Source organism: Lygodium microphyllum, chromosome 14 (assembly GCF_053477565.2).
Source record: "Lygodium microphyllum isolate KBCC chromosome 14, Lygodium_microphyllum_v1.1.10, whole genome shotgun sequence".
In the NCBI taxonomy this organism is placed as follows: Eukaryota; Viridiplantae; Streptophyta; class Polypodiopsida; order Schizaeales; family Lygodiaceae; genus Lygodium; species Lygodium microphyllum.
The window spans coordinates 151,159,549-151,447,906 of NC_141148.1; the positions used below are offsets into that span (position 1 = coordinate 151,159,549).

General features: G+C 42.5%; 3 protein-coding genes and 2 pseudogenes across 11 annotated transcripts in view; 3 read left to right on the plus strand and 2 right to left on the minus strand.

Annotated features, from left to right (window-relative positions):
• Positions 1–78,557: 78,557 nt before the first annotated feature.
• On the plus strand, positions 78,558–152,643 carry LOC148026238 (DNA repair protein RAD5A-like). 8 transcript variants are annotated; one of them, XM_087693538.1, is made up of 23 exons: positions 78,595–78,709; positions 78,829–78,926; positions 112,446–112,986; positions 113,182–113,437; positions 113,541–113,920; positions 114,074–114,207; positions 114,296–114,425; positions 114,901–114,954; positions 115,029–115,172; positions 148,403–148,720; positions 148,879–149,103; positions 149,205–149,354; positions 149,450–149,596; positions 149,715–149,782; positions 150,017–150,139; positions 150,253–150,352; positions 150,447–150,559; positions 150,646–150,927; positions 151,235–151,435; positions 151,583–151,676; positions 151,792–151,863; positions 151,961–152,059; positions 152,141–152,643. In XM_087693538.1, exons 4-23 carry the CDS (start codon positions 113,182–113,184, stop codon positions 152,261–152,263), a joined length of 3,213 nt encoding a protein of 1,070 aa, XP_087549664.1. In that variant the 5' UTR covers positions 78,595–78,709; positions 78,829–78,926; positions 112,446–112,986; the 3' UTR covers positions 152,264–152,643. The 8 variants fall into 8 exon arrangements, with proteins under 8 accessions (XP_087549666.1, XP_087549667.1, XP_087549668.1 ...); XM_087693540.1 differs by lacking the exons at positions 78,829–78,926; positions 112,446–112,986 and having other exon boundaries at positions 78,558–78,709; positions 148,403–148,554; positions 148,627–148,720; positions 152,141–152,642; XM_087693541.1 differs by lacking the exons at positions 78,829–78,926; positions 112,446–112,986 and having other exon boundaries at positions 78,558–78,709; positions 148,403–148,554; positions 148,636–148,720; positions 152,141–152,642.
• Positions 152,644–181,090: 28,447 nt separating this feature from the next.
• On the minus strand, positions 181,091–185,039 carry LOC148026239 (uncharacterized; annotated as a pseudogene).
• A 210-nt stretch (positions 185,040–185,249) lies between these two features.
• Positions 185,250–186,531, minus strand: LOC148026240 (uncharacterized; annotated as a pseudogene).
• A 67,866-nt stretch (positions 186,532–254,397) lies between these two features.
• On the plus strand, positions 254,398–257,088 carry LOC148026241 (dihydrolipoyl dehydrogenase, mitochondrial-like). The gene is made up of 2 exons (XM_087693543.1): positions 254,398–254,770; positions 255,626–257,088. The coding sequence occupies exons 1-2, from the start codon at positions 254,492–254,494 to the stop codon at positions 256,874–256,876; spliced, it is 1,530 nt and encodes a 509-aa protein (XP_087549669.1). The 5' UTR covers positions 254,398–254,491; the 3' UTR covers positions 256,877–257,088.
• Positions 257,089–286,932: 29,844 nt separating this feature from the next.
• Positions 286,933–288,358, plus strand: part of LOC148026242 (low-temperature-induced cysteine proteinase-like) — a 12,743-nt gene continuing 11,317 nt past the window's right edge. Inside the window, exon 1 of one of the 2 annotated variants that reach the window (XM_087693545.1) lies at positions 286,933–287,556. In XM_087693545.1, the coding sequence (XP_087549671.1) occupies positions 287,082–287,556 (475 nt within the window). In that variant the 5' untranslated portion in view covers positions 286,933–287,081. The remainder of the gene's footprint in view (positions 287,557–288,358) is intronic. The other variant, XM_087693544.1, reaches the window with a different exon arrangement.

The following is a 288,358-nucleotide window of genomic DNA, read 5'->3' on the forward strand; positions in this document are numbered from 1 at the left end:
GTAGATATAGTGGAGGACCTAAGAAGAGGAAATGAGAAATTATCTCAACAAGTTTCTTTTGGGAACTTTCTCCATCTCAAGGCACATCAATGTGGCACAATAGAGCCCAACATTAGGCACATGAGCTTAGCATTGCGTGTTCTTTAAAAATTGTGCAAATTTGGACAATGTGGGGTTTAGATGATTACTACAAGGGACACTGTTATGTGTGCCACAATGGGGCTTTGTTAGCCCCCCAAATGGGCTATCCAGCCCTAAAAGGGTTTCCTAAAATTCCTCCTTAATTGCTCATACTGAGCAAAACCCGAATTGTGGGTCTAGCTAACAGCCATAGCCAACAAGCTTCGAGCTTTTCCATTCCAACTTTAATCCTCCTAAAAGTCACTAATAGTGATTCTAATGACTGATTAATCTCCTCTAGATTTTATTGCAAAACTAGAAGCTCTCTCTTTGGGCTGGACATACTTTGTGGACATCAAGAAGTCCACTGACACCACATCTCAAGTGAGGCGGCATAAACTTGAGATGAGTGATTGTAAGCAATAATACTCCATTTTTCAATCATGATCTTGGTTCAAATTAGTTATGGAAGATAGTTTATGTCTTCAAGAGATTAGGTTTTTTCATCTTAAGCATATCCCCTAAATACCTAACTCCCTTCATCTCACTCTGAATCATTACAAGCCTATGTGTCATATATAAACACATAGACCATTTCCTTCTCTTCATCTAATCTTATTTGTCTAAATACACATTAGTTACTTTCAACCTACTATTCACTTGGATTAAAACATCATTTTAATTGCTTCTGCTCATATTGTCTGCCTTGTAAAGGATTAGACACTACCATTGCCTTGTGCAATCAGTAAGACCTTCCTATCATGGCCTATGTTTATGTAAAGCCTCAAATCTGCAAGTTTGATGGGAGAGATTTCCACCCATGGCAAGTGTTAGTGAAATATAAACTGATGGAGAGGGGTTATTGGCCCTTCATCAAAGGGACTGAAGCCATTAATCCATCCAACCCTATGGATGTAGAAGATTATGAAAGAGCCCAAGCCATAATAATATTATACCTAGATGAATCCTTAATTCACCATATTGACCAGGTTGCAATTGCAAAGGAGAAGTGGGAGTAGCTTAAGAAATTGTTTTGTGCAAGAGAAAAGAATTCCAAAATCTTCCTCAAAATAGAGTTCTTCAGCTTGGAATACAAGCAAGGAGAAGACCTAGGAGAGTTCAACTTTCCACATTAAGGGTGTAATGGCTCAATTAGCTTTAGTCCAAGCTCTGGTTTGTTGAAGAAGATGCCATTGCCATACTCTTGAAAGTTGTAAGGAAAGTCTTTTCAATCCTTGTCACTACCCTAACAAATGTATTAAATCCTACACTTGAAGGTGTCTTGTTTAAATGAAGAGAAAAAAGCCAAAAGGAAGGCAACAATAGCTCAACATCTACCTCAACAAACCAACTCTTAGTCCATACTTTGACTACTAAATATTATTTTGCAATTAAAAATGACATATTGTAAGAAACTACTAGGAAAAATATCCCAACAAGATGAAGTGCAACAAATGTAAACAAATAGGGCATATCACTAGTAAATGTCCAAATTCTTCTGAAGTACCCAAAGAATTAGAGGCCAACCATGCCTCCAAATCACCTGATGACTAAATTTTCTAGCATTTGTTCTACCACTTTCCATAAACATCCTTGTTGGGCATTAGGGGAGTGTATTAGAAGTGTAGCATGGGAACCCTGAGTAAGCAAGGGTGCATGAGGGAAGGTGAGGTGTGAGTGAATTGAAGAGCAAGGAAAACTCTAACCCTAACCCACACTAAGGCTATGTAAACAGCCTCAAGGTCACTCTCAAGTGTGGAGAGAGTGCACCTTAGTTATACTTGAGTAACTTACTAAGAAAGATTTCCTTCTTATACTTGAGCTCTCTTCTCCCTCTTGTGCACACAGCTTTATGCTCTCACTCTGATCTTTCAATAATATTAGACCATAATGCCATAAGATGTAGGATGATAACGCAAGAAGGAGAAAGGCAAGGGCAAAGTTCAGTATAAGTCTAATGAACATAGCATTGTTTCTAATAGATACTGTGTGAAAATTGAGAAGATAAATGCCGTGAAGCCCAAGTTTGATGATGATTACATCTTGCTAGCTTCTTTTCTTGATGCTAATCAGTTGGTTGATGCCTCATCCACTTTTTCTCGGTGTTAACTGCTTGATTCAAGGCTTCTTTTCATGTTACCTTACATAAGGATTGGTTTCATCCCTATTACAACATGACAAGTTTTGGGAGACTAGGAATTGGATATTATTGGCATTGGTGATATTAGACTATAGTTTGCTTCATGTAGCACCTTTTTTTTTTCATGATATATGCCATGTTCTAACTTTGACCAAAATCCTACTCTATATTGTATAGTTGGATGATACAGAGTACCATGTATATTTTGGTGATTCCATATGGAAAATTACCCATGGGAATCTTGTGTTTGCTTGAGGTACCAAGGCTAGGAGCCTCTATGCCTTGCTATTATCTGGCTCTATCAGCTATGTTTTGGCTATGGGGTTGACATACCACATGTATCTTTAAGGCATCATTGCCTTGGTCACATTTTCTTAAAAGGAATAAATATGCTTTCTCATTTGTAGTAGCTTTCGTCTCTTGACTACAAATGTTTTGATTCATGTGATCATTGTCCTTACAACATGTAGACATGTAGTTCTCATAATAAGTCTAGCATTATGTGCATGGACGAGCCTTTGGCTCTTGTTCATTTTGATATGTGTGATCCCATGCCCTTTCAATCACTAGGTGGCACAAAGTACTTTGTGGCTTTCACTAATGATTATTTGTATAAGGTCTAGGCATATCCCATAAAGTAGAAATCGGATGTATTGGCTACCTTTCAACATTGGCGTGCTCTTATTGAGAATCAATCTAGTAATAGGATGAAATACTTAAGGGCAGATAATGGGGGTAAGTATGTCTCCAAAGAATTTTGAGAAGTTTTGCATAATGAGTAGGGTATTAAGCATCAATTGATTGCCCCTTTCATGCCACCCCAGAATGGTATTATAGAGCACGTAAATAGGACGATTCAAGAGAGAGTCCATAGTGTACTTAGCCAAGCATGCTTATCGTAGTATTTTATGCTCAGTATTGGCTTGCTCTTGTGAACAATCAATCTGGATATAGGATGAAATACTTAAGGTCAGATAATGGGGACAAGTATGTCTCCAAAGCATTTTGAGAAGTTTTGTGTGATGAGTGTGGTATCAAGCGTCAATTAGTTGTCCCTTGCATCCCACCCCAAAATGGTATTATAGAGCACATGAATAGGCCAACTCAAGAGAGATTCCATAGTATGCTTAGCCAAGTTGGCTTACCATAGCACTTTTATGCTAAGGTAGTTACCACTACTATACACTTGATAAATAGATTCACGTGCACTACTATTGGTTGTTAGGTTACAAAGGAGTAATGGTATGGAAAACCTCCATCACATGCTCATTTGCGTGTCTTTAGATGTGAGGCTTTTTATCATGTTCCCAAGGACAAACACAATAAGGTGGATCCTAAATCAATGAAATATATCTTTCTTGCTTATGGGGATGTAGGTTAGATGGGCTATCACCTATAGGATTTGCAAGGTAGAAAGGTCATCCGTAGCCATGGTGTTATTTTCCATGACGAGAGGATGCATAAGCAACCTGTACAGGTAGTTGAGATACATAGAGTGATATTTCAAGAGGAGCCTCTTGTTACTCTACAGCCTACAACTGATATTCCAATGGCCCATGATCATGATGTTGGATAGAATGTATAGGCCCCATAGCCTATTTTGTGATGGTCTACTAGAGATAGACGTCAGTTTGCACCCTCCATGGACTATGTTATGGTGATAGATGCTGGTGAGTCTCTTACCTATGATGAGGCCATGCTATATAGAGATGATAGTCACACTTGGGAGAAGGCCATGTAGTGAGAGTATAACTCCTCATTGTAGAAAAATAATGTTTGGGATTTGGTTCCTTTGCCTAGTGAAAAGTGTGCTTTGCCATGCAAGTGGGTGTACAAATTGAATCATACCCCTAGACACTCCAAGCCAAAATATAAGCCTAGATTGGTTGTAAAGGATTTTAAACAGGAGCATGGTATTGATTTTGATTAGGTCTTCTCTCCTATAGTTAAGATAACTACCCTACACTTGGTACTGGCTTTGGTTGCTCAGTTAAATTTGGATCTTTATTAGATGGATGTAAATATGACTTTCTTACATGGAAACCTACATTATAAGATTTATATGCAATAGCCTAAAGGGCTATGAGGAAAAAGGCATGGAATACCTAGTGTGCAAGTTGAGAAAGAGTCTTTATAGCCTTACGCATGCACATAGGGAATGGTACCATAAGTTTGATGCTTTCGTACATTCACACGGATATATACATAGTGATAGGTGAAGCAAGCATATTGTCCCCATCCAAATGAGCAGAAGGCCAAGATAGCCAAGATCCATTATGCATCCATAGTGGGCAATTTGATGTATACCATGATAGCCACTTGTCCAGACATAGAATTTGCAATGGGAGTTGTGGCATGCTATATGGCTACATGTGGCTAGTGACATTGGAACATTGTAAAGAGTATCATGATGTACCTAAAAGACATTGTAGATACAAGCATTTGCTACCATGGTTAGGATATTACAATCATGTGTTATAGTGACTCAGCCATAGCATTTGTAGGAGTTGTGGCATGCTATATGGCTACATCTGGCCTGTGACATTGGGACTTTGCGAAGGGTATCTGTGTGAGATTTCACTTAACTACCAAGACCCATACACTACTTATTGCTCAAGTGTTTCAAGCTGAATGCCAATGGCTACCTCTCACATAGTCGTACACGCTCTCAACCCTATGAGTATAGTGAGCTTACCTCAATGCACCTGATCAAGTACCCTCCTCTCTCAAGCACACCGGTAGCACCACAATTTGAGATGCAAACTCAAGCAACCTCAATCCACCACCTTCAAGCTCCATGCTCCATAGTCATGCACGCAAGACAAGAGAAGAGAAGATGGAGAGCTTCTCCACCATGGCTCCTCGCCCTCACACTCTCACAGACCCTCTCTCAAGCACAAGCACAAGCACAAGCAAGCAAGAAGAAGAAGGAGAAGGAGAAGAGAGCCACTTTTGCCACACACCAAGACTGAGCTTCTCTATTCACTTTTTGGCTTTTATACATGCCCTTATCCCTTTGGGTACCCATCTCTTTTTTTGCATGATCGGCCATCTTGCTAAGGTCCTCTTTTCCTATTCCCTTTTATTTACATTATGCCTTCACCTATGCCAGTCTACTCTTTACAACTTGCATAGGAGGGAGCCTAGTGCTATTTTACAAAAATTTTGGGATGCCTCTACATTTTAAAATGCGCTTTTTCCTTTGCCTTGACTTTTAAGGTTACCCTTCCGCTTTTGGCCTTTTCTGCTCTTATCCTTCTATCGAGCCGTCTTTTTCTCTTTGCTAAGTATTTTTAAATTTTCTTTTACTTCCTTTTTTTGTGTGTTGTACTGGGGTTAACATTACCCCCTCCTAGCCGAGTGATGTCCCATGGCACTTGCAAGACTTTGTTGATGAGGGCTCGGGTGATTGAAGGATGGTCATGTGAGTCAATGATGGGGTTTTGTGGGGATTGGACATGGGAAAGAAGCATGTCAGAGTGGTTGAGGTTGTGGAGACCGAGGCTATATTGTCTAGGTGACAGGGGCCTCTAAAGTCGATGGTCAGGCGTGAGTTGTCAGCTCACCTGAAAAAGAAAAGAGAGTGCACTACCTAGGGGGTGTGCCTAACTTGACGTGCTGCAGTGCATTGTGTTCATGCTAGTTGAACTGGGAGGAGTTGGGTCGAGCCCGGGGTGTGGTCCCACACTTGAGGACCCAGTTTGTGCATAAGGAAAGTGTGGTGGGTGTAGCTCAAGGAGACAAGTCAAACCATAGGCGAGTGTGATCTCCCTAGTTGTGTCTTGCCTTTGATGTGCCCTAAGCTTGAAGTGTGGATCAAAAGGGCTAGGGGGTTGGGGACAGAGCTAGTCGACCAAGGCCATCGGATGCACCTAACTTGAGGACCCTTAGGTGCAGTGATTGTGGCACTCATCAAGTGAGGTGTGTTTCCCCCTTTCTACTTGATTTTCTTTTCTTTCTTTGCTCTTGTCTTTTTCTCTTTTCTCTTTTCTTTGTCTTTTTCTTTTTCTTGTTTTCTTTTTCTCTTTTTGTTTCTTTTTTTAAATGTACACGAGGAACTAGTCCTCTGTTCTTGGTTGTGGAGGAAGAGGTTGGGGGCTTAAGGGACTTACTAAGGAAATTCTTGCTTTGCGTGTAGTCCTTTAGATTCATACGCACATTTAGAGGGGTTGTTGATAAAAATGGGTAACTACATTTAGTAAATTGGCTATCATTCATGTCCCCTAGTAGGGCCATGCAAAAGGATGGAAGGAGGGTGGCTCTCATCATGAGCCTGGCTATCGCGCATCTATCTATGCTAGCATTCAAATCAAAAAATAGGGGTAGTAGGCGGTATTCATGAAAGATAGGTTCTTACTTAAGTAAAACTCTAAGTAGCCTAAGGTGGTTATAGATTGTAATGAAAGCAGGATCACGGCAGGAAGAGAATTCACTAAGGAAATGGGAGATGGAGAGCCCTAGGTCATTTTCGGCGAATGTAAGGCCTTCCTCTAGCTTAGTAGCATTTACATTATAGATTTTAGGAAAATTGTAATGACCATGGATGTCGGAGCTAAATTCCACTCCTACCCTTCTTGGATACACCATGTGTGCTGGGTTATTTCTCACATAGAGTAGAGTGCTACAAAATGATGTCCATGCATCCATGTTTCCATCCCAAATTCTCCATCTCCACTTTGGGTGTCCCCTTCACGATCTTGGGCACCTCCATAACTTTGTCTTCCCGAGAGTCAGGTGCCTCCATCCCCCACACTGTTAGATTCTTCTCTCTTTCTATGCTCCATCGATCTCTGAACCTTTTGCCCATGCTTATCACCTCCTCCACCACTTTAGAGGATAATACTTGGCTCAGTGTGGGTGGGTATGAGAAAATAAATTTCAAGGGCTTGCATCCATTTTTCCACTATTCTCGTACTATGAGTTCCATGTTCCAATTAACTAGAAAGCATTCTTATTTTTGTGGGATGTGGAGCTTTCGAGATTGCTAGGGGTTGTGCCCTTCGCCTTCTTTTTGCTCGTTCCAACATCTTCTTCCTCTTTTTCCTGACATTTGCTTTTCTTTTTGAGTTGTATCCTCTAGCAGCACTTCTTGCCAAGATTATGATCTTGGAGAGGGTAGTTGGGGGACTTGTTCTTTGTCTTGTTGCCCCACCTTGAAGTCCTGTTGTCCGCGCTACTTCAAGAAGTGATATCTATTGTTCTTCTTCTCTTACTAGCTCATGTGGTCCCTATTCCTCCTTATAACCCAATAATTCTCTCTCTTGAACTGTTAGTCCTACCCTTAGCAGGTACTCCCTTTGCTCTCGTTGGCTTAGACTGGTTCCTACTTCGTGCGCTTGGACACACAAGCCATACGTTATGGCTCTATGGGTAATCTCTAGCTTCTTTTTAAGGTTTCAACTACCTCCTCCTCTTTTGGCTGCATGACATCTAAAATGATGCTAATAAAGGCACGTTGCTAGGCTTCCATGCTCATCTTTATGGCCTCTACCTTGCTCTCTCCTAACACTCTGTTGCCTTCAGCATGGGCTAGATGGCTTGCCAATTCTTTCACTCTTCCCTCGCTCTTGGCTACCCATTCCTCGGCTTTTCACTTCATTTCCTCTAGGCTTTCATTTTGCATCTATGCTAAGGCCACCATCCTTGGCTCCTATTCCTTCCACCTTTGGATTACTTCTTCTTTCTCCTTTCCCAAGTGCTTAATTTCCCTTTCTAGCCTTTCTTGATCTTCCATCTCCGTTAGCAACCTATGCTGCATTTCCTTCATGTCTCTTTGATGCTCTTCCTCTTTCTGAGCTTTTTCTGCATCCTGTACTTCAAGTTTGTATGATGCCTCTTCAATCCTTTTCAACTGTTCTCTTAATTCTTCATGTTGCACAAGGATGAGCTTGTACTCCCTTTGCAAGCCTATCAACTCATATCATCCTTTCTCGAGCCTTTCTTGCCAATTGTCTTCTTCCTTTTCCTTAGCCTTGAGCTCTTCCTTCAGCTCATAGATTTCCCTTTGGTACTTGCTACTTGGTGAGTCCTTTACACACTAGAAGGATGCCAATACTTCTCTTTTAGCCTCCAATCTTGCCATGGTTTATTCTTAGTATGCAAGAAGCTCCTTGATGTATTCATCATAGCCCATAGACGGTGGTACTACTATAGGTATGGACGTTGTCGATGCCTCTATCTTTTGTTTCTTGGAATCTTGCCTTGATTCGGCATCCGTAGTTGCCGGTCCCTTTGTTCCAGTTGTTAGAGCTCCTCCACTCAAATCCGGGGTTATTTCTTGCACTTTATTCACTAGATATTATGCCTAGACCATGAGGTTGCTTACATCCACTATGCTAGTGATGCCTTGGGTGGTTGTGGTGGTTTTACTGATTGGGACATGAGAGCAAGTGGGATTGTATACAACAAGCCCTTGCCTTTGCCTTTTCTACCATTGATGGTGGCTCAATCTCTAATATTTTGACACTGGTGCTTGGGCCTTCTTCCCTTAATGGACTCATAGCGGCCAACTCCTCCTCCCTAGAAGGCTGTTCCACTAACATACAAATGGCTTGAGCCAAATCTTCCCCTTTCTTCCTGTGCAACTCTTTTGCATCTGCTTCTACTTTCCTCCTCTCTTCTTCATACCTCCTTGACTCCACCTGCACTCTCTGCAATTTGGCCTTTTCTTCCTTGGTCATTCTCTCATTGGTTTCTTGTCGCTGCTTTTGAGGAGTCCTCTTCTTTGGCCTCCTAGGCTCTCCTTGGCCAAATGGTATCTCTAGTTGTCTTCCCTCACTCATTGTCCTTTCACTTGATTGCTCTTGCTCCTAGGTGGTGGTCTTTTAGCTATCCCACTTCTTCTTCACCTTTCACCTCTCCCACTGTGGGAGCTTTCACTCAACCGCCAAGACCCACGGACCGCTTATTGTTTCAAGCATTCCAAGCCGAGCACAAATGGCTACCTCTCACATAACCAACGTGCCATCCATATCTACAGGTGTAGTGAGCTTACCTCCTTGCTGTTCAAGTTACCTCCTCTCCCGCGCACTCCGGTAGCTCCACGATCCAAGTGCAAGCTTCAAGCAAGCTCCATCCTCAAGCTCCACGCTCCAAGCTCCATTGCCGCGAGCAAGACAAGAGAAGAGAAGAGAAGAGAAGAAGAGAGGAGAAGATGGAGAGCTTCTCCTCCTCGGTCCCTCACTCTCACACACTCACTCCCTCACACTCTCACACTCCCTCTCTCAAGCACAAGCTCAAGCAAGCAAGAACAAGAAGAAGAAGAAGAAGAGGAGAGCTACTTTTTGCCACACACAAGAATGAGCTTCTCATTAACTTTTTAACTTTATATACAAAACCCTAAATCCCTTTTGGGTGGTCATCCCCTTTTCCCCTTTTTACATGGCCGGCCGTAGCCTAGGCCCTTTTTCCCATTGTCATTCTATCTTTCTAGCTTCCTTTCCACCGCTCGTCTACATTTACAAATTGCACGGGTGAAAGCCCGGCGCTCCTTGAATTAAACCATGATGCGCTTGCTCTCTTTTACAAAAATTTTGACTTGCGCTTTTCCTTGTGCGCCTTTCTCCCTTATTTAGGACTCTTCTCCTTGTGCGTCTTTGTCTGCCGTTTCTTTTTGCCTTGGCCTTTTTCTTTGTCTTCTACTTTAGCTTTTCCAGATTTTCCACCTTTGTTCTTTTGAGGGTTAACATTACCCCCTCCTAGATGAGTGCCAGTCCCATGGCACTCACCGTCGTAGGTAGCAGGATGTAGCATGCATCGAAGACATGGGTGACAAGGACGCCTGTGGTTTCCGTGGAGGAGTGTTGGTGGTGGTGTGGTAGAAGATCCTGGGGGCCTGTTGGTGGCCAAGGTGGCTGGTGGAAGGTTGTTGGAGTTGGCAGTAGGGCTATTTTGTATTGGGGATTGCATTGATGGCCAGCACAAGTGTTGGTTTGTTGGGGATTCTGCACATGATGATTCTTTGTGGGCTTGTCGGATGGTAAGGGATAAGCATTCAGAGTTGGGTGTTGATGAAGATCGAACGACACTTTCGTTGGAGTCTTCAACACCTGCAATTTGAAAACCTCTCGTGTGGTCTCTCCCTAAGGGGTAGTGCTAGTCTTCTTATCGTGTACAAGACATATTTGATTAGTTTGGGAGATAGGTCGAACTCTAAGCAAGCTGAGAGTATTGTCCTGCACTTGAGGACCCAAACTGTGTATATACTTTGGTGCAGATATTATGTAAGTTCCCGTGCATACTTAGATATTACGTAGTTAGAAGACCATGGGCTAGTTTCTCATAACAATGTGTGGATGAAGCAAAGTTGTCCATGTTGAAAAGAAGTACACGTGAAGGTATATGAGACATCCTTTGCATTGTGACTGCATGACGTAGCATAATTGAATACAGGGACACCGCACTTTTGGTAGAGCTGGAAGCTATTGGACTTGCTTGATGAGGACGGTGTACATTTCATGGCCAATCATGCGGTGCTTACCACAATTGATTGCAATGGTATTAAGGCAGAGTGCAAGAGAGAATTGTGCAAGTGGGTCAGGGTGGCAGGTCTAACCATAGGCAAGACAAGCTCCCTAGGTATGTCCTGCCCTTGATGTGCCTTGAACAATTGTGGGTGATGCTAAAGGGCTAGGGGACTAGGGACGGAGCCAGTCGATCAAGGTCACTGGACGTACCTAATTGAGGACCCCTAGGTGCTGTGCTGTGATTGTGGGTGCTTCTTTTTGTTCATTTCTTTTCTTTGTTTTTTTCTTTTTCTTTTTTTCTTCCTTTTTTTTCTCTCTTTTTTCTCCTTTTTTTTTCTTGTGCTATTTTCTTGCTTTCTTTCTTTCTTTCTCTTCTCCTTTTTTTTTTTTTTTTGACTTGCCTGAGTACAACCATTGCAATATGTTGAGGCTATCAGCCTTTTAGTGGGTTGGAAAATGTCAAGCTTCGAAGACTCAAGAAATGGATATTACAGTGATGATTGTGCCCTAGCCTCGTTGTTAGAGAAGCAGTTGTTGAGATGGGGAGATACACTTTGAGATATTGCAAACCTCCTTGCGACACACGCGATGTTGGTACAATTGAGGTAACGACTGCCATGAGCCAACTATAGAGCTTGATCCAGAAAGAGAGCATGGCCCATGAATGTGCGTTGGTCCATGCGATGTGGGTGGTCGGCAAGGGTGATTTTTGCTTTCGGCAGCGTGGCTTTGTCGTGGCTCTTTATGGGGTCAATGGTCTTGTGATGATCGGGCATTGAACATTTTCGCACAAGAACCTGTATTATCCTGCATCCACTTGTCACTTCTGAGAGTATATGCTCGCTTGTGTTAAGTGCATCGAATCAAATGCAATCATGATAAGACATAATTTTTTAGAATTCTATGATGTCTTTTGGGATGCCTATTTCATTGCTTGTTAAGGTCGCATACATTAACGAGAAGTAACCGGCATGTGTACAAGTGGGGATCTTGCCCCTTTACTCATCAAAAAACAAAATTTTTTGGCATGCTGACTTGTTGAGCTACTTGTACATCATAGGGATTTAGTCTATAGGTACGAGGCGGGGTGAGTCCGGTTGGCTAGATGACCGGGGCGGTGCTAGTGCGGGGCTCCCGTGAGGCTGGGCAGGGAACATGTCGGCTGGGACATGAATGGTGTAGTCCCGGGCCGCTACCGTTTTTAGAATGTCTTTAAACAATTCATTAAATTCTGCCCTATCCCGAGCTGCCCTTTCTGCCCCTTGAGCATCTGGTGCCCGAGCGTACGTTGGGGGTTTGTGCCATTGGTGTTGCCACATTGTGTGCGCCTCCTCGAGCATCCGCTCCCCTGGCCCGTGGATTCTTCGGCCTTCGTCCGAGGCGGTGTCGCTTGGGGCCGCGTTTCTTGGCGTACCTTTTAAGAGTGGGCACGTAGCGCACCGGTGAAGAGGCGTGTGCTGCATGTTCCCGTCGACTGCGGAGAGCGTCCTTACAAGCTAGCTACCCTTGGTTCTCCATGTTTTCCTCGCGGGGGGCCTGTAAGATGTGAATCAAGGATTAGGATTTGTCACATGATAAGACCATTCATATGTAAGGGATTATAGTGCAGATTATCAAGCGCATAGGACGAGAAGGGGAGGGGTAGGGCATGCAATGCTTATTGTAGAGGGATGGCCCCGTGATGTATATTTAGCCTCCTGCCATTAGCAGATCTTGGTTCATGCCGAGTTACGTCGGCTGGCGGTCATGGATTTAGGCAAGGCTCCTCCTCAAAAGGATAGACTGGAAAGGGAAGAAGGTGTATAGAGAAGGGACTACACCCTGTCTACACCATCAGAGTTGTTGGTCAAGGCTTCCTATGGTGGTCATGTGGGTTGCATGCCCTTCACTTGGAGGTGGGGATGGTCACACGACTTTTAAATGCGTGATGAGAGGAGGACTTGAGGAGCTTAGCCTGTCAGACCCAACTCTTCTCCCTACGCTTGACTATCATTACTTGTGTGTGTTGATATTGTTTATACACGGTGACACAAAAATCAGTGTTTATTTATATACATATTTATGAATCCATGTCACTTCATGAGGATAAGAACCAATTGTAGAACTCGGGGTTGTACTGAAGCGTGGCACACGCATCCAACACTCGTGGCAGCTTACTTAGTACCAATAGATATTTTGCCACATCGAGCAGCATGGAACCTTGTCCGAGTCTACTGGCAATATGTAACTCCTCCTCAATGAGAACCTTATCAATCAAAGGGCTCTCTAGGCTAATTCCAGCTAAGTCCATACCCCGAATGCCAGTTAGCACTCGAAGGGAAGTTGGTGCCACATAGGTTGGGTCCCTTTGGGATCGCCATTTGGCCAATCGCTTCTCAAAGACTGTCATGATTTGAGCCCCTAGTTCGGCCATTACAACGCGGAGTTCGCACCAACACTGCTCAAATTGACTCTGGCCTACTGACAGTCGCTTTAGTTGCTCTATGTTTACGAGATTCGATCGACAGAGCACTTCATTGAACGTGATGGTTAAGCGCAGTTTGTCAGCCTCCTTGTCAGAGATGAGTTGCATGCATTCATGTAAGAGCTTGTTATAGTGCTCGTCAAGATGTTCTTGCTCTTCCCAAGATAAGGGGAATGGCAAGTATTCTTCGAGCTGCTCCTTACGGAATGCGCCCAAGTCTGCCATGACATAGACATGTGCGAACACTTTGAGCTTAGCATCCAACTCAGTTAAGCATTCAATGACACTTCTATGTTCAACAAGGGCTTGCTCGGTTGCTATCTCATGCAAGGTTCTAGAAGTTTGCCTGGGCATTAGCGTAGCTGGAGGCTCAGGCCTAGATGAGCAGGTTTGGCCAACGCGAGGATTTCTTACTCTCTCAGAGTTTCCCTGTTTCTCCTGAGGCTTTGTCATTGCGTCATGGTTCTCCTTGGACGTGACTCGTGCAAATTTGTCACCATGTTGTGACAGTGTTGTATCCACTCTTAATTGGTCAATGTGAGTTCTATCGTCGGTGGATTGAGTGTTGGAAGCAACCATTGATGGTAACGGCTGCTTTGATTTTTCAGAGCACATGGATGTGTCCGAGGTTTCACCACTACTAGGAGAGGCATTAGTGGACTCATTGGTGGGTGGACTCGATGCTTTATTCATCAGCTCTCCAGCACTCTTCGTCCCAATGTCCTTGGGGTCCACAACCACCTGTGATTGCTGTTGTCTTCATTGTTTTCTCCTCTTTTTCCTGGTCAGTGAAGGTGCATCTCTCAATGACTCAGGACCCTGGGCTAAGTCACCCGTTGATGTGCTTGGTTGGGCCTCAGCATTCCCCTTCTCTAGGGGGTCCTCATGGGACCTAGTCATGGCCTGCTGAATAGCCTCGCTAGGTTGTGAGAGCACAACTACCTCCCTTTTCGAAGAGTCTAGCTCTTCAGCCAACTCCCTTGAGTTTAACTCCTCCAGCCTAGGCTTTAGGCACTTTGGAAGTGCTGGAGTTGTCAAGGAAGCCAGTTGCGACACCTCCTCCTCCACAGGTAGACTACTAAGGACACGTTCTGCAAGGGGCATTGTCACGGCCAAGGGCTGTGACTGTTGTGATCCCTGAGTGGAAGTAGTAGCGGCTAGTCCAGTGGGCTGGCTACTCTTAGTGGATTATGGTGTGAGGTCCCTGGGGTGATCGAAAGTGGTCGTGTCTTTTGTTGCCCTTTGAGCATTCATTTGTGTAGATCCATCATGAGTTGATCTAGTCGCATTAGGTTGCATAGGCATATCCTTGGGCCGAGAGCTACAACTAGTGTCATGTCCTACCTCTTAGACATTTGGAAGCTTTGATGTAGGTAGAGATTGGGATCGAGTAGCTACACTTGACAATTGTTGTGCTTCCTATGTCCGTTTAGGGGAAGAGGGTGTAGGAGACTTGGGACTCCTAAGTGGTTTTGACTCTGGCTAGGCGATTTGCTCGTGGCTGTTAGATGATTTTGCTATTTGCTTTGTTGAGCATTTAACCTTGCCATGAGCAATGTTGTGTCTATGATGCCTGCTATCCTCTTGGGGAATCAAAGGCTCCTTGGGCACTAGTGGCTTTTGCGTATCCTCAACGATTATATCTGATGTCTGCTTGTCAAGCACACTAGGATGAGGATCTACCCTCCAATTGGTCCCATCGGGTTTCTTGATTTTGACTATGAGGGGCTCGGTCTCTCCACTGTTTTTGACTTGGGACTTGGTTTTTCGTTTAGATCTCCTCCTACGCTTCTTTGCTCTTGGTACGTCCTGGCCTTCGACAAAGGAGGTTTAACAGGGGGTTTTGGTACCCAAATCCATCGGTTGACGGCATAATACCCTTGAGCACGTAGCAATGCTTTGGATATCCATCGCAGCGTTGTGCTGACCCTCCATTGATCCCTTCGTCTATAAGGCTTGGGCTTCTTTTGGGGTCTTCTACGATATTTGGAAGTCAAAAGGCCGTCCTTGGCATTGTCTCCTGACCTTCTTGTTTCCGGCATGGCCTCACTCACTGGTTCTCGTTGTTCGACCTGCGCTTGTATTAACTCTTCCAACAAGTCCTTGCTCTCGTTCCCAGGCTTAACTGTTATGTTAGCACCTTGCTTGTCTTTCCCTCGAGGTTCTATGAGGTCACCCTTGCTAAAGGTCGTGACTATCCTCACACCTGGTAGTGTCAAGTGTATCCTCTGTGCTACATAGTCAGCCTCACATTTGGTCGCCCTTTTGAAGGGTCTTCCTATGAGGGTTTCCTTCCCGCAGCTAGCACTATTTGGAAGTGGTGTTTGCCACTTCAGCTGATCCTTAGGATGAGGGCTAGGTGCACTTGTGTGAGGGGGGTGGTTTGGGGCTCAAATGTTGTGTTGCTTGGTAGTTGTGAAGTCATTGGGGTGCTAGCAGCATTAGGTTGAGTCGATTTAGGGGCAAACAATTGTGGTTTTGGTCGGTAGACCTGTTGAGGTTCGATGGGTTTGGTTTGTGACTCAAGTGATTTAGCAATTTTAGGTAGCTCACCATTCTTTGGAGATGGGCTAGTAGTCGAGGGCTAAAGGGCACATGTGCTACTCTTGATTTGAGGAACCCAAATCCAGTTGTTGCATCATAGTAGTCGTGTGCATGCAACAGGACCGTAGGTACCCATCGTGGCTTGATTGTTCATCAAGTTCTAGAATGCCAACTGTGTCTCCTACACCTAGGGCATGATGGTCGGTGGTCGTGGGTCCATGTGGGTCGGCTCTTAGGTGACAGTGATTGGCATTTAGGTACCCATTTTAGATGTGGTTTAGTGGTCTTGGTTGTGTTTCCCTTGGGTTGCAATTGGTCGATCTTGGCAAGGCAAGACAAGTCACAACCCCCCTCCTTAGACTTTGTGTTAGGCCCTACTATCAGTGGCACTACGGGCTTGGGTGGAGCCACGTTGCCCTTGTTGAAAGTCGTTAATATCCTCACCTTGCCAATAGTGAGGTGAATGTGTTGTGAGTCATAGTTGACATTGCAATGTGCTTGCTTCTTGAAAGCACGTCGTCCTAGCAACAATTCCAGTACATAGAAAATCATGGGTAGGCTTTCAGTCTCAATAGAGATCGCTGCTTTGCACTTCTCTAGTAGAGGGTAGGACTATCCTGCAAATGGGTTGAGCTTAGCATTCATGGGGTTGCAATTGGGGCTGATCGATCAGATTCCAATGCTCGTGAGTAAGGATGTTGAAGTCGGCTCCCTCATCAATGAGTGCATCAAAAGTGCATGTCTTTTGAGCAGTGTCATTCGTAAATAAGCAGATTCTACTACCTCCTCCTCCATATCCTCAATTTCTGTGACAATGGCTACTCTCACATTCATAGATGGTTACAACATTGGTGGCTTGTGCAATGGATGGGTTGGGGGGTAGTACTTCTTGAGACGATTGCCATTAAAGAAGCCTATTCCCTCTCCCTCTAAGGTTTTGAGCTCCACATTGCTTGTTTGACTAATATTGTAGACTTGAAAATGCCCTAATCCTCTAAATTTCATCTTCTAATTATGACCCTTCACCGAGTATAACAATACTAGGTCGCCTTGCTCGAAGTCACACCTTTTGACATGCTTGTCAAAACAACTCTTGTGTCTTGCCTTCTCACAGATTAGCACATAAGTATCTAGGAGTCGTGTCTCAGAGAGACATTCTAGCTATACTAAGCATTCAGTCCATGCTTCTTTTCCATCCCATCACTCTTGTACTGCTACTCTCAAGCTAGGGACCAAAAACTCTACTAGCAGAATCGCTTTGATTCCATAGGTCAACTTGAAGTGTATTTTCCCAAATGCCATCTTATAGGCTGTCCTATAGACCCATAGTACTGCCATGAGTTTGTTATCCCAATCGTTGTGCAAGGTAGAGACTACCTTAGTCAGAACATTCACTAAGATCTTATTCTGGGACTCTACCTAAGTGCTGGCTTAAGGGTAGTAAGGCAATGATTTCTTATGGATGATCAGGAAGGTGGACATCAAGTGGGCAATCACTTCACTAATGAAGTGAGTGCCTTGGTCACTAACTAGTTCAATAGGGCAGCCGAATCATGAGATCCCTTGCTCCCAAAGGAACTTAGCCATGGTTCTAGCATCATTTGATCTTGTGGCTCGAACTTCAACCCATTTTATAAGGTAGTCCATTGCCACAATGATGTATTTGGATTGGGAGTAGTGTACTGCAAGACTGATTGCTCCAATGAAGTCAATGCCCCATTTTTCGAATGGTTGGCATGCTATCACAGGGGTTAACTCCATCCTGTCCTTACAAATAGGAATCTTAGTCCTTTGACACTCGTCTCATAATGCTTTATGAATTTAGTAGCACAACAGAATAGGGAGGGCCATCAGAGTTGAGATTGTAGCACCTTGCGGGCCATAGTATCTCCATTGAAGTATCCTCTAGCAATTCCACCATGCGCCTCAGTCAGCACATCATACATTTCATGCTCATATACGCATCTCCACAACAAACCATCTTGTCCTAAGCTATAGAGTTGTCCGGCAATCAATTGATAGGGTGGAACCTTAAGGATAAGGTGCCTTATCCTAGCCTTCTCAAAACAATAGGTCTCTCTGGTAGTCCATGCTCTAGGATCTGGACTATGTTGTCAGCCCAATAAGGCATCAAGTCAGTTGAATAAACCCTTCTTGTTGGACATGCTAAAAAGGTGTACATTAGTCATCTATAATGCCCTTGTCCAACAGCCTCTCTTGTGGATATGCGGGACATGTGATTTGCCATGTAGTGTTGCTTGCCCTTTCATACAATCATAGAAAAGTCAAACTCTAAAAGCAAAAGTAACCATCGAGGTATGCGTTTAGTAGCACAAGGTTTGTTAAAAAGATAAAGCAAGGCTTGATGGTCCACAAAGAAGGTAAAGGGCGTAACCAAAAGATAATATCGAAATTTATTTACAGCAAATACCATGGCCAAACCCTCCCTCTCCATTGTGGAGTAGTTCATCTATGTATCCATGAGTCATATACTAGAAAAGCTCACTAGATAATCAAGGTTGTGTTCACGAGGCTGGCACAAAACAACTCCAATGGCAAACTTTGATGCATCAATATGCACATGGAATGTTATGTTCTAGTTTAGGGCTTGTAAAATTGGTGTGGTAGTGAGAGCCTTTTTCAATTCCTCGTAAGCACGTTGACACTCCTCAATCCACTCAAATATAATCAGCAACTGTTAACCCCAACACGACGAGAGCGAAAGAAAGCAGAGAAGACGCAGGGCAAAGGCGAAAAGAAGGTAGCCCGACGGAAGGAAAAGAAGGAGAAAAGCCCAAAAGCGCAAGGACAACCGTTAAAGACCAAGGCAACCACAAAAAGGGAAAGGCGCATAAAAAGCGCACCCTAAAATCTCGTAAAAGAGTGCCGAGCTCTCACCCGTGCTATTTGTAAATATAGAAGGGTCGTGAAAAGAAAGCAAGGAAGAGAAAAGAACAATGGAAAACAGGGCCTGGGCTATGACCGGCCATGTAAAAAAGGGAAAAAGGGAATGATTGCCCAAAAGGGAAGTAGGGTTTTGTATATAAAGTTGAAAAGTGAATGAAGAGCTCATTCTTTGGTGTGGCAAAACTAGTATTCTTCTTCCTCTCTTCTTCTCTCCTTCTTGCTTGTGTGTGCTCTTGAGAGAGGGAGTGTGAGAGTGTGAGGGAGTGAGTGTGTGAGAGAGTGAGGAATCAAGAGGGTGAAGCTCTCCACCATCTCCTCTCCCCTTCTCCTCTTCTCCTTTCTTCTCTTCTCTTGCGCGCGCGGCTATGGAGGATGAGGCTTGGAGATGGAGGAGGCTTGAGGATGCTTGAGCTAGCATCAAGAATCGTGGAGCTACCGAAGTGTGAGAGAGAGGAGGGCACTCGATCAAGCATCAAGGTAAGTTCACTGCATTCGTAGGATCGACGGCGCGTCAGCTAGGTGAGAGATAACTATGAGAGCTCGCTTGGAACGCTTGAAACAATAAGCAGTCCGTGGGTCTTGGTGGTTGAGCGAAAGCTCCCACATTTTGGTTCCATTGCTGGGACCGACGGATTCAAGCTCGAGCACTCGCGCACCCCATATCGAGCATCGAAGTAGGGCATTCACCCTGAAACGGAGCTTGAGATAGGTAGGAAGTCTGGTGTTTTTGGTCTTCAGAACAGGTAAGTGTTTTGGAACAATCTGGTTATTAATGACTGGAAAACATGGAGAAATTGGTTCAGTGTTTTGTTTTCGATTCAGGATGTGTTTAGGATAGATCAGCAGTAGGAAATCACACACGAAAAGGCAGAGGGCTGCTGCTGTGAAACAAGGGAGAAATCACAGGAACAAAGGGAAAAAAAACGGAGTAGATGCAAGGTAACGGCATAAGAAACACCAGGGAAGGAACCTGTAGGGTGTAGGGCAGAACTAGCAGAGTATAAAACTCTGGAAGGGCAGGAGGACCCCATTTCCAACCAACGGAGAGCGAAAGAGGCAGAGAGTGAGAGAGTGAGCGAGCTGGGCAGCTGTCCGATCGACTGGAGCTAGGAGGACATCACATTCGGCGACTTCAGGTAATCGATCTCGTCTGCCCCACTCCAACTCTATCGCGGGGTAATCGCACGACCAATAGGATAATACACCTAGTGAAAATCGAGCAAATCGGTGTGCGCGACCCATCGGACCGGCGGAATCGGATGGCCGTGTCCGATTCCCAGAATCGGACACTCGGACAATCGTCCGATCGGAACAACCTGTTCAATCACTAGACTCGGACTAACTGGTCCGATCGGACGTGCCACATGGCACTCGGACCGACCGATCCCTTTTGTTAAAATCGGACGCTCGGACCAACTCGTCTGACTCAACTACTCGGACCACTCGGGCGCCCTGACTCGGACCCACCCGGTCCGATCGGACGGAGTAATACACGTCACCAGTCGGACCACGTCCGATCGGACCTCCTAGAATCGGACCGATTCCTCGCACAGTTGCCCGTCCGATTCTTGAGAATCGGACACGCGGACCCTAAGACCCCCACTTCGCCCTAACATACCTGGTCCGATCCCCACAATCGGACCACTGGTAAATCAGACCACTGGTAAATCGGACGGCCGACTCCCAGAGTCAAACCAAACCAAACCTGACCCATCCAGGGACACACTGGGGCACTCCCCCAGTGACCCATAAGGCGGCCAGGACTAGAGTGGCAAACCTGTCAGGCCCAAAACGAGCAAGAGTAAGTAAGACGCAGGGAAAGCACTCACAGCACTCTAATTGAATTTTCGCACTTGAAGAACACTTAGGAAAGTCGAAAGCCTGTTTGAGCACGAGTCCACGGGGATAACACACTTACGAGTGACCCTAAGTTGAGCACTGCATTCAAAAATAAAAATAAAAAGAACTCACTCAGATAAATTGCCAAAAAAAAAACCCACCAGTAGGAGAAAACCCAAGCGTGACAGACGCACAGAGCGCAGGGCAGGATCAAGCAGGGAGCAACAACGACAAGGATTTGACTGACAACCAGGCGCGAGGATTTCACCATGACAGAGGGAGTTTCAGATCATCGGTTTATAGGGGAGCTAGATGTTAGCACATTTCCGGAAGCCATACAGCAAATGGTGAGCAGTTACGATGCGCACGCTCGGTACGAACACCATGGCAGGACAGCGGAGGCAATTATTGCAGACCTAGAGGAGGAGAGGAGGCTAGCCCGCAAGGCATTGCAGGGCATAGCAGACTATAATAGGGACCAACAAGCCAGGAGCCTAAGGCAAAACATGGAGCTGCATGAGGTGCAGCGAGTGTTGAACTTGGCTGGCCGAAACCGAACAGACCAGGAAAGAGCACTCGAGGGAGACCTGATGCTGGGCGAGCTCCTCATGAAACGGCTGCTCGATAACACCGCGGCGGAACAAAATGCCGCTGCACTAGCAACCTCGCTACTTGCAGGACTAGGAGCAACCCAGGGTTCAAAGAGCCAAGCCAAAATACCTATCGTCGCTAAGCAACTCGACAAGTACCAACCACCGGACGACCCGTACAGCTTTGTCGAGTAGTTCGAGCAGGTCTGCGAAGCCAATGGCCTCAACGACCAGACCCAGCGTTCGCAAGCATTCGGACTTTGCTTAAGCGATAAGGGTAGGACGTGGTATACAAGCCTAGATGATATAGAACGAGCCAACTTCAATACCCTCAAGGACCTCTTCGTCAAGAGGTTTGCCGAACCCGGATACTCTGACAACCTGCTAGTGCATCTGATGAACGTCAAGCAGAAGGAGAAGGAGGGCATCCGTGACTACGTGACCCACGTTAGAAGTCTCCTTAAGAGAATCCCCTTGGGCGAAAGACCGACCGACAGGGCAGTGTCAACCGTGTTCATCAGCGGGATTCGAGATGAAGAATTGTACAAAGCACTAGCAGGCAATTCGAGCTTGCAAAGGGATGTGGTGGCTAGGGTTTTTGAGGAGGCCATTAGGGTCGATGACCAGCTGAGGGAGCGGAGCTCCAGGAGCTCGAACCCGGAAGAAATCAACCCACGGAGTTTAGAACGAACGCCAACCTCTAGCGAGCGATCCAACACGTCATCCCACGATAAGGGGAAGGCCGCCGAGGCAGACCATGGCTTGGCCGAGGTCAAGACAGAACTGGCCAAAATACAGGACATGTTAAGGTGACCTACGCATCCGCACACCCAGTGCGTGTACTGCGGAGGAAACCACCTGCCAGTAGAATGTCAGGACCCTAGGTCAAGACCCTGCACTAACTACGGAAGGTTCGGCCATGATGCCGCACACTGCAGACTACTACGAAGACTACCGTACACGCAGCCCTACGGCCAGCTCTATCCGGCTAACAGGCCATAGCCATTCTACGGAAGGGGAGCTCCTCTTGCCCTACCAGCACCGAATGACACGAAGCCAACGGTCCCTAGGCTGGACATAAACCCTACTGGTATCCCTAGGCCGCCTAGTCCCTATGTGACCCACCCACCGAGCGATGCTCCTATGCATTACGTAGAGGAGCCCAGTGACGAAGAAACCTACATATACCCGTACATCTCGCATGAGGACGAGGGCAATGCAATCCTCATGGATTATCGACCAGTACCGGTGATGGCACTAGGACGAGGACGGGGTAGAGGCCTGGGAGGGCAGCCACCGGATCCAGTCACTTGTTGGACATGTGGACATCTCAGTCACGTCTCATCACGGTGCCCAGAAAGAGAGCAGCAAAATAGGGACAAAGCCGACCAAAGGTGTGCAGAGTGCGGAATCACTCATCTTTTCATAGATTGCCCAAAGCGGAAGCCGCCTTCTGGTACGGCTAATTTGCCATCTGTCCCGCTGGGACTGTTTGGTGTTGAAAACCCCAATGGGGAGGCCACACCTATCCCCCTACGAGTGATGACCCGAGCACAAACGAAGCAGGCCGGCATCTCTCTGCCAAGACCTAGCAATCTCGATGCTACCTCTGTAGGAAAGAAAAGCCATAGGTGGAAAAAGAAGAGGTCAGAGGCGAAGGTCGCACTAAAAACCGACAACATCACGACCTTGCCCCACGGCAAGAAAGTCTCAGACGCAGAGGCAGAAACTTCAGCCCCTAAAACTGCGCAACCGGAGAGCGCTAAGGTGGGGGAATACCCACACCCCAGGCGGCAATTGGAAGCCATAGAAAAGGTAAAGGAATGGGTGAGGGAGGCTCAATAGCACCTCAAGGACGTCGAGCCCATCACGGAGGATGAGATTGAGGACCTCTCCAGCATGAGTGCGCCGTCATCGCTACCCCACCCTAAGTCTGCCGAGGTGGCTACGCCACAAGCAGTACTGACAAGGACAAGGCCAGGCCTAGACGTAACAGAACCACAGGACAGCCGTGGCCATTGGGCCGGACAGTCTGAACATAGGGCAGGACAGGTGTTTAGCAATCTCCTAACCACACTAGTGACCACCCCTGTAACGGTTGCGCTGGGAGAGCTGCTCAGGCAGCACTCTACCTTGTGGCAGGACCTCAAACGGTGGATCGAAGGACCACACGAGCAAGCCCCAGGAAATGCTCAAGACCAGGATGCGGAAACGCACTTGCCAAGTTTGACGCTACACTCAAGCCCTAAGTCCTTGCAGATCAACGCCTTCTGGGAGGGCTCAGAAATGCACGCAGTCCTGCCAGTCCTAGCCGTGGGGGACACAACGAGAAGGGGGATCGTGGACACAGGAGCGGGGGTCAGTGTGCTCAACTATGCAGTGCTACAGAAGTGGGGAAACCCGCCCGTCGAAACCGCCCGGTCTAACGTTACACTAGCAAATGGCATGCGAGTAAGACCATTCGGGGTCTTGAAGAATTGGCCAGTGAAGATTGCAGGAATTGAGTTCTCTGTCGACTTCATCGTCATGAAGGGAGTGGACTATGACATCTTATTGGGTCGACCCTGGATGCGCAATGCTAGAGTTATCGAAGACTGGGGTAACAACCTGATCTTCTTGGGCAACCAAACTGACGCTGTGAGAATAGAGATGGACACTTGGAAGACCTCACTAGTCGACCTGGATACCATCTCCACTCTACTCAAAGGAACCAACCAGAACAAGGAGCCCCGCGGGTCCTTGACGAAGTATATCCCTTGCCTAGAGGACGAGCGGGATTGGATGCACGTTCTCGCTACACTTGATTTGCCGTTCTCAGATCATGAAGCATACGAGCAAGCTGTCAAAATAGTTGGCAAGCCAAGAGAAACACAGCCCACACCTGTCTACATGATGGCAGCAAGCCTCCATGACGGACCTAAACCTGTCGCCTTCCAAGTGCCAACCAATAGGAGAGAACTTCAGGGAATACTGGGGCATCTAACGGACCGACTGGAGTGCAACGCAGCCGCCAACCTCAAGCCGCTCCAAGACCTCTTGGAACAACCCGAATGGAAGTGGACCAGAGTGCACGAACTAAATCTCAGATACAACTGGGCATTGGTCCCCGACCAACAAAATAAGGCAGAACAGGCCTTGGCGAACGATGAGCAGCCCAGCGAGGCGGATTCCGGCGACGAATACAAAGATTGCCAACCCTTCGATGAAGAAAGTGAGGGTGAGATAGACACGGTAGAATATGATACCGAAGGGCGAGAGATTGAGCAAATCCGAGCGGATGCAAAACCACAGCCGAGGCCGGCCCTTTTGGATGGACCAAGGGGTCATGTGTGCGAAATGCGATCGTGCTTGGTTGGAACAAATGGGGGCTGTGGATTTTAAGCAGGCCGGCCTGACCCAACCAAAAGCGGTAGCCTTGCTTAGAACCGAGTCGCCCTCCGAACTGCGACCGCCAGGGGAGACCACCTCCCCTAGTGAAAATGAGGAATTCGTCTCTGAATCTGAAGTTACTTCGGAGGATGACCCAGAAATCCCTAGGCCACCCACGGCGAGGCGCACCAGGGGAGATCTACCCATCCACCTGAGGCGCTGACGACTACAACAGAATAAAACAGAGCGCCCCAATGACGTGCGATCGGAAGAACAACGAAAGCCGCGAGACCTCCCTAAGCGCTTTTCGAAATTCAAAAGAGGGGACAGGGTGGTGGTTCTGCTAAGTGCCAAACGCCAAGGGCAAATCCGCGAACCCATCGAAGGGCCAGCCAAGGTGATGGAGATAAACCTAGCCCTGGAACGAGAAACACCCCGACCGGTGTTCATTGCCGAGGACCTGACCACGGAGGAAGAATCCAACCTCATCACTCTTTTGCAGGAGTACCGGGATGTGTTTGCTTGGTCTCTAGACGAGCTACGAGGGGTAGATCCGAGTGTTGTGACTCACAACATACCCATGATGACGGATGCAATGCCAGTCAAGCAGCGACCATACCCCATGAATCCCAAGCACGCCCATGCTGTCAAGGAGGAAATTGACAAGTTGATGCGAGCCGGGTTCATTTATGAAATTGAGCACACGGACTGGGTATCACCCATAGTCATTGTGATGAAGAAAAACGGCAAGATTCGAGTGTGCATCAATTACAAGAAAGTAAACGCAGCGACAAAGAGAGACAACTACCCCTTACCGTACACCGAGCACATGCTTGAGAGGGTGGCAGGTAGGGAAGCCTACAGTTTCCTGGATGGCTTCTCGGGATACAATCAGGTGCAAGTGCACCCTGCAGATAGGCACAAGACCGCCTTCGCCACTGAGTGGGGCGTCTTTGCCTATGAAGTCATGCCATTCGGGCTAACCAATGCCCCCGCCACCTTTCAACGCCTCATGTGCACCATATTTAAGGACATGCTTCGCAAGGAGTTGGAGGTCTTCGTCGATGACCTATGTGTCCATTCGGCTTGGAACCAACATCTCGAAAAACTCCGCGCGGTCTTTGAATGGTGTCGTTTATATCATCTCTCTCTCAACCCCCTGAAATGTCAGTTTTGGGTAAAGCACGGTTGCATCTTGGGACACGTGGTATCCAAGAACGGCATTGCCACGGACTTCTCAAAGGTCAAGGTTATCGTGGACCTCCCACCCCCAAGTAATTATAGGGGGGTTCAATGCTTCTTAGGTCACACAGGATACTACCGGTGGTTTGTACTAAACTACGCCCTGATCGCTAGGCCATTGTACAAGCTGCTAATTGCCTTCGAGTGGACCGAAGCCTACCAACGAGCCTACGAGGAACTGAAAAAAACCCTAACAACAGCACCTATCCTACGACCCCCAGATTGGACTATGTCGTTCCACGTACACATCAACGCCTCTAAGTTCGCCGTGGGGGCGGTGCTGTGCCAACCTGGTGAGCATAACTTAGATTATCCAGTGAGTTTTGCAAGTAGGCAGCTCACTGAAACAGAGATGAACTATTCAACAACAGAAAGGGAGGGATTAGCCATGGTGTTCGCCGTGAAGAAGTTCTGGCATTACCTGCTTGCCACCCCCTTCACCTTCTTTGTCGACCATCAAGCTCTGCTCTATCTAGCCAACAAACCTTGCGCTACAGGACGTATAGCATGATGGCTTCTCCTGCTCCTGGAATTCGACTTCTCAATGGTAGTACGGAAGGGAAAACAACACTACATGGCTGACCATCTATCCCGAGTACCCACAGGAGAAGCTGCTGGACAAGGCATAGTGGACGAATTACCAGACAGCCACTTATTCTGCATGTCCAGCGAAAAAGACCTATTCAGGGCCGACCTGACACCATATTGGGCAGACGACATAGTCCAAGTACTCGAGCATGGGCTGCCCGAACGACCAATGGAACGGGCATGGCTTAGGCGATTAATCCTAAAAATCCAGCCTTATCAGTTGATTGCAGGCCAGCTCTATAGGCTGGGGCAAGACGGTCTGCTACGTAGATGCGTATGTGAGCATGAGATGCACGATGTGCTCTCAGAGGCACACAGTGGCATTGCAGGAGGACACTTTAGCGGGGATACGACAGCACGGAAGGTGTTGCAGTCCCAGCTATGGTGGCCCACGCTCTTCCGGGATGCCTCACAATTTGTCAAACACTGCGATGAGTGCCAACGGACAAGGGTCCTGGTCCGTAAAGATCAGATGGAGTTAACCTCGGTCATCGCTCGCCAACCTTTCGAAAAGCGGGGTATTGACTTCATAGGACCCATCAGCCCTGCGGCACAATATTCACAGGCTAGATACATAGTGGTAGCTATGGACTACCTCACCAAATGGGCGGAGGCGAGGGCCACACGGAAAAACGACGCTAGGACAACTGCCAAGTTTTTATGGGAACAAGTGATCTCGCGTTTTGGGTGCCCCATCGAATTGGTCAGCGACCAGGGAACGCATTTCATCAACGAAGTGATAGCCCATCTCCTATCCACATTCCTCATCATCCATCGCAAATCCTCACCATACTACCCTCAGGCTAACGGCCAGGCTGAGTCAACCAACAAAATTCTCATCACTGTCCTGACCAAAGTTGTCTCAGCGTCACGAAGTGACTGGGATAACAAGTTGATGGCAGCCCTATGGGCCTACCGAACAGCTTATAAGACGGCCGTCGGACAAACGCCTTTCAGGCTAACCTATGGGACCGAAGCTATTCTTCCATTAGAATTCTTTGTCCCTAGCCTGCGGATAGCACTACAAGAACGATGGGAGGGGAGGGAGGCATGGACGCAATGCTTAGTCGAGCTAGAACGCCTATCAGAGGTACGTCTGCTAGCCACCCACGCGCTTATTTGTGAGAAAGCTAGACGCAAAACCTAGTTTGACAAGCACGTCAAGCAATGAGAGTTTGAGCCGGGCGACCTAGTGCTCCTCTATTCAGTTAAAGGACACAAACAGAAGATGAAATTCAGAGGTCTTGGGCCCTTTAAGGTCCGCGCAATCAGCCGTACTGGTAATGTCGAGCTGGAAACACTGGATGGAGAGGGAATCGGCTTCTTTAACGGTAGTCGAATCAAAAAGTACTATCCGCCCACGCACCCACTCCATGAACAACCAATGGTGGAAACGCACGTTAAAATACGAGTAGCCACACTTACGGAAATCGGAGAAAATGAGGACGAGCTTGTAGAACCCGCCTACCTCCGCATCACGGTCACGACCAAGCAAACATGCTCCTTCAACGCCCTGATTGACGAGGGGGCGGATTTTAACATCTTGATGCATGAGCATTGGACCCAACTTGGCGCACCAACACTTCATCCCACAACAGCCAGATTGAACCCATATGGGGCCCAATCCTACCCGCTCCTCGGCACATGCAGGGTTGCCGTTTCTATCGAGACTGAAACTATTCCCATGCTGTTCTATGTCCTACCCGATGCCAGGGAGGCATGCACAGAGTCACTGCTCGGGCGAACTTTTAAAAAGCAGACCCGTTGCAATGTTGATTATGAGTCACAACGCATCCACCTAACAATCGGGAATGTGGCTATTGTCACGACTTTCAACCAGCGCCTCGTAACCCCAGCATTGCTCAACGGACCACCATTAGAAATAGTTGCACACAAGACTAAGAAGGAGGGCCGTGCATATTTACTACATCCAGATCCCCATGCACCGCAACCCGCCAAACCTAAGGCAAAACCCCAGCAGACTCGCTTGCACTGGGTGCTGAAGAAGCCTCGGGATCAGCCTAGAACTAGACGCGCGGGTCCGCGAAACACATACAAACCTAAACCTAGAAGACCAAAACGCCATCATCACAAGCGCTGCGTGGTTAAGAAAATATGGGTCCCCAAAATCCTGCTGCGTGCACAAGGCTACTATGAAGGGAATGCCTTGCTGTGGGTCCCCAAGGTCCCAACTGACACGGGCCCTGCTCCTACGTCAATCGCAAGGCCTTTTCCTCTGACACTTCAAGACCACGAACCGCAGAATCCACCCCAGTCATCCGACTGCTTTGCGAGTCATCCCACAGGCGTCATACATGCCCAACGGCCCAAGCACCGGCCACTACTGCCGACGGTATCACCCAGCCACCCTGGCCCGCAACCCAGCAGCCCTGCCGACTGCCCTAGCATGGTCCCTAAGATCAACCCCGACCCATCCATCTGATCGTTGGCCGAGCTGCTGACTCAAACAGGCCCCCAGCAGCAGCTCTGTGCCGACAAAACCTCTAGCCCCAGCAAACCTCAACCACCCGCCGGCCTTAAGCCTTCCTATGAATGGAAGTCATTCCTAACGCTGGCCATGGACCTCACCGAGGACACAGGGGATGATGTTGTGGACTGCATCAAACAACTCGACGCCACCTTTGTGGCACTGGCCCTTAGCTATGACCGCCTAGACTTGGGACTGTTAGCGGAACCCCTTGCAACGGACAAGCGCACCATGCCTTGCTCTTGGGAGACTTTTGAATTCGCCTTCGCACAAGCTTCACGCTCTGCCCGTTGAGCTACTCGCTCGCGAGGTCTCCAAAGAGCAAGCCATTAAGCAACGCCTCATCCCATCGTTTGACCCACGCACGACGTCCGGCCTCACTAGCCAAGAAACAGCAAGGTTGTCCCACCTCGCGGACACCGAATCTCCCTTTTTGAAGCGATGGTACACTCTTCGATTAAAATGGGCAATAGAAGGATGCCGCATAATGACCAACGCTGAACAACACCGAGCCATCAAGACGGCCGAGTATGATCCCACATACGTCGCGCCCACCTCGTATCGAGTGTTAACCACTCTTCGAGGTCGATCATATCTTAGGACACCCCTATCTCGATCGCATCCTGACAGAAGAAGAGCTCCACATCGCAAGTCGGATCAACTACGGAGATTTCCTCACCGATGTCCTCACATACATCACCCACGTAGGCATCCGACCCTGTGACCTGGACCACGCTGCACACCTCGAATATAACCCCAACTTCTACGATTGGCTCCTCCATAAAACAACCTGAACGCCTTGGACCCACACCCAATCCTGGAACGGATTTTTCTTTTCCACAAGGGGGATGGGGCAGTAAATCAATAAATCTAAAAAGCAAACCAAGCATGAAAGTTAAAACTAAAAAGTGAACCACGCATGAAAAAGCTCCAAATTAAAATGCCATGCAGGAACAGGTGATAGAAGCTTAAAAGGAAAAAATCATGATTATAAATGATAAAATCTGCTATGGTTGTCCTACAAATTGGTTGCCAAAAATACTAAGGAGCGAATTGACTAAATGTACAGGTAGTGACCATGGCAGGCCAAGACAAAGCTAGCAAACTCCCTTTCTCGGAGGAGGAATAGGTGCGGTATGGCCTCACGATGGAAACTAGAGCATTCAATCAGCTGAAGTTCCGCCACATATTCAACTTGGAAGATGTGGTTATTGAGGAACTAGCAGTGCAACGGATCATGGAGCAATGTCACTTACAACAGTACCTGGAAGCAGTAGGCCGGAGAATAGACTATGCCCTGTGCGCAGAGTTCCTACGCACCTTCAACAAAAACAGAGGCACCATCACAGTGCGGGACGCGGGAGCCACCAAACAGGTGAAGGTTGAACTGACCCCTGAACTGGTAGAAAAAGCTCTGGAACTTCCGAACAAGGTGGAGAAGAAGCCGAAAAGGGACGTCTACGCCATGTTGGGAACGGACAAAGTGAAAGTCCACACCAACGACGGAGTCAACTTGGCAGACATCCCTAATCCAGAGATCCAGCTGCAGGCAAAAATGATGCATACCCTATTTTCGAGTCAACGGTACAATAGCATCATGTCCAGGATAAATGTGCCTTTACTCGAAAGCATCGCGGCTCAGGCACTGGATGAGGTGAACCTCAACGGCTTCGTGAGAAGGACGATTGAGGCCTCGGCAAAGGCCCTGGCAACAGGAGGAAGGGTCGTAGCAGGAGAGTCCCCCTCGCCTCGATCGACCCGCAAGGCCTCATCCTCCAAGGCCTCCACTGTAGGTTTTGGAGGTGTCCTCACTGTGATCCTCCACGAGGCAATAGGGCAGGGACGTGCTGAAGAGGACAAATAGGGAGGCGGCGGAAAAGGAGGCGAATCGCCGTCGCAGTCCCAGCCCCGGCCGGAGGAACAGTTGGATGAAACAGAGACGGACACCGACAAGGAGGAAGAACGCTAGGCTGCACCAGAAAGGGAAGTGGAGCAACGGACCAAAGCCCTGCATGGAAAGAGAGAGGAGGAGCGAAGGAGAAAAGAGCAGGAGGAGCTCGAATGGGCCCGAAGAGAGTCCGTAAGAGAAGAAGAGGAAAGAAGAAAAAGAGCGGAGGAAGAGCTGAGGAGGAGAGAAGAAGAAAAATTGGAGCTGGCAACGCGTCGCTCCATCGAGGAACAGCGTAGGAAAGACATAGAGGGAGCGGGCAGGGCATACCAATCCGAATCTGAAGCACCCGGCCCCAGCACTGGTGCGCCGAAACCTGTGCCGCCGCCTACTACAGAAGGGAAGGGAAAAGACCCGGTCAGACCCGTCTCCCCTCTCCTCGCACCAACCACGCAAGCCACCCCCCTCAAGGTGACGCCCCCTGACACAGTGGCCCTGATGCACACCGCAAAGGTAGATGAAAGCAATGTAGTTACCTGGCTACAATTCTTAGTGGAACGAGAGTTGGCAAGGGAAGCAGCCAGGGCCACCCCAGTCTCAGGGGCCAAAAGGGCAGCGACGACCGAGCTGGAGCCAGGGCCAGAGGAGAAAAGACAAAAAGTGGAGGAGACTGCCACCACTACGATCATGCCCCACTCCCCACCCCCAACAGGCCACTATGATGACTATGTAAAGGAGCTGCTCGCACTGTTGCAAACAGCCAGGCAGGAAAGGAGGGTGGCGGTGGAAGAGCTGGCAGCGGAGTGCGAATCGCAAGCTGCCCTCCAACTGGACAGAGTAAGGCAAATAACATAATATCAAAAAGAAATTGATGTGCTTAAGGAGGAGGCCAGCACCAAGGAGGTGGAGGAGCTGAAAACCCTGAAGAAGTGCGACGCTACCTGGGAAGGACGAAGGAAAATCCTAATGGAGCGTCTCACCAGGGAGAGGGAGACAAATGCCCACCTTCAGCGCAGAAATGACCAGCTATCTGCAACCAACTTGGAGGCGCAGAGCTAGCTCAAAAAAATTAGACAAGACGTTGCAGAGCTGGATCAATTGAGGGCAGAACAGGTGCGCAGGTTACAGGCGATGCGGGACCAACTCAACGAGCAGATTGCAGAGCAGCACCGAGAGCAATCCCGCTTGCACCAGGAGCTCGAAGCCCAACAACAACAGCTCATGGCAATGACCCTCCGACAAGGGGAAAGCCTGGAAGACATGGAGAAGCGGGCAAAGGAGTGGGCAAATCATAACGAGCAGAGAGTGCGGGACCTAGCACGCCGGCTGGCCAAGGCGGAGGGCGACAAGGTGATGGCTGAAAACCAGGCAGAGGCAGCCCAACTTGCTATGATGGCTCAGCAGCGCACTTTCATCAACATGCTACTCCACACCACCCACTCAGAAACAGAAAACGCCAATGATCAGTTGCAGAGAAAGCTAACCATTGCGCGCAAGGCCCTTACGGCAGGCCTGCACGTACCACTGCAACTAGGAGGTCCTCCGCAGAGCCTGGAGGAACAAAGGAAATGTCTGGCACGAGCAGGACTGACAACACAGGAAATGGATGACCTGGGGTTCACTGAGGAGAAAACACAGGAGGAGGAGCAAGCGGAAGGGGGTGAGCCCGAGCTTGAACTAGGGCCTCAAGACGAGGAATATGCCCCGCCACCCCCTCAACCCCAACAAACCGAAGTGCCACCCCATGACGCACCCGCCGAACGAAGAGCAGCCCACACCACCCGAAGGAAGGAACTGGTGGAGAAGGCAAGAAGAAAACTCAAGGCCAGACCCGCCCTGAAACAGCCTGCCCCTTTCCCGCTGCGCACCCAAGACTCCCCCGCTGAGTACCGCGCTAAGATGATTATCTGGGAGCAGCAAGAGTATAGCCGAGACCCCTTCGACCTACGCTTCGAGTTTCCCACCGCCCTGAATAGGGTGCTGCCCATTCAGTTGGTGGAGGATGTCATCGCCATGGGGGCTCGGCTCAAGGCTAGATGGTTAGAAGAGCGTGAGGCCCACCCAACTGCTTGGGGGACCGAGGACCGCGAATTTTGGCAGGACAAAGTCCTCCACGTACCTCGCACCATGGAAGGCTATAGTTCCCAACCCACCTGGAGGCAGCGCATTTTTTACGTCAACCTGGAGGCGTGGATGGCGTTTTGCAACACCCTCCCTTCGGAAAAGGAACGACCCCACCTTTATGCCGTTTCCTCGAAGGGTAGGAGTGGATTTTAACCCGTCCATCCACGGCAGGTTTGACTTTCCCGTTATTTATAATGCTAACTCCACTTCCCATAGGAGCGCTCTTCTCTTCACCCTGCCTGACTTGTACAGCTCCATAAATAAATTCCTTACTGAATTCTCTTCTTGCCCTGACCCAGCCTTCATCACCACCTGTAACTACCTTAGATTAATTAGAATCCTAGTACACCAGGAACCTGCACCCCAAGAGTGCCACCTTCCGCCCCTTTATTTTGATCCAAATTCCATAGACAGCACCACCATGACTCGTCTCATGATGCGTGCTACCCTTTTGCCATCCTTCTGTGGTGCACTACTGGAAGACATGAATGACAGCAAGTTCACACAGTGCAATCACCCCTTTCTCTCCACCACCACCCTTAAAACCCGCCTCCATACTAAAGGCTACTTACTAAGCCGAAAGTTCCTCAACAAGGCCCCCCGGCCTCCACCCACCCTTCCCCACCATTCGGATAATGAGGGGTAGAACTCCCGTTATCCCTTGTACTGCTGCCCCCATGTAACCACGGCAAAAAAAAAAAAAACCTGAACATATTCAAAGGTGTACTTTATCTCCCCATTACCACCCTTCTGCTCCATGCGGCCCCTGTCGCCCAGTCTCCTAACTACGTAATATTTAAATATGCACACGCACGGCACTCATATAATACCTACACAGAACTAATTCACAGTTTGGGTCCTCAAGTGCAGGACAACACTCTCAACTTGCTCAGAGTTCGACCTGTCTCCCAAACTAAGTCTTGTGCACAATACAGAGACTAGCGCTACCCCTAGGGAGAGACCACCTGACAGGTTTTCAATTGCAGGTATCGACAACCACAACCCAAGTGGCATTCATTCTTCATCAACCTCCCTTGCCAATTGCCCACCCAGCATCCAGCAAGCCGGCAAAATCACCCAACGCAGCATCCCCAACCAACCCCCGCATACCCAGTCACCAGTGCAGACCCCAAGCCCCTGTCCCCCTGAAGTCTTCAGCGCCTACCACCACTTGCTCCCTGCGCCAGTAAGTGCCATGGGACTGGCACTCGTCTAGGAGGGGGCAATGTTAACCCCAACACGACGAGAGCGAAAGAAAGCAGAGAAGACGCAGGGCAAAGGCGAAAAGAAGGTAGCCCGACGGAAGGAAAAGAATGAGAAAAGCCCAAAAGCGCAAGGACAACCGTTAAAGACCAAGGCAACCACAAAAAGGGAAAGGCGCATAAAAAGAGCACCCTAAAATCTTGTAAAAGAGTGCCGGGCTCTCACCCGTGCTATTTGTAAATATAGAAGGGTAGTGAAAAGAAAGCAAGGAAGAGAAAAGAACAATGGAAAACAGGACCTGGGCTATGACCGGCCATGTAAAAAAGGGAAAAAGGGAATGACCGCCCAAAAGGGAAGTAGGGTTTTGTATATAAAGTTGAAAAGTGAATGAAGAGCTCATTCTTTGGTGTGGCAAAACTAGTATTCTTCTTCCTCTCTTCTTCTCTCCTTCTTGCTTGTGTGTGCTCTTGAGAGAGGGAGTGTGAGAGTGTGAGGGAGTGAGTGTGAGAGAGTGAGGAATCAAGAGGGTGAAGCTCTCCACCATCTCCTCTCCCCTTCTCCTCTTCTCCTTTCTTCTCTTCTCTTGCGCGCGCGGCTATGGAGGATGAGGCTTGGAGATGGAGGAGGCTTGAGGATGCTTGAGCTAGCATCAAGAATCGTGGAGCTACCGAAGTGTGAGAGAGAGGAAGGCACTCGATCAAGCATCAAGGTAAGTTCAGTGCATTCGTAGGATCGACGGCGCGTCGGCTAGGTGAGAGATAGCCATGAGAGCTCGCTTGGAACGCTTGAAACAATAAGCGGTCCGTGGTTCTTGGCGGTTGAGCGAAAGCTCCCACAACAACTTGTAGAGTAGTCTAGCAATCAATGCAGAGTTCAAAACGAAGCGTCGATACTACCCCATGTGTCCTAGGAAGCACTGAACTCCCTTATAATTGCTTGGCAGTGGCAAGGCGACAATAACCCTAATCTTAGAGGAGTTAGTAGCAATGTTGTTCTTGGACACCACATGCCCTAAGATACCTCTGTGTTTCACCTAGAATTAGCACTTTAGGGGGGTTCAAAGAGAGACTATAGAGCCTACATTGCTCAAAGACTGTAGGAATCTTATCTAGGTGTTCTGTCTAGCTAGAGTGCATACATAGATCCTCAATAAATACTTCTATCTCTCGCCTAAGCATGTGCTTGACGATGGTGCACATTAAACATTGAAAGGTAGCATGCACGTTTATAAGCCCAAATGGCATGAATATGTATGCGAACACACCCCACTCCATGGTGAACTCCATCTTATGCCTATCATCGGGGTGTACTCGAACTTGGTTGTAATCTAAGAAGTTGTCCAATAACTATAGGCCTCTTTTCCTATTACAACCCTCAGATTGACTCCTTTGAGTTCGTCTAAGGACTTGGTGACAATGAGCACATCTATATACTCTTGCAAGAGAGCAATAAGATCTGTCTCCTCTTGCTTGGTTCAGTCATCAACTATAGACAAGAATAAAGGCTTCTCCCCTTCCCCTGCTAAGTCGGCTTTCTTGGCTTTGGCAGGTCTTCGGTTTTCTTTTGTTGTTCGACTTCCGAACCTTTTGGTTGTCCTCTCTTTTCCTCCTTCAACCGACTATGCCTTAGGTGGATCGGCATGTCCCCTTTGGTGTGTTTGGTTTGAGGTGGTTGGGCTATCTCTGGATCACTCTTAGAGCTTGCCTCTAATTCCCAATTGAACTCACAACTCTCGCTAGAGGATGGAGTTTCCCCTAGTGGTCGCAACTTTGAGGTCAACTCTGTCCTAAAGAGAGGCATGACACTTGGTTGGACTAGCCCTACTTGCTCATAGTCCATCACACCTAAGTGAGATCACATTCAGTTCTTTTGAAGATTCCTCTTTCAATTATAAATGGGTTGGCTCTCCGCAGCTTGGAGTCTATCTTTATTTTGTTCGATTACTTGGCCACCATTAGTTTCATACTCTATCGTCTTGACTTCTTCGTCACTGCTTTCATTCGAGCAATAGTAGTTCTGATGCTCATCATTTGAAACTCTATCTTCTGACTACTCGTCGTCATCTAGGTCTCTATGCTCGACTCTCTTTTTGTCCATGATTAGTGCCCAATTGTACATAGGGTTTAGGTCATGCACTTTAGTCCATCGCCATTTCAGTTCATCCAAGAGATCTTAGAGCAGCTTGAGGAGCTAGGTGACTAGCTAGTTCCCTTGTTAAATACTCAAGAATGCCTTGGAGTTCAATTCTATTAAATGGGATATGAAAAGGGGTGGGTACTTGTTGTCTATTAGGGTATTTAGCCATCATACAAAGTGGCACTAATGGTAGGGTCTTACCCCTTGGAGTGTGAAGTGAGGTGGCTTTATGGGGGACTCACCAGTTGACCTTGTAGCCTACTTATAATCCTCTTCCTCATCTGAAAATGGCAGGTCGATGGTGGCTAGCATGTGTATCCAATCCTACTCAACTTTGGGGCAAGGAATGTACTTCATCGAGGGTCCGTACGAAATCTTGTCTTGGGGTCTCCTTTCAAGATAGAGTGAAAGGGAGCGACGGATCGAAGGTTGGACTCGAGAGCTATGGCGGGAGGGCAAGAGCAAGAAAGGGAGAGACTAGAAATGGGAACTCCAGCAGTCACAATGTATGATCGGACCTTCCTTTATTCAAATTGACACTAAAAGAATAAAGAATAAAGTGATAGTGACGAGCGCCCGCCACCTGCAGTGTGCAGTGGTGGTGACTGTCAGTGTAGTAATACACGGGCGGCTAGGTAGAGGCGCCTTTACCCCCAACAACCTCCCACTTAAAAACAAATCTGCCCCAGTGAGGAGTGAAAAGAAAAAGAAAAAAGACAGTACAACATGTACACATGTACAATAGGATGAGGAAAGACGTCATCTCATCCCATGCCCATCAACCTCCTGAGCAAGGCAAAGCGCTCTGTAGAGAGGCTTTTCATGAGCAGATCTGCAGGATTCTGGTCAGTCGAGATCTTGACAAGATCAACAGACTTGTCCTCAACAACCCCACATATGAAGTGATACCTCACCTCAATGTGTTTTGTCTTCGCATGGAAGATTGGATTCTTGGCTAACTAAATAGCACTCATAGAATCCAAATGCAGTGTAGGGATAGCATCAATACAAAGGTCAGCAACTAAACAACCCAACCAAATGGCCTCCTTGCAAGCCTCAGTGGCTGCAACATACTCGGCCTCTGTAGTAGAAAGGGCCGTGCATTTCTGCACACTGGACATCCAAGAAACAGCACCTCCAGCATAGGTGAATACATAGCCGGAAGTGGACTTCCTACTATCTGCATGTCCTGCATAATCAGAGTCAATGTACCCCACGACTCATGTATCCTGGCTGCCATAGCATATGCACATATCTGCTTCTTGCCAGGTGTAGCCATATAGTGTGCCACAACACCAACTGCAAAGGCAATATTCGAATGAGTGGCTATCATGGCATACATAAGACTACCCACTGCGGATGCATAGGAAATCTTGGCCATCTCGGCCCTCTGCTCATCTGTTTGTGGACAATCAGCCTGTGATATCTTCACATAAGAAGGAAATGGACATCCAATAGGCTTTACGTCCTGTATGCGAAAGCGCTCAAGGACTTTATGAATGTACTCCCTCTGTGACAAGTAGAGGAGTCCCTGATGCCTGTCGCGTCTCATGCGCATACCAAGTATGTGAGTGGCCTGTCCCAGATCTTTCATCTCAAAGCTCTTCTTGAGCTGAGCCTTAAGAGCATCTAGCTCATCACGAGCTTTCCCTACTATCAGCATATCATCCACATAGAGTACCAAAATCAATAAAGAACCATCATGGGCTTTCTTCATATAAAGACACGGATCCATAGGACTTCAGCTATAGCCTTGTGACTGCATAAAGGCATCAAACTTGTGATACAACTCCCTAGGTGCCTGTTTCAAGCCATAAAGACTTTTCTTCAATTTGCACACTAGGTGCTCCCTGCTAGGTTTTGCAATCTCATCATGCAAGTCCCCATGTAAGAAAGCCGTCTTGACATCCATCTGGCCAAGTCAAGCTGAGCAACCAAAGCCAAGACTAAGGGTGGTCATCTTAACCACAGGAGAAAAGACCTCATCAAAGTCCACACCATGCTCCTGCTTAAAACCCTTTGCTACCAATCTAGCCTTGTATGCCGCCTTGGGATGTCCAGGGGTACTTTTTAGCTTGTACACCCACTTGCATGGCAAAGCCTTCTTTCTCGTAGGCAAGGAAACCAAATCCCAAGTGTCATTCTTATTCAAGGAGTATATCTCAGACTGCATAGCCCTCTCCCAGGAGTGACTGTCACCCCTGCGCATAGCCTCATCATAAGTGAAAGGCTCTCCTGCATCTGTAACCAAGACATAATCCATCGAGGGCTGAAATCTATCTGGTGGATGTCTGTCTCTAGTAGACTGTCTCACGGCAGGCTCTGCTGCCTGCCCAGCTGCCTATCCAATGCCGTGACCATGATCATCTACTGCAACTATAGGCTGTCCAACTGGCTATGTGGGAGCTCTCGGCTCCTCCTGAAATATGACCCTACGGATCTCAGCAACTCTCTCAGGCTGCCTATGCATCTTGTCTTCATGGAAGACTACATCATCATTGCGGATGACTTTCTGCGCCTGCGGATCCCAGAGACGGTAACCCATCTCGCCTGCATTCCCATAACCAAGGAAAATGCATTTGACACTCTTGGGATCCAGCTTACTTCTCTTGTCCCTTGGCACATGGCAAAATGCCTCACATCCAAAGACACGGAGATGCGCATAAGAGGGGGGTTTTCCAGTCCATACCTCCTCTGCAACCTGGAAATCCAAACCACTAAAAGGTGATCTGTTTATGACATGCACAACTGTACTAACTGCCTCAGCCCAAAAGCTCTGTGGTAGGCCTACATGACTAAGCATATTGCGTACATGCTCTTGGATGGTTCTATTCATCCGCTCAGCCAAACCATTCTGGGGGGGTGTAGGGGGCGGTCAACTGACGTTTAATACCCCTCTCATCACATAACTGCTCAAAAGCACGTGAGACATACTCACCCCCATTATCTGTCCTTAGGCATTTTAGCCTATACCTAGACTAGTTCTCAACCAATGCAAGACATCTCTGAAACACAACCAAGACATCGGATTTTAGCTTAATGGGATAAGCCCAAACTTTCGGTGAAAAATCATCTATGAATGTAACAAAATACTTTGCACCACCCATAGATTGACAAGGCACACAGACATCCAAATGTACCAATGCCAAGGGCTCACTCATGCGTGGCCTACCAGACTTCTTATGCGTAGACCTAGTCTGCCTGCCATAAAGACAATGCTCACATGAATCAAAACATGCATAATCAAGGGGCGGTAAGTATTGCAAAAACCAAAAATCATTTTCATTCCCTTCAAAGACATATGGCCCAAACAAGCATGCCAAAGAGATACATGTGGGATAGAACCCACAGACAAAACATGATCAAAGAAAAAAGTTGATACAATCAAGGGGTAGAGACTGCCAGCCTTGGCACCTCTCGCAATCACAAGTCTGCCACAAGTGATCTTCCATGCAGAGTCTCCAAAACATACATGATATCCTGTGTCATCAAGCCGTCCAGCTGACATGAGACTACGTGTCAAAGCAGATACATGACGTACATCCTGCATAACAAAACTGCTACTAGAAGGAAACTACAACCTAACATCACCAATGCCCACAATATCATAAGAGCTATCATCACCCAAGGGGACAAAACCCGAAACAGTACGGTATGAAAGGACGCACCTGAGTCCAAGAGCCAACACTGTGCATACATAGAGTGTATCTCTATCATCTGCGAAGCACTAGAAGAAGCTGCTAGGATATAATCATCATCATCAACATCCTCAAGCTGCATAACATTGATCTCTTCAATTTTAACACTGGACTTTGCAGGTACCATGCTGCGATCAGAAGACTTATCCTGCACTTTGTCTTTTCCCTTATCTTTGCGCCTTTCATTGCGCCTAATATGGCCCTTTTTCCCACAATGGTGACAAGCAACATCTGCATTCCTGCCATGGGATTTGCTACGTGACTTCCCACGAGACTTGGACCAAGATTTCTGAGAATCCCGTCCACGGCCACTACTACTGCCATGCTTTCCATATCCATCATTCCTGCCTCTAACTGTCATAGCATGAGACACACGAGAGGCATCCAAATTCTTACGGTTAATCTCTTCCTGCAAAAGAGCACTCTCAACATTAGATAATTTCAAGGTAGCAATAGAGGCACATAATGCAGTGCGGAATACATCCCATGACTCATTAAGAGTACCAAGCAAGAAAAGAGGAGTGACATCCTCTACAAAAGTGATGTCCTGCGAAGCCAAGTTCTTGAGTATAGCATGGAACTGGCTCAAGTGAGCAAACATAGTCACATTCTCCTTCATGCGCAGATCCATAAGCTGCTTCAGCCAATACATCTAACTCGCTGGACTTTTCTTTTCATAGAGATTTTTTATCTTTTCCCACAACTGCTATGCACTCTATTCTTCCTCAAAGACATTATAGTGAACCTGTTCTGTGAGAGACAATACAATAGTGGACTTGCATAACTCATCAAGCTCAAGCCATTCCTCATCTGGCATAGTTGCAAGTGGATGCCCGCTTAACCTCAAAGGTTTGATCTGCGATTTCTGCACCAGCACCTACCAAATCTAGCTCTTCCAATAAGAGTAATTCGTACCATCAAGCTTAGTGATGTTGAAAATAGCATGATCAATGGATGAACTCGCCATAATGCAGGCTGGAAGACTGTAGACAGTTCAAAACTGCTTGCTGTTTACTGCAGAAAATGACAAAAAAATCACCAAAATCGAGGTAAAATGGCGAGAAAAGTGGAACCAATGCTGTTGCCCACTAAGTACTAGTGAAAGTACATCATTTTCAGAGTGTTTCAGCATGAAAAATCCATGTCAGTCCATACATATATGCTTGCTGTAATAAATTTTAGATTTCGGTAAAAGAGAGCTAACAGTGCCAAAATCGGATCCCAAGGCAATCAGATACTGCCAAGACCAAAGCCGGCATCATGCGGGCATAGCATAATCATATGATGGTTGATAACCATGAATCCAACACCCAAGTATGTCATACGAACATCTGCCAGTGAATAGGCACACCCCCCAGGCAACGGGGCAAAGTGTTCCTGCCACTACCAAAACTTGACACAAGTAGGTGTCAGTTCACAAAGATACGGATCCAAAATTGAGACTTAGCTCATAAGCATATAGTGAACCAAGACATATGATGTATCATCCCAAAAGGCAAAAAGTCCCAAAGTCTCAAGTGTCTGTAACTGCTCAATAGCACATAACAGCTCAATGCATAAAAGTACCACTTGCTCAATGTCTGATAAGCATTCAAGAATGCTCCCATTGGCACAAAAGCCGTATATACGAGCTCAAGAGCTCAAGCCAAGGCAAGACACAATGCCAATGACATAAGTCCAAGACAATACATCAATAGTACATCCCGAACATGTAAGCGGTAGAGTATTCGTATGTAGCATCCGTAAGCATGTAAGACATCAAATACATCCCAATCCAAACTCTGACAAGCCAAGTAATATCCAAGACTACTCCAGATAATCCAAAATGCATCCAAGGTGGAGCTTCAATGAGCACTCAAGCTCAATGTATGCATAGGGTAATCAGCCGTGACATGAGCGTCAAGTCGTAGGCAACAGGTATGCATAAACTCAAGAAGCATCATTGTCAAAGTATATACCAATGTCAATAAGTGCGGGTTGAAATAAGCTCAAGCTTCCAAAAGCATCCGGATTCAATGACAAGCTCAAAATCGTCCCTCAATGATCAATACATCATAGCATAACCTAAGACATACATCCGGAAACCAATAGGCATATGTCAAAGCATGAAAGATAGCTTCAGCCCAAGAGTATTCAGCATGCATTTACTATTATAAATTTTGTATTTCTAGCCCCAAAATCAGGCCAAAATCATAGCATTACATGTAGCTTCAATCCCCCAATCAATCGGGATGCAATAGGCATCAAACCGGTTATGTAGTCATGCCCAAACAAGCATAGGGATACAAATACATGCTGTCTCAGACCTGAAATCTGTTGCAAAAGATTCTGTCATCAAAATTTGACAAATTCGACATCACTATCGCGTCTGGAGCGTGCCAAAACCCCAACTTAGACTCTTACATTGCCTGAATCGGGTTCCGAATGCCCGAGATATGACAAAAAGAGTGATTTTTGGGCCAGATTTTGAAACACGCGCAAAAAAAACGTGAGCTGGCTGGGGGGGTCTGCTATCCCACGTGTCAACAATGGGGCCCAAAGGGGGCACAAATGAGGGCCAAAGAATGCCTACACCAAGCCATATTACCTAGGAATATAAGGTTGTTACCCTAGTCTTCGATTACTCATGTGTTTCTCATCCATGGTCATCTTAGCAAGTTATCATAATCTACTGCCTTCATAAGATGAAGTTCATTGAGAACTGGACATCCGCTATCTTCAAGGGCTAGAGTCCTTTAACACCCCGAATGGCTTAACTTTCCTGCATTAGCTAGTGTGATCTTAAACCTTGCGGTCTCCACTAGGGCAAGTTATTCCAATCTTGCAGAACTGTGTGGCTACGTACATTGTCTCCCACTCCCATGTCTACAATCCCTTTCTCGTGACATCTCCTAGTGCTGTCACATTGGTAGGACTACATGCATCTTTGTGCCTTCCCATAAAGCATTCGCATGGAAGGACTTAGGCACTAAGTTCAATGTGAGGCTAGGTATATGCATGGCTGCATCATTCTCATGCAAGTCGGCTACTCCTAGCTCATTATATACCTCTACCCATTGCTTCAATTCTCACCATAACGAAGGGCTTTACCTGAGCAGATCCCCCATTGGCAATGTTACAGGAGCCGATAATAATGTCGTAAGCAAACCATTAGCCGCTTGCCTTTTATCTTGCCCTACCCTCTTTTGCCACTACTCTTGAGCAACTTGCCTACCAATGTCATCTAAGCCTTGTCTTCATGGTTTTGCATGAGGTGAGGATGCATCTTTTGAGTTTATGCATGTTGGTGAGACTGACATGCTTACATCAAAGAACTCGTTGATCTCATCTTCTAGGATGGTCTCGCCATCTTCTAGATGCTCTTGGGCTTCTCTCACCCACTCCTTAACCTTGTCAACTATTTCCAATTGGCACTTTGGACCAAGATATTCCCTAACATTGGTACTCCCCTTCACTATTTTAGGTGTTGAAGTCTCAGCCTCTAAATCTGCCACTTACTTCCCTCTTGTTAGTGTGGTTCCACTGTCCATTTTTAGTTTCACTTTGACATCATCCCTCTTTTTCTTCCTTTGGCAAGTCTTCTTTCCTATGAGGCTGCATACATCTAGGTTGCTAAGACTTGGGAATGAAATACTAGACTACTTTGTTTGTGCCCTAGTCATGATGTTCAACAAGATGGAAGTGGCCTCACCATCAAGTTTTTCAACTCCAAATAGTCCCAAAGGTACAAAAGGTACAATGGCTGAGCTAGTAGATGGTTTTCGCCTAGGACATTAGGCATATAAGCAAGTGATTCCACACTTGAGGCATCTCAAATCGACCTTTTCTTGATTAGCTTCTTCTCATTTGGGGCAGCGAGATGGAATATGCCCTGGGTGACTGCAAGTCTAGCATGAGATTGGGTCTTGGCTTTGATCTCTTAGGCCTCTACCCCTTCCCCGACCTAACGCCATCGCTGATACTAGTCTAAAGTCCATTAAGATTGGATTGTCCTCATTATCGTATGAGATGTAAGGGTTTATGTATGTGTCATCCTCATTTGTCTCCTCTACATAATGTATTGGAGCATCACTTGGTGGATGGGTCCCGAAGGGTCCAAGTGGTCTAGGTATACTTGTAGGGTTGATGTCCATTCTGGGGCAGTAGGCTTGGCATCATTAGGCACTGAGAGAGCTAATGGAGCTCCACTTCTGAATTGCAATGGTCTATTCCCCAAGTAGTATAGCTAGTTGTAAAGCTGCAGATATGGTAATCGCCTCAACAATTAGCAATGCATAGCATCGTGATGACCGAACCTACCAAAATTTTGGCACAAGGTTTAGATCTAGGATCCATGCACTCAGTTGAGAGGTGGTTTCCTCCATAGTGGACACTTTGCACATGAGGTCACACATGTCTTCTAATAGTTTCCTAGAGCTTGGCTAGCTCTAGCTTTATGTCCGCCAATTCTTGGCTTGGGTCAACACTCTTCCCTTTCTCTTGGTTACTCTGACTAGATCTCTTGCTATTGGCGGTAGCTCTCTTTGAGACTCTAGAGGTTGCATTATCTCGACTTGTGGCTCTCAAGCTTCTCTCATTGAGTAGGTCATCTACGCATATGGCTTCTTCAAAGACCCTAGCTAGCACGTCCCTTTGCAGGTTCAAGTTGCCTACCAAGGCCTTGTAGAGCTCTTCACTCCTAATTCCACTCATGAGTATGGTAGAGACTACTCAATCACTAGGTCACTCTACAACTAGGATTCTCTTAAAGAGACTTCACACATGGGTGATGTCATAACTAATGTCCTCCTTGTCCTTTTGATTGGCATTCATCAGCTAGGATGTATTAGATTGATCAATTTCCAAGCTCTAGTTAGTGTTTTCGATTATTAGATGTCTAATTCCTAGACTCAAACTATTCAATTCTGGGTCTGTCTGAGTGAGAAAATCAGATAGGGTGTGAGGTCTACCTCGTCTAGGATGTGTTGGACTGATCAATTTCCAAGCTCTAGTTAGTGTGTTCAATTATTAGATGTCTAATTCCTAGAATCGCACTATTCGATTCTCAGTCTGTTTGAGTGAGAAAATCGGACGGGGTGCGAGGTCAAGTCTAGCATCCAAGTCGATTGTCTGAATTGGACAATCCAAGCCTGTGGCTATCCAAGTCTGACTTTGTGTTTGTCTAATTCGGATTGGCTACCGAGATGTCCGATTAGACTAGGACTGTAGGTGTCTAAGTGGCCAAATGGGACTATTCGAGTCCGATTGGTCCGATTCTGGAAATCAGACTCTATGGCATGCATCCAATTCTAGTGGCACAAATAGCCTATGAGACAAGTTTTTATTTCTTTGATCTCCATGGTAGATGCTAAGTACTGAGGGCTTCTAGAATCAATGGTTAAGTGCTAAGGAAGGTTTGTGTGTACCTGGAGTAGTCGAAAACCTCCGAATCAGTGCACTTGATCTTATTGCCCTAAAGCTCTCTCTCTCTCTCTCTCTCTCTCTCTCTCTCTCTCTCTCTCTCTCTCTCTCTCTCCATGTCAACAGCTACGTGATTTGGAGGCAGGAGGAGAGATCACACACAGACAGGCGCAGAGACGCATGCACCGCTTGACCTGCCGTAAAAAGCGGGAATGGGAGGAGGAGAGATATTGGGATATATACCACCTTCTTATGAGCAGAGATTGTGCAGAGGCATGGAGGCAGATCAAAGAACCATGCTCACCCACACCGATACATGACCCTGCAGTATGGCATGGATATGCACAGAGTTTATATCATGTACCGCACATCCGCTGATACCCACACCATGTACACCGAGACCGGGTATTTCATCCTTTTTCACCACTAATATGGTGAAACATGCTATCTCACGGTTACAGCATGGCCGCGCTCGAGACCAGTTTGATCTTCAGGCAGAGCATATTATATATGGCAAAGACACATTGGCTCCACTCATTGCTCACCTCTTCAACCGTGCATTGTCTGAGGGGTTCCCTGACTCGTGGACAGAGTATACCATTGTACCTATCCACAAGTCAGGGGATCCTATGGATCCTAACACGTATAGGACCATCATGATTGGGCCAGTTTTGGCCAAACTTTATGGCACGGTGATGGAGGAGGAGCTCAGCACGCTGGCAGAGAGAGAGTGCATGCGCGCACCCAAACAGGCAGGGTTCAGACGGGCATTTTCTACCATAGACCACATCTTCACTCTCCGTTGTTTGATCGACCAGACACGAGTGAAGAAACAGAGATTGTATTGTTGCTTTGTGGATTTCCGCAAAGCCTTTGACACGGTTCCGAGAGAGAGGCTTTTCAGACGCCTACTTGATCTGGGGGTGGATGATGACATGATGTGGGGTATTTATGCACTATATGAGCGGGTCACTGGCAGAGTCAGATGTCTGGGAGGTATATCAGATCCCCTTGTGAGCACCATTGGTGTAAAACAAGGATGCCCACTCTCACCGACTCTATTTGGGCTATACATTGATGAGATAGCAGAGTTTATTCAACAACGAGCCGGTGGAGGTATAGATCTCAGTGGAGCCACAGTTCATATCTTACTATATGCAGATGACATTGTGTTGGTCTCAGATTCAGCTCACGGATTACAACAGCATTTATTAGCATTGGATGATTTTTGCATACAGAGAGGCATGACAGTGAACCTTGGTAAAACCAAGGTTCTTATATTCCATACATCAGCTCAGATACGCAGACAGAGTATTTTCATGGCAGCAGGAGGGAGTATTGAGGTCACTGGATCATATGTATATTTGGGAGTCACCTTTACAATAGCTTCAGGGATTTTCTCGATGACACAGGCAGCTCGTGACCGCCTCACTAGAGGATACTCAGCATTTGCTCTTATGGAGCGACAGTGTCATCAAGCACATTTCCAGGAGCCCCGCACCAAGGGGTGGCTCTTTGATACTCTAGTCACTCCAGCACTGATGTATGGAGCAGCTATATGGGGGCCAGGCCTTGCCGATTATGTATGGACATTGATGGAGAGACCTCAAGTGATCATGATATCTAGATTGATTCGCAGCAAGGCCTCAGTCCCACATGACATTGTGCGAGCAGAGCTTGCCACACCGCCCATGCTAGTAGAGGCACTATTTCAGACAGTCTGCTTCCTACACAAATTTCAGGATATGGACAGAGATCGCATTGCATACAGAGCATATATGGCATCTCAGGAGATGGCTCGAGCGGGGGATACCACATCATGGTATGCACAGACTAGAGCTTGGTTTGACAGACATGGGCTGGACATTGATAGACTCCCACCTCTTCTATATGATACTCAGGCTCCCACTTACACCCTCTCTCTCTCTGAGAGGAACAGAGTCGTCAGACAGGAGATATGGCATATTTATATACAGAGGACATGGGTCAGCCCTGCATAGCCACTGCCATCGAAGATGGCACATTATTATACACAGTTCTTGAGCATATCAGAGCAGGGATTCATAGAGATTCCGAGATATATGCAGATCTATATGCCACATCGATTGAGAGTTCTTATTGGACAGCTCAGGGTATCATCACATCAGCTTATGATTGAGAGTGGCAGAGCCAGTGGCATCCCACGGGAGGAGAGGATATGCCCCCTTTGCAAATCAGAGGTGGAGAGTGAGGAGCATTTTGTTCTCAGATGCTCGGCATACTCAGAGTTGAGATCTAGATACACATTGAGCAGCTCACTTCAGGGATGTACGACTGATATGGATCAGAGATCATTTGGCCATTTTCTGGGAGAGGCATGGCACATCAGAGAGCAGAGCACACAGCAGGTCCCAGTCAGAGAGGGGCCCACCCAGACGACTATTACACAGTTCTTTCAGACAGACAAAGTGAGAGCTACTGTACCAGCCTCCAGCAGACCTCCGGGCTCACACTACAGCAGGCTGAGGACCAGCGTACCCGATGCCGCACGAGGATCCGTGGGTTTTGGACCCCACAGCCACACCGACAGGAGATCCGGAGGATTCTTGATCTACATCGACAGCAGACTGAGATCCGATGACACTCGACACACTGGATCTCAGACCTCCAGTTTGCTCTTTCTCCACCGCCGATGTACCACATCCTGCATCCAGGAGGGATCACCTGCTATTAGCGACTTCGACGATTGCTACTACATCCCAGGATAGTATATCTCCCTGCATCTGTTACATATACACATCGCACCACTTTATCACAGCCGATAGTTGTTCCCCTATCACAGCCGACATTTGTTCCCCTTTTGTAGCCATTATCCGGAGTACCATAGCTACATACAGATACATGACACTTATCACACTCACAGCACCGTATTTTCAGTTTCCAGTTTTTAGCTTTTCATTCAGCACTTTTATTTTGGATAGCTGGACCTCATCAGTTGTATCACAGTTTGTCTCATAGGCCAGTTTTGGTCTTTAGAAGACGTTAATATAACTTTCTTTCTTTCTTTCTCTCTCTCTCTCTCTCTCTCTCTCTCTCTCTCTCTCTCTCTCTCTCTCTCTCTCTCTCTCTCTCTCTCTCTCTCTCTCTCTCTCTCTCTCTCTCTCTCTCTCTCTCTCTCTCTCTCTCTCTCTTTGTGCTCTGAAACTAAAAAATGAGCTCTCTTCACCCTTTCTCAGGGTTTTAGATCCCCTCTCCAACACTCCTTGGATGCCTTTTTCTCTTCTTTGCCGAATTTCAACCCCGTTTTCCTTCGATTTAGGCTTGCTGTTGCACAAAACCCTATTGTGGTTTCCTTTCTCTTTCCCTATTTTTTCCTACCTAAATGCCTACAAATCGCAAGCAAACACTAATGCTAATCCAATCAACTTATCCAAACTTCAAAAATCCAAAACACTTACTTGCAATGAAGATCAAACACCCTTTCTTCCTACCTATTTACCTTAAGCACCAGATAGGGAAACCCTTCAATGCTCGATTTAGAGCACACAAGTCCTCAAGGCTCTAATTCGTTGGTCCCAACAACAGAACCAGAATGTGTGAGCTTTTGCTCGACTGTCAAGACCCACAGACCACTTATTGCTCAAGCATTTCAAGCTAAATACCAATGGCTACCTCTCACATAATTGTATGCGCTCTCAAGCCTACGAGTGTAGTGAGCTTACCTCAATGCTCGATCGAGTTCCTTCCTCTCTCAAGTGCACCAGTAGCTTCACGATCTGAGATCCAAACTCAAGCAACCTCAATCCTCCATCTTCAAGTTCCATGCTCCATAGTTGTACGCGTGAGATAAGAGAAGAGAGGAGAAGATGGAGAGCTTCTTCACCATGATCCCTCACCCTAACACAGTCACTCCCTCACACTCTCACACTCCCTCTCTCAAGCACAAGCACAAGAAAGTAAGAAGAACAAGAATAAGAACAAGAGAGCCACTTTTGCCACACACCAAGAATGAGCCTCTCTATTCACTTTTTGGCTTTTATACATTCCCTTATCCCTTTGGGCACCCATCCCTTTTTTTGCATGATCGGCCATCTTGCTAAGGTCCTCTTTTCCTATTCCCTTCTATTTACATTATGCCTTTATCTATGCATGTCTACTCTTTACAACTTGCATAGGAGGGAGTCTGGCACTCTTTTACAGCAATTTGGGGGCACCTTTATGGTTCAAAATTCACCTTTACCTTTGCCTCGACTTTTAAGGTTACCCCTTCTACTTTGGGCCTTTTCTCCTCTTATCCTTCTATCACCTTTTTCGCTTTGCTTCGTATTTTTAAATTTTCTTGGATTTCCTTTTCCTTTCTTTTTCTCTATCTTGTACTGGGGTTAACAGTATCATGTGGTACATAAAAGGCACTATAGATATGAGCATTTGCTATTGTGGTCAGAATACTAGAGTTATGGATTACACTAACTCAAACTATGTAGGGCATGCTAATAGTAGGAAGTCTACCTTTGGGTATGTCTTCGCTTTTATTGGAGGTATTGCTTCTTAGATGTCGAGGGTGAAAAAATGCACAATTTTAGCTACTACTAAGGTAGAGTATGTTGCAGCCATTGAGGCTTGCAAGGAGGCCCTATGGTTAGGCCAACCTTGGTATACTACATTCAAATTCTATGAGTGCTATTTAGTTGGCTAAGATTCTAGTCTTCCATGTGCATATAAAGCAAATTGAGTTGCACTATCACTTCATCAGGGAGGTGGTAGAGAACAAGTCTATTGAGCTTATCAATATGTTGACTGAGGAGAATCCTATAGATCTACCCACTAAAAGTCTCTTAGCAAAATGTTTTGCCTTCCTCAGAAAGATGATGATGATAGGATGAGATGATGTCTATTCCTCATTCTATTGTACTTTATGTGCATTTGTACTTTCTTACTTTTTTTATTATTTTCTCATTATAAGTATATTCGCCTTTAAGTGGGAGGTGGTTAGGGGTAAATGTGCATGTGCCTATGCCACCCTATATTTACTTCTCACACTATGATCGCACAGCTATGCTGCTGCAGGTGGCAAGTGCCCATCACTATCACTTTTTTTTTTAGCATTTGTTGAAGTCATGCATTGTGACTCTTGGAGTTTCCACATATAGCATCTCTCTTTCTTGCTCTCTTGGCTCTTACTTTTGCTTGTGTGCTTCCACTTGAGCTCTACCTTTTAACTTTAGCATAGCATCTCAAAGCTAGTTGTGGGGCGTGTACAGCATGTCCTCCCTATCTAATAACATGATCATACACAATAAGTGGATCGTATGCTATTGTATCATCAATAATTGTAGTAGGTTGCCTCACTAGGGCTAGATATATGGCAATAGGAGGTTGTTTCTATAAGACCACCTTGCATACCTTAGAGACATGGGAAGAAAGAGAGTATTTTTCATACACAACATGATTAAAAAGTGTTTAAAAGCATTGTTTTATGGATTTTGTGTGACTGCTTTGTATTTGGAATTGTGATAAAATCTATATGTTAAGCCCAGTGCAAAGAAAGCAAAAAGAAATTAAAAAGACACAAAGCAAAGTGGAAAAAGGTAGCCCAGCTGAAGAATAGGAGGAAAAAATGCAAAAAGTGCAAGGACAATCTTAAAAGTTCATGGCAAGCACAAAAGAGGAACGGTGCATTTTAAATATAAAAGCACACTCTAAATCCTTGTAAAAGAGCACCAGGCTCCCTCCTATGCAATTTGTAAATGTAGATGGACATGGGTGAAAGCACAATGAAAATTGGAAGGAAATAGGAAAAGAGGGCCTAGGCTAAAATGGTTGGGCATGTAAAAAAGGGATGGGTGCTTAAAGGGGATTAGGGTTTTGTATAAAAGCCAAAAAGTGAATGAAAAAGCTCATTCTTGTGTGTAGCAAAAACTAGCTCTCCTCCTCCTCTTCTTCTTCTTCTTCTTCTTCTTGCTTGCTTGAGCTTGTGCTTGAGAAAGGGAGTGTGAGGAAGTGAGTGAGTGAGTGTGTGAGGGTGTGAGGGTGAGGAATCATGGTGGAAAATATCTCCATTTTCTCCTCTCTTCTCTTATCTTGCACGTGGCAATGGAGCATGGATCTTGGAACTTAAGGATTGAGCTTGCTTGAGCTTACACCTTGGATCATGGAGCTACCAGAGTGCTTGTGGGAGGAGGCAACTTGATCTGGCATGGAGGTAAGCTCACTACACTCGTAGGTGTGAGAGCACATATGGCTATGTGACAAATAGCTATTTCACTTAGCTTGAAATGCTTGAAACAATAAGCAGTCCGTGGGTCTTGGCAATCAAGCAAGAAGCTCCCACATTTTGGTTCCATTTCTAAGACCAACGGATTCAATCTTTGAGTGCTTGCACACTCCAAATCGAGCATCAAAGTAGGGTTTTCCCCAAATAGGTGCTTGAGATAGGTGGGAAGTGAGGGAGTTGAAGAGGTATTCGATCTCCTTTGCAAGTAAGTTTTTCTAGTTTTTTGGATTTAGATAAGTAGTCAAATTAGTGTAAGTGATTGCTTGTGATTTGTATGCATTTAGGTAAGGAAAAATAAGGAAAAACAAAGAAATAAACAGTAGGGTTGCTCCTTAAACATGGCAGAATAGGAAGAAAAAGAGAGCTTCAAGGCATTAGGATAGCAAAGAGAGAGAAGGAGGAAGTAACAAGGTAAGAGAGAAAGGGTTTAAGAAGCCAAGAGGGCAAAGAGAGAGCTCATTTGTGTGCAGTTAGTGGAGAGAGAGAGATAAAATACTGCAAACCATTTCTGATTGGCAATCTTCACCACCATGCCTTTGAGCCCTGCACGTGAGCTCTAAGTGCAACATTGTGTTGAATAATTGCTCCCTAAATTGTAGATGGAAGGTTGATCTAGGCGCATGTGAGATTGAACAAGATTTTCATCGTTTTGGATCCCCGGCCACCGCACTCAGATGGAATCCACACTCCTCCAAGTCCCATTACCACTCAAACAATCCAAGTCACAAGTCCACTCAAAAAACGTCACTCAGACTTAGACCTAATTCAACCTCGAATGGCCAAATTTGAATGCCCAAAATCGTCCACTTGGATGCTCACATATTCGCCCTTGGACGGTTGAGTGCCCATTCGTTAGGACCACTTAGACTCGGATGGTCCCAATTGGGCAACTCGGACATAAGCACTTGGACAGTCCATTTGGACTCGGATAGGACACTCAGACTTGGACAGTCCACTCAAACTCGAATGGGTACCTAACTCGAACATCTGAGTCTGAAACTTAGAAGCTCCAACTAGAAATCCTATCGCTCGGAAAAACTGTGCAAAACCTAGATTCTGGCAAATTGAACCCACGCTAGGGTGGCATGCAAAGGCTAAGCCCAATGTAGACGACACCCCATAGGCATCCAAACACATAGAATAGCTCATAGGGCCACCAGACTCACGAATCGTGATCTGACGGCCCAAAAAATGACCACGGCACTGACCCTTAGTCTCATGTCCCAATAGAGACCCGGACTCATTGACCAAATTTACTACCCCTCAGACCACACATCTAGGGCATTGTAGAGACCAAAATGAACCAACTAGAGTGCTCATTAAACAAATCAAAGAATCAAGAAAAGTCTATGTTGCACCGTATTATTTTATTCGATTCGCACACTGCATCAATTAAACACTTGACGTGCACAGAAAAGCTAATAGCGTGATTTTTCATAGTGCACTTTGAGGAGCACACCACTAGCATTTGAGAGCTATAACATTGAGGATTGTTTTAAATAATAAGAAACTCGCCCAAGATAAGGTAAGTTGAACAAACCCACTACTAGAAGAACACCCCCAAACATTGAATAGTGGCCAAGGATTCCAATCATCAAACATTGAGAGACTTGAATCATCAAGCCACTTAGGGAGCAACATCAACAGATATTATTAGGGACGTAACTCTACCCAACTTGATCAATCAGATCGATGCCCTAGTTGCTCAAGAAGTCAACAATATATCAGGAGCTAGCACCAACCCGAAAAATGACGAGTTTGAGTTGGGAGAATTTTCAGTCAACATCCAATACAACTGATGATCCGATATGACCTGCAAACCAAAATGGAGCATCACTGTAGACCAACCAAGGACATCATAGCCGATCTAGAGGAGGAGAGAAGGTTGGCAAGGAAAGCACTGCAAAGCATGACTACGTACAACCAAGAGCAACGAGCTCAAAAGTTGAGGCTAGACATAGAAATGCGGGAGGTCCAACATGTCTTAGCTCTCGCCAATAGAACCAAGACAAGACCAAATGATGAGAGGGAGAGAGTATTAGAAACCACCTTACAGTGAGCGAGCTTCTCACGAAGTGACTCTTAGAAAACATAGTTGTGGAGTAGCTCTAATGACTACGTTGCTAGTAAGACTAGGAATCACCCCAAATTTTGAGAGCCAGACCAAGATACCTATGGTTTCCAAGTAACTCCACAAGTATCAACCTGACAATGGCCCATATAGCTTTGTGGAGCAATTCGAGCAAGTATGCGAGGCTAACAGCCTCGGACCTTGCTTAACGCGCAAAGCTTTCAGACTTTGCCTAGGAGATAAAGGATGGATGTGGTACACTAGTCAAACACAATGACTTCAATAACCTCAAGAGTCTCTTCATCAAGACATTCTCTTAGGTAGGATACTCTAACAACCTCATTATTAGGTTGATGAACATCAATCAAAAGGACAAGGAGGATATCTAAGACTACATCACCCATGTGTGGAGTCTCTTTAAGAGAATCCCAACCGCAGAGCGACCTAGCGAATGAGTGGTCTCCACTATGTTTATAAGTGGGATCCAAAGCAAAGAGCTTTACAAGGTCTTGGTGAGCAACTCAACCCTACAAAGGGATGTGCTAGCTAGGGTCTTTGAAGAAGCCATACAAGTGGATGATCTACTCAAGGACAGGAGCTCAAGACCCACAACTTGAGACAGAACTACCCGTAGAATCTTAGAAAGGGCTACGACTGTTAGTGAAAGATCCAACTAGAGCTCCCAAGTCAAGGGAAAGAGTGTTAACTAGAGAAGCTAGGAGTTGGCAGACGTGAAGCTAGAGTTGGCTAGGCTTCAAGAGATGATGAGAAGGCCCACATGACCTCATGTGCAATGCATGCATTGCGGAGAAAACCATCTTCTCACCAAGTGCATGGATCCCAGATCTAGACCCTGCACCAATTGTGGGAGGGTTGGCCACGATGCAATGCGTTTCTGATTACCAAGGCAATTTTCATACCCACAACCATACAATTAGCCTTACTACCTAGGGAATAGACTGCCACATTACAGAATGGGAGCTCCGTTAGTTCTCCCAACACCTAATGATCCAAAGCTAGTCGTCCCCACCCCACAAGGATACCTAAACCACTTGGACCCATCATGGCCCATCCACTGAGCAATGCTCCTATACATTACATAGAGGAGTTGAACAAGGACAAAGCATACGTAAACCCTTACATCTCATATAACAAAGAGGGCAATCCCATCTTGATAGATTTTAGGCTTGTGCTAGTGGTGATGGCATTGATAAGGGAAGAGGTAGAGGTCTGGGAGGATAGAACCAAGAACCCATCGCATGCTGACTTGCGATCACCCAGGACACATCTCATACAATGCCCCAAAAGGGAGCAAACCAATTTTGAGAAGGCCAACCTGAGATACCCTTAGTGTGGGATCACACACTTGTATGCTAAGTGCCCTAGGTAGAAACCTTCCACTAGTTCAGCTATCGTGTCATTTGTACCATTGGAACTGTTCGAAGTTAAAACACTTGATGGTGAAGCCACACCAATTTTGTTGAATGTCATGACCTGAGCATAGGCAAAGAAGGCCGATATTTTATTACCAGGATCTAGCAACCTTAATGCATCTTCAATAGGGAAGAGAAGCCATAGAAGAAGGAAAAAGAGGGTTGAGACAAAGATTACACTTAAGATAGATAGTGCCACCACATTACCAAAGGGAAAGCAAGTCATAGATGCAAAAGCAGGGACATCTACTCCTAAGATAGTAGAAAAGGGAAGTTCCAAGGTTGGAGAATATCCCCCATTTGAGGCACCAATTGTAGTGGATAAGGTTAAGGAGTGGGTGAGAGAAGCCCAACCACACCTAAAGGATGCAAAACCCATTATCGAAGATGAGATCAATGAGCTCTCTAGTGTGAGCACGCCATCTCGCCTACTCAGTTCAAATCAAGAGATGCATCCGCACCTTGCATACCACCACATAGACAAAGCCTAAATGCCACAGGTGGGCATACTACCCGAGATCATTGGCAAAAGAGTGTAGATCCTAAGGAAAAGTAGGTAGTTGGTCTAATTTTCTTACGCAACAGATGGAAAGCCATGAGAGTTGAGATTTATACTTGGAAGACCACTCTAGTCAACCTAGATGCCATCTTCCCCATGTTGAAAGGAGACACACAAGTCATCAATTCCTATGGGCCACTAATAAAGTGTATCCCTTTCCCAGAGGATGAGCAGGATTGAATGCATGTGCTAGCCACCATCAATCTGTCGTTCTCAAATGAAGAGGAGGATTATAAATAGGTTGGAAGGATAGCCAGTGAGCCCCATAAAGCCACAACATCTCAGCTTCTACCGAAGGGTAAGACCTTGCCATTAATACCACTTTTACATGATGGCCAGGAGCTCTAGCAATCAACCAATAATACCAACATGCCCACCACATGAGCCTCCAATGTTGAACCACCCTATAAACATAAGAGTATCCACCATCATTGAGAGAGAGAAAGAGGATGATAAATCAGTGGCACCTACCTATCTATGCATATCAGTGAGACTGCCCAAAAGACACATGTCTTTGGTGCACTTATGGGGATGAGAGAGCTAATTGTAATATCCTTACGCATGACCATTGGACCCTCATTAGTCAACCCCAAATGTAGCCTACTAATGCTAAACTTAACCCATTTGGGAAACAGTCCTATTCACACTGCTAGGAAAGTGTAAAATAGCAGTCTCTATCGAGACTGAAAGCCGTCCCATGATATTCTACGTGATTCCTAACACTAAGGCCACTAGTAAGAAATAGCTTCTAGGATGTGCATTCAAGAAACAAGCACACCGTAATGTCGACTATGACTCGCAGTGCATTCATCTTGCTAAGTGCAACTGGTAGTGCCACTGGTAGAGGAACTAAGTGCAAGGTCTAAGGAGGGGGGTCATAACTTATACCACCTTGCTAAGACAAACCGCCTGCTACCTAAAGAAGCCACACCCAAGACCACTAAGCACAGCTCAAATGGGTGCCCAAATGCCAACCACAATCTCCTAAAAGCCAAATCACACAAACTTATAATCATAGAACATCATGCTCTAGGCCTAGGAGGCAAAGCTGGTGCTACAGAAGCAGACGAATGGTCAAGCCATGATGGGTACCCAAATACCTATTGCGCGCTCAAGGCTACTACAAAGGCAACAACTAGATTTGCTTGCCCAAGACTACGAGCAGCACACATGTCCCTCCATCTAGGCCCTCTATCCCATCTCCACAAAATAGTGAGCTAGCTAGGAATGAGAAATCCATTGACTCCAAAAGCACCAAATCTGTAGAGCCCCAACATGTCTATCAACCAAAACCACAACTAGCTACCCCTAGACCCAACTCAACCTAACACTTCCAATGTTCCAACTACTCCACAAGTAGAGAATAGCATATCAAGTGAGCCACAAGCCCAATCCATCACAAAAGTGGTGGAAAAACACCCCCACTCAACAGCCTAGAAGGTAGCCATCAGAAGTGGAGTTATCCAATCTAGCCAAATCCCAACCTTCCATAAGCCTCAGACCCTTCTATAAGAGGAGATCTATCCTTGTTTTGGTTGCAGACCTAGCCGTGAATATGGGGGATGACCTCATCACTTGTATCAGATGCTTGGACACCACATTTGTCATGCTAGCCAGAAGCTATGAATGGCTATCCTCGATGAGACATTGGCAATGGAAGTATGCTCCTTGCCATGCACTTCGGAGGAATATGAGGTCGTGTTTGTCAAGATTCTTGAAATGGTCAAAGCCTTGATTGACAGCGATATCTCTCGAGAGCAAGCTTACACACAATGGTTGATAACATCTTATCGCAAGAGCAAAGTCTCTACAACAAGCCAGGAGCTAAAAGAGCTAATAGAGCTAGCCGACTCTGACTCTTCCTTTATGTGAAAATGCTATGCTATGCATCTCTAATGGGAACAAGATGAGATGACCTCTATTCTTAAGGAATAACATAGAGTACAACAAGATGAGGAATCTTAGCCATCTCGGCCTTTTGCTCATTAGACTGTGAACAATCGCCTTGGCTCACCTTCACATGAGAAGGCAAAGGACAACCAATATGCTTAACATCCTGCATATGAAACTACTCAAGGATATTCTAGATATACTCCTTCTATGACAAATAAAGGAGCCCTTGAGAGCAATCACACGTAATGTGCATCCCAAGAATATGTGAGGCCTATCCCATGTCTTTCATCTCAAAGCTCTTCTTGAGCTGACTTTTCATAGCATTGGAACTCTCCTAGCAATTACCATGTCATCCACATAGAGTGCTAAAATCAAAAGGTTGCCATCATGAGCCTTCTTCATGTATAAACACAAAGATCCATATCATTGTGTGTATAGACCTGTGAATGCATAAAAGCATAAAATCATCAAACTTGTGGTATCATTCTGTAGTGAAAACTAGGAATTTGTAGACAAGAGGATATTGTGCACAATAAGAGAAAGAGATAGAGACAATATACAAAATGGAGTGAACTGTAGTTGTGTATTTTGTTGCTAGTAGCTGTATATATACATGGTACATTAAATGAGGTAGGTGAGCTTCTTCTCTAATATCTAAGATATTTACAAAGTGGATATCTATGGGATCCTTTTGTCCACATATTGGCTTTATCCTTATCTTATCCAAACTTTTATCCTTACATCCCCCCTCAAAAGGATTCCATAGGAGATCTACAAAAAATAAAAGATTGCATTCAATTCAACTAGAATATTTTCCCCTCCCCATCAGAGCATGCAAAGGATTTGCATGGCAATTTTATGCTTCAAGTGGAGAACTGATTTGGTGAGGAAATCAATAGCATTATCACATGATGGTACATATTGAAGGATGATATGGGAATTTTCAACTAATTCATGTACAAAATGATATCTCATATCAATATGGCAAAGTTTCAGACTCAATTTAGGGCCTTGAAGGACAGAGATTGATGTTTTGTTGTTGGTGAAGATGGGAATTTGCTGAGGCCGATATCCAAAGCTGATATGTTCCAATAGTTTCTTAAGGTAAATTATTTCCTAGGCAGCCATGCTGCATGCCACATATTCGGCTTCCATAGTAGAAAGTGCTACGAAGTGTTGTTGTTTGGTGCTCCATGAGATGGGACCTGCTGCTAGAGTAATGATAAAACCAGTGAGAGATCTTTGGGTAGCAAGATCACCACCCCAATCTGCATCTAAATATGCTCTTAAAAGAAAATCATTGTTGTCTTTTGTAAAACATATCCCCACATTAGATATTGCCTTGAGATATCGTAAGACCCATTTAAGCTACTTCCAATGTTCATAAGTGGGCTGATGCATGGCTTTGGAAAGAATATGTCATGTATAAGACAAATTTGGATGGGTACAAGTAATTAGATAATGAAGATATCCAAGTGCTTCCATATAAGGGATAGTCTCCATTTCAAGACCCTACTCAGTTGAAAGAGAATGAGATGAGGATGGATTCAATTGGAGATTATGGGCAAGTGGAGTGACAATGGGGTTACAATAATGGAAGCATGGAGTAATGTGAGAGAATAGACATAATGTAGGTATGTTGATGCATTTTGATAGATGTGGGTGACTGTTCAATTTCAATGCCAATATAGTAATGCATAGGACCACATTCTATGATAGCAAACTGTGAAGATATGATTTATTTAACTTTGGACATGGCATGAGGAGAGTTGGTAAGAATGGGAATGTCATCAACATAGAGGCCTAGGATAATGATGGTGTTTCCTTGAAGAAGAGTATAAATGTTATGATCAATGTCTAGCCCGCTGAAAGCCATGGTGTATTAAGTGAGAATGAATACCAGTGTACTATTGCCTTGGTGCCTGTTTTAGGCTGTAAAGAGCTTTATGCAATAAACAGACATAAGTAGGAAATTTTGGATCAACAAAGTTTGGGGGTTGAGACATATAGATTTTCTCTTCTAAATGACCATGTAAGAAGGCAGTTTTGACATCAATATGATGAAGAATTAATTTGAAATGAGCAGCCATGGAGAGTAATACCCATAAGGAGGTTAAAGATAGTACGGGAGAGAATGTGCTTCCGTAATGGTTCTTCGAAACCATGAGCTATAAGTCGGGATTTATACTTGTCAATAGCCATCTAGTTTGAGGTTTTTGAGAAGTGCCCATTTGCAGTTGATTGCAAATTCTCCAGGAGGAAGGGGAACCAATGTCCAAGTGTTGTTGTAAAGAAGAGCCTTGTGTTCTTCGAGCATTGCAGCTTGTCATTGAGAGGCTTCATGACTTCGAAGTGCTCAATTGACAAAAGGGTAGATGGGAGGCTTGGGAATAGTGGTTATAGTCAAATCTCAAGCTTGTCCAAGGGCAATGTTGGCTTGGAGATGAAGTTCATGTAAACTTTTGAATCAAGGAGTTGGTTGGGAGTGTACTTCATCAATGTGTTAGAGTCGGAAGAGTTGAATAGAGTAATGGGCATTGAAGGGGAAGTTGGAGATGGAGGCCTAAGAGTGGTAACAATGAGAGCAATAGGGAAAGAATTACTTGAAGTGGATGACATTGTTGTTATGTGAGCAAACCTTCAAAGTTTGTGACCTTCAGTGGAAAATGATGGAGCTAATTTCTAAGAAGAGGAATTGTTGAGAGGGTCTGAATTTGTTGGAGGATAGTGGACTTGTGGGAGTGGAAGGACAAGAGTTTGTTTCCATTTAAGTAGTTCTTCAGCTATGGAGAGTGAGCTAGAAATTGCAAGGAGAGAGAGAGTATCATTTCCAGTATATTGCTGAGTTGGAGTATCAGCAGGGCGGCTACTAAATGACATTGTTTGCTAATGTGGCTACTAATCAAGTGACCTAGTTGCAATAGGTGATGGTTGCAGATGCTGCGTGGCATGGGAAGAAGGTGCATTTCCTAGCTGCTATTGTCTTTAAGGCTAGAGTGATTGACGTTGCCAAATAAGGTGCCAATTTGCAATCCTTGGATTTTAATGATGAGCTAGAAACTAAACCATTAAGGTTAGATTTCAAAAGATTTGGGGCTTGTCCATATGTGGCACATGATGTGGGCTGGTCTAAATGGGATAAGAGAGATGACAATGGTGAAGAACATGAATGGAGAGAAACAGGAAGAGAAGATTTTGTAGAAGATATAGTAGGCCCATATTGAGCCGTATCAAATGCCAGATTGGATAATGTGCTAGCGTATGGGACAACGGGATAAAGTGTTAGAGATTGAGGTTGTGTGGTGGTAGAGCCTGCAAGAAGAATATTAATTTCATGAAATATGATGCTTCCGCCATAAATGAAGACCTTGTTGTGTGGATCATGAAATCGATAGGCTTTGTGACCATGGGGCTCACCGTATCCCATAAAAATTAATTATGTGGCTCTCAGATAGAATTTGCATTTGTGATCCTTGTTGACAAGAAAGGCAATCCATCCAAAGACCTTTAGATGTGATAGGTCAGGAGGGTGACCAAACCACAATCCGTAAGGAGTGTTATTGTGTAGAGAGTTTGAGTACAACCTATTTTGAAGATATGTTGCTATAGCAATTGCTTTCTCCTAATATTCTTTTCCCGGATGAGCTATTGATAGCATAGCTCATGCGGCATTTAGTAGAGTACGATTCTTGCATTCAGCAACTCCATTTTGTTGTTGTAGATAAAGTGGTATGGTAAGCTCATGTCGAATGCCAAAGGCTTTGCAATAATCTTCAAACTCATTTGAGGTATATTCTCTTCCATTGTCTGTATGAAGAGCTTTGAGTCATAACTCATGCTTATTTTCAACTTCTTCCTTATATTCTTAGAACTTGGAGAAGACTTGTGACTTCCTTGTGAGAAAATATACAATAGTATATCTTGAATAATCATCAACAAGTACCATAAAATATTTTTCTCCAATGAGAGATACATGATTGATAGGACCACAAATGTCGAAGTGTACTGATTGAAGAGGTTGAGTCATAATGGAGTAGGATTTGGGGTAAGGAGGATTTGTGACTTTACTAAGAGCACAAGCTTGACAAAATGGAAGTTGAGAGAGGGAAGGTGGAATGTTGTGGACAAGTTTCTTGTGAATAAGTTGTTGGAGAACATTTTGAGAGGCATGACCAAGTCTAGAGTGCCATAGGAGGGTGTTTTGTGGTGTACTTGTGAGTGAAGTGGAGTTAGTTGAAGCATTTGAAGAAGGTTGTAGAAGTGAATAGCCAAGTGTATAAAGTCGATCTAGTTTGGGATAAGTGAGTTTGAGAGAAGGTGAGAGTAGCTGTAAGACGCAGTGGTCTTTGTAGAAATGAGCAATGAGAGAGGATTGAGAAGTGAACTCACTAATACTTAACTAATTTTTCTTAAGATTGGGAACATAATAGACTTTATCCTTTTCAATATGACCTTGTCATTTACAAACATTACATATGAGATGATAATGTGGATTTCTTGTTAAGAATAGGGATTGAAATGACTGGTAAGAGTTGGGCTTATGTTGAGGATTACCAAGAATTTCCTTGAAGTTAGATTGAGGAGAAAACTTGGGCTTTTGATGAATGGGTTGAGTTCTTTTGCGAAGATGTTTTGGGTTGTAGGCAGTTACGACTAGAGCCTTGGATTCTTGATTAGAAGTAGAAAGAGTATCTCTCATGACTTGCTCTTGCTTGATTCTATTAGTCAGTGGTGATGAAGCTTGAGTTTATTAGTGGAGGTTTGAGTAGTAATAAAAGCTCTTCAAGATGGGAGCAAGGAGGAGAGGAGAAACATGGCTTGTAATTCTTTTGAGATGACTAAACCAAATATTACGGTCTCATCTAGTAGGGATTGCCATTGTTCTAAGAACTTAGTGGCAGACTGATCTTCATGCATAGTGGGAATAGATAATTTTCTAAACATGGTCATTTGATAAACAATATCTATGTGTTCATAGGTATTGTTGAAGAAATCGCAAATACCTTTTGTAGTGTGTATTGTTCTTACTAGTTGTACTTGTCAATCTCCACAATGGACAAGTATTTCCATTCTCGTAGCTGCATCTCTTTGCATCCAATCTTCTTTGTTTTCTCCTTCTTGTTCAGGGCAGTCTTCCTTGCCATTGAAAATATCCACAGGTTTTCTTCAGATAGGTAAAGTTCCATCCTTAGCTTCCATACTTGATAGTTGCTTCCATTGAGTTTGTCGATCTTGATGTATCGGTTGTAGGATGTAGTGGCATTGACGAGAGCCATTGGAAGAATGAGAGTAAAGGAGGACTAGTAGTTTGTGATTTTGAGGAGAATGTGATGAGCTAGAAAGATAAGACATGGTGCTCTGATACCATGTAGTGAAAACTAGGAATTTGTAGACAAGAGGATACTGTTACAGTAAGAGAAAGAGATAGAGACAATATAGAAAATGGAGTGAATTGCAATCTGCATTTCATTGCTAGTAGATGTATATATACATGGTACATTAAATGAGGTAAGTGAGCTTCTTCTCTAAATATCTGAGATATTTACAAAGTGGATATCTATGGGATCATTTTGTCCACATATTGGCTTAATCTTATCTTATCCAAACTTTTATCCTTACACATTCCCTAGGTGCGTGCTTAAGGCCATAAGGGCTCTTTTCCAATCTGTACACTAAGTGTTCCTTGCCTTTTTAATCAAATCCCGTCTGCATATAAATCTCGTCATGCAAGTCCCCATGTAAGAAAGCCATCTTAACATCCATCTAATAAAGGTCCATATCTAAGTGAGCAATGGCTAATACCAGGCGCAGGGTAGTCATTTTGACTATAGGAGAAAAGACTTCTTCGAAGTCAACACTATGCTCCTATTTAAAATCCTTAGCAACCAATCTGGCCTTATATAGGCAGGCTTGGGGTGTCCAAGGGTGCTTTTCGACTTATACATCCACTTGCATGGCAATGTACGCTTTCCACCAATCAAAGGAACCAACTCCCAAATATGATTTTTCTATAAAGAGTCAAACCTTGACTACATGGCCCTCTCCCAAAAGTGACTATCACCACAGTGGCACATGGCCTCATCATAAGTAAGAGGCTCACATACATCTGTCACCATCACATAATCAATGGAGGGCTCAAACTACTCAGGAGGATGTTTGGCTCTAGCAGAGCATCTTAAGGCAAGCTAAGGAGCATGCACAGTCTGTCTAACATCATGGGCATGGGCCACTTCAGCATCAATTGGTTGTTGGCCTATTGGTTGTCTAGTTGGCTATATGGGAGTAGGAGGCTCCTCCTGAAATATAACCATATGTATCTCAACTATCCGCTCAAGCTGCTTATGCATATTTTCCTCATGGAAAACTACATTATGGCTTTGTAGATGACTTTTTGAGCCTATGGATCCCATAGGTGATAGCCCATCTCACTTGCGTCCCCATAACTAAGAAAGATGCATTTCGCAAAATTGGGATTGAGCTTTGTACGCTTGTCCTTGGGTACATGGTAGAAAGCCTCACAAACCAAAGACACACCATGAGCATATGAAGAAGGTTTTCTAGACCACACCTCCTCTGCAACTTGAAAGTTAATAGTACTGCAAGGAGATCGATTGATTAAGTGTACAACAATAGTCATTACGTCAACCCAAAACTATTGTGGTAAGCCTTCCTGGCTAAAGCATATTATGAACCCTTTCATGTATTGTCATGTTCATGCGCTTAGCCATACCATTCTAGGGTGGGGTGTACAGGGTGGTCAATTGATGCTTAATATCCCTCTCATTGCAAAACTGCTCAAAGACTTCAGAGACATACTCACCCCCATTATTTAACCATAGGCATTTTAGCCTATACCAGTCTAGTTCTCAACCAATGCAAGCCAATGCACAAAGGTAGCCTAAACATCATATTTCAGCTTTATGGAATATACCTAGAGCTTATGTGAGTAATCATCAATGAATCTGACAAAGTACTTCACGCCTCCTATCAATGACTGATAGGGCATAGGTCCATAGACATTAGAATGAACAAGAGCTAAAGGCTCACCCATGCGTAGAGCACCAAACTTCTTATGCATACTACATGTCTGCCTGCCATACAAACAATGATCACATGACTCAAAACACTTATACTCAAGGGGTGGAAGATATTGTAAACGAGTAAGCATGTTCATTCCCTTTAAGGACATGTGCCGAAGGTGAAGATGCTAAAGAGATACATGTGAAACTATAGCTAGAGACAAAACATGATCTACAGATCTAGATACAACCAAGGGATATAAAGTACCAGACTTGGCACAATGTGCTAGAACGAGGTTCCCATGGGTGATCTTCCAATATGAATCCCCAAAGGAAATAAAGTAACTCTCATCATCCAGTGTGCTAGTAGAGATAAGACTCTTAGTGAGAGAGTTGATACATGTCAAACATTATGCAAAGTAGACATACTGCCTGGACCAAACTATAGCCAGTGCAAGTAAAATGTCTTGTGTTGCCCTTATATCATTTATGCTCTTTGCTCATCTTTAAATAGATGATAACTTCGCTATCTTTTAATTTTCTCCTATCCTTAGACATTTGGCTATTTTCTTATCCAGTCAGAGTAGCTTTGGAGGCTCAAACCATTCGGACCCGTAATGGCTAAACGATATATTTTTATGTTTAGTTAAAAGTTTAATCTGGTCAGGTTAAAACTCATTTAAGCAAAGTCAATGGTTCTTCACTATATGATATGTCACATGCCTTTAGGTGTCTTAGCTAAACTAATTAATTAAGGCAATAAATCACTGTAGCCAGATATCACCAATACTAACTATATGTAATGCCAAGTCATTCTCCAAATAGACAAATCCAGTCAGATAGGAGTGAAACAACTCTCTATGAGGGGTCACATGAAAGGAAGCCCTAAAATCCATCAACCAACACTGAGTAAAACCAAGCAAGGCATCAGTGAGATGTGACTCATCCAAAAAAGAAGTTGTAAGTATGTAATCATCATCATAGTCAGGTTGTTGCACTACATTAATCTCTTCAATCTTAACACTGGACTTAGTAGGGACAATGTTGTGATCATCAAACTTGTCATGCGCTTTCCCTTTGCCCTTTTCCTTGTGCTTGTCATCGCACATTTTATGGCACTGCGGCTTGATGTGTCCCGCTTTCCCACAATAATGGCATGTCAAATTGGACTTACATCCATGGGACTTACTATGAGACTATCCACGGGATTTAAAATAAGACTTTTGCAAGTCTCTACCATGGCAGTTATTCCCGCTCTTGCCATCGTGGCGATCCCAAACAATCAAAGCATGATTAAGTACAAGAACCATTCACATTCTTCCTATTTATCTCCTCTACTATGAGTGCACCCTTTATATCTGACAATTTTAGCCCATTCTCAAGCATATTTTCACACATAGCAGTATGGAATGTGTCCCAAGTCTCAAGTAGTGTGACCAACAAGAACAAAGGTGGAAGATTGTCCAAGTTAATACCCTTCAATGACACCTGGCCAATGATAATATGAAACTCACTCAAATGTTGAGAAACATCGGTACCTTCCTTCATACGAAGGTCTATAAGCTACTTTAGCCAATACATCTAAGAAGCAAGGCTCTACTTATCATAGAGATTACAGATTTTTACCCAAATATCCCATGCAGACTGCCCATCTGTGATAACATTATAATAAACTTGCTTGTTGAGGAACAAGATAATCGTGGACATACAAAGCTCATTTAAGTCATCCCGTACATCTTGATCTTGACCTTCAGGCTTAATGCTCTTGCATTTGATTGGCCTAATCTGAGATTTCTATATGAAAACCTACCAAATTCGGGTCTTCCAACAGCCATAATTGCTACCATCCAACTTTTCAATGTTGAAGATAGCATTATCATTTGTATGACTGGCCATATTTCAAGAAAAAGAGGCATGGTACAAACCAAATAGGTTGTTGTAATACCTACAAACAACCCCAAAACCACTACCAAAACAAGTTGAAAACAAGAGGTATGGATCAAATAATGAGTTGTCAACAAACTATGACCAAAATAACATCAAACAAAGGGGATTGCTCTCATAAATAATACAACAATCTATAATTACAGCATGCTGAAATTGAGGTACAACAGGTAGAAATCAATGTCAAACAGGGGCAATCATTGATACAAAACAACCTGCAACACGCGAGCAAAAGTTGAAGTAGCTCAAGCTCAACTGCAAATAAAATCCAAAGCTCAATGTAACATCCAAGTGTCAAGTAAGTGGCTCCCAATGGAACAAATTCAGATGCCAAACAAGCAAACAAAGCTCAAATTCTCATGTGAGTGGTATCCAAGCATCCAAGATACATCAAGTACATAAACGGAACATAAGACCCAATAAAAGCTTCAAGCCCATAAAGTCATAGATCTCTGAAGCATCCAATGAAGTAATTGACAACCAATATCAAATGTCCTAATCTCAAATCAAAGCTCAAATGCATTCAATAGCATAATTAATGCATAGAGCTTCAATGTCATGCACCAATACATCCGATAGAATGCCCGAATAGCATGAAAGAGCATTAGGCATAGATTGTCCCCGTTAAAAGCTTGTTGTCCACTATATGTATAACAATAAAATGATAGTCAAGACTGAGCAAAAGTGAGCTCAATCGAAGCCCAAAAGCATTCCGAGAGCATGGCCAAGCATGTGACATCAACCATAGATATTAATGTATCATCCCAAAAAGTAGCTGGAAAGCATCAACAAGCAATAGGAATATGATTTCACTGATAAAATAGCCTTTAACCATGCTTATTACAGTAGTAAAAATGATAGTAAAACTGAGGACTCAAATCAGTCCAAAAGCATTCCAATACATTGGCCAAACATTCCCATAGTGTACAGCATCAAATGAGCATCCCAAGAGCATCACATAAGCCAAGAGCATGGCATTTCCTAGACAAATAGCTTTCATCCCTATTATGATAGCAGTGAGATCTATGAGAAAATAGAGCTAAGAGAGTTCTCAACTTTTCCAGTAGCATCTCAAACCAATGATATATGATCCCCCAAGTATTCGGCAACAAAACATAGGTATACGAGCATCCTGGGAAGCATATACGAGCTCCAAACATTGAAGATATGCCTGTCCCTATTTTATGACATCATGCTGCCAAGTTTGCATAATTAAATGCTGAAGTTCAATGACTCAAAACCAATTCTCAATGTTAATTTTCAATGCCGAGAGGAGTGGTAAACAATGCCAAAGCCTTTGTCCAATACCGGGGAGGAGTAGTCGAGCAAGCCCAAGTGCTTGAAAATGGCCACAGTTGAAAAAACGTTTTTGTATTTCCAACCCTCAATATTGAGCTGAATACTCCCTAAAATAAGCTCAATGTAGGCTCAAGAATGCCCTGAGATAGCCCCAATAGGTCATGAGAAGTCCTAGAGCAATGAGAGCTCAATATGAATCTCAAGAGGTGTAGTTGTGGTTGCCAATGGTGAAACCCTAGTGTAGGTAACTTGAATGAGAGCTGAAGCAACGCTAGATTGAGCTAGAGCTCACAAAGAAGAAGGTTCTGATACCAATTGAAGGAAAAAGCCCAAGTGGACGGACGAGCAAGGAGAAGTAAGAGAGGTGTGAACTATGGTAGATGGAGCAAGAGAGAGAGAGAGAGAGAGAGAGAGAGAGAGAGAGAGAGAGAGAGAGAGAGAGAGAGAGAGAGAGAGAGAGAGAGAGAGAGAGAGAGAGAGATGTGAAAAGTCCAACAGTCATAATGTGTAATCGGCCTTCCCTTTATTCAAATGTCATTGAAACAATAAAGAATGAAGTGACAATGATGAGCATCCGTTTCCTATAGTGTGTAGGTGCAGGTACTGTAAGTGTACTAATACATGGGCGGCTAGGCACATACACCTTTACCCCCAACACATACATCCAATGATGCAAAGTCATTGTCTCCCCATCAATGGTTACAAAAACATCAATCCTTTGTCCTTTGAAATAGAAAGCAACAAACTATATTCAATCCATCCATCCATTAGATCCTCCTATGATTGACTCAAAGATTTCCAATTTGGTTGGGATTGATCATAAATAAATTATCATAAACATTTTTTGGGCTGCAAATAATATTCTATCACACTTTCTACTCACTACCAAATTCCATAATTTGTGATGTCCTTACAAGGATCATCATACATATAAAGTCCAAACAACTTAAGCTCTTCAATACATTTCAATAATTTAAGGTGTGTTCCCACATTTACTTGAGGACTCACATCCAAGCCCTCCCAAGGACTAATCACTTATTATCTAGATGCATCTCACAAAATCTTACAGAAGTAGTAAGGCTTCCCTTTCATATGATCCCTACAAGGATCCTAACTTTAGCAAAGTTATTTGAATTCCTACAAAGCCTCCCAATTCTTCAAGGTCTTGTTACAGTAATAAAAATCAATTCATGAATTGTTTTGTCATAGAGCCGATTGAGATCTACATCCATGGTTTCTCTTAGGTGGGACAAATAGCATATTCCTCATGCTCTTCGAGATAACCCCAACATCAAGTTCCAAACATAGGCCTTTTTGGCACGCTAGCTACTTATTCCCATGGTACTATTTGCAATATTTATCAATAGACCCACAATGTTGTAGATGTTGGTCATTGACAATATCCAACAACTAGTCCTCACATGTAGCATATAAAAAGTATATCTCAACTAGCTTTAGTTGTTTTACGTAGTGTACTTTCCACAATTCATATTGGAACAAGAAATTATGGCTTGCATAGTTTTCCGTGTGTGATTGATTGAGTAGCCAAAAGTCACTCATATACCATCTTCCTCAATGATGCTACAAAACATCTAGATGGATAAACATAATCTCCAAAATCTCAAACACAACTTCATTGTACACATAGTCATTCGAGACTAAAACCACCTTATATATCAATGGGAAGATCTCTCTCAACCAAATAGCCTCCACATCAATTTCCTATGGGTTATGGTTGATTCTGATTACATTAGTGTATGCAATCAGTAAGGACTTAATTCAAATAGGCATTGTTATCTTAATTCATTCCCTCTTATTCATTGATCTATTATCTTTTAATCATTGCTCTTATAGTCCATGTATGGGGTGCCTCCTCTAAAACCCAAATTTATCTGGTAGTTGACCGAAACCAAAGTTTATGTGAACCACCATCCAATCTCCCCTTAGGAAGCATCAAACTTTCTCAGGCATGGGAATTCCAATTCTACTCTATAGGGAAATGTGGAATTGTCACCCCTAGCAACCTAATAAGGGTCACTTCACAACCAACCAAAGGTGAGAGTAAACTAATGCCACACTTAGCTCAAATACAATGAAGCTATCATTTAAACGAGGCCTCCCACTTTCCTTGATGGGTTCATTGTAGTTATCTAATTAACTAAAGCACGCCACCACACTATTTGAAATATAAAACTAAGCTTTATTTTATTAATTTGTTACACAATATTTGTTACCATAGCCTTTAACACATGACAAATACTTTGAAAAAAAATAATTCATATTAATTCTTAAAATGTATACAAAGCCATCACTCTTGCAAGAGTGGTATAAAATGCATCTCTCTCACATGAGAAATTTATCTGGACTAGGCTAGGACCTTCCAACTCCACAAGGTTGAGCTATATGTAAGCACTCCTTTTATGGACATAGGGAGTTTATGAGCTTAAAGCCTTGTTAAGCTTCTTTGAGCCTCCAAAGCTATCTTGCATAATGGGGGCACTTACCACTTGGCCCTTTGCCCTATTATTTCAAGTGATAAAAAAACAAAACATCTAGCCCTTGTAAGATCATGGAACCCTTACATGCAAACAAGTGCTTTGTTCAATTGCTTAATAGAGATCTAGTGATGGGGGACCCATCCTCTCCAAGCTAGTAACTCAGTTTCTTAAAACAAATGTAGCTTAAATGCTTCAATGTTCATGAAAATTTTCAACCTTATGCTACAACTAGTTTTGCCAAAAAAGCTCTCAATCATGCAACTTTGTACTTCGTTTAATTTTATGGTGTTCCAAACTAGAGAAATGGCCATAATACAAATAATCTTCCTCAATATTCTCTTAGAGCTTATTCATCTCTCAACCATTTTAAATGCAAAACTTAGTGCATAGTACACACATAATTGCAATCATTCTAGGGCGTTCATTTTTGTTGCGATCATTATAGAGCATTCATTTTTCCAGTAAAAGCTATAATTTAAGATTTTTATATCAATCATGAAGTTGACAAAGTTACAATCATTATGTATGCTAGACTTGTTTAGTGACATACTAAATATGTTTATTAAAAAGCATCTTTTGGCATCTTGTAAGATACTAAGACACGTTGTTGTGTAGATCCCAATGACCTAAACCACCGTAATCACTTTTCTATCCAATTGTCATAAGCACGAATATTATCACAGTTGTGTCACATTTCTTTTTTAAAAAAATATTCTAAGTTGATTTTGATGTTTTCTTAGGTTTAATTTAGTTAATTCTTAGGTACTACAATTTATAAAGCTAAAATAACAATTATATGCGCATTTTTTCTTCTTTTGGAGTTTTATTTAGCCAAACTTAATTATCTTTGTTAGACCATCTATTGTTATACGAAGCCACCGTGGCTTTAGATTGGTGTGTGTAACCATCACTAATTCGAGTTGCACCAATTCCATAGTCCCTTGGGTTGCACTTCAACTTTGGAATTAGCCTCATCTTCAATGATGGGTTTAGCGATGGTGGGAGCATGAGCATTCTCCCTACATCTCTTAAGGGTCATTGAAAATAATATTTGGGATGCTAAATTCTCAAAAGTGTGTGAAAGGTCTCTAAACTAGGGTCTATTGTTATCTAGGGAATAGGAGGAATACAATAGTACTCAATAAAATCTTTAAGATAATTTGGAGTCATTTTGGGCTTCAAACTTCTTCCCTAGGTCTAGATTTTAGAAGTGGAGAGGAGTAAATGGCTATGATTTGAGAGGTGGTGTAGATAGACTCTATAGGAGATGTAACACTAGATACTTGCTTATGTGAAACTCAAAAGGACCAAAAAGAGGATGCCAACATTGTGGGATATTAAGGGAGATTGTGAACAAGATATATCACCTTCTCTCAAATGGATTCAACATGGTTGAAATCCTCTCATTGTAAACTTTCAACGCCTTTCGCAAAAATTAAAATCCAAAGTTTATTTAACTAAACTAGGGAAAGATTTATATAGATGTTTGGGGAGAGAGAGAGAGAGAGAGAGAGAGAGAGAGAGAGAGAGAGAGAGAGAGAGAGAGAGAGAGAGAGAGAGAGAGAGAGAGAGAGAGAGAGAGAGAGAGAGAGAGAGAGACCGACATCCTTTTGCGGCTTTTCCCCCCTTTTTTATCATTTTATTTTGAGTTCAACTTTGTTGAGTATGCCTTCTTCCAAAAAAAACTAATTAGTTTTGAGATGCTCTATTTTTATCCAATTTCTTTTTTTGTCTCCCATTATTTTATTGTAGCAAAAGTGGTTTTCCTCCTTGTTTCTTTGGGTAAGGCCCAATGTACTCTTGGTGTTAGATTAATATGCCATAAATTTGCAAAATAATTAATTTTTTGAGACGATCTATGCAATTTATTGTTTTCAAATTTGAGATTAAATGGACCATCTTCAAAGGTATGGGTTTTTCATATTTTAGCTGCATGCATTAATTTTCATTAATTATGCCCATAATCAGCAATGTGTAAATGCGCAAATATGTCAATGATTCACATTTTATTGATGGAACTACTTATTCAACATCTTTTGCACATTAACTTACATGTTCTGAAATTCACATTATACTATTGCCATCAGATACATAATGGGTGCATTACATGTGGTGCTCAATGGTTTGATACAGTATTGGAATGATGTGATGGGTGAGATAGCACAACTTGAGTGTTTCAAAAACATGTTGGCACACTTGAGGGACACCCACAAATGTAGTTAAGAGTAGTTTGATTGCTAAGCAATGGTTGTTCACGTGGGAGGAAGCAGAGGATGAATGAAGAATATTGCACTGAACAAAGAAAAATGTTGATACAACAATGGACTAATCAATCCTTGCACGTATCCCAAAGCATTAGTGATGGCACCAAATAAGGCTGATGACGATAGCAACACCAAGCACAGAGAGTTGGAGTGTCAAAGTGTGCACTTGCAAAGGGAAGACTGAAGACTAAAGAGTTTGTGTCTGCTAAGTGGGTGGTTGGCTAAAAATAGTCAAATCACCCAAAAACTAGTTGACTTGCTCCTGTAGAGGCCATAAGTGCTAGTTGACCAGCATTTAATGATGGTTAGTAAAGGGAAAAATGCCAGAAAAATAGGGGTGACCCCGAAAAAATCCCAAATGACAATGACAATGACAATGTCTGGTAAGTGTAGGCAGAATATGGAAAGCGGTAACTCGCCTAGGAATGCACATAGGAAGGTGACAAAAAAAGAAAATGCACCTAAATTGCCAGAGCTTTTATGTCTTCATCAAACTCTAACAAGACCTCACAACTAGGAGATGACAGACTCACATAATTAACATAGGTAGGCTAACACCAACTCTTAGATCTTGGGAGTGTCTAAAGACCCAATATGTTAATGACAAAGAATCATTAGAATTAGAACCATCAATAGGATCCGGCTTCCGTGTTGTTAAGTTGCAGAGTTGATAGCTCTTCATAGTAGTGATATAGCCCACGAAGATGAGCTTCCTAGACTTTGAGTCAAGCTTCATCTTCCTCTTCTTCTTATCCACATGGAAAAATGCATCACATCCAAAGATGTGGAAGTGAGACATGAAGGGCTTTTGACCAAAGAAAACCTTGTAGGGAGTCATGTCTTGTATCATAGAAGTCGGGGAATGGTTGTAGATGTGAACTACAATAGCCACCACCTCACCCCAAGCATAATGAGGAAGATCCTGATGCTCCAACATCAATTGAGCCATCTCAAGCATGGTCCAATTTGCATTCTCCACCACACCATTCTTTGAAGGTGTGTTTGAATGGGTATACTCCACTCGAATGATGTGACTCCTACAAAACTAAGAAAAGAGGTTAGAAGTAAACTCTCCACAATGATTAGCTTGTATGCCACAAACTCGAGACGTAGTCTATATTTCCACAAACACTTTCCATTTTGCAGAAATGAAAGTACACCTCACTCTTATATCTAAAAAATAAGGCCACATACAATGACTGAAGCTATCTACAATTAGCATAAGATAGTTGGCCTTCCCAAGGGAGGCCGTGCCCATAGGACTGCAAAGGTTAGTGTGAACCAACTCAAGCGAGGTAGAAGCCCTCATAGTGGTTGTTTGGGGATGTGGCTACCTATGCTACTTGCCCCTCAAATAGCTAGGGTACAATGTGTGAATATGAGGGAAGTTAGGAAGTCCCTCCACTATCTTCTTTTTAGAAGCTCATCATATAACATCAAAATTGAGATGACCATAATGAGCATGCCAAAGCAGCCAAAGCTCATGGGAAGACCTTGCAGCTAAGGCTATGAGCGTGTAAAGCCCACCCTCTCATGATCCTATCCAAAGAATGACACCTATAGAAGCATCCTCCACTGTCACTGCATCTTGTGTAAATACCGCACGGGTACCAAGTCGTATAAGACCATGAATAGACAAGAGGTTAAAACCTAAATTTGATACATAGAGAACTTTGGCTAAAGAATACTACCTACCTGGCAACAAAGGAATAGTCCCCACTCCTCGAATGGGAACAATAGAGTTGTCACCAATTGTGATTGTGCCCCCTTTGGCACTTAGATCCTAAAGCCAATCTCATTTGTAGGTCATGTGAGAAGAGGCCCCACTGTCAATGAGCGAAGATTTCTTATTTTCTCCACTTGTACGACTCATTCCAACTTCTTTGAGTAACTCATCATGCTCCATGACAAGCGGTGAAAGCTCCTCCCATTAAGAGTGTCTCGTGGGTCCTCAATGTGACAAGGCTGGTGTAGAAGACATCGAACTGAGGAGATGGCAACTGAGTCAAAAGGATCATATCCATGTCTTCAGAGGATATCATCTGACCAAGAGAGGAAAGCTCAACTCTCATATCCTCCATCTTCATGATGTGCTCCTTCATAGAGGAGGAATCATTGAGACTAAGCATACACAACTTCTTCTCGAAGGAAATCTTATGGGCAAACGTCTTGTGCTAATACATAGATGCAAGCTTCTTCCACACTTTTGCTGCTGTCTTTAACATGTGAGCGAACATGCACAAGGATAGAATCCTACAAACTCATAAAGAGAAAGGATCTAACTTTAGAGTTGAGTTGATCCCACAAGGCTACCTGGTCCATAGACATCCCATTTGCTAGATTCTCCTTGGGACAAGGGATGGAATTTGAAACGAGAGGCCAAAGATCGAAGGTGTCAAGTATGTACTCCACCTTACACAACCACAATGAATAGTTCAAACCATTGCGTTTGTCTTCTTTGGGTAATGAAGTTAAGACATGCACCTGCATCGAGGGTATCAAGGACAACATCTTTACTAAGGAGGGAGCCTTCTATGAAAGATGGATAGAAGGGGGGTGAGTGCAAATGGGGGACTCCTCTCATTAACTATAATCATGATAATTGTGTCTCTGCTTAGAAGATTGTCTAGAAAGAAGCTCCTCATTTGAGTCATCAAAGCTCGTGAATTGGTAAGACATCTTTGATCTTGTAATTACATAGAAATAAGCATTTTGATGGAGATAGTGAGAAAGACAAAAGGCAGTCAACTACAGAGATTGTAGATGCATTGTTTGTTAGGGAAAAGTTGTCACATGCAACCAGGAAGCTATCGCTTGTACCAAGAAGATATCACATGCACCATGATGTGGTCACCTGCAAAACATAGAAAGTCGAGGCCATTTGATGACTGGACAAGGTTGCTTGGTCCTAGATGATGTAGCCTGGTCGTCAAAAGGGAGCATTTATATGGGCCATAAATGCAGTAAGCACAAGCTAAAAATCTACATTTTGAAAATATGGGTTGCTCCTCATATGAAAACCTGCTCTTTTGCAAGAAATATCTAGACTATGTCCTCACTTAGGTGATGATACCATGTGAGAGTGTGCAATGAAAGAGAAACACAAACACAAAGAGAAGCGAAGAGAGAGAAAGAGAGAAAGTAGAGGATAAAGAAAGAATATTGTAGTGACTAAAGAAGAATGCTGATACAATCATGATGGACTGATCAATCCCTACACATGACCCAATGTGCCTGTGAGGGCACTAGATTAGGATGATGATAATGGCCATCACCAGGCATGGAGAGTTGGAGTGTCGAAGTGTACACATGCAAAGGGAATACTAAAGATAAAAGAGCCTGTGTGTCTGCCAAGTAGGAGGATTGGCTATAAATAGCCAAATCACCAAATAAACTAGTTGATATACTATTGTAGGGGCCCTAAACTGGTAGATCAACATTTAATGCTTGTCACTAAAGAAAGTTTTCCAAAGAAATAGGGGTGACCTCGAAAAAAATCCCATATGACAATGACAATAGCTGACAGGTGTAGGCGGTCTGTGAAACGTAGTAACTAGCCTAGAAATGCACATAAGAAGCCAAAAAATAAAGAAAATGCACCTAAAATGCCAAAGCTTCTACGTCTCCGTTAGACTCTGACAAGAACTCACAACCAAGAGATGATAGACTAACATAACTAACGTAGGTAGGCTAACAAAATCGAGTGAGATGGATGGCATGTGGCCTATGATGATGCGACATAAACCATGTGAAGTGGGTGGCCGAGTAGGTATGTGGCCTATTAATACCTTGTGTGTGTGAGCTCCAAAATCCTTTTTGCACTGCTTATGGCTAAAGTGTGTGATGATGTTAATGTTGATGATACCTAATTGCACACAACTATCACATGCTTCCTTGAGTCTCTAGTCACTTTTGAAAGCAACTTGCCTTTGCTTGAGTTTTCTCATAATAGCTATCCAATGGATCTTTATATATCCTTTGTTGCCTTGTAGCTTGCCTTCTCAAACTATCTTGAAAGCTTCATTAACATGATAGACTATAAGTCTTTTATTGTGCTTGTAAGAATGATGTTGAGAGTTCTACTTTCTTGAAGGTTGATACATGTTATACAATACACGACAAGAAACTACCTCACCACCCTCTAATCATATACATGTACATATATCATTTTCTTCTTAGTGATGGCACTAAGCTTCTCTTGTCCGACTCTATATTCTCTCTTTCCACTCCTTCAAACATTATTTGTAAATGTGGTCAATGACTCCATGAATAGCACTTGAAGGAGACTCAAGTATTTAATCTAGTGTGTGCACTAGAATGGAGAGGTGTGAACTTGGGTGATGGCACTTGAAAAGAGTCGAGGGACGTGAGTGCCTTCACTTGTTTGTGGGAAAAGAAAATAGAGACTCTCTAGGGCTTTCAAAAATCCATTAATTTTCACAAAACCTTCCTTTATGCACAATAACTTTTGCAAATTGGGTCAGCCATGAAGTGCATCTAGTCTAATAAAGGAACCAATGAATCTAACAAGCATAATTTATGCTATAAAATATTTTGCAAGTTTTTTAGAGTTTTTTTTTTGTCCACTCAAATTTCCTAATCTATTTTACTCTATTGCTCATCAATAGAACCATCTCTCACACAGTCGACTCATATTCCAATCTCCAAGCCATTTGCTCTCTCCTCAATATCCCAAGTAACCAAAAAAAAAACTAGTAAACATGTTGTGATACATTACCCTTCTTACTTTGTGCACTCTGGTCCAAATACCTTCGAAGGCTCATTGGCAATCTCATGATTGATGCCTTGCCCTTCAATCTACTCCCGCTACTCGATCTCATCCAATCCAATTTGCAAGCGCTTCATTAAAGAAAAAAAAGTAGAGAATAAGGAGAAGTATCTCAACTAGGTGCCCTTCCTAGTGTTGAGACTCTTTGATTGGTTATATTTAATTTATGCGTATACCTCATGTTAATTGGACCATCTTTGCCTAAAGCAAGTAGAAGACTTGTGCACACAGCTTTATGTCTATTCTGAGTTTTCCTAACTAATCCTAGGACATGATATCATTTGCATGAGAGGGAGCTCGACTCTCAAATAATGTTACAACAACCAAATAATATTTCGTGCCCAAGAAATAATTGGAACGTATTGAAATTGCACATTGCGGATATCAATGCCTTGATAAATATAATGAAATCCTAAAATAAAATAATAAACCCTATTACTTTGACTTGCATGCTTTTGCTTTGACTTTGTATCCTTATTCACTCTTTAAGGTTGACAATCCCCTTCAAGTAATCATTGCTTCCTATCCTTGCACAATGGTGAGAATATGAGCAATAAGAAAGTAGATTCTACCTTGGTCATGGCAACAAAAGCAAATGTTGGACTTTCTGAGAGCTCAATGCTAGAAAGGGGAATACTTCTATGGAGATCACCCATCAAAGTAATGTTGGCATAAATGTGCACTTAACTAGAAGATTTCCCAAACTGGTCTATTTAACCTAGAGATTAGATATACATTGCAAGGGAGTGAGCATGATGCTCGCTCAAAAAAGAACTATTTGAAGTGATGTTGGGGCCTAAAATCAATTTAGAACTTATTCTATTACTTTTTTGGCACTCGATTAGCCTTCTTCTCAACATTCCCAACTTCAAGATATCCATTATTATTTTAGATAGTCAATCATTTTAAATATCTTCTACTTGGAATTATTATTTTTGGCAGTTTACTACTTTTTGACTCTAAGCCACTTTCTTCTTCGATTATCGGCTTCCATAGAGTGCATTTGCCTCATGTTTGATTGGCTTGGACTAGTTTGACTTGCGTCTTTTCTCCGTCTTTGACTAGCTTTGACTTGCGTATTTTCTCCTTTGACTTGCATTTTTGGCCACTTTGGGGTTAATACCAAACCATATTATGCCCTACTTGGTAATGCTCATAAAAGGAGACTACCACCGGTGCAACCCATATGTCTAGTGGTCATTGTGCACTAAGCGAACCATTGTGTGACTATCATAAAAGACTCTGATCTATGTACAATGATAATAAAAATGAATAAGAATCTATAAATGATAATGATAATTAGTCATTACAAAAGACTATGAAGGTCTATAGTATCGTTAATCATAAGAATACACAGTAAGGCGGTTCTTTAACAGACGCGCTTAGGTGCTTCTATGTTGGAGCCTGAATGTAAAAGTCACACATGTCTTCTTCCCGCCATAATCCTTTGAATGCAGGATCTCTGAGACACGATCCTAGCAGGTATTTGTTTTCTCATTCTAATTGTTAAGCTTAGTGGGCAGCTAGGATCTTAAGAATTAGCTGGTAAATTGGGTCCGAGGCTAGGAGACTCATTCTGCTGTTTTTGTCCAATTATTAAGGCTTATTGAATCATTGAGAGAACATTAAAGGGTCCAAGTTACATCGCATTCGGATTCATGAAGTCATTTTCTCTTCCCACAAGGTGAATTTCAGGAAGGTATGGCCCCTTATGGCCAATCAGGAATGATGTATCCTGCAAACACACAGTATCAATGCATTGAATCAAGAATTGGAAATAAGAGAAGTATTCTGCAGACAAACATTAACAGTCAGGAGTCACAAGGCATTGAATACATTTCAAACACGCATTCTGCCTCTCAACACAGAATCTCTTTGTTAACCTAGATTCAAAAGGTCCCTTGGTGTTCTCTAGGAGAATAAATGGACTTTAATGCGTTAACACTTGTTGAAGGCATGCTCTCATGGTTGCATCAATATAGTTCACATGCAATTGCCACATGGCCTGTGCATTTACCATGCGGAAACTTGTCTGAACAAGTATATTTTTTGGATGCTATGACATTTTTGATCTTTATATTATGATGGACAATGCCATCATGATCTATACCTTGTAGGTTTTGGAATCCACTACAATGTGGGCTCTTTTCTTCTCTCTAGGCTGCCAATTTGTCAAAGTTATTTTGTCATTGTGCTACTGTTTGACAAGTCTTTGATGAACAAAACATTGAGAGCAGATCCATGGCTGTGACCACTAGTCAAGGCTTTAGTATGTAAGATTTACTTATAGGGGTGTGGCCCCTAAGTGGACATTGGGAGAGATTATAGGGCATGTAAAGGAAACCCTCATGCATGTTTGATACAACACTATATTTATATGCTCTAACTATCAATTCTAATGCTCTCTGGAAATACACACACACTCACACGCACGCGTGCACACAGGCACACCCCGACACACACCCCCCCACACACATTTCAAGCCATAGTTTTTGACTCATTATAGTTCAAAGGGGAGGTTCCAAAAACAATAAATAGTGGTAAAACATATCCATGGGGGTATTATGCATTTGACTAGCATTGCAACTATCATATTGGATCGCTGTAATGTGCATTTAAAGGAACTGTATGTTAAGCTACAAGGAATTAAGTGCTAAAAGTAATTCTCAAATGACAGCCTATTTTAGTACTGCCCCAAAAATACAAAATGCAAGCTCTAGTATGACATCATCATTAGCCCTCAATGACTGCCTGATGCCATAAGCTGCACAGGTCCAGAGTGTTGTTCTCTGTTGCCACTGTGCTGCCTGTGCTGTCCTGGCAACGTTAGTTGCCATACTTGCTGCCTCAACATCTTCACGACTGCCTGGAGTACCCAGCATCAGGTTGCAGCCTGCTACAGCTCTGACACTGCTCTGACAGCTTTGCATTGCTCTCTACAACAGACTTGCTGCTGGTCAGATCACAGTGTTCACTGCCTGTCACATCCAATTTCCAGCTCTATTGCTGTGTTTTATCCCTAGAGGTGGTTGTTGTTGCTACTGCTCCAGATCACAGGCATTCTCAGCATGCCACGGGATCATTTTATGTGAAATTGTGGCATTGTGCAGACCTTCACTGTTGCACACCTGCTGGCACTTAAAAACACAGATTCTTGCACCCTATAATGCTAGACCTCGAGTCACAGGCATGTGTGGTATCTTTTGCCTTTGCTATGAGCCTTTGCTTCAGCTCTAGCAACATTGCAGTAGGTTGTGTGAGAGTGCGCAACGGAAGAGAAACACGAACACACACAGAGAGAGAGAGAGAGAGAGAGAGAGAGAGAGAGAGAGAGAGAGAGAGAGAGAGAGAGAGAGAGAGAGAGAGAGAGAGAGAGAGAGAGAGAGAGAGAGAGAGAGAGTTATGTGGCCCGCATAGAGTTATATTAACGTCTATGAAAGGTCAAGTTGGCCTATGAGACCAAAACGTTACATTCAAAATGTTTGGGAAGCTTTCCAGGTCCCAGTAAAGCTACCATCTAATGCTATGATAAACTAATTGAGTAGGTACAAAATGGTATATAGGTTGGGTACAATTCATATGTGTTCCAAGTATGGTGTAGAACTGCTCACGGAGCTTGGTCATCCTAAAATGTCCCGCATGTTTCTATCTAACATTGAGAGGCTGAATCGATGGCGCAGGGTCCTTCGGTGGCGGCGTAGTATCCCTTGTATCCTCGACATGTGCCTCTAAGGGGGCAGGGGCCGGTTGGGTGTGGGCGCCGGGCTTTGCTTCTTGCCGTGGCTATGGCTAGGGTGGTCCCCTGTGGCCAGAGGTCAGTGGGGCTGGTGGGGGCTCAAGGGTGGGGATGGTAGTTGGCTCTCGGTAGAATTCTGTGAGTAGGCGCTGGGCGGCTCCCTGTCTCTGCTTCGAGGTCCGGAGGTGGTCTTTGTGGTGCTGTATTTCCAACAGGAAGAGCCCAAGGCATCTCTGGTCCTTGAAATCCATCACTCTGGAGAGTGGCCCGAATCCTTCTCTGAACAGGCAGCGGAAGTGTCCTCAGATCTTGTAGTACGCTGGGCACCTGCATATGCAGTGTTCTTCTATCTCCGGCTCGAGTTGGCAGATTTGGCAGATCTGATCTTCTAGGGGGAGGGGGTGGGCCCTGTATCTACCTGTCTCGACCAGTAGTTGGTGTGAAGATGTACGGATCTGTTCGATGGCGCTTTTGACTCCATGGGACAAGTGTGCGTCCATGTAGCTTGGGCGGGTAATGAAGCCGTCTGGAGATATGTGCAGGAAATGCTCCCTGTAGAAAGCCTTCTTTGTCCCTAGGTCTTTTGTAGAAGCACCCATGTCTTGGTCGTGTGTAGCTGAATGATGTCCATTCTGATGATATGGTTCACCTCCTTACGGTTGAGCTCCAGGTGGAGGCAATCTAGGCTCTATTGTAGTGGGGGGAGGTGGTCCATGTGTAGGCCATGTGGCCGTAGCCAGGTCTTTGTTCAGGCATACCAGCATTCTGTGTCCCCTTGTAGTGCTAGCTGTCTGGATGACTCCAGCGCCAGTGGGGGTAGCGATGCCGGAGAGAGAGAGAGAGAGAGAGAGAGAGAGAGAGAGAGAGAGAGAGAGAGAGAGAGAGAGAGAGAGAGAGAGAGAGAGAGAGAGAGAGAGAGAGAGAGAGAGAGAGAGAGATGAAGGAAGAATATTGCACTGACTGAAGAAGAATGCTGATACAAAGGGGTTAGACTGATCAGTCGCTGTATGTAGCTCACAGCGTCAATGAGGGCACCAGATTAGGCTGATGACGATGGTAGCATTGAGTGTCAGTGTCATCAACAAAGCCAAAAACTGATTTACTTGCACTAGTAGGTTCAATAAATGCTGGCCGACCAGCATTTAATGTTGGTTGCATTGGAAAAGATGCCAAAAAAGTACCAGGAGGCCATAGAAAAGTCCTGGATCGCAGGGACAATGTCCGGTAGGTAGAGGTAGACTTGGAAAAGCAAAAACTAACGTGGGAATGCACATAGGAAGTTGACAACTGAAGGAAATGCACTTGCCTAGTGGACCTCTAGGTCATTCTACTGTGTCCCAGCCAAGATTTGGACAGGGCTTTTGTCAGAGTGCAGCGATGCGGAAGCGTGGGACCAAGACTGAGAGAGAGAGAACGCAAAGAGAAGAGAGAGAAAGAGACAGTGGAAGATGAAGATCTGCTGTATAAAGTGTGCTGTATACAAAGATATGCAGATATGTACACGGGTGCAGTGCGCGGGACTGCGTGTCTCCACCTCGACGGTGCAACCTGCTATTCACCTCGAAGTCCGCTGCAGTCTGCACGATCTCCAACGTGAAATCTGCAGATAGAGATGAAATCTGCACGAGCCTCCAGCCTGTAATCTGCGAACAGTGATAGGAGAGACTGCAGAAGATCGGCTATAAATAGGCAGAAACTGGGCGCCAAAAATAGGCAGGTCGGCTGCATTAAATGCAGCCGACTGGTGCAGTGCTAGGTCGGACTGCCACGTGGCAGTCCGACTGACCAGACCAGAATCTGATCGCTAACACCCCCTCTCAGAGCCTGGGTGGGGCAGAAGCCTGAGGGATCTGGCATGTCTCCGAAGTAGAGCCTGGGGAAGAGCCTTCGTAAACAAATCTGCAAGATTGTCCTTCGTCTTGCAGTACTCCACTGCGATGGTTTCATCCAGAAGCTTCTCTCTGATGAAGTGGTACTGGATCTCTATGTGCTTCGTCCAGGCATGGAAAACAGGATTCCGTGCCAAGGCAATGCAACTCTCATTGTCACATTGCAGCAAAGTAGGACGAGTCTGGGGGCAACCAAGCTTCTCCAACAATCCTCGAAGCCACACAGTCTCACATGTGGTGGAAGACGCGGCCCGATACTCCGCCTCAGTAGACGAAAGGGCTACCGTGGGCTGCTTCTTGCTACTCCATGAGATAACACTAGCACCCAAGGTAAAACAGTAACTTGTTGTAGACCGCCTGTGGTCCACATCACCAGCCCAATCCGAGTCGCTCCAACCTGCAAGTACAAGATGTGAACCACCTATGCCTGCTGGATAATGAATCCCTAAATCAGATGTCCCCCTCAAATACCGAAGTATCCGTTGGGCAGCCTGCCAATGCACCGTCTGAGGTTCACTCATGAACCCTGCCAAGAACCCAACAGAAAAACAAAGATCAACACGAGTGTTGAGAAGCCAAATCAATGATCCAATCAACTGACGGTAGCGGGAAGCATCCGCCATGGGAGAAGCTAAATGTGAAGTGGCCTTCCAATTCGGATCCATAGGAGTAGAAATGGTCCGACAATCCTCCATCGCAAAAGAAACCAAGAGCTCCTGTACATATCTCTGCTGAGAGATGAAAATCCCCCTTTGAGATTGATAAATCTCATGGCCCAAGAAGAAATGGAGTAGACCCAAATCCGTCATCTCAAACGTCTGATGTAAAGCTGCCTTCGTCTCTTTGACCTTCTGTGCATGATCACATGTGACAATCAAATCATCAATATACAACACAAAAAGCACACAACCAGCCTCGGAAGTGTGTATATAAAGCTACGGATCGGCCTTGGAACGTCGATATCCCAACTGTGACTGAAGGAACGAATTAGTCTTCTCGTTTTATGCATGCGGAGCCTGCTTGAGGCCATAAAAGGCCTTCTTCAACCTATAGACTTTTCCATCTGAAGATCCAAAGCCAGGAGGCTGCTCGACATAGATCTCCTCCTTCAAATCACCATTGAGGAAGGCCGACTTCATATCCAACTGGTAGATAGGCCATCTCCTATGGCCAGCCAAGGCAAGAACAGCTCGAATACTTGCCATACGAGCAGTGGGGGCAAAAGTGTCATGACAATCAATCCCTGGGCGCTGTGCAAAACCTTTAGCAACAAGGCTCGAGCAACAAGGCGAGCCTTGTGCTTGTCCAAAGAACCATCGCTAAGGTACTTGGTCTTGAAGACCCATTTGACGCCAATCACCTTCTTATTCGGGGGGCGAGGCACGAGATACCAAGTGCCATTCCTCTCAATAGCCTCCAACTCGGCTTCCATAGCTTTCTTCCATGGTGCGCACTGTAAAGCTTCCTTCACGGAGGTGGGCTCTCGATCCGGCATAACATCGGTCATCAAACAATAGTTAGAGCAAACAAGCTCCGTAGAATGTGCCTGGTGCCTCCGTGACCGCTGCGGACCATCCTGCGGTTCCCACTCCTCAGGGACCCCCTCGATCCCTGAATCACGAAGTGTGTCACGGGTCCAACGAGGAGGAGGCCGGACCTCTCCTCGTCTCTCTCCATCAGCTGAAGACTCTGGGATATCCACCGGTGGTAACTCCTTGGGGGTGACCGGTGGAACAGTAGACTCTGTATCAGAAACAGAATCGGAATCAAAAGGCGCGGGCTCCAAAGAAACTATCTCGGGAGCCCAACTCTCCCTTGGATCTCCAAGAACGGGATGCTCCTCACCTGCTGCTATGGCCGGAACCTCCACGAACCGCACATCTCGACTGGTGTACACATCTCGCTTGACGGGATCATACAAACGATAGCCTTGGGACTGAGAGCTGTAGCCAACAAACACCTGTCTTCGGGAAGTTGCTTCAAATTTATCACGATGAGCCTTGGGAATGTGAACATAGGCATCACACCCAAAAACCCTAAAATAAGAAACATTGGGCTTAGTCCCAAAGTATGCCTCAAAAGGTGTCATCCCATCAACGGCTGAAGTGGGGGATCGGTTAAGGATGTGGATTGCAGTAGCCACAGCCTTGGCTCACAGAAACTGAGGTGTCTGTCAGTGCTCCATCATGGTGCGCGCCATCTCGATCACACTTCGGTTCTTCCGTTTAAGAATGCCATTTTCTTGAGGAGTGTTAGTATTAGCAAACTCTTGGTGAATACCTTTATCTGCACAAAAACGAGCAAACTCATTAGAAACAAATTCACCACCCTTGTCGGATTGCAAGGTCTTCAATCGCCGGCCTGATCTATTCTCCTCAAAGAGAAGCCAATCCTTGAAGTGGGAGAAGGCCTCCGACTTCAAAACACAAGCTCCATTGGTGAAGTAGACCGCCGTGAAGCTTTTTTGGGAATCGCATCCCTATGCTGTTTCCCATGAATGCAGGAGACACATGGCTGCTAGCTCACCACTATGTCCGGCAACCCTCGAACAAGTTGTCCACGTGACGCCCTCCGAAGATAATCATAGTTGAGGTGACCAAATCGAGCATGCCATAGCTCTAACTATGTCTGAGAGGTAAGAAGAAGAGTAGAGAGAGCGGTAGAAGACGTCAATTTGTAGATGCCGTTCTCCTCATATCCTGATGAGAGAACCTTCCTTGACGCACGATCAAGGACTCGCACTGAATCACTGTCAACCAAAAGTCCAAGGGAACAAATCTTATGAACCGAAAGTAGATGATACCCTAAACCTGGCACATGCAAGACCTCTAAGGTATGGGTACCACCACGTCCATCTGGAATAAGCTGCATCTCACCCCGTCCTGCAATAGACACCGAAGAGTTATCTCCAATGAGAATCTGCCCACGCGAAGGTCGCAATTGGGCAACACCAACTGATGAAGGAGTCATGTGTCGGGAGGCACCACTGTCAACGATCCACTCTCAAGCTTGGGGAGTTGTCATTGCAGCATCAGAAGCATTCGGTGGAGTCCTCAATGACAGCTAGATGAAGAAACGCAGCTGATGAGGGTGCAACCACCGCTCCAGAATCCTTCGTGTCCTTCTTGTTGGTGTCCTTCTTGTCTTTGTCAAGGCAATCCTTCTTCCAATGGTCAGTCTTTCCACAAATATGGCATGTGGATTCTTTGTCCTTGTCCTTCTTTGACTTGTTGTCCTCCTTTTTCTTCTTTTGGTCCTTCCTCTTCTTCTGAGAGGCTTGACCTGTCAAGGCTTCCGACTTGGAAGCATGCTGTCCCTTTAGTTGTTCCTCTTGGTCCAAGACCATAGGAACCAACTCTTTCCACCGAAGAGTAGACTCACGCCCCGAAGCAATAAGGGCAGAGTAGAAAGCACCGAATCATGGTGGCAACTGGGACAAAAGTGTGATCGCCATGTCTTCGGAGAAAATCGGCTTTTCCGCATTCTGAACCTGCATCTGAAGCTGTCTAAGCTTGTTGATGTGCTCCCGCAACGAAGAAGACTTGTTCACAGACAGGGTTTGCATCTGCACCTCCAAAGAAACCCGCTTCATAAGGGTCATCCGGTTATACATCTGATCAAGCTCCAGCTATATCTCCCAAGCCACCGTCAAGTGCTCGATGTGGGCTATCACGGCTGTAGTACAAGACAAAAAGAAAAGAATGAATCCGGGCATTCAGTTTGTCCCAGTGAGACTGTGCCTTGGCCAACTCCGCATGAGCATCGGAAGAGAGTTTGGACTCATCTCTCACCGAGGGCCAGTCGATCTCCTCCTGTACAAGCTCCGCCAAATCGCAGGACTCAAGGATGGCCAATATCATCACGCGCCAAATGCGGTAATTGTCGCCATCGAGCTTTTGATCTGTGGGAAGAGCCGGTAAGACAGGAACCTTCCGGTCCATGATTGTTTGGAACTCCAAGTCAATCTCTGTAGACATCTTCACCTGTAATGCCTTCACAAACGCAAAAGCAGCCCCCTCTGACTATGAAAACGCAGCCTGCTAGGGCTCTTTCTTCCGCGTCCCGTACCTTCTTCACCCGCCGGAGGCGATGAAAAAGCAAAACCTGCACTTGAAGACTGAAAACTCAGCCTTCCTCCTCTTCAAACAGCAGCAAACAGCAGCAAATCCACCAATTGGACTTCTTTCCCGCGCGCCCACGCTCGCTTCAGCCTTGTTCCGAGACCTAGCCCTCCCGCTCGCCCTCAAACGCTGGAAACGTAGCCTTGTGTCGCGATGGAAACTCTTCTTCAGGTTGGTTCTTCACTCTGCCAGCCCTTCTACACTGCTCTGATACCATGTCAGAGTGCAGCGATGCGGAAGCGTGGGACGAAGACTGAGAGAGAGAGAACGCAAAGAGAAGAGAGAGAAAGAGACAGTGGAAGATGAAGATCTGCTGTATAAAGTGTGCTATATACAAAGATATGCAAATATGTACACGGGCGCAGTGCGTGGGACTGCGTGTCTCCACCTCGACGGTGCAACCTGCTGTTCACCTTGAAGTCCGCTGCAGTCTGCACGATCTCCAACCTGAAATCTGCAGACAGAGATGAAATCTGCACGAGCCTCCAGCTTGTAATCTGCGAACAGTGATAGGAGAGACTGCAGAAGATTGGCTATAAATAGCCATAAACTGGGCGCCAAAAATAGACAGGTCGGCTGTATTAAATGCAGCCGACTGGTGCAGTACCAGGTCGGACTGCCACGTGGCAGTCCGACTGACTAGACTAGAATCTGATCGCTAACAGCTTTCGTGTCTCAATGCCTCCACCTCCATCGGCACCTTATAGAAACATTCATGTTTCAGTGCCTCCGCATCAATCGGCACTCATTGGACACTCCCAATCTATTTTTGCCTACCCACCTTTTCCCCCTCATTCTTCCTATCAGAAACACCCACCACCACCATCTTGCCCTCCACCTCAATCCTATTCCACTTTCCCGACACCTCATGGTTGTAAAGAAAAATACCCTAACATAGAAACATAAACAGAAACCGTACGACAAAGCACGGACTGATAAAAAGAACACAGTTAGGGTTAGGGTTAGAGTAACTCAGAGACAATGAACACAATGAATAAATGAAATGATATGACTACTAATAATACGATGCTCATGCAGCAAACACACTGCAGTGAATGAATACTGAACCTCGAACTCTTGTATCTCTAGGATCAGGGCAGGGGTAATGAGCTGGAGAGTGTGTCGTACTTCGAACGGATCCTGAATTGCAGTAAGGCAGCCTTCGGATGTCGAACGCCAACAAACGCAATAGTGAGAAGCTGGATCTGATGTGCAGACAGTAGTGAGGAGAGAGAAAGGCTAAAAACGGAGCCTATGGGAGAGAGAAAGACTAAAAACGCAGGCAAGACATCCTCTAGGAGAGAGATTGAAAACGCAGGCAGAACAACCTGCAGGAGAGAGAAAGACTAAAAATGGAGTCGGCAGGAGAGAGAAAGATTGAAAATGCAAGCAGGACAGCTTGCAAGAGAGAGAAAGACTGAAAACGCAGGCAAGACAGCCTGTAGGAGAGAAAGACTGCAGCGACTGTAGATAGGAGAGAGAAAACTGTCAAGGTGGCAGCTGGAGCCTGAAAATGCAGCAGGTTGTTGGCGTGGCAGGCTGTATGACAGCAGTGCATATGAACAACAGTCAGTCGCCAGGCAGAAACAACAGCAATCAGTGTGTGGAGGGCTGGAAATAGGCGCTAGACTGTAGGGAACAGTGATGGACAGCAAGGGCTGAGATGTCCTCTGTGATTGGGGTGTGGGCAGCAAGCTGATAACACCTGAAACCTGCAAAAACGAGATTATAAAAGAGTGGAGGGCTGGCTGCCAATTTATAGAAACTTAGGGTTCTAGATCCTCTCCCACTTAACTTTCTTGATCCGCTCCCCGTTTTAGGGTTTTGCCTAAAATAAGCCTAAAATAAGCATGTTTTGGGGCTGTTTAAGTGGCTAAATGCATTTCTTAGCACAACAATGGCTCCACCTCATCTTTTGCCAAGCATGCTTTCAATGACAAGACTCGTTTTAATGAGTCAAACTTTACCACTTGGTCGAACTTGACAAGACATGTCCTTGACTCTCAGAACTTATGGGATCTTGTGTAGGGGTTGGAACCCCAACCCAAACTCGAACTTGTTCCATACGAGGTTGTCTGCTCATGGAAGGCTAGAAATGCCTCCGCTATTGTCGAGCTGATGCAGGGCTTATTGCCTGAGTTTCATTCTTAGCTTCAGCATTTTGACTTAGCGTCAGAGCGATGGGCACACTTGACTGACCGCTGTGCGGCTCAGGATAGGACCCATCATATAAATCTTGACCATGAGCTCCAACTTTTTAAAATCATTGATCGGGATAACTTGAAAGTCAAGTTGGCTGAGTATCGGCGACTTCTTGCCGAATTCTCCACTATGGGGACTCCCAAGTCCTATGACAATCAAGTCACATTGTTTTTGAACAAACTTTCCAGGAAATACTTCAATTTTGTGGAAGGTATAGTTTCAAAGTCTACCATGCCTACTTTCTATGAATTTGAGTGTCAGCTGTTGCGTTATGCACTGTTGTTCGATTAATTTCATATAAACTCTTTCTCAGAGGGGGCTCTTGTTACTCATTCTCAGAAGGGGCAACAAGGGAAGGGCAAACAAAATCAAATCTCCACTCAAAATCTAAAACAAAATCAATCTCGGGAATCATAAGGAAATTCTTAGTCACAACTCAAACAAGTGTGGCAGAATGTACCAAAAAAGAATAGGTATTGTGAACATTGTCAAAAGACTAGTCATTTTGACGACGAGTGCGGCTTAAAGGCCAGAGGCACAACACCCAAATCTAAGTCTCAGACCCTCGCCCCTCAGTCGGCAGGCAATCCCCAGCAGGGGAGGCAGGGTGATGGCAAGGGGCAGTTTAAAGGTCAGACTTATACTGCCACTGCTCAGTCATCTCAGTCGACAACATTCTCAACTCCAAAGGGATTGTCAGACTGCTTGCAGAGGCCCACATCGTCTCCATAGAGACATTAGATGCGAGTCTCATTCACATCTGTGAGTTGCCTCCCGACGAGGTTACCGTAGAGGCTCACTCGTCACAGCCAAGCACTTCAGCTTCTATTTGGATTGTGGACAATGGAGCTACACATCATATGACTCCTATAAAGGATATTTTCCGTACTCGAGTCCTTGCAGCTAGGCGGGTCCGCGTAGGAAACAACTCCTCGGTCAAGATCTAGGCTCAAGGTAGCACCAGTTTTGCCACTGACAAGGGTCCGGATTTGGCTTCGCGACAATGTATAACATGTCTCGTAGCTTGGGGTGGACTTGTTATTTGTTTAGCAGCTTTGCCAATTGGGACGAGCAGTTTTCTTTACAACGACCACAATCGAGATCCTTGACTCTCAGATTGGTTTAGTTATTGCTTGTGGTGAGGCACAATCTAATGGCCTTTACCACATGACACTTTCTGACCGAGCCGACAACTGAGGGCTCTATGTTCCATAGCTTCCAAGTATTAGCCACATCTCGGGAGCCTACGAACAATGAGCGTCTTTGGCACTTTCACTTGGGGCATATTGGTTATAACTCTCTTTATGAGTTATCCCACCGTCAGCTGGTCGAGGACCTTCCGCGCCTAAAACTAGCTCGCGATGTCTGTAAAGCTTGTCAGCTCAGAGAGCAACACTGTATCCCATTCCCTCAACAGTCCACATATCATGCTGAGGAGCCTCTTAGATTGATTCATGTTGATCTTTGTGGGTCGACATCCATTGCCGCCTTGAATGGCGCGCTATATTTCTTTTTGATAGTGGATGATCATTCTAGATACATGTGGGTGTACTTCCTCAAGCATAAGTCCGATGCTTTTACCTATTTTTTTGCTTGGGTGCTAGTGGTTCATAACCAGATTGGTCGTCGTGTTGGTTGCATGAGGAGTGATAGCAGTGGTGAGTTCATCTCCCACTTGTTTTCCGAGTTTCTACTGAAGCATGGCATCTCTCACCAGCTCACCTCTACTAACTCTCCCTCTCAGAATGGAGTTGTAGAGCGTAGGAACCGGACAGTCATGGAAATGACACGCTCTATGTTATTCGTAGCAGAGCTTTTCGAGCGCCTTTGGGTTGAGGCTGTTAACACTTCAGTGTACATCCTCAACTGGTGCCCGATTGTGGCTCTTCTTTAGAAGACCCTGTATGAGGCATTTTTTGGCTCTTGGCTTGTCATTTTTCACTTCAGAGTCTTCGGGTGTCGTGCCTACTCACACACGCTTGATGATAAGATAGGAAAGCTCACTCTCCGAGCTGATCTCGAGATGACAGACCTTGGTTTGTTGTCTTATTTTTTGGGGATGGAGGTAGTTCGTTCTGGGAGATGCATTTTTGCGTCACAGCAGAAATACGCACTTCGGCTAGTGAAACAACACATTTCGGATCAGCTACAGCCAGTGGCCATGGCTCTTGATCTTATTGTCCACTTGTCGAAGGATACCCTAGGACAGCTCTTCGATGCACATACCTATCGCTCTGTTGTAGGAAAACTTCTTTGGTTAATTCATACCAGGCGAGATTTAGCCTATTCAGTCAGCATACTCAGTCAGTATTTCACAGCACCTAGGATGTCACATTGGATTGTATGTCTTCGTTTGTTGCGTTATTTACGGTATACTTATTCTTATGGCCTGACATATGGTTCTGGTTTATGTTTGCAGGGTATACTGATTCTGATTGGGCAGGATATTCCGACACCCGACGTTCTCATGGTGGCTACCTCTTTACCTTGGGCACGACTCCCATTTCTTGGTCAAGCCGTAAGCAGGAGACGATGGCGACTTCCACGGCCGAGGTTGAGTACCGGACTCTCTTCGATGGCACCACCGAGGCTATCTACCTGAGGAGTTTACTGGCAGCACTTCATTTCCCATGCGACTCTCCCACTGTTGTCTACTACAAAAACCAGAGTGCCATTGCTCTTGTGAGCAATCCGATCATTACACCACGAACGCGGCATGTGGGAGTCCACTTCCATTTTCCGAGAGAGCAAGTGAGCTAGGCACCATCCACCTAGAGTTTGTGCCTACATTTGACAATTTTGTAGATATTTTGACCAAAGTAGGTTCTTCAATACCTGTTACCCAAGATCGGTTTGGGTACACTCTCCCCTACTTCTTCAGCTTGATGGGGAGAGGGTGCTTTCCCCTTGCTTTTCCTTCCAGTTTGAGAGGGGACGGCTTCTACTCTTGATAGTGATAGTGATGATGCTTATAGTTTTTAGGCATTTATTAATTTATTCCTCTGTATTATATTATAGACATTTGTAACTTCATCCACACTGTCAGGATGATATGATTGTAAAAGGGTGCTTGGGCAAGTGAACAATTCCCCTGCGAGGGTACTGTCCAGGTGGCACCGTTGCATTGCATCTTGCATGAGCATGACATATTGCATCACCCTTTGCATTACCCTATGCATTGGCATTCTGTTCATGTAAACATGCATGTGTGCGCATTTATCCTTTTTCGGTCTTTTGGAGTGGTTGACTCTAGATCCACCATATTCGTGGCATTACCTGAAACCAGCCTTCCTTCTCGGATAGGGTGGTTTAACCTGATTAAGTACTTAATTATAGCAATTAGCAAATGAACATAAATTGAAATGCTCACTTTACCTTCATAAGCTTGGACAGTGGATACCTTGTTGGCCCCAAAACTGGCGCCCCTTTCGGTATTTCTTTAATTTCAATTGCTAATGGATAAATTACAAGCCGAGATTTCACAATCTCCTTGGCTGATTCAAAAGCCCCTTGCTGTTCCAATAATCAGCAAAACATTCGGGCAAATTGCCCCTTCATTTTCACCCAGAACTTGCTCTAATGGAACCCCAACTAGTCAAATGCTGCCCCAAATTCACAATAGATGGGCTGGCATCTGAAATCCTCACAATTCTACGAATTTCCGGTGCTGATTTCAGTGTACAATGCCTTTGACTGATGGCACGGGTCCCAAGGTGATTGCTTAACCCTAATTACTGCTGTAATTTAGGGTTTACAGTAGTAAACTCTCTGCTGTCCACCAAATTTGGCTGTACTCTACTACCCATGGCTGAGAATTGACGAGAATACTTGAGCATAGACTGGAGGAGATGAGAGAATGTTGTAGAAAGAGAGAAATTCGTAGCTCTAACGACAAATCTGATGGCACCAACAGCTTCAAAAGGGGGGTAAAACACCAGCTTGGCTGGCGAGCCCTCCTCTCCTGCCGCCGCCTCTCTTGAGGCGGAAGAGAAAACCTGCTGTCCCTTGTCCTGTCGCGGCGCGCGATCAGTCGTCGTCGCCTCTCAGAGCCAAATCTAATCACCTCCTCTTCCTCCACCAAGCTCCGAATGGCTGCCATTCAGCTTCCACCACCCTCCAACAGCCTTCTCCCTAGTTGCATGGGAAAGTTTTGCCAAGTGGCAGCCTTCCTAATGCATTTTCAGCCATTAAATTAATTTTTCAGAATTAATTAATTCTGAAAATTAATTTCAGCCCTTTTGAACCTGCCCAAAATTAAACATGCCCATCTGGAATGAAATTGGCTAGGCCATTTGCAACTTGGAGTGGTTCCTAACCTCTGTTGACCCTTAGACTAGCATACATTAATTAATTAATGCTAGTCCCTAGTGTCACCACTGACACTTAATGGCCAAACAATTGTCCTAGGGTCCAACCTGGCACCAGCTGACCACCAAAACCCAATTGGCATAACTTAACACAACTTTTGCCTTTAACACCCACTGCATCCTCGGGGTCCTTGGCTCGTTTCCATGAAATAACTGCCATGTGCATCACATATGCTAAACAACCTTGCACATTTGATTAGTAACTTGATCAAATGTTACTAGCAAGATTAAAGCATCTCAAAATTTCATGTCCCCGTGACATTACCCATGGCAATCTCTAAGGCAATTTTTAACTTAGCTTGCTTGCTTGCTTTGCTTGTCTTGCTTTGCTTGTCTTGCTTGCTTCACATATTTGCTATATCCACACCTTACCCTTATTTTTCTTCATCGATACCCAGTAATGGTAGGGATAGTATGCTTGTTTTGTGTAGGACTCGGGTCTGCTGACCATCCTTTATCATTCTCCCGTTTGGGGCACGGATACTCAATAGAACGAAAACTGATTTGAACCCCCACTTAATGCTAAATCTCTCAAATTCTTTATTTAAAAAAAAAAAGTCCATAGCTGATTCCATCCGCCTTTGTAGAATTTGGTAGGCCATTGGGCAATCGACGTGCACCCTTTGTCCGATGCCCTGTCTTTGCTGGGGTGATCACTTGGGCTCCCTTGGTAAGAAAACCATCGCCTTTGTAGTCTTAGTAGGCCACTGGTCAGTCGATGTGCACCCTTTGTCTGGTGCTCTGGCTGCTTTGGGGTGGGACGCCTTAGGGTAAAAGATCTTTCTTGTGGCACCGTTGTTGGGCCTCGATGGTATGTTTGGATGGGAATACTCCACAACGAATATCGTGATCCTTGCAAAACTGAGAAAATAAGTTAGAAGTAAACTCTCCACCATGATTTGCTCGTACACCACAAACTTTGGAAGTAGTTTGCTTCTCCACAAACACCTTCCACTCGTAGAATTGGGAGTATGCTTTGATCTTGTACTCCAGAAAATAAGGCTACACATAATGATTGAAGTCGTTGACAATCAGCATCAAATACTTGGCCTCCTTAAGGGAGGCCGTGCCCCTAGGTCCACAAATGTTGGTATGCACCAACTCAAGTGGGGTAGAAGCCCTCTTGGTAGCAATCTGTGGATATGGTTGCCTATGTTGCAGGAAAACCAAGGTTATGGTGTTTAATACTTCCTCTAGTGGATTCGACGATTTGTACCCCCTTTCATGTATAGAGAGTATGGAAAAACCCTTCACCCTTCACTCGCAGTTTGCGTTTTTGCGTTTTTGCATTTTGCATTTAGGGTTTGCAGCCCCAAAAAGGGCCGCCATCCTAGACTGACTGCCTATTTATTGTTGAGAAACCCTTCACCTTTCACCCGCAATTTGCGTTTTTGTGTTTTTGCGTTTTGCGTTTAGGGTTTGCAACCCCAAAAAGGGGCGCCATCCTAGACTGACTGTGCCTATTTATAGGCCACTCTCTCATTCATTCCTCACGGCTGATTCATTTAGTCCGTCACCTCTTCTCTCCAGCCTCTCCATTGCTCTCACACCCCTTTAGGAGGACATTGTGGTTCGTGGTTCGTGGCTGTTTTCATCATCTTCCTTGTGCTACGGCACCCTTGTTCCCTTGTATCACATTCACTCCATGATTCAAGTCTTCATCATTCCATTCATCAAAGTTTCTTCTCTCTTCTTTTCTCTTCTCCATGTTTATTGAGTTCACTCCATGTTCCTCCCCACAAACCCTACTGTCTCACTGGTATGTCATCTTTTAACATGGTATCAGAGCTGGATCTGCTCAGACAACAGCAAAGATCCTCCACTCCAGTGACGGCAAAGGCTGGTGGCAAGTTTGACATCCACTTCTCTTCTTCTTCCGTTGCATCAAAATCTCGTTTTTGCAAGTTTCAGGTGTTTTCAGCTTGCTGCCCACACCCCTTTCATGGAGGACATCATAGTCTTAGTTGTCCCTTGCTGTCATCTACAGTCTGGTGCCTGTTTTCAGCCTTCCACCTGTAGTTTGCAGTTGTTTACAGCAGAGGAACTGCTGTTGATCACTCTCCATTCAGAAAACAATCTCGTTTTTGCAAATTTCAGGTATTTCAACTTGCTGCCCCGGACGCGGAGGACATCATGGTCCAAGCTGGCCATTGCTGTCTATAACAGTTTGGCGCCTGTTTCCAGCCTACCACACACTGTTTGGAGCTGATTTCAGCATATTGACTGCTGTTGTTGGTTTTTCTTGCGTTTTTAGTCATTCTCTCTCCTCACTTGCGTTTTTAGTCTTGTTACGACAGAGAGCGCGAGGATCGAGACATGCAATGCTTTCTTATAGTAGAGAGAGAGAGAGAGAGAGAGAGAGAGAGAGTGCAGAGTAGTAGAAAAAGGAGAGAGTGAGCATGACGTTCTTGGGTACAATGACGAGTGTACGTCTTTAAGTTTTAGATAGATATATATGAAAGTACAAATGTGCTAAGGGTGTGCTCACACCCGTGCACATACCAATAACCTCCCACCTAAAGGCAATGTGCCTTAAGAGGAGAAAAGAATCAGCTAAGTCTAGGTATGTACAAAGCTGAAATACATATACCTATCCAACTCCCATCATCTGTCGGAATGAGCAAATCACTCTGTTGGTAGACTCTTCGTGAGAAGATCTGCAGGATTATCATCTGTATGCACTTTGACAAGCTCAATGCTCTTGCTGTCAAGTACATCTCTAATGAAGTGATACTTCAAAGTTCACTTGTATGTGCTTCGTCTTTGCATAAAAGACAGGATCTCGTGCTAGTATGATAGCACTCTGACTATCACAATGGAGAATAGGTAACTCTGTAATGCCAAGCTCTCCCACCAGACGTGAAAGCCATAAAGCCTCCTTGCATGCCTCAGTGGTTACCACATACTCTGTCTCTGGTAGTAGACAATACAACACACTTTTGTAGCCTGGAGATCCAAGAGATTGCTCCTCCTATGAAGGTAAACACATACCTAGAAGTGGACTTTCTGCAGTCCGCATGACCAACATAGTCTGCATTCATAAAGCCAACGATAGATGCCTTCTGCTTTCCAAAGCAGATGCACAAATCCTTTGTGTCTTTGAGGTATCTCATAATACCTTTCACTGCTTCCCAATGCTTTTTACCAGGGTTTGCCATGTATGTGCTAACCACTCCCACTGCAAAGGCAATGTCAGGACGTGTAGCAACCGTAGCATACATAAAATTGCCAACAGCTGAAGCATATGGTATCTTGGCCATTTCAGCCTTTTCATCATTAGATGTAGGGCTGTCCTTTGCATTGAGTTTCACATATGGAGGCAATGGAACCCCAATTGTTTCCCCCCCCCCTCCATATTGAAACGTTGCAAAACCTTGAAGATATACTCCTGTTGAGATAGATAGAGTAATTCTTTTGACCTATCTCTAAGTATTCGTATGCCAAGAATGCGATTTGCATCACCAAGATCTTTCATGTCAAAGCTGCCATGAAGACTTTGCTTCAGTTAGTCCAAGGCATGAGTATTCCTGCCAGCAATCAGCATGTCATCAACATATAGAACCAAGATAATTAGGCTGCCATCTGCTACCTTCTTGGTGTACAAGTAGTGATCCACTTGACTTCTATGAAAACCTTGAGATTGCATTAAATGTATTAAACTTATGATACCATTCTCTTGGTGCTTGTTTTAGCCCATACAAACTCCTTTTGAGTTTACATACCATCTTCCCTTTCCCTTTTGCAACAAACCCTTCAGGTTGCTGCATATATACGTCTTCATGTAGATCACCATGTAAGAATGCAGTCTTTACATCCATCGGTATGAGCTCCATATCTTCAACTGTAACCAAGCCCAAAATGGTTCTCAATGTAGTCATCTTGACTACAGGAGAGAAGATCTCATCAAAGTCAACTTCATGTTCTTGCTTGTACCCCTCTGCAACCAATCTTGCTTTGTACTTTGGCGAGGAACTAGAAGTGACCTTCATCTTGTAAATGCATTTGCATGGAAGGGTTTTCTGCCCGTTAGGCAATTGCACCAAGTCCCAAGTGCCATTTTTCTCAAGAGGTTCCATCTTTGACAACATGGCTTTGTACCATTTCTTGCTGTCCTGTCTCTCCATTGCTTTCTTGAAGCAAGATGGTTCACTATAGTTTGTCAACATGACATAATCAGCCACATTGTTTGCATCAAGAACGAATCTATCAGGTTGTCTAGTAGCCTAGATGATCTCCTAACCCAATGATCATTGTTTGCTAGTTGTTGAGCTTGCAAATTTCCATTTTCAGCTTGCTGTCCTGGCATTTCAACCTGCAAATCAGCATTAATAGCTTGCTGTCCTGGCTGTTTCTGCACATCCAGTGGCTCATCATTATGGGCAATGGCTGGCTGATCATTTCCAGCATTATTTTTTGCATTTACAGGTTCATTTACAGCAAGTACTTGCTGCTATACAATGGGTACATTTTGCTGTCCAATAGGTATTTCTTCCAGGAATACAACCCTACGGACTTCCTCTGTTCTTTCAGGCTGTTTGTGCATGCGATCTTCCCAGAAGATAACATCATTGATGCGTACTACTTTTCTTTTCTCGGGATCCCATAATCTATACCCCATTTCACCCTTGCCACTATATCCTAGGAAAATGCATTTACAGGACTTTGGCTCAAGTTTGTTGCGTTCTTCTTTATGAATGTGCATAAAAGCCTCGCAGCCAAACACTTTCAGGTGAACATATGAAGGTGGCTTGCCCGACCATGCTTCTTGGGGAACTCCCCCCTCCAAAGACCTGTTTAGTGGACTGATTAATCAAGTGTACGACTGTCATAACAGCCTTTGCCCAAAAGCCATGGGGTAATGCAACATGAGATAGCATCATACGGACCTTATCCTGTATGGTCCAATTCATACACTTTGCAACTTCATTTTGGGATGGATTATGAGGGGCAGTGAGCTCCCTCTTTATCCCTTTGCTATGACAAAATGCCTGAAAGGCCTTGGACACATATTCCCCACCATTGTCAGAGCGAAGACACTTAAGTGTCTTATCAGTCTAATTTTCAACCAATGCCAAGAATTTTTGAATCTTGTCAAGCACTTCGTTCTTGCTACGAATAGGGTAAACCCATACCTTCCGTGTAGCATCATCGACAAAGGTGACAAAGTATTTCTTTCTCCCTAAAGATAACCTTGGCATCTGACATACATCGGAATGTACTAACTCTAGAGGAGAAGATTTCAGCGAAAGAGACTTCTTATGAGACGTTTGTGCATGTTTACCATAAACACAATGATCACAATGCTCAAAATTAGGGTAACGAAGACAGGGCAAGTAACCCAAACAAGAAAGCACTCTCATTCCAGTTTGACTCATGTGTCCCAACCGGCCATGCCATAAAGAAACACTTGGCTGCTTAGTCACGGCAACAACACGGTCATGCACACTAGATACATGGAGAGGATACAAGGTATCACTTTTACAACCTCTGGCAATCACTCTAGATCCCTTACAGATCTTCCATTTCCCATCACCAAAGGTGGTATGAAATCCATTGTCATTTGGCTGCCCTGTGCTAATCAAGCTCTTCTTGAGTTGAGGTACTTGCCGTACATGCTGAAGTGTGAAGACAAAACCATGCTGAAGAGAACCATGTTGAAACTGCAACTGCACACTGCCAATACCTACAATGTCACATGCATAGTTGTCTCCAAGATAAACAACACCATGTTGACCCCTTGTATAGTTAGAAAACCACTCACGATGAGAGGTGACATGAAAGGAAACACTTGAATCTAGAATCCAAGTATGCATGTCATCATCCGTATTTGCAAGTAAAGCATGTGTACTAAAGTGTGAAGGGACAAAGAGTACGTCATTCCCACTGTCACTGTCATGAGTGACTACATTCATCTCTTCAATTTTGACACTGCTTTTCTTAGGTTGACTCTCTTTCTTTTGTTCCTTGCTATCATCTGTCTTCTTGCCTTTTCCTTTCTCTTTCTTCCATTTGTAGTAGTCACGTTTAAAGTGACCCTTTTTGCCACAATGATGGCATTCAACATCCTTACCACGTGATTTATTGCGTCCCTTGCTATCAGATTTGCCTTTTTGCTGTGATTTGCCCCTAGTATGCAAAGCATTGGAAGATTTACTGGATGCATTGTTTGCCGATTCATTTCTTCCATGAGTAGAGCACTCTCTACATCAGCATATAAAAGCATCACATTAGAATTGCTTATAGCAGTCCTGAATGTATCCCAACTCTCTGGCAGAGTGCAAAGCAAGAACATAGCCTTAAATTGTTCATCAATCTTAAACTCCAAGGCAACCAACTAGCTGAAAATGGAGTTAAACTCACTCAAGTGAGTAGACATTGCTGTACCTTCTTTCATACGCAAATCCATAAGCTTTTTCAGCCAGTAAACTTTGCTTGCGTCACTCTTTTGGGCATATAGTTCTTCAAGTCGAGTGGAAATAGCATAGGTAGAATCCAAACCTTCAATGTTAAATAGCAAGACATCAGAAATCGATAGCTCGATGGTTAAGTGTGCAAGCTCATTTAGCTCATCCCAATTTTCCTATTCCATGTTTTCGGGCTTTGCCCCTTTGGTCTTAACAAATACAGTATCTACTCAAATTGAAAATATCTGCGACTGGAGAGCAACCAACAAAGAAAGATGGCTTTGCTGCTTCTTTTGCAACAGGATATTATAGCACTATTTTTGCCAGATTGCAAAGTTATGTGCTCCTTCAAGCTTCTTAATGTGCATGAGATTACTGCTGTCAGCCATGATTTTCAGCCCAAATGTGACTAAAAAATTCAGCAAATGCAGGCCTAAACTGTCACACAAGTGACCAAGGTATAAACAAGTACCAACCAGCAATAAATGACCACGTAAAAGCAGAAATTTCAGACCTGCAAATAAATTTTCAGAAGCACTAAACCTTGTGCTACAACACTCCATGATCGATTACAGTTGTTCCAAGGACAAATACATCACATTACATGAAAAGTCCCAAATTTTAGCTGCAATTTTTGTTGTACATGCACCCACGGGCACAAAAATTGGCACGCACGGTCAAAAGCCTCAATTTTTTTGTGCTCAAAGCATCAACCATTCATCTACATTGTCTCTGACATGCATAGAATAGGCCAATTTTGCCAAAATAGAGCAATTTCAGCAAAACCCCCAAATTTTTCCATAGATGTCCAAATTGCATGGAATTAAACCCGCATGTGCATAAAATGACCAAATGGCACACAAATTTCACTCAAACAGCAAAAGCCCCAAACTGCACGGGGTCCAATGTGCATCAATGTCGAGAAATTGGGTAAATTTCAGCCCAATTCTTGCATGTACATGAAAAGCCCAAAATGTCAGAGGCAAAATGTCACAAATTCTTGCAATTTTTGAGACAAATATCACTGTTGTGTCTTGCTCGCATAAAATCTGGACAAATCCCCAAATTTCTGGCACAAATATGCCCAAAATCTTGAATTGTGCTTACACTCACAAACACCCGCAAAGGAAAGGGGGTAAAAATTGATTTTTGAGCAAAATATGACCGAGGGGGTCCGTTGACCTGCCGTCCTGGGATGCGACCGTGCAGCTGACGGCCGCCACATGTTGGACCTGTCATCGCTTGTAGGTCGTCGCCTCTGCCTACCCGCCACCAGTCCATTGTGTCTTGCTTGTCACGTCTGCTCTTCTGCCCGTTATCCCCCTATCCTCGTCACACACAACAGACCTGTCGCCTGCAACGGACTTGTCGATTGCTGCCCGTCACCTTCTGCAAAATCAGCAGCCTGCTCGCCTAGCCGTCCGCCGCGTGGTCCTGGTCGCTCCCTGCACGCAACCATTGTACCTGGCCGCCTCCTCTTCAATAAGTAATTGTCACCTCGGCAGTCGCCTGCTCACCCAGCTCACACCTGACGTCTCAAGAAGCGTGCACTCCTTGCCTGCTCTGATACCAGTTTGTTAAGACCGAGAGTGTGAGGATCGAGAGACAATGCTTTCATAGTAGAGAGAGAGAGAGAGAGAGAGAGAGAGAGAGAGAGAGAGAGAGAGAGAGAGAGAGAGAGAGAGAGAGAGAGAGAGAGAGAGAGAGAGAGAGAGAGAGAGAGAGAGAGAGAGAGAGAGAGAGAGAGAGAGAGAGAGAGAGAGAGAATAAGAAGAAGAAGAAAGAAAGAAAGTTATATTAACGTCTACAACAGGCCAAGTTGGCCTATGAGACCAAAATGTTGCATACAAAATGTCTGGGAGATTTCAAAAGTCCCAGTGAAGCTAACGTTTATGCTATGTTGAACTAAATTGAGTAGGTACAAAATGATATCTAGACTAGATACAATCTAGAGGTACTCCCAATGCGGTGTGGAACTGCTCCTGGAGTGTTCATCCTAGGATGTCTCGCATGGGTCGGTCTAACATGGAGAGACTAAAGCGGTGGGGCAGGGCCCTCCGATGGCGGCGTAGTATCCCTTGTATCTTCGACATGTGTCTTCTGCGGGGACGGGGGCCGACGGGGCGTGGGCGCCGGGCTTTGCCTCTCGCTGTGGCTATTTCTAAGGTGGTCCCTCGGGGTCGGGAGGCCGGTTGGGCTAGTGGGGGCTTGGTGGTGGGGAGGGTAGCTGGTATTTGGTAGAATTCGTTGAGTGTGAGAGAGAGAGAGAGAGAGAGAGAGAGAGAGAGAGAGAGAGAGAGAGAGAGAGAGAGTAGAGTAGTAGAAAAAGGAGAGAGTGAGCACGACATTCTTGGGTATAATGACGAGTGTACCTCTTTAGGTTATAGGTAGATATATATGAAAGTACAAATGTGCTAAGGGTGTGTCACAACCGTGCACATATAAAAGGCACGATGGCCCTTTATTCCCAACAAGTATTTCTCTCTCCTCACCTGCGTTTTTCTACTGGTTGCAACCTCTTACTACTAGTAGCATCCTCCTCCCACTGGCAGCTCACTTTCAGCCCTTCCACTGCCCTCCCACCCTTTGCGTCGCACATTGCAATTCGTGCTTTACACTGCCCTCACACCCCTTAAGGTAGACATTGCGGTTCGTGTTTCGTGGGCTGACCTCTTCCACCTCTTCCTTCTTCAACAAGGCACACTAGTATCCATGGCTTCTTTACTAATAAATGACCAGACTACTGGGTGCTCCTACTGTGGCATCACTGGACACACCATCGAAGATTGCCAACTTCGACCTTTGCTTCCCACACCCCCGGAGTATATGTGTCTTCCACCAGGCACTCCTTGTGCCACCTCTCCTTTTTGGGTCATAGAGATCGTTTTGCATTGGCTATCAAATTACTATGCTCAAGGCAATAAGACGCATCCGATGCGCACTAAGTCCTTTCGAGCACATGGAGGATCGTCACAATGCCAACGACAATCTTCTCCCACCTATTTTTGGGTACAGTGGCTACCACAACCCACGGTTCTACAGTTCGCTCCATTGAGAGACAATGATTGTTTGATACCGTTTCCTCGTCAGTCCCCTCCTTTGAGAGACAATAATTGTTCGACTCCTTTCTCTTCTTCGGCTTTCTGATCCACTCCATTGAGAAGCAGCGACTGTTGTCCACTCATTGATTAGTCTGAGCCCCACCCTTCTCCACCCTAGCCTACTTAGGTTTGAGAGGCCACCTCAGGGAGTTCTTCACCACACAGATACCTTCTTTGGCATGACCGGCGGCACTTCCTTCATCTTGAGACATTTCAGAGTCCGTGATCAATGAGTTTTTGGATTCTCTATCTACCTCAGAGGGGGATTCAGAGGGGGATGATCTTTCTTTGCCCTTCGAGGGGGCATCTACATTTACTGTGACTTCAAAGGGGACTCCTATTTCTCCAATTTCAAAGGGGATCCCCACCCCCCGCTCAATCCTTCACACACCCTGGCGGAGGCCATTTATCTTCTTCTTCTACCCATTGGATTGGGTGGCTTCCTTCCAGCGGTCATCTCATCTATTGATATCGAGGATCTCGAGGATTTACCTAGATCAAGGCCTTGGAGATTCAGCTGTGACTTGGCGATGAGGCCTTCGTATTCCTTCTTGCATGGATGCATGGAGCTAGTGGCTTCTCTTGCGAGGTTGAGTTTCGGGTTATCTAGCTCAGTCTGTCTACTGTTCTTTGCTGTAGGTTACCTTTCATGTGGAAATCTTGGATCTTAGGGATCCTCTACATCTTCTTTCTTCTCTTCTTCTTGCCTTGGTCACTTGGTCAGCATGGAGCCAATTCCCGAGATCGAGTACAGGTATATCCTTATGGTTCTCGGCACCACACAAAGTCTGACATTCCTCCTCTGCGTTGCATGTTTTCATCATCTTTGTACTTGTTGGGGGTAAAGGCGCCTCTGCCTAGCCGTCCGTGTATTACTACACTGACAGTACCCGCCATTGCACACTGTAGGTGGCGGATGCCCGTCATTGTCATTGTATTTTTTATTCTTTTAGTGACAGTTTGAATCAAGGAAGGCTTGATCACACATTGTGACTGTTGGAGTTGCTATTTGGTCTCTCTCTCTTTCTTGCTCTTGCTTTCCCGCCATAGCTCTTCCAAGCAAGCTTTGATCATTCTCTCTTTTCAACTGGTATTAGAGCATGGTTACTCGAGCATTCCGACTGGGTTCATGACTTCTTTAGCTTCCTATCGCACCCACCTGGTCCATTTGGGTACCCTCAAGGCATTCCTTCAGAGGTATTGGAGTACATTTTTTTGTTATTTTACTTCAGTCCACAGGTTTTGTGAAGCAGGGCAGCCATGTCCTCTTGCTTCTTGTGATGCCTACTCTCTACCGGTGACTTTGCTCCTCAAGAGGGAGTTCCTGGGGATCCTTGACTATTCCCCCAACCTTGCCTTGACCTTGCCCAGCCCTCCATTGGCCCTAGATCAGTTTGTGCCAGCTTGAAGACCTGCAAAAATTTCGTTTTTTACTTCAGCTCTCCCTTGGCACTCTCACTGATAGCTTGAAAATACCTCATTTGGGCACTATACACTTGGTTTATGCTTGGCATTTGATCCCGAGCCTTGGCATTGAGGATTGATGTGATTTACTTCAGGTTTGGGACTGTTATACACAGTCTACAGGCAGCCCACAGCAGTGCTATATTAGCATTTTATGTTTGGACCACTTTGGCATTGACATTAGTTGCTCGGCTGGTCCCGAATGCTAGGGGAATGTATGCCTATGATGTGAGATGCTTTTGGGGCTGAATTTACTCAGTCATTGACTATTTTACATAGTCCACAGATAGCCTAAAACAGGGCAGCCCTCTATCATTATACTTTATGCTCATGCTACATAGTCATTTGATGCTCGATTATGCCCGGTTGGTACCTATACATATGGGAAAGTATGCCTATGGTTTGTCTATGGTTTTGAGCTTGGATTGAGCCATTGTTTGCTCAATTTTGGACGTTTATTTGCTGCTGGAATATCCAGGGCTGAAGCTTATTTGCTTATGTTTGGATATGCCTGTTGGATTTGGGCTATGTCTTGGATGTATACATTGATGTAGTGACTCTCGGGGATCGACATAAATCTTCAACTCTGATGTACTTATGGCATGTACTTTGCTTATGTCTGACTGGTCTTGACATGCTTGGCCTATGCCACTACTACATGCCAGTTACATTGTTTGGAGTTGGATGCTACTGAGCCTTACTTACTTTGGCTATTTCTCAGCTTGCCAGAGTGACATTTTGGATGTACTTGATGTCTATGGATGCTATGTATAGATGCTACACGGCCTATATGCTCATGAGGTCTTATTGATGCTTGATCTTGGATCTTCTGGCACTGGTGCTATCATATGCCCTTGTTGAGTTTCTTTGCTTGATATTTATGGCTTTTGTGCTAGTGGAAGCGTCTTGATACGCTTGACAGACATTGAGCAGACGGTTTATGCTACTTGAGCATTTGGATACTTGAGACTGGGATCTTCACTTGGATGTTGCATGGTTGATATGCGGTGGTCCTCACAGATGTACTTGGGTTGATTTGGGCTTTGCACTCCCTGAGCATACATCTCTTTGTGTCAGGTCTTGCCAATGTTGTGTACACTTTGCCCTATTACACAAGGGGTGTGCTGGCTTATTGACGGATTCATTTGACATGCTTGGGTGTTTGCTCGATGTTCGTATGACTGTCACATGTTGGTTTATGCCCGCTTGATGCTGGTTATGCTTTGACAGTCAGTGATTGACTCGGTGCATTCATTTTGCCTACAGCTTGCTCTCTTTGTACATGGTTGTAATTTACTACAGCAAGCAATTATGCATGGATTGACATGTATTCCGCTCTGCCTTATGTGCTCCTGCTACTATTTAAAGCTTGCTTGATGTAGAGAGTGCTCTTCTATAGGAAGAGATCAATCGTAATAACTTGGATGTCTCTCGTGTGTTGCATGCTTTGACTGTTAGAGGCAGAGATGGTAATGGAAAGAATGACCGTGGGTATGGACGTGGCAGAGACTCGCAAAAGTCTAGGTCTAAGTCGCGTGGTAAGTCGTGCAACAAGTCTCGTGGAAGAAATGCTAATGTGACATGTTATCATTGCGATAAGATTCGCATGCTATGCTATTTTCTAGATGGGCAACTTGTAGAAACGACTCCTACCATCATATCTCAACGTTGCTCCCCGCCTTCGTCTAATCCGACGCCTGCGCCAGTCCTTCCCCCTGCCCTGAGCCCTCTTGGCAGTCCTCCCTCCTCCCACTCGACAGTCCTCCCCCCCCCCTCCCGCTTGACAGTCTTCTCCCCCCACCTTGTGGCCGCCTGCCCAATGGCTGTCTGCCCACCCTGCACCCGCCACTCCCTTGCGGCCACCTGTCTTGCCCCCCTGCCCACCTCCTACCGTGCCCGCCTTGTACCCCCCTCCCCAGTCAAACACCTTGCATATCATCCTCTTTGAGGAACAGCTCTTAGTCGTCCGGGCCACAGAGTTGGAGCTGAAAGAAACAACGATATTTGGTCAGGTCGTTGGATAGTGTCCATTGAGGGGCCAGTTGCGGGAGTGGCTTCACTCCATGCTACTCATTGGCATAGCATAGATTGTGGAGGCAGTCCTCATGGGCCGAGGGATCTTCATGGTTTGACTCACCTCTGCGGATGCAGCTCATGAGTTAGTGGAGAGCTTGCCCTATGGATCCACGGACGGGGTCATCTACATGGTTCCTTGGTATAGCGGCTTCACAGTGGAGACATTTGCGTTCCACAATAGTTTTCTCAGACACCTTGTTACCCTACTTTTTTCCAAACTGGTGGTAGAGTAGCGTCGGTTAGTGGAGGACTTTGGACGACTCTTTGGCACAGTTCTTTCTGCCTCCTTCGCGGATGCAGTGACAGTTGCAGAGCGCCGACAGGCCTACAGGTGGATGCTGACGGCTTCACACGGGTCTAGAGACAACAGAGAGGGAGATGGCAGGGGGACCGCAGCCAGCTCCTCAGACCTAGCCTCGGCAGCAAGGAGCAAGGAGCAGGGAGCAGGGAGCAGGGAGCAGGGAACAGGGAGCAGAGAATCGGGGAATGGTGGGATGCAGTGAAGGGTATCATGAGATACCTGAAGGTCACAACAGATATGTGTATTTGCTATGGCAGCCAAGATACAGGAGTTGTGGGGTACACAGATTCCGATTATGCAGGACATGCAGATAGTAGGAGGTTCACTTTTGGCTATGTATTCACCTATGTTGGAGGTGCTGTCTCTTGGATGTCCATGGTTCAGAAGTGTGTACGGCTCTCTTTACCACTGAGGCCGAGTATGTTGCAGCCACTGAGGCTTGTAAGGAGGCCATATGGTTGGGCCATTTGGCTCATGACCTTGGGATTGATACTATACCTATGCTGCATTCAGATTCTATGAGTGCTATTCAGCTAGCCAAGAATCCGGTCTTCCATGCGAAGACGAAACACATTGAGGTGAGGCATCACTTCGTACGTGGGGCCGTGGAGGACAAGTTTGTTGACCTTGTCAAGATCTCCACTGATGAAAATCTTGCAGATTTGCTCACGAAAAGTCTCACTACTGAGCGCTTTGCCTTTCTTAGGAGATTGATGGGCATTGGATGAGATGACGTTTTTTCTCATCCTGTTGTACATGTGTACATTGTACTGTCTTTTCTTTTTCTTTTCACTCCTCACTGGGGCAGATTTGCCTTTAAGTGGGAGGTTATTGGGGGTAAAGGCACCTTTGTCTAGCCGCCCTTGTATTACTACACTGACAGTACTCGCCATTGCACACTGCAGGTGGCGGGCGCTCGTCACTGTCACTTTATTCTTTATTCTTTTAGTGACAGTTTGAATAAAGGAAGGCCCGGTCACACATAATGATTGTTGGAGTTTCCATTTGGTCACTCTTTCTTTCTTGCTTTTACTCTCTCGCCATAGCTCTTCCAAGCAAGCTTCGATCCTTCTCTCCTTTCAGTACTGGGGCGCTTGGGCAAATGAACAATTTTCCCACGGGGGACACTGTCCAAGTGGCACCTGCTGCATGAGCATTCTTCAGTATATAGCATTCCATCTCCACCTCACTCTTCTCTTCTTTCCCTTTTTAGGCCTTGAAAGGGGGTGTTGAGAAACCCTTCACCTTTCACTTGTAGTCTGCATTTTTGCGTTTTTACGTTTGCGTTTAGGGTTTGCAGCCCCAAAAAGGGGCGCCATCCTAGACTGACTGTGCCTATTTATAGGCCACTCTCTCATTCATTCCTCACGGCTAATTTATTCAGTCCGTCACCTCTTCTCTCCAGCCTCTCCATTGTCCTCACACCCCCCTTCAGGAGGACATTGCGGTTTGTGGTTCGTGGCTGTCTTCATCATCTTCCTTGTGCTACGCACCATTGTTCCCTTGTATCACATTCACTCCATGATTCAAGTCTTCATCATTCCATTCATTAGAGTTTCTTCTCTCTTTTCTTCTCTTCTCCATGTTTGTCGAGTTCACTCTATGCTTCTCCTCGCAAACCCTACTGTCTCATTGATACGTCATCTTTTGACATTTATAGGCCACTCTCTCATTCATTCCTTACGGCTGATCCTTTAGTCCGTCACTCCCACTCTCTCTTTGTCAGTCTTTTCACACTCTCTCTTCCATCATCTCTCTCTCCCCTCTCCTACCACCATCTCCACACTCTCCTTGCGCCAACCTTCATCTCTAGTTGGCTGCGTTTACAGTGGCAGTGTGCTCCTCTTCAGCTGGTGTCCATCCTCCATTGTTGACGATAGCATCTTTTGTGCTCCTACACCTTGCGTTTGGAGTCCATACTTTCTTGGTGTCAGCATCCACCCTATCTGGCGTCATCCTCCACCCTTTTGGTGGCTCTACCTTCTTGCGTTTGGTTGCTAGAGAGGTTCCTCACCATTTGGCATCTCTCTCTAGCAAGGGTCACCTTCATCAGAGGCAGTTGCACCTTTTGTTTGGTTCCTGGCTGCTTCTCACCCTTCTGACATCACTCCATAGTTGGCATTTCACTCCCAGAGGCTGTTTTCATTTGCATTTTCAGCATCTGGCTCATCATCACAACCTGGCGTCACTCCTAGCAGTTGGCGTCACCTCATCAGGCTTGCGTTTGCAGACGAAGGCTTCATCGACTGTCTCCCTACTCGTAGGTTCTACTTTTCATCCCTATGTTTGCAGATTCAGAGGCTTCTCACCCTTCGACGCAGTCTCGTTGCTCTAGGCGACACCTTCTCATCGTGCGTTTGCAGACCCAGAGGCTTCTTCAACAGTCTTTTTGCACTCTAGGGCTTCCTTTGTGCTTCGACACCGTTGTATCAGATTCACTTCATCAACATGATTCATCTTTCATCATCTTCTGTATTATTTCTCTCTCTTAGTGTTTGCCGTACACTGTGTTTTCCCTCTCAAACCCTATTGTCTCTGTGGTCACTTAGTCATTTTGATAGAGAGGAGACAGTGGAGTTGGTTTGGAGATATGTTTATTTGGGGATTACATTTTTAGGGCTGAGATTCACTTTGAGGAGGGCAGTAGAGGATAGACTGACACGAGGCTATGTAACTCTAGGATTGATGGAGAGTGAGTGTGCATGTATACAGTTTTAGGAGTTTCGGCGGATGAAGCTCTGGCGCTTCAACACTTTGGTCACACTAGCAGTACTATATGGGGATTGAGCCTTTACCACACAAGGAGAGCCACATAAGATTGGCCACTACCTTAGGGGAGAGGAGATTTATGAGGGATGGGATTGAGAAACCTCTAGTATTGGTGTTTTCATGGAAGATCCTGAGTAAACCCTGTGTACCACATGGGATTATCAGAGTAGAGCTTTGGCGCTTGAACACTTTGGTCACACTAGCACTACCATATGGGGTCTCTATATGGGGATCGAGCCGTCACCATACGAGGAGAGCCATGCAGGATTAACCACTACCCTAGAGGAGAGGAGATATATGAGGGATGGGAGTAGATTGGGAAACCTCTAATATTGATGTTTTCATGGAAGATCTTGAGTAAGCCCTCTATACTACATGGGATTATCAGAGCAAAGCTCGAAGGACGAAGCTTTGACGCTTCAACACTTTGGTTACACTAGCATTACTATATGGGGTCTCTATACGGGGATTGAGCCTTTACCACACGAGAGCCACGTAGGATTAGCCACTACCCTAGGGGGAGAGGAGATATATGAGGGAGGGAGTAGATTGGGAGACCTCTAGTATTGATGTTTACATGGAAGATCGTGAGTAAGCCCTCTGTACCACATGGGATTATCAAAGCAGAGCTACGAGCACCACCCATAGTGGCAGAGGCCCTTTTTAGACAGTGACCTGCTTGCATCAGCTTGGGGACTTGCCGAGGTAGGTATACTTTCAGCTCGCACTAGAGTCGTCTAGACAACAAGCATCATAGAGGGATACTGATGTGAAGATATGCTAAGGTTTGCATCGGGGAAACACAGAAAGTATGGCCACGACTAAAAACGTAGACTTAGACAGTGACACGCAAAACTCAAACGCAAGATGCAAAAACACAAACACAAACAAAGAAGAAAGAGAATTTTGAAGTGAATGAATCAATTCTGTAAATGAAGGAAAGAATGTACAAGATGCTAAAGGGTAGAGTTGTCTAACAGTCGGTGGCTCTCGTGGGAGCCGATTGAGGGAGGTGCCGATGTATATCGTCCATTGGAGATGGATCCTGAGTGCAGCAACCACTAGTTGGAGCAGAGTTTGATGAAGAAAATTGCTGAAAACACAAAAAAGGCCTGATGTAGATGATGGAAGCTGATCATTGGCAACAATGGGAGGTTGGGTGACAACGATAGACCATGTAGCAACAGTTGTTGGGGGCTAGGCAGCTAGTGGAAGAGGGTTGATGGCTTAAACCTACCAGACATGGATGGGACTGAATGGTGGGCAGCTTGTCTATTTATAGATGCAGAAGGATCCCCCCCAAATTAAGGTTTTGCATGTGGGACACTCTAGAACTGCTCCCTGCTTAACGAAACTTTTAGTAATTTACTATTTTGGGGCTGTTTTAAAGAGCTAATTAGTGGGTAATGCATTTTTAGCTCAACACCCTCTCTTAGGCCCAAAATAGAACCAAGAAGGGATTGGAAGAAAAGCTCAAGCCCATTTTTTAACCCCAAGACGTCTCACCCCAAAGTAGTTGGGGCATCAAACAAAGGGTGCACATTGGTTTCCCAGTGGCCTACTAAGGCTATAGAGGCGATGGTTATCTTACCAGGGAGGAGTCCGAGTAGTCATCCTAGAGAGGACAAGGCATCGGACAAGGGTACTTGTTGGCTGTCCAATGGCTTACCAAGTCTTGCAAAGGTGGATGGAACCACATTGAACTCTTTTATTTTTGTGGGTGTGGAGAATAGTAATGGTTTGCAGCCTTTCAACTAATTGTGTCTTGTGGGGAGAACGAAAACAAATGGTTAGATCTAACACATCACAACACAAACAAGCTAACCCAACCACTAGAGGGTGTTGATGACAAGGACGCTTGGGCGGTTGTTTTGTAAACGGTTGCCGGTGCTATGTTAGCATCTTTGTTGCGCCTTTTGTCATCCAAAAGGATGGCGACAACCATTTCTTTATATTTCATCTTTTGAGCCACCTTGAGAGCTGTTATGGTTTCATGGAATTGTGCTTCTTTCATTGGGCTATTAATAAGAGTGGTCAATTGTTGGTAAAGAAGACTTAAATGATCGAGATGCTGCTTAAAGAGTCTCCGAAGGATTGTAGTGAGATACTAAATAATCGCATCTTTACAAATAAATTTGAATTATTACTCTCTCTCCCAAACGTGGTTTGAAGGCCATCCCATACCTCTTTTGTCATTTTTGTAAGATTAAGGTGATGAAGAAGGTTGTTAGAGTGGCCGAGCCCGATGATGGCGAGTGCGCTTTCGTTCTTCTTGAGCCATTCTTGATGAAGTTGTGTGTTCCTCCGAACGTGCTCTGGCTTGTTAGTGGAGATGACTCTCCATGTGCCTTCTCACATAAGCATGAGGTGAATCTTTGTCTTCCAGATGGAGAAGTCGACGCTTGAGAATTTTTCAATTGTGATGCTATATCTTGACATCTCGATGGTAGATGCCATGGTTAGAGCTCAAATTGAAACAAGCATCAAATTTTGATGAAGAAATTTGAAGAAAGTAGGTTCAGATTTGAAAAGCCCGAATTTTATTGGGTGGATGACGAGAAAATTTGATAAAAATAAAAAATCCCCAATTTCATGTGAACTGCCCCTTAGTTCAGAGAAGAAAATTTGAGAATTCGGGCTCAGATTGAAAATGCCCCAAATTTTGTTCATAAATTTAAGGAATTTTTATCACAGCTGCAAACCCCCAAATTGTGCATGAACTGCCCCTTAACGTAAAAGTTTTAAAATTTAATTAATAAGGTTTTAATTAAAACCTTATCTTTGGCAGGAGAGAATGGTTGAGGCTAAGTGGTGATTGCAATGAGCACATTGACCAGGGACAGGCTTGGCACTTGGGCAGCTTGACACGTCAACCTTGCGTCTGACAGTTCAAGATGTCTGCGGGCAGACAGGCTGGCGAGCCACACAGGCAGATTTGAAGGGCACCAGGCAGGGCTCACTGCACAGTGACAGTCAGCGTGGCAGCAGGCGACTGCACAGGACAGGGCACGCATATTCTTTTTCTTTTTCTTCTTCTTCTTCTTCTTGCTGCTCTGTGGCAGCAGCGTCCTGAGTTGTGTGCAGGCTGAGCTGGCAGGACAGGGGCAGGTGAACTGCAGCGTTGGACACTTCTTCTTCTTCTTCAGCAAATTCACTTCCTCCTCTGATACCACCATTTGGTATGGAGCTCATGAAGATGGACCAGTAGGCTATGGAGGGTGAAGCTCCATGATGTGGAGAGAGAGAGAGAATACACAACAAGCTGAATAGATTGATGCGATAGTTTTTGATGAAAGTACAAGTGATAGGGCCTGAATATATAGGCTGAGGTATCCACCTAGACCATTGACCCTTGAGCAGGTTAAACTAGAAATCTAACCATGCACTTTATGTAATGATTTTTTGCTATCTCAAAAAGGGAATGATTATTAGTGGCAGTTAAAGATAGTTGGTGATATTATTCTGTTTCTATGTGCTTAAGACTGGTTACTGCTGAAGTGGACCAGTTTTTTAATTGCTGACAGATGGCGCCTAAGGGCTGTAGTGAAAATTTACAAGCGATGCGATCAGTCTTGGGGTCTGGGCCATCTGATATGGATTTGATTCGTGCCCTTCATTTGGCAAGGAATGATGTCACACTTGCAATAAATATCTTGTTTGATACCCCTGATTTCAAGAGCACAACAATAAGCAGCTCTTATCAGGAACCAACTCGTAGCACTAGTGTGGATCAAAGATACTCAATTGCTTCACATGAAAACACTTTTGTTCCAGGAACAGGTATGGACATTCCCCCTAATTGATCCAGTGTGCCACAATTCTTTAATGTGGCAGTAGTAATATGTGCTGATTTTCATCAGTTTGGTTGAACTGGATGATTCAGTTGGAGGTGGAGATTTGCCAGCTAACTGCAACAAGTACATAAATGGCAGCCATTCCCCAGCAATGGGGTTAACAGAGGAAAAATCGTTATGTATGAATGATCATACTGAGAGAGTAATTGGACTTGCATCCAAGGAAGTAGTAGAAATATGTCAGCCCAAGGACCTCACAAAAGATGACTGGTGGTACCTTGGTGATGCTGAAGCTGTTGGGTTCTCAACATGCAAAGGTTCTAAGCTGAAAGAAGGAGAAGAAGTCTCTCTCTCTTTCCCAAGAGCACCAAGCCAAACTGGCAAGCCTGTCTCACGCTCTTGGGGACGTGGAAGGGGAACATCTTCAAGCGCTGAAATTGTGAGGTTTTCAACCAAAAACTGTGGAGAGGTATATTGGTTTCCTTACATTACTTAAGTTGTGCTGTGACTGCGTTATTGCTCAAATTAACAAAAGGTAAACCAATTTGCCAGCATTACATGATGAGAATGCTTCTATAGCAGGACAGGCTGTTCTAACACAGACAATCTTCTATTTTGGCAGATTGGTCGCCTTCCTGGAGATTGGGCCCGATGCTTGATACCTTTGGTATCAGCACATAAACTGAAGGTTGAAGGTCTCTGCAAGGCAGCACCTGAGATTCTCTCGCTTGTGGATAACATAACTTTGAGTTTGAAGTAAGTAATGAATGAAAAAAGGACAAGAGGGAGCATTTTTTAGAAGAGCTTGAATGCTAGCTTGGGTCTCTTATTTTGTTACATGCAGAGTATATGCACACAGCTCTCTTTTCACGCGGCAACATGGCCATTCTTCAGCTTTGCTCACTTCATCTGAAGGAACTGTTCATCCACTCCCGACCTTGTTCCACTTGCTTGGGAAAAGCCCATTTAAAAAGGTTAGAGGCAGGTCTTATGACATACATTGACATCAATGGTATATTGAAACATGTTCTGTTTAAAATTATGTGATTACTGTCATGAAGGCGATTCCTAGCAGTTAAAAGTTTGGACAGATTATGGATTTTTTTTTGAGTCACGAGGTTGTGGATTCAAGTCTTGCTTGGTGGCATCACTTGGGTTGGACACTATATTTGCATGGTATGTTTGGGTGAGTCCAGGCTCTTGCCCACGCGTGCATTTGTTTGGTCCGCTTCCTTGATAGGGTCACTAAGGAGGAGGATCCCAGTGTGATCAAGCTCTGTTCTTCATGGCATGCTAGCTATCCTATCTGTGCATAGGAATGAGCCCCTCTCCCCCATTCCTTCATGTGGGTGTTTGGATGTGTATACCTTATCTCTGAAAAAGAACAGTGTCTTTTTTTTTTTTCATAACTAATCATCCGTTTTTGATTAATTATTCTTGTTCTGCTAGGCAGAATTCACCCCGGAGGACATATATAGCAGAAAACATTCTTTGGACTCTGAGGTAGAAATATGGATATTTATAGGTTGTAGCTGAAATTGTTGTAGTGTTAGTACAAAATCCTTTTTTTTGGGCAGGGTCAGATCCCATTGTTTTCTGCTGAAAAAAGACTGAAACTGGTCTCTGGTACACCTCAACAAGCAGAAGGACAAGGAGAGGAGTGTTTAACTGATGGTGATGTTGATCATTTAGTTGGAACATCAGATGCACGCGAACTACAGGTTTGTATATCAAGGCTTCAAAGTTTTTCACAAGTTTGGGTTAGAGATAGTTCTGACATTAAATCTGCATAGTGAAGTGGTCTGCAATAAGCCTCATTTCTTTGATGCTTTGTTCTCTTTCAGATCTTACATTTATGGTGGTTTAGGGGGGGTCATTGGCTGTGTGGCTGGCATGGGTTAGTTCATCAGCTTAACCCTTTCTCTTTTTTGCATAGACAGCTGATAGGATTTCAAACTAGGTTGTTACTGGAGCAACAAAGTCTAGATAACTTCTTATAAAGTGCTGGAGTAGAGCCAAAATTAGGGCGCTCACAATTTTCTAGAGTCTTTCCCTAGATTCTTGTCGTGAGTTAATTGACACATTGAGCATGTTCTTGACAAAGCACCCATGCGTGCACTCTCTTTCCCATTTTCTCTTAAGCCCTCCCGAATCTATACATGGTTTCAAAGCTCAGGGCTGAGACCCTATGTGGTTTAGCTCTGGCTTTTTCGGTAGGATGTCAGGTCCATCTTGATGTCTATCTCTTGCAGACTACACGAATGGACTTAGAACAGTGAAAGGTCCAAAATCTCCGTAACAAGAAATATATTTAGAAATGTTAGATGTCCTCATGGCATGCTGACAACACAGTTTTACATAGCAGTTAGGTGAAGGTAATCTGATCAGCATGCATCCAGTCGTTGATTCTGTGAGAATGAGATACACAATGGAAGTAGTAGAAGTCAGCTGGTGAACACTGAGTGGTATGGACAAAAGAAGCAAGAACTGAACTTAGAGAATTAAGAAAAGGCCATGGAATCCATATACATGAGATGTGAGCACAAACTTGTAAGAGTGCACAATGGAAGAACAACATGAACAAGGAGAGAGAAGGGAAGAGAAAGACTACAATGAAAGAAGAGAATGGAAGAAGAAACTCTGCACTGAATCTGAATGAAAGTTGAATACAAAAGGTGGATTGCTCAGTCCCTGCATGCAGCCCAAAGTGTTAGTGAGGGCACTGGATCAAGCTGATGATGGAAGGCAGCACTAGAAGATGGAGGAGAGTCCCCGAATGTCTGAGAGTGCTAAAACTTGAAAAGCAGAAGGACCAGCCAAGTGAGGGAACAGCTATAAATGGCTGATCAGCAAATAAATTGGCCAACCTGCATTATTTAATGCAGGAAATGCTGCTGAAAATAAAAAAGTGGATTGCAATATAATGATGTTGATTGCCTTTGGTAGGTGTGAACAAATCATTCTGCCGCTGAAAAGAAATGCAAAGGGGTTGGAAACTGATCTTTGGCAATGTGAACACACCTGAAACTCACCGAAAAAGAAAAGTATGATTTAGAAAGAGTGGTCTCCTCCTTGAAAACACATGACAGAATCCAGATTGAGTGTTAGAGCTCCTAATGTCCTCATTTGACTCAGATAGGCTAATAGGTAGGAGATGAATGTTGAGAAACCCATTCATTAACAAAAAGGGCTGGATAGCCACATTTTGGGGCGCCACTCGAGATTGTCTATGCCTATAAATAGAACAATGACTCGCTTAATTCTACACATTCATTCATTGACTCTCTTCATCAGATTACTCTCTTCTGTCAGTCTCCAATGTGTTCCTCAACCTCTCCATTGCTGTTTATACCCCTACTAGGAGGACAACTGAGTTCATGGATGATCCCTCACAGTTGTTTGATGCTTGGTGGTCTGAAATTCCACCCATTGTAGGCTGCATTTGCTGGCTAGATGTTGCCGTCTAGCTGGTTTATACCTTCAAGTTGATTGGCGGACACTAGATTGATGTAGGCATCATCTTTCTTAGCCTCCAACATTTCCGTTTTGCAGCCCGGCCGGCATCCAGGCTGTTTGTTGCCCTGTTTTGGTGCTGGGAGGCTCTCTTTTGCTACAATTCAGTCAGAGGTAGGCCACCGTGTTGTCCTATTGACTCCGGAGTGCAATGGTTGCTGGTGATCTTCTCTCCTCTTCAACTACATTTGAGGATTGCGTTCCGCTCTCTCTATAGCTGTCCTTCATCATTCAACATTTACCTTGATTGGGTGCTTCTCTTGCGGCAGGAATGGTAATACTACCGAAGATTGTTGTCATTGACCTTTGTTCCCTACCCCACAAGTATGTGCGTCTTCCCCCTAGCACTCCTGTGTCATCTCACCCTTTTGGGCCACAAGAGAGCCTATTGCATTGGCTATCCGATATTTATGCTCAAGGCAATAAGATGCTCATGATGTGCACTAAGTCTTTGTGAGCAAAAGGAGGCTCTAAGATCCCATGAGGTGATAAGCCCTCTTGGAGACCACTACAATGCGCTATAGAGGTTTCCCCATCCATTTTTGGGTCTAGTGGCTTTCGCGGCCTATGATTTGGCAGTTCTCTTCATCAAGAGACAGTGGTTGTTGGTTGGGTACCATCTCCTTGAAGAAAAAGAAAAAAATAAAGGGACAAAAGTAGAAACTTGTGTATCTTGCATTGAAGTAGGAGAGAGAGGTTGAAAATAGGGAACATACTTTGGATCTCTTTTTCAAGAGGGGGTCCCAACCCTAATGGAGGTCTTGATGCCCTTGCAATATGTTCAAACTTATGTACTACATTTGATGAGAAAGAATCAAGTATACCTTCTTCATACAATTGTTGTTTAAAGGCTTGCTAATGTAGCTCTTTGGTATTCCTTGAAAGGTAGAGCCCTAGTGAAAGCACATAAGCAAAAGCAAGAGCTATGGTGGATGGAGTAAGAGAGTGAGACACCGTATATGGGAACTTCAACAATTAGAATGTGTGACTGGTCTTCCCTTATTCAAATGTCACTGAAAGAATAAAGAATGAAGTGACAGTGATGGGCGTCCCCACACACTTGTAGTGTACAAGTATGTGGATACTGTCAGTGTAATGAATATACGGCTGGTTAGGCACAGGTGCCTATACCGCCCTAGTGTAAGTGCACAAGCAAAAGCAAGAGCAAAGTAAGAGCTATGGCGGATGAAGCAAGAGAGTGAGACAACGTATATAGGGGCTCCAATAGTTACAATGTGTGACCAGCCTTTCTTTATTCAAATGTCATTGAAAGAATAAAAAATGAAGTGACAGTGATGGGCTCCCGCCACCTGCAGTGTACTTGTGCGCAGGTATTGTCAGTGTAATGAATACATGGATGGTTAGGCATATGCACCTTTACTCTCAACAACCTCCCACTTAAAGGCAAATGTGCCTCTAGTGAGGAGAGAATAAGAAAAAAGTGACAACGTATAAAAGTACATAAAGTACAACAGGATGAGGAATAGACATCATCTCATCCTACGTTTATCATCTTCGTAAGGAAGGCAAAACATTATGTTGAGAGACTTTTAGTGAGGAGATCTGCAGGATTCATATCAGTCAAGATCTTGACACTCCCTAATGAAGTGATAACACACCTCAATGTGCTTTGTCTTGGCATGAAAGGCCCGATTCTTGGCCAATTGAATGGCATTCATAGAATCCGAATGCAGTGTAGGGACCATATCAGTAATACCAAGGTCTATGACCAAATAACCTACTAACGAGAGAGCCTCCTTGTAAGCCTCAGTGGTTGTAATATACTCTGCCTTTGTAGTGGGTGGTGCAAAAAGGTTGCGTCTGTAGTAGATAGGGCCGTGCATTTTTGCACCCTAGACATCTAAAAAATTGCGCCTCCAGCAAAGGTGAAGACATAGCTAGAGGTGGACTTTTTATTGTCTACATGTCTTGCATAATTAGAGTCAGTGTATTCCATGAATCCTATATCTTGGCCATCATAAAATATATACATATTTGCAGTGCCCTTAAGTTACCTTATGATATATTTGATGTTATCCCAATGTCACTTGCCAAGTGTAGCCATATAGCATGCTATAACTCCCACTACAAATGCTATGTTAGGATGAGTGGCTATCATGGGCATATATCAAATTGCCCATTGCAAATGCATAAGGGATCTTGGGCATCTCGGTCTTCTGCTCATCAAACTGTGGACAATTGGCCTGACTAATCTTTACATAAGAAGATAAAGGACAGCCAATAGGCCTAACATCGTGCATATGAAACCGTCAAGGACTTTTTGGATGTATTCCTTTTGTGACATGTAAAGAAGTCCCTTAGAGCAATCACGTGTGATGTGCATCCCAAGAATATGTGAGGCCTTTGTCGAATGTCTTTCATCTTAAAGCTCTTCTTGAGCTGACCTTTCAAGACATCCAACTCATCATGAGCAGCAATCAGCATATCATCCACAGAGTACCAAAATCATAAGGCTTCTATCATGGGCCTTCTTTGTGTATAAACACGGATCTATATCTTTGTGGGTATATCTCTATGAATGCACGAAAGTCTCGAACTTGTGGTACCATTTCCTAGATGCATGCTTAGGCTATAAAGGCTCTTTCTGTACCAAGTGTTCTGTGCCTTTTTTGTAAAAGCCCTTAGGTTGTTACATATAAATCTTATCATGCAAGTCTCCATGAAAGAAAGTTGTCTTGACATCCATCTGATAGAGGTCTAGGTCAAGCTATGTAACCAAAGCTAAAACCAAGTGTAGGGTAGTGTAATGTGCTTGTCTATCGGCTGTCCAGGCACGTTTTTAGCGGTCCATTGGGAGACAAATCTAAGTGATGCCGCCCGGCACTCCCATGGAATGTTATGGGGTTTTTCGCCTAGGGTTTCTCGAGTCCGCCTTGCAACGGAATGTTTGCGACCGAACCCACTGGGATCGACCTGAAATTTGGGTTCTTAGTGGTCAAGGTCTCCTGAAAGCATTCTAGCGTCGGTCTTGGACACCCTACTTTATGCAGAGATAACCAAGCTGAAGTAGATCCATGCCGCACTTGGTTCAAAGAGAATGGGAAACGAGAGGGATGCGTCGCTCAACCTCTCTACCCGTAGGGTATAGTCCCATTCCGGTCCCCTAAAATGACATGAATTGGGTTCTAACCTAACAATTTCTAAGGGCCACGTCGGTAAAATCTTGTGAGAAGCCTCCTAGTTCTCTGGGACTACCTTGCCGTAGGACAGATCCGTGGGGGGTTCTGCCCACCCGCTTTCCTCAATAGACATTCTTTAGTTATTTAATTAGGTCCTACCATATTTATGTGACATTTAAAATCAGCTTCCTTAATTAAGCCTTTTAGGAAACATGGTTCATTCGCGTAACTTATATCACTGACACAAAAACAGAGCAAGCAGTCCTTTTGACAAATAAGTTACTTAACTTATCCTCAAGTTAATCTTTGTCTCTTACCCATATAGGAGAAATTATATATCCCTTTGACAAACAAGTTACTTAACTTATCCTCAAGTTAATCTTTGTCTCTTGCCCATACAGGAGAAATTATATATCTCTTTTGTCCTGCAGAAGTAACTGGTCCAAATTACATGGCACCACAAAAAATCCATCCTTTATCTAGAATAGGATCTTCCGACATGCACAGATGTTGGGGCTATAGAGGTTTTCATCTCCGTTCTGGACTTGGCAAGGGGTGTTCAGAGCTCCACCTGACCCACAAGCTGTCTAGGGGTGAAAAATCATTCCCGTGGTTGGCCTTTTCACCTCTCGATCTTCAGCCCATGAATCGAGCAATGCTCTTCTCGAGTTAATCCGTAGCGATCATGGAGGTGATTCATCCGTGCAAAATATCATTTTCTTAATTAATTCATTTAAGAATCAAGCACAAAGAAGGCATTCAGCCTTAATATTAGCTTTTAGAAAACATTTCTTTATTCCATGGCAACTTGTCATCACAGATCCTTGCCATGAATTTACCATCAATCACAAGTACTTGGAATAATAATCCAAATGTTAATCCAACAATTCAGTTGAATATAAAAACATTTGGAATGTAGTTTGATCAACCAACAAAACCAATTGTATTTCCAAACAATGCAAGAATAGACGCGATAACATTTTCATCTGTCACTTAGTTTATCATACATGGATGAGTGCAATTTTTCTTTCTCATAGTTTTAAGTCTTGCACTTGAATATGCATCCTACAATTATAAAGATGAAATTTATCCCTTTCCATGATCTATTCTCTTGCGGCATAGTACGAGACCTAATATATCTCATGCGGAAATCAAAGCAAGCATCTAACAATTTGGAAATGTATTACTTATATCCAGTACTGTAGTTGTATTGATAGTGATACCCTCGCCCGAAGCTTCGTTGCTGGTTGTAAGATTGCCATTCGCATGCGATATTCTTCGCTTGGGGGCTATCGTCCGCAGGTGGATTCGAGAGATAAAGGAGGAATGGATTTGAGATGGGAGAGCGTAAGAGAAGATGGCGTAGTCGAAGATCGAGATAGAGAGAATTGAGCTAACTCTCTCCCTTGCACCCTCTCGGGGTAACTCCTCTCTCTCTCTCTCTCTCTCTCTCTCTCTCTCTCTCAAGCTCCTTCTCGTAATCTCTTGGAGGGGTATCATTCTACCTCTCTCTTGTAGCCTCTCGGGGTTTCCTTGTGCTTCCTTGTGCCTCTCATGCCTCATATTTATAGCTAAACAAGAGAAGAAGGGTTGTGGCTGAGAAAAAGAGCTCTTTGTGGAGGGAATCTTGGAAAAATCAGTGATCTGTTTGCTTAAATCATAAATCTGATGGGTTCCATTGGCTCTGAAAGGGGGATAAAACTCCAAGACACTTATTTAGATATCTTCTAGATCACTTCTTTTTCTTCTTCTTGTTCGAAGTGCTGTTTACTGCTTGTAAACTGCGATCGCGGCGCGTGCGATTTCGCCAATTATTCTTTTTTTGTATTAAATCTTCAAAACTAGCTGAAAAAAATCACTTGATTTATAAAAAAAAAACATGACATTGAGTTCTAGAAATTTTCATATCTTTTTAGGATATTTACAATAAGTAATATGTAAAATATACTAGTCTTGTCCAAAAATCTAATATTTTTGGACCATCCATACTATACATATTAAGAGTAGTGATTAATATGGCTCATAACTCTCGTTCCCGTGAAGGGTGGCTACGGTTCTTGTCAATCCGAGAAAAATGTCAGATTATGACTCTTGATTTTTAAAAAGAAAATATTTTTAATTAAATATAAATTGTTAGTTATTAATGTTTGTTAGTTTTTACTTTAGTTAGTCTTTAGCTAGTAACCTTACTAACTTATTAATTGACTAATTAACTTTCGAACTAATCAACTAATTAAAGATGATGAATAAGATTCATCTACGATCCATGAATAGCAATCCGGGAGATTTCTGCAAGTTTTTCGAATTCTATAGGTTTTTAGTATGTCGTAATAATGACTGTTACCAAAAGGATTTTGATTGGCTACGAATAACGAAACAAAAGAGCAATCTTTTACTTTTTAATTGCGTGGAAGTCTTACATCCTCCTCCCCTTAGAGAAATCGAGATGTCCTCATCTCGAGAGAAACTGGGGGTTTCATTCTAGAGCCTGTGGGTTAAGACCCAACACGCATTCGTTGCGACACTCTGACCACTCATAAGCATGCGGTATTTTTGAACAATAACCGAGTCCAAATTTCAAGAGAAAATTTATTATAGTTACATCTCATGAATATCTTCTAGGTTGTTTCTAAGTATCTGATAATGTTATGGTAGATTCAGGATCACTTGTGCAACTCCATTCTGTTAAGAAGACTGCTAGGGTTTGCACTGAGGACACATAGAGTATACGACCACGATAGAAACATAAAGACACAGACACAGACACAGAGGGTAAAACTCAAACCCTAAACGCAAAACTCAAAACTCAAACACAAACAGAAGAAGGGAGAGAGAGAACACAACTCTGAAGTGAATGAATGCTGTAAATGAATGTAAGAGTGTACAGTGTGCTCAAGGGCAGAGCAATGTCGGAGTGTGACGTCCACCGTAGACGGATCCCAAGTTTGTGACCACCAGTTGGAGTGTAGAAGTGCTGAATAGTGAATGGCAGAAGGCTGGTCACCAAAACGCAGTAGTCTGGAGGTTGGAAACTAGTAAACGCAGCAGTGTACCACCGATTGGGGGCTGGAAACTGTGCACAGTCTGCTGTAAACAGCAGGCGGAAACAGTGTCTGAGAGTGTTAGGGGTTGCAATGCTGAAAACGCAGGCTGGCTGACCTTGGAGATGATGGACAACAGGCTGAATAGCAGTCTGGGACAGTTTGGAGCAGTCGCCTACAGCAATGGACAGGATGAAGATGATGTGGTTGCAGTCGATGATGGCTGGACAGCAGATGGAGGCAGGCTATAGGCTGGAGACTGGGCGCCAACAGCAGCAGAGGGTGTGTGGGCTGGTGTAACCTGTAAAACAAGGATGATTACTGAATGGGGGCAGCCTGTCTATTTATAGATGTGGAAGGGCGCCCCAAAAATTAGGGTTTTTACTAAACTTTCTCGAACTGCTCCTTGTTTTAGGGTTTCCACTGAACTCTCTCGAACTGCTCCCCGTTTTAGGGTTTTACTCTAAAAGAGCATTTTTAGTGTGTTTTAGGACTGTTTAAGAGGCTAATCAGCAAAGTAATGCATATTTTAGCTCAACACATTCCTTGTTCTTTCAAGTTCTCTTTGAGTCTTGTGGGGACAATTGATGTGGTTACGTTCAATGTTGTGGCACTAGGAGCATCGGTGTTTAGGGTGCTTTGGACATTCCCTTTTAAAATGACCTAGCTCCTTGCAATAGAAACAACGTGGAGCTTTATCACTTGGGGTCACTAGATTCTTGGTTGTCTTTGGCAGGATTTTCTTCTTTATACTAAATTGTCCCAGGATCCTTTTAGCGGACCGAAGTGGTTCATTATCTCGGAAACTCTGTTTCCAAATTGTCCTCTTTTTAGATCTGGACTGAGATCCATGGATAATTGGCTTTGCTTGTAATATTAAAGAATACTTCCAAGCTTCAACATTCTGGTAAGACCCAATCTATATTAGTTGAGAAGAACATAACTTAAGAGAAATTCATTCCAAGTTATAACTGTCATTCCTTGCTAAAGTATCTCTGATCAGTTATAAGTTCTAGGCTCAAAATTGAGGCAACTCATTTTACTCGGTTTAACTGTAGTTATAGGGGTAAGGTTTATTCCAATACGAGTTGTATTACATGTTGATAAAATTTCTAGGATTTCTAATCATCCTGAAAAGGTGTAGTGGGTTTTAGGTTTTCGTCTTCATTTGATTCCTCTATATATGCAAAGACTACACTTGTGTAGCTTTGTTTTCTTGGAGGTTCAATATATTCTGGACTTAAGTCAGGGCAGTCTGCTTGTACGTGTCCTAGCTCATTGTAATGGAAGCATCGACGGTTGGGACATCTTCTACGGATGTGCCCTATCTCTCCGCACGTGCGGCATCTCTTGTTCTGATCTTGGAAATCATTTTTGTCACAATTGTTCGAATTAAGTTTTTGGATGATTGGCTTTGCTCGAAGTGATGCATCTTGTAAGTTTGTTGGACGCATTGCTTCAAGACGGTGGTTTAGAGGAGTGTTCAAGTCATGGCAAAACTTGGATACTTGTTGCGCAATATTCATAGTTGGTGCATAGTTTAGTAGGGATACAAACTTTGAGTAGTAAGCTTCCAAGGTTAATTCTTGCTGCTTTAACTTAAAAGAATTCATTCATCTTCAAAGTCTGGTGGGTTGGCGGAAGGTATCGTCCGCGTACATCTTTCAACTGAACCCAAGTGATAGCGGCTTCAGAAATACTTTGATCTTTGTATCATTGCTTCCACCATATCCGAGCCTGGCCAACTAACTTAAGTTTGGCTATCATTGCTTGATTGGTAGAAGTAGTTCCTGTGGCAAAGAAATAATCATTTGACTCAATCCATATCTTCGCCTCCATTGCAACATCTATTCATTTTTTACCAAACTCAGGTGCCTTAATTTACTTGAGAAGAAATTTCTTCTCTTGCGTGTGAGCATTCGTGGGTGCAGAAGGTGCTTGACAATTAAGTCATACCACTTAGGTTATTCTGTTTAGGATATGTCTACGAACCATACATTAGTCAATCGCATATCATTACGAAGTTTTGCTCTGATATCAATTGTAATGTGCCGGTATTGGTTGTCCAGGCACGTTTTTAGCGGTCCATCGGGAGACAAATCTAAGCGATGCGGCCTGGCACTCCCATGGAATGTTACGGGGTTTTTCGCCTAGGGTTTCTCGAGTCCGCCTTGCAACGGAATGTTTGCGACCGAACCCACTGGGATCGACCTGAAATTTGGGTTCCTAGTGGTCAAGGTCTCCTGAAAGCATTCTAGCGTCGGTCTAGGACATCCTACTTTATGCAGAGATACCCAAGCTGAAGCAGATCCATACCGTAGTTGGTTAAAAAAGAATGGGAAACGAGAGGGATGCGTTGCTCAACCTCTCTACCCGTAGGGTATAGTCCCATTCCGGTCCCCTAAAATGGCATGAATCGTGTTCTAACCTAACAATTTCTAAGGGCCACGTTGGTAAAACCTTGTGAGAAGCCTCCCAGTTCTCTGGGACCACCTTGCCATAGTACAGACGTGTGGGGAGTTCTGACCACCCGCTTTCCTCAATAGGCATTCTTTAGTTATTTAATTAGGTCCTACCATATTTATGTGACATTTAAAATCAGCTTCCTTAATTAAGCCTTTTAGGGAACATGGTTCGTTCGCGTAACTTATAGCAGTGACACAAAAATAGAGCAAGTAGTCCTTTTGACAAACAAGTTCCTTAACTTATCTTCAAGTTAATCTTTGTGTCTTGCCCATACAGGAGAAATTATATATCCCTTCTGTCTTGCAGAAGTAACTGGTCCAAATTACATGGCACCACAAAAAATCCATCCTTTATCTAGAATAGGATCTTTTTGTGAGAGTGCGCTGCGGAAGAGGGAATACGAATACGGAGGGAGAGAGAGAGAGAAAACAGAAAATAAGGAAGAGAAATCTGCACTGACTGAAATGAATGCTGAATACAAATGGGAAGGCGGAAGGAGACTGATCAGTTCTTACATGCAGCCCACAACGTCAGTGAGGGCACCAGATCAGGCTGATGATGATGGCAGCACCACCACGGGGGAGAAGGAGTGTCGGAATCTGCAAGAAGACAAGTGATTAAGTGGGGAGGGGGTCTGCCTATAAATAGGCAAAAGAAAAAACCCTAACCCTAACCCTAAAATGGGCGCAAATCCTAAAAATGCCCTAAAATGGACGCCCCACAAAAGTGACCAAAAAGTGGCCGGGTAGCCAGTGGCTGCCCACTAAAAGAGGCAAAAAAGAAATACACATCCTAAGACAGCCAATCAAGAGTGACTAGCCTTCCCTATCATAACACATGACAGACATGTCAGGGCTCCTAATGTCCTCGTCTGACTGAGACTGAGGCTCACAGGTAGGAGATGACAAGGCATGACAAATATGACTGCTAACACTTTTGACGTGCACAGACGTTGAGGCCACAGAGGTTTTCATCTCCGTTCTGGACTTAGCAAGAGGTGTCCAGAGCTTCACCTGACCCACAAGCTGTCTAGGAGTGAAACATTATTCCTGTGGTTGGCCTTTTCACCACTCGACCTTCGGCCCATGAATCGAGCATTGCTCTTCTCGGGTTGATCCGAGTGCGATCATGGAGGTGATCCACTCATGCAAAATATCATTTTCTTAATTAATCCATTTAAGAATCAAGCACAAACAAGGCATTCAATCCTAATATCATCTTTGAGAAAACATTCCTTTATTCCCATGGCAACTTGTTATCACAGACCTCTACCATGAATTTACCATCAATCACAAGCTTTTGGAATAATTATCCAAATGACAATCCAACAATTCAGTTGAATGTAAAAACATTTAGGATGTTGTTTGATCAACCAACAAAATCAATTGTATTTTCAAATAATGCAAGAATAGACGTGATAACATTTTCATCTGTCACTTAGGTGTAGATGCGTTTATTATACATGGACGAGTGCAATTTTATTTTTCATAGTTTTAACTCTTGCACTTGAATATGCATCCTACAATTATAACGATGAAATTTATCCATTTTCATGACCTATTCTTATGCGGCATAGTATGGGACCTAATATATCTCATGTGGGAATCAAAGCAAGCATCTAATAATTTGGAAATGTATTACTTATATCTAGTACCGTAGTTGCATTGATAGTGATATCTTCGTTTGAAGCTTCGTTGTTGGGTGTGGGATTGCCATCCGTACGTGACATTTTTTGCTTGGGGGCCATTGCCCGTAAGTGGATTCGAGAGATAAAGAAGGAATGGATTTGAGATGGGAGAGAGTAAGAGAAGATGGCTTAGTCGAAGATCGAGATAGGGGGAATTGAGCTAACTCTCTGCCTTGCACCCTCTCGGGGTAACTCCTCTCTCTCAAGCTTCTTCTTGCAATCTTTTGGAGGGGTATCTTTCTACCTCTCTTTTGTAGCCTCTCGGGGTGCTTTTGTGTTTCTCATGCCTCATATTTATAGCTAAACAAGAGAAGAAGGGTTGTGGTTGAGAAAAAGAGCTCTTTGTGGAGGGGATCTTAGAAAAATCAGTGATTTGATGCTCAAATCATAAATCTGATGGTTCCATTGGCTCCGAAAGGGGAGTAAAACTGCAAGACACTTGCTTAGAAGTCTTCTAGATCACTCTTTTTTCTTCTTCCTGTTCGAAGTGCTGTTTATTGCTACCAATCCTTCTTTTTTTGTATTAAATCTCCAAAACTAGTTGAAAAAAATCACTTTTTTTTTTACATGACATCCAGCTCTAGAAATTTTTATATATTTTTAGGATATTTACAATAAGTAATATCTTAAAGATGCTAGTTTTGTCCAAAAATCTAATATTTTTGGACCATCCATACTATACACATTAACATTAGTGATTAATATGGCTCATAACTCTTACTCACGTTGTAACTTCCGTGAAGGGTAGCTACGGTCCTTGTTAATTTGGGAAAAATGTCGGACTATGATACTTGTTTAAAAAAAATATATATTTTTAATTAAATAAAAATTGTTAGTTGTTAATGTTAGTTAGTTTTACTTTAGTTAGTCTTTTGTTAGTAACCTTACTAATTTATTAATTAACTAACTAACTTTCGAACTAACCAACTAAATTTTTAATCGCGTGGAAATATTAGAGGTAGTTATCTTGACAACAGGAAAGAAGACTTCATCAAAGTCAACACCATGCTTCTACTTAAAACCCTTAGCAATAAATCTAGCCTTATAGGTTGGCTTGGGGCATCCAAGGGTACTCTTCAACTTGTACACATACTTGCATAGCAAAGCACGTTTTCCACTTGGCAAAGGAACCAAATTGCATGTATGATTTTTTTGCAATGAGGCATATACTGACTGCATGGCCCTCTCCCAAGAGTAACTATTACCTTTGCGTATCATAGATAAGAGGCTTACCAGCATCTATCACCATTATATAAGGTATAGAGGGTGCAAACCGACCATGTTGACGTATATCTCTAGTAGGCCGTTGCAAAACAGGTTGTGGGGCTTGTACCTCTTGTCTAATATCATGGTGCTCGGCCACTGGAGCATCGGTTATTGCAGGTTGTCTAGCTCAATGTATAATAACAAGGGGCTCCTTTTGAAATATCACCTTGTGTACCTCAACAACCTGCTTAGGTTGTTTATGTATTTTCTCCTTATGGAAAACAACATCATGGTTGCGGATGATCTTTTGAGCCTGTGGATCCCATACGCGATAGCCCATTTTACTTGCATCCCCATAACCAAGAAAGATGCATTTCACGGACTTAGGATCCAACTTATTATGCTTATCCTTGGGAACATGGCAGAAAGCCTCATAACCAAAGATATGCAAATGAGCATATGATGGAGGTTTTCCCGACTATACCTTCTCTGCAACTTGATAGTTAGGAGTAGTGTATGGGGATCGATTAGAACTCGCTCTTGAATCGTCTTATTCATGCGCTTAGCCATGCCATTCTTAGGTGGAGTGTATGGGGCGATCAACTGACACTTGATACCTCTCTTATCACAAAACCGCTCAAAGGATTCAGATGCATATTTGCCCCCATTGTCAGATCGTAGGCATTTCAGCCTATACCTAGACTGGTTCCCAACAAAAGCAAGTCAATACTGAAATGTAGCCAAGACTTCCGATTTTTGCTTTATGGGGTATGCCTAGGCCTTATGTGAGTAATCATCAATGAAAGTAGTGAAATACTTTGTGACTTGCTAGGAATAATGTTGTGATCATCATTCTTTTCTTGCACTTCATTCTTTTCATTTTCTTTGCACTTGTTATCACACATTTTATGGCATTATGGCCGAATATGCCCTTGCTTCCCACAATAGTGACAAGTCAATGTGAACTTACAACCACGAGACTTATTGCGAGATTATTCACGTGATTGAGAATGAGACTTTTGAGAGTCTCTCCCACGGCGGTCATCATTGCTCCTAGCATTATTATCTTTGACTATCAAAGCATGAGAGGTGCATGAAGCATCGACATTCTTTTTGTTAACCTCTTCATTCAAGAGAGCACCTTCTACATCTTGCAATTTCAGCCCATCAGTAGGCATATTTGCATACATAGCAGTACGGAATGTGTTCTATGACTCAGGCAATATAACTAGCAAGAACAAGGGAGGAAGATTGTCCTTAAATTCAAGCCCCTGTGAAGACAAGTGGTTAAAAATAGAATGAAACTTATTTAAGTGGGCGGACATGGAGGTTCCCTCCTTGATACGAAGGTCTATTAGTTGCTTCAATCAATACATTTGAGAGGTAGGATTTTGCTTATTATAGACATTTGTGAATCTTATCCCGTAATCGCCAAGTGGTCTGCCCGTCAGAGACAACATTATAGTAGACCTGCTTAGAGAGTGACAAAATGAGTGTAGATTTACATAACTCATCCAATTCAGCCCAATCCTCATCATCAAAGCATTCGGGCTTTACATCCTCAATGTCTTAATGGTTTAATTTGCAATTTATGCACTAGAACCTGTCAGATTTGTGCCTTCCAATAGCTATAATTTGTGCCATTCAACTTCTCAATGTCAAAGATAGCATTGTCATTTGATCCACTAGCCATAATGCAAGAGATGAAAGCACAATCCAAGACAAACAGGTGGTTGTAAATGACAGCAAAACAGTCCTAAAATCATAGCCAAATCAAGGGCTAAGCAAGAGAAATTGCCAAAATGGTGAGCTGTCTACAAACTGTAATAAAGTAATTATCAAATTTAAGTCACTGCCGTCAGATAGAATGCATAAAACTGAAATGATAGGCTGCTGTAATAAACTGCATTAGTATGCCAACAATCAACTGTGAGTAACCAAAAAAGAAAGACTAGGAACAGTCACAATTGTAGTGTGTCTGTAACCATACATGCAGTAGGCATAGACATCATGTACATAGGAAATCTCAAGGTTAAGAGAAGAGAACTGCCAAATGCATAACCCGTTGAGCAAAGCTCAATACATAACCTAGAAGCATATAAATATCACTGACAACACATTGATAGATATAAGTGCCAGGTCCAAAGTAAGTGATCAAATTAGCCTACCAATACATATCAACAGAGCATGTACATGAAGTGTCCCATGGTGCTGGTGAAAGTAAGCTTAAGCTAAGTTGCATAAATCGAAAGCTCTATGTAACATCCAAAGTAGTGCAGGTAGCTTCCACTAGAACAAAATTGAATGCCAAATGAGCAATGCAAACTCAAAACATCAAGTACATGGCATTCGAGTATCCAAGACACATGAAGCATAAGCTAGGAGTATAAAACCCAATAGATTCTTCAAGCCCATAATGCGTACACTGAAGTAACCAAGGTATGTAACCACAGCCAAGATCAATGTAACGGAGTTCAAATCTTAGCTTAAAAGCGTGCTATAGCATATTGAGAAGTTTTTCATTGATAAATGCTTGTTGACCTATTATTACAACATTGAAATGACAATGAAATTTAAGTTCAAATCAGTCCCAAAAGCATAACCATACTATCTGAGCACCAAAATAGCATCCCCAAAGCATCAAAGATGCATTATGGAATTTTTTGTTTGCTGTTCAAACCAGAACTGCTTTAATTTGTGTGAAATAGAGAACAAAAAACTGCACAGAAGCAACTTTGTGAGTGCCCAGGTCTGTAGCTCTTGTTGGACTCTTTGTTTCTAGCTATAGAATGCCTAAATCTGATACCGTATGCAAAAGTTATGGCCGAAATATGACAGTGTTGTCAAGCTTCTATAATTGTCCACGACTTCTATAATATGCTATGTATCCACTGAAAGTGGATAAAATGGTTGCTCCTTAGTTTAATAAGTACTCAACAAGGCTTTAGCTAAGCTCTAGGAAGCTTCTTGACAAGCCGTGAGTAAGTTGGAACAATCCGAGAGACGGAAAGACTCAATGTGTATCTTTGGAAGAAGAAACAACGGTTGCCATGAAACCTTGAGTTGAAGCTTTGAATTTGGGCTGAAGTAAAGGATGAAGAAGTTCCTCCAATGGTTAGCTCTGATACCAGTTGAAAGGTAGAGCCCTAGTGGGAGTACACAAGTGGAAGCAAGAGCTATGGCGGATGGAGCAAGAGTGAGATACCGTGTGTGGGAATCCAATAGTTACAATTTGTGACCGGCCTTTCCTTATTCAAATATCACTGAAAGAAAAAAAATAAGTGACAATGATGGGCGCCGATCACCTACAGTGTATAGGTGTGTGGGTACTGTCCATGTAATGAATACACGGGCAATTAGGCACATGCACTTTTATTCCCAACTTTCTTGGCTATGTGAGCCAAGATCAGCTGCAGCTCCTAATCTATGATGAAATAGTGATACACGTTTCCAACATAGTTAGAAGGATCTCCGACTGTGTTGGAACCTTGCGGAGTTGGCACTAGATACCACTCTTGATTAGTTCTTAGCATAGGGTTCTTTGGGGATTGGGTAGGTGTAGTAGCGTTCGATGTCATTTTTCCTATTGTAGTTCTTGGCTTCTAAGAAGAGCTTTCAAACGAAGGTCTAGGTTTCTTCAAAGAGTACCTAGCTTTGATACCATGTAAAGAAATGCCCTAACAGAAAAACTCAAATACAATCATACGACAAAGCACAAATTGATAATGGAACACAATTAGGGTTAGGGTAACTCGAAAGCAATAAACACAACGAATAATGACATGAATGAATCTAAATAGAATGCAATGCTTGATGCAACAAGCACAATATGCAATGATGAATATTGAACCTCAACTCTTGTGTCTCAAGGACTAAGGGAGAGATAATGAGCTAGAGAGTGTGTTGTACTCTGATGGATCCCGAAATGTAGCCAGGCAGCCTCCGAAAGTGTCTAGCAGCAGCAAATGTAGTAGTATAGGGCTGGATCAATGTCACAGATGGGCATGATCCAGCGTCACAGATGGGCATAAGATAGTGAGAAAACAACAAATGCAGCCCAAGGTGATGATGTGGCAGTTGATCAATTGCTTTGATCAGCAAAACACAACATAGGGGAGCTCCCAAATGACAAGCAGCAGCAAAGCAGTCAAAACACAACAGTCTGAGTGTCGTTTAGGACTGGGCAATAGTAGGTGTTAGCAAACACAATGATCAGGGAGTTGCTAGCTGAAGGTGACATCTATTCTGGGCTGCATGCAGCGTATGCAACAATATAGGCAAGTTTTACAGACAACAGCTGACTTGAGGATCAGCAAGAAGGAGATGGCTGGAAACTGTTTGAATCTAAGATGAATGGGTGAGAAACAAGCACATGATGATGGTAAGCAGCTCTTGTTGGGATATCCTTCGCGAATGGGGTGTGGATAGCGAAGATACAACACTTGGAAATTGCAAAAATGAGATTGAACTAAATGATGGGCAGCTTGTCTATTTATAGATCGTTTGGGTCCTCCCAAATTAGGGTTTGCATGTGGGACATAGAAACTCTCTAGGATTGCTTTTCTTTTGACAAAGTTTAGTAAAATTCATTACTTAAGCATGTTTTGGTAAAATTCATTAATTAAGCATGTTTTGGGGTTGTTTTAATGAAGCTAATGTGATTTTCACTCAACAGCTGGTGTATGTGAACGAGACTCGCATTTGATGTCTCTAAGGAGACAATGTGGGCTTGTGCAGATCAATCAGACAAACCCTCTGGAGTTGAGTAGTTCACCGATTGTGACGATGGACCGGTGGCAGCGGACTAGTGGCAGTGTGGGTTTGGCCTCGCCACTGCCCCTACTGAGGGTTGTGACCACCTTGCTTCCCTTGTTGGGGGTTACTTGACTGGGGTGCGGGGGTTTGATTCTTGGATTTGGGCTATGTGCCTCTTGCCTTAGATTAATACTCACCGTCATAATGGCTAGCCTTTTGACAATGTTGACAATACCTATTCTTTTTAGGTACATTCTGCCATCTTGGTTTAAGTGTGGATTGATTGTTTCCTTGGGATTCACTAGCCCTATTTTGATTTTGATTTTGATTTGAATTTTGTGTGCCTTGCCCTGTTGCCCCCTCTAAGAAGATGCAACAAGAGCCCCTTATATTGAGGATGTGTTATGAAATTGATTGAACAACCATGTGTCATGCAAAAGCTGGCACTCAAACTCATAAAATGTGGGCATCTGAGGCTGTGAAATTACCTGCTGCACAAAATGAAAATATTTTCTTGGCAGCTTATTACGGAACATAGTAACTTGATTGGGTCGTCAGAGGACTTAGGAGCCCCAGTGATTGAGAACTCGGCAAGGAGACGCCGATACTTAGCCAACTTGACTTTCAAGTTATCCTTATTTGTGATTTTGCAATTTTGGAGCTCATGATCCAAATTGATGTGACAGGTTTTATTCCGAGCCGCATAGTGGTCAGTTAAGTATGCCCAACACTCAGATGCTTAGTTGAAATGCTGAAGCTGAGAGTGAAACTTAGGCAACAAGCCTTGCATAAGCTCGACAATAGTGGAGGCATTATGAGGTTTCCATTAGCAAACGACCTCATATGGAATAAGTGCGGGATCAGGTTGGGGTTCCAACCCTTGAACTAAATCCCATAGGTTTGACCAAACGAGTCTTGTCATTAAATGCATGCTTGGCGGATGAGAAACTAGAACCATGAGGTGTCTATGAAGATGGATAAATGGGATAAGATGGTATTGGTGGTGAATAAGTAGGCGGGAGTAAAGGTGGATAGGCAGAAATAGTCTGCTGATGTCCAATGAGTGCCGAGCTGCGGAGGTAATGAAACGGACATAGGTCCATAGGATACCATAGGTGTAGGTGGAGGCACTTGGACACAATAGCCTTGTCCAGATGTTGGTTGAGACACTACAGAATGATTGGATGGTCCACTAAATAATGCCACTAAGGCAAATTGTGGTACCAAATGACCACACTCAAGTATGTTTGGGATGCACTCCGAGAGGGATAGCCCGAAAGTATGTGTGTGGGAGATCGAGTCTCCATCATAGGTACACCACCCGAAAACGAGTATGCAAAGGTCCTAAAGGCTGCACCTAAATGTGTAGAATCCCTCGGTGTTGTGTGGTAGTGGATAATGTGGTGCACTTAATGGAAGCGAAAATGAAGGTGCAATAGAAGATGAGGGAGGAATGGGTGGAAGCCCAAATGGAATTGTGATAGATGTTGTTGTGGGAAACATCATAGGTTCCCTTTGTTCATTAAGTGCACTAGATGAAGATGCATCTACTCCATATTGACCATGAGAAATAAAATCATTTGAAGGAAAAGGAAGGGTAGGAATACTTACATGTTTTTCTTTTAGCTTCTTATCTAGTTTTGAGTTCAAGAAGAAATACCTATCTTTCTCATTACTGACAAACCAAAGCTTGTTTTGAAGAGTCCCTTCTTGAGGAGCATTTTTTGATCCAACAGAAAATATATAATCAGTTGGCATAGAATCTGAAATAGTAAGGTTCGTATTTGGCATTGGACAAAAGAAGTATTGTGAAAGTGATGTGTAATCTGAGCTAGGTTCCACTTGTGGATGACCGGTTCGTAGTGGAGATTTTGAAGGTTCTGCAAGATCTTTAGTTATGAATAAGGACGAGATCATACTAAGCGGTAGAAATCTGATATGGTTTGTGGACTCCATGGTAGTCCAATGGTTCTGTGCCTATGTCAGATCATGTAGTAGCAAGCTAGGAGGCCCACCTATGATTGTTTCTATCCATGCTTGGCTGTGGAGATTGGAGCGGTGTTGTGAATGTGTTCGAAGTCATTTGACCCTTCTGTTGTTTCTGCTCTCGCAAATGAGATTTTTGATCAAAGGCCAAGGTTTCTTAGAGAGTACCTAGCTCTGATACCATGTGAAGAAATGCTCTAATCACAAAAAGCACGAAACCAATCGTACAACAAAGCACAGACTCATAAACTCGGAACATAGTTAGGGTTAGGGTTAGGGTGACTCAGAGACAGTGAACACAATGAATAATAAAGTGAATGAATAATGAACATACAAATCTGCACAATAGCTGTCAGGTGCAAACGTAGTAGACAGTAGTGAGAGAATGTCAGGGCAGCAGCCAGATACTACAAACGCAACATTCAAAGGAGAGAGAAGGTCAAGGCGACAGTTGCCAGCTGATGACGAAGTACCAAACTGTAGGTGACAGCTCTTGGAACCTAGCGATAATCGCAAACATGTGAGGAAGGCTGGAATCATGTGCTAGATGGTAGCAGGTGGTTGGTGTAAGCTTTGACCGCGATGTCCTCCACAAATGGAGTGTAAGCAACAGAGTTACGGCTCTTGAAACTTTCAAAAAACAAGATTAAGGGAGAGTGGTGGGTTGCATGCCTATTTATAGAAAGTTTGGGATACCTAAATTAGGGTTTTGCATGTGGGACACAATAACTCTCTAAGATCCCGTTTCTTTTTAAAATAAGAGGTTTTCATCATTAACTAAGCATGTTTTGGGGTTGTTTAAGTCATGCTAATGCATTTTTAGCTCAACATAAGCTACCCATAGTTGAAGAATATGGAATCTTGGCCATTTCGGCCTTTTCATCATTAGATGTAGGGCTGTCCTCTGCATTGAGTTTCACATATAGAGGCAATAGTACACCAAGTGCTTTCCCCCCATTCATATTAAAACATTGCAAAATCTTGGATACATACTCTTGCTGTGAGAGATAAAGAAGACCTTTTGATTTGTCCTTGAGTATACACATGCCAAGAATGTGATTTGCCTCGCCAAGATTCTTCATGTCAAAATTGTTGTGTAGGTCCTGCTTTAAATGTATCCAAAGCATGAACATCCCTACCATGAATCAACATGTCATCCACATACAAAACCAACATAATAAGACTTTGATATGTTACCTTCTTGGTATATAAGCAGTGATCCACTTGACTCCTTTTGAATCCTTGAGATTGCATGGATGTATCAAACTTATGATACTATTCACACGGTGCTTGTTTCAGCCCATATAAGCTTTTGTTGAGTTCACATACCATCTTTTCTTGTCCTTCGGTCACAAAACCTTTTGACTGTTGCATATATATGTCCTTATGCAGATCACTATATAAGAAAGTAGTCTTTACATCCATCTGTACGAGTTCCATATCCTCACATGCAACTAAGCCCAATATGATTCACAAAGTAGTCATATTGACTACAGGAGAAAAGATCTCGTCAAAGTCAATCCCATGTTCTTGCTTGTATCCCTTCGCAACAAGTTGTACTTTGTACTTTGGCGAGGAACTAGAAGCGACCTTCATCTTGTAAACCCATTTCTGTAGTGAAGACACTTTAATGTCTTGTTGGTCATATTTTTAGCAATTGCGAGGAATTTTTTTAAACTTATCTAATGTCTCGTCTTTACGACAGATCGGATAAATCCATACTTTGCGTGTGGCATCATCAACAAATGTGATAAAATATTTCTTTCCCCCTAGAGACAACCATGGCATCTCACATGCATTTGAATGTACCATCTCGAAGGGTGAATATTTTAATGAAAGAGATATTTTATGTGACGTTTGAGTATGCTTACCAAATATGCAATGATCACAATGATCAAAATCAGCATATCTCAAACATGGCAAATAGCCCAAACGAGATAGCTATTTCATTCCAGTTTGACTCATGTACCCCTACTGGCTATGCCACAAAGACACACTTGGCTGCTCGGTTATGGCGACAACATGATCATGCACATTAGATATATGTAATGGATACAGAGTGTCACTCTTATAGCCTTTAGCAACAATCCTAGATCCCTTACATATCTTCCATTTGCTATCCCCAAAAGTGGTGTGATAGCCTTCATCATCTAGTTGCCTTGTTCTTATTAAGCTCTTCTTGAGCTGGGGTACATGTCTCACATTATGCAGGGTGAACACTGAACCATACTGAAATGCCAATTGCACACTGTCAATCCTTGCAATGCCACATGGATAGTTGTCTCCAAGTGGAGAACACCATGTCTACCACCATTGTAGTCAGAAGATTTTTTGCAATTAATAACTGTGCACTAAAAGAAGAAGCAAAGAGTACATCATTGCTACTGTCACTCTCGTGACTGACTACACTGATTTTCTCTTCACACTACTCTTCTTTGCATGTTGGCTGTCCTTTTTCTCATCTTTGCTATCATCAATGCTTTTTCCCTTGCCCTTCTCTTTCTTCCACTAAAAAGCAATTCCGCTTGAAAGGCCCTTTCTTACCACAATGATGACACTCTACATTTTTTCCATAAGACTTGTTGCGTGCTTTGTTTTTAGAATTACCCTTCAGCTGGAATTTGCCTCTAATATGCTGAATTATTTTGTCTATTTAGCTCTTCCATGAGTAAAGAGCTCTCCATATTTGAATATAACAGCATGGCATTGGAGTTCCTCATTGTTGTTCTAAAAGTGTCCCAACTTTCAAGCAAAGTGCATAGCAAAAATGTTGCCTTGAATTTCTCATCAATATGAAAGTCCAAAGCAATCAGTTGGCTGAAAATAGGGTTAAACTCATTCAAATGTACAGACATGGCTGTACCTTCCTTCATGTGAAGGTCCATCAAAATTTTCAACCAATAAACCTTGCTGCACTTTTCTGAGCATACGACTCCTCAAGTCTTTGGAACATATCATAAGCGGATTTCAAATTCTCTATGTTAAATAGCAAAGTGTCTGACACTGAAAGCTTATTGTAGAGCATGGGAGCTCATCTAACTTATCCCGCTCATATTGATCCAGATTCCATGGTTCTTGGTTTTACTCCTTTTGTCTTGATGGGCTTCACCTATTTCTTTTGCACCAAGACATTATAGCATTGCTTTTGCCATATAGCAAAGTTGTGTGCATCCTCAAGCTTCTTAATGTGCAAAAGATTGCTGCTATCACTGTTGCCAGCCATGATTTACAGCCCAAAAGTGACTCAAAAGTCAACAAATGTAAGCCCGTCACACAAATGACCAAGGTAGAAACAAGTATCTACCAACAATGAAAAAACTAAGTAATTGCAGAAATTTCAGATCTGCAAATCAATTTTCAGAGTTACAAAATGTGTGCTACAACACTCCACAAGTAATTGCAGCTGTGCCATGGGCTAATACATCAATTGCATGAGAAAACCCCAAAATTTAGCTGCAATTTTTGCTCCAAATTCATCCACGGGCACAATTTGACTCACACGGTCAAAAGCCCCAAAATTTCTCTGTTCAAATTGCATTAAACATCACTCCCGAGTAGATTCCACAATCCAATTTCGCCAAGATTTCACAAATTTTGCAAAACCCCCAAATTTGTCTAGGGTCCAATGCGCTCAATTTGGATAGAAATTACACTCAAGTACATACCAAGACCAAGTTTGACACAAATTTCACAAATTTTACAAGAGCCCTAAATTGTGCGAGGTCCAATGTGTCAAAATTTCAAGAAATTGTACCTATCCCATTGCAATTTCCACAAATACATGAAAAGCCCCAAATTTTGAGACTCGAATGTGTGCAAATTCCACAATATTTTACTCAGTTGAGTAAAATCTTCAAGCATATGATAGAAGCCCCAATTTTTGGGAGTAAATGCACGCACAATCTCTAAGATTTATCAAACTGTGCTTACATGCACGTGACAACCCGCCAAAGTTTACCAAGATAAACGTTTTAAAAAAGTAAAATTTTTGGGTTTAAAAAAACGTTGACTGTCAATGACTACGCGTGACTAGCACTGACCTGGAATTGACGCGAAAGATGCCGCCACTTGCGCTGCCATGCAGATCTGCATTGACCTTAAAAAAGGTTGTTACTTGAGCTGGTGTCTGACTTGCGACCTGCGTTTGCACATTGTGATTAACTGCAGCTTGCAGCCTGCAACTTGCGACAAATTTTGACCTATGTGCTGTCTGCGTGATTGCCTCTGACCAGAACCGAGGATAACTTGCTGTTGGCACAGCTCGAACAAGCTCGGGGAAGCGCTTGCGATGACCCTCGCTTTGATACCAGTTTGGCGTGACGGATGCACAGTGGAGATGCAATGGTCAGCAATGGCAGCTGCAAAGAGAGAGAGAAAGAGGCAAGCAGCAATAGAGAGTAGAGAGTGTGAGATGCACGATGTGTGGGTACAGTGAGTTGTACCTCTCTTAGGTTTTTTAGATAGATATATTTAAAGTACAAGTGCTAAGGGTGCGTTCACACTCGAGCATGTATAAAAGGCATGGTGGCCCTTTAAAGTTTATTCCCAACAGACTTGTAGCTATAGGCTTATAACGATTTAGATTGTGGGCTGGGGACTCGGTTAGCGGACATTGTTTCTTTTTGGGTCATTCTTGCATTTCATAGCTTAGTAAGAAATAACTTACAGTGGCTATGTCATCTTGTGAGGTTGAGTAGTATAGGGCAGCCTTTACAGCAACAGTTGAATGTGCATGGCTGTGCAGATTGCTAGTTGATCTATAGGTTTTGTTGGAGGGTTCTATACCCATTCTCTTGGATAGTTAGAGTGCTATTGTGTAGTATTGTGAAATCTTGTGTTTCATGCCTACATGAAACACATTGAGACTCACCACCACTATGTCAAAGAGATCTTATGCAAGAGAGATCAGCTTGATGTATGTTTCCACACAAGAAAATGTTACAAACATTTTCACCAAGGCTTTACCATGTGAGAAGTTTGAGGCTTTTTGTAGGTCCTTGAACTTATTGCCCTTTGGTGATTGATGATCCTTGTACTTCATCACATTGGCATTGCAAGGGGCTGTTAAAATTTGCCAATTTTGGATAGTGCCCAATATAATTTGTGTGTTGTTGACACTTATTAAAGTGTCCAAGTATAGTGTGGCTAGGACTTGAAAAGTAGTGATACTAGACTCTAGAGTTAAATTAACTCCAGTTGAGTTAACTTACTTAAGACATATTGTACTCTCATTCTTTCATTTTAGTACTTGCATCTTTTGAGTGTGAGGCTGTCGATTACTCTTGCTCACTGTCTTGTGTTCACATACACACACTCTTTCTTCCTCGATTTCCAACACACCCATACTGATTCATGGTAGCAAGTACTAGAGAATTGGTTTATTGATTGGCTTGGTGAGGATATTTGCAAAGTTATTTGATGATGGTACGAACTCTAGATAGATATTGCCTAGCTCAATGTGCTCTTTGGTGAAATGCTAATGCACGTCAATGTGCCTCGTTTGTTGATTGATGAAGGGGTTTCCAGCTAGTGCTATAACACTCAGGTTGTCGTCGTAGAAAATGAGGATCGGTGTCACACATGGGAAATGAAGGGCCACCAACAAGCTCCTCAAGTATACAGCTTGTGTGGTTACTCACCTCCACATTCATTGACCTTCTAGATGCAAGGATTTCCATCCTCTGCTTATGGTGTGTCATCACACATTCCTTGGGTCACTACTATGTAGGGATTTCTATTTTCAGCTTCACGTGTCCCTATCCCTCCCCCATGGGCATCTCATGCAATTACCATACCCATATCTAGTGAGTCTATGCCCACATTCGGATCCATTGTGTACATTTTACACATGCATAGTGGGCACTCTGGGATGAATTTCTAAGTGTGAAGATATGCTAGAGTTTGCACTGAGGAAACACAACATGTACGAATAAGACTAAAACACAAAGATTCAGATAGTGACAAGCAAAACTCAAACCTTAAATGCAAAATGCAAAACTCAAACAGAGAGAAAAAACTGTGAAGTGCATGAATGCTGTAAATGAATGTAAGAGGATGCAAAATGCCCAAGGGCAGAGCAATGGAGTGTTGGAAAGTGACGTCCATTGGAAACAGACCCAAGTGCTGTGACCACTAGTTGAAGTGTGGAAGATGAGAAAAACACCAACCATTGATCACTTGAGGGTCAGATGATTGAGGCAACAACAGGGAAGGTGCATGAAATAGTAGGCCGGCAACAGGAAGCTGCAAATGCAGCTGTAGGAGGGCCATTAGCAGGTAGAAGATGGTCTCCAATTGCTGCTTGGGGAAGGAAAGGCCAAATGCAGGCTGTAGGACTGATGCCTAATGAAGGCGGAGGGCTGCCACCTATCGCTTAGTTGATGGAGAGTTGAACATAAGGAGGCAATTTGTGGGCTGGCAATGGTAGATGGACCAAATGCAGCAAAGGAGCGAGAATTTGCTCAAACAAGATGAGGTTGAATGGTGGGCAGCGTGTCTATTTATAGATGTTGAAGGATGCCCCAAAAATTAGGGTTTTGGGGGATCACTGAAACTCTCTCGAACTGTGCTTTGTTTACCCCAAGGCATCCCACTCCAAAGCAGCGAGGGTATTAGACAAAGGGTGCACTCGGCTGCCCAGTGGTCTACCAAGACTACAGAGGCGATGGTTATCTTACCAAGGGAATCCACGTAGGCACCTTAGAGAGGGCACAGGGCATTGGACAAAGGGTGCTTGTCGGTTGCCCAGTGGCCTACCAAGCCTTACAAAGGCGGATGGAACCACATCGAACCTTTTTTTTTTGTGTTTTTGGTGGAAAGTTAATTTTATGGGTGGTGGCCAACTAAGTAACAGTGACCGAGAAGATGGAAGTAGGGATGGCACACCTAACACATTACAAAACAATACAAGCTTATCCATCCACTTGAGGATGTTGATAAAGAGGAAAAGGTGATGAAGTATCATGTCAAGAAGGATGGTGGTATAATCCTTTGGTGGAAACAACTTAGGATTTGTCCAATGGTGCTTTGCACAATGGGATGCATAGTATACTACATGTTGAAGAAGTTCATACAACAGGTGCTATGTGAATAGTGTGCCTTGTAGAGAAATTGTTCACTTGCCCAAGTGCCCTAGTACAAAGATGATGAGATCATGCGATGCATAAGGGAAGGTACAAATTTTTTTTTTTGGGGGGGGGGGGGGGAGGCCAATATCGAAGACAAGTGCTAAAACCTGTAGAATACCAAGAAGGGTAGAAACCCTCTCTCAACCTAGATGTTGTTGCTTAAGAAGGAAGAGGAGCCAAAAGATATCAATCTTTGTGTGGTGCTGAGAACCATGTGGATGAAGATGATGAAGCGTCCCTACTGGAAGGGCAAGGATAGAAGTCACCATCATGATAGTATCAAGAGAGATATTGCATGATCCACTGCGGGAGGGGAGGCCTCCATGCTAGTAGCGGAGCAAAAGTCCAAGTAGATGGAATCAAAAAGGATTGGTGCAGACCTACTCATTAGTCCTACATCGAAATATAAAATCTTGCAAAAGAGATCAAAATCTACAAACACAGAGGTGAGCAGTGAGATACTCCAAAAAACAAAGCGAAAACTAAAGGAAAGCAAACCTAAGTGCAATGCAATGAGTAGGAGAGCCACTAGTAAACCAATTAGCTAATTCTTTAGGAGTAGCCAAAGATATAGGCTACTGAGGTTGTTCGTGTGCCACATGTCCAGTAGCCATTGGGGCAAATGGAGCAGATTGTGCAACAGCAAGATGTGAAGCCCCATTGGACGGGCCAGTCGGAGTGGAGGCAGTCTTAGCAATCTACTGTGGTTTTCTAGATGGAAGACCTTGGGCCTTGGTGCAACACTCCTTGTCCCATAGAAAGAGGGAACGCCCGTTTCGGCACTTAGGAATGGATTAACACGTTTCGGGAGGTCCGAGCCCCAGGAAACGTTGGCGGAACGTTCGAGCCCATTCCTTGTCCCGTTCCCGCCCTTCGGGCTGTTCCCTGGCCGTTCCCTGGCCATTCCTTGTTTGGAACGGCCGTTCCAGCAACGGGGTATTATTTTTTCTTTTTTAAACGTTGATTGTGTCTTGTCCCGCCTCGCGCCAATTGGCCCGACTCCCACCTCTCACTTGCCTGACCTGCCTCGTGCCTCTCGCGCCTCTCTCGACTGCTTGCCCCGATTGCTTGGCGCCCGACTGCCAAGCCCACCTCGCGCGATTCCCACTTCTCTCGCCTGCCTGGCGCTCGATTGCCAGGCCCACCTTCCACAACTCCCATCTCTCTCGTTTGCGTGGCGCCTCGTCCGCCTGCCTAAAATTGATATATATCTCTAGATGAATCTAGGCTTAAGTGTTGACTCTCTCTCTCTCTCTCTCTCTATATATATATATATAATGCCATTCCCTCCGTTCCCGTTCCTGTTCCCCATTCCTGGTAACTATGCCTTGTCCACATGGCCCGACCTCTGGCAGTATATGCAAAACCTATTTTTCTTAGGGAATTGTTGCAAGAGGGGTTACCCTTGTTTTGGCTTGCCTTCACATCTTGTGAATTCTTGCCACTGTCGGTTTTCCCTCCCGAAGAAGAGGCAACCAACCCTCGCACCTCTGAGTAAGGTTGTGTGGAGGCTTTCTTGTGGACTTTATCGTGCCGCCTCGCATAATGCAAGAACTGACACTCAAACTCGTACAAGGCCGTCAATCTAAGAAGTGAGATAATGTGTTGGATAAAATGGAACTATTTGTTGGGAAATCTGTTCAAGAAGAAGGTGACTTGATTGTCATCTGACTTCAGGGAGCTAGTAGTGGCAAACTTGGCGGGTAACCGCCAATAGTCGGCCAACTTGACTTTCAAATCATCCCCTTCTTTAATGAAAAACTCTTGAAGCTCAAAATTTAGATTGATATGGCAACTGTGATCTTGTGCCACATAGTGGTCAATAAGATGACTCCAATGCTTAGATGCGGGGGGAGAATGTTGTAACTGAGAGTGGAATTCAGGAGGTAACCCTTGCATTAACTCAACATTGGTTGTGGCATTGTGGGCTCTCCATTGACGGATATGATCAATGTGAGCTAATCGAGGGTTCGACATAGGCTCACAGTACCAATGATGAGTTTCCAAAGACCTTGAGATTCAAGCACTTATTGCATGAAGTTTGACCTAGTGGTGAAATTCGACCAATCAAAACGAGTGTTATCCGTGAAGGCATTCTTGGCTGTTGCAACAAGAGTGGTGGTGCTAGGAGATAGAGAAAGTGTGTAATGGGTTAGGGCAGATAGGGTGGGGGAGGGGAGTACACTTGGGAAGGAATCCTAGAGTGCCCACAACCAATATCGAGTTAATGCAAGGGTTGCTTCCTGAGTTCCACTCTCAATTACTGCATTTGCCTCTTGCATGAGAGTGTTGGAGTCATCTCATTGAGTGCTATGTGGCGTGAGATCGCACTTGGTGTATCAATCTCAATTTTGGGCTTTAAGAGTTTTCGGTTAAGGAAGGGGATGATCTGAAAGTTGAGTTGGCCGAATATCGGTGGTTACTCGTTGAGTTTGCCACTACTGGCTCTCCGAAGTCAAAGGACAATTGGGTTATGTTCTTTTTGAGTAAGCTGCCTGAAAAATACTTGCATTTCATTTAGCACATTATCTCGTTTCCCTGATTGCCAACCTTCTATGAGTTTGAGTGTCAGTTCTTGCGTTATGTGAGGCTGCACGATCAAGTCCACAAGAAGTCCTCCACATACTCTTATTCAGAGAGGGTTTGGTTGCCTCTTCTTCACAAGGGAAAATGGGAGGTGGCAAGAATCCACAAGATGCAAAGGCAAGCCAAAACAAGGGTGACATCCCTTTTCCCGACGGAACCAAATACACAAAATCCATATGGCAACAACTCCCTAAGAAAAATAGGTTTTGCACACATTGCCAGAGATTGGGCCATGTGGATGAAGAGTGTTGTACCAAGGCGTAGGGTCTTCCTCCTAGGAAACCCCAGCAGACCGTTGCAATTGTCTCCACTCTTGCTAGACAATCTAGTGGGGCTACCCCTCTTGTTGCTGCCCCATTTTCTCCATCTGTCCCCACGGGTACTAGACTGCTCAGTTGGGTAGAGTGGGCACCTTACTAGTCACCTTGTTAGGAGGTAACTCGTGAATATGGACTAAGCTTTCATCCTTTGATGTCTCTACAGAGAAAAGGTGGGCCTTTGGTCCAGTAGACCAATTAGACATGCCCTTTGGAGTTGAGAACGAAATTGGTCGTGATAGTTGATTGGCGGCATTGTGGGTCTGAGTTCTCCATTGCCCTTGATTTTGCTTGCCACCACCCTACCTCCCTTGGTGGGGGTTACTTGAGTGAGGAGCGGGGGACCTGATTCTTAGGTTTGGATAAACACTTATTGTCAAAATGGCCAGCCTTTTGATAGTGTTGGCAATACTTATTTTTCTTAGGCACATTATGCCACTTGGATTTGAGAGTAGACTAGGTGTTTCCTCATGATTTACTTGATTGTTTTTTATTTTGATTTTGAGTTTGGTTGTGATTTTGTGCCTTCTTGCCTTGTCCTTGTTGCCCCTTTGTGAGAGGTGGTGACAAGAGCCCCCTCTATGGAGGATGTACTATGGAATTGATTGAAGTTGAGTGTAGCGTAGTAGCTAACACTTGAACTCATTGAACATGGGCATAGTCAGCTGTGGAATCACTTGCTGTATGAAATTGACATATTTCTTTGACAAGAACAATGTGACTTGGTTGTAGGGGGACTTAGGAGCCCCCGTGGTGGAGAACTCAGTGAGTAATCGCTGGTATTCAGCCAGCTTGACCTTAAGATCATCTTGATCTATGATTCTAAATTGTTGGAGCTCATGAGTGAGATTTATGAGTCCTATCCCGAGCCAAATAGTGGTCAATCAAGTGTTTGCATGGCTCCAATGCAAGGTCAAAATGTTGTAGTTGTGAATGAAACTTTGGGAGTAATCTCCACATCAATTCAATAATGGGAGGGGCATTTTTGGCCTTCCAAGAGTGAACAGCCTTGTATGGAACAAGGTGAGGTTCTGGTTGGGATTCTAGCCCGTGTACAATGTCCCACAAGTTCTGCAAGTCGAGGATATGCCTCATCAGGTTTGACACTAGTAGTGTAGTTAGACCCGTTAAAGTGAGTCTTATTAGTAAATGCATGCTTGGCTGATGAGGAGAACTATGAGGTGTTGTATAAGAGGGATAAGGTGGGTAATAAGGAGAAGGAGATGGGTAGGTAGGAATAGGCTGTGATAGCACAAAAGGTGCTGCATGAGGAGGCATTGGGACTTGATAGCCTTGCCCAAGTGTGGGCTGAGGTATAGAAACATAACCAGTTGGTCCAAAAGGTAGAGCCATTTGGGTGAATTGTGGTACCAACCAATCCGCATTTGGGAAAGCTTGGGAGGGCGTCCCATGCATAAAACCCAAAAGTGTGTGAAATGGAGGTTGAGCCTTTTGCGTTGGTGCATCTGCACCACCCAAAAAGGTCCTAAAAGATGTCTATATTTGGTGAACCACGTGGTGTGATTGAGATGTCACTGGTGGTGTATGCATAGGAAAAGTGAATGGAGTGAATGGTAATACAGTGGAAGAAGTGGGTGGGAAATTTAATTGAAGTGTGAGTGAATTCATTAAATTGATTTTCTGAATTTGTTCTTTGAAATTGAAATGTGGATGAAGATGGAAATTAAGAATGAGGTGTTTCACCTACTTTAGATTGACCTTGAGAAGCCAAACTTGAAGAAAAAGTAGGAGAAGGAAGGAAACTTTACAAAAGGGTTCACTGAATTTTCCTTATAAGCACATGTTCTTGTGCTTATATATTGATAACAGTCCCCTTTGGGACTTAAAACTATTGTGGATTGATTGAACAATTCCTTCATCCTCCTAAGTATCACCACCAAAATCTTGCAAAGAACTAGGGACTTGGAAGGATGAACTATAAATTGGCATAGCACTGGAGTGAATGGAGGGGCAGGAAATAAAGGTTTGTACTCTGTGCTGGTCTCTCAAGTGGAATGGCCTGTCCCAAGTGGAGTGTCTGCCCTTCTTGCAAAATCAGTAGACCTTTGCACCAAATCTAAAGGGGATAACAAAGGTTTACCTTCCAGCAGCTCTTGAACTCGATGCATTATGATAAGATCGTACCTGGCTCATTTAATCTCATACGGTCATTTATCTGCATGGTAGTCCACTTTCTCTCCTCATGTGGGATCCTTGCAGAGCAAGCTGTGAAGCCCTCCTGCTCGGGTCTCTGCATGGAGGCCTCTGGAGATTGAAGTGGTGTAGACGTGTTTGAAGTCATCTTCCCTCTAAGAACTTGTTTTTGATGTTGAGCCATCAGATCAAAAGCCTAGGTTAGGATCACGTTTCTTTTTAACAAACATTTGGTAATTTCAAGTGTTCGGTTTGTAGTTGAGAGCTAATTAAGTTTAGGATGAATTTTTAGCTCAACAGCTTTGGGGGGACGCTCTGCATTGATGGGAACTTTGGCAACAGTTCCTTCACACTTGGGTTGCCATAGCCTGTTTTTAACCTTATGGGATGGCAAACCTTGGTTGTGTTAACACTCCACCATGTCTTTCTTTTAGCCATCCCCTTTGAATGCCCTGAGGCCTTGTATGTATGTGGTTTGATTTGCTCCAGCTAGATTGTCGAGCATTTGTACTTGGTGTATCTTCTCTTGAGTTATGAAATCTGACTGGGTTGCCTGTTGTTTCTGCATTTGCATGGTGTCCATACAATTTGATGATTGTTTGTTAATGCTCTTTTTTGTTTTAATGATGGCTCTAGATTTTGTTAGTGGATTTGATCCATTCCAACTGGAAGAGTTGTGGTGAGCTAGTTTGTTTTTGAGCATGGGCCTTGTAAAACAGTCCCTGTAGTTCATGTTCAGCATAGTTTATAGTGCTGAAAATTAAGGTTCACCACAAGTTGATACTCTGATTATATCAGATAAGCTTGAAGTTGTACTTTAAATGAGCATTTGACACAGTGATTTCCCAAAGTTGTTAATTAGCATAACTAAGACATCTGCATTTTGTGCCTTGCTGACTTGGCACTGGAAAAATCTTTTAGTGATTTATATGTAGCACTTACCAAAGTCTTAAAGAGTGCATATATGACGCAGGAGATGGAACCACCTGCTACAATAGAATGCATGTTGAGGCCATACCAAAAGCAGGCGTTACACTGGATGTTCCAATTGGAATCTGGCTTGGGCATTGAGGAGGCATCAAGGACTCTTCATCCATGCTGGGATGCCTATCATATTTCGGACGAGTACCCTCTATTTAGCTCTTTTCAAAGAAAACTAACCTCAGCCTGCATGTATGATGTGCTAAAGTTTTCCAGTTGTGACAGGAGAATCCCTGCGGTTTATGTCAATGCTTTCTCTGGAGATGCTACTGTGAAGTTTCCAAGTGCTTTGCAGTTAGCAAGAGGAGGGGTGAGGCATGCTTGAAATGACTGCTGTCTGAGCTTCTCTGAGTTGTTAACAATTATCCCTAAAAGTAGTTTTGTAGATGGTAAAAAATGATGAGCTATGGTTGTATGCTACAAATTTTTGAAGTTTCTTAATATTGTCTGGTCTGAATGAGCTTGTAGATTCTAGCAGATGCAATGGGGCTAGGCAAGACTGTGATGACAATTGCTCTTTTATTGGCCAACCTTGGCAAAGGAGGTACCTGTGATCGCCTAGCATCACAAACTCAACCTGAAGCTAGAAAAATTGAGCGAACTACATTGGGTAGCCTTCGTACACAAAGAACATTACGAAAGGGGGGTGGCACACTTATAGTATGTCCAATGACATTGCTGGGGCAGTGGAAGGTATTGAACACCTGTAACTTTTAAGTTTCATCAGATTTTATTGGGAGGGTGAGTAGATTTTTAGCATCAGTAGATTTACTTCTGCCGTGAAATTTGTGCAGACTGAGTTAGAGACTCATACAAAACCAGGATCGATATCTATTTACACGCATTATGGTACAGGCCGCACAAAAGAGATCAGAACATTAACTGAGCCTGATGTTGTCATTACTACATATGGTGTGTTGACTTCAGAGTTTCAAGCCAGTGAGGTTAGTTGTATGTGATTTACTGAAAAATTTGAGTCGTATCTATAATTGTTTTCTGCTTTTAATATGATGCGAGAACTCATTAACAAGATTGCTAGGGTGATGGTCCTCTCCACTGTGTTCACTGGTTTAGAGTGGTTCTTGATGAAGCACACACTATTAAAGCAAGTAAAGGGCAATCTGCCCAGGCAGCCTTTAATATTACTGCAGATCATCGCTGGTGCTTGACAGGGACACCCATTCAGGTAAGATTTGCACCTTTAGTACAGCCCATTTGTGAATATCCTTGAACTTTGATGCCAACTTAATTTTAATCCTATGTCACATTGTGTGGACCTTGTTTTGTGATGAATACTTTGACAGAACAAACTTGAAGATGCATTTAGTCTGCTGCATTTTCTTCGTGTTGAGCCATGGAGCAACTGGGGATGGTGAGATCGTGTGCTAAACATTTTGAGTCTTCTGTCACAATGCTTTTTGCAGAAGTTGAAGAAATAGCTGAACTTTTGAAGTGTTTCTTTGCCTCATAAGCAAGGCATCACACTAGCATCATTGTGTGTGAATTGTCTGCTTGCCTTTTTGCAAATATCTGAGGTCTCACTGGTGTCTGCAAAAATTCAGTAATTTGCTGTAAGCATAAATACAAGCTCTTTGGGAATTTGCAGGTGGAATAAACTGGTACAGAAACCTTTTGAAGATGGAGATGAACGTGGGCTGAGGCTTCTTCAGGCTATTCTAAAGCCATTGATGTTACGAAGAACCAAGGACAGTACTGACAAGGAGGGAAGGTGATTATAGAAAATCAATACTGCCAATTTTGGATGGTCAATTAAGTTTTACAGAGCTAGACAGGACTTCCTTTCTTTCTTATTTCAGCTAAAATATTCGTGTGTTTTTCAAGGCGCATACTTGAGCTGCCACCAAGTGAGGCCACTATTGTTCAATGTGAGCTTACAGAAGCAGAACGGGATTTCTACGATGCTTTGTATAAAAAGTCTAAGGTGATTACTTTGAACAGGGTGCCTGAAAGATGTTGCAAACCCTCATCTTTCAAACCCTTTATGATGCTATTAAAATGTTACTATTCCTTGGCAGGTCAAGTTTGACAAGTTTGTGGAACAAGGCAAGGTATTACATAATTATGCGTCCATTCTTGAGCTACTATTAAGATTGCGACAATGTTGTGATCATCCATTTCTTGTTTTGAGGTGAGTTGTTTTAGCTATATGTTAGAACAATCTGGTGTTGAACATTGTCAAAGTTATGAGACTTACATGTTCTTCTCAAAATATAGTCGTGGGGATACTACGGAGTATGCTGATTTGGACAAGTTGGCAAAACGTTTATTTTCTGGAGGTCGTCAGATCAGAGAAGCATCAACAACAGGCTCTATGCCAAGTATGGCATATATTCAAGAAGTGGTTGAAGACCTTCGAAAAGGTGAAAAAGGAGAATGCCCAATCTGTCTTGAAGCGGTGGAAGATGCAGTTCTCACACCGTGTGCACATTGCATGTGTCGTGAATGTCTGCTGGCAAGCTGGAATGGTGGCTTTTCTGGGTCTTGTCCCATATGCCGGTAAGTTTTTGGATGGAAGCATGTGACACCCATGCACAACACATGCATCCTCACAGATGTACACATGGGCTCGCACACATACAAGTGCATGCATGTTTTCTGTGTATTTTGTCTATGTGCTTGTGTGCAGCTGCGGTTCCATACATGTGTGTGCCTGTGTGCACATTAATGTGCTTATGGTTTCTGAGTGTAAATTAGTGTTCAAAACAGTCTTTTGCTGAAACACAAAGTATGTGGGAGGGTGGTTGGGAAGAAGGCAGGCTAGAGAGTGCCTCTGCTGATAAGTAATGTTTCTGTGATGCTTTAGTCAAGCTATGACGAGGCAGGATATCATCACGGCACCTAGTGAAAGCAGATTTCAGATAGATGTGGAAAAGAACTGGACAGAGTCTTCAAAGATTTCAGCACTTATGCAAGAACTGGAAGTACTTCAGTCAACTGGGGAAAAAAGTGTTATTTTCAGCCAGTGGACTGCCTTCTTGGATCTGCTCCAAATACCACTCATCAGGTTCTTTGCCAGGACGCATGATTAAAAGTTCTTACTCTTTATACTATGTTCCAAATACTATTTGAGGTTCTTGCTGTTGCCCAAAGAATGCCTTTATCAAAACTGATGGAATAAGTTCCCTTTTTTACTACATGCTTCTTCTGACAGGAAAAAGATAAAATTTGTGCGCTTAGATGGGACACTTCAGCAGCAACAGCGGGAAAATGTGATCAATGATTTCGGATGTGATGCAAGCATAAAAGTACCCTTCTAGGCACAAACATTTTACTTTATTTGCACATACTTGTATTCATAAATGTCAGAAACCCTCTGAGCTTTCTAATCTGAGTTTACTGTGTTTGAAACGCTCATTATAGGTGATGCTCTTGTCACTAAAAGCTGGTGGCGTGGGCATCAATTTGACAGCTGCATCAAATGCATTTCTTTTGGTATTGACAAGAATTCTTTTGAAGAACAGTGAAAGATTCTTGTGTGCAGTTTTAGGCTGTTCAATGTGCATACTGAGAGCTCATATTATTGTTTTAGGATCCATGGTGGAATCCTGCTGTTGAGGAGCAGGCTATCATGCGAGTACACAGGATTGGACAAACCAAAAAGGTTCAGATTAAGCGTTTCATAACCAAGGTATCATGCTGCAGGTGTATATCAATTATTTTTTAGGCAAAAAGAAGCAGTGTCTAATGCCAAACACAAATGTCATGTCAGGATACAGTGGAGGAGAGAATGCAGCAAGTACAGGCCCGAAAGCAACGCATGATTGCAGGTGCTCTCACTGACCAGGAAGTTCGCTCTGCACGAATTGAGGAGCTGAAGATGCTGTTCACATAATACTTCTTTTCCCAAAATTTCAGCTTCATAACACTGCTTCTGTGCGCTTCATGGATGTTGTACAATTCATGATGTGCAATACACCTGCAATTTTAGAAGTTGAGTTACTCGTGCTAGAGGTAGGGGTCAATTGCTGCCCCTGCCAGTTTTAAGACATGGTCGATGTATCAGTAGTTGTACAGGGATTAAAAAAATTAAACACTGACCAGTTTGCTGGTTCATGTTACATGCAATCTAAGCGAGCGACCTTGCTTGCTTGCTTGCCACAAGAGTCTGTTGTGACTCCCTTTGTATAACTGGACAGGGAGATGGGACACCCATCCTATTGATAATCTCAAGATTCGTTATTCGGATTGGCACTTCGTGAGATGATATGATGGTGTTAGGTTTAAGAGGAGTTTGATTGTAAATGCAAAGTGCAATTTTGTTTTAAAAACTTAACTCAAATGTCTTCTATTTCCCCTAAGGAAACACAATCCCAAACTTCTGACGTGTGATATACATTTGGCTTGTACTCCAAAATGATGCCAGTGAAAATCAATTTATATTCCAAGGGTGTTATGGATATTGTTGATAGGGCAAAGACAAAGGATCCAGAATAGTACTCTCATTTAGCTTTTCAGTAATCCACAGTAATGGCGAATTTCTCGTTCTTCAAAAAAATGCCAATAGGAGAGATTCATTCTGCTCAATCAATCACAAGTGGCACAGCTCGTCTTTGACTAGCTTGGCTGTTTGCAGATTCATTTGGTATTGGTGCTGTTTTCTAGGGACCATCCAAGGTTTGAGTGGAACACAATGCTAATAGAGCTGACTTTGAATCGAAAGCCTTCATATTGGAGCAATCCCATGCAAAACCATCTTTGTATTCTTTGAGCAAGGCCATGAGTGCCTCCTCAAATATTGGATCGAGTTGGGCATTGATCTTTACAAGCTTGGGAGTCATCTATCTCCCAAATGAACAGGAATAACTTATCTTCCTTCATATGGGCGACTTTACACATTTGTTCTTTAGACTTCACTCTTGTTGAAGAATATATGGAAGGTTATTTTGCAACCAGTTTTCCTTTTTCTTCAATTATCTCCCAGGCTTTCAAACAAGATAGATGGTTGTTTGGTAGCCTTCGAACAAATAGTTCACTAATAGTCAGCATACCCACTAAACATAAAGAAACTAGATCATGATTGGTTTCTTCATCAAAATCTTCTGTCATAGTGTCTCAACAAAAAATAGGCCCGAATGTAGAGAATGGTTAACAAAACTCATACAAGAAAGACTTAGTTTCTTCTTACCCTGCCAACAACGAGTTGGTTTGTGTTCCGAATGTGTTTTCCTTTGTTGGGCCGCTCAAGAAGCATCCTTGTAGTAGGTTTGTATTTGCTTTTACCTCCCTCTTGTAGTTGGATCCATTATGAAGTAGCTTTAATGGCCTCATAATCCTCGTGTGTGCTCCACAAGTGCTCCAAGCCATCACCACTTCTCTTCAATTGTTGTCATTGCCATGAGTAAGAGACAGGGAGAAGAGGAAGAAGATGAGAGGAAGCCTCTCTCGAGCTCTTTCTTATATTGTCTTTTAAAATAACTACATCTTATGTGTGTGTGTGTTTGTGTGTCCCCCTCCCGCTTGGTCTATCTGTCTGTCTGTCTTTCACTCTCTATCTCCCTAAATCCAAGTTCATCTCCATACCTCATACAGGTGAGGAAAAAATACATTTCAGAAAAACAACCCACCTGTGAGTTGAGGCACACATGATTCACATCTATGCATTGAAGTGCTCTCCACTGCAGTTTTTGAAACCAAGATTCCTACCTTACACTAGGTTTGACGTTCCCCTCTTGGTTTGCACGTTCTAACTTCATGTGTCCTCCAAAACATTGTCCTCCTCCTCTAGTCACCAAGCACGCTCCTCTTGCCAACAAGGTGGTAGCATTTCTCCTCCACCAAACAACTACTCCTACCAACCAAAAAGGTTGGTGGTCCTTCCTTGGACACCTCCTTTTCTCCTCTTCCTCCTCCGACATCAAAAGGGCTCTTCCTCCAGCCAAAGCAGAAGGAGCTAACTTCTCTCAATTGATACTCTTTCCATCTCTCCTCTCTCTAAAATAGGTTTAGCTATGGACTTGTTGACATTTTTGCTTATATTGAGTTCAATGATGGAGATGGAGGACCTCAAATCATGATTGTTTATTCTAAGTCGCACCATGATGATGCTTCCCTTATCTTCTTCAAAGTCTTGTTGGTTTGTATAGATCTTGAGAATGGTGGGTCTTCCCATGACAACATTTATTTTGAACAGACTACAACAATATATTTGGCTACAAGAGATCAACGTGGAGGATGATTTGGATTGTACAAGATATAGGATGAGCTTCCATAGCATCCAACAACTCCTTTAAGAGCTTAAATCCTTTTGGATCCATCTTCCAAGTAGTCTCAATTTTTGGTGCGGTCTCTCATTGAATTAGAGGGCATTGAGCTTCACATTGCTTCGGCTTACTCATAACGAGTCCACCCACCACGTGGGTGGCACTTTGACATTAGGGAGTCTACAATTAAAAAAAATTGTCACTTCATTGTGCAATTCCTTGTAGTGAAACTCAAGCCTAAGTACGTTTATCTTTCACATGGCCAAAGATTGGCGCATATAATTGCATATCTTGAAGCTGTCACTCAATTTCTATATGTTTGGGGAACTATTGATGGCACACATTAAGTTGTGCATATAGGTAGATATGCAACACATTATTGCACAATATTGGTGTAGGCATCACCTCCATTCAGTTCTTCTCCAATGAATTTATGATGCAAGAAAGTGTTTATGGAATGTATCTGTAGTGGGTCCTTGAGGCATAAATGATATTGCACATTGGAAGGCTTCGAGGTAACTTCTGTGTCACTCGTTATCTCTTGGCTGATGCAAGTCTGGATCCTAGCTTGTGCCCATCTCATTAATCCCTTCAAGGAGACACATGCCCCTACCAATGGGTATTGGAAGCTTTTTAATCGATATCTATCAAAGGGAAGAGTGCACATTGAGCATGTGTTGGTCATGGTGAAGAACAGATGGTGCATTTTGCGTGACCTCAATGTTTATTTGCATCACATCCCTATGTACATAGTGGCTTGCTATGTCTTGCATAACTTTCTTGTGGATACTTCCAAAACAAGGAAGAACTAAGAGAGGACGATCTTGATCCTCATCCTAATGATGCTGTAGTAGCTTGTGCCACAAGCTCTAAATGTGTTGAGGGTCAAGTTCTTAGATAGGTACTCTTCAATGAATGGACCTTGCCTACGCAAGTGGCTTGATTGCTTTGTATGGTTCCTTCTTAGCCGAGTCAAAATGATAAATTTGCATTTTCTAATGGACTTTGCGATACTTGAGAAAGCGAAGTTTTTCTGTGCCTTTAACCGATAAAAATGTCATGCAGGTACTTTGATGCGTAAGGTTTAATATTTGCTCTTTAGTTAGGTACTTAGGTCCATAAAATTATGTTGCATAAGTAGTTAGGTATGTCACCTTAGATACTCTTTTTGGATTTAGGTACTTAGATACTTAACAATTGTTTACATTGAGTTCTTCGACACCTTAAATATCAGCTACCTTAGTCCTTCGATACTTCTATATTTACGTACTTAGATACTTTAACATTTATGCTCCTTTGGATGGCCATAAGATCATGGATGAACCGGATGCATAATTCAGAGAGGACGGCCCTCTCCCTTGGGGTAAAATTCTGCTCTTGGAAGGTTCGTGGTCTTGCTGTCCTTGGACCTCCGCCAGCAGGTTACATACAGTATCATCAACAGGTACAAACTTCTCAAGTTGTGGCACTTCAAGCAATCAAGCTCAATCAAGAGGTATGCGATGCCTTCTGTGTCAAGGACTATCAGACATTCTATGATGTAGCTTGAAGGGGTAGAGGTGGAAGCATGATCCTGGTCAAGCAGGATCTCAATCCTCAAGTCTGTTTTGTTGCGGGAGATGGTAGCTTTGTTCGAGTCCAAGTTAAGATCCCTAATGAGTAGTTTTTGATCAGCACTATCTATGCAACCAACGCATTGTCTATTACAGTCAAGCAATGGGACTTCCTACGCCAGCAGCTGCAAGAAAATAATGCCATTGTTGCAGGGGACTGATCTCATGGCAGTGGCACCATGTTTGCCGAGGAAAGAGAAGTTTGGCGGTCCTTTGAAGCCTCTTGCAACCTTGAAGATATGGCCATCCTTGCATTCAATTGGGAGAGCCTCCAGTACACCTAGCACAATAGGCATGTTGGCTCAACTCAGAGAGCGGCCAAGCTCGACAGAGTCTATGGAACACAAGGTACTTGGTGGTTGGGTGGAAGCCCCAAATATATCAAGCATTGGATGGAATTATCACTGCTGATCATGTCCCTATCCTGTTAACCTTCAGGGTGATTCTACTTGGGAGAAACTATCATGGACCTCCCTCGTTTAGGTTGAATGTTTCCTTCGTTAGTGTCAAAAGCTTTTCCTTTGATTGGATTACCTTGGAGGCTAGGTGGTTGAAGTGTTCAGTAGGCCATTTTCGAAGTAGCCAAAGAGCATGGGCGAGTTAGAGCTTCTTACAGGAGAATGGCCATGGAGGCGGCCAACAACTCTCGTAATGCCATGCTATGCATCCTTGCCAACAACTCAAATGATGCAACCAACCATGTGTGTCTCAGAGATGTTAAGATCTTTATCAAGGTTCATGAGGATGAAGTTGTCTAGGGTGGCCCACTCAGTGGTTCGCCACCCTAGACAACTTAGGTCTATAAATAGGCTTGGCTACATACCTATGGATACAAATCGAAAGACCACAAATCATTGTGCCACAAATAGTAATGTGCGCCATCACTTCATTCATTTTATGCCCATTGCTTAAAGGATTGCATTTCGCTCCCTTTATTGTGCAGATTTCCCATAGGTGCTATTGCTTGTATTAGAAAAGAGAGTGCAATCATCTTTTGAGCTTCAGCTCCACCGTATCGGCTTTTCTTCTCATAGCAAAATTCAATGGATCATCACAGTGTTCTTTTTGTGACTTTTAGTTTCTCTTCTCTTTATGTTTGCCATATATACTTTGTATTTCTCTTTGCAAACCCTACTATCTTTTTGCACCGTCACATATCTTGACATGGTATCAGAGTGCAATAGCTCAAACAGATAAAGACACTATTTGCTAGCAGCCATGAAATTTGGGTATGTCTTCATAAACCTAGTTGCCTCTCTTTTTAGTAACACTTTTGTTGTAATAAACATCAATGGCTCCTTCTCTTAGTCCTTTGATCTAAGGCAACCAATTAGATAGGGGTGTTCGCTTGCCCTTCTTCTCTTTGCCTTGATCATCGATCTGCTCTTGCACAGGATTGATCTTTCTATTTAGAAAGGAACTATCAAAGGCCTTCCCCTTTCCTATGGTCAATAGGCGACAATGTAGTTCTTCACCAATAACAATGCTTCCATTGTTGAAACTGAGAAGCAATCGGTATCTAGTCTACTAGAGGTCTACTTTGAGTTTTCTATATTCTCTTTGTTCAAAGTAAACCAAGGGAAATTTGAGGTGTAATTCTTGTCTTTAGAAGAGCATGAGTAGTGGATTCAATAATTGGGATTTAAGGTTGTCAAGTCAGGAGAGGTAATACATTATTTGGGAGTTCCATTAGGGGATGGTGTGACCCTTAGCCACCACTTCAATGGATTTTAAAGGTGATTTAAGGATAAAATGAAGAGATGGTCAGAGGCCCCCTTCTTTTTGGCTGGCAAACTGATAATTTGGAGCATCATCACCTTGTCATAATGGTATATGTAAGCTCTCCTCCCCTCTAGTTAGGCTATCTAGGCCAAGGTGGAGAAAAGAGTATCCCATGGCAAAGGCTTACACTTGGAAGAAGAGAATAAAAGGAGTTTGGGATTGCACACCCTCCTAAAGGTTAAATGTGATGAGATAGTGACTAGCGATGAAGAAACTTCCTCTATGAGATTACCTCGCTAAGAAGGTCAACATATCCCTCCTATACCCATTTTGTGGTAGATTTGAAGAAACAGAGAAGCATTTGTTTTGGGAATGCCTCCATGTCTCTCCGATTTGGAGAATGGTCAAGAGATAGATAAGAAATGCCAATATGATTGATAATTTAAGTATGGTGATAGCCTTTTTGTGGATCAATCCACCTTGGATGACAACATCTAGAAGCTCATTAGTCTCTTATCTCCAGTGACTATAAGATTTCTATGGAACAAGAGAAATGGATTCATCTTTGGTACTAGTTATGCCTCCAAGATTAATGGCCTTGTAGATCAGTAAAGAGTTGAATGCCTAGCTATGCTTAGGACTCTCAAAAGTAAGCACTGGATCTTCAAGCTTTTTCGTAGAAAGCTGAGTGATATGGCCTAGGGCTTTGTCGCACCTCTTTGATGTTGTAACCTTTTACATTTTACTTTCTATCAATATAATTTGCATTATGAAAAGAAACTCATGAATGTGATGACTCCCAAGAGTAAAACGCACCCCATCCAACTTTGAGTGATAATTTTAAATTTTTTCAAAGCATTTTTAAGCCCCTTTGCATTTGATACATGTTTTTCATATCACATACATGCTAAATGTGAATCAAAGAATTGGGCCATGCTAATTTTCACATCTTTTGGATTTTGGAAAAACTTAAAATAATGCATCCTTGAGTGTCACTCTATTGGCCCCTCATTTTCACTTTTGTAAACCCTTCATTTATAACTAGGATTGATTGATAAAATATCAAAATTCCCCAAGTATTTTTAAAAAGCTTTATATGATATATATAGTTGGACTATTAAAAAATATTAATGTAACTCACTTGGAAAAAAGTTATAATCGAGGTTTGTTAGATGACACTCTATTGGCCCCTTTACCCTAGTACCAATAGCTCCTTTTAGTTGTCCATCTTAGCTTGTCAACTCATTGTCCATCATTATCTACATAACATTTTTGTCTAAGTTGACTCTCACATGTCTTCTTTCTTCACACACACACACACACACACACACACACACACACACACTCTCTCTCTCTCTCTCTCTCTCTCTCTCTCTCTCTCTCTCTCTCTCTCTCTCTCTCTCGGCCCCATTACACTAGTACCAATAGCTCCGTTTAGTTGCCCATCTTAGCTTGTCAACTCATTGTCCATCACTATCTACATAACATTTTTGTTTAAGTTTACTCTCACATGTCTTCTTTCTTCACACACACACACACACACACACACGCACACACACACACACACACACACACACACACACACACACACACTCTCTCTCTCTCTCTCTCTCTCTCTCTCTCTCTCTCTCTCTCTCTCTCTCTCTCTCTCTCTCTCTCTCTCTCTCTCTCTCTCTCTCTCTACCGTATCCTTTTCCCAAGCTTGTTTTTTATACCAAGCACTCAACTCTTGATTGAGCTTGCTTTTAGTTGAGTAGATAATTCAATTTTTCTCTTCCTCTGATTGTGCTGATTTTTTAAGTTTGTCTTTCTCTCTCTTTGTCTAAAACCCTAGTATGTGTGCATTAGCACAAGAGCTCTCTTTAAGTCTCCATCACCACCTACAATGCAAAGGTAGCACCTAATGGAGAGGGTTAGGCTTAAATCCCCACCCTAGTTTCAATGTGTTTAAGACCTTTTGGATAGTACTTGTAGCATTGCCAAAGCATTACCCAAGAGCCAAACCCATGAGAGGAATACTTACACCAATAAACTTGCAACTTAGAAATTGATGATATGCTCTTGAAGGATTCACTTAGTCTAAGTGCACATATGCTTGGTTGACGTAGAGGAAAAGTTAGTAATAGAGGTGGATATAATTGATTAAAAGATAAAGGATGAAGTCAAGGAAATGACAATAAGAGTACAAGAGGAGGTACAAAAGGAAATCAAAATAAGGAAAGAGGCAGTGATGCATGGTAGACACTATATCTTATAGTACAATGGAGCTACATCATGAAAGAAGATTGCATACCATGCATGTCTAGGAGGCCTTGGGACCATCCATACCATCTTGCCTGCCCACAAGTTTGGAGAGGCCATAGATCCATGTAACTATAGAACCATCATGGTGGGCTGCACATTGGCAAAGAGATATGGAGGAATGATAGAGGCAGAGCTCAATGCATATGCAGAGAAAGGGAGATTAAGAGGATAGGTTGGTTTCTAATGGGGCTTCTCCACACTCGAGGAGCATGATTGAGCGCAAAAATGAGAAAGAAGAGAATTTATTGTTGCCTTTTGGATTTCCAAAAAGCCCTTGATACAGTTCCATGAGATAGACCATTATAGAGGCTACAGACACTGGAGATCCCATCTAACATGATTTGGGGCATCTATGCACTATATGAGAGGGTAGTAGGCTAAGTGGGATGCCCAAGAGGACTTTTAGACTTGGTCTCTAGCACCATTGGAATGAAGTAGGGATGTCCCCTCTCCCCCAATCTTTGGTTTCTACATTGATGAGATAGAAGATCACATCACATGAGAAGGCGGCGATGAGGTGGAGCTAGCAAGCATAGTTGTCTCCATTTTACTTCATATTGACGATATTGTTTTGGTCTCTGAATCACAGGAGGGTCTACAACAACATCTCCATGCCCTTCATCACTTTTTTACATAGCATGGATTGACAATTATTCTTGAGAAAACCAAGATCTCGACCTTCCACACATCAGCCCTAGTGAGGAGGAGATTAGTCTTCACTCTAGGATTCAGACAGGTGGAGGTTGTGGACTCATATATCTACTTAGGGATCACTTTCACTACATCCCCACTGGAAGATTCACCATGGCATTGGCAGTCAGAGACCGACTAACATGAGGATATGCAGCATTGGCCATGATGGAGAGATAGTGCCACAAGGCATACTTCCAGAAGCCTCACATATGAAGATGGCTATTGGACATGCTGGTCACACCAAACATGATGTATGGTACACTTAATTAGACCATTCCTTGGCTACATACCTATGGATGCAAATCGAAAGACCACAGCTCATTGTGCTCTCATGGATGATCCGTAGCAAACCATTAGTACCACATGAGATTATTAGAGTTGAGTTTGCTGCACCCCTTATGAGATGGAGGCCCTCTTTGAAACCATCAATTTCATACATAGAGTCCATGACATGCATTCGGAAAGATTACCTAGGAGGGCATTTGAGGCTTCTAGGTAGCTAGCTCTTGCAAGATAGGAGTCTTCATGGTATTCATTGGTTGCATCAACATGGACTATCCCCACCCTTTTGAGTAGGATCCTGACTCCCCCTTCACCACCTCTCCCACACAAAGAGGAACTTGGTCATGCAAGAGGATCTCTGCTAGTTGTATATACAACACACATGGCTATCACCCAAGCAGCCCCTTCTCTTGAAGATGTGAGAGACTTTGATACTTAGATGTATACATGCCACATGAGAAGCCTAGGTAGCCATTGGTGGCCAGCTTAGGATATCCTCTCTCCATATCGAGGCTAGGAGAGCAACCCACATCCCTAGAGCTTAATGGATATGTAGATTATGCCAAGAGGAGGTAGAGAGCGAGGAGCACCACATTTGTAGATGGAGAACCTACAACATTTTCCGAGCTAGATACCCCACAATATTTGGAGGAGCACCTCGCTTAGACTAGTTATGGAAACCCCACACTAGCGCCACTTGGGCCGACTTCTAGTTGAGATCTAGAGGCTCCGTGCATCACTACTAGAGGCTGGCACTACATAGAGAGAGGGGTGCCAATCATAGCTTACTGATTCTTCTAGACAATGTCCACACATGTGTCACCTACATAGAGGGGCAAGAGTTTAGAAAGTAGAGGAGATCAAAGTACCATAATGCCTACATATACATGGGTACCAGACATAGATGATACATCAGAGAGAGATGAGGGAGATCTACTAGCGACATGAGTAGCAATCGATAGAGTTGAGAGCCTAGGCTAGATGCTACCCTCATATTGTTTCATCTGAGATGCATGACATACTCTATACGTTGATCCTGATTAAGTGGAACTAGATATACAAGTATCATTCAACAACACAACTAGACATGCACCATGTCATCCTCCCTTTGTATCCCTACATGAGCACTATTTTGTCTTGTACACCACCTTAGCTTCTTTTACAATATATCACATACCATACTCCAACATGTCACATTTTGATGTCTAGCGATGATCAACATTATACATGATTTTGTCTCATAGGTCGATTTTGGTCTCAAAAGACGTCTACATACATACATACATTGTGAAAATACTAGCTACCATTGCCTCCCTTACTAAAGTGTGATAATCCCTTGGCAGTCATCATTGGATTTGATGAAGGTTTCAAAAGGGGTCTTTAGGCTAGTCGTCATTAATGATTTATCATCTTTAGGATGTATATGCATTCACACATGGATTCCCTAGGGATGTTTAGTCCTATTTTCGGTGTCAATTGGTGAGCCTGTGATGGGGAGATGGGTTTAAGATTACACAAGGGAGTATTTATAGGTATGTTTCACACTTGAGAACCTAATCAATGAGATGAGTGTAGCATGATGCTATGAATCTAGGGTGACAAGTCTAGTAGGAAAATTTGGGATATAGTGTCCTTCCCTTAATGTATCATAGAGTGTGAAGTTGGGGAGAATGGGATAGGTCCCTTTTGGTGATGGGTGTGGCACCATATTAGATCCAATGATGATCGCAATATGGACAACTATGAATTCAAAGAGTGCACTGCCATAATTGATGATGGTATTCTTCACTTCCATGGAGCTCAGCCTAGTATTTGTTTCCTAGTATAATGCTTTGTGAGATTTTGCAAGATACTCCATGATGCACTTTAACCATAGAAGGGTTAGTGCAAGAGGTGATCCATCAAGGCCACTAAAGAGCATTAACTTGTGGACCCCTAGATGTAGTGCACATGCACATGTTTAGTTCAAAGGGTTGAGTTGTTTATTTTAGTTTTTGGTGAGAATCCAGTGATGGTTGAGGGCTCTAGATGGAGGAATTTTGATAGGCAGACCTTGCTTATAAAATAGTCTCTCATTTTTACTTAGTTGTTTATTTTAGTTTTTGGTGAGAATCCAGTGATGGTTGAGGGCTCTAGATGGAGGAATTTTGATAGGCAGACCTTGCTTATAAAATAGTCTCTCATTAACGATGAGTGCAAGAAATGGCTCTCATTTACATTCTCCAACAACTATGAATAGAATGTTCATAAAATAGTAGGGTGGAGATAGAGTCTAGCCATGACATCATGGTCTATTTTGATATTTACATTAAAGAACAGGGATGGTAGCCATTCTTCATAAGGCATGAGTATTTAGCATAACAGAAGGATAAGAACAAAGATGTAGTTACATGTGATAATGAATGGGTGAATTTGAGAAATCAGTGAAGTCCTTTATGAACAGTTGAAGGATTCCATAAGGTCCTTGGGTTGATAAAGGTGAATATGGTCTAGTTGGCTAGCATTGACATTATAAATATTGGGAAAGTTGTACCTTCTATGCTTACTTGACTTGTAGGAATATCCATACTAGTAGGGGTAAAATGTAGGATCCTCTTGGTCATTGATACCTTGAACATTGCAATACCATGTAGATTGCTCTCCATATGTAGCTTTAGATCAAATTTGGTGGTTCAAGCCTTGTTGCTTTGAGTACTTAAAGAAGGCTTCTTTTTTATAAATTTTGGCAAACCACTTTGCAACTATGTAGGCTCCTACCTTGTGTAGGTAGTTGTGAGAATGGGTATAGAAAGAATTCACCTAAGGCATTGGAAGATCACAAAGTCAAAGATGACATAGATGCATAGGCACGAACTCCATAGTAGGTGGTTTAAGGTCATTGACATCATCTATTGGTAGGTTGTGTGGAATGTAACAAAAGTGGTGTGTGGTTGATTTGAACATGTTAATAAGTTGCTTGACTGTTTCAAGGTTTATTTTGGTGAGGAATGGGGCATTCAATGAAGAAGGAATACTCATTGATAGTGCATCACTTTTCTAACTATTATTTCTTTGGGACTTGGGCGATTAGTATAGGTTGAGTTATGGGTGGCTCATCCTCCCTCGTATCATTAAAAGAAGTTGGTGGCGTGGTTGCTCTTGGGGGCTCTTGTGAAGGCCTTTCTTTTATAATTGTGTTGGATGGGATAAGGGATTAGGATAATGTGTTGGACATCTTTCTACTAGGTAGCCTCAAGCTAGCAAGTTCTTAACCATAGTTTCCTTGGTTTCCATGTATTCAATGTCAGGATTTGTGAAGCAAAGTTATGATAAATGGATGCATGCATGTTTGAACTTTTTTTTTCAAGCTTGTCACATCATCTTCTTCCATAGGTTGTGTGACTTGTTGTGGGGCTTTTATGAAGGAATGTTCCTTATTCTTGACGAGAAGGATAGAAATGGAATTGTGCTCCCTCATATATCCCTATCATGCATTCCTAGCACAAGGTCAAATGCATAAGTTTGTAGAAAACCTTACTTGAGGATTCAAAATCTTTTTGCTTTTTCTTACAAGTTTGTTCAAAGATTTTGCTTTGGATCTAAGTGATTCTTAGAGTCCTTCCATGGTTTATTGCAATTTGTTGTTGAGTTGCTTAAGGGACTCAATGTCTTGCCTTGAGGTATCTATCCCCTCTTCTTTGATGCTAGTGTTTCCTTTAATCCTTCAATATCTTGACCGGTCTCTTGTAATTCAATAGAACCAACTTCTAGGAATCTTTTTCTCTTAGCTATTTCTTCTCTTAAATTGAGTGTTCATGTGCTTGTTGTAGAGGTGCAGCGAATGACTCATTTTCATTGATGACTCCTTGTAATTGAGTTGGCTTCCTTGATGGCTTTTTGTAATTGATTTTCATAGTAACCAAAATTTTTGTAGATACTTCCAAGCTTGGAGGGTCTTGTAATATCAATTGCATTGCCTTGGTGCTTCCTCATCACATTAGAAGTTATAGTGTTTAGCATGTGTATTCATGATTGAGCTTTTTAATCTTTCAATAATTTTTGCAAGGTGCTTTGTAAGCTCTATGAGTTTTGTGAGGGCTATGGTTTGCTCAAGGGAGGTGTGGATCTTGAGTATGATGTATGTAGGAAATGGTTCCTCCACGGGCTCCTTAGCCTTACTTGGTGGTTTGCTAGATGCTTCCTCTAGTTTGATCTATGCCATGAGAACCATTTCTTCATAGCTTCTTGGTGCTCTACAAGCTCAATGGTGGGACATTGGGAGAAGGAACCAAGAGCTGTCTCTCTCTCTCTCTCTTTAGCTTTGACTATGGTGGAAGCAAAAAGGGAGAAGAAGGAAAGCAAGAACTCTCAAGTTTTCACACCTAAGAATGAGTTCTTATTTCATTTTTCACATTATATGATATAAATGTAGGTATTGATTGAGTGGTGATGGTTTGACTTCACCTTCAAGCTACACTGCTTCCCACATTCTATGTACAATTGTTGAAAGATATGGTAGACAATAAGCTCTCCATATGCGTATAGTCTTTCTATCTAGAGTCCTCATTGTAGATGCAGGAATCAGTCAAGATGTATCTTCTTAGCAAAGGATGCCTTCAGCAAGCAAACACTTCGGCCATTTCTTGAGTGATGTGTCTCCTTTATATACTCACTTATATCTAGTCCATTTATTATATTTTAAAAATGTGTAAAAAATAAAAGAAAAAAACAAGGAAATATTTTTTTGAAAAAAATATCATATTACACATTCATGACACCTAGGGTAACCCCTTAGCCCACTTCCTTACCTCACAATCTCAAGGCACATCAAGGGTAGGATATCTTGGGCTAATATAGGGAATTTGTCACCCTAGGATCAACAAAGCTCCATAACTCTATACCAATTGGGCCTTCAACTATGGGAAAAAAATTTAAGTTTACTTGGAATTCAACCCAACTCCTAGTTGTACATGTACATGCACCGACCACTACATGAGCAAGGAAGACACATCCCTTAGGGAGAACACAAGTGATATAGCATGCATACTAGATCTCTCACAGACCTATCAATATCAATGGCTCATTGCAACCAAGATCCATCAATCATCGACCATCCCTCACTCCACCTCTCTTCGGGACAGCACCTATCCAAGCATGAAATCCTTCAATATTTCCATTCCAAGTCTATTTCCCCAGCTCTTCAGCATTAATCACCATCCCTCCTCTACTAGGACTTCCCATCGATTGTCCAAGTGCTTCTCACCTATAGTGACAAGTTACCCTTAGCATGAGTGACATGGGATTAGCACTCATCTCTAGGTCGGGGGCATCATATGAACATCAAGAGAAATAGTCATAATTTTTGGAGAAATAGATTATAGTAAAATCCAATTGGATGTTTCATCAAGAGTTGAGCTCCCTCCCAGTGCAAATTAGCTATAAATCTACTGAAAAAAATGGCTTGCACTAGATAGGCTGATGTCAAGGCTTTCAAATAGAGGTCACTACATGAGCCTTGAAGAAGCTAGATGAGAAGCCCAAGGACACATGGCAAGGGCAACTAGAGTGATGATACTTCATTTTGGATGTTGACAAACTCACTTGGCCCACGTATATTACGTACATCCTTCTCAATAGGCTGATCCTATCTATTCTCCCTACCTCGATCAACATGATCAATATAAGAAAGAGGAGCACATGTGCTACAAGGTACCCCCACAATGCTAGGAATCATTGCACATTGGATTACAAGAGGATGCCATTTGAGGTCATAAATAGGGCCATGAATGTGGAAATATTTTTTGAATTTGAATATGTGAAGAAATAACCTCTGATGACCTTTGTTTGTCTATGTGTGGATGGCCAAACAAGCAAAGGAAGCTAAGGAGACAAAAGGCTACTTCCAATTTACATTTACCCTTGAGAAACAAGTAATATTTTCTTTCAACCCCCAAATTATGCACTTCATAGATCAGGAAGTTTGTGAGTTCCAAGACCTAGACAAAGTGGTGGAGAGAAATCCCTAGATTAAGGAGTTGGTTGAAGAATGAAGTCTTGGTCAATTCATACAACTCTTGGAAGAACCACAACTTGTGCCCTAAATTTTTGAAATATGTACTTGTCCACCCTCCAAATGGACCTATCAACCTCATCACCTTGATGATATACTTGTAGAGGATGTGTTGTTGAGGCAAAATATGCCTTATGAAAAGAGACAAGGCCTTATTAGTCACTTCTCAATGGGAAGGAGACTCTACAATCAACCAATATGAACTACTATCTATTTCATACGAGAAGAAAAGATTTGACTTAAGGTGCACACTCTCGAACATGAGGCATAATGCACATATGGCACACCCATGACACATAGAAGGTTCATGGAAGATATTGTTTTTGGGAAAATTATGAGGAAAACTCTCAACAATTATTGGCTAGAGATAGTTTGTGAGGCAACTTCAAAGGTACAAGATTTGATAGTAGATTTAGGAATTTGTTCCCCACAAAGAAGGAAGGATGCAAAAGCCAAGGTAGCTATGATAAACTTTGATTGCGCTTTAACACAAATCATCAAAAATGCCTTATGTGACCCACATGTGCAATCACACCAATCACATAATGCATAATCTCATCAAAACTTTGATTGTGCTTTAACACAAATCATCAAAAATGCCTTACATGACCCACATGTGCAGCCACACCAATCACATAATGCCTAATCTCATCAAAACTAGTAAAGCAAAGAACCAAGGATAGAAATGATCCTTGAAAGAGGAAAATGAAAGAAATAAAAAAGAAGCAAGCAACAAAATCAAGGAAGGAGAAAGGTACAAGGAAAAAGGAACACAACAAATATAAAGCTTATGGGAGGTAAACAAAAAGCTTTGATCCTAAAGAAGAGGCAAAAGTTAGAGTAACCTTTAAGTTGTGAAGCAATATACATGAGGGTGCACTAAAAGTAAAGGCCAATAGACAAAAGGATAGTGGGAGGACAATCAAGATGTCCTATCAAAAGTTATAATGGCTTAACAATAGGTACAAGATCGATTAACACAAAAACAGAAATAAAGAATCATCCTTCTAAGATAGTCTAAGTACAAAAGAGTACTTTTTCTCTTGAATATCATTTTCAATATCTTCAAGAAGACAAAGACAAGGCATTGAGAGAGTGGCAAGAGGTTCAAAAATTGATCGACAAAAGGAGAAAGTATAGCATGAAGCTAATGAAAGGAAAGTAATTAAGAAGATCCTCAAAACCACTCAAGAAATATAAGGGCTAGAGGAAACACTGGAGGAGTAGAACAATATAATCAAAAGTTCTAGAAGCCCAACAAATCATCAACAAATAGGTTGCAAAACTACAAGTGTTACTAATGCAAGCATAATCAAATGATTAATTTGCTTAGCATAAATGTAGCCAATCAAGTAGTCAAATGATTTAGAATGCCTTCAAAGGGTTACCATAGACATTCAAAGTCTACTTGCTTCAAAGCATGAAGATTATGGAGGATGAGGGAAAGGAAGTATAGGATAAAAGAAAAGAATTTATTTACAAACTTATCTCAAACCTCACACAAATGATTCTAAAGAGGGATAAATTGGAGTAGAAGGTCACAAGCCACTTATTCATTTAATACCAAATGTATCTAAATGCCATAATGATAGCCATTAAGATAATGGAGTGGGAATACTTAGAGATAATAAAGAGTAAGTTATCCCTAGTAAACACAACTCCCATTAATATCTTTGGCCCTAAACTACCAAGAGTAAAGTATGACCATGCAAAGAATGTCTAATCTATCCCTATAGAGAAGTTAGCTGTAGCAATTGGAAGATTAGAGAGATGAGAATTACAACCCTTGCTACATTAGGAAAAAGTCATCTTCTTCCAATGTTTGATCACACACTTTAGAATGAGGAGAGCAAGTCACAATGGAACTTGTAAGAGCAGATTCTCCACAACAAGTATTTAATGATCCTTGGAAAATGGAGTCACCAACACCCACAACCAAGTGCACCCCAAAGCATCAAATGTTAGATAACCTATCACCTCACAAAAACAACAGTTTTCTCCAACTTAACCTAGAGAACATTAATAGAATGATCAAGATGTTCATTTCTTCAACCTAGCATATACTCAATCTATTGTGTTTGAGGTGTCAGTGATTGAAGATATGGAGTTCAACCAACCATTAAGAAGTTCCAAACAACTCAATTCAAGCTCTATGTGCCAATTGTATTTGACTTTATTGTCTTAAATAATTTAAGGAGTGTACTTCTTACCATCACAATTCCCCACTCATTATTATATGAATCTTTACTATTGGGAGATAGATTGAGAAAATTGACAAGGAAGATGTTTTCTAGACTTTCAAGAACATCAAGGTTTTCCATCTAAATAAACTTTAAGACCCAAGAATGCATCATCAACATGGCAAGAAAATTGTGGATACCAATGACATACACAATTTTCCTTTTGTAAGACTATTATGAAAGAGAGTTGATCTTAGATGATGTCCTTATGAAAGGTAGCATGGAATTTCATTTGACCCTACAAAGTACCAACGATACAACTTTCGAGTGATAACCCAATATCAATAGCAAGAATCTAATAAATATCTACTTATTCCAACCTAGGGACTCGGTGTCATCATTTGGTGCCTTTGACAAGACATTTACTAATACCCTAATCTAGCCTCGTCACTGTAAGTAATTAAATGAGGCTTCTCACTACCTTCATCAAAAGCCTACCTTTTATGAGGAGCAATAATCACCATTGTTCTTTAATGTAGACTCTCTCAACATCATGGCTCAACTCATCCTCCATGATATATTTGCACTAGCATACTAGTTAAATTTGCTAAAGGGCATGAATGAGTTGGTTCACCCATTGCCACCATTCCTTCCTTCCTCAATATTTCTAGTTGTAGTTGGTAGTCAAGGAGTATTTGATGAGCTAGGCTTGCCTCTCTTAAAGCCTACATCTACTCTTAATGATTTTTTAACAAAAGTGAAATATAAAACAAATCAAAAGCTCTATTGAACCCCTAGGTGCACATACATTATTGCACCTAGGGGTTCCTAATATATAAAAGATGTGTGGGTTTGACAAGTTGACTTCATTGCTAAATGCCTAGCTCATTTTCTTGTATCAGAATTCAAGGCTCATCAAGGCTAGGACACCCCTAGATTGAGACTTGGGTATCAAAATCCTTTAAGATTTTGATGTAGTGGGGTGGATGTGATGTGATGTAGGTGCATTGTGATCATTGAGTCTCACGTCCTTTGGGTAGGATATCATGGTCCAATCTTATATCTTGCTAGATTATTTTTGTAAAACAAAGAGAGTCAAGCTTACTCCCCTACACATTGTAATATCTCTCGAAGTCACATTCAAATTCGTCTAGATGTAGAAAGTCCACAAGTAATGTGGAACTAGGTGTGAGTCAATTACTTCATGTAAAAGTCCATCCATAGCATTACAATACTATGGATAACCCACAAGAGCCCAATTACATTGTAGTCAGGGCAAACTTTAGAGATAGTAGTGAGAGAGCCCGTCTTCGTATGGTGCCATGGGTTGTTGTAGTAGCATGATGTGGAACTTGAGATAGTTATATATGGTGATGAAGGACAGATTAGGACAATCGATGAACTCTCTTAAAAAGGATAAAAGAGAGCACTAGGTTTGGGAGTAGAATATGTAGATTTTATTAGTATAGGTGGCTCTTATGTTGGGGATCCTCAAAAAATTGTATCTACCATGTTCACTCTCTCGATAATTTTTGCCATGTCATCATGGACAAGGAAAATAGAGTGGATTTTCTTATTCTTCTTGACATGAGCAACAAAATATTTTCCAGGCCCTCTTGTTCTTCTCCAAGATGGGTTATTACTATTCTGGTAGACGTAGCCATGCTTCTCTTGGCTTTAGCTTGAGGTACCTATCCATGCTTTCTTATGCTCTGAAAGATTTTTGATAGAATGTGAGATCCAATGGGTCTAATCACTTCATTGCAATATTTTCTACTATCCATATAAGTGGCCACATTATGCATAAGGGAAGCAGTCTTTTGAACTTAATTTCTTCATTCACCTTAATATAAAAAACTATTGAGTTGCTAGATTCTTTTTTATCCTAGTACCTTGCATAGTTTTCTTTGGATTTTTTCTTCCTAGGGTAAGAGCTTAGGGGGGATAGGATACTCTATCACCTTCTATGGTTGTGCTCTTAAGGTCTATATCATGGTAGTGTATGCCTCCTTCCGTTATGGGCCTTCCTCTTCTTCTGTTGTTGAGTGCTCTTGTGATTTCTCTATATTAAACTTTGGTAGCTCTTCATATGAATGGGGGTGTCATGATTGTGGGTGACTCTAAGACAATGGGAAAGATTAATAGTAGACAGCTTTATCGACATTTAATACAATCTCTGTGTTTCACCTTCTACTTGGTTAATAGCCCTTGTTAGGTTAGCAGCAATTATTTCTTCCAACCACATGTATGCGCCTTTCCATCGGCCATGTGTCTACACATGATATGTTATCTATATTTCGTGCAAGTCTATTTTGGCTTTTTCTTTGACTAGCTGGAGACATTTGTTGGTTTATTCATTTTAAGCAGCTAATTTCACAACTTGTCCATCTCTTCCTCCTTAAACTTGAGCATTGCATCCCTTTGAAGTTCCTATCAAGTTGTTATTACTTTAACTTTATCCCTCTTGAGCTCATCACATAGGTGCTCTAGAGCTCCCATTTATCTATTGTATTTTTGCCTCCTATTTGAGGTTCATATGTGCTCTTGGATGATTCCTTCGAATGTGGCATGTTTTCTTGATTCATGATCAAAGTCTTTGTCTTTGTGAGCTCACTAATTTGCACCTTCATGCTTCCTAGTTGAGTCATTAGATCACAAGGGTTATTGAATTAGAAGACTATGATTCCTCTATTGATTTTTCCTTTCCCTTGAAGAATTCTTCTTTTTCTACCAAAATCTATGCCGCCTATTATAAGATGGATTGATCGTTCTTGTGCACTACTTCTTCAATGGAGACCCAAATTGTTATTACATGCTCTTCCTAACTTTGCTTAACTTAGGCTTCCAATTTTTTTCACTCCTTCTTTGATCTCTTTTTAGTAGCTCTGATGAACATGCGTTTCCCTTCTATCTCCCCCTCATCAGTTTCCCCTTATGATGATGAGCTTGGTTGACTTTCCTCCCTTTACTTCTTCTCAGCTTGACTAATGAGTTCTTAGCTTGTCTAACTCATTAGTGGGATTGGGATTTTTAGTTCTTTCTCTCTATCTCTTCTCTTTTTCTTCGGTGCTATGTTCTCCAATGTGCTCCTTTGGTGTCTAAGTTTGGGGCACGTACATGGATGGCATGATTTATTATAGAGGGATACTCATAGTGAGTGCTATGACACATGTCAATGTGCTACCATAGTTGACAATACTTCTTTTGCCTCTGTTCGGTTTAACTTCTATGTTGGGTCCTTTAGGAGGACTTTTTTTGACTTTGCCAAAGATTTTGTCAAGAAATCTAGTCAAAGGGCATTCGTGTCTTGATTAACGATGTTTCCTATTATAATGTCCTCTACTATCCATTTTGGGACTCTCGCTAGGATGATGATGGCCTTGTTTCTAGGTGAATAGGTGGTGGAATACATATGTTGTGACCCAGAGTTCTTAATCAATGATGGCCTTTAATAGTACTTCTTCACATTGTATTATTAACTCATCCCATCTCTATGTGACCTAGGATGTTTTCTATGTTCTATTGCATTTACCTATTCTAGCTTTTTATTCCAAGTGTTTCTTTCATAGGCTTTGGGTTGAGTTCAAAGTTTGCTATCCTCACAAAAAATTGTTCACCACTTTTGAAAGCATTAAAAAATCTACTAGATTTGTTGTTTGCATAGCAGTTTTTAATGAGAGCTGAGCATGTTATGAAGTGAACATTTTGTTGTTGTGGATCGTATATAGTCAACTAAGCCAATTTGGCTATAAGCTCTTTAGTGGTCTAGTACATGTTTACCAAGCTTTCTAGGTTGATCAAGGGCTGAAATTGTAGAAGTCCTACTCCCTACATGCTTACCTACAAATCAAAATCCACCCTTTCTTGTTTGGTAAATACTAGCTTGTCCTCATTGAGAGGGTCTATGATCAATATTGGGTAAGGGCTGAATAACATTGGAGGGACTTGCTGAGTTGCCATTGTAAAAAAGATTAAGGATCATTAGAACTATCCATTGACAAATAAGAAAATATACTTCAATTACCATTTCTTTACTTGATTATTTTTTTACTACAAAAAGTTATTATGGGTGGGTTAGGATCTCGTCAATGGTCGATTTCCATTGCAAGGAGGAGTTAGTAGATGGAAGATTAGGAGAATAGCTTGAAGCTCTCCCATTTATAGAAAAGAATGCAAGCTTTCAAGCTTGGGGACTCAAGTGCAGAAGTGCGCACAGAATTTTTGAGTTTTTAAACATTAAAAGTTATAGTCTTATTGATATTTACAATGAGAGTTTTATTTATTTACAATAGAGGTTTTAGGGACCCAGAAGTTGTAAAACTTCGAGGGACTTGATAATAGATCTTAAGGATGTAGATTCATAGTATGTGGAGCCACTTCTTAACAAATTGGGTGCATGGCATTGCTCATCCAAGGTGAAAAAGAAGTTGCATTTATTTGCCATGTCGTGGTGCAATTGGTACCACCTTTGTGTGAAGCCACTAGAGGAGGTACATTTTCGTTTGGGTGCTTCAACCTTGGATGGATATTTAAGCCTTGCATGGTGGTTGCATGGATAGAAAGAATACGACATCTCTCCAATTGTTGTTTGGGAAGATTGTATGAGAGTTTCTCTTATACCTAAATGCTTTTTTCATATAAATTCTTTCCTTTATCCCGCTTGGGTTGCCACTAAGATGTGAGATTTAACCATGTTATCGTCAACTAGACCTAAATCTATCATGCCGAGAAGTCTCACAAAGGTTCCAAAAGTAGAGTCTAGCTATAAGAAGCATTTTGTGGGAGATTGCAAATTTTGATAGGCAATTCTTTCACCATTTGGTAGATTGAATGACAATGATGGCTGTTTTTTAAATGGCAAGGGTGAAGCAAGCTGTGGTCTCATTGATCCTGAAGGGAGACATATCAAGGTCTTTCTCATTAGGAGGAGTGGACTTGGGTAGAGGTAGAGGGGGTGCAGATATGAACAATCACTACTATGTGATCATCTAGGCATGCAGGTTCTAGGGGAGCATGCATGTCAGGGGGGAAACCAAGGGGGTTCACTTAGGGGTGCTTAAATCAATATACTATCATAGGCTGAGATTTCTCGTTGGGGTCAATTGAAATGGATCCCTTATGTGGTGGCTGGTGAAATGTGCTTTGTAGGCAAGATTGGCTTGGCTCGATTATCTTGTGATTTTTTGTTAACTCGGGGGGGCGGGGGGGGGGGGGGGGGGGGTCACTCATGATTTTTATACATTTTTTACATATAGAAGGGTGTCATATAAAGGGGTTACTTACAGATTGAATAGAAAAGGGTTGTGTTTTATTCAAGAAAAATTTACAGATTAGGATATTTATAAATAGGCCATGAACGCACGTTATATCGAGGATATATATATAGTGAACCCCCCGAGTTTGTTAATAGCCATGAAGAGCATGAAGACCCTCTATTCTTGTTCCACATAGTTCACTTATTCCAGCCTTAGATGTATCCACCTCCACTTCCACTTCCACCACCACCACCACTACCACCGCCACCACTGTCGCCGCCGCTAGCTCTACTACCACTGCTGCCATAACTACCTTCGCCACAACCTTCACACACACACACACACACACACACACACACACACACACACTCTCTCTCTCTCTCTCTCTCTCTCTCTCTCTCTCTCTCTCTCTCTCGTTTGCAATATGGAAACATTTGTGCAAGTAGTCTAAATCGATAGAGCTTGTATTACATTGGATTTTGACATGTGTTGCAACAAACAATTCACTCTTTATTGATCTCTCTCTCTGTCTCTCTCTCTCTGTCTCTCTCTCTCTCTGTGTGTCTCTCTCTCTCTCATTTGCAATAAAAAAGTATTTGTGCAAATACTCTAGGTTTGACAGAACATGTTTTACATTGGATTATGACATGTGTTGCAGCAAGTAGTTTGCCCTTTACTTGTAAATAGTTCTCTCTTTCTCTCTCTGTCTCTCTCTCTCTCATATAATACAAAACAATTTATGCAAGTAATCTGGATCTGGATTTGTATTACATTGACCTAACTAGCAAGTGTACTATTGTTTCACAAAGTGACATACAACAATAGTAAAAGGTTATCATAAATTTGATCATAGCTAAGCAAAGCGAGGTATATTTGTAGTTTTCAACAAAATAAAATGCATTTACTCTAAGAATTAGGAGAGTCTTTGCTTTGCTAATCACACTATGGGTGACATTGAAAAAGTTATTCTCTTTCCAAATATGAGATGTAAGTTCTCTTTGATAAGCATGGGTTGGTGTATAAACATGTCTACATTTGCATCCATTTCAAATACTCACTAAACATTTTACTTTATACATAGCTCTAGCAACCTCGTTAAACATTGTTTTAAAAATAAAAACTCATTATTAAAGCTTGCATATTTGTGGATTATTTGTTGTGGTGGCAAGAAGGGATATTAATTGGTGAAAACAAGTATAAATTTGATGCTCAATCAATATGCTTAATGAGAGAGAGAGAGAGAGAGAGAGAGAGAGAGAGAGAGAGAGAGAGAGAGAGAGAGAGAGAGAGAGAGAGAGAGAGAGAGAGAGAGAGAGAGAGAGAGAGAGAGAGAGAGAGAGAGAGAGAGAGAGAGAGAGAGAGAGAGAGAGAGAGAGAGAGAGAGAGAGAGAGAGAGAGAGAAAGTTATATTAACGTCTTCTAAAGACCAAAACTGGCCTATGAGACAAACTGTGATACAACTGATGAGGTCCAGCTATCCAAAATAAAAGTGCTGAATGAAAAGCTAAAAACTAGAAACTGAAAATACGGTGCTGTGAGTGTGATAAGTGTCATGTATGTGTATGTGCATATGTAGCTCTGGTACTCCAGATAATGGCTACAAAAGGGGAACAAATGTCGGCTGTGATAGGGGAACAACTATCGGCTGTGATAAAGTGGTGCGATGTGTATATGTAACAGATGCAGGGAGATATACTATCCTGGGATGTAGTAGCAGTCATTGAAGTCGCTAATAACAGGTGATCCCTCCTGGATGCAGGATGTGGTACATCAGCAGTGGAGAAAGAGCAAACTGGAGATCTGAGATCCAATGTGTCGAGTGTCGTCGGATCTCAGTTTGCTATCGATGTAGATCAAGAATCCTCCGGATCTCCTGTCGGTGTGGCTGTGGGGTCCGAAACCCACGGATCCTCGTGCAGCGTCGGGTACGCTGGTCCTCAGCCTACCGTAGTGTGAGCCCGGAGGTCTGGCTGGAGGCTGGTACAGTAGCTCTCACTCTGTCTGTCTGAAAGAACTGTGTAATAGTCGTCTGGGTGGGCCCCTCTCTGACTGGGACCCGCTATGTGCTCTGCTCTCTGATGTGCCATGCCTCTCCCAGAAAACGGCCAAATGATCTCTGATCCATATCAGTCATACATCCCTGAAGTGAGCTGCTCAATGTGTATCTAGATCTCAACTCTGAGTATGCCGGGCATCTGAGAACAAAATGCTCCTCACTCTCCACCTCTGATCTGCAAAGGGGGCATATCCTCTCCTCCCGCGGGATGCCACTGGCTTTGCCACTCTCAATCATAAGCTGATGTGATGATACCCTGAGCTGTCCAATAAGAGCTCTCAATCGATGCGGCATATAGATCTGCATATATCTCGGAATGTCTATGAATCCCTGCTCTGATATCCTCAAGAATTGTGTATAATAATGTGCCATCTTCGATGGTAGTGGCTATGCAGGGCTGACCCATGTCCTCTGTATATAAATATGCCATATCTCCTGTCTGATGACTCTGTTCCTCTTAGAGAGAGAGAGGGTGTAAGTGGGAGCCTGAGTATCATATAGAAGAGGTGGGAGTCTATAAACGTCCAGCCCATGTCTGTCAAACCAAGCTCTAGTCTGTGCATACCATGATGTGGTATCCCCTGCTCGAGCCATCTCCTGAGATGCCATATATGCTCTATATGCAATGCGATCTCTGTCCATATCCTGAAATCTGTGTAGGAAGCAGATTGTTTGAAATAATCCCTTGACTAGCATGGGCAGTGTGGCAAGCTCTGCTCGCACAATGTCATGTGGGACTGAGGCCTTGCTGCGAATCAATCTAGATGTCATGATTACCTGAGGTCTCTCCATCAATGTCCATACATAATTGGCAAGGCCTGGCCCCCATATAGCTGCTCCATACATCAGTGCTGGAGTGACTAGAGTATCAAAGAGCCACCCCTTGGTGCGGGGCTCCTGGAAATGTGCCTGATGACACTGTCGCTCCATAAGAGCCAATGCTGAGTATCCTCTAGTGAGGCGGTCACGAGCTGCCTGTGTCATCGAGAAAGTCCCTGAAGCTGCTATAAAGGTGACTCCCAAATATACATATGATCCAGTGACCTCAATACTCCCTCCTGCTGCCATGAAAATACTCTGTCTGCGTATCTGGGCTGATGTATGGAATATAAGAACCTTGGTTTTACCAAGGTTCACTGTCATGCCTCTCTGTATGCAAAAATCATCCAATGCTAATAAATGCTGTTGTAATCCCTGAGCTGAGTCTGAGACCAATACAATGTCATCTGCATATAGTAAGATATGAACTGTGGCTCCACTGAGATCTATACCTCCACCGGCTCGCTGTTGAATAAACTCTGCTATCTCATCAATGTATAGCCCAAATAGAGTCGGTGAGAGTGGGCATCCTTGCTTCACACCAATGGTGCTCACAAGGGGATCTGATATACCTCTCGGACATCTGACTCTGCCAGTAACCCGCTCATATAGTACATGAATACCCCACATCATGTCATCATCCACCCCCAGATCAAGTAAGCGTCTGAAAAGCCTCTCTCTCGGAACCCTGTCAAAGGCTTTGCGAAAATCCACAAAGCAACAGTACAATCTCTGTTTCTTCACTCGTGTCTGGTCGATCAGACAACGGAGAGTGAAGATGTGGTCTATGGTAGAAAATGCCCGTCTGAACCCTACCTGTCCGGGTGTGCGCATGCACACTCTCTCTGCCAGCGTGCTGAGCTCCTCCTCCATCACCGTGCCATAAATTTTGGACAAAACTGGCCCAATCATGATGGTCCTATATGTGTTAGGATCCATAGGATCCCCTGACTTGTGGATAGGTACAATGGTGTGCTCTGTCCACAAGTCAGGGAACCCCTCAGACAATGCACAGTTGAAGAGGTGAGCAATGAGTGGAGCCAATGTGTCTCTGCCATATATAATATGCTCTGCCTGAATATCAAACTGGTCTCAAGCGCGGCCATGCTGTAACCGTGAGATAGCATGTTTCACCATACTAGTGGTGAAAAAGGATGAAATACCTGGTCTCGGTGTACATGGTGTGGGTATCAGCGGCTGTGCAGGTACATGATATAAACTCTATGCGTATCCATGCCATACTGCAGGGTCATGTATCGGTGTGGGTGAGCGTGGTTCTCTGATCTGCCTCCATGCCTCTGCACAATCTCTGCTCATAAGAAGGTGGTATATATCCCAATATCTCTCCTCCTCCCATTCCCGCTTTTTACGGCAGGTCAAGCGGTGCATGCATCTCTGCGCCTGTCTGTGTGTGATCTCTCCTCTGGCCTCTAAATCGCGTAGCTGTCGACGTAGATCTCTGCACTCATCATCATACCACCTGTTCTGTGGCATGGTACCGGTCCGAGGGGGGTGCGTGTATGTGTGATGTGGAAAACTGAGTGTAGCAGAATCATGCAGAATGCGTGTGATATCAGTGGTCAGTGTATCAAGGGGTGCGTATGGATCAAGTGACGTGATGTGCTCCTCCAGATGCTGTGAGTAAACATGTGAGAGCTCATGAGTGAAGTGTATGGTAGTATGCATGTGGGGTATGATATCTGCAGGTGGTGATGGTAATGAGGTGAGGAGTGAGAAACTGAGAAAGGTGTGATCGGCACCGAGTGGAAGTCTCCCAAGGCCGTATGCATCCCATCGATCGGTCCGAGCAGATAATCTACAGTACTCTCGCCCCCCCCCCCCCTCTCCCCCATGTGGGAAGCATGTAAGACCTCCTGAATATGGCCATTGTGCCATCCCGTTATAAATAACGAGATGATGTCTACTACCAAGCTCAAGTAAATGCCCTCCATACCCTGTGGCGTCTGGCCCAGTATCTGCTGACTCCCTACTGATCCCCAACTCCTCAGGGTCTAATGCTCTCATGATCTCTGGCTGCTCCATATCAAAACTCTCACACTGTCGGCTCTGTGTGTGCCCGTTGAAGTCCCCCATAAGGAAGACCTCACCCAAACTAGAATACAGAATAATGTCCTCTGAGAGTTGTGAATAAGGGGAGGGGGAATCTCTGGCCTGAATATCACCCTGCGTAGTAGCATATTTGGACCCTCGTGGTGAAAAGTAGCATACTGCCATATAGATCCATCTCTCATCTGATATCTGCACTCTGATCCATATGTAACTGGCCTCCTCATCTCGTCTCACTAACTGGATATGTCTCTGTATCCCCTGACGAAATAGAACTGCCACCCCTCCTGAGCCCCTAGATGTGCTCTGCCTAGTAGTAGCCCGATATGCAGATACCCACTCAAATCCTGTAATGCGTGGAAGCCCTCTCTCTGGGCTCTCATGTGTCTCTGTGAGGCATATAACATCATGGTCGGGTAAAATCTCCTCAAGTCTGTCCGGTCGTGACCATAGGGAGTCGTTGCAGTTCCAAACTGCCACACGTATCGGGGTCTCCTGTACAGTCCTCTGCCCCGTCTCATAGGCCACACCCCCCTATTTGGTGGGGCGTCCATCTATAAAAATCCGGCCATCTCGATAGAAGGCCTTACAGCCTTCTCTACGTGCTTGGAGTATCTGTGGCATGCATGTTCGTCTGTGTGCAATCTGCATCTAAGTCATGTCCTCATCCATGAAGATGGGAGCCCCAGTCATCCCTCGGAGGGAAATCCGCTTCCGAAAGAAAGCGGCTCTATCCTCCGGTGTGCTCATATGTAATATCAGAGCTCTGACCCTGGTAGTATCTCGTCCTGCACGCCATGCTTGAGTAAAGGGCATGCTCGTGTACCCTAGTCGGGTGCATAGCCCGCGTGCGTCCTCCTCCGGAGAGGCCCCTTCGGGGAGCCCGGTAATACGCACGTTCAATCTACGCGCGTTCCTGAGCCTCTCCTCCTCTAAGGTCTCCTGAACCCGGACTACCTCCTCCTTTTTATTTTCTTCCTGGACCTCCTTCTTAATGTTCTTCTTCACTACCTCAATCCACCCCTCCTTATTCCCTTCTAATTCTTTCTTCATGTTTACTTTGATTTTTTCCTCCCATCCCTCTCTCGAAGCCTCAACTTCGGTTTTAATACATACCTGGAGGTCCTCTCAGCATTCCTTTGTGATAGCCTCTCGGAGGTCCGCTTTGAAATCCGCGTCCTCTCTTGCCTCCCGTAGATGTGACACTTCCGTTTGTAGCTTGTCCAGGTCGGTTTTGAGATCCCTCTTCTCTTCCGTGAGTGTCTTCACCATCTCCTCCAGTCGCCGGATCCTCTCATGGAGCCGGCGGGTTTCTTGGTTCAAGGCATTATCCGCATCCTTCTTGAAATCTTTCTTCGCCTCCTTGATAGCTTGGCTGATTAGAAGCTCCACGTTATGGAGCTCGAGCGACATGTCGCCTCACGGGGAAAAAGCCCCCTCGATAGACCTGTTGAATGTCAGAGAGACCACCTTCAATGAAGAAAGTTTCCCACTTTTCACCTCCCCCTGAAACTGCACATCCACAAATGCTGTCCCATCTTGCACATTCCAGGAGCCTTCCTTCTGCAATGCCTCTAAGCTTGACAATGTGTAACCCTTTGGAAGAACAGAAAAATCCTGCACACTACGAATCTGAATGTATGTGACCCCAGGCTGGGCAGGCTGTTTTAGAGCATGAAAAGCGAGAGCAGAAATGCCAGATCCTCCAATGCCCAAAGATGTGAAGTCGTATACATGACCTCTTTCTAAAGACAACTCTATTTGCCCAAGAAGTTCAACTTTCACACCCAAGTGCTCCACTCTCTTGCCTGGCAATGGATCTATCCACACCTCCCCTGCTAGAGAGAGAGAGAGACCATCATCTTGATCTCTCATTGTGCATGTCTTTGCTAACTTGATATCATGTTGTTGTAATATTAATATTCATAGGCTACAAAATATAGTTGTACTTCTTTGAACTAATCGTATGTGTACATGTGTGCACGTGTGCACGTGTTAAGACTTTCGATATATACACACAAATACATGCACACACATACACATTAATGAGAGAAAAGGAGAGAAATAGAAATTTTTAGTGACAATAGTTTTTGAATGAGAGAGAGAGAGAGAGAGAGAGAGAGAGAGAGAGAGAGAGAGAGAGAGAGAGAGAGAGACAGGGAGGAAGGGAGGGAGGGAGAAACAAGTTCTTAATGACACACACACACACACACACACACAGAACAATCAATGTAGGTTTGTCTAGTGTATATTAAAAAACTAAAGACATAGCTTTAAAGATTATTGCTCATACAAACTCTAATCAACCTTGACTAGGTTATTCATCAATGGTTTGCCTAGTCTTTAAAATAAAAAATATATTCTAGATACTTCGAATGTAAGTAATTTCAATTGGAAGGGTTTTAGGACCCAATTGGAGAAGAGAGAGATAAAAATAACTTTTGAATGAGAGAGAGAGAGAGGAGATAAAAATAATTATTGATGAGAGACAAGAAATAGGTCTTTTAAAAAATTACTGATAAGAGAGAAGAGAAAGAAATGTGAAAAGAAGTTTGGATAAAGAGGTATCTTTTTCAAATTAATGTAAGAGAGGCCCAAAAGTAGTATTCTAGTATCATAGGAGAGAGTGCTAGAAATTTTTTAAGCCAAAGAAGGGGGCACTCTCTCCTATAATACTACCTTGGACCCTCTCCTACATGAGTTTTAACTTTAAACCGAGCATGCATGAACTGAGCAGAGATAGAAACCGAGCATGCAAAGACCGAGCGAAGCAGTAAAAAAGAGCAACACGAAGAGAAGTGATAGAATTCAACCACTATAGAACCAAAATCACACCTCTTATCTACTCTAATTGTTCATTGAAAACTCTCAAACCTTACTTACAACACCACGACTTGAAGCGACAAAAAAACACTCCATGCATGCTCAAATTTGATAATTAAACCATATGATAGAGATTAAAAGACCCGAGATTATCAAAATTTTCAAACCAACCCATACAATACTCATAGTCTTAGCACAATAGTCATTGTCTTAACACAACACCAAAAGCTCAATACACTTCACACCCTCTCTTCTCCACACTCATCATCTACAAAACAACATCCCACTCTTCTCCCTTTGTTGGTTTTTGTCTTGATTGTATCATAGGAGGCATCCTTGCTCATCTCCCTTGCAACTTCCTCTGCATAACATGGTAGTACACTACAATAAGAATTTTATAAATCGCATTTCATTAACATTTCAAAGCACATGGCAAAAACTCACACACAAAAGCATATCATCCTAGAGTGCATATAATGTCCTAATTAAGTCAATAGTAGTAACCTTGACAAACCATGACAAAACACAAGTCAATAGTAGTAACCATACTAATCAAAAGGGCATCCATATGCATCATCCACTGGCTCACTCTTTGAAATCTCCTCGTCTGAGCTGGACTAATCTCTAGTACGTGCAGAAGGTCCCTCTACCGAAGGTTGTAGAATGCAACCAACAATGTCGGGGTCACTATCAAAAGAATAACAGGGGCGGCCAGATGCGATGCATGCACACATCAAAGGGGCTATACCACTACCCATCTCCAAAGCCAATCCTTTGGGAGGACAAAGAGCCTCTAAAAAGCATCGCACAAATCCGACACTCTGTTGCACGCTTGTTCTCAAATGTGCCTCCTCGCCAGCCTCCAATACCCTCGCAGTATCTGCAAATAGTGACGAATGATATGCCACGAGAACTGCACACCATGATCATATTGTAATGTGGCACTCTCCTAAAGACGTAAAGAGGCCACGTAGCCTCGACGTCGTAGCATGTAAAAGTAGAAGGCATCCATCTATTGCACAATAATGACAAAAAATAGAGACATGTCACAAACTAATCAAGAACAACAAAGCACCAAGAAAACTGAGTATACAATAACCATGTCAAATACCTCTATGGCGAAATACCCTCAATCATAACCTCATCCATGAATTCTAAGTCCTCAATTATGAATCTACGCACAATCTTCAGCTTACACCGCAGGGCATATTTCTCCACCCAGGAGGGAGAGTCCCCTGACAAAAAGAAATACAATTTAAACATTGACAATTACCTAACAATCTTATTCACAAGTACCTAACAATCCTATTTACATATTTCTGACTCAAAGGATCACCTGAAATGGAGGCAAGACAAATAACCCATCTTGAGTCCGCCAAACAAGCTACTGCCACTCTAAGTCCATGCCAAATATGATCCTCTAACACCTTGTTCCACAATGGAACACCGTCTCCTCCATGCATAGAGTCCATGGGAAGATCCAAGAGCACAAAGTCAGCAGCCCATGCCATCAACTTTTTCTTTTTCTTATACTCCACCCCCAATTTATTGATTTCAGAAAAAAATGTATGGATCTTTGCATAATCCTCATTTCTAATAGAGGATGCAAAATCCTTACCCATAGAAATATATCCACATCCAAATGAAAAGATAGAGCAATCCAAAGAAGCCCCCCCTTGTATGGACAAGAGTGGCACATATTCTTTTTGGGATGGTGGTTTAGGACATGAGGATGGACCTAAATACAAAACATGCATAACATACAAAACAATCACGGCAAGCATAATGAATGAACAACAAGCATAATATACAAAACAATTGACTTGCGTATATCCATAAAAAGAAGCATACCACTATGAAAGCTACCATGCATACTAACATAGAGTGGTGGTGAATTTTCATCAATAAAAATTTCACGATCTAAAACAAAACAAACAAAGAAACATAAATCTTTATTGTACAAGGAAGGTATATAAAGTATCCAACATAGAGAGCTAGCCTTCTCTAAGTTCCATGAGACAAGAATATGAAAAGTGAAATAAGTAAAAGTCACATGTACTCTGTGTCTCACTAATTTGAGCTTGCTTGCCCTTTTGAGATTGCTTGCCTCTTTGAGCATGCTCACCCCTTTGCGCTTCCTTGCCCCTTATTTGATCACCTTCAAAACCACTTCTTTTGAGATTGCTTGCCTCTTTGAGCATGCTCACCCCTTTGCGCTTCCTTGCCCCTTATTTGAGCTTGCTTGCCCTTTTGAGATTGCTTGCCTCTTTGAGCATGCTCACCCCTTTGCGCTTCCTTGCCCCTTATTTGATCACCTTCAAAACCACTTCTTTGTTAGAAAAGTAAAGCTTGAGGAAAGAGAGGAGATAGTTGTGGAAGCCACTTTACCTTGACTCAGACAGCCATCACTTGCACCCTTTCCCTTTGATTTTTTCCATTCCTCAAACTTAGCTTTCTCACTTGGCAATACATGGGACGAGGGCATGTTAAACCACCAAGGGCATGTCTCAATCTCAAATGGTGAGAGACCAATCATATTCTCCCCATATATAGTGGAGTCTTTGTTAGTGATATCCACCCATGTTTTACAAGCCTTGGGCAAATCAACAAGTAGCTTGAGGTCTCTCAAGTGCAAAAACTACCTGGAATATTCAAAGATAATTTTTATGGGTCCCCACAAACTACACACTGCAATGTCAAACAAAAGGCATTAAAATAGAAAACCAACCAATAGAGCAACTGACAAGCGACTGGATCAAGATGGGACTGAATAGGTTGATCCTCCTTTTTTTTGGAATTTTCTTTAGAACCAATTTTCTTAATGTTGCCAAAAATATGTTTTCTGCCCTCATATCATATGGATGCAAAGTAAACATGAAGAGATGGCTCATTAGGAAAATTAATTGGATGCTCTGTGGTAGCTACTATTCTTATCTCTTGCTCCAAAGAACAAAGTGCATTCTTTTCTATCATGTCTAGCAACAATTCCCTAGAAAACCACCTACAATGATAGAAATAATGAAAGGCATGAAAACATGCAAAGCAAAGACAATTTTTTTCTATGAAGCATAGAGATAAAGCAAGAAAAGTGAAAAACTCTTACGCTCTGAACTCTGTGTTTGTTGATGGCATACCATGGGTATTGCGAACAGATCTTGAACTCTCAAGCAATCTCAGCCAAGTTATCTTTTTCTCTACACTGATGGAAGCGATTGCTATCAAATTCAAGTTTTCAATACCCACAATGTTGTCCACTCCATCAAATTGAAGAGAAAACAAAGTTTCTCTCCATTCCTTGCCAAGGGATGGATTGATAGTATTCAAGGCCTAATAAATATACCAAAACCATTTCATATTAGTAGGAGACAAACACAGCAATAATAATTCTAAACAAATCAAACATTGCAATACTTTTTGCATACAATCAATGTACTTCCGTTGCAACTCAGTGGAGATCTCCTTTTCTTTTAAAGCCCTCTCCTCCGCACTTAGACCTTTTGTCACTTTAGCTACTTTGGTCCTTACTTCCTTTTGAAACTCAACCTACAAAATTTTGGGAAAATCATTGCATACCATACTTTCTAATCCTCTCATAACAAGAAAGAGACCAAATATATATCTACCTGGTAAACAAGCTGGGCCAAATCCTCTCTAGCCAACGGATACCATGGGGGTGAAGTTTTTGATTCAAGCTTCTTTTTGGCTTCCAAGGTTTTAGCCACATTAGCAATTGCTCTCACAAATAGGATTTAATGTCATACTCACAAATATTTGCAGCACTGACCAATGTATCCTTCAAATTTTGTGACTATGACTACATGCTCATTCAAGCTTCCAAAAAAAACAAAAATTTAATACAGATGCATTTAATGAGAAGGATCACATGCGCATTGTGTTTTGAGAGGAACTTACCCATTCATGAGAAGAAGGCCATCAAGCAAGGAGACTTCACTGAGTCTAGTTGGATCAACAATAGTGCTAAAGACCCTCAAATGCCATTCTTTATCATCTTTATATTTCTTTGTAATGAACTCCATCCAAGCCAATGTGCGATGGTTCCCCTCCCACACATAGAACATTTTATTGGAAAGAAAAGACAACCCCTTCTTGGTTCTCAACTCATTCTCAAACTCTTTATCTATAGCCTACCAGTGGGCATCCCATGAAGCCCTCATCTCACTTGTCACCAGAATTGCAACACCCAAAGGGGAGACAGTAGAGACAATGAAAATACCCTTCTCTAGACAGTAAGTTTCATCCTCCAAGGCTATTTTGAGTAGTGAAGTCTCACTTCTCAAACCTCGAACCCTAGGGTATGGAAATATCCTATAAAGGGGAATGGGTGGGCACCTTGAGACATCTAAAACCCTGCATTTAGCCAATACATCTCCACCTTTCATAATTTCCACCACCTCATTTTCCCCTTGCTCTTCTTTCTCACTACACATGGACTGCATAGTGCTACTAGCGGGTTGAGACAATACTTGTTCTTTTTGTCTTCTTTTAGAAACCTAGGAACATTTGAAACATAGAACTTAGAAACTGGCAAACTCAATATAAGCAACATAAAATATTCCCTAGAAAAAGCATACAAACAACAACCTGGATAGGAGAGAAATCATCGCCGCCACTCTCATCTGTTGGAGGACTAGATGCGCACACTCCTTTCTCCTTGCTCGTTGGCTGAATTATAAATCATTAGTTCACATAGAAATATTAAGAAATCATTAGTTCACATAGAATCATTAGTTCATATCTTTGGTTGAATTAAGAAATCTTATTGTAAGAGACCCGAACTCCCTATGTTTTTTTGCTTGTTGTCTCTTTTGTGGAGCCATGATTATTCCCTAACATTTCACATAAGATTATATTGGTGTCAGAAAATTAAGATCATGGCCCTCTACACTCATGCTAACTCACTCTAACTCACACACCCGCACTCTCTTACACACACCTTGAGCCTCACACCACTCTTCTCTTAATGCGCGCGCGCACACACACACACACACACACACACTTTCTCTCTCTCTCTCTCTCTCTCTCTCTCTCTCTCTCTCTCTCTCTCTCTCTCATAGAGCTTCCCATGACCTTTATGCAAAGTGTAAAAAGGTTGAGACAGGTGTAGCTCAAGATATAATTATGGACATGCTCTTTGATGACACTGATATCACTCTTGATATGGGAGATTTGGGGGTCGAGCAGATTTTAGAAAGAGTTACACCTCTTGTACAAAGAAAAAGGTTAGGTCTAAACTTTGTTTACATTTTTTTGAAACTCACATGTTGCAATGATTGACTTTGGTATTTGTTTAGGATTCAGATATCCATGGATATTGCCCGTCAAAATGTGAAGGGATCGATTCTTGGGCTCGAAGCATTATTGGATCTTAAGGAGCAAACAAATAGGTGATACCCTTTCTTTCATAGCCTCTTATTTTTGAACCAGCTGGCAAGCAATGTGGAGCCTCATGTATTTAAGATGTCCTCTGTGGGTCCCGAAAGTGGGGTCGACTTGGTTAATCAAATGAGGCCGGGTGGACCATTAGAAAACAATTTGTCCACTTTGATCATGTGCACAAGACAAGTGACTGGACCACAATGAGTGCACATGTTTATCACCCTTTTGTCAGAGAATTGCTTACAATTGTAGTAGGTGAGTTCAAGGTGGAGAATACAAATGCACAAGTTTAATTTTGGACTTTGATGAATGAAAGGTTGCAGCAATGTGGATTTGAGAGTGCAAAGTTTGCAGGTTTCATGGCTAAGGAGACATAAGCAAATTGGCTTGCAGTACCTACTGTTTTCAATAAAGGTAAAAGGAATGTAATGATGTTCAAGGAACGCTCATGTTCTTTTCACTGGGAAAAGAGTACATCACCACAATTTCAAGATGTGAGGTTCCTCCTCCAATAGACCCAGAGGAGTCCTATAGTAGTCGAATGAAATTCATATCCATGCACATCACCATCCTGTCTCCCCATGGGAAACCTTGGACTTAGTTGAACATGGGAATCTCAGTTCTACTTCACAGGGGAAGTGTGGACAAGTTACCCCTAACAGCAATGTAATGCCCACCTAAGAAAGACCACTTTGTAATCAATCAAAGGTAGGAGTGAGGTTGACACCGCACTTGGTTCAAAGAGAGTGAGAGACGGGGGAGAGTGTAACTCGATCCCCCTACCCATAAGGCAAAATCTCAAATCCAACCCCCTAAAATGGTGTTAAACCTGGTAACTAATTCTATTGGTATTGGGAGGGTCACGATTTAATTAGGTCTATCTAGTGTTGGAAAGTTATCCGACTAATCGGGTCCACCTAGCCACAGGCGTCTAATCGTCAGGATCGAAGCCTTCCACTTTCCTCGATGGGTTTGCTTAGTTTTCTAATTAGCAAAGCATACTACCACACTGTTTGGACATATAAAATCAACTTCCTTTTATTACTCCATTAGATTGAGTTCATTAAACTCAACCTTTAGCACATAACAAACAATTCAAAAAACCATATACTTTATTTCATAATAATATCCAGAGCCATCACTCCGCAGAGTGTTACAAAACCGTCTTTCCGCAGAAAGACACCGTCCAGCCTAGGATAGGACCTTCCAATCCCTCAGGATTGGGTTGTATGTGATCGCACTCCGTCCATGGTCAACATGGAAATTTACTGGCTCAGAGCCCCTCTAAGCTTCCCTGAGCCTTAGGAGCCATCCTACATAATAGGGGCACTTACTGTTGAGATATCGAGCTCCACTCGTGATACGCCAGGGTGACCGTTGTGTATTTATGTCACCGACTTGTCAGTTGCAGACACGGTTGGTACACCACCCATGAATAATAGCTACATGATAGCTATCCTTATCTACTCTAGTTCGTGGCTCAGTTAGTATGCCACCTTAGTTAGTTGAGTTTGGTTTGAGACCCATATATAGGGTTCTTCTATTTCTTTGTATTTGAGTTCTTTTGGCTTACACAACTAAGAAGAGGAAAACTGTTTTCAGCCTCCACCCTTGTGTGTCTTCCCCCATTGTGCAAGCAAGAAAGCTTCAAGCGAGACTCCTTCCTTCTCTCCCACAATCTTGACATGGTATCAGAGCCTTGTTCATGGTAAGGAGCTCAAGAAAGCAAGCCAAGCTCGCGGTGTTCTGGTAAGAGGAGCAGTGTTGCTTTCATTTTCTGTTTTGGGAGCAGATCTCTGCAGTAGCACAGCTGGAAAGTGCAGGAGTGCATTGTCTCAGGTTGAGATGCCCTTCGCGGTGAAGCAAGAGGGCGGTATATGCTGCGGGTGAGGGCTTTAGCCCTCGGCGACCTTGTTTTTTTTATTTGAGGCCATTTCGGGGCCTGTTTTGGAGGCGGAAGTTTTCTGCACGCACTCAGGAAAAGGCCCAGTTTTATGCTGTGCAGCCACTGTTCTACAGGTCGGTGAATAGTTACTGTGAAAATTGCATTGTATGCTTGTGCGCAGAGACATTGGGAGTTACAGAATCATCCCTGTTGCCTGTTGATGCAAAATCGTCACTAGGAAGTGATTGTGTGGTCAAATACCACTTTCGCCAGTTTTGCAGATTTTCCCTTGTGAGGGTGAAGCTGTGGTTTTTGCAGTGACAGAATTTTTTGCAGTCTTCTGTAATGGCATCTGATTCTCTTTCACAGATTGTCACTGAAAAGCTTGACAAGAACAACTTCCAAGCATGGAAGTTTAGAATGACGAATTTCCTTATGGGAAAAGGATATTGGGAATTTGTTGCAGGAAATGAAGAAGAACCAGTTCTTCCTGATGTTCCCAATCAACAGCAAATGCAGGCATTTAAAGCATGGCATGAGAGAGCCAGGAAAGTTATGTATTGGCTGTCTATCAGCATTTCAGACTCTATGATTGTGCATATTCAGGATGCAAGTACGCCAAAGGAGGCATGGGATACTTTGTCAAAAATGTATAGCACAAATACGCAAGCCAGGAAAATGCAGCTCAAGCAAGAGTTGCATAATGTGCAAAGAGAAAGTATGAGCATCAACGACTACCACATGAAGGTGAAGAAGATTGCAGATGCACTTGCTTCCATTGGGTCGCCAGTGGAAGATGATGATTTAGTTTCCGTAACCTTGAATGGTCTAGGAAAGGATTATGCACAGTTCCGAACATCCATTTCCGTCCGTGAAAGATTTCCTGATTTTGAGGAGTTGATTGCTCTTCTAATTTCTGAGGAGCAGAGAAATGGTGGTGCATCTTCTTCAGGAGGAACTTCAAAAGAAGCTGTCTTCTACTCAAATGCTGGAAGAGGTAGAGGCAGAGGTAGAGAGGGCCGATTTGGAGGCCGTGGCAGAAATCAGAATATGCAGTAAACTCAAGAAAACCAGTCCTATGGAGGAGGATGTGGTAACTCTAGAGGCAGGGGGAGCCAAAGAGGTTGTGGTGGATGGCAAAGAGGCCAAAATGCAAACAGTAATGTTGAATGCTACTACTGTGGTAAAATGGGTCATATGGCTAAAGACTGCTATAAAAAGCAGAATGACATCATGAATGGAAAACTGCAACAAGGAAATTATGCATCTTCTAGTAGACAGGGTGATGAAAGAAATGAGCACTTGTTTATGGTGCAGCATATGAACAATTCTGTGACAAGTGCAGAAGAAAGCAATGATGTATGGTATGTTGACTCAGGTGCATCAAACCACATGACAGGTCATGCAGAATGGATGGAGGATGCAAGGAAAATGGAAAAACCAGGATTTGTGGAGACTGGTGATGATACTGCACATCCTATTGTGCAGATTGGAAAAATTCCCTTGTCTATGCAGGATGGGAAAAAGAAATACATGTCCGATGTATTTCATGTCCCGAATATCACCAAGAATCTGGTTTATGTTGGTCAAATGGTTGAGCAGGGCTTGCAGGTCAGATTTAATCCTCATGGATGCTTTGTTGAGGATATGAAAAATAAAGGTCGCTTGATAGCAAAAGGAAAGAAGAAGGGCAGAATGTTTACATTGGATGCAGACATGTCTAAATTGAGTGCAGCAATGTTTGCACATGGGACCGGTGTAGTTGCAGATATTGATATCTGGCATAAACGCATTGGTCATGTTAATGTACAACGACTTAAATCAATGCAGGCCCAAAATATTGTTGCAGGTTTGCCAAAATTCAAGGTTGCAAAAATGCATAAGGTATGTGAAGCCTGTCAGTTTGGAAAACATGCAAGGAAACCATTTCCTAGACATGTTCAAGAGAGTAAGAAGCCATTGGAATTAATCCACTCTGATGTGTGGACAACTAAAGCTGCATCTCTTGGAGGCTGTCATTATTTTGTCAGTTTTATTGATGACTATAGCAGAAAATTTTGGGTGTATTTTATGAAAAAGAAAAGTGAAGTTTTTGGGCATTTCAAAACTCTTAAAGCGATGGTTGAAAAAGAAACAGGCATGCAGATAAAATGCCTAAGGTCAGATGGAGGGGGAGAGTACCTCTCAAATGAGTTTGCAAAGTTCTTGCAGGAGCATGGCATAAAGCAGCAATATTCATGCAGTCATACCCCACAGCAAAATGGAATTGCAGAAAGGAAAAACAGGCATATTGGAGAGGTATCTCGTGCCATGCTCAATGAAAAAGACTTGCCAAATTTTTATTGGGCTGAAGCAGTTGCTACAGCAGTCTACATAATGAACAGGACTCCCACTACAGCAATACATGGAATGACTCCAAAGGAGAGGTATACTGGTAGGAAACCAGATATTTCTCATTTGAAAATTTTTGGTTGCATTGCCTATGTACATGTGCCAGATGAGTTGAGATCCAAGTTGGATCCAAAAGCTGAGAAGTGCATCTTTATTGGTTACTCTCTGCAGCAAAAAGGGTATAGATGCTATAACCCTTCTACTCGTAAGTTTACAGTGAGCAGAGATGTTGTTTTTGATGAGATGAGTAGCTGGTATAAACCAGTAAATGTGATTGATGATGTAGATGCACAAAATGGTAATGCTGGACAGAATTCACAGCAGCAGTCACAAAATATTAGTGGACCTGGAGCGTCCTCTAGCAGTGGTTCACATTCTTCGCCATGGACAGGCAGATTGAGATCAGGAGAATCTTCTCAAAGTAATGCAGATAGTGGTATGCAGGTATCACGAAAAGGAAAAGAGAAGGTTGATCAGTCCATGTTTGATGTGAATGCAGGTCACTCTTATGTGGATGGTGAATCCAGTGGCTCAGAACAGAGCATTGATGATGAGTTGGGTATTCCTTCTATTGTTACACCTGGAGTAAGGAAGACCAGGGATGTTTTGAGAGCACCTGGGAGTGAACCTACTTTGCGCAGGTCTACGAGAGCTAGGTATCCTGTGGATAGGCTGAAATATGATGGATTTACAGCCATTCACTATGCATATATGGTCAAAGTGATACAGGAACCAGAACCCACTTCTTTTGAGGAAGCCATGGGAAAAGAAAAATGGGAGAAAGCCATGGATGAAGAAATGGATGCCTTGGAAGCAAATGCTACATGGGAATTGGTACCTTTGCTTAAAGGTAAAAATGCAATTGGCTGTAAGTGGGTTTATAAGGTGAAGCACAATGCAGATGGTTCTGTGAACAGATACAAGGCAAGATTAGTAGTCAAGGGGTATGCACAAACATATGGTATTGACTATGAAGAAACATTCAGTCCGGTTGCAAGGATGGGAACCGTAAGAGCGGTCATTGCTATGGCTGTATCAAAGGGATGGTCTTTACATCAGATGGATGTAAAGAATGCCTTCTTGCATGGTGATTTGCAAGAAGAGGTCTATATGGAGCAGCCACCAGGTTATGTGCATGCTATTCATCCTGAGTCTGTTTGCAGGTTGAAGAAAGCCTTGTATGGCTTGAAGCAAGCACCTAGAGCATGGTCTGACAAGATAGGACAGTATCTTGTCACTATTGGCTTTCAGATTTCCAAGGCAGATTTCTCACTTTATGTGAGAAAAACAGAGAAAGGTATTATGCTACTTGTCATTTATGTTGATGATTTGATTATGACAGGTGACAGTGATGAAGATATCCTTCATGTGAAAATGCTATTGAAGCAGAAGTTTGAGATGAAGGATTTGGGAGAGCTACGTTATTTCTTGGGCATTGAGGTGATTAGATCACCAAGTGGGATACAGCTCTTGCAGAGGTAGTATGGATTGGACATGCTGTCCAAATATGGGATGACAGGCTGTAAGCCTATTTCAGTTCCTTTGGAGCAGAATGTGAAGCTGAGCGCAGATGCAGGTGAGCTTCTGGAAGACCCTACTATGTACAGACGCATAGTAGGAAGCTTGATTTATATGACTATTACCAGGACAGATTTGAGCTATGCTGTTGGATTGGTAAGTCAGTTTATGCAGGCTCCAAGGAAATCGCATTTGGATGCGGCTAGATGCATACTCAGGTATGTGAAGTCCACATTGCAGTATGGACTATTTTATGAGACTGGGGTTCAGATACAGCTGCATGGATACACTGATGCTGATTGGGCTGGTAGTATTTCTGATAGACGATCTACCAGTGGATATGTGTTCTCTTTTGGGAGTGCTGCAGTCACTTGGAGCAGCAAGAAACAGCCTACAGTTGCCTTGTCGAGCACAGAAGCTGAGTACAGGGGTGCAACAATGGCTGCATGTGAGGTAGCTTGGTTGCATAAGCTACTTTATGATATGCATCAGTCTACAGATGGACCAGTTGTCATTTATTGTGACAACATGAGTAGTATACACTTGGCAAATAACCCAGTCTATCATGCTAGAACAAAGCACATTGAGGTGCATTATCACTATGTGCGAGAGAGGGTTTTACTAGGTCTTATTGATCTAGTTTATGTCAGCACAGAGGATCAGGTAGCTGACATATTCACGAAGGCATTGGGCGCAGAGAAGCTGCACAAGTTCAGAGACCTGCTTGGTGTGCAGGAATTGGGATTGAGCTCGAGGGGGAGTGTTGAGATATCGAGCTCCACTCGTGATACGCCAGGGTGACCGTTGTGTATTTATGTCACCGACTTGTCAGTTGCAGACGCGGTTGGTACACCACCCATGAATAATAGCTACATGATAGCTATCCTTATCTACTCTAGTTCATGGCTCAGTTAGTATGCCACCTTAGTTAGTTGAGTTTGGTTTGAGACCCATATATAGGGTTCTTCTATTTCTTTGTATTTGAGTTATTTTGTCTTACACAACTAAGAAGAGGAAAACTGTTTTCAGCCTCCACCCGTGTGTGTCTTCCCCCATTGTGCAAGCAAGAAAGCTTCAAACGAGACTCCTTCCTTCTCTCCCACAATCTTGACACTTACCACTCGGCCCTTTGCCCTCTCAGGTGCTCGAGTGATCAAAATAAAAAATACCTACCTCCCTCGGGGGCGTAGGACCCCCACCCATAGGTGAGTTTTTTCACACTTCACAGAGTGTAAGGGAGCATTGGGTTGGGGACCCCAATGTCCTGAACCACCACAATCCACATCTCATCCGTCTGTGCAAGCACGGAATCATAAGAACCATAACTCATCATTCACAAATCCAAAAGCAATCATAACCATAAGACATTTTTACCAATTGTCAATGCGATGCATAGAATATATCCCCTTCATCAATTTCAGTATTCCTTCTTAAAAAGCATTTGTTAATATTAACATGCTTTTACAAGTCTAAATGAGTTCTAACTAATCATGATCATTTTCTTATGTACTAACCTGATTGTCTCCGTTTAACCATCCATCATGCTTACGATTTATAGCTGCGACCTCAATTTGTTGTGGGATGGCTGGTTCTTTAGTTTGAATGGGTTCGAGGTTAACTTCCGCTTGTGCTTCAGTATCGTGTTGAGTTTCCTCAGCAACAACGGTGACCACTTCCTCGTGTTGGAGAGGTCTCTAAGCGTGACCTCGCTCAGTATCTCGACGTCTCTTTGGGAGCCATGGGAGAAGCTTGATGGACAGCGCTTCCGCATAGGGTTGGAGAGAGAGAGAGAGAGAGAGAGAGAGAGAGAGAGAGAGAGAGAGAGAGAGAGAGAGAGAGAGAGAGAGAGACTAGGCTGATTGCAGCAGAGCTTCGTCGCGTCAATAGCAGGCAGAGAGACTTTTACATGTTTCATTGTGTGTCTGTGTGTCTATGTGTATGTGTGTGTGTGTGATGCTCTACCCCTGTTTATATAGTAGTGAGAGGGAGGGGGGGTAAAGAGAGGACGCCTGCTTTTTGGCATTTTTTATGACATCATTGATGACAAAGATTTTCGTTTATTTCTACCCTGCAACTTGTTTAGATCATAACTTCGTCGTATGAACTCTAAATATAGACATTTGGGTACTTAAAACGATTGGAACACATTTGGTCAATAAGCCTACATGGTAGCAGAATTACAAAAATCCATCAAAAATAGGCAAAAATAAAAATTTTCATAAATCGCATTATTTTTATCGATCTTTTGTCTTAGACGACTTATTCCCTTCAAAATAAGTCAGAGTATATATTTGAATCCATCTAAAGTGAAAATTAAGTCATCTAAACATGATACTAGAGATTTTAGACTATTCTAGTAAACCAGTCCTGGTTCCTGTAAATCTTGTAGAGATTCTGTAGTTTTTTCCATGTGTGGATATGCAACATAAATCAATTTTCTTTGGAATATATACGCACATTGTTTATTAAAATAAACTAAGTAATGGGGACATTACACAATAAGAGCATAAGGATTTGTGTCGACTATGTGGAGATGCACCAAGTGAAGTGTCAGCCGCATCAGCAAAGGACAAACTTGTTCCATTTTGGAGTTTGGAACATGCACATGAGATAGAGCTACATTCATTAGAGACATGGTTATCTTGGTGGGAGGTGCCGACATTGTTGGAGGTAAAGGCGCCTCTGCCTAGCCACCCGTGTATTACTACACTGACAGTCACCGCCACTGCACACTGCAGGTGGCGAGCACCCGTCACTGTCACTTTATTCTTTATTCTTTTAGAGACAGTTTGAATAAATAAGGACTGGTCACACATTGTGACTGTTGGAGTTCCCATTTCTAGTCTCTCCCTTTCTTGCTCTTGCTCTCTCGCCATAGCTCTCGAGTCCAACCTTCGATCCGTCACTCCCTTTCAACTGGTATCAAGGCTTTGCTTTCCGACTCTTGAGCTTGGTTCGTGGCATTCTCAGCATCCCATCAACTCCCTACTTGCATTGGTTCTCCCTCCCGACAGCCATATCCGACTCCTTCGAGCTCCCGTCACTCCCCGGCTTCTCGAGCACCTTCCCAGCATTGTTGGGCACTTTCACGGTATTAGATTAGAGGTATTTGATCATTTTCTTCAGGATTTACTTCAGTTCTCAGGTCTCACAAGCTGTAAACAAGATTGGGGCAGCCACCATTGAAGCTCCCTTGTTTGATATCTCACTTGCCTTTGAACAAGACTTGTTGGAGCTTGTTTTCCTTGGCTTTAACTAGAACCCTCCGAAGCTTAGTCACCATTTTTTGCAGCCCCAGGACCAGTATTTATAGTGGCAGAATCACGCAGCCCTCCCATATGTGTCTTCAGCATTGACAGTCACAACAACAGCTCTCCCCCTCCATTGGTGGTGTGCAGATCGGTCGCTGTATGCTCACGTAGTGAATCCCGGAAGGTCCCCAAGAACAATGAACTCTACCTTTTTGCACAAAAAACAATGTACGTGCATATAGGCGCATACAAAATAATAATAAATAATCGATGTCTCAATAGACATAACAAAATATAGGTGTGGCGCCTATCAAAATATAATCCATAGGTCGAATACTCGCTAGACTCCAATGCTTTCCTCCGCCACTGTTGCTATCTCTACACATCAACTGAAGCATTCACAATCGTTAGTAAAATAATACAATTAAACCGACAAAAGTGAATACCTAGCAGGCTTCAGCTACATAAATAAATCAACTGGTTAGAAATAAATCCTAACCTTAATTTATTACGAGTGCGCACTCTAAACTCATAAACGTTTATTAATTTAATATGCATTTTGCAGAATCACCCGCTATGGAATCACCCATGTATACACTAAATTAATGAAACGCCCGAAAAGGACAGGCGTCCCCATCAACTTCTCGCACAAAGAATCCACTTTGTGTATGAGCCCCGGTCATCTAAGTTTACGGAGTCCACCGTAAAACCTCACGGAATCCACGGTGGAATATGCCTCCTGGCATCATACCCCCATGGTGGGATAGCAATTGACCTCAATTGCTATTAGCTCAATGTGGAGCTAACAGAGTGGGGAAAGCATTTAAGTCTCTAGCGTGCATCCATTGTGCTCCCTCTACAGGATGGTTCTTAAATTTTACTAGATATCTAGAATATCTTCGGCTAGTTCTAGTGGTCATATAGTCAGTGTCTATGATGGCTTCTGGTTTAAGTATTTCAGTCTCTTCCTCTAATAAAGGTGGGTTTTCATAAACAGGGTGGATAGGTAGTTGGCCTCTAAATGGTCTGAATAAACTAATATGAAATGTATTATGAATTTTCCAATGAGATGGTAATTCTAACTTGAATGCATTATCATTAATTTTATGAATGATTCTAAATGGTCCATAAAATCTCGGAGCTAATTTGACAATTGGATGTCTATCTACACTTTGCAGTCTACGTTTTTCTATTCTCAGCCAAACATAATCATCAACTTTGAAATTCATGGCTTGTCTTTTCTTGTTGGCTTGTTTGGTATATGATTGTTGGGCTTTAGCAATCATATCCTTAACGTCATCAAAAATACTGTTATGCATACTAGCAATATCATCAGCACTCTGAATTCTATTAGACAAAGATGCAACAGGTGTAGATAATCTATATCCGTAAATGATTTCAAAAGGTGCTTTCTTTGTAGATGTGTGCGGTGTATTGTTATATGCAAACTGTAATAAATGCAGATGAGTATCCCATGTCTGAGGTTTAGAGATAGTATATGCACGTAAAAGATCTAGAATGGTGCTGTTTGTGGCTTCTGTTTGTCCATTAGTTTCTGGATGAAATGCAGATGAGAAATCAATCTTTGTGCCTAGATTAGCAAACAGTGTAATCCAAAAATTGTTACAAAATCTAGAATCGCGATCTGAAATAATCACTTTGGGCAATCCATGGTTAGTAAAAACAGTTTTCAAAAACAACTGTGCTGCTTGTGATGCTGTTAAAGTTTTCTTACATGGAATGAAATATGCTTGCTTACTAAATCTATCTACAACTGTCCAAATCATATCATGGTTAGATTTAGTATTTGGTAAACCAGTAATGAAATCCATAGAAATTTGTTCCCAAGGTTTAGATGGAATAGACAAAGGCATTAGTAATCCATACTGTTTACCATGATGTCTTTTTACTCTTTGACAAATTAAACATTCAGAAACGAAATTAGATACATCTGCATCCATATGCGGCCGATAAAAATCTTCAGTTAACATACGTAATGTAGATATGATACCTCTATGACCTTGATATGGGGGACAATGAATTTCATTCAAAACAAAAGATCGGAATGAAATAGTAACACACAGTCTCTTTTCATAAAACATAAATCCATCATTATATGACAATGAATCCACAGGAATGAAATTATTTTGAATTAATTTATTCCAATCAGAATGAAAAGTAATATCCTGGTGATATGTATCTTTCATAGCAATCAAAGAATCAAAAGATATGACAGAAATATTATGAGTTGCAGGTCTTCTACTTAATGCATTAGCAACTAGATTTTCTTTTTCCAGGTTGGTATTGAATGATAGGATGAAAACTTTGAATGAAGAAAGCCCATTTGATATGACGGTCAGAAATTTGGGGTTGGCTAAGTAAATGTCTAATGCTTTGCTGGTCGGTCTTTATCATGAATTCTGAACCCATTAAGTAGTGTTTCCACTGTCTTAATGCTTGTACTACTGCTAATAGTTCTTTGTCATAAGTGGAATATTTCAGCTCAGAGGGTTTCAGCTTACAACTAGAATATGCTATTGGATGATTGTCTTGCATTAGTATGGCTCCTATTCCTGATCCGCTAGCATCGGTCACAACTAGAAAGAATGGTCTATTAAAGTCAGGCAACTGTAGAACAGGGGCATTGGTTAATGCATGTTTCAGTAAGTCAAAGGATTTCTGCTGGTTTTCGGTCCATTGATAAACAATTCCTTTCTTGAGAAGTTTGGTTAATGGTAAAGCAAGTAATGAAAAATTACGTACAAACTTCCTATAGAAACTAGCAAGACCAAGGAATGAGCGTAATTCATGCACGTTTTTAGGAACAGGCCAATGCAATATTGCATCAATTTTCTTAGGATCAACTTTAATTCCTTCAGATGATACAATATGATCTAAATACTCAATTTCTGTCTTAAAGAATTCACTCTTTTCAGGATTTGCAAACAATTGATTTTCTTTCAATAATTGAAAAACTAATGACAAATGCTCATAATGCTCTTTCTCATTTTGACTAAACACCAAAATATCATCAAAGAAAACAATCACACAGCACTGATATTTCAGAAAGATACGGTTCATCATTCTACTGAAAGTGGCAGGTGCATTAGTCAATCCGAATGGCATGACTAAGAATTCGTAATGGCCAAATTGTGTTCTAAATGCAGTCTTAAATATGTCAGATTTATCTAGCCTCACCTGATGATATCCAGACTTAAGGTCAATTTTACTAAATATAGAATATCCTTGCAGTTTGTCCATAAGGTCATCAACTCTAGGAATAGGATACCTATTCGTTACAGTGATCTTATTTAAAGCTCGGTAGTCAATACACATACGATAGGTATTATTATTTTTCTTAACTAAGAGTACAGGTGCACCGAATGGAGAACTGCTAGGTCAAATTAAACCTCTATTTAGTAATTCTTCAACTTGACTCTGGATTTCTTTTTGCTCTATTTGATTGTGCCTATATGGTGCTTTGCAAGGTGGTTGTGTGCCAGGGATTAAATCAATCTTATGGTCTTCTGGACGTGAAGGTGGTAAACCTGGTGGTAGGTCTTCTGCAAAACAGTCCTTAAAATATGCAAGAAATTCCTTATGCCTAGGGTGCATATGATTTTGCCTTTGCATGCAATTCATTCACCCAAATGAGATATGATTTACTACTCTTGCGTAGTGCACGTTTAGCTTGAGTATGCAAAAGCAGTGGAAAAATATTAGATGCATGCATACCATATAATGTAATAGATTTTCCTTGAAAATTAATATTCATTGTGTGTGTGGAATAATCTATATTTGGATTATGCTGGTGTCACCAAGGCATTCCTAGAATAATGTCACTCGACTGTAATGGAACAACTAAGAAATTTCTTCTTTCAGTGTATGAACCAATTTGAATCCCTAAATCTTGAACTTCTTGTGTACCATTATACCTAGTACCTAAAAATGCAGCTTTTATGCGATAATTCGTAGTTACAGTCTGTAATTTCAATTCCTTTACCAATTTTGCTGAAATAAAGTCATGAGTACTACCGTCATCATGCAAGATAGTCCTTTCCTTTCCATGCACCAAACATTTCATAGTCAATAATGAATGTGGAGTAGGCATACCTGGTAAAGTGTCGAGAGTAGTAGTAGTGTCATCTTCATCTTTAGTGAAATCAGGCATATCCTCATGCTCATCTTCGTCCATGGCTTCAAGATAGTTGATATGTGCTGGTGGCTTCTTTGAATGACAATTTGCTGCGAGATGTCCAGGCTGGTGACATTTATAGCATACTATTGGCTTGGCTTTGGTTACATTATTTGAAATGGATGGAAGTCTGGGTACATTTGGATTTGCTTGTGGAATAGGCTTAGGATTTGGATTGACATTGGATGGTAATGCAGGAGGTTTAGCCCAATTCTTGTGGAAAGATGGTGAAGAGAAACGACCTGGATTAAACCTTCTAAAATTGGAATTGAATTGTTTAGATCCATAGTTATCATTGGCTTGGAATTGCTGTGGTCATCTGTCTCTACCGCGTAGCTTATCTTCAGTGTCGTGAGCTAGTGAGATGGCGTCTTCAAGGGTAGCAGGCTTGAACATGTTCACTTCAGCGTAGTAATGCCCAAGGAGTCCAGACATATACTTCCGCTTATGTGTCGTCTCTGGTACGTCTTCAAGCATGCGTAGCTGTAGGAGTGCATTCCAAAAACGCTCTGTATACTGTGGTATAGGCTCACAATCCCGTTGTTGAAGTAGATCCCATTGCTTGATAGCCTTCTCATGAAATTGCGGTGGAAGGAAATTCTGCATGAACTTCTTCTTGAAATCTTCCCAAGTAGCAGGACATTCTATGCTCTTGCGTACTACAGTCCACCAAAGTGATGCTCTGTCTACCAAATGATTAGTAACACACTTGATTTTATCTTTTTTTAAATAGGTTTCCTCATGGAAATAGTCATCAAACTGGCTAATGAATGATAAAACAGTCTTTCCTTCTCGTATGCCATTGAAAGTGCGAAATTTGAAACTTCATTTACTTTTCTTTGATTCCTTGCGAATGGTTTGAGCTTCAAGAGTGGCATCGATGGTACGTCGAATCAAATCTTCAGCTTGAGGTTCTTCTTTGTCGGTAGATGCTCTTTGTAATTTTGTCAATTGCGCTTGCAATGCTTGCCTAGCCCTTCGTTCTTCTTCCAATTGCAGCATGATTAGATCCAGCTTTTGTTCCATGGTAGGCTCAGGTAGGTGGTCTTCAGCCATAGGATTATCCATATGTGGGGTCGTCATCCTGTAAAACTCAAAAGACCTTTCTCACTCAAAATCAGGTTAGCAGGATGAGCGTAGCTCAAATTCGGGGTTACAAGGCTATGTGTTTTTGGGTATTTCTTTCTCAATTTTCAGAAAATCTGCAATATTTCCTTCTTCGTTTGCTGAAAATACTTCAGCGGACCTGTGGATAGGTAGAATACTTTGCCACGAGCAACTTTGCAGTTCAGAGTTTCTGCGCAGGAACAACCCTTCTAGGAGTTTTGAGCACTAGTCAGTTCTGACTCCAGTTGACTAGTCTGACTTGCAGAGTTGCAGACTTAGCCGACTTGCAGAGTTGCAGACTTGCAGAACTTAGTGATCTTGCAGAACTTGATTACAGTCGACTTGCAGGACTTGACTTCGGAAGTGCAGGACCCAGAGTTTATGAACTTGATTGTCTTGTCTGACTTGCAGGAAGCTTAGTGTTTTAAGCTTAATAATAGCTTAAGCTTAATAAGGGGGGGTTAATCGTGGAAAAACGGCGCAGGATATGAGGATGTGGGCAGCCGTTTCATGCCATCGCAAAAATTTCGGGCATCCTTAGATACCTCGATGACAAGTTTTGAAGCAATTAAGCTTCTTCTAAGCTTAAGTCAAGCTTTAACTTGAGAGAGATAAGAGATATGAATTTTTCTCACAGTATATCCACGACTTTGGTGAAGGAGATGATTGCGTGGTCCTCCGCCTGTACAGCGTGGTCCTTCGCGATCTGAGAGTAGAAATAGGGGTTCTTGATCACCAGAAGTCTGCCTGTATCGACGGTTCGCGACGAGATTGACTGTAGAGCCCGATCGTTCCAGGAGCTCCGCCTTCGCCCGAGATGGGTAGCGATTGGAAGCTCTTGATCTCAGCTCCGCTCTGATACCATTGGTGTGCAGATCGGTCGCTGTATGCTCACGTAGTGAATCCCGGAAGGTTCCCAAGAACAATGAACTCTACCTTTTTGCACAAAAAACAATGTAAAAGCATGAACAACAAGAAGCAAGAGACCAATTGGGTTCAATCTCCCCCCATGCCTTATGTGAGCACTTCACAAAGCATGTATTTTTATGTATATTTCCATCTTCATGCTCAATAATAGCCCAATTTACAAAAATATGACAAGCTTTTAGCTTTTGAGTTTGCTTTCTACAAAAATAGAAAATAAAGCTAATGGACGGTGCCCATGGAGTCTGGCACGCCCAACACAATGTCCAAATAGAAATAACATATCCGTGTGCATAGGCGCATACAAAATAATAATAAATAATCGATGTCTCAATAGACATAACAAAATATAGGCGTGGCGCCTATCAAAATATAATCCATAGGTCGAATACTCGCTAGACTCCAATGCTTTCCTCCGCCACTGTTGCTATCTCTACACATCAACTGAAGCATTCACAATCGTTAGTAAAATAATACAATTAAACCGACAAAAGTGAATACCTAGCAGTCTTCAGCTACATAAATAAATCAACTGGTTAGAAATAAATCCTAACCTTAATTTATTACGAGTGCGCACTCTAAACTCATAAACGTTTATTAATTTAATATGCATTTTGCGGAATCACCCGCTATGGAATCACCCATGTACACACTAAATTAATGAAATGCCCGAAAAGGACAGGCGTCCCCATCAACTTCTCGCACAAAGAATCCACTTTGTGTATGAGCCCCGATCATCTAAGTTTACGGAGTCCACCGTAAAACCTCACGGAATCCACCGTGGAATATGCCTCCTGGCATCAATTGGCACTTGGAAATGCTCCATTTCGGGCATATGAACATGCTTTGATGCTTGATTTTGATGGTTGATGTGTTGACATAGCATTTGGACTGATTTAACACTGTTTTGGGACTGTCACAATAGTCCACAGGCAGTTTATGACAGTGTTACATTGAGATTTGATGCTACAGGTTGTTTGGCATTGTCATTTGATGCCCGGTTGGTCCCATTTGATGCTCGGATGTTAGGGGAATGTATGCCTATTGTTTGGCAACCATTTGGAGCTGATTTTGGTGCTGAAATTTTGAATTTTGAACAGTAAATCACTGCTGTACACAGTTGGGCTGAAGTCATTTTAGTCATGTATACTTATGCCTATGCTTTTCGGGCTATGTTTCGGGCATATATGGTGATGTATTGACACTTGGGGCTCGACATAGAGCTTGGTTTTGATTCGGGATCATTGGTTGAGCTTGAGCTTGCTTTGCAAGGCATTTGGATGCTCTATCTTGGATGTACTTATGGCATGTATGTTGCTTATGTCTGACCGGTCGTCTTGACATGCTTAGCCTATGCCATTACTACATTCTAGTTACATTGTTTGGAGCCTATTGCTACTGGAGCTCGGTCTTGGCTTGACCTTGGATTCTCGCCGCTTACTTGAGCTATTTATTGGCTTGCCAGAGTTGTATCTTGGGATGTACTTGATGTCTTACATGCTTATGGACGTTACATACGGATGCTCTACCGCCTACATGTTCGGGATAAACTATTGATGTATTGTCTTGGACTTATGTCATTGGCACTATGTCTTGCCTTGGCTTGATCTCTTGAGCTTGTACATATGGCTTTTGTGCCAGTGGGAGCATTCTTGAATGCTTATCAGACATTGAGCAGGTGGTACTTTTATGCATTGAGCCGTTACATGCTATTGAGCAGTTACAGACACTTGAGACTTTGGGACTTCTTACCTTTTGGGATGATACATCATATGTCTTAGTTCATTGTATACTTATAAGCTAAGTCTCAGTTTTGGTTCTGTATCTTTGTGAGCTGACACCTACTTGTGTCAAGTTTTGGTAGTAGCAAGAACACTTTGCCCCATTGCCTGGGGGGTGTGCCTACTCACTGTTTGTATGACATACTTGGGTATTGGATTCATGCTTATTGACGGTCATATGCTTATGCTACGCCTGCATGATGCCAACTTTGGTCTTGGCAGTATCTGATTGCCTTGGGATCTGATTTTGGCACTGTTAGCTCTCTTTTACTGAATCTGAAATTTATTACAGCAAGCATATATGTATGGACTGTCATAGATTTTTCATGTTGAAACACTCTGAAATGATGTACTTTCACTAGTACTTGGTGGGCAGCAGCTTTGGTTCCACTTTCTTCGCCATTTTTCCTCGATTTTGGTCATTTTTTGGAGTAAACAGCAAACAGTTTTGAACTGTCTACAGTCTTCCAACCTGCATTATGGCGAGTTCGTCCACTGATCATGCTATTTTCAACATCACTAAGCTTGATGGTACGAATTACTCTTATTGGAAGAGCCAGATTTGGTAGGTGTTGGTGCAGAAATTGCAGATCAAACCTTTGAGGTTAAGGGGGCATCTGCCTGCAACTATGCCAGATGAGGAATGGCTTGAGCTTGATGAGTTATGCAAGTCCACTATTGTATTGTCTCTCACAGAACAGGTTCACTATAATGTCTTTGAGGAAGAACAGAGTGCATGGCAGTTGTGGGAAAAGATCAAAAAACTCTATGACAAGAAAAGTCCAGCGAGTCAGATGTATTGGCTAAAGCAGCTTATGGATCTGCGCGCATGAAGGAGAATGTGACTATGTCTGCTCACTTGAGTCAGTTCCATGCTATACTCAAGAACTTGACTTCGCAGGACATCACTTTTGCAAAGGATGTCACTCCTCTTTTCTTGCTTGGTACTCTTAATGAGTCATGGGATGTATTCCGCACTGCATTATGTGCCTCTACTACTACCTTGAAATTATCTGATGTTGAGAGTGCTCTTCTGCGGGAAGAGGATAATCGTAAGAATTTGGATGCCTCTCGTGTGTCTCATGCTATGACAATTAGAGGCATGAATGATGGATATGGAAAGCATGGCAGTGGTAGAGGCCGTGGACGGGATTCTCAGAAATCTCGGTCCAAGTCTCGTGGGAAGTCACGTAGCAAATCCATGGCAGGAATGCAGATGTTACTTGTCACCATTGTGGGAAAAAGGGCCATATTAGGCCACAATGCCATGAATGCGCAATGAAAGGCACAAAGATAAGGGGAAAGACAAAGTGCAGGATAAGTCTTCTGATCACAGCATAGTACCTGCAAAGTCTAGTGTTAAAACTAAAGAGATCAATGTTATGCAACCTGAGAATGTTGATGATGATGATTATATCCTAGCAGCTTCTTCTAGTGCTTTGCAAATGATAGAGATACACTCTATGTATGCACAGTGTTGGCTCTTAGACTCAGGTGTGTCCTTTCATGTGACACCTTACCGAGAGTGGTTTCATTCATACCGTACTGTTTCGGGTTTTGTTCGTTTGGGTGATGCCAGATCTCTTGATATTGTGGGTATTGGTGATGTTAGGCTGCAGTTTCCTTCTGGCAGTAGTTTTGTTATGCAGGATGTACGTCATGTACCTGCTTTGACAGCAGTCTCATGTCAGCTGGACAGCTTGATGACTCATGATATCATGTATGTTTTGGAGACTATGCATGGAAGATCACTCGTGGCAGACTTGTGATTGTGAGAGGTGCCAAGGCTGGCAGTCCTACCCCTTGATTGTATCAGCTGCTTCCCTTGATCATGTTTTGTCTGTGGGCTCTATCCCACATGTATCTCTTTGGCATGCCCGTTTGGCCATATGTCTTTGAAGGGAATGAAAATGCTTTCTCGTTTGCAGTACTTACCACCCCTTGATTATGCATGTTTTGATTCATGTGAGCATTGTCTTTATGGTAGGCAGACTAGGTCTACGTATAAGAAGTCTGGTAGGTCACGCATAAGTGAGCCCTTGGCATTGGTACATTCGGATGTCTGTGGGCCCATGCCTTGTTAGTCTATGGGTGGTGCAAAGTATTTTGTTACGTTCATAGATGATTTTTCACGAAAAGTTTGGGCTTATCCCATTAAGCTGAAATCCGATGTCTTGGCTGTGTTTCAAAAAGATGGCTTACATTAGTTGAGAACCAGTCTGGATATAGGCTAAAATGCCTAAGGATAGATAATGGGGGTGAGTATATCTCACGTGCTTTTGAGCAGTTATGTGATGAGAGGGGTATTAAGCGTCAATTGACCACCCCCTACACACCCCCAAAATGGTTTGGCTGAGCGGATGAATAGAACCATCCAGGAGTGTGTACGCAGTATGCTTAGCCGTGTTAGGCCTACCACATAGCTTTTGGGCGGCTGAGGCAGTTAGTACAGTTGTGCATGTCATAAACAGATGACCCTTTAGTGGTTTGGATTTCCAGGTTGCAAAGGAGGTATGGACTGGAAAACCTCCCTCTTATAAGCATTTCCGTGTCTTTGGATGTGAGGCATTTTGCCATGTGCCTAGGGACAAGAAAAGTAAGTTGGATCCCAAGAGTGTCAAATGCATTTTCCTTGGTTATGGGGATGCAGGTGAGATGGGTTACCGTCTCTCGGATCCGCAGGCGCACGGAAAGTCATCCGCAGTCATGATGTAGTCTTCTATGAAGACAAAATGCATAAGCAGCCTGAGAGAGTTGTTGAGATCCATATGGTCATATTTCAGGAGCAGCCGCGAGCTCTCGCACAGCCAGTTGGACAGCCTACAGCTGCTGGTCAAGGTGTTGGACAGGCAGCTGGGCAAACAGCAGATCCTGCTGTGAGATGGTCTACTAGAGACAGACATCCACCTGATAGATTTCAGCCCTCGATGCATTATGTTTGGTTACAGATGCAAGAAAGCCTTTCACCTATGATGAGGCTATGGGCAGGGGTGACAATCACTCTTGGGAGAGGGCTATGCAGTCTGAGATAGACTTCTTGCATAAGAATGACACTTGGGATTTGGTTTCCTTGCCTACGGGCAAGAAGGCTTTGCCATGCAAGTGGGTGTACAAGCTAAAAAGTACCCCTGGACACCCCAAGCTAGCATACAAGGCTAGATTGGTAGCAAAGGGTTTTAAGCAGGAGCATGGTGTGGACTTTGACGAGGTCTTTTCTCCTATGGTTAAGATGACCACCCTGCACTTAGTCTTGGCTTTGGTTGCTCAGCTTGACTTGGATTTATACCAGATGGATATCAAGACGGCTTTCTTACATGGGGACTTACATGATGAGATTTATATGGAGCAGCCTAAGGGCTTTGTAGAACCTGGTAGGCAGCACCTAGTATGCAAATTGAAGAAAAGTCTTTATGACTTGGAATAGGCAGCACCTAGTGTACAAATTGAAGAAAAGTCTTTATGGCTTGAAACAGGCGCCTAGGGAGTGGTATCATAAGTTTGATGACTTTATGTAGTCACAGGACTACAGTTGGAGTGCTATGGATCCGTGTCTTTACACGAAGAAAGGTCATGATGGTTCTTTATTGATTTTGGTACTCTATGTGGATGATATACTCATAGCAAGGAAAGCTCATGATGAGCTAGATGCTCTTAAGGCTCAGCTCAAGAAGAGCTTTGAGATGAAAGATCTGGGACAGACTGCTCACATACTTGGTATGCGCATTAGACGCGATAGGCATTAGGGACTCCTCTACTTGTCACAGAGAGAGTACATTCATAAAGTCCTTAAGCGCTTCCGCATGCAGGACATAAAGCCTATTGGTTGTCCATTGCCTTCTTATGTGAAGGTATCACAGGCTGATTATCCGCAGACAGATGAGTAGAGGACCGAGATGGCCAAGATTCCCTATGCATCCGCAGTGGGCAGTCTTATGTATGCCATGATAGCCACTCGTCCAGATATTGCCTTTGCAATTGGTGTTGTGGCACACTATATGGCTACACCTAGCAAGAAGCATTGGAATGCCGTGAAGGGTATCATGAGGTACCTGAAGGGCACTGCAGATATGTGCATATGCTATGGCAGCCAGGATACATGAGTCGTGGGGTACACTGACTCTGATTATGCAGGACATGCAAATAGTAGGAAGTCCACTTCCGGTTATGTATTCACCTATGCTGGAGGTGCTGTTTCTTGGATTTCCAGGATGCAGAAATGCACAGCCCTTTCTACTACAGAGGCTGACTATATTGCAGTCACTGAGGCTTGCAAGGAGGCCATTTGGTTGGGTCATTTAGTTGCTGACCTTGGTATTGATGCTATCCCTCATTAGGGGAGTTTTGAGGTCTCGAAAATGCCCTGTAAGAGATCCTAGAGAGAGAAAAAAATTTAAGAAATAAAATCATTTTATAGAATTTTTAAAAGGTTTATATTTTAGTAAGTTAAAATATCAAAATTCGTTAATAAGTCATTGTCGTGATATTCTCGTGGTCACATCAAACCTAGAAATCTAGGTCGCCATAAAGTTGGCAAGGTTGTCATAATGAAGATCTTACCTCTCCTCATTAAAGTGAAAAGTAATATTCAATTTGAATTTTGGTGGATACTCGATTGCCTCCCTCCATCGTTTCTCTCTTCTTTTTTTCTCCTCCTTAGTAGTCTCTTCTTTGTTTTCGTTCTTGCTTCTAATCATATCCTTAGCTATGGATCAATCACCCAATGATCTCTGTAACTCAGCTGTGGATCAATCATCCAATGATCTCTGTAGCTCTCATAAAAGACCTCTCTATCATCTTCATATTGAGTTGGATAGTGAGTATGAACCAATAAGAAAGAGACCAAAATCTATCACGGTTACAGAGCCTATGAAACATATACTGAGGTCTGAAGGAAAGAAGAATATTGATCTTTGGTTAGATGGAAAGCTATATCCCAAAGATCCTAGCAGAAATAGCACTCCTTCTTTCTATAATAGCTCATCATTAATAAGGTTTATTGATGATGGCTACAATGGATTTTTAGGTTATACACTTAACCTTGTTGCAAAAAAGGATATCCTTGGACTAGAGAATCATCTTTTGATGAAACACAATATAGAGTTGTTGCAGAAGCTAGAGGATTGTCAACAAAAAATTCATTCATTGGAAAAGCGTATCAAAGCTTATCAACGAAAGCAAACTTTATTAGGCCTTCGAAATCGACAAAGAGCTCTTAAAAATATTAAGAATCTCAAACGAGGAGGAGGAGGTTGTGGTAAAAGAATCCAAGCAGCAAGGTATATTTTTTTTCACTTGAAAAATCTTAAATATGGCTTTATTTAAATTACTTGCATTGATTTGTGATGTTAATTTTGCTTAGATCTCTTCTACAACCAAATGCAAGTGAAAGAGATTCTTTAAAAGCAGCTCAATTTTATTATCATCTTCTTCCTTCAGTAGTTTCAAAGGATATTTTGGAGAAGAAGAAATTTAAAAAGGCAAAGAAACAATGCTTGGAGTCATTTGTAAAGGATCATTCTTGGTGCGCAGATCAGTCGCAGTATGCTCACGTAGTGAATCCCGGAAGGTCCCCATGAACAATGAACTCTACCTTTTTGCACAAAAAACAATGTAAAAAGCATGAACGACAAGAGCAAGAGACCAATTGGGTTCAATCTCCCCCCATGCCTTGTGTGAGCGCTTCACAAAGCATGTATTTTATGTATATTTCCATCTTCATGTTCAATAATATCCCAATTTACAAAAATATGACAAGCTTTTAGCTTTTGAGTTTGCTTTTACAAAAATAGGAAATAAAGCTAATGGACGGTGCCCATAGAGTCTGGCACGCCCAACACAATGTCCCAAATAGAAATAACATATCCGTGTGCATAGGCGCATATAAAATAATAATAAATAATCGATGCCTCAATAGACATAACAAAATATAAGCATGACGCCTATTAAAATATAATCCATAGGTCAAATACTCGCTAGACTCCAATGCTTTCCTCCGCCACTGTTGCTATCTCTACACATCAATTGAAGCATTCACAATCGTTAGTAAAATAATACAATTAAACCGACAAAAGTGAATACCTAGCAGTCTTCAGCTACATAAATAAATCAACTGGTTAGAAATAAATCTTAACATTAATTTATTACGAGTGTGCACTCTAAACTCATAAACGTTTATTAATTTAATATGCATTTTGCGGAATCACCCGCTATGGAATCACCCATGTACACACTAAATTAATGAAACGCCCGAAAAGGACAGGCGTCCCCATCAACTTCTCGCACAAAGAATCCACTTTGTGTATGAGCCCCGGTCATCTAAGTTTACGGAATCCACCGTAAAACCTCATGGAATCCATCGTGGAATATGCCTCCTGGCATCATACCCCCGGGGTGAGATAGCAATTGACCTCAATTGTTATTAGCTCAATGTGGAGCTAACAGAGTGGGGAAAGCATTTAAGTCTCTAGCGTGCATCCATTGTGCTTCCTCTACAGGATGGTTCTTAAATTTTACTAGATATCTAGAATACCTTCGGCCAGTTCTAGTGGTCATATAATCAGTGTCTATGATAGCTTATGGTTCAAGTATTTCAATCTCTTCCTCTAATAAAGGTGGGTTTTCATAAACAGGATGGACAGGTAATTGGCCTCTAAATGGTCTCAATAAACTAATGTGAAATGTATTGTGAATTTTCCAATGAGATGGTAATTCTAACTTGAATGCATTATCATTAATTTTATGAATGATTCTAAATGGTCCATAAAATCTAGGAGCTAATTTAACAACTGGATGTCTATCTACACTTTGGAGTCTACGTTTTTCTATTCTCAGCCAAACATAATCATCAACTTTGAAATTCATGGCTTGTCTTTTCTTGTTGGCTTGTTTGGTATATGATTGCTGGGCTTTAGCAATCATATCTTTAACCTCATCAAAAATACTATTATGCATACTAGCAATATTATCAGCACTCTGAATTCTATTAGACAAATATGCAATAGGTGTAGATAATCTATATCCATAAATGACTTCAAACGGTGCTTTCTTTGTAGATGTGTGCGGTGTATTGTTATATGCAAACTGTAATAGATGCAAATGAGTGTCCCACGTCTGAGGTTTAGAGATAGTATATGCACGTAAAAGATCTAGAATGGTGTTGTTTGTGGCTTCTGTTTCTCCATTTGTTTCTGGATGAAATGCAGATGAGAAATCAATCTTTGTGCCTAGATTAGCAAACAGGGTAATCCAAAAATTGTTACAAATCTAGAATCACGATCTGAAATGATAACTTTGGGCAATCCATGGTTAGTAAAAACAGTTTTCAAAAACAACTATGCTGCTTGTGATGCTGTTAAAGTTTTCTTACATGGAATGAAATATGCTTGCTTACTAAATCTATCTACAACTGTCCAAATCATATCATGGTTAGATTTAGTATTTGGTAAACCAGTAATGAAATCCATAGAAATGTGTTCCCAAGGTTTAGATGGAATAGACAAAGGCATGAGTAATCCATACTATTTACCATGATGTCTCTTAATTCTTTAACAAATCAAACATTCAGAAACGAAATTAGATACATCTGCATCCATATGCGGCCAATAAAAATCTTCAGTTAACATACGTAATGTAGATATGATACCTCTATGACCTTGATATGGGGGACAATGAATTTCATTCAAAACAAAAGATCGGAATGGAATAGTAATACACAGTCTCTTTTCATAAAACATAAATCCATCATTATATGACAATGAATCAATAGGAATGAAATTATTTTGAATCAATTTATTCCAATCAGAATGAAAAGTAATATCCTGGTGATATGTATCTTTCATAGCAATCAAAGAATCAAAAGATATGACAAAAATATTATGAATTGCAGGTCTTCTACTCAATGCATCAGCTACTACATTTTCTTTTCCAGGTTGGTATTGAATGATAGGATGAAAACTTTGAATGAAGGAAGCCCATTTGATATGACGGTCAGAAATTTGGGGTTGGCTAAGTAAATGTCTAATACTTTGCTGATCGATCTTTATCATAAAGTGTGAACCCATTAAGTAGTGTTTCCACTGTCTTAATGCTTGTACAACTGCTAATAGTTCTTTGTCATATGTGAAATATTTCAGCTCAGAGGGTTTCAGCTTACAACTAGAATATGCTATTGGATGATTGTCTTGCATTAGTACGGCTCTTATTCCTGATCCGCTAGCATCAGTCACAACTAGAAAGAATGGTCTATTAAAGTCAGGCAACTATAGAACAGGGGCATTGGTTAATGCATGTTTCAGTAAGTCAAAGGATTTCTGTTGATTTTCGGTCCATTGATAAACAATTCCTTTCTTGAGAAGTTTGGTTAATTGTAAAGCAAGTAATGAAAAATTACGTACAAACTTCCTATAGAAACTAGCAAGACCAAGGAATGAGCGTAACTCATGCACGTTTTTAGGAACAGGCCAATGCAATATTGCATCAATTTTCTTAGGATCAACTTTAATTCCTTCAGATGATACAATATGACCTAAATACTCAATTTCACTCTTAAAGAATTCACTCTTTTCAGGATTTGCAAACATTTGATTTTCTTTCAATAATTGAAAAACTAATGACAAATGCTCATAATGCTCTTTCTCATTTTGACTAAACACCAAAATATCATCAAAGAAAACAATCACACAATACTGATATTTCAGAAAGATACGGTTCATCATTCTACTAAAGGTAGCAGGTGCATTAGTTAATCCGAATGGCATGACTAAGAATTCGTAATGGCCAAACTGTGTTCTGAATGCAGTCTTAAATATGTCAGATTTATCTAGCCTCACCTGATGATAACTAGACTTAAGGTCAATTTTACTAAATATAGAAGATCCTTGCAGTTTGTCCATAAGGTCATCAACTCTAGGAATAGGATACCTATTCTTTACAGTGATCTTATTTAAAGCTCGGTAGTCAATACACATACGATAGGTATTATTCTTTTTCTTGACTAAGAGTACAGGTGCACCGAATGGAGAACTGCTAGGTCGAATTAAACCTCTATTTAGTAATTCTTCAACTTGACTCTGGATTTCTTTTTGCTCTATCTGGTTGTGCCTATATGGTGCTTTGCAAGGTGGTTGTGTACCAGGTATCAAATCAATCTTATGGTCTTCTAGACGTGAAGGAGGTAAACCTGGTGGTAGGTCTTCTGCAAAACAGTCCTTAACATATGCAAGAAATTCCTTATGCCTAGGGTGCATATGATTTTCCCTTTGCATGCAATTCATTCACCCAAATGAGATATGATTTACTACTCTTGTGTAGTGCACGTTTAGCTTGAGTATGCGAAAGCAGTGGAAAAACATTAGATGCATGCATACCATATAATGTAATAGATTTTCCTTGAAAATTAATATTCATTGAGTGTGTGGAATAATCTATATCTGGATTATGCTGGTGTCGCCAAGGCATTCCTAAAATAATGTCATTCGACTGTAATGGAACAACTAAGAAATTTCTTCTTTCAGTGTATGAACCAATTCGAATCTCTAAATCTTGCACTTCTTGTGTACCATTATACCTAGTGCCTAAAAATGTAGCTTTTATGCGATAATGCGTAGGTACAGTTTGTAATTTCAATTCCTTTACCAATTTTGCTGAAATAAAATCATGAGTACTACCGTCATCATGCAAAATAGTATTTTCATTTCCATGCACCAAACATTTCATAGTCAATAATGAATGTGGAGTAGGCATACCTGGTAAAGTGTCGGAAGTAGTAGTAGTGTCGTCCTCATCTTCAGTGAAATCAGGCATATCCTCATGTTCATCTCCGTCCATGACTCCAAGATAAATGATATGAGCTGGTGGCTTCTTTGAATGACAATTTGCTACAAGATGTCCAAGCTGGTGGCATTTATAGCATACTATTGGCTTGGCTTTGGTTACATTATTTGCAATGGCAAGAAGTCTAGGTACATTTGGATTTGCTTGTGGAATAGGCTTAGGATTTGGATTGACATTGGATGGTAATGCAGGTGGTTTAGCCCAATTCTTGCGGAAAGATGATGAAGAGAAACGACTTGGATTAAATCTTCTAAAATTGGAATTGAATTGTTTAGATCCATAATTACCATTGGCTTGGAATTGCTGTGGTCGTCTGTCTCTACCGCGTAGCTTATCTTCAGTGTCGTGAGCTAGTGAAATGGCGTCTTCAAGGGTAGCAGGCTTAAACATGTTCACTTCAACGTAGTAATGTCCAAGAAGTCCAGACATATACTTCCGCTTATGTGTCGTATCTGGTACGTCTTCAAGCATGCGTAACTGTAGGAGTGCATTCCAAAAACTCTCTGTATACTGAGGTATAGGCTCACAATCCCGTTGTTGAAGTAGATCCCATTGCTTGATAGCCTTCTCATGAAATTGCGGTGGAAGGAAATTCTGCATGAACTTCTTCTTAAAATCTTCCCAAGTAGCAGGACATTCTATGCTCTTGCGTACTACAGTCCACCAAAGTGATGCTCTGTCTACCAAATGATTAGTAACACACTTGATTTTATCTTTTTCTAGAGAGGTTTCCTCATGGAAATAGTCATCAAACTGACTAATGAATGATAAAACAGTCTTTCCTTCTCGTATGCCATTGAAAGTGCGAAATTTGAAACTTCGTTTACTTATCTTTGATTCCTTGCGAATGGTTTGAGCTTCAAGAGTGGCATCGATGGTACGTCGAATCAAATCTTCAGCTTGAGGTTCTTCTTTGTCGGTAGACGCTCTTTGTAATTTTGTCAATTGCACTTGCAATGCTTGCCTAGCCCTTCGTTCTTCTTCCAATTGCATCATGATTAGGTCCAGCTTTTGTTCCATGGTAGGCTCAGGTAGGTCGTCTTCAGCTATAGGATCATCTATATGTGGTTCCGTCATTCCTGTAAAACTCAAAAGACCTTTCTCACTCAAAATCAAGTTAGCGGGATGAGCGTAGCTCAAATTCGGGGTTACAAGGCTATGTGTTTTTGGGTATTTCTTTCTCAATCTTCAGAAAATCTGCAATATTTCCTTCTTCGTATGCTGAAAATACTTCAGCGAACCTGTGTATGGGTAGAATACCTTGCCATGAACAACTTTGCAGTTTGGAGTTTCTGCGCAGGAACAACCCTTTTAGGAGTTTTGAGCACTAGTCACTTCTGACTCCAGTTGACTAGTATGACTTGCAGAGTTGCAGACTTAGAGGACTTGCAGAGTTGCAGACTTAGCCGACTTAGTGAACTTGCAGGACTTGATCACAGTTGACTTGCAGAACTTGATTTCTGGAGTGCAGGACCTGGAGTTGTTGACTTGCAGAGTGAAAAAGTAACTTGTCTAACTTCTTTAAGCTTAGTAGCTTAAGCTTATGGAGGGGGGGTAATCGTGGAAAAACGGCGCAGATCGTGAAGGAAGGGGCAGCCGTTTTTAGACGTCGCGCAATTTTCGGACATCTTCTTGCAGCTCGATGACAATTTTTGTGAAGCTTGTTAAGTTTCTTAAGCCTTTAAGCTTTAATACTAAGGTTTTGAAGAAGGTAGATATGGAACTTCTTACTGTATATCCACGACTTGTTTATAGAGATGAGGGAGTGGTCCTCCGCCTGTACAGCCTGGTCCTTCGCGATCTGACAGCAGAAACAGGGGTTCTTGATCGCCAGAAGTCTGCCTGTATCGACGGTTCGCGACGAGATTGACTGTAGAGCCCGATCGTTCCAGGAGCTCCGCCTTTGCACGAGATGGGTAGCGATTGGAAGCTCTTGATTTCAGCTCCGCTCTGATACCACTGGTACGCAGATCGGTCGCAATATGCTCACGTAGTGAATCCCGGAAGGTCCCCAAGAACAATGAACTCTACCTTTTTGCACAAAAAACAATGTAAAAAGCATGAACGACAAGAGCAAGAGACCAATTGGGTTCAATCTCCCCCCATGCCTTGTGTGAGCGCTTCACAAAGCATGTATTTTATGTATATTTCCATCTTCATGCTCAATAATAGCCCAATTTACAAAAATATGACAAGCTTTTAGCTTTTGAGTTTGCTTTTACAAAAATAGGAAATAAAGCTAATGGACAGTGCCCATAGAGTCTGACACACCCAACACAATGTCCCAAATAGAAATAATATATCCGTGCGCATAGACGCATACAAAATAATAATAAATAATCGATGCCTCAATAGACATAACAAAATATAGGCGTGATGCCTATCAAAATATAATCCATAGGTCAAATACTCGCTAGACTCCAATGCTTTCCTCCGCCATTGCTGCTATCTCTACACATCAACTGAAGCATTCACAATCGTTAGTAAAATAATACAATTAAACCGACAAAAGTGAATACCTAGCAGTCTTCAGGTACATAAATAAATCAACTGGTTAGAAATAAATCCTAACCTTAATTTATTACGAGTGCGCACTCTAAACTCATAAACGTTTATTAATTTAATATGCATTTTGTGGAATCACCCGCTATGGAATCACCCATGTACACACTAAATTAATGAAACGCCCAAAAAGGACAGGCGTCCCCATCAACTTCTCGCACAAAGAATCCACTTTGTGTATGAGCCCCGGTCATCTAAGTTTACGGAATCCACCGTGGAATATGCCTCCTGGCATCAAATCTTTAGATTTTGAGTTAGTACAGAAGACACTGGATAGTATTGGTATCAGTCGAGATGCTTATATGCAGCTTTTCCAGCTTTTACAATCAAATATGAAGCAAGGACAGGTACGCAATTGCATACTTCTGAAGCCATTTGTGGTTAGGACTATTAGACAGAGAGTTAATAACAAAGTGATGGGGATTCTAGGTGAGCCTTTTCATATCAAGGCTAGCTTCAAGGGCAAGAAAAAGGAAGTTACATTCAATGAATTTAATAATATTTTCCTTGACTTGCCCATCCTACAATGCTTAATGATCAAATTTTATGACTTGTCAGTTATCAGAGGCACAGGGAGTGGCTAGATTTGTGATTAAACTTGATGAAATTAAGATTCTGAAATGTAAAAAATTGGAGAAAATAGAGCACTTTCGTCAGGTCATTGCAATCACTCAACATCATTTAGTGTTCAATCTGAATATAACATCTGGTGGCTAGGAGCATTTGAGGTAGATACTAAGAATTTTGATATACTATATTGGGTTTTTCATCAAACATCAATACCTAATGTTATTCAAAGGCAACAAGCAGGAGAAGAGCTATTTGTTGAAGGATTTGGGAACTACAGGATTGAGTAGCACATAACTGGTGACCTAAAGACACTCAAATGTATGTATAATGTATCAAAGGGAGCCAACTTGAGATCTCCTTGCTTATACTGCATGTCACCAGCTGTAGAGTTAAACTCAAGCAATTGGAATAGAGCTCCCTCTAGGCACAATAAGGATCCACAGTTTAAACCAGTCTTGGACATTCCTTTAGCGAATGCCCATATTTGTACACTTCATGCACTTTGCAAGATAATTGAAAAGCTTGTTCATCTCTATATAGGATTTGCATGGAAGCTGAAGCCATTATCAACTAGAATAGATGCTATAACAAAGGTTGAAAAAGTTCTCTCTGCAATTGGTTTGCATGGTGGCAATGTTGTTATTGAACCAGATCTTCAGAAGTCTAAGGATGGTAATTGTGTCCCAAAAAAACCATCTATTGGTGGAGTGAAGGCTAGAAGGTTTCTAGGCTTTCATGGGAGACTTGGCAAGATAAACTCGAGAAATGGTGGCTCAACTATTAAATTTAATCAGTGGAAATCCCTACATAATGCAGTTAAGGATCACACTGATAATGGACAAGCTCGGAATAGAAAAGCTAAAGTTTGGGAAACACTAGACTTCAGGTAGCTCGACAGGGCCTCTAGGGGAATCTTTTGTTTCATCCCACTCAATAAGACCTTTGTATTTCAAAAACTCCTGTTTTCGATAGCCTAGAAGAAGCTTCAAATTCTTACTATCTCCTACATAAGAGAGCAAATAGGAGCCAAGAACTCCAAAATATCTAGCTCTAGATCCACTGTATCCAGGCATGAAGCCAAAAACTCTTATGGCTTCTTCCTTCTCCACTAAAATGATCTTGTCCAAACCTCTGCTGAAAACTTGAGATCTAATTACCTTTGAGATAGCTCTCAAAGCCATCATTGGTAGACTTGGAGAGCTTGACAATCTACTATGATATATTATAATTGTTTGATTGTTTAAGTTTCCAATATAATGGCCAAGGCTTTGATTTTTTCCAAGCTTCATTGGCCTAGAGCCCTTGGCCCTTCCAAGAAAGTTATCCAGATCTTCAATCTCAATCTACACAACAAACCACAACAGTATAAGATATAAGATATTTATCTATAATGCATAATAAATTCTAACATAAACTCAATGGGTAACTTCGAATTATATTTCATACCTTAGGGTGTTCATCTTCTTCAAGAAGACTATCATCATAAAGATTTATTGAACTCTTGGGCTTCTCATCTGATGGAGACTTCAATCTCTCTTCATACCCTACATCATCAATATGAAGTTTCTTCTGGACCTGCAAGAACTCTTCTTCTGTATAGGTAGCCCCCCCTTTTCGTATTCTATGATCTGATTAATACATGTATGTAAGGCTATAGAGCTGTCTTGGAAATTCTCTCCCTCAACATCAAGACTTGCTAGTGGTTCTTGTTCATAACCTATAAAATTCATGTCATTTTTTCCCCAACCTGCAAGGATTGCTAAGCAATAATCTTCTCTAAGATCAAAAAGATGTTGAATATCATTTAGCAACACATATCTCTTCTTGTTGATAAGATAAGTGGGAAATGTTGGAACACATGCAAGAGGACCTTCTTCATCAACCTGTGCACTTGGCTCGATCTCCTTTTCTTCCACCATTGTGATATTGTCACTCTTGAATAAACCTACATCAAAAGCTTGGACAAGTTGATTCTCAACATCTTATTGGAACATCTCCTCCTTCTCTTCGACCTCCTTATCCATACTTGCAATATCCTCTAGCTTTCCTTGTTGGTCTATATCTGGAGAAGAATTTTCCATGTACTGAAGATACACAATAAATCCAACCTCCTTGTGGATCAAAAGGCATTGGTGTTGATACTTGTGGAAAGGGCAACATGTTTCTCTCTTTCTGAATTCCTCATCAATGAGGTTGAACCTGCCTAGCAAAGTTGACCTGGATGTACTGGTGGCTCCCATGACATCATTATAATGAACAAATCCATTGACTTCCAAACCTTGCACATGTCTATCATAAAAACATCTGTACTCCTTAAGTTTATCTTCAAGATCCTCCAATAACTCCTTCAAATCAAAAGGAACATTGAAAATTTCCCTGATATAGCTAAACTTGGAAGAATTTCCAGTGGTGTGTAAGAAATCAAAGAGCCATTAGCTCCTCCTCATCCATTCCTTCTAGAGATAGCTTTCTCTTTGTCATCTTGACCAAAAAAAGATTTATCCCTGAAAACAAAGCAGAATGGCAACAATGTCCAATAAAACAAGATGGAACCATGGAAAGAGGCCCCAAAATTACATTTTTCAAGACAAAATATCAAAAAAGGAGAAATTTTTTTAATTGACCGGTGAAACGCGAAAACAAGGTCTTCAAGGCAAATGCCGGTGAAGAAATCGCGTTTCACCAAACACTACTTGAAGACGAAAGTTATTTGAATATCTCACCGGTGAAACATGATAGTTAGCAAAATACCACTAACAGAGACATTATTTCACGTTTCACTGGTCAAAAGATGCAAAACAAGAAGAGAAACATGAACTATGAATTAATTCTATTGAAACACAGAAATTTATGATAAAATCCTTTCTGGAAAAGCTATGCTCCTTTTAAAAGATACAAAGCACATAACATCTGTAAATTTTCAAGTGTTATTAAAAATTCTTTCTATATTAATCAAATTGATTTTGTTCAAATACTTGTAATAGCAAAATTTTGTTACCTATCAAAAATTGTTGAACTGCTCTTCAAACAGGAAGCAAGGACCTTGAAGTGAAGTTGAAACAAAATTTCGGGAGAAAGGAAGACAATATCGAAGATAATGGCTTCGAAAAGCTTTTATATTGACTGTCAAGCATGTGGTGATAGTTCCAACGAAAAAGTTTGCGTAATGATGAAAAAATAAACGCGACCGCAAATTTGGATGAAATTTCCAATATTTTTGCACGCACGAAATACGTCAGAATACGTGCACACATGTCTCACTTAACACACAGTATCAAATTCCTCAGAAGACATGCGCACTCCCTTTTTTCGAGAATACGTCACACATGTTTTACTTAACACTTCGCCAAGTAATGCTTGTACCATCGATGAAAAAATTACTCGTTTAGTTGAATATGCTACGAATAGATCCCTAACCCTCATGGTTGTCTGTGCCTCTGGAGGGCACGCATGCAAGAAGGAACGTTGAGTCTAATGCAAATGGCTAAGATAACTTCCTGGAAAAGAAAAAGAAAGATGCTCCTTCCAACAAGCAGAGAACATTCCCTGCTCCGCCTTTGCCTTTGGTGTTCCTTCCAATCTCTATGCATTTCACCGCTCCCCCAATAAAGGAAACCAATGTCTAAATTCGTTTCATATTTTTATGGTCATGGAACACATTTTCGTAGTCATGCAGTAGGGCCTTCGAGCACATTCTCGTGGTCATGCTGTGGTTGTGAAGAACGTATTCGCGTTTCACCAGACCTATTGACAAATTTGGTTTAAAGGGATTTTTCCCAGCAAAGCTCCAAAGAAGGTATGGTTTTTTGCATCCTCCTTCTCAATGAACAGGCGTCCATTTAATGCATTTTTTGATACTTTTCCTTAATTTTTTATATTATTATGAGCTTATGAGCACTATAAAAGAATTTTTTTCATAGTGTGAGCATTCCTTAATATTGTGGAGATTTAAGGCAATCCTTCAAACTTTTTCCTTAATGTTGTGGATATTTTAGGTAATTTTAAAAGCATTCCTTAGATCAAAGCTTTGTTTTTCTTTGTTTGTTGATTACTTTGCTATTTATGAGTTATCCGATGAAACGCGAAAACAACATGCTGCAAGGAGGCCTCCTGTCTAAAATTCGTGTTTCACTGGACACACCGGACAAGAAGTCCGGTGAAACGTGAAAACAACATGCTGCAAGGAGGCGCCTTGCCTGAAACTCACGTTTCACTGGACATGCTGGACAAAAAGTCAACTGAAACACAAAAACGGCATGCAGCACGGATGCCTCTTGTCTGAAACTCGTGTTTCGCTGGACATACTAGACAAGAAGTAACATGTCTTTTTTTGGCGGATGGCTAGGACTAAAGCAACAGCAAGGAAGGAGAAGATTGATCCTAGGGGCTTAATATCAAAGATTCATCAATCTTCAAAGCCTCAGAAGCTCTCTAGAAAGTCAAAGCCAAAGAGAAAGTTTTCTCAAAATGTCAGGTGCCTAAGGGAGATTAGGAAGGCAATAAAGGCTCTTGACAATGCAATTCCAAAGTTGTCTTTTCAGAGGCTTGTCAGGGAGATTTGTGACAAATATAGTTTGGATAGTTTCAGATGGACAAGAATAGCCCTTAATTGTATACAAGAAGCCACAGAGGATTTTTTAGTTGAGTTTTTTCAAGATGCCTATATGTGTGCTACTCATGCTCATAGGCTCACACTCATGGACAAGGACATGGTAATTCTTAGGAGGCTACGATATAGATTTTCAAAGGTCCTTGAGCCAATTCCCCTCATCGATGAGAAGACATTTAATATCCTTAATGTGCCCCCAGCTAGGAGAAAGAAAGATGATTCTGGTCGCAAGGTTGAGGATGTCACCCATGAGAGGGATACAAGGCAACATGAAAAAGAGGAGAAAGCTAAAGAGGAACAGGCAGATAAATGGAGAGAGTATAGGAGGCAAAGGGCTGAAGAAAGGAAAGCAGAGCAACTAGAGTCCTTTGAAAATGAGTTGTTGACCCTTCTTGAAGCAGCTAATCCAAAAGGATTCAATGTGTTTTGTTTCTTACCTGGTGACTTAGGCAAAAGAACTGAGATTATCTCCTTTGATGCTAAATGTGTTCAGATTCTTAAGGATAAAAGAAGAGAAGTAAATGACAGTATTATTCTTGTTGGCCTAAGGTATATCCACCCATAATTACTTCTACTTTTTGATATTTTTTTAACAATAAGATTTTTCTTGTTTATACTCACTATTTCTATGCCTTTTCTAGGTGTGTAATGCATGAGTTTCCCTTGGATATGCAACAAAAAATTGAGGTTCTTGATCCATCTATCTCATTCTTTATGAGGAATGAGTTTGATACAAGTTTTGTTGAGCAGTGGTTCAATCTGATTGACTTCGATACTTTGGAGCTCCTTATAATTCCATATAATGAAAAGTAAGTGATTCAATATTCTATTAGAGTTTTTGAGATTTTATCCTACTAATTTGTTGAGATATGATTGCTTTTAGTTCTCATTGGAGCTTGATTGCAATAGACTGTGTGGATAAGCAATGTTTTTTAATCAACTCTATGAAAGGAAGCCATGGAAATGCTAAATTGTAAGTTATATTATCCAAGGGCTCCTTGATATTTCAATTCTTTTTTTTTGTAAGTACTCTAAATTTCAATATATTTTATATATAGAGGTGTAAAAAGATTAATTGAAGAGCTAGAGAAAAGACCCCCTATGCCGTTTGATTTGCTTGCAACAATGCAATATAGACAAGTTGCAGTAAGTAATTGATTAAAATAATTGAAACATAAGTTTATTCTATGAACTACCATCTGTCCTCTTTATAGTTTTACTTTGTGTTGGTGGTTGCAGTGTCCCCATCAGGATGATAGCCATTCTTGTGGCTGGAGGGTGATTGCAAATGCTAGAAGAATGGTTAACTATTTTTATCTTAATGATGATAAACATGTAACGGTAATATGAAAGATGCTCGTCTTTGGTTTTCAAGTTGTTGAAAGATAATCAATTGTATGCTAATCCGAAAAAGAGTGAGTTCTTTCAAACAGAAATTGAATATTTAGGTCATATTGTGTCATCAGAAGGTATTAAGGTTGACCCTAAGAAGATAGAAGCAATATTGAACTGGCCTATACCCAAAAATGTGCATGAGTTACGTTCTTTTCTAGGTCTCGCTAGTTTTTACAGGAAATTTGTGCGAAATTTTTCCTTACTTGCTTTACCTTTGACTAAAGATAGATATTAATTGCAAATAGTCTATTGATGATAAAAATATAGTCTATTGTAAGAACAATAATGAACTAAAACTCTTTTTTCTATAAATGTGTGACAGTTTTCGAAGGATTGCTATGCATTTGAGCATGTTTGGTACGTCATAGCAAAGCTCTTGAAGTATATAATGGTCAATTGTATACAACCAACAACAGAGATTGGTGGGGATTTGCACCATGAAGGAGATGCGGTGCCTATAACCACGGAAGGTGAAGCCACAACTTTAACACCTTCTATACCCAAGACATCAAAGAAAGGCAAAAGGACTCCTAGAAAGGATAGTTCTCCAAAAAAGAAATAGCTTTGCCATATCGCCTTGTAAGCCTTCATATATAGAAATTTGCCCTTCAGCCCTTGTATATCTCATAAAGATGGCAAATAGACATCTGCTACAAAATTTGTACATATATTTTATATTGATAGTAAAGATATCTTTTCTTGAATGTCCTTGCAGTGTATATTATTTTCTCTCATTTTCGATATCTGCAAAAAATAAATTACAAATGTTTGTTAGTTAGGAAGTGAGATCTTAATATACATCTAAGTAGATATAATATGATGTGAAAACTTACTCATTTCTTGTCAAGTTGGAATACAAAGGAGCATGGTAGTTCAATGTCTTCATTTTGTAAATCCATCCTCACTTGATGTAGCGTACATGATTTTTTTATCTTTAAGATTGCAATAATATCCTCGTTGAACCAAATATCAAGATCCACTATAGAATCTTTGCTGAAATCATTAAGATTCTGGTCTAAAGCAACTAGACTACTACCAACAAAATGCCATCGACTATAGTAAAAGCTAAGGATAAAATTTTGAGTAGCAATCATATATTTACAAGCTATAGAGTCTTGATCTATCTTACATACAATTTTTCCTTCTGTCCTTGTATCCCATCCTTCATCAACAAATTGTATGATATGATCATATGTTAGTCTCTTCACTGAAAGCATGGTTTTTGTTATTCTTATCTCCATATTAGAGAAGAAATCAATAAATATATTAATAGGCATAAACAAAGTAATTTTGCTTAGCCTACTTGAGATATTAGATTTTAGTGCTTTTTGGATCTCAGAAAATATCTTACATCTATAGCCCTCACTAGTAGCTGGACTTGGCAAAGGCCACTCAAAGCTTGAAAAATCTGGCAAAGGAAGGAGGTTTATTGATCCCCATTGGCAACGCCGCATAGGAATAACATAAGAATGGTCATAAAAGAATATTCCATTCTCTGCAAGCTCTGTCTTCTTTCTGCCTCTATACATTTCTTCTCCAATTGAACCATGTATAACATCAATAACATCAATAATAGACTCCACTGGTTGCCATTCCTCAAGATTAGAGGGATAAACATCTACAAGACAAGCAAATATTATAATGGAAAAACCTAAACCATGTTTAAGAAAGGAAAAACTTTAAGAATCAAATTCTTACAATTTGCTCTATGCATTGGAAGCTTTGAAGATCCAGGTTTCAAACACATCTCTCTATGCATGAACACATGTTGCACTAGTACCTCTTTGATGCTATTCTTATTTGGTCCAAGCTTAAAATCTCGGATTCTGCCCTTCCAAAGCAGAGATAAACGAGCTCTCATGTCTTTGCCTTTTTCCACATTTTGCTTGTTGCATGGTGATCCAACTACCTTTGCTAATGATAGTAGGAATCCACCTTCCATCAGTTTGGAATGAGTTAAACACTGATATGGATGTGATTTGGGAGCTTGGATGCCTTGTTGAAGGTCGAATTTCTGTATCCATGGTAGAAGAGAGAGAGACATGCATAGAGAGAGAGAGAGAGAGGACTAGGCTACCATAACGGAGGGAAAAACAATAGAGGAATAAAAGAAAGGAGGGAAAAAACTGAGCGCCATGCTTTTCACTAATTTGAATTTCGATTACATCAGTCATTATCATTAATCTAGAAACAACATTAAATAAAAGTAGCCGAGACTCTATGCCATTAATGCAAAAGATGTCATGATCACGAATATAAGAGACTAAAAATAGATAATAAAAATACAAATTCGTAATATTATTATATTAATATGTTTTTGTAAAATGATTTTTTAATTATTTTAAAATAGAAGTTTCGTTACGGAGGCTTTGCTCTTATTGGTCTAGAGCACTCTCTCTCCACATCCTAAAAGGCATTTTCGAGACCTCAAAACTCCCCTAATGACATTGCATTCGGATTCTATGAGTGCTATTCAGTTAGCCAAGAATTTGATCTTCCATGCGAAGACAAAACACATTGAGGTGAGGTATCACTTCATACGTGGGGTCATTGAGGACAAGTCTGTTGATCTTGTCAAGATCTCGACTGACTAGAATCCTGCAGATCTGCTCACGAAAAGCCTCTCTACAGGAGTGCTTTGCCTTCCTCAGGAGGTTGATGGGCGTGGGATGAGATGACGTCTTTCCTCATCCTGTTGTACATGTGTACATGTTGTACTGTCTTTTTTCTTTTTCTTTTCACTCCTCAATGGGGCAGATTCGCCTTTAAGTGGGAGATTATTGGTGGTAAAGGCGCCTCTGCCTAGCCGCCCGTGTATTACTACACTGACACTCACCGCCACTGCACACTGCAGGTGGCGGGCGCCTGTCACACCGTCACTTTATTCTTTATTCTTTTAGTGACACTTTGAATAAAGGAAGGGCCGGTCACACATTGTGACTGTTGGAGTTCCCATTTCTAGTCTCTCCCTTTTTTGCTCTTGCTCTCCCGCCATAGCTCTCAAGTCCAACCTTCGATCCGTCGCTTCCTTTCAGGGATTTCATTGGGCAAAATGGGTATTGACACAAGAGGGTGGAGGTCCATTTGTGCATATGGTTAATCTCTCAAAGTCTAAGCATGCATCCATGCGAGCAGCTTTGGGATACGCTCAACAAGTTAGCTTGTTCTCTACTTCAATTGCCATGTCAATCTTGCAAAGTGCCCATTATAAAGCCTACTTGACAAGAAGACATGAGGAGTCTAGGCTGAGTTTAAATAAAATTAAGAAAAGATTTATGTTCGGAGACGAAGGGGTTCGAGCAAAAAAAAATCTTGTGGACCTTGTATCAACTGTATGGGAGGAACAAGATATTGTTGCTCCAGATGTTCAAAGGACAATCCTGAAAAGTATGATGCGCAAGAGAAGAAATATGGATGCAAAAATTATACTTGATATAGATAGTCATCGGCCAGAATATGAGAATGTTACTGTTCATGTTCCAAGACCAAAAGGGGGTGCTTCATGCATTCATGGGACCCCAAAAGAGAGTGAGGTTGATGTGAAAGAATGGGCTATCCGGAGAACACCACCCAAATGTCAATCTACATGCTGGGGTATTTTGGAAGGGAGAGCCAAATGTTGTGGAGCTTTCATTCTTGACAAGAAGGAAGGGCCACTGAAGGGTATTCCTGCACCTTGCTTCAAAGGACGTCGACAATATAAGGATAAGGAGAGTTGACAAATGTTCTACTTTTGTCCATTGAGTGTAATTCATTCAACTAGAGTGGATGAGCAGATTCAGAAGTCTTGTGGGCCAGCTCCACTTCTTTGGAAGGTTGCTAGAGGCACATTTTTGTCTGCAGAAGCGACAGCCAAACTCATCAATGCAGGTTTTATTTTGGAGGGTGTAAAACACAGTGTTTTCACTATTCAGACAACACCATGCAATGTTCGCCCAATGAGCAGAGGTGATGGCTGCATTGTAAGATGGAAGGAGAAGATAAGTAAGGCAAGCCAAGATTGCATTAACAGAGCACTGATAATGGAAGGAGAGGTAGTGCGTGAGACAATTGTCAATCAAGCAAAGTCACACATTTTTTGGGATTTCAACAACTGATTCAAAGAAATCTGGAATCTCCTTTGCGGTTAACGTATGCGAGTTTCCAAGGTGCTCTTGTCCAAAGTTTTCTTTGAGGGATCTGAAAAAAGAGTCGTGCGTGCCATGTGAGCATATATATTTTGTGTTCATTAGGGTGTTTGGTTTGCAACCTACAATACACAAATTTATGCACCAAGCTGCAAAGTTAGAGCTTAGTCAAGCACTCTCGAGAGACAGCAATATTCCTTCTACTAGTGTTATATAGAAGGAATGTATCTACAATGTTTGGCATTTGGTTGGATTTTTTGATCCATTGTGGAAATGCGGAAATTTCAGGGAAGCAAGAAATTATGTAAAGCAAGAAATGAGGTTTGCGCCATAGATAAGTCAGTAACTTTTGGGACATCTGTAATTTCTTCTTCTAGTGTCTTATAGATCGTTATATGTTGTCATTCCTTTTTTGGTTCATTAAAAAAGAGTCGCATTTTGAATTATGTTTGCACTTTCTTGATTGAGACAATATAAGTTTATTTGACTAATGTCAATAAGTTGTTGTTGTGTTGTTCTTGTGAGGGAGAATTCCATTACTAGGCTTGTGTATGCACTTTCTTTGAGAATCTAAAACTTCAAGATATGACTACGATTTCTAAATGACATTGTCAAAACAGCTTCAGAGTCGCATTTTGAATTATGTTTGCACTTTCTTGATTGAGACAGTGTAAGTTTCTTTTGCTAATGTCAATAACTTGTTGCTGTGTTGTTCTTGTGAGGGAGAATTCCATTACTAGGCTTGTGTATGCACTTTCTTTGAGAATCTAAAACTTTAAGGTATGACTACGAGTTCTAAATGACATTCTCAAAACAACTTGCTCGGTCTCTTGCCACTTGGTTTGGGTCCTTGCTCGATTTTTCCGTGCTCGATTTTTTGTAATCTTCTCCTACATTAATGGCCTTAGACCTTTACACACACACACACACTCTCTCTCTCTCAATACTACAATATTATCTTTGGGCCTTTCTTACATATTAATAGCTTTGAATTTTGTCAAAACACGCACACACACACACACACACACTCTCTCTCTCTCTCTCTCTCTCTCTCTCTCTCTCTCTCTCTCTCTCTCTCTCTCTCTCTCTCTCTCTCTCTCTCTCTCTCTCTCTCTCTCTCTCTCTCTCTCTCTCTCTCTCTCTCCAACTTGAGATCAAATTCCTCTATTTAAAAGTTTTTGGTTCAAGTACAATTAGACTAAAAAGTCACATTTTGATTATAATTTCAATAGTATAAAACCTTTTTAAATATTTGATAAGGTCCTTATTTTTCCAACTACACGATACAAAAGATAATAGTCATTATATGTTATGTGAATTATTAGTTTTCTATGTTAAGGAAAAAAAATTCCCAAAAGAGATGACTTTTTTGCATTCATAAGGTCCAAATATTTCAATATAGTTCATTCAAAAAGTCTCAATCTCCTATGTCCCACATTAAAACATATCATATATACACACATAATTTGATCTTCCTAACTAGTAATTATTTTTAATCTCTTCTCTCTCATCAAACATTATTTTGAAACTTCCCTCTCCTCTTCTCTCTCATCAAAATTTTTTATATATACTCTTGAGTCCTAATGACGAGAGAGAGAGAGAGAGAGAGAGAGAGAGAGAGAGAGAGAGAGAGAGAGAGAGAGTTGCAAGAGAATACACATAGTGAGAAATGAAGATAAGGGCCATGCACAAACACAAACACAAACACACACGCACACACATACACATAGAGAGAGAGGTGCATACACATGCACTACTTAATTTATTACATAGTTAATAACTTACTTACTAATTATTTTTTAGTTAATTACTAAATAAAAATATAAAGAGAGGGGGGAGAGAGAGACAGAGACGAATCAGAGGGGAGAGAGAGGAGAGAGAGAGAGCAAGCAAGATTATGTGACTTGCGTTGACTTTTTTTTGTTGAGAAGAGGGATGCTAGCAACTCGTTGAGAAGAGAGTTGCTTGCAACCCCTTCTCAAGATGGAAATTTTTTTCACAAGTCTCCTCCATCATTTCTTTAAGGGGACTCGTGAATATTTTTTTTGCCAAATAAGGGGTTGCTAGCAACCCCTTCTTGGCGAAAAAGATTTCACAAGCCCTCTCTTTAAAAAATTCACTAAACATGGAGCTATCAACAACCCCTTCCCAGCCAAAAAAAAAAATCATAAGTCCCCTCAAAGAGATGGAGGCAACTTGTGAATTTTTATCACCAAAAGGGGCTGTCGGCAACCCGTGTTTGCCGACAAAAAATTTTACATCCCCTTAGAGAGATGATGGAGGGGATTTGTAATTCAAAGCTCTCTCTCTCTCTCTCTCTCTCTCTCTCTCTCTCTCTCTCTCTCTCTCTCTCTCTCTCTCTCCAACTTGAGATCAAATTCCTCTATTTAAAAGTTTTTGGTTCAAGTACAATTAGACTAAAAAGTCACATTTTGATTATAATTTCAATAGTATAAAACCTTTTTAAATATTTGATAAGGTCCTTATTTTTCCAACTACATGATACAAAAGACAATAGTCATTATGTATGTTATGTGAATTATTAGTTTTCTATATTAAGGAAAAAAAAATCCCAAAAGAGATGACTTTTTTGTATTCATAAGGTCCAAATATTTCAGTATAGTTCATTCAAAAAGTCTCAATCATAAGGTCCAAATATTTCAGTATAGTTCATTCAAAAAGTCTCAATCTCCTATGTCTCACATTAAAATATATCATAAATACACCATAATTTGATCTTCCTAACTAGTAATTATTTTTAATCTCTTCTCTCTCATCAAACATTATTTTAAAACTTCCCTCTCCTCTTCTCTTTCATCAAATTTTTTTATATACACTCTTGAGTCCTAATGACGAGAGAGAGAGAGAGAGAGAGAGAGAGAGAGAGAGAGAGAGAGAGAGAGAGAGAGAATACACATAGTGAGAAATGAAGATAAGGGCCATGCACAAACACAAACACACACGCACACACATACACATAGAGAGAAAGGTGCATACACATGCACTACTTAATTTATTACATAGTTAATAACTTACTTACTAATCATTTTTTAGTTAATTACTAAATAAAAATATAAAGAGAGGGGGGAGAGAGAGACACAGACGAATCAGAGGGGAGAGAGAGAGAGAGAGAGAGCAATCAAGATTATGTGACTTGCGTTGACTTTTTTTTGTTGAGAAGAGGGATGCTAGCAACTCGTTGAGAAGAGAGTTGCTTGCAACCCCTTCTCAAGATGGAAATTTTTTTCACAAGTCTCCTCCATCATTTCTTTAAGGGGACTCGTGAATATTTTTTTTGCCAAATAAGGGGTTGCTGGCAACCCCTTCTTGGCGAAAAAGATTTCACAAGCCCTCTCTTTAAAAAAATTCACTAAACATGGAGCTATCAACAACCCCTTCCCAGCCAAAAAAAAAAATCATAAGTCCCCTCAAAGAGATGGAGGCAACTTGTGAATTTTTATCACCGAAAGGGGCTGTCGGCAACCCCTGTTTGCCGACAAAAAATTTTACATCCCCTTAGAGAGATGATGGAGGGGATTTGTAATTCAAAGCTCTCTCTCTCTCTCTCTCTCTCTCTCTCTCTCTCTCTCTCTCTCTCTCTCTCTCTCTCTCTCTCTCTCTCTCTCTCTCTCTCTCTCTCTCTCTCTCTCCAACTTGAGATCAAATTCCTCTATTTAAAAGTTTTTGGTTCAAGTACAATTAGACTAAAAAGTCACATTTTGATTATAATTTCAATAGTATAAAACCTTTTTAAATATTTGATAAGGTCCTTATTTTTCCAACTACATGATACAAAAGACAATAGTCATTATGTATGTTATGTGAATTATTAGTTTTCTATGTTAAGGAAAAAAAAATCCCAAAAGAGATGACTTTTTTGTATTCATAAGGTCCAAATATTTCAGTATAGTTCATTCAAACGGTCTCAATCTCCTATGTCTCACATTAAAATATATCATAAATACACCATAATTTGATCTTCCTAACTAGTAATTATTTTTAATCTCTTCTCTCTCATCAAACATTATTTTAAAACTTCCCTCTCCTCTTCTCTTTCATCAAATTTTTTTATATACACTCTTGAGTCCTAATGACGAGAGAGAGAGAGAGAGAGAGAGAGAGAGAGAGAGAGAGAGAGAGAGAGAGAGAGATACACATAGTGAGAAATGAAGATAAGGGCCATGCACAAACACAAACACACATGCACACACATACACATAGAGAGAGAGGTGCATACACATGCACTACTTAATTTATTACATAGTTAATAACTTACTTACTAATCATTTTTTAGTTAATTACTAAATAAAAATATAAAGAGAGGGGGGAGAGAGAGACACAGACGAATCAGAGAAGAGAGAGAGAGAGAGAGCAAGCAAGATTATGTGAGTTGCTTTGACTTTTTTTTGTTGAGAAGGGGGATGCTAGCAACTCGTTGAGAAGAGAGTTGCTTACAACCCCTTCTCAAGATGGAATTTTTTTTCACAAGTCTCCTCCATCATTTCTTTAAGGGGACTCGTGAATTTTTTTTTTGCCAAATAGGGGGTTGCTTGCAACCCCTTCTTGGCGAAAAAGATTTCACAAGCCCTCTCTTTAAAAAAATTCACTAAACATGGAGCTATCAACAACCCCTTCCCAGCCAAAAAAAAAAATCATAAGTCCCCTCAAAGAGATGGAGGCAACTTGTGAATTTTTATCACCGGAAGGGGCTGTTGGCAACCCCTGTTTGCCAACAAAAAATTTTACATCCCCTTAGAGAGATGATGGAGGGGATTTGTAATTCAAAGCTCTCTCTCTCTCTCTCTCTCTCTCTCTCTCTCTCTCTCTCAATGAAGAAACTACTACAACATTCAAGTGGACAAAGATTTGTTATTTTAGTTCACATAGGAGATAAAGAGAATTTTAGACCAAATGATGATATTGAGTCTTAGAAGTCATGCAAGTTAGCAACATGGAGACTTCTCTACATGCATAACTTGGTATCCTTCTATGGAAGTATATTACCAATGGTATCTTGTCGATGTGTTCTCTATATGTAATAGAACTATGAATGGTAGGTTCATGTATGGGCAATTAGAGAAGGGGATGTTGCAAACTTTGCCAAGGAAATGCAGGGATTAGGTGCACTTGAAGGAGGAGGAGCTCATTATAAGGATGACCGAATTGAGCAGCAGTGGAACGAGAAGGTGTACCGGAGATGTCCTATCTTCCTCGACTACCTAAAGGTGAATTTCCCTCCAATGACAAGGCATTATATAAAAAATACTCGAAGAAAAAAAGATGCAAGAGACAGAAGGATCTAGATTCTTGGTAAGTAATTCCACATGTATTTTTTAGAATATGTCACACTTTTATGTCTTCTTCTAAAGAGAATATGGTTTATCGTAGAAAAGTGATACCTCCAATGTATTTATTCTCGTAACTTCTTTGGTAAGAAGTCAGGGTGAAGCCACAATTTCGAAAATGTTTTGATGATATTAATTGGCCATATTTTAGCCCTACAATGATACTATTTGTAGATGATAGCATAAAGAAGATGCAATGTAACCCACCTAACTCCTTTACATATCCATTTACATTTCAAGAAAATCCCATGGATACTATCCTCTTCAAACACATGCTTGCTTGCAAGGGTCTATTGTAAACAAATGCATAACTTCAATCTATATGTAAGCCTAATCAAATGAGGAAGAGAGAGAGCAATGTGCAAGTATAAGTGGATGTGTCTATAGTTTACTCATGAGTGTATAACTAAAGTACTAACACATCAAGATGTAATTATAAAATACGTGCAAAGAAGGGAGAGAGGGGATGTGAATGTATATATAGTGTGATATCTCATATGCATGCATAATTAAACTATTAACATTGTGATAATAATATCAAAGATAAGCACATAAGTTTAATCTAGTAATGTAAATAAGTTAAGGAGAGAGAACTACTAATGCATTGTTAGAGAGAGAGAGAGAGAGATAATAAATGACAAAGTTAGGGGTGAAAAATACAAAGAGAGAGAGAGAGAGATTTGTAAGTGTATCTGTATCTAGTTTTGCTCATGTGTGCACAATAGAAGTACTAATATGTCATGATGTAATTATAACCTATATGCAAATAATTGAGAGAGGGGAGATGTGAATGTATATGGAGTGTAATATCACTTGTATATGTGTAATTCAACCACTAGCATTGATATGGAGTGTGCTATTGCTTGTATATGTGTAATTCAACCACTAACATTGTGATAATATTATAAAAAATAATCATATGAGCTTAATGTAGTGATGGAAAGCAATTAAGGAGAGAGAACAACAAATGTGTTGTTAGAGAGAGAGAGAGAGAGAGTTGGGGGTAAAAAAGAGAAAGAGATAGAGAAATAGAGAGAGTGTGTGTTATTGAGGGGAGGAGGAGAGGGAGATGCATGTTGTGGGTCTCCAATATATATATATTATTGAGGAGAATGAGATGTCAGTGGTTGGTCTCCACTAACATATAAGGAGAGAGAGAGAGAGAGAGAGAGAGAGAGAGAGAGAATTAGTTGTGGTTTTGATGAGGAGGAGGAGAGTAAGATGTGGTAGTGTAGTGGCGGTATTAGTGGTGGTAATGTTATTAAGGGGAGTGAGATGACAGTGGTTGGTTCCCAACATATGAGGAGACTAAGATGAGAATTGGTTGTGGATCTAATTAGGAGAGAGTGGGGGGACAGCAACTAGACTCTTTGTAAGCCCATAAATGGTGGTGGAGAGAGGGGAGTCCAAGGAAGAGGTGGGCTCAAAGATGCAAATGTAGTGGGGGAGAGTTAGCATGTGATCTTATGAGTTCTATTGGCTAAACACACCAACACATAGGCCCTCACACATAGACACACCCATGCACGTTGATCTCTACCCACATGCACACAAACCTTTGATCCTCGCATGTGGACACAACACCCTTCCACATAGACGGCTGCACGTGCACTTAGATACTTGTACGTACCCACTCATACGTGCACACAAATGGCAACACATGGACACATATACTTAAGTCCTCCCACATAGACTCCTACACTTGCACATGCCCACACACAAGTACTCACATATACACAAGTATCCACACATACACATAGACCCTTGCACTCACACATATGCACTCGCATGTAGGATCCTTGCATTGCACACACTTAGTCAATCACACACAGATCCTTGCACCTGCACATAACCCTTTACATGTGCACAAAGATCCTTGCATGTGCACACAACATCATCACACATAGACCCTTGCACACAAACTTAGGCACCTGCATGTAGGAAACTTATACATTGACTTAGTCACTCACACACAAATCCTTGCACGTGCACATAATCCTTTACATATGCACTAGGATCCTTACACGTGCAAACAACATCCTTGGACATAGACCCTTGCACGTGTATGTAGGTCCTTGCACATGCTCATAGATCACTGCACACATACACACAACATCCCTACATACATAAACCATCACATGTGCACATAGCCCTTTACATGTGCACTGAGATCCTTGCATGTACACACAACTTCCTTGCACATAGCCCTTGCACACACACTTAATCACATGCACACAAGTCCATGTGCTTGCACATGGACACATGCACATAGATCCTCACACTTGCACACAAACCCTTGTGCATGTACACAAGACTCTCGCACTTCCACTAGTACCCTTGCAACACCCTTGCACACGCACATAGATCCTCACACACAAATCCCTGCTGCACATACATGTAGGTCCTTGCATGTGCACATAAGTGATTGCACACAAGAACTTGCACTTAGGCCTATCATCACATGCATTTGTGTGTAGTTGCCACAAGTACTTGTGTACAATTCTTGTAGAGAAAGCAATCATCTAGTGCACCTACACTAGGTCCATCACACTTACACGCGACTTTGCACACTACTCAATACGTCAACATACCACACTTGCAATGAGCAACAAAACCTAAGAACACAACCATCGCATCCTTAGGCCACATTAGCACTATAGCCTTACATAAGTGCACAAGTGCACTACAGACTAGTGCACCCCTAGTCCTAATAAGTATACACAAGCACAAAACATCCTTGCACCTAGACACTTGCACATAGAGCAAACACACTTGCACACAAAGTCTAGAACCTTGTACATAGATTCTCATACGTATAGGTACATTCCGGCACATAAGATTCGTACACCTAGACATACGCACATTGGACACTCACACATAAACACAAACCCTGGCACTTGCACATGAACCCTTGCACACATACACTTGTACGTGCACACAATATCCTTGCACATAGATTCACATACATGCATATAGACCCACACACGCTCACGTATCTCCTTGCATACATATCGTATGCACACACATCTTTGCGCATGCATTTATATAATGGTTCGCACTTTGGCCTACTAGCAATTATACACATGTACATCAGCTTGTGCATCCTCACATATACACATCCACACACTTATTAGCGTCACACCCTTCACACACATTCACCCTTGTGCAATTGAGCCATAGTACCAAAAGCCTAAAAAAATAACAAAAGGGGAACTAAGGAAAAATTTGAACCAATGAAGAAGACATTGATGACTTGTGTTTCTAAGTATTGTTTTGTAACTATACAAAATTGTTGGGCACCCGTTCACTTGAAGAAATCACAGATTATGTCATTTTCATCACATCAAAGATAGGGTGAATTAGATGCATCATTAGGATCCATTATGTGAGCATATGTGCTTATGGAGTGGGCAAAAAACTTCCAACTCCAATTGACAGCAGAGGCCTAGCCCTATCCTATCCCCCAACCTAAAAAATACCTCCATGCATGATCTCATCAACCACATGATTCACTTAGTTAATTTAGAAATCATAGGGATACTACAAAGTGCAATGGATAGAAGTGAGAATTCAGGTGATGTCTCAAAACCCTTTACATCTCAAACATGACCCCTAACACCATACAACAAAAGTTCATAGAATTGTGAGAGCAAGAGTTAAGCACCCTCAATTGACTATTGGATATTAACAATGATACCAAGCATTACCTTGCAACCATGAAAGTAGAAATGGATAGCATTTGTAGGATGTTGTTGAATGCAGGAGATACAGGCTTATCATAGGATTCCCTCTCAGAGGCACCAATTTGACCACATATATATTGCCAGTAGGAACCCATATTGCATAAAATATTCTAACATGAATGGATAACACAAAAGGAAATAGAGACCAAGTGGAAATTCCCTTTGTAGCAAAAAACCACACAATGAGCCGATGATGATCCCTATAGTTTCATAAAACAATTCGAGCAATGTTGTGAGACAAAGAACCTTCTCAATGATGCCAAGCAAGCACAAGCATTTGGACTTTTCTTAGGAGAGAAGGGGTGAACCTAGTTTATGGGATTGGACAACACAGAGAAGGCTTCCTTTCTACTACTAAAGGATTTGTTCATCAGATGATTTGATGCAGTTAGCTATGGGAATAACCTCATCGTGTTGTTGATGAAGGTCTCCTTTCCACCACAAAAGGATTTGTTCATCAAACAATTTTCTAAAGCTAGCTATGATGATAACTTCATCATGCCCTTGATAAACATTAAACATCTAGAAGGGGAGAGCATGAGAGACTATGTCTCTAAAAAGGTCCAGAGTATGTTTAAATGAATATCTCTTACAGATAGACCCATAGCAAAGGCTATTACAAAAGCTTTTATCAAGGGTATCAACAATGAAAGGATGTATGAGACTTTGGTGGGGAACTTTGAATTGAACCACTCCATCATCAATGACGGCCTTAATAAAGCTATTCTTGTGGATGATCTCCACCGTGAATGCAATAGGGACATGGGATCCCACCAAGATACCTATATAGGAAAAAGCCACACAAAAAATAAAGAGACACAAAACTTAATGGCTAATGTCCAAAAGCAGCATCAAGAGCCGCTCAAGATGGCAGAATCCCTTATGATCTCAAGGCCATTTTTTGCCGGAACATGCAATGTGTACACTATGGTGGTGACCACCTCCACTTGGAGTGTTCTCAACAACCACAAATATGCACAAATTGCAGTCATAATTGAGGCATTAATTATCCAAGAAAACCACCATTTTCCTCACATTTTGCATTATTGGCTCCTCTAGAGCATTGAGTAGTGCATAAAGGCCAAAAATTAACCCCTTGGGAATACCTAGACCCTCATTGCCAATTGTCACACACCTTCTTAGTGATGCCCCTATCTACTTCATTGAGGACCCTATTGCGGATGACAAGTAGATGAAGCCTTTTTTCTGTTATGATGATTATGGATATACAATCCTTATGGATTACCAACCAGTACCAATCATGATATTGGGACATGGGGGTAAGGCACAACCCCAAATAGAGACCCTACTGTTGAGAAACTACTTCTTTAGTTCACACACTTCATTTAGGATTCCATGTTGACAGCCCAAAAAGGGTTCAATCGCTCCCTTGATAGCTATCCTTCACCTTCCAGTGATTACTTTGATAGCCCACTACCCAGAGGATGATGTTTTGCTCCCTTTATTGTGTAGACTTCCCACAAATACTACTGCCTGATTCAAACAAGACAATGCAATTATGTTTTAAGCTTTGGCTCCGTTGTATCAACTTTTCTCCTTCTCCTTGCTGTCATTTGTCTATCATAGGGGCTATTGGGACTTGCATTTTGTAGCTTGGCTCCTCCTCCATCACCTAGCATCACTCTCTATATGGGCTATTGGGACCTACGTTTTTGTAGCTTGGTTCATCCTCCATCCTCTGGCGTCATCATTATCCACTTGGTATTAGCATCTAGGTTGCTCTCCCCACGTTTGACAACTCCAACACTCTTAAGATTTTTTTTTGCTATCCAAGCCACTCCCCAACATCAGAGGACTATGGTTCTCTCCTTCGATAGATGATGATCACCTTCCACATCTCAGACGACATCAAAGGATTGTCGTCGCTCCCTCAACGTCTATCCTTCACCTTCCAATGATTACTTTGATAGCCCACTATGCTCGAAGGATTGTGTTTCGCTCCCTTCAGTGTGCAAATTTTCCATAGGTGCTATCGCCTGATCCAGACAAGACAGTACATCTATCTTTTGAGCTTTGGCTCCATTGTATTAGCTTTTCTTCTCGTGGCATGATTCAGTGCATCATGACCATATTTTTATATTTCTTAGTTCCTCTTCTCTCTCAGTGTTTGCCATATACACTCTATGTTACTCTCCACAAACCCTACTATCTCTCTGCACCATTGCTGATTTTGACATGGTATGATAGCATACCTATTATTTTTACATGGTATCATAGCATACTTATTATTTTTTGATACCTAATGCTTATTGGAATAGTGGGAAATCAAGACATATTTTCTTGAGATGTCCACAAAAACAAGAGTAGGCAAAAGCAAACGAGGTTGACTAGTGTTGCCCCAAATGCGGGATCACACACATATATCTAGATTTTCTACAACACAAGGCTAGTAATAGTCAGACTATTGTGCCTTCTTGTGGGAGATTTCGCTCAACCGCCAAGACCCACGGACCGCTTATTGTTTCAAGCGTTCCAAGCCGAGCACTAATGGCTACCTCTCACATAGCCGACGTGCCATCCATTTCTACGAGTATAGTGAGCTTACCTCCATGCCGATCGAGTTACCTCCTTTCCCACGCACTCCGGTAGCTCCAGATCCAAGTGCAAGCTTCAAGCAAGCTCCATCCTCAAGCTCCATGCTCCAAGCTCCATAGCTACGAGCAAGACAAGAGAAGAGAAGAGAAGCGAAGAAGAGAGGGGAAGATGGAGAGCTTCTCCTCCCCGGTCCCTCACCTTCACACACTCACTCCCTCACACTCTCACACTCCCTCTCTCAAGCACGAGCTCAAGAAAGCAAGAAGAAGAAGAAGAAGAAGAAGAAGAAGAGGAGACCCACTTTTGGCCACACACAAGAATGAGCTTCTCATTCACTTTTCAACTTTATAGACAAAACCCTAAATCCCTTTTAGGCGGTCATCCCCTTATCCCCTTTTTTACATGTTCGACCATGGCTTAGGCCCTTTTTCCCATTGTCCTCCTATCTTCCTAGCTTCCTTTCCACCGCCCGTCTGCATTTACAAATTACACGGGTGAGAGCCCAGCACTCTTAAAATAAATCATGGTGCCCTTGCACTTTTTTACAAAAGTATTGACTTGTGCCTTTTTCCTTTATTTAGGACTTTTCTACACTTCTTGCGTTTCCATATTTTTCTTGGCGCGCCTTCGTCTTCCGTCTCACTTTTGCCTTGGCCTTGTCTTCTGCTTCAGCTTTTCAAGATTTTCCACCTTTGTTCATTTGAGGGTTAACATTACCCCCCTCCTAGATGAGTGCCAATCCCATGGCACTCACCGTCGTAGGTAGCAGGCTTTGGCATGCACTGAAGACGTGGGTGAAAGGGACATTGATGGTTGCCGTGGAGGAGTGTTGGTGGTGGTGTGGAGGAAGGTCGTTGGGGGCACTTTGGTGGCCTAGGTGGCTGGTTGTAGGGTTGTTGGAGTTGGTGGTAGGGCTATTCTTTGTTGGGGATTGCACTGATGGCCAACACAAGTGTTGGTTTGTTGGGGATTCTGCACATGACGATTCTTGGAGGGCTTGCAGATGATAAAGGATAAGGGTTCGGAGTTGGGTGTCGATGAAGAGTGAACGACACTTTCGTTGGAGTCTTCAATACCTGCAATTGAAAACCTCTCATAGGTGGTCTCTCCCTAGGGGTAGTGCTAGTCTTCTCTATCGTGCACAAGACATAGTTCAATTAGTTTGGGAGACATGTCAAACTCTAAGCAAGCTGAGAGTACTGTCCTGCACTTAAGGACCCAAACTATGTATATATTTTGGTGCAGATATTATGTAAGTGCTTGTGCATACTTAGATATTATCTAGTTAGAAGACCGCAGCTGGTTTCTCGTAACAATGTGTGGATGAAGCAAAGTTGTCCATGTTGAGAAAAAGTACACCTGAAGGTGTATGAGACATCCTTTGCATTGTGACTGCACGACGTAGCATAATTGAACACAGGGACACCACACTTTTGGTAGCTGGGAGCTATTGGACTTGCTTGATGAGGACGGTGTACTTTTCATGGCCATTCGTGCGGTGCTTACCACAATTGATTGCAATGGTATTAAGGCAGAGTGCAAGAGGGAATCGTGCGAATGGGTCAGGGTGACAGGTCTAACCATAGGAGAGACAAGCTCCCTAAGTATGTCCTGACCTTGATGTGCCCTGAACAATTGTGGGTGATGCTAAAGGGCTAGGGGACTAGGGACGGAGCCAGCCGACCAAGGTCACTGGACGTACCTAATTTGAGGACCCCTAGGTGTTGTGCTGTGATCGTGGGTGCTTCGTATCTTTTTGTTCTTTTCTTTTCTTTTCTTTTCCTTTTTTTAACATTTTCTTTTTCATTTCTTTTTCTTGTTCTTTTTTCTTTCTTTCTTTCTTTCTTTCTTTCTTTTTGGACTTGCCTGAGTACAACCATTGCAATATGTTGAGGCTATTAGCCTTGCAATGGGTTGGGAAATGTCAAGCTTCGAAGGCTCAGGAAATGGATATTACAGTGATGATTGTGCCCTAGCCTCGTTGTTAGAGAAATAGTTATTGAGATGGGGAGATACACTTGAGATTTTGCAAACCTCTTTGCGACACGCAATGTCGGTACAATTGAGGTAACAACTGCCATGAACCAAATGTAGAGCTTGACCCAGAAAGAGAGCGTAGCCCATGACTATGCTTTGGGCCATGCGATGTGGGTGATCGGCTAGGGTGATTTTTTCTTTTGGCAGCGTGGCTTTGTTGCAGCTCTTCGTGGGATTGGCGGTCTTGTGGTGTCTTGGGTATTGAACACTTTCGCACAAGGACCTGCATCATCCTGCATCCACTTGTCACTTCATGAGAGTACATGCACTGCACATGTCGCAACTATAATAAACCAGTGCAACACAAGGAGACATCACTTATTTGAATTCCATGGTGTTGACTTAGATACTTATCACCTGCGCTTGATTATCTTTTTCTTTTGCTAAAGACGTGAAACATAGTAAACGCAGATATGAAAAGTTTGTACAATTGGGAAACATGTCAGCATGTAACCCTTTAGAGACAAAAAGTCATGGCCAAGTAGGTCACAAAAGTCATTGTTTATTTATATACATATTTACAAATCCATGTCACTTCACGAGGATAAAAACCAATTGTAGAACTCGGGATTATACTGGAGTGTGGCACATGCATCCAGTACTCGTGGTAGCCTTCTTAATAACATCAGGTATTTTGCAACATCAAGTATCATGGTACCTTGTCCGAGTCTACTTGTAGCATGTAGCTCCTCCTTAGTGAGAACCTTATCAGCCAAAGAGTTCTCTTGGCTAGTTCCAGCTAAGTCCGTACCCCGAATGGCGGTCAGCACTTGAAAGGAAGTTGGTGCCACATAGGTTGAGTCTCTTTGAGACTGCCATTTGGCCAATCGCTCCTCTGAGACTGTCATAATTTGGGCTCCTAGCTCGGCCATTACAACACAGCTTTCAAACCAATGGTTTTCAAATTGACTTCGACCCTCTGATTGTTGCTTTAGCTCCTCTATCTCTATGAGATTTGGTTGGCAGAGCACATCATTGAATGTTACAGTTAAGTGTAGTTCGTCGGCTTTCTCGTCAGAGATGAGTCACATGCATTCATGCAGGAGCCTGTCATAGTGCTCGTTAAGATGTTATTGCTCTTCCCAGGATAGGGAAAAGGGCAAGTATTCTCCAAGATGCTCCTTAGGGAATGCGCCCATGTCCACAAGGACATAGACACTTGCGAACACCTTGAGCTTAGCATCCAACTCAGTTAAGCATTCTGCGACACTTCTATGTTGAACGAGGGCTTGCTCGGTTGCTATCTCATGCAAGGTTCTAGGAGTTTGCCTAGGCTTTAGCATAGCTGGGGGCTCAGACCTAGATGAGCAAGATTGGTTAACGCTAGGATTGCTTATGCTCTCGGGGTTTCCATGTTTCTCCTGAGGTTTTGTTATTGCGTCATGGTTCTCCTTGGATGTGACTGGCATAACTTTGTCACCCTGTTGTGACAACATTGTATCCACTCTTGATTGGTCAATGCAAGTTCTATTGTCGGTGGATTGAGTGTTGAAAGCAACCATTGATGGTAACAGCTGCTTTGATTTTTTAGAGCACACGGAGTCTGAGGTTTCACCGCTATTAGGAGAGACATTAATGGGTTCATTGGTGGATGGACTCGATGCTTTATTCGTCAGTTCTCCAGCGCTCTTGGTCTCAATGTTATTGGGGTGCACAACCACCTGTAACTACTGTTGTTTTCGTTGTTTTCTCTTCTTTTTCTTGGTCAGTGAAGGTGTATAACTTAACGACTCAAGACCCTGAACTAGGTCAGCCGCGTTGATGTGCTTAGTTGGGCCTCAATATTCTCTTTCTCTAGTGTGTCCTCATGGGACATAGCCGCGGCCTGCTCAATAGCCTTGCTAGGTTGTGAGGGTACAACTGCCTCTCTTTTTGGAGAGTCTAGCTCTTCAGCCAATTCCCTTTTGTTTAACTCCTCTAGCCTAGGCTTTAGGCGCTTTGGAAGTGCTAGAGTTGTCAAGGAAGTTGGTTGTGACACCTCCTCCACAGGTGAACCACTAAGGACACGTTCTGCAAGGAGCATTGTCATGGCTAAGGGTTGTGACTACTGTGATCCCTGATCGGAAGTAGTAGCAGCTATTTCAATGGACTGGCTACTGCTAGTAGATTGCAGTGTCAAGTCCCTGGGGCGATCGGAAGTGGTCATGTCTTTTGTTGCCCTTTGAGCATTCACTTGTGTAGATCAAGCATGAGTTGATCTAGTCACATTAGGTTGCACAGGCATATCCTTGGGCCGAGAGCTACGGATGGTGTCATGTCCCACCTCTTGGACATTTGGAAGCTTAGATGGAGATAAAGATTGGGATTGAGCAGCTGCCCTTGACGATTGCTGTTGTGCTTCATGTGTCTGTTTGGGAAAAGAGGGTGTAGGAGACCTAGGACTCTTAGGTGGACGTGGCACTGGCTGAATGATTTGCTCAAGGCTATTAGACGATTGTACCATTTTCTTTGTTGAGTAATCAGCCTTCTCACAAGTAGCATTGTGCCTCTGGTGCTCACTATCCTCTTGGGAAGTCAAAAGCTCCTTGAGCACTAGTGGTCTTTGTGCACGCTCAATGATTACATATGACATCTGCTTATTAAGCGTGCTAGGCTGAGGCTCTTTCTTTCGAACACTCATGTTTGGTTTCTTGCCTCGAGACCTGGAGTTTCTCTTAGATTTCCTCCTATGCTTAGTGGCTTTTGATGCAATCTGACTTTCAGCTGATAGAGGTGGTTTAGCAGGGGGTTTTGGTTCCCACATCCATCGATTACCTGTATAATACCCTTGAGCACATAGCAATGCTTTGGATATCCATCTCGGCGTTGTATTGGCTCTCCATCGATGCCTTCGTCTATAAGGCTTGGACTTCTTTTGGGGTCTTCTACGATATTTGTAAGTCCAAAGCCCATCCTTGGCATTGTCTCTTGACCTTCTTGTTTTAGGCATGGCCTCACTCACTGGTTCTCATTGTTCGACATGTGCTTGTATCAACTCTTCCAACAAGTCCTTACTCTCGTTAGTAAGCTTGACTGTTATGCCAGCACCTTCCTTGCCTTTCCCTCGAGGTTCAATGAGGTCACCCTTGCTAAAGGGCGTGACTATCCTTACACCCGGTAGTGTCATGTGTATCCTCTGTGCTACTACATAGTCGGCCTCGCACTTGGTCGCCCTTTTGAAGGGTCTTCCAAGGAGGGTTCCCTTCTCGCAATTAGCACTATTTGGAGGAACATGAAATCTGATAGGCAAGATTTCGGTTTCAATTGTTGCAAGGATTTTGCAATTCCCTATGAGTGCTTGTGGGTGTCCCCCGTAAGGGCTAAGAGTTGTATTAGTCGGTGTGAGCTCTGGTTGGCCTAGTAGGGTCCATGATTCATAGGTCAAGATATTAAAATATGCTCCTTCATCAATCAGAGCATTGATAGTATGCTCTCTTTTCGCGGTGAGTTTGACCCTAAGATAAGCAAGTGGTACTATGTCTTCATCTTCCGGGTCTTGGCTTGTAAATTTAAGCCTTCTGGCAAATGCGCTTGAGTCCCCAACTGCACGACCAGATGTCGATTCTCCACTGGAGTCTTGGATCATCAATGCAGTGCTATTCAAGGAGCATCTATCGTCAGGACTGTCATATCTAGTCATTCTTGCTATTGTAGCTTGATGTTGTTGCTTTCCGCTTTGACTAGATGCAGTCTGAATGCAACACATATGTATTTTTGCAGTGTGACCTTTTGCCCTTGTTGGCTAGATGGGCCCATTGAGGTTCTAGGGTCTCTGTTTGTCTCTGTTCGGGTACAGGCTTTTGGTTGCTCTTTTACAAGTGAGAATCCATGCTCATGTAGAGCCATTACTACACTAGGGTCTTTTTTGGAGGACCTGTCAACGGCGCGTGTTTTCTCTCCAACCTACTCGGGGGAGGTGCAGAGGGGGCAGAGCCCCCCCTATGAGGGCTCGGGGGGCAATCCCCCCTGGCCCGCAGGGCCGTTACGGTAAACACCATGCGCGATTTGGAAGACCATTTATAGCCAAATTTTGAACTACTTGCTCTAAGTTTCAGCCCAATGATCGATCTATGATATGGTTTCGGCTCTATATGGTCTCTTGGTCAGTTGTAGGGTCTACACGTTAAAATTTGAAAAAAAATCTAAATTCGGCCCAACAGGTTCGAATTGCAAGGGCCGAGTGTCCGATTCGGAATGTCCGAGGGCCGAGTAGAAAGGGCGGAATGTAACAGGTCCGAATGTCAAATTCAGCCCAGTACGTGTTTGGTTGTCCGTAGATCGAGTGGGCCGAGGGCCGAGTCAGGTGGGCCGAGGCCGAATTTCGAAGTTGGTCCGAATGATCAATTCAGATGGGCCAAGCGGTGGGTGTCCGAGTGGTAGTGGGCCAAGGGCCGAATGGCCGAGCGGTTCGAGGGCCGATTCTAGGACTCGGCCCAGAATCATCGCCACTCGGACACACCGAGCGCGGCGCGTTTTTTCGTCGAAATTCACAAAATTCACTGCATCGAGCATTGGAGGCCTTCCCACTGGTCGAGCAACTCCAGATCCAACCTACTCATGTAGGGGAAGGTGTAGAATTACTTGGGCTAGGCAAATAACTCCCGGATGGCCAAATCGAAGCGGATCCACTCAACGAAGCTTTCTTCCTCTCTCCTGCTCTCCTAAAACCCTGCAATGCACAATGTGGCCTTTCTTGCCACTCTTAGCCCCTTATCACCCTGCCCAAGCATGTACTCACCTTAGTCTTGCCTCCCTTACTAACATGTAATCCAAAATTTCATTTCTTGCCCTTCTTTTCCCTGTTCTAGCCTGTTATATAGCAATAGAAAAACCCTACTATTTGCTCCAATGTTTTTCTCTTATCCTTTCCAAATGCAAGAAAAAACTATAAGGAAAATACCTACACTACTCCATCATGCTTTCCCAAGTCCAAAACAACAAAAACCTATTTGCTAAGGAGATCGAATACCTCTTCAAACTCCCTCGCTTCCTACCTATCTACCTCAAGCACCGGTTTGGGGAAAACCCTACTTCAATGCTCGATTCGAAGCGTACAAGCGCTTAAGGCTTGAATCCATTGGTCCCGGCAATGGAACCAAAATGTGGGAGCTTTCGCTCAACTGCCAAGACCCACAGACCGCTTATTATTTCAAGCGTTCCAAGCCGAGCACTAATGGCTACCTCTCACATAGCCGACGCACCATCCATTTCTACGGGTGTAGTGAGCTTACCTCCATGCCGATCGAGTTACCTCCTCTCCTGCGCACTCCGGTAGCTCCATGATCCAAGTGCAAGCTTCAAGCAAGCTCCATCCTCAAGCTCCACGCTCCAAGATCCATAGCCGCGAGCAAGACAAGAGAAGAGAAGAGAAGCAAAGAAGAGAGGGGGAGATGGAGAGCTTCTGCTCCCCGGTCCCTCACATTCACACACTCCCTCACACTCTCACACTCCGTCTCTCAAACACGAGCTCAAGCAAGCAAGAAGAAGAAGAAGAAGAAGAGGAGACCCACTTTTGGCCATACACAAGAATGAGCTTCTCATTCACTTTTCAACTTTATATACAAAACCCTAAATCCCTTTTGGGCAGTCATCCCCTTATCCCCTTTTTTACATGGCCGGCCATGGCCTAAGCCCTTTTTCCCATTGTCCTCCTATCTTCCTATCTTCCTTTCCACCGCCCGTCTACATTTACAAATTACACGGGTGAGAGCCCGGAACTCTTAAAATAAATCATGGTGCCCTTGCGCTTTTTTACAAAAGTATTGACTTGCGCCTTTCCTTGTGCGCCTTTTTCCTTTATTTAGAACTTTTCTACACTTCTTACGTTTCCATATTTTTCTTGGCGCACCTTCATCTTCCGTCTCACTTTTGCCTTGGTCTTGTCTTCTGCTTCAGCTTTTTCGAATTTTCCACCTTTGTTTGTTTGAGGGTTAACACTTGTGTACCCCTAGTCTATTTATAGTAGAAATGGTCCATAACGAAGAGAGCATTCTTATTTCTATGCATGCTATCACTCGCACACAAAGCAAGGTAAAGGGAGTAAGCATCGAGGGTCCTATGACTATGACTAACTCAGTATAATTGGTATGAAGAATGCCAAGAAAAGGAGAAAGAAAGTTGAGCTCAAACTTAAGAGAAATTGCATTTCCACAATACAACAAACTACTCCCATCTCTAGTGCAGAGAGTGCTACAATGGCACCTCAAACCACAAAGGAAACTATGGCCAAAGATAACTCATATCCTAACTTAGTACAACAGTTAGCTACCATTAACAAAATCAAGGAATGGGTGAAGGCAACATGTGAAGAAATGTAGGAAGAACATGCTGATGAGATGCTCAATCTCCCTAGCCTATCTTACGTGCTTGACATATCTCTTCAATGTTAGGCCACCAAGAGTATTGAGGGATTGGCTAGTCAAGATTGCATGGGTACAATTCAAGGTTAACTTTGTTGTCATGAAAGGAGTTGACTATGACCTACTACTTCATACACCATGGATGCGTGTAATGCACATCTCATTGAAGACTCGGGCAATGGTTTAGTCTTCCTAAGTAACTACATTGAGATGGAGTCTTGGAAAATGTCCCCTATTGACTTGGATGCTATATCTACACTATTAAATGGAGACTCTAATGACTCTCCAACTACTCGACCTTTGGCTAGATATATTTTTTTTTCCCGAGGCAAGACTTAATGCACATCCTTGCAATCTTAGAATTGCTATTCACTAAGGAGTCGGCCTATGAACGCTTGAGCCAAAAAGATGTATTGGACACCACAGTTCTTATCCTCGAATCTCCCATGAAATCCATCTTAGTGTCTATATTCATGATGGCCCCTAACTCAACTACCATAAATTCCATGGCTATCCAACTTTGATGAGCCCGATTTGAAGGCTAGGGTGAAGAGTTAGGTACGGATGCAAGTATGGATGTAAATGCACAGATACTGTTTGGGCAAGCTATTGAGCAGGTTATGGAGTATCTTCAACAATTGCTTGAGCTTGGATACATAGATGATGCAGTTGGGACACAACTTGTGGTTATATGTCCAATGCTCATTGATCTTATAAGTCCATGGCAATCTGGATACCAATGTGTGATGTCACACTTGGGCACATTTAGTTCACCTTGGTATTGATTACTATCCATTCTTGTTTCTCAAGGTATCTAGAGGTTAGGTGGTCTAATTAGCCATAATGCCAGTAAGCCATAACCTCTAGAGGTTATCCCATGCCTCCATTGTGTTCTCTTCCATGCACCATTAATAAATGGGCATGTAATCCATGTTATTCCCTTCTTTGTCACATAAGTCGTGATGAGATCTCTTCGATGTAATACTAGCATTCCTTGCGCACTTTGCACATGTGGAATGATGTAAAGTAGCATTATGAGGGAAGTGAAGTTATCACATGATACACTGTTGAAAGGTAGAGCTCGAGTGAAAGCATACAAGCACAAGCAACAACTATGGTGGATGGAGCAACAGAGCAAGAGAGAGAGAGACCATATGTGAGAACTTCAACAGTCACAATGTGTGACCAACCTTCCTTATTCAAATGTCACTAAAAGAATAAATAATGAAGTAACAATGATGGGCACCCACCACCTGTAGTGTACATGCATGTGGGTATTGTCAATGTAATATACATGGGCAATTAGGCACATGTGCCTTTACCCCCAACAACCTCCCACTTAAAGGCAAATGTGCCCCTAGTGAGGAGAGAACAAGAAAAATGTGACAAAGTACAATAGGATGAGGAATAGAGATTGTCTTATCCTATACCCATTAGCTTCCGAAGGAAGGCAAAACGTTTTGTTGGATTTTTGGATCAATAGACTTGTCCTCTACGACCTCCCTGATGAAATGATAGCACACCTCAATGTGCTTTATCTTTGCATGAAAGATGAGATTCTTGGCCAACTGAATGGCACTCATAGAATTTGAAAGCACTGTAGGAACCATATAACTAATACCAAGGTCTACGACCAGACGGCCCGACCAGAGAGAGCCTCCTTGCAAGCCTCAATGGCTTCAAGATACTCTCCCTCTAGTGGAAAGGGCCATATATTTTGCACCCTGGATATCCAAGAAACAACACCTCTTGCAAAGGTGAAGACATCCCTACTGTGTGCATATCGTGTATAATCAGAGTTAATGTACCCTATAACTCATGTATCCTAGCCACTATAATATATGTACATATTTGTAGTGCCCTTAAGGTACCTCATGATACCCTTCACGACATCCAATGATGCTTGCTAGGTATAGCCATATAGCATGCCACAACTCCCACTACAAATGCTATGTCAAGATGAGAGGCTATCATGGCATAAAAACTGCTCACTGTAGATGTATAAGGGATCTTAGCCATCTCTGCATTTTTCTCATCAAAATGTGGACAATCGGTTTGACTAATCTTTACATGAGAAGGTAAAGGACATCCAATAGGCTCAAGATCCTGTATATGAAACCGCTCAAGAATCTTTTGGATGTACTCCTTTTGTGACAAGTAAAGGAGACCTCTAGGGTCATTGCGCGTGATGCACATCCTAAGAATATATGAGGCATGTTCCATGTCTTCATCTCAAAGCTCTTCTTGAGTTGATTTTTCAAGGCATCCAACTCATCACATGAGCACTCCTAGCAATCAATATATCATCAACATAAAGTATCAAAATCGTAAGGCTGCCATCATGAGCCTTCTTCATGTATAAATGTGAATCCCTAAGTGCCTGCTTAAGGCCATAAAGGTTCTTTCTCAATTACACACAAGGTGTTCCTGCCTTTTTCCTCAAAGCCCTAGGCTGCTACATATAAATCTCATCATGCAAGTCCCCATGAAAGAAAGTCGTCTTGACATTCATTTGATAAAGGTCTAGATCTAGCTGCACAACTAAAGCCAATACCAAGCATAGGGTTGTCATCTTGACTACAAGAGCAAAGACTTCATTGAAGTCTACACCATGCTCTTGCTTAAAACCCTTAGCAACCAATCTAACCTTATAGGCTAGCTTGGGGCATCCAAGGGTACTCTTCAACTTGTATACCCACTTGCATGGTAAAGTACATTTTCCACTAGGAAAAGTAACCAAATTTCAAGTATGATATTTCAATAGTGAGTCATACTTTGACTGCATGGCTCTCTCCCAGGAGTGACTATCACCTCTGCACATGGCCTCATCATAGGTGGGAGGTTCACTAACATCTATCACCATAACATAATCCATAGAGGGCGTAAACTGATCAGACTGATATTTATCTCTAGTAGACCATCGCAAAACTGACTATGGGGCCTATATATCCCGTGTATCATCAGGATCGTGCGCCACTAGAGCATCACTTGCTGCAAGTTATCTAGCTATTTATACAGTAATAAGAGGCTCCTCCTTCCTTAAATATCACCCTCCATATCTCAATGACCTATTCAAGCTACTTATGCATTTTCTCTTCATGGAAAACAACTTCATGGCTGTCGATGACCTTTTGAGCCTGCCAATCCCATAGGGGATAGCCCATCTCACCTACATCCCCATAACTAAGAAAAATGCATTTCACAAACTTAAGATCCAGCTTATTGCATTTATCCTTGTAAATATGGCATGAAAACTCACATCCAAAGACACACAAATGAGCATACGATGGAGGTTTTTCAGACTATATCTCCTTTGCAACTTGATAGTCAAGAGTAGTGCATGGGGATTTATTAATCAAATGTATGGTAGTAGTAATCGCCTTAGTCCAAAAGTGTTGTGATAAGCCTAGTGGCTAAGCATACTATGAACTCACTCCTAAATCATCCAATTCATGGGCTTCACCATGCCATTTTGGGGTGGGATATACATGGCAATCAATTGATGCTTAATACCCCTCCCATCACAAAACCACTTAAAGGCTTTAGATGCATACTTATCCCCATTGTTAGATCAGAGGCATTTCAACCTATACCTAGATTGGTTCCCAACAAAAGTAAGTCAACACTAAAATGTAGCCAAGACTTTCGATTTTACTTGATGAGATATGCCTAAACCTTATGTGAGTAATCATCAATAAAAATAACGAAATATGATCATGCCACCTAAGGACTTATAGGGCATAGATCCATAAACATCATAATGAACAAGAGCCAAAGGCTCACCCATGCACATAATGCTAGACTTCTTATGAAAGTTACGAGTTTGCATGTCATAAAGACAATGATCACAAGAATCAAAACACTTATAGTCAAGGGGGGAAAGATACTGTAAAGGAGGAAGCATTTTCATTCCCTTTAATGACATATGCCCTAGGTAACGATGCCATAATGATACATGTGGTACCGCAACCATTGCCAAAACATCGTCGATACAGAACCAGATATAATTAAGGGATAAAGAGTGCTAGACTTGACACCTTGTGCTAAGATAAGATTCCCATGGGTAAGCTTCCATGAGGAATCACCAAAAGAGATAGCATAACCTGCATCATCCAACTGTCCAACTGAAAGTAGGCTTTTAGTCAAAGCTAGAACATGATGTATATAATGCAAAGTAAGCATCCTACCTAAAGGAAACTATATCTATACATTTCTAATACCAACAATATCCAATGCAAGGTCATTGCCCAATCTAACAGATCCTATCATGCTACAATAGGAGTGGAACCAGTCTCGATGAGAAGTGACATGAAATAAAGCCCTTGAATCAAGAAGCCAACATTGAGCATAGGTAGATGAGGCATCAATTAATTGTGGAACATCTAGAGAAGAAGCTACAAGTATGTAGTCATCATCAGAATCAGTCTACATGATATTATCTCTTCAATCTTGACACTGGACTTGCTAGGGACAATGCTGCGATCATCATTCTTTTCCTATACTTTATTCTTTTCCTTTTCTTTGCACTTGTCATTGCACATTTTATGGCACTATGACCGAATATGACCATACTTCCCACAATAGCAACAAGTCAACATAGACTTACAACCACAGGACTTACTACAAGATTGTCCAATGATTGAGAATGAGACTTTTGAGAGTCTCTCCCACAGCGGCCATTACTACTCCTACTGTTATTACTTATGGCTGTCCACGGCGAGACTCTCCATGTGATTGAGAATGAAACTTTTGAGAGTCTCTTCCACGATGGTCATTACTGCTCCTACCATTATTGCCTATGACTATCAAAGCATGAGAGGTACGAGAAGCATCTACATTCTTTGTGTTAACCTCTTCATTTAAGAGAGCACCCTCTACATCCTGCAATTTTAGCCTATCAGTAGGCATATTTGCACACATAGTAGTATGGAATGTGTCCCATGGCTCATGCAATATAACCACGAAGAAAAAGGGAGGAAGATTGTCCTTAAATTCAAGTCCATGTGAAGACAAGTGGCTAAAAATAGAATGAAACTCATTTAAGTGGGTGGACATGGAGGTCCTCTCCTTCATACAAAGGCCCATGAGTTGCTTCAACCAATACATTTGAGAGGCAGGGCTCTGCTTATCATAGACATTATGAATCTTATCCCATAACTCACTTTACCCATCAAAGATAACATTATAAGACCTGCTTAGAGAGTGACATAATGATTGTAGATTTACATAACCCATCTAGTTCAGCCGAATCCTCTATACCAAAGTGTTCGTGCTTTACACTCATGTCTCAATGGCTTAATTTGCAATTTTTACACTAGAACCTACTAGATTTGTACCTTCTAGTAACTGTAATTTGTACCATCCAACTTCTCAATGTTAAAGATGTTTAAATGTTAGCCTTATACTAGGATGCATTTTTCTTTCACTTTCCTGAGATGAGATAACATTTCATAGATGTACTTTGGTTTTGTCTCATATGCCACATTGGCCTTTTGTAACATACATACATACATATATATAAAGTACTATTACTGCCATCACCACTTGATTAATGCACAAGGAACGCTAGGCTACTTCGCAAAGCTACAGCAAAGTGGCTTCCTAAGAAAAGTGAAGTTACCTTCTTTCCCACACATTGTCTTTGGTTTTCCTCATCTTTCTCTCTATTTCTCTCAAAAAGGGTTTCATATGGCTCATGCTTTGTGTGTGTGTATGTGTGCGTGTGCCCGCACGTGTGTGTATTTCTTCGATGTAGTATGCTCAAATTTTACTTAGACACCTTAGGCACATGAGTAGAGTGCGACACCCTATTGCTAACATGAAAGTGCACCCCTATATCTTTCAAGCTAGAAGGGAATTTAAACTTTGAATCCTTGCATGATGGGCCATAATGCACATACAATAGTCAGTTTTTGATAGGTAAGCTCAAACAACCATTTGTTCTCTATCAAGTCATCTTTTTGTCCTCATTTCTAGTTTAATAGAAATTTATATGGCATATGCCCCATATCTTAGATAGCTTGCTCGAAGGGTTTACATAGCTCATGCAAGTATGTGCCCCTAAATCTGACTGGGTTTGACAAGCAACTTGTCAATCCGAGGTGAAATGGATCGACACACGTCATCAAGTGTGTAACGTAAGGTATCGATGACTATGGTTCTTACGAATCCAAGATGGAGATGCTGGTGATAAAGCGACCACCCCTCTTTGCTAAAGTGATGAAAAGTGGCAAATCCAGACGTAGTGGGCATGTGTAATGCCACGTGGATTTATACAAATTCGTTCTTTTTTGTGGTTTTTTTGGAGGCGCAAAACTGGATCTAAAAGTTTGGGGGGCGAGAGCCGACGTCGGGTTGGCCCTTCTTTTTCTTTGTCGAGAGTTTAGAGAGCATTCGACGAGAGAGAGAGAGAGCAGAAAGAAGGCGAGAGGAGCTATGGCGATGGCGTGCCGATCGAAACCCTACCTGCTCTTCCGGCATGCTCTCAGGGGCCGCTGCTCATCACCATCATCTTCGCAGTTCGCATTCGGCGCCGTGCGTGCATACGCGGCCTCGGCCTCTGGCGAGGAGCAGGACATCGTCGTCATCGGTGGTGGACCTGGTGGCTATGTCGCTGCCATCAAAGCGGCTCAACTCGGCTTTAAGACCACCTGTGTTGAGAAGCGCGGTGCTCTCGGTGGAACGTGCCTTAATGTCGGATGCATTCCTTCCAAGGTGCGACCATTATATGCCTCATTTAGGCGACACTAATTACTTACAAATCTTTTCATCCAACAAATAGCACAGTCAGTCAGCAGTCCTGTTAAAATTTTGAGAATTTTAGACGCATTCCTTCCAAGGTGCGACCATTATGCCTCATTTAAGCGACAACAATTACTTACAAACCTTTGCATCCGGAATATTCAGCAGTACTGTTTAAATCTTATTTGTACGATTTGCGAGTTTGATTGCAATTTTTAAAAATCTGGTAAAGACAATGGCGGAGGACCATTACCGTGGCAAGAAGAATACAGTTCTACAGAACCTGCTCACAGTCGTGTCTTAGGTACACAATGTTGTGGTTAATCTGTTGGTGCCTCAAGGCTGCATTAGTACATTCGGCCTTCTAAAGACCTTGCCTACATTTTTTATCTTTATTACCTTGAAAGAGCATTGCTTGCATTTAACAGCAACTTAACCTGCTATCTAGAAATAACTGAAAAAGAAATATAGGGACAATAAATGTGGACAGTGAATAAGTGCGTTCCTTTCCAGGATCCAGATGCAGTTGCCTTAGCTTGTCTGCATCCTGGAGTTTAAAGTGGCTTCTTATGCTGGCCAATGTTTAGGGGAACAACACAAAATTCTCCCGACGTCCGAAAATGACGACAAAATTCTGCTGAGCTAGATGCAGAGTTGCTAGCCCTTAGATTTGCATCTTGGCCCTTCCTCTTTCAGGAAGGGCCGTTTTCACCACATTAGGTCAGGGAACTGGGTGGTTGATAATTATTGTTTGAATCAAGGTAATTATATGTTTTTCGAAAGGATTTTGCAAGTGTTGATGTTCTGTTTTTTGGTTTGGTCCTGCAGGCACTTTTACATTCATCACATATGTTCTATGAAGCCAAACATGCCTTCCCAAGCCATGGAGTAAAAGTTGGAAGTATTGAAATTGATATTCCAGTCATGATGGCACAGAAGGATAAGGCTGTTACAGGGCTGACAAAGGGAATTGAGGGCCTGTTCAAGAAGAATAAGGTCTCTTATGTTAAGGGTGCAGGGAAAATTGCTGCTCCAGGTGAGGTTTCAGTTGATCTTTTGGAAGGGGGTACACAGACATTGAAGGGTAAAAATATCATTATTGCTACTGGCTCAGAGGTGAAGTCTCTACCTGGCATTTCTATTGACGAGAAAAAGATTGTCTCTTCCACTGGAGCCCTCTGCCTCCCAGAGGTGCCCAAGAAGTTGGTGGTCATAGGAGCAGGATACATTGGGTTAGAGATGGGTTCTGTATGGGGAAGACTAGGTTCAGAAGTTACTGTTGTGGAATTTGCTGATACCATTGTTCCATCTCTAGATGCAGAGATCAGAAATGCTTTTCAAAGGACTCTTGAGAAACAGAAGATGAAGTTTAAGCTGAAGACGAAAGTGGTAAATGTGGATGCTTCTGGCTCAGGTGTGAAGCTGGTCCTTGAGCCTGCTTCGGGTGGAGAGCAGAGCACTTTGGAAGCAGATGTTGTACTTGTTGCTGCCGGAAGGGTACCGTACACAAAGGGTCTGGGCCTGGAAAAGGTAGGTGTGAAAGTAGATAAGTTTGGCAGATTGGAGGTTGACAAACACTTCCAGACAAATATCCCTGGAATATATGCTATAGGGGATGTTATTCCTGGTCCCATGCTTGCACACAAGGCAGAAGAAGATGGTATTGCTTGTGTTGAGCTTTTAGCTGGAAAAGCCGGACATGTCAACTATGATACAGTTCCAGGTGTAGTGTATACTCACCCTGAAGTTGCTTCGGTTGGGAAGACAGAAGAACAAGTGAAAGCATCAGGAGTTAAGTACACTGTTGGAAAATTCCCCTTCATGGCAAACAGTAGAGCCAGGACCATTGATGATGCTGAAGGTCTAGTGAAGATCATTGCTGAGAAAGAGACTGATAAAGTGCTTGGTGTGCACATAATGGGGCCCAGTGCCGGTGAATTGATCCATGAGGCTGTTTTGGCATTAGAATATGGGGCTTCCAGCGAGGACATCGCGAGGACATGCCATGGTCATCCAACCCTCAGTGAAGCGGTAAAGGAAGCAGCTTTGGCAACTCATGCCAAAGCCATTCACTTCTAGAAGTTTTTTCAAGCCAGCATTAAAACATCGGATAGCCTTTCGGATTAAAAAAATAAGGAAAAAGATAATCAAACTCTTGAACAAAAACTTTTGCATAGCAGCATGATGTTTCGAAGAGGCATATTTGAAGTCTCTCCTGTTGTAGCTATGAGCTCTCTTTGTCTCTCTGTGCTTTGTATAAATGTCTTCACACTTGCAACTTGTTTGTACAACATACTGGTGTGGACCACTGAGTATTACTGTTTTGAATGACACTTCACTGCAACTTCTCATGTTTCACCTCCCTGCTTTCACTGTTCTTGGTCTGTTGGTAATTGTCTCTGGTGAGACATGCGCTTTGAGCAGTGAGATGTTTCTGAAAAGACTAGTATGCTTTTTTAAGTATGGGCATCACCAATGTTGTCAAGAGTACGGAGCGAGGTAAGGTTCCTGAATTTGATGGCTGCCCAGTTGAGTTGTAACTCTTCTCAGCTATTTGGGGTAAGTGCGCTTAATCATTCCAGAAAGAATGGTGCTATGTTGAGGCTCATTCACCAGTGGTGCCAGAAAATACTCAAAAACAAAGTCCTAATCACTGGAGGCCCTTAACCATACTAAACGCATCTTATAAGTGCATGGCAAAAGCCATTGTTTTGCCACTCACATACGTAATACCTCATGGAAGCAATATTAAGGATGATGTTCTCTGTTTGATGCTTGTGATGATGATGCACTTGTGTGTGCAAGTGATGGTGGGTATGGAATCGGATTAAATTTTATGATCTTAACAGTTGGACCTTTATTATAGAGGGGCTGAAATATTGTTGGTCTGTAGCTTGTTCTGTAAAATGGTTTTTATTTGTTAATGCTACCATTGGTGTAAATGGCTACAAAGTTGGTTACTCATTCTGCATTACTCAACAATGAATAGAAAGTAAGCGAGGATGCATCAAAGGTTTTCCTTTACAGGGTGTTCAGACTAAATGTATTCAAATCTATGTAAATCACAACTCTAATTTGGTGAAGCTGATGTCAATTCAATTAGAAATCCCTTGGGAGTCCATGACAAGTTTAATTAGGTCTTGGGATCAGCTGTGCAAGGAGAGACTTGAAGTTCTGGGTCTCTTTGGGAATGAAAGAAGGGAACCAAATTTAGGAGCTTAGGTTGCCCTTCAGGACTTAGGGTTTCTTCCAAACAATGCTTTGATCGGCTGCTTGCCAAGTTTGAGCATGAAGTCAAGAAGGGAATAGATCTCAGCAGGCTTAGTTGGAAGGTTGGTGCTTGTGAATTCAGTTTTGGTTCCAATGGGTCTTTCTGTCATGCGGTTAGAATGGAAGAGGTTGGAATGTTCTTCAAAAAGCCTATGTAGTCCGCTGGAAGCAAGGAGGGACACGATGTGTTGTCTCTTGGGCACAACTCACGGCCTCCAAAGCAGTAGGGGGTGCAAGATTGTAAAACTTATTTTGATAGGCTACTATGTTTTGGTTTTTTGAAGAGGTTGGATGGAAACCAAACTTGGCCATCATCCTTCCAAATTGGGTTGGCCATGTAAGAAAATAGAACGTAGCAGAGTACATGAAATTTGTAAGCTAATGATGAATAAAGAATATGAAGAATCAAAAATTTTGATTATTATAGCTGATTACAATAGATCGCTAATGCTTCCTTGTATGTTTATGTTAGGAAGCTTTGATAGCACACATGAAACAAATGAGAGCAAAGGTTGTGTATACAAAAAAGTGTGGTTGTAGCGACAAAAGTGACCCACATATTACTATGCTAGTGTTGTACGTGTGCTTTTTTGAGCATATGCCCAAAATTGACCATTGAATGTATATTCGGTAGGTCCATAAAATACACATGGTATTTAGCATGATGGCCCTTTGGGTTGGGGGCTTTGCCTCCCTTTGCACCTCCCCCAAGAAGGTTGGTGGAAAAAGTCATGCCATGATAGGTCCTCCAAATAAGGATCTAGCGTAGTAATGACTCTACACATGCACATAGCTAGGCTAGCAATGTGCCAATCTCCACAATGGTTTGTCTTTAGCAATCTGATGACACTTGGTCACCATCTAGTATTGAAACCGAGACCTAGTAGATGAATGTGCTATTCATAAATGCCTTCTCCTAATATTGGGGACTCACAAAGATAGAGTCAACAATTACCTATGTAGTAACATGAGGGGTGGAGCGCCGATGTCCAACAGGCCATAGGCGTGCTGCTAAAGTGGAATGTTAGACTTCAAAGGATATTCGTTTTTGCAAGGATTTAAGTAAATGCATTAGATAATCTCTTAAAGCCCAAAACCCTTTAGTGTCTATAATAAGGTGTTGAAAGATTAGAGGAGATTCACCATTGCTACAATTGATACGGTTTCAAGGTAATGTTTTTTAGGGGCATTTAGTCTAGCAAATATGAAGTTCAAACTTAATATACTTTATATTGTAAAGTGATAAAGAGGTGGTCTAATATATGGGATCACTCTTCCTTGGAACTAAAGTATATTGAGTCCTTGGCTTGCTATTACTAGTTATTTGAAGAGGAAAAGGATTGGATGCAGTAAGTTTTTAGCATAAAGAAAGAAAAGTGACCTATGTATCAACTTTGGCTTCCAACTAAACTCATGAGTCAACTTTGAATGTAAGCCAATTATGTCAATGAAGAAGAAAGAACATTTTGTGGAAAAGGATGTAGTGTGGATTGAGAAAACGAAGACTGCTAATCAAGTCTTGGAAGGAAAGATTTAAAGGTTCTTGGAGAGCCATTTGTTCATATAATCTAATGTTATGCTTTGGAAAGTCATAGCTTTCAAGTAACTGATTAAAAATTAGTGGGGATAAGAAAGTTTGAGTTTGCCTCTTCTATTTGTGCACTTTGTGGCATTAAGGATTCAATTAAGCATAGATTGTGGATTGTATGGAGGCAAGCAAGTTTTGTAGAGAATCATGAGCACCATAAAGAACTTAGGGTTGCATCATGTTGTGACTTGGAATCAAGCTTTGCTTAATGAAGAACGTTTTAGAATGTGGGTTGCTGTTATTAGAGCAATCATAGTACACACCATATGGATTAGGAAAAATGTTTTTTTTAAAGGAACAATTGTAGCAACCTAGGTCTTTTATCCAAATCTTAGCTCTAGAATTTTGCTATAGGCACAAGTCATCTTTATTAAGTTAAGAAAGTCAAGTCTTTTAAGATTGTACTCTCTTTTAAGATCAAAGTAATTCCATGGCTGTGAGAAGCTCAATCAAATGCTGAGGTGAAACTAACGAAATGTGAAAGCAATCAAACAAGCAACAAGTAAGAAGCTCTTTCATCTTGTTTGATTTGCCTTGGAATATAGCCATAGGAGGCTCCTGAGGTTAGCAAGGCCACAGTCTCCAATTGTAATGAAACTTGATGAGCATTAAATGTATTCTATATACTTCAAATCATATCCTCAGTGATTTTTGCTATTCGAGGTCATTTTGGCTTCAGTTTTGGTCTTGCAAGTTGGTCAAAAGCAGTTTTTGGATAGACTGTAGATTCAATTGTATATTACAAGTGTACATGTTATAGGTTCTGAATTTGTAAGTTTTTCGTCGTTTGTTAGGTTACAAACACAAAGAACATATGCATACATATTAATAATTATAGTTATCATTATGTAGTAAAATGAAAAAGGTATAATGTAGAAAAGTGATCCATAAGTCTTTGCATTATAGTTATGAGAGAACCCTTAATTTGGGGACTTTGGGGGTTAGTATAAAAGGGGCACAAGGTGCCATTGTAAATATCTTTTGACACATTTTTCAAGAATCCAAGAAGAGAACACTTGGTTTAGCATTAGCATTAGTTGTTACATTTCTGTCATTTTCCTTGTAGTTACAATAGCCATGGATTCCATGGTGATGAAATTAATTGTAGTTTAGCATTTTATGTGACATTTCTTATTCTGTAGGCATTAAGTGTTAGTTTAATTCAATGAGAGTAGACCTTCTTTACATTGGTATTAGAGCCATAGATTAGACAATGTCTGTGGTCATTGTCAACCATGGATGTAGTTGTAGAGACTAGGACAAATTTTAGTCATAGGTTTAGTTAATTCCTATACTTGCGACTAGGCAAGATCTACTACAACAAATAGTGATAATTTTGGTGGTCATTGACAAGATTCTTTAAGAAATGACAATCTTCTTGCTATTCTAGCATGTCATCATCAAACTAAAGCCATTTTTGGAGGTCTTCTTGTCAAAAGAGAAAGGGATTTAGTTAGAGACAACTAAAGTACCTTTTCTTTTGAGAGTCAAGAATTTCACTTTACCTTCTTCTCAGGACTGAAGCTTCCATGGAGTCTCGTTGGGCTTGACCTTCATTTCTTCACTTGATCTCTCTCTACAGACCTCAGACTTTGATTCCTCTTTTCCCTCTCACTTCTAGGAGCACCACATTGAAGGGTGTGGAGTAGCCATTGCCAGGTGGTTGAGCATTAAAAAATCATATTTATTTTGACCACGGTTTTAGTTCTTGCTTGCTCCTATGCTTCGCCAATGATCATTACAAGCCTATTAAGTAAGCTTTGAAGCTCTTATTTCAGAGTTTGACTATTATACCTCTTCTTCTTAACCAGAATGAACACGGAAGAATCAACCACAATTTCATTCTTAGCTAAGCAGGAAGCTGCCTTTCTACTCAAAGAGCATTAGAATTGATCATCGAGCATCAGATGCCATTGATTAAGAACCATTTTATGTGGCTAAAAACATCCTTGAAGGCCTTCTTCACATATCTATGAGTGATCTACTTTCACAACAATAAGCTATCTACAAGGTAGTACAACAAACAAACCTTGGACACTTTAATTAACTCAAGCTTGTTGCTTCTTTGAGACATGAGATCTAATAGAGGTGTTACTGCAGTTTTGCTACAAGTGACTATTATAGTTTATTTGGAAATTGGTGCTACTTTGGAAGGTTGCAACTCCTTGAGTATATTTGACAAGCAAGATCTCATCAATTGTAACGTGCTTGCCTATCGGCTGTCCAAGCACGTTTTAGCGGTCTCTTGAGAAACGAATCTAAGTGTCACTGCCCGGCACTCCCATGGAATGTTCCGAGGTTTATCACCTAGGGTTTCTTGAGTCTCCCACCTCGCAATGGAACGTTTGCGACCGAACCCATTAGGATCGACTTGAAATCTGGGTTTGTAGTGATCAAGGTCTCTTGACAGCATACTAGCATCGGGTCCTAGACATTCTTCTTTACGCAGAGATACCCAATCCAAAGCAGATCCATGCCACACTTGGTTCAAGGAAAATGGGAAACGAGAGGGATGTGCCACTCAACCTCTCTACTCATGGGACATAGTCCCATTCCGGTCCCCTAAAGTGGTATGAATTGGGTTCTAACCTATCAATACGTAAAATTCAAATGACTATAAAACCTTGTGAGAAGCCTCCCAATTCTCTGGGACCACCCTACCGAAGGATAGACCCGTCGGGGTTTTGCCCACCCGCTTCCCTTGATAGCTTTGGTTTTCTAATTAGGTTCTATCACATTTATGTGCGACATTTAAAAATAGCTTCGTTAATCAAGCCTTTTAGGGAACAAGGTTCGTTTGCATAATTTATAGTACAAACACAAATACAGAGCAAGAAATCCTTTTGACAAACAAGTTAACTTATTTTCTAGTTAATCTTAGTCTCTTGCCCATATAGGAGAATTATGGATCCCTTCTGTCCAACAGAAGTACCCAGTCCAAATCACATGGTACCATAATTTCCATCCATTATCTAGAATAGGATCTTCCAATGCCCTAGACGTTGGGCTCACAACAGTCTACAACTCTATTCCGGACTAGGCAAAGGGTGTCCATAGCTCCACTCATCCCAAGTGACCTAGGAGTGAGACACAACTTTCGTGGTTGGCCTTTTCACCACTCGACCTTCGGCCCATGAATCGAGTAGTGCCCTCTTGGGTTGAAACACGGCATGACCTTAGAGATGATGCACCCGTGCAAAATATCCTTCCTTAATTAATCCAATTAAGAATCAAGCACAATCAAGGCAATCAGCTTAATATCATCTTCCAAGAAGCATTCCTTCCCCCCATGGCAATTTGTCATCACAGACCCCCACCATGAATTTACCATCAATCACAAGCACTTAGAGTAATCATCCAAACCACAATCCAACAATTAGTTGAATGTACAAGAATTTAGGGAGTTGTTCGATCAACCAACAAAAACCAATTGTGTTTTTCCCAAACAATACAAGAATAGATGCGATAACAATTCCATCGCATATTCGCTCTCCCCCTTGGGATCAAAGAGCGATTCTATGCCAAATTTACTTAACACTTGTATGCACAATTTTTAATGTCGTTCTTTTTTCGATTATGCCATTCAGAACCCATAACCGATTCTTCCTTGTAATTGCTTTATCAACCAATAAGCCATATGCAACTAGGTGCAATTAACTTCCCTTGATATATGCAATTTGCAAGCTCCATCTTTCGAATATGTGAGATGAAATTTATTATTTTCAATGACCTATACTCGTGCATCATAGTATGGGGCCTAATGTATCTCATACGAGAATCAAATCAAGCATCTATCAATTTGGAAATACATTACTTACGACCGGTACCATAGTTGGATTGACAGTGATGCCTTCGCCCGAAGCTTCGTTGCTGGTTGTAGGATTTCAATCCTCACGCGACATTCTTCGCTTGGGGGCCATCATCCGCAAGTAGATTCGAGAGATAAGGAAGGAATGGATTTTGAGATGGAAGGACGTAAGAGAAAATAGCTTAGTCAAAGACTAGGATAGGGAGAATTGAGCTAACTCTCTCCCTTGCAGCCTCTCGAGGTAACTCTCTCTCTCCCTCTTTGTCTCTCTCTCTTCCAGCCTCTTGGGGTCTCCTTGTACTTCCTTGTGCCTCCCATGCCTCATGTTTATAGCTAAACAATAGAAGAAGGGTTATGGTTGAGAGAAGAGCTCTTTTTGGAGGGGATCTGGAAAAATCAGTGATTTGGTACTCAAATCATAAATCTGATGGTTCCATTGGCTGCGAAAGGGCGGTAAAATGCCAAGACACTTGGTTAGAAATCTTTAAGATTACTCCTTTTTCTCCGTGTTCAAAGTGCCATCCACTGCTTGCAAACTGTGATCATGATGCGCATGATTTTGTCAATCTCTCTCTCTCTCTCTCTCTCTTTCTTTTTATAAAATCTCCAAAACTAACTAAAACATCACTTACTCTTTTTTAAAAAAATATGATATCCAGTTCTAGAAATCTCCATATCTTTTTAGGATAATATCTAAAATATGCTAGTTTTTGTCTAAAAATCTAATATTTTTGAACCATCCATATTATACACATTAATACTAGTGATTAATATGACTCGTAGCTCTCGTTCACGTTGTAACTTCCGTGAAGGAGGGTGGTTATGGCCCTTGTCAATCCGAGAAAAATATCGAATTACAACTCTCGTTTTTTTTAAACATATATTTTTAATTTAAAAAATCGTTAATTATTAACGTTAGTTAGTTTTTACTTTAGTTAGTAATCTTACTAACTTATTAATTGACTAACTAACTTTCGAACTGACCAACTACTTTTTTATTGTGTGGAAATATTACATCCTCCTCCCCTCAAAGAAATCAAGATGTCCTCATCTTGAGAGAAAGAGGGGGTATCATTCGGGAACCATTGGGTTATGGGCCCACCATGCTTTCACTGCGCTACTCTCTAGTCACACAAATACTTGGCTTCAAAACCAGTGCAACTCATATTATGCAAATTAACTGTAGGTATAAGAGTAGGATTTATTGGGGTATTCTCAATACCAAATGTATTACCTTTTAGAAAGATATCTAGGGTTTCTAATCATCCTAAAGGGGTATAGTGGGTTCTAGGTCTTCTTCTTCATCTGGTTCCCCTATATATCCAAAGACTGCATGTGTATAGCTTCATTTTCTTGGAGGCTCAATATCTTTTGGGTTTAAGTCAAGGCAGTGTGCTTGGACATGTCCTAGCTCATTGCAATGGGAGCATTGACGGTAGGGATATCTCCTACGGATGTGCCCTATCTCTCCGCACGTGTGGCATCTCTTGTCCTGATCTCAAAAATCATCTTTGACACAGTTGCCTGAATTAAGTTCTTGGATGATTGGCTTTGCTCGAAATAATGCATCTTGCAAGTCCGTTGGACTCATTGCTTCCAGACAGTGGTTTAGAGGAGTGTTCAGGTCATGAAAAAACTTGGATACTTGCTGTGCAGTAACCATAGGTGGTGCATATTTTAGTAGGGTTATAAACTTCAAGTAGTAGGCTTCCAAGGTTAATTCCAACTGCTTGATCTTGAAGAATTCATTCATCCTCAAAGTTTGGTAGGTTGGCGGAAGGTATCATCCGCGTACAACATCTTTCAGCTGAGCCCAAGTGACAGCGGCTTCGAAAATACCTTGATCTTTGCACCGTTGCTTCCAACATATCTGAGCCTGGCCAACTAACTTAGGTTTTCCTATCATTGCTTGATTGGAGAAAGCGGTTTTTGAAGCAGAGAAATAATCATCCATCGACTCAATCCATATCTTCGCCTCTGTTGTGACGTCTATCCCTTCTTCATCAAACTTGAGTGCCTTAATTTGCTTGAGAAGGAATTTCTTCTCTTGCATGTCAGCATTCATGGGTGCAGAAGGTGCATGACAATCAAGCCATACCATTTAGGTTATTTTGTTTAAGATATATCTACGAACCATACATTAATCAATCACGCAACATTATGAAGTTTCGGTTTGCTACCAACTGTAACGTGCCCGCCTATCGGGTGACCAAGCACGTATTAGTGGTTCCTCAAGAAACGAATCTAAGTGTCATTGCCCAGCACTCCCATGGAATGTTCCGGGGTTTGTCACCTAGGGTTTCCCAAGTCCCTTGCCTCGCAACGAAACGTTTGCGATCGAACCCACTAGGATGAACTGAAATCTGGGTTTGTAGTGGTCAAGGTCTCCTGACAGCATACTAGCATCGGGTCTTGTACATTCTTCTTTACGCAAAGATACCCAATCCGAAGTAGATCCATGCCGCACTTGGTTCAAGGAGAATGGGAAACGAGAGGGATGCGTTGCTCAACCTCTCTGCCCATGGGGCATAGTCCCATTCTGATCCCCTAAAACGGCATGAATCGGGTTGTAACCTATCGATACCTAAAAGTCAAACAACTGTAAAACCTTGTAAGAAGCCTCCCAGTTCTCTGGGACCACCCTGCCGTAGGATAGACTCGTCGGGGTTCTGCCCATTCGCTTCCCTTGATAGCTTTAATTTTCTAATTAGGTCCTATCATATTTATGTGCAACATTAAAAAATAGCTTTCTAAATTAAGTCTTTTAGGGAATAGGGTTCATTGGCATAATTTATAGCACAAATAGAAATACAGAGCAAGCAATCCTTTTAACAAACAAGTTCATTAACTTATTTTCCAGTTAATCTTTGTCTTCTGCCCATACATGAGAATTATGTATCCCTTCTATCTAACAGAAGTACCCGGTCCAAATCACACCGCACCATAATTTCCATCCATTATCTAGAATAGGATCTTCCAACGTCCTAGACGTTGGGCTCACAGCAGTCTACAACTCCGTTCCGGACTAGGCAAGGGGTGTTCAGAGCTTCAGTGACCCCAAGTGACCTAGGAGTGAGACAAAACTTCCCTGGTTAGCCTTTTCACCACTCAACCTTCGGCCTGTGAATCGAGCAGTGCCCTCTCGGGTTGAAACGTGGCATGACCTTGGAGATGACCCACCCGCGCAAAATATCCTTTCTTAATTAATCCAATTAAGAATCAAGCACAATCAAGGCAATCAACCTAATATCATCTTCCAAGAAGCATTCCTTTATTCCCCTTGGAAATTTGCCATCACAAAACCCCGCTATGAATTTACCATCAATCACAAGCACTTGATGTAATAATCCAAACCATAATCCAATAATCAGTTGAATATACAAGCATTTAGGGAGTTGTTCGATCAACCAACAAAAACCAATTGTATTTTTCCCAAACAATACAAGAATAGATATGATAACAATTCCATTGTATATTTGCTCTCCCCCTTGGGATCAAAGAGCGATTCTATGCAAAATTTACTTAACACTTGTATGCACAATTTTTAATGTTAGTCTTTTTTCGATTATGCCATTCATAGCCCGTAACCGATTCTTCCTTGTAATTTCTCTATCAATAAATAAGGCATATGCAACTAGGTGCAATTAACTTCCCTTGATACATGCACTTTGCAAGCTCCATCTTTCGAATATGTGAGATGAAATTTATTATTTTTAATGACCTATACTCGTACATCATAGTATGGGGCCTAACGTATTTCATACGAGAATCAAAGCAAGCATCTATCAATTTGGAAATACATTACTTACGATTGATACCGCAGTTAGATTGATAGTGATGCATTCGCCTGAAGCTTCTTTGCTGGTTGTAGGATTGCCATCCGCATGTGACATTCTTCACTTGGGGGCCATCGTTCACAAGTAGATTCGAGAGATAAGGAATGAATGGATTTTGAGATGAAAGAGTGTAAGAGAAAATGGCTTAGTCGAAGACCAAGATAGGGGGAATTGAGCTAACTCTCTCCCTTGTAGCCTCTCGGGGTAACTCCTCACACACACACACACACACACACACACACACTCTCTCTCTCTCTCTCTCTCTCTCTCTCTCTCTCTCTCTCTCTCTCTCTCTCTCTCTCTCTCTCTCTCTCTCTCTCTCTCTCTCTCTCTCAACCTCTCGGGGTCTCCTTGTCCTTCCTTGTGCCTCCCATGCCTCATATTTATAGCTAAACGAGATAAAAAGGGTTGTGGTTGAGAAGAGCTCTTTGTGCAGGGGATCTTGGAAAAATCAGTGATCCGATAATCAAATCATGAGTACTAGTGACTAATATGGCTCATAACTCTCGTTCACATTGTAACTTTTGTAAAAGGTGGCTACAATCCTTGTCAATCCAAGAAAAATATCGTATTAAGACTCTCATTTTTTAAAATATATATACATATTTAATCAAATAAAAATCATTAATTATTAACATTAGTCAGTTTTTACTTTAGTTAGTAATCTTACTAACTTATTAATTGACTAACTAACTTTTGAACTAACAGACTAAATTTTTATTGTGTGGAAATATTACATCAATATTGGGAAATATGACGTCTTTTTTTCCTATTTGAATCTCTAAGTTTTCTTTGAAAGTTCCACACTCACAAATGTTCTAGACTCACATGTGGTATTCGCAACCACAACTTCATATTTGATAAGCTTTGCAAACTTTTCTTCAAACAACAGGGTACAATAGGTGCAAAAGTGTTGAATTTTGGGGGAAATTGGAGATAATCTCCCTAGGAGGAACAAGCTTATATACACCTCTTTATTCATAGCTCGATTAGAGTACAACTCAAGCTATATCCAACCCAATCAATTGAACAAAGCCTTGGCTGCCTTCATTGGTTGTGCCATTTTGGCCTAGTCCTAATCCACTTGATTGTTAAGATAGAGAGCTTGATATTAGAGCTCAAATTGAAGAAAGCTTCTCAACAATGATATGTGATGGATGTTCAATTGCTACACGTAGTACTGGATTGTGTCAAACATATGCAGTCGCATTCTTTACATGATCTTTTGAGTAAATAGAGTGCGTGTGAGAAGCAAGCTTTTTTTGGCAACCTCGAGTTTTATTCCACATAGTTCACTTAGTCCTCTTTTCTTTTGGGCATATATCAAGCACCAATGTTACTCCTTCATTGCCGCCACCACCTCCACCACCACCCTTACCACCACCACCACCACCACCACCACTAGCACCACCACAACATCTTACTCTCCCCCTCCTCATTAGAACTACAACCAAGTCTCTTCTCTCTTTTCTTATATGTTAGGGACCAACCACCGACATATCACTCCCCTCAATAACATTACTAGCATTAGCACTGCCACTATACCACTACATCTTACTCTCCTTCTCATCATCAGAATGGCAACAGATTCATCTCTCTCTCTCTCTCTCTCTCTCTCTCTCTCTCTCTCTCTCTCTCTCTCCCCTCATATATTAGAGGCCAACCATCAACATCTCACTCCCTTTATAATAACCTCTCTCTATCTCTCTCATATCTTGGAGATCCACAACATGCATCTCCCTCTCTTCATCCCCCTCAATAACACCTCTCTTTCTCTCTATCTCTATCTCTCTTTCTTTTTTTACCCCCAACTCTCTCTCTCTCAATAGATTCTAGTTCTCTCTCCTTAATTGCTCTACATCACTACATTAAGCTTATGTGTTTATTTTTTATAATATTATCCTAATGTTAAAGTTGAATTACATATACACAAGCAATATCACACTCTGTACACATTCACATACCTCTCTCTTAATTATTTACATATATGTTATAATTACATCATGATGTATTAATATTTCAATTGTGCACACATGAGCAAAACTAGATACACTTCTTATACTTACACATTCCTCTCTCTCTCTCTCTCTCTGATCAACTTGTACCATAGGTGTCTTAGCCCACTCATTAATTATATTGGAGTAGAGAAGGATTATTATGATGGTTGGGATAGCATGGAAAGTCCATTGATCATGATGATAGCATGCTAGGGGCAACACCTATAGTTACTAAGGCACTCTTTAGGGCAGTGACCTTTTGGCACAGACTATGGGAACTTCCACGCCATAGATACTCTAGATTTGCACTAACCTCATCTAGACAACTAGCAGCAGGAGGCGAGAAGAATTGTTGGTTTTCACATATGGCTATTTGGATGAGCCTACATGGTTTGGATATTGATTGACTGCGTCTTCCACCTTCAGATTATAGCCTTGACTGCCCTACACTTTCTCTCAGCCGATGAGAGTTGAACCAGGTGATCAGAGCTGATATTTTGAGGATTGAGACAGCAAGGACATGGATCCATCCACCACTCCCTCTAGGATCGAGGATGGAGTTCTACATGAGTCATTTCTTGTGTCTCTGTGATGATGGTTTCACTATTCGGCCAGCATATATGGAGACCAATCTCTCCCATAGCGTACGGGTTGTTATCGGACAGACTCACACCTCCTCACATAGGCTTCAGATGGAGACTGTCAGATGGGGACAAATATCCTAGCAAAAGATACGACTTGCCAGCTTTATGGTCGAGAGCCTGAGACGGAGGAGCACTACATATGTAAATGCACAGTGTACTATGACATACAAGGACAGTACCACCGCCTCTTTCGTGATGGATTTGGACCCCTTCGTTGCATCATGGAGTACGAGGACCAGAGATGCCTAGGTCTTTTCCTCCTAGAGCTCAAGAGGCGCCGAACTACACTACTGCGAGACAGGAGGCTAGCTCACCCAGAGGGACACTCACAAAGAGCAGTGATGACAGACTTCTTCTATAGAGCCGACCCTACTGACACTACCAGCCTAGTAGAGACAGAGCCACCCCGCTAGACACCTTATAGGCCACACCGTGGAGTCACCTTGGATAGAGCCATTTCCCTTTGTCGAGCATGATGACCCTATTTACCAGGACCACGTCCGAGGAGGCCACACCACAATCAAATTAGAGCCATTATCACGAGACACCATAGACTCACCACCATGCATATCAATGAAGCAGATAGGGACCGCATCATAGCTGAGATCATGTGCAGATCTTGAGATTAGCTATAGCCCATAGTCTCCACCACACTTTTGTACATGGTTCTATCAGATCTAGTTCTCCTTTTTTGTCCTTTTCTTTTCTATCGATGGAACAACACTACACATGGTTCAACCCTACTATAGTCCCATCGTATAGTTATTTTCAGTACCGTTTCATAGGCCACCCGCTTATTTGTAATGTTATCTTTACCTTACTAATGAGATGACATTAGACATGGATGTACTCAGGATTTTGTCTCATAGGCCACATTGGCCTTATGTAGACATTAATATATCTTTCTTTCTTTCTTCTTCTTTCTCTCCAACAATGCATTAGTCATTTTCTCTCCTTAATTTATTTACAATCACTAGATATTAAGCTTATATACTTATCTTTGATAATATTATCACAATGTAAATGGTTCAATTATGTATATATATGAGATATCGCACTACATATACATTCACATCCCCTCTCTCTCCCTTCTTTGCACGTATTTTATAATTACATCTTGATGTATTAGTACTTTAATTATGCACACACGAGCAAACTACAGACACATCCACTTATGCTTGCATATTGCTCTCTCTCTGTTCCTCATTTGATAAGGCGTACATATGGATCGAAGTTATGTAGTTATTTACCATAAACCCTTGCACGCAATTGCTTCACAATCTCCGTAAAATATAGCTCCATATTGCTTTATTCCTTATAGTTGTTATTACTTTCAAGAATTTTTCATTTTAAACTCCAAACTTTAACAAACCAATATTTTAATATACTGATATATTTCACATTGTACTGCATAAACTTACTACAAAAACTACAAAAAATACACTAAATCCACAAATGCATTTGCAAGTTAGTGAACTACTATATATGCAAAGAAAATAAACATATTTATTGCAAACATTAAATATCAATCTAGTTGTCCATTGCTAGAGGGTGAAATGGATGTTCTCTAACAAACTCCTAGATTCCCCCGTAAAAACATGCTAGCTCAATCAAGCATGGAAGCATATATTCCAAGAGCATAGTATTGAAGGGATTTTTCTCCATCAAATAGGGAAGCATGGTATCCATGGGATTTTCTAAAGAAATGTAAATGGATATGTAAACGAGTTAGGTGGGTTACATTGCATCTTCTTTATGCTATCATCCACGAATAGTATCATTGCTATCATCCACGAATAGTATCATTGTAGTGTTGAAATGTGGCCAATCAATATCATCAAAACATTTTAGAAATTGTGGCTTCCCCCTAACTCCTTACCAAAGAATGAGTTACGAGAACAAATACACTCGAGGTATCACTTTCCTATGATTAGCCATATTCTCTTTAGAAGAAGACATAAAAGTGTAACGTATTCTAAAGAACACATGTGGAATTACTTACCAGAATCTAGATCCTTATGTCTATTGCACATTTTTTTCTTCAAGTATTTTTAATATAATGCATTCTTGTTAGAGGGAAATTCACCTTTAGGTAGTTGAGGAAGATAGAACATCGCTAGTACATCTCCTCATTCCATTGTTGTTCAATCTAGTGATCTTTATATATGAGTTACTCCTCCTTCAAGTGCACCTAATCTGTACATTTTCCTAGAAAAGTTTGCAACATTCCCTTCTCTAATTGCCCACACATAAACTTACCATTCATAGTTCTATTACATATAGAGAACACATCAACAAGATACCATTGCAAATATACTTCTATAGAAGGATACCAAGTTATGCCTATAGAGAAGTCTCCATGCTACTAACTTGCATGACTTTTTAAGACTCAATATCATCATTTAGTTTGAAATTCTCTTTATCTCCTATGTGAACTAAAAGAAAAAATCTTTGTCCACTTAATTGTTGTAGTAGTTAGGGGCATTAGTCAACCCGAAGGGCATGACTATGTAAGCAAAGACGTCCCACTCAGTGGTGAAGGCACTCTTGTGCCTCTCCGCAAGATGCACTTGCACCTGGTTGTTGTACCCTGAGAAGCCGTCGAGAAAACTGTAGGCTTCCTTGCCTGCCACTCTCTCAAGCATGTACTCGGTGTACGGCAATGGATAGTTGTCCCTTTTAGTAGCAGCGTTCACCTTCTTGTAATTGACGCACACTCGGATTTTTCCATTCTTCTTTATCATGATGACTATGAGCAATACCCAGTCTGTGTGTTCAATTTCGTAAATGAATCCCACTCTCATCAGCTTATCAATATCCTCTTTGATAGCATGAGCGTGTTTTAGATTCATAGGGTACGGTCGCTACTTTAGATTCATAGGGTACGGTCGCTACTTGACCGGGCGTTGCGTCTGGCGTCATGGGTATGTTGTGAGTCACGGCACTCGGATCTACCCCCTTAAGCTCTTCTAAGGACCAGGCGAGCACGTCTATGTACTCTCGCAAGAGAGCGACAAGACTCGTTTCTTCTTCCTCAGTCAAGTCATCGGCAATGAAGACTGGTCGGGGTGTTTTCCCTTCCTGGGCTAGGTTCACCTCCTTGACCTTGGTTGGTCCCTCGATCGGTTTGCTTGTTTGCCCTTGACGCTTGGCACCTAACAGAACTACTACCCTATCCCCTTTTTTGAATTTTGTAAATCGTTTAGGGAGGTCATGCGATTTTCGTTGTTCTTCCGTTCGTGTATCCCTGGGTTGTTTTGCCTTTTTCTGCCTTAATCATCTACGTCTCAGGTGGATGGGTAGGTCCCCCTTGGTGCATCTGGCCATGGGCGGCGTAGGGATTTCTGGATCACTATTTGAACTAACCTCCGACTCAGAGTGGAACTCCCTGTCCTCACTAGAAGAGGTGGTCTCCCCTGGTGGGCGAAGTTCAGATGGCGACTCTGTCCTAAGCACTGATGTCGTTCCTGGCTGGGCTAGGCCTACTTGCTCAAGGTCTATGGCTCCTACATGTTCCACCCAGGCACGATCACATTCCATGCGCATGACTCCTCACTCTATCCTGAAGATACTCCTTTTTTTCGGCTTGGAGTCTGCTTGTATTTGCTCTATTTCTTGTCCTTCAGTGTCATATTCCACGGTGTCTACCTCACCCTCACTTTCGTCACTGAAGGATTGGCAGTCTTCGTATTTGTCGTTAGAATCCTCTTTGTTAGACTGCTTGTTGTCTCCTAGGGCTTGGTATATCTCTTGTCATTGGTCAAGAACTAGGGCCAAGTTATACATGAGGTTTAAGTCATGCACTCTAGCCCATTGCCACTTGGATTCATCTAAGAGATCCTGGAGTGGTTTGAAGTTTGCAGCTGGATTGCTAGCTAGCTTGTCCGTTAAGTATTCCAGTATCTCCTGGAGTTCCCTTTTGTTGGTTGGGACTTGGAAGTTGACAGGCTTAGGTTTCCCACGAAGGGTTCCTACCATCATGCAGATTGGCACGAAGGGTGTGTCATTAGACTTATCGATTATTTTGATGGCTTGCTCATATGCCTCATGATGTGAGAATGGAAGGTCGATTGTAGCAAGGACGTGCATCCAATCCCGCTCGTCCTCTGGGTATGGGATATACTTGGTCAAGGGCCCATAGGACTTCTTGACCTGGGTGTTACCCTTGAGCATAGCAAAGATGGCATCTAAGTCGACTGGTAAGGTCTTCCAAGTATCCATCTCTATTCTCACGGTATCCGTTCTATTGCCAAGGAAGATCAAGCCGTTACCCCAATCTTCGATGACTCTAGCGTTGCGCATCCAGGGTCGGCCTAATAGGATATCATAGTCCACTCCCTTCATGACTATAAAGTCCATAGAGAATTGGACCCCTACGATCTTCACTGGCCAATTCTTAAGCACCCCGAATGGCTTGACTCTCATACCGTTTTCTAATGTGACATTAAACCTAGCAGTTTCGACAGGCGGGTTTCCCCAAGTCTGAAGCACTGCGTGGCTGAGCACACTAACCCCAGCTCCCATGTCCACGATTCCCTTTCTTGTTGTATCGCCTAGGGCTAGAACCGGTAAGACCGCATGCATCTCGGAACCTTCCCAGAAGGCATTGACGTGTAAGGATTTAGGCATAGAGTACAGAGTCAAACTCGGTATTTGCGTCTCTACATCATGGTCATGAGGGTTTGCCGTGACCTGCTCTCACGACCCTTCAACCCATTGCTTAAGATCTTGCCATAGGGTGGGATGCTGCCTAAGCAGATCTCCTAGGCTAAGTGTTACTGGGGTAGTCACCAACATGGTTAGGAGATCATTGGGTGCTCATTTTTCTCCTAACCTGGATTGTCCTGGCCAATGGCCGTGACTGATCTGCGGCCCTGTAGCATCAAGGCTTGGCCTTAGCGCACTGCTTGTGGTGTAGTTGCTTCTCCCGACTTTGGTTGAGGAGGTGAGATTGGCGTGCTTATGCTGGAGAGATCATCGATCTCATCCTCTATGATGGGCTCAGCGTCTTTTAGATGCTCTTGAGCCTCCTTCACCATTCCTTCACTTTTTCTATGGCCTCTAGCTGTCGCTTCGGATGCGGGTATTCCCCTACCTTAGCACTTCCCTTTTCGACTATCTTAGGTGCTGAAGTCTCTATCTCTGCGTCAGAGACCTTCTTTCCAGTAGGTAGAGTTATAGCACTCTCCGTTTTTAGTGCGACTTTAGCTTCCGACCTCTTCTTCTTCCTCCTGCGACTTTTCTTCCCTATCGAAGCTGTGTCAAGGTTGCTAGGTCCTGGCAGTGACATGCCAGCCTGCTTTGTCTGGGCGCACGGGTTTTAGGTGCAGGAAGGGCCAATGGGGCTCCCCTTCCGAAGAATGGCTGTGGCATGTTCGCTAGGTAAGGCTGGCCATAGGGTTGCGAGTACAGAAGTCTTCTTGGTAATCTACAATGCGTGATGTCATGACCGAACCTACCGCAGTTAGCACAAGGTCTTGACCTAGGGTCTTGACACTCGGCTGGCAAGTGGTTTCCGCCACAGTACACACATTGGACGTGCGAGCGCGTTGGTCGTCTCAACATGTCTTGCAACTTGGCTAACTCCATCTTTACATCAGCCAAGTCTTGGTTCGTCTCGGTGGCCTTTCCCTTATCTTGGGATGATGGGACTGATTGCTCACTAGAGGCTGACGCTCTCTCTGAGCTTCGCCAGTTGGTCTCTTCTAGGTTCAAGCTCCTAGAGCTCCACTCTTTCAGCTGATCATCGACTCTGATGGCTTTCTCAAACACTCTAGCTAGCGCATCTCGCTGCAAGCTCGAATTACCTGCCAAAGCCTTATATAACTCCTCGTCTCGAATTCCGCTGATGAATATAGTCGAAACTGCTCTTTTAGTCAGTCGCTCGCCCATAGGGATTCTCTTGAAGAGACTCCTCACATGGGTTACGTAGTTGCGAATGTCCTCCTTCTCTTTCTGCTTGACGTTCATCAAGCGTACTAGCAAATTATCGGAGTATCCAAGCTCGGCAAATCTCTTAATGAAGAGATCCTTGAGGCCACTAAAGTTGGCTCGTTCTGCGGCATCTAGGCTTGTATACCAAGTCCTTTCCTTATCACCTAAGCAGAGCCCAAACGCTTGAGAGTGTTGAGTCAGGTTGTTGAGGCCATTGCCTTCGCAGACTTCGTGGGGTTGGTATTTGTTGAGTTGCTTGGCAACAATAGGGATTTTAGACTGGCTCTTTGAGCCTTGGTTCGCTCCTAATCCTACGAGCAGCAAGGTCGCTAGTGCCGCCGCACTTTGCTCTGCTGTCGTGTTATCTAGCAGTCGCTTCATGAGAAGCTCGCTCAATGTCAAGTCTCCTTCTAGGGCTCTCTCGTAATCTGTTCAGTTTCTACGTGCTAAGTTCAGCACTCGTTGTACCTCATGCAACTCCGTGCTTTGCCTTTGGCTCCTAGACGACTGGTCCCTATTGTAATCGACTATGCTTTGCAAAGCCCTGTGGGCTAGTTTTCTCTCTTCCTCTAGGTCTGCGATGATAGCGTATGCCGTCCTGCCGTGGTGCTCGTACCGGGCGTGTGCATCGTAGCTGCTGACCATCTATTGGATAGCCTCCGGGAAGACATTCAAGTCGAGTTCCTCATTAGACCTCTGGTCTGAGCCTCCTTCTGCCATAGTCGTGTTGTCGTGCTCCACCAAGCTATCGATCAAGTTGAGTAGATTTGTCAAATCCACGTAGTTGATGCCACCTGCTTGGTCCCACTTCGTGCGTTGATGGTTTGTCTACGTCTTGGGTCCTCTCCTACTGGTGGGAACCTTTAGTTTATCTGAGTGAGTTCCTTCAGTTATTGAATACAATCCTCAATCTATGGTCACTCAGTGTGCGTGTCGCTTCTCGTGCACTTGTGCTCAATCAGGCTTTCAGCAAACTTACGCACTCTCGCTTTGTTTCGAGCCTCATAGGCTTGTTGGTCAATTTTCCGGCCACCTTGACAGGGTTCAGGGTTTTTCTAATATGTTGCCTCATTTGTTTTTGGCCAATTAGGTTTTAACTGCTCTACGCTTTACGTCTAGGTCTTTGGGTCTCGCTGCTGCCTACTTCAAGCTGCTAAGCAGCTGCTCCCTACGATTTCGTCTATTCCGTGTGCTAGAATGAAGTTCTGAGTGTCAGAAGAACTTTCGACAATTTGCGATGCTGGGGTCAGGTCAAATTTCTGAGAATTTGATAAAAATTGATAGTCGACCAAGCTGGTCCGAATTGCAGGGTCCGAGTGGGTCTCTCGGACGGGCCGAGGTACATGGGCCAAGGGTCGAATTCATGACTCGGACAAGGTAGACTCGGACGGGCCGAGACGCAGACTCGGACAAAGTTGCTCGGACAGGTTGGCTTGGACAGGCCAAATGGTCAATTCGGAAGAGGTCACTTGGATGGGCCGAGGGCTGAATATGACACGTGGCCAAGGGCCGAATCCTATGGCTTGGACGGTTTGGCTTGGATGGGCCGAGGGCCGAATTAGTCGATGGTCTGAGAATGGTCGACTTGGACGGGCCGAGTAGGTCTGGGTCGAGGGCCGATTAGGGTTTCGGGCTGAGTGGGCCGAATGAAAGAGGGCTGAGGGCCGATTCTAGGACTCGGCCTAGAAGCGATCGCTCGGACAGGCCGAATGTGGCACGACGACGATAGCGAGAGGTCGATTTTGCTCGATTCTTGTGATTTAATCAATCATAGCAAGCATAAATCTCCAGATCCTATCTAGGGGGATAGAGAAAGAGATTCATATACCTGAATAGAGCGGTAGGCTCGTCGATGGTGTGATTGGATCAAATCGTGCGATGGCTCTCTCTCTCTCTCTCTCTCTCTCTCTCTCTCTCTCTCTCTCTCTCTCTCTCACAGAAATGGTCACAAATGAGCTCTCCCTTGGGCTCTTGGATCTTATACCCCTTCCCGGGTATGGTGTTGATGCCCCCAATCACTCACTTACTGATCTTAGGCATCACAAGCGAGCTTTTTACCATTTTTTGCACGATTTTTGCCATGTTTTGCAACAGTAAACCCTACTCTTCTCCGATGCGATTTCCTAATCCTAACCTACGCTAAATGCAACAAGAACCGAAAGCAAAAAACTGAAATAATTTCTCCATGTTTTCCAATCATCAAATAAAAAAAATATCCCAAAATACTTACTTGTTTTAAAGATAAAAAACATCCAAACTTCCTACCTATCTTAAGCTCTGTTTCGGGGATGAATTCCTTACTTCGAGCTCGATATGAGGCGCGCAAGTGCTCAAGCTTGAATTCCTTGGTCCCAGCAACGGAACCAAAATGTAGTGGGAGGTCACGCTCAACCGCCAAGACCCACGGACCGCTTATTGCTTCAAGCGTTTCAAGCGAGCTCTAATGGCTATCTCTCACCTAGCCGAGTGAGCTTACCTTGATGCCGATACAAGTTACCTCCTCTCTCGCACACCTTGGTAGCTCCACGATCCTAGATGTGAGCTCAAGCATCCTCAAGCCTCCTCCATCTCCAAGCTCCATCCTCCATAGCCGCATGCGCGAGAAAAGAGAAGAGAAGCGAAGAAGAGAAGAGGAGATGGTGAAGAGCTTCACCCTCTTCATCCCTCACTCTCACACACTCACTCCCTCACACTCTCACACTCCCTCTTTCAAGAGCACACACAAGCAAGAAGATGAGGAAGAGAGAAGAAGAAGAGAGCTCTTGTTAGTCTCACATCAAAGAATGAGCTTCCATTCACTTTTTGAACTTTATACATACAAATCCTAAAAACCCCATGGGCGCCCATCCCTTTTTTAAATGAATGGCCCCCATCCCTTTTTTACATGAATGGCCATTGTGGCAAGGTCCTTTTTCCATTTCCCTCTTCTAGCCTTATGCCTCTAGCCTACACCCATCTAATATTTTACAATTGGCACAAGAGGGAGCCTGGCGCTCTTTTACAAGAGTTTTCCAAGTTTTTTGAGGCGCCTTTCATTTAAAATTGTGCTTTTTGCCCCGGCTTAGCTTTGGAGGTCGCTTGCGTGTCTTTGCTCTTTTTCCATGTTTTTTTCTGCTTTTTCCTTCCTCTTTTCGCCATCTCGACTTGGGGTTAATATGCAATCCTTCCCTTGGAATGGTACCAAGCCTCAAGGTCGCCCTTCAAGAAAGATGGGGATGGGAAGGGGGACATGGACGGAACGCTTGATTGAACTTGAACGCTTTTAACAGAAACCCGGTTTCTAGCCATGCATGCACTTATATGTGAAAAGGCAAGACGCAAAAGCTGGTTTGACAAGCATGTCAAGTGGTGCAGCTTCGAACAGGGTGACTTACTGTTGCTATACTTAGTCAAAGGATATAAGCAAAAGCTGAAGTTTCGAGGGCTAGGAACTTTTAAGGTTTGAACCATCAACAGAACTGGCAACATTGAACTAGAAACCCTAGAGGCATAGGCTTCTTTAATGGCAGCCGCATAAAGAAGTATTTCCCTCCCATGCACCCATTGCATAAACCCCCAATGCTAGCACCCCCTGTCCACGTATGAGTAGCCACTATCATTGAGGTGGATGGTGAGGATGAGAAAGCAGTATCCCTAGCTTACCTATGCATGACGGTCACTGTTAAACACACATGCACCATCAATGCATTGATCGATGAGGGAGCTAATTTTAATATCTTGACTCATGACCATTGGACCCAAATCGGCAAACCGTAGTTGCAGGCCACTAATGCTAATCTCACCCCTTATGGAGGCCAACCCTATATGCTGTTAGGGAAGTGCAAGGTTGCAGTTTCTATCGAGTTTGAAAGTGTGTCAATAATCTTCCATGTGCTGCCCAACACTAAGAATGCAGGCACGAAATCATTGTTAGGACAAACTTTCAAGAAGCAAACTCCTTGCAATGTCGATTATCAGTTGCAGCGTATTCACCTAGCCAGTTACAGCTTTCAGCAAGAGCAGCGACTCTTTCCAAGACCCCAAAGCCACTGGTAGAGGAACCCACCGTCAAGACTAAGGAGGGAGGTCGGGAGGACTTGCCACAACCTACCAAGCCTCGATGCCAGCAACCCACTAGAACCAACACTGATGACCATGAACCCCAACTCAAATAGGTACCCACGGCCTCACCATCCTAATAATCAGCACCCAAAACCTAGGAGGCCAAGTCAAAAGTATAAACATCAACGTACGGTCAAGCCACAATGGGTCCCCAAGGCCTTATTGCGAGCACAAGGCTACTATGTGGATAGCACCTGGATTTGGTTTTTGTTGAAAGCCAAAGAGACCAAAGGCCCTACTCAAGCGCCACCCTCAAGCTTGACCACATGTAACATCATGCTAGAGACACTCAAACAATAAAAGAATCAAGCCGCTAAGTCCATAGAACCTCCGAAGCCTAACTTAGTAGGGCCTAAACCAATCTATCATCCAAAATTGTAGCCTACTACTAGAAAAATGCCCAACTCTAGCGCTGATGATACCCCGCAGATCTCAAACGCATCTAGTAGCAAGACAACCGCAACTACCACCAAACCCATCGAATGTGAGACCAAGCTCCAACCTAAAGAGCAACCCAAACTACGACTATTAGCTGCTGGACTCTCTAGTCCTGTTAAGCCTCAACCACCCACCGACCTTCGACCGTCTTATGAGCAACGATCAATTCTTGGCTGCAAACTTAGCTGAGAATACAGGGGACAACTTGGTTGCTTGCCTCCAATGCTTGGATTGTACTTTCATGACCTTGGCCAAAAGCTACAATAGACTAGACTTAGGCCTCTTGGAAGAACCTATAGCAACGAAAGTACGAACACTCCCTTGCTCTTGGGAGGAGTTGGAATTTGTATTCGTTAAGGCTTTCGAATTAGCTCACGAGTTAATTGCAGCTGAGATATCCCAAGAGCAAGCAATCTAGTGGTGTGTCATCTCGTAGTTTAGCAAGAATACAATCATGGCCATAAACCAAGAAATAGAGAAGTTGAAATAACTTATCAACCACGACTCCTCCTTCTTGCGGAAATGGTATGCTTTACGCCTCAATGGGAGTAAGAGCAATGCCAAATAATGACCAACGCTAAACAACGACATGCAGTCAAGGCATCTGAATACGACCCAACCTATGTTGCTCCAACTTCCTATAGGGTGTTGACTTCCATTCATAACCGACCCTTGGAAGAACACATTGAGGGTCATCCGTATTTAGATCGCATCCTCATTGAGGAGAAGTTGCATGTCGCTAGTTGAATGGACTCCGGTGACTTCTTTCTTTACATCCTCACTTACATTATGCATGTAGGCATTCACCCTTTTGACATGGATAGCTATGTTAATCTCGAGTATAATCCGAATTTCTACGCCTGGCTCATGCAAAGGTAAAGAACTCAGATTATGTGTTGAACACCCATCATCTTCTAACCCTTGAATCCTAGAAAGGATTATTCTCAATTCAAAGTGGGGGAGATAAGGTGAAATAAACCAAACACATAAGAAAAACCATAAAGAAAAATCACACATGAGGGACCTCAATGGTAGGAGAAAGCAACTTGTGAGCTGAGGAATTGGGAATAAAATTTGAAAGCAATAGACTTAGATTGATTGGAGGAAAACGTCTAATTCTGTACTAAAACTAAGTTAATCTGCCAAGCATAAAGTTTTTTCTTTCAGTGAGTAACTAATTGGAAAAGCACTAATGGCAAACCATGGCTTATGATAGGAGCTAAAGATGCTGCAGCAAGATCGAGCCCATTGCCTACCCTTTACAGAAGAGGAAAGAACGAAGTATGGCATATCCCTTGAAAATCGAGTGTACAACCAACTCAGGTTTAGGAGCATCCACAACATCGAAGGGGTAGTGACCAGCAAGGAGGCCATCAAGAGGAACGGCTATATCATGAAAACCATAGATCAATCAACCAGGATACTAGCCCTTGGAAGTAGACTGCCGGTAGGTGGAGAATCCCAACATCGAAGGGAATGGACAGGAAAAAGCCCTCAGCCAAGGCCTCATTCATAGGGTATGGAAGAGTCTTGACCGCCCTTATTCGAGAGGCAATAAAAGAGGTGCAAGATGGAGAAAAGGGATAGGATGAAACACCTGATAGGTCACCTCCTCGTCAAGAAAAAGAACAATCAAGTGAGAGGACGGTCAGTGAAGAAGAGGGCAAGTGAAAAGCTCAATCCAACAGGAGGAAGGCAAGGACGCCTAAAAAGAACGTGGCATAGAAAAATTAAGAGGAAGAGGGGAAGAGAAAGGAGGAAGTCGACCTACGAAAAGCTAGGAATGAGTCAAGAAGAGCGGAGGAAGAGAAAGGAGGAAGCCGACCTACGAAAAGCCAGGAATGAGTTAAGAAGAGCGGAGGAAGAGAGGAAGAGAAAAGCCGTAGAACAAGAGGAGGAGTTCAGGAAGAAGGAAGAGAAAGACATTGAGCTAGCCAAGCAAAGATGAATGGAACAGTGACGACTTCCCTTTATGGCTTGACCCCGCCTTTATTACTACTTGTAATTACCTTAAATTGCTTAGGATACTCCTTAGGCAAGATCCCACCCCGCAAGAGCATAGCCTCCCAGTACTCCATTTTGATCCCAATGCTATAGATAATTGCGCAATGGCCCAACTAATGATGCGAGTTGCTCTATTGCCTTCATTTTGCTTAGCCCTACTAGAGGACATGAGAATGATAGCTGCTTCACCCACTGCAATCATCCCTTCCTCTCCACCACCACCCTTCAAGTCCGCCTAAACCTCAAGGGGTATCTCCAAAGTCGTCGATTCCTTAATAAATCTATTAAGCCCCCTTCTTTACTCCACTTTGATGACAAAGATTAAACTTGTGTCAGAACTATGTAACTTTATTATTATTCTTAAAAAAAAAAGGATATTACACATTGCCATCGCAAGTTGCACATCGACCACAGTCACTGCACCTAGGGGTCCTCAAGTTAGGAGCATTCGGTGGCTTCGGTAGGCCAACTCTGTCCCTACCTCCCTAGCCTCATTTTGATCCCCCGCTTCATGCTTAGGGCACATCAAGGGCAGGACACACCTAGGGAAGTAACACTCACCTATGGTTAGACTTGTCACCCTAAGCTACACGCACCGCACCTTCCTTATGCACAAACTAAGTCCTCACATGAGCGGCAATGCCCAGGCCTCCCAATCCCACTAGCATGCACACAATGCACCACAAACAATGGAACACACCCCATGTAGTGCACCTTCTTTTCTTTTAAGGTACAAACAAAGGCCCCAACCACCAGCCCTAGAGAACCCATCATCCATGCAATGCACTCCCCATTTTATGCGACAATGTTACCATGTCGGTGAAACAAAGCAATGCACACTGAGATAGCCCCCATCAAAAAGTGAATGAAGAAGCTCATTTGAAATAGCACAAGAGAAGGCAACCGCGGAGGGCGAACAGATGGATCCATATAACACCATATTCAATTTTAAAGATGGATCCGCCCACTAGTCTCTCCCCCCACCGAGATCCATCCAACACCATCATCAATTTCATGGCCATAAATCCCTCCAGCACCAGGGATCATATCCAATGCAAGGGCATTTTAGTTCCATAAATCCCTCTAACATGTCCATAAATCCCTCCAACACCAAGGATCATATCTAACGCAAGGGCCTTCCAGCTCCAAAAATCCCTCCAATAGGCCCATAAATCCCTCCAGTACCAGGGATCATATCCAACACAAGGGCCTTTCAGTTCCATAAATCCCTCTAACAGGTCCATAAATTCCTCCAGCACTAGGGATCATATCCAATGCAAGGGTCTTCCAGCTCCAAAAATCCCTCCAATAGGTCCATAAATCCCTCCAGCACCAGGGATCATATCCCACGCAAGGGCCTCTCAGTTCCATAAATCCCTCCAACCCACCCCCAACATAACTTGTATACAACCACAAAATTCCCCTGGCTACCCCAGCACCACCGTTCGACTCATCACCCAGCAAGTGCCATGGGATTGGCACGGGGATAATGTTAACCCTCAGACGAACAAGGTGGAAAATCCAAAAAATCTAAAGCAAAAGATAGGGCCAAGGCAAAAGCGGAATGGAGAACGAAGGCATGCCAAGAAAAATTGGGAAACACAAGAAGTGTGAAAAAATCCTAAATCAAGGAGAGGCACACAAGAAAAAGCGCAAGCCAATACTTTTGTAAAAGAGTGCAAGGTGCACCATGATTTATTTTAAGAGCGTCGAGCTCTGACCTGTGCAAATTGTAATGTAGTTGGGCGGTAGGAAGGAAGCTAGGAAGATAGGAGAACAATGGAAAAAATGGCCTAGGCTATGGCCGGCCATGTAAAAAGGGGATGACCGCCCAAAGGGGATTTCGGGCTTTGTATATAAAGTTCAAAAGATGAATGAGAGCTCATTCTTTTGATGTGTGGCAACAAGAGACTCACCTTTTTCTCTCCTTCTATTCTCTTTGCTTGCTTGTGTGTGCTTGAGGGAGGGAGTGTGAGAGTGTGAGGGAGTAAGTGTGAGGAAGAGGGATCAAGGAGGTTAAGCTCTCGACCATCTCCTCTCTTCTTTTTCTCTCATCTTCTCTTCTCTCCTCTTGTCTCACATGCGGCTATGGAGGATGGAGCTTGGAGGTGGAGGCTTGAGAATGCTTAAGCTTGCATCAAGAATCGTGGAGCTATCGGAGTGCTTGAGAGAGGAAGCAACTCGATCGGGCATCAAGATAGGCTCACTACACTTGTAGAGAAGGATAGCGCGTCGGCTATGTGAGAGGTAGCCATTAGTGCTCGCTTGAAACACTTGAACAATAAGCGGTCCATGGGTCTTGGCGGTTGAGCTTGTGCTCACCTCTACACCCTCTCCATATTGAAACACTCCAATACCTTCCCAATGTATTCTTTTTGAGACAAATAGAGTATATTTTTATCTCGATCTCGCATAATGTGTACACCAAGAATGTGACTAGCATTTCCCAAGTCCTTTAGCTATTTTATATTTGCATAGATGGTTGGATAACTATTCTTACCGAGAAGTTGTGTTTGAGATTATAGTGAAGATGGTTATTCCTTTAGCTAGTTTACATTGACAAGGTGGATGGTATATGTTGATTTATTGTCATGTAGGTGGGCATACTTCGAAATTTATGGAGGTCGGGATTTCTAACTCTAGTATAACCTATAGAGAGTCCATTGGGCAAAGAGGTTGGACATAATCAATTTGTAGTATTTATGTGCTTCACATAAGGATTGGTTGCTTCACATTGACAATGAATCGATCCATGAGACATTATGGGTTTATTGGTAAATAACACATGTAGGAAGGGTGGTTGTTGTTGTAAGGAACCCTTTCTTTGGAAGTGGATGTTGGATGTATCCCAAAGTGCTAGAGAAATATGTTTGCCAGACCCAAGAGAAGCCACCAAATTATGAGGACATGGATCTTGAAGAGTTTTGTGCCAAAAGCTTTATGAAATGATAGCTTGAATGGCTTATAGATTGACTCTTGAGTCGACCGTTTTGCAAACTACTAATTATATTAATACGAATATCCTTAATATCTTGCAAGTAACCCCTATGAGATATGGGTAATGGATTAATATTATGAAAAAAAGCCGGGTTATTTTGACAAGTGATGAAGTCAATTGTGTGCAACATCTTATCAATTACCTATGTTAGATTTTTGAGAGAACACTATTAATATTTTAGAGAAGGTGCACCTTTGGACTTGCCTTAGTTTAAAGAGATGCAATTGTTGGAACATGACTTGGGAAAGAGCTTATTCTTCTTTCTACTTGGACATGCCAAAACTATTCCCAAAATCCCAAAACACAACAAAAAGTACTACTCTAATATTAATACTACTCAAAAGTTGTTAACATTCAAAATGATTTATTGTTTAAAAATTATTATATTTCAAAATGATTTATTGTTTAGAAATTACTATATTTCAAAATGATTTACTCAATATTCATGGAAATTTGAGGTGTTGTGTTGAATGGATTGATGAATTGGAAAAAATTCTCAAAAAGCGGACCTTTTACAAAAACAATTCAAATTAGATTTGAATTGTTTGGAGAGTTCTATTCGATAAAATATCAAATAAGAAAATTTAAAAATATAAAACCTATGGCAATCTTAATTATAATATAAAAATAAAATCTTCAAAGTTTGAGAAAAATCCTACAAGTTGTTGAGGTTGAAGATTTTTATATTTCTTGCTAATAATATTTTCCATGGACACGGATTTTGAATAGAGACGCACACAAGTGATCGACTTGTGTATGTGAGTTTAGCCAAAATTTAGTTCGCCCTCCATGTGCAAGTCAATGACTCGGGCACCCTACTTTTGGGAGAGCAGAGAGGACCTACTAAGTAGGAGAGAGAATGCGTTGAGCAGGAGAGAAAATGTTGTACTAAGTAGGAGAGAGAATGCGTTGAGCAGGAGAGAAAATGTTGTACCCAACTAGGAGAGATAGATTGCATCCACTCCACCTATCATTTGATGCCACAAGTGCGAGACTCGTACTCTAGGTTTAGTGGATTACCTCCATGTTTGAGGTTGCTTTGTTTCAACTTTGAGTAGTTGTAATGACATGGAAGATTCTTTTGTAATGCGTTTTTTGCCAAATGGCCATGTAATTACAAGATTTTGCCCGTATACTATCGGAGGTATTGATCTTGTGACCGGTTATATCGCGATTCGCACCCACCCAACCCTACCACATGGGCTATGGCTCATTGGTGACATGGGAGTTGATATGCTCGCCATCATTGATCCAGAGGGCTCATGACTTGATCGAATGACGTTGTGGAAGTAAAATCGACCCACACGTGTCATGGACTTTGGGCATCACGGAGCGGAAGGGCACTTCCAAGCACCTCACGTGCGCACGAGCACTCGCAAGCTACATAAAACGTGGAAGGAGCGCCCGCTTCTGCTTATAAAGTCGCATTGGCAGACACCGGTGCAAAAAGTGTGCCGTGTGCTCGCATAAATAACATGCGCAATCGTAATAATTACAATAATATAATATAAAACTGGTAAGCAAGAGTAAAAAAGCTGCTGCTGTCGCCATAATTGCTGCACTGTCCATCCATCGTCTGCTGCGCCTACGAGTCCGTCTCTCTCTTTCTCTCTCTCTCACGAGTCACGACCACAACCTTGCCGAATCGGGGCAGCTTGCGACCACCATGAACGCCTTCTGGCCTCTGCTTCTCGTTCTCTCCTTCGCGTCATCGGCATCCTGTGTGGAGCCGGACGGCATCGTCGCCTACTCCCCCGACGATCTCCTCTCCCAGAGAGGCCTGCTCTCGGTATTCGAATCCTGGCTCCGCCGATTCCCGAAGCACTACGCCCTGCAGGACGAAGAGTGGCACCGGCGGTTCGCTGCATTCAAGGACAATCTATTTTATGTGCATATGCACAACCTGCGCAATGCCTCATACCGTCTTGGCTTGAATAAGTTCGCGGATCTCAGCAATACTGAATTCAGGGACCTGTACTTCCGGAATAGAATACGGATGAGAGGCAAGAGAGAACCTAGGTACCAGGTGCAGCTCTTGGAAGAGGCAGTGTTTCACTCCAACGATGTGAAGGATATTCCCAGTTCCATTGATTGGAGAGCGAAGGGGTCTGTCACTCCAGTGAAGGACCAGGGTTCTTGTGGTAAGTTTTATGGTTTATTTGAAATTTTTGCTTTGTTTTTGGATGATCACTGAAGATAAATGCAGAGATTTGGATAGAGAGAGAGAGAGAGAGAGAGAGAGAGAGAGAGAGAGAGGTATATTAACATATCTACAGAAGCCAAAGTGGCCAATGAGACCCAATAGATACAATGCTTGAAAGAAAAGAGAATGCAACAAAGTGGAGGTAATTCATAAGGAAGTGACGAAAGAATATGGAAAATCAAAAACTTTCATTATTGCAAGTGATTGCAATAGATAGTTGATGCATCCTTGCCATGTGGTTATGATAGGAAGTTTTGATAGCACTCAAGAAACAAGAGAGAGCAAATGTTGGGAATGCAGAAAAGCATGGCTGAAGCTTGTCAAACAAGCCGCAAACTATTATGCTAAACAGAGCCTTTTATTCGAGCATTCAACCAAAGTTGACCGCTGCACATATATTAGCCAGGTCCATGTATCACACATGGTATTTAGCAAAACACATGCTAGGGTTTGTACTAGACCAATAACTCAGACAACAATGCATAAAATGCAAAACACAAGAATAGGTGAGAGTGGAATTTGATGAAATTGAATGAATGGTGAGTGGAAATGATTGAATGTACACAATGTTCAAGGGTAGAGTAGTCCAATAGTCGATGACTCTCGTGGGAGTGGGTTGAGGGAGATGATGTGTGTCGTCCATCCGAGATGTATCCTGATTGTAGTAACCACTACTTGAAGTAGAGGATGGTATAGAAAGATACTGAAAACTCAAATACAATTTGTTGTAGATGATGATA

What these genes read in the sequence shown, in the direction of transcription:
- LOC148026238 (XM_087693534.1), top strand. Translation starts at nt 113,182, where the DNA reads ATGGCGCCTAAGGGCTGTAGTGAAAATTTACAAGCGATGCGATCAGTC. An exon ending in CACTTTTGTTCCAGGAACAG is followed by an intron (nt 113,438 to 113,540) that starts GTATGGACATTC and finishes TGGATGATTCAG; the next exon opens with TTGGAGGTGGAGATTTGCCA. An exon ending in CATCAAATGCATTTCTTTTG is followed by an intron (nt 151,864 to 151,960) that starts GTATTGACAAGA and finishes TTATTGTTTTAG; the next exon opens with GATCCATGGTGGAATCCTGC.
- LOC148026241 (XM_087693543.1), top strand. Translation starts at nt 254,492, where the DNA reads ATGGCGATGGCGTGCCGATCGAAACCCTACCTGCTCTTCCGGCATGCT. An exon ending in TCGGATGCATTCCTTCCAAG is followed by an intron (nt 254,771 to 255,625) that starts GTGCGACCATTA and finishes TTGGTCCTGCAG; the next exon opens with GCACTTTTACATTCATCACA.